The following is a 288,358-nucleotide window of genomic DNA, read 5'->3' on the forward strand; positions in this document are numbered from 1 at the left end:
TGCCTCTTGATCTTCACCCATGGGCAGCCTTTTTCTTCTGCTAGGCTGTGGGAACCCTGAGTCTCTCACAGAGACCCCTGTTGGGATGGTACAGGAAGCCCTCAACAGTGCTAAGGCGGGTCCAAGGGTCCCCTTATGCCATTCCCATATGTCATCCAGGAGACCCAGAAGCTAATAAATGTTTGAATGGGGGACATGGGATGGTGATGCATCCACAGTCCCCAAGGAGGGTCTCCAATTTCTGCTTGCACTCGACCCTGTTGCTCCCTTGAACAAATACAACTGCCAGGACCTGACTAAAACCCAGGCAGCCCCTCATCTGGAATCATTGCAGGCTAGACTTTCCCACCAACACAGTGGTACCCAGGAGACTCCGAAGGCCTGGGGGAAAGATTCTAGTTAACTTGTGCACCTCATTAACTTGGCAGTGATGTCACTCCTTCCCTTTATCCCCTCCCCTAGGGCTCAGTGCCCATTTTTCCCTCAGCCTGGAACTCCTTTCCTTCCAATGTTTTCTAAAATATCCCCATCCTACTCCTACCCACCCTTCAAGAAACAGCTCAAAAGTCACCTCTTCAGAAAGGCTCCCTGATCACTTCTCCCACAGCCTAATAGAATCCCACTCTGCATGCTGTCTGTATCAGCTCCTTGCCATCATTGGTCGTTCATTACTTGAAGCCAAAATCTGTACAACACCTGCCTAGACACCTGCAAATTTGTATTGACTGGTGTCTTCATTGCATCCTTGAATCGTCTCTATAGGCTGCTCAAAGCAAAATCCCACCGCTGTGTGGTTTGAGTCACAGACATTTATGTCAGACAGTTTCAGAGCTGAAAGGGCCAAAATAAGGACCTTTCCTTGCCCAAACCCAACCACCAGGTCAAGTGCCTGGCCACCCCATTTCCTATGTCCTCATATGCCACAAGGGAGCCTGGTCCCATTTAAGGGTGCTGATTCCCCTCAGCCACCCTAAGCCCCTGCCACTTCTCCCTCTGCCACCCCATGATGGCTAGGTTCCTACAAGTTAAGGGGACATAAGAATTTTCTCTCCGCCACCCTCTTCAGGCACCAGGCACCGCAGGGTTCTCGTTCTGAGTAGGTTCAACAGGAATTTGACTTGGGAGAGCAAGTTCTGCTTCTCTACAGCCAAGAAGGCAAAGCTTTCCTTCTCCCCTCGGGGGGACTCTTAGCTCCTGCAGCATCCAACAAGGTACTCCTATTCAACCTTCTTCCTGGGGATCCCTCCAACCCTGATTCCCTGCCAAGGTCATCTCCCATCCTACCCATTGACCTTCTTGTTCCATGTCATGGGCTTCTATCCAGGAGCTCTTTCATCCTTGAAATCTCTGCGTGACTGTGGCGAAGTCTGTGCCCTGCTGACCATGAAGAAGCAAAGAAAAGTTAAGCAACTGCTCATGGCAGCAAACCGATTGCCAAGGGCTAATGCAGAGCCCGAGCCCCAGGCCAGCCCCTTGGGAGCCATAATCTCTTTGTCTTGTTCCAGCACCATCTCCCCACCTGCCCCAAAACCACCTCAATGCGAAGTACCTGACAAGGGGCCTGTACCAGAGGGTGTTTAAGGAGGCAACGGACTGAGGTTCTCTGGGGCTGTCAGGAGGGCAGCTGGAGTCGGTCCCAGTGCCTTCCAGATTGGCATTTCCACTTTCCTAACAGAAGGGACCTCGCAACCCCTATCTGGGGGACACAGGCCTGAGTCCCAGCAGGAAGCACCTAGTCCGCCACGTCCTCTATTAGAGGCTTGAGTCCAAGTTTCAGCTCCAAAGCATGGCCATGCCTTCCTTGAAAGTTGGTGCCTCTCTGTCAGGCTGGCCTGGGAGCGAGGGAGCTGGGCCAGCGACTCTCTCTCCCGCAGGAATCGCCTTCTCACCATCCATTGCCAAAATGAATGGCGGCCGTGCAGCCAGCTTTATTAAATATGAATGAGTCACAGCCCACGGCCCCCACGCGGTCACTCGCCCACTCCATCTCTGGCAATTACCGTGTTGCACACACACTGTGCCCAGGGGCGCAGCAGGCCTTTGGCTGCCCTCGCAGACTGACGCCACCCAGCAGGGACAGGGCTGGGGGCCGCAGCTGCCCTGCGCCCTGATGAAGAGCAGCCTTGAAGCCCCCTGGAAGCCCAAACTTTGCGCTCTGATGGCAGGGGGACAGCGAGTGTCATGTTTCTCCACAGCTGGAGCAGGGGCCGGGGAACAGTCAAGGAGCTCTGGCCCAGGCCCCCGCAGCCTTGGACTCTGCAGACAAGGCCTTCTGAGCAGATTGGAGGCATGAGGGAAAGATCCAGATAAACTTTTTAAAGTGTGTGTGTGTGTGTGGTGCTGGGGAATGAACCTAGGGCCTCACATATGTGAAGCATGTGCTCTACAACTGAGATGCATGCACAACCCATTTGATTTATCTGTTGGTTTTTGGGCCACCCCCAGCAATGCTCAGGGATTGCTCTTGGCTCTGTGCTCAAAGATCGCTCTTGGCAGGGCTGGGGCAGTGGGGGGCGTAGGACTCTCCTATCAGGAGAGTGGAAATGCCAATCTAGCAGGCACTGGTGCAATTCCAGCTGCTCTCCAGACAGCCCCACAGCAGCTGCCAGGGGCTAATGCAGAGCCTGCAGCCCAGCCCCTCTGCAGCCCTAATCTCTCTGTCTTGTTCCAGCACCATCTTATTTATTTATTTATTTATTTATTTATTTATTTTGCTTTTTGGGTCATGCCCTGCGATGCACAGGGGTTACTCCTGGCTCATGCACTCAGGAATTACTCCTGGCAGTGCTCAGGGGATCATATGGGATGCTGGGAATCAACCTGGTCGGACGAGTGCAAGACAAACGCCCTCCCTGCTGTACTATCACTCCAGCCCCCATCCAGCCCCATCTCCTTGACCTGCCCTATGGTCACCTCAACGCGCCAGGGGTCCATACCAGAGGGGAAGTTAAGAGGTGATGTTCCTATGTGAGTGCCAGGGGTCTAACCCAGGCCAGTTGATTGCTTGCAAGGCAAGTGGCTTCACCCGTCTGATGGACCCACACCCTCCTCCACAAGCTGTTCCCATCCCAGGACATTTCACGAGGTACACATTAGATATGTGTCACCTTATTTTTCCTGAGAGCCGACAAGAGTGTGAACTAAATGTCAGCAGGGTCCTCATTCAACAGTGCTGCTATGTCTCTGGTGCTGGGGACAGATTAGATGCTGGAGCACTGTTTGCTGAGCAAACAAATGAATGAATGAAGTGTGTGTCACTGACCATTCTGGTGTACACCAAGTCATAGTTATAGAACTCAGGCAAGGCAACACAGCTGGGGAGAATCTGTACTCAGAGTTCAAGCCTGGGATGGGGTTCAACCATTGCTCCCCTGCCCTTCTGAAACTGCTAGAGACCAGGATTGTGCCCTCCTCACCCTCAGCCCACCCCAACCGAGACCTCAGACCCACAGTCAACTGAAAGTTCTCACCCCACAGGTTTGTTTAGTTTAGTTCATATTTGTTTACAAATTATCCAATAGTATATAGTAATAAACATGTTATTTATGGTATAAACATTTTTTGAAGTAAAACAGATTTTATTTGGAGGGTTTTATGAAAGTGTGAAGGGGAAGAGAATGAGAAAGAGAGCGAGAGAGGGAGAGAGAAGAGAGAGAGAAAGAGAAATGCGCTCAAGAGAGAGCGTGGACTTCTCCAAGGGTGGAGAGAGCCCCTACACACATCCCAGCATTAGATAGGAAAGCATGAAAGTGCACACTTCAAGAGGGAAGATGCGGGCGATACATGTGCTCAGGCACCACATGTACTTGGCCATGCGAGCAAGGCAGCATATGCACCGATGGTTTAAACGTTTTTAAATTTTTTAAATTTAACATGAAAAAAAGCAGCAACTATTGATGCAATTCTAGGATTAAAACTGATAGATAACAAAGTTACAATATTAAAATCAATAGAACTACAAAATAAATTTATGTGAACGCGGTCATACTTGATTGCAGGATTGTTAAGTCTTTGTCTAAGAATTTATTAAGCTATTTCTTGCTTCAGGCAGTGTCACGTGATACAGACATTTCCAGATCTATGGCCTGGGCCAAAGAGTGGATTTTTAAGATGACAGATGTGGTGGTGGGCGGGGCTTCCGGGGTTTCCGGAAGTATGGGCGGGATGGGGGAGAAGCCACCCGATTCATGATTAAAAAAAAAAAACAGAGATCTCAGTGTGGGGCCTCCTGGGTACCTGTAATTACTCAGAGATTGGTGTCTCTGCAGGAAATATTCGGGAGGGGGGTGGAACTGAGCCCTTGGAGCAGCTGCTGTGGGCGGGAGTGGGTGCTGCTGCAGAACTTTCATTTGCCCAGTGTTCGCCCCCTGCCTCCTGTGAACGCTCTAGGTAAACTGTATTTTTGAAAGAATTTTAAATTATGCAAATGTTATCTTTAAGATATTTTTTGTTTAAAAAGAATTTTTTTTATTAAGGCACTGTGGTTTACAAAGTTATTGCAGCACTTAGAGCAACAGCTAGGCTTTGGATGCAATCAGATGTCCTGCAAGAGATGGGCGCATCATGAAGATACTTGTTTTTAAACGGGGCTGCACCCAGCAGTGCTTGAAGGCCTGGTGTCACTTCCAAGGTGGCCTGTGTCTTCGGGTGTGGGGCTGATAGATCAGATGCTGGACTTGGCCAGGCTTGGGGGGGACACCAGGGCACACCCAAGGGTGGGAGAAGGGAGGGGTGTTCCTTGGTGCTAAGCATCAAATTCAGGACCTTGCACATGCTAGGCATGTGTTCTGTCGTTCGAGCTATCTCCCCAGCCCCTATGATAGTCCTATCCTGAAATTTCAAATTCATCTAAAGATTTTTTTCTCTTTTTCACTTAAATTTTTGGTGTGTGAAATAATGTTGGCTTATAACGGCATATAGGTTTCAGGTGTCCAGCATTATAAATCAGGATCTGTACAAATATCATTGTTTTTAAGTCAAAATCAAGTAAAAAGAGTCAGCTATCTGGTGAAGAAGGATGCAAATAACCGATTCATTTTGAACCAGCTTCAGCAGGAGAGCCAATAACATTCCTATCTCCACCCCGCCTGCCCTCCAGCTCTCTGTGGTCTTGTCCAAATGGTCCCAGACTGCCACTGAGATGGCAGAAAATGAACAGAATCAGGCAGGGAAGAGAGCTCCAAGGTCAGGGTTCCTGTTTCGCTTTCACAAAGACCCAGGTTCAAGCCTGAACCATAGCCCCCTCGGTACCACTAGGTGTGGTCCTGGGTCCCCAAGTACTGGGGAGGCCCTGGTGGTCCCTGGCACTGCAGGACTGTAGCAGAACCACATCCTCAGGCCCTGGCATTGAGCTGAGCCTCCTGGTTGGCTGAGTGTGGTCCCAGGCCCCTGAGCACAGTATGACAACTCTGTACACACACACGTACACAATCTATACACAGACGCATACAATCTACATACATACTCACACACACAATCTACAGACAAACACAATCTGCACACTCACACATGCCCTCACACACAATACACATACATACACACTCACAATCTACACACACACTCACAAACACAATCTACACACAGACATGCGCTCACATACTACACACATACACACTCACATAAACTACATACACACTCACAGACACAACCTACACACTCACACAGATATGCTCTCATACACACTCGCACAATCTACACACATACACACTCACAGAAATGCCCTCACACACGTACTGCGTACACACACATACTCACACAATGTACACACATACACACTCACACAAACATGCCCTCACACCAATCTATACATCCATACAAGATCCTCACAGACACATCCTTACACTCCACCCACACACAATCCACACTCACCACATTCCACACATACACAGCACATACGTTCACATACTTAGACACACACCTCACATACACACATTCACACATACACCCATACCACACACCACATACATATACACTCCATATACACATACACACTCACTCCACAATACACACCACACACACTCACACAGAAGTCTCAGATTCTTTCTGAACTTAAAAAATTACTTTTATTTTAGGAACCAATAAAATTATGGCAAATATTTACAAATAATTATCTCACATAAAGGTTACATAAAATCAATTCTTCACAAGTAACAGTCACTCATGAAAAGACACACAGATATTGAAACTACGCCAATCTTATTGCAAGTTTCTCCAACTAATCTAAAATAAAAATCTTGCAGTCAACCATTTAACTTAGAATAAAGCCACAAATCCAGGTTTGACGAGGAAAAAAAATTAAAAAATTAAATCAAAATCCCAGCCCTGTTTTTTCCCCCAAGTCCCACCCTCCAGCCCCTGCCCTCCACCCAACAAAAGAAAAATATGTCCAACATCTTTGGCAAATTGGCACTGCTGTAATTACATTCAAATAGTATTACACACAAAAGCAACACACATCACTAAGGAAAAAAACCACCAATATTTCAAGTCAGTTCTTTTCTACTAGAAAAAAAGAATACAAAACATACACATTTTTAAGAAGCATTTTTTTTCCCCCTCCATCTGTTGGAGAAAGAATCTCCCACTTTCAAAGGCAATTCAATTGTGGTTTATTTTTGTGTTGTTTTCTTTTTTTTTTTGTCATTTTTGTTTGTTTTGTGTTTTTTACAAGGAAGTGTCTATTCAGGCATCACAAACTTTGGCGGGTACAGTAGATATGTATTTCTTTGATGCTGGAAGGTTGGTCCCTAAGACAAAGTCACCTGTCTCAGAGAACAAAAAAAGCAAAAACTCCGTGTCTTCTTAGCAAAGCATTCCGTCTGCAATGTCATCTGCGTTCCTACAGATCCTCAATGTCCAAAGGCCACGGGAGGGAGAAAGACCAGGGCAGCGTCTTCCAGCAAGGCAGGCCGAACTCAAGCCACATTTCCACCCTCAGCCCCAATGAGAGGGCCCAGAAGTTGGGGGCGGTGCTCAGGGCCCAACCCCCACACTGGGCTGGGGGCTGGGGGCCAAGCACGGGTTGGCCTCTTCCTGACCCCGCCTCTGGGCTGCTGCTGGCTCTGCTTACCTTCTCTGACCAAAGGCGAGAACAGGCAAGAATTGGCGTGGGGGACACTCAGCACTTGCTCTGAGTTTCAAGTACGTCTGAAGTGTTGGGGTGTGCGTGCGTGTGTGTGCGTGCGTGTGCGGGGACCCGCTCACAGGCGCACACGTGGCAGGGGAAGGCCAGACTTTCGGAGGCTGTGAGCTTTGCGGGGCGTTTACTGTAGACTTCTGACTTATTCTCTTTCCTCCCTTTCGAGTAATTAATAGGCTATCGATTGGTTGGAATGTTCAACTCTCCGTTTCCTCAAATACAATAAAATAGTCTCATTACAATGTATTCATGCTTGGAAACAAGGGAACCATTAAACAGTCTCCCTTTCTGCTCCACTCCAAGGCGAAAGACACCCGTGTGAAGCAAAGAAAAATCCATCCTCCAAAAATCACTTACTCTGAGCGGTGCTTTTGGAAAGGATGAGGGATGTGAGTGAACACAGGCCTGGTGATTTGGGAGACAAGGGTGACTGGGGGTGGGGGTGGGGTGGGCACCACAAGGTTAGGACGCCTGGAGTTGGGCAGGAGGAGGGAGGCATGCAAACTCATCATCTCTGCCTGCTTGTCTCCCTCCGCTCAGTACGGCCCCCGCGGAGGTCCCAGTCCTGCACATTCTCCAACTCCAGCTCCATAAACAAGCAGCTCCTGTGTCTCCTGGCACCGTCCAGGGGTTCAAGAGGTGGAGAGAAGCCTATCGGGATTCACTGAGAGGTGGGGATATGTACCCTCAACTCCGAGATGCGCCCTACTAGGGGCCCTGGGAACAAACATATGGACTGAAACTGTAGGATGGCAGTGATGTGATACTTTCTGTTCTGCAGGGAACAGGGCGTGGGGTGCAGGAAAAGACCCCTAGGGCTGAGAAATGACAGTGAATGCAAGACTCATGCCAGTGGAATCTGGCCAGCAGCCGCATTCCCCCCCCCCCGCCCCCCTCCCAGATCAGGGAAGCTGGCAGAAAGGGGACTCCCCCCTCCCCCGCCCTGCAGCTGACCCCCGGGGTGAGAGTGGGGAGTTGCAGAGCAACACCAAGGCTCCGCTATGAATATGCAAGAGGGAATCCTGAGGGATGGGGACCTCAGGGGACAAAGGGTAGCAGGGCCACGGGAATGTGGGGCTGACCCCAGGCTGGGTCAGGGCCTGACTGTCCAACTCCCAACAATGTGCTTTGTTACCTTTTCAGAGATGTGCTCGCCTTGGACCTCTCCAAGGCCAAAAAGACTGAAAGGAATAAATTCCCCGGCAGCACTAGGGTAGCACCACTGCTGGTGCCGTCAGAGGCAGGTGCCGGGAGGGTGACAGGGCCACTGGGAGATGACTGTGTGAGCTGGTCAGCTCAGGTCTGGGCTGACCCAGGGCCTCGATGGGGGGAGGAGGGAGAGGATGGGGATTGAAGTGTGGGGGGGGGGTAGGGGGGTTTCCTTCTCAGACATCTTGGGTCCAGGTTATTTGTCAGGAGTGCCCCGTTTACTTTCAACACTTGCAGCCCTGGCTTGGAGCTCAATTCTCTCTGTGGTAGACTTCAGAAGTGCAGGGGGGCAGTGTGAGGGGCTGATACTAGGGGTGCTACTGATCTCCCCTCCAACAGCCTGTCCTCCCGCCAGGGTTCTACCCCACTCCTTCCCAGCCCAAGCAGTTTGCCAGAGCCCCTCGGGATAAAGGGGTTGGGGCAGGGAGGGTGGAGGGCTGGTGGATCAGACAACTAGAAGCCCACCTCTCATGTCCCTGGGTTCCCATGAACCCCCAATCCACAATGGTTGGCAATGAGGGCAGGAGGAAAGGGAGCCTGGGGGACCGAGTCAGCCCACAGACTGTTTTGTGGCTAACACAGTTTCCAAAGCTTTGGGAACTGTGTCAGGTGGGACCAGCTACTTGGGCATCTGGGGTCCCACAGCCATGCTGTTGCCCTGTCTCAGGGGCAGGAGGACCCCAACTGGCTGACGCCAGTTTGCTCGAGGCCCCGGAGATGATGTGATTGGGGTCTCCCAGCACTGTGGACTCCCCATGGCCCAGGCTTGGAGAACTCCCACATGCTGTTCTCCTAGGACCTGGGTCTGTCCTGTAAGGGAAAGGGAAGGACAAAGGAAAGAGGAGAGGTGGCTCGGGGGCCCCCGGGTGTCAGAGCCCGCCTCGGAGCCTCCAGCACAGTGGGGAAGAAGTCTGGGAGAAGATTCAGAAGTGTTGGGGGTTAATATGAGCACAAACTGCAGGTTTCGGGGCTGGGAGGAATTAAGTGAAACCATCAAAGCAACCCCGGGTTCCTGACCTGTAACTAGGGGATGGGATGGGAGCTCTAGGGGGGTCTCTCTAAGCCCTCCCCTTTCATGACCAGAGCATGGTCAGGGGGTGGGGACAGGGACTTGAGACTTAACCTCACCTCTACCTTGTCACAAGAGTCCAAACCTCTATTTCTCCATCTGTAAAATGGGCACGTGAATGCCAAGCACCACACATGCATCATGGGCACAGGTATGCCAAGCATCACACAGGCATCAGGTGGGTAGGTGCCCACCCTAGCTCAGGTGCCTAGGGGAAAGAATACTGGTTTTGAGAGGCCAAAAATTCTTCTAGGTTGGAGTTAGACTCCTGGTAGGGAACTTTTTTTTCCTTTTCCGTAAAATCCACAACATTCTTTAAAACAAAATAATCAGAGCTGGAACTTAGGGCTGAAGGTGCATGGAGGACTGCCCAGGGCCGTCTCCGCCTCCGTGAGGGAAAGCCCTGGTCTGATCCATCTTTCCCATCTCTCTGAGCCCCAGCCCTGTTCTCTGCTGAGCACTGGGGAGAGCAGGGGGAGTGTGAGAAGCCGAGGTGCCTCGTGTGCACTTGTGCTTGTGTGTGCGGTAGCCCAGGGATTGTTCTCATAAATCCAAATGCAAAATCTGAGACCTCTCAGGGCCTCAGCGTGTGTGGGGGGTGGGGAGAGGGGAGAGGGGGCTCAGCCTGGGGCAGGAGGAGACAGTGAGAGAAGAGCAGGCCCGCAGGGGCCCTGTGAGAAGGCTGACCTGCTCCCAGTAAAGCAGGACCCAGAACTGTGGGAGCACGAGGCAGGGCTGCTGCGATCCCAGGCCGCCCCTGCATCCCGCAGGAGGGAGTGAGGGGGTGGGAGGTGCAGATAACACACCTGCAGCCCGGCCTGGCAGTTGAGGACTGGGGTATCTCTTTCAGGGTCCACACCTGGGCTCTGCCTCCAGCAACCTCCCTTCTTTGTGCACCTGGTTGCTGGGGAGACGGGGGGGGGGGGGGGGCGGGAGCCAAGGGCCAAGGAGGGGGGTGCTGAGTCTGTTGTCAGCTTGCTGGCTTTTCCTCAGGCCTGGGTGAGGGCGCCTCTCCCTGCGCAATCCTCTGGCCTGGGCAGCAGGCCCCAGAGCCCTCTCCCACCTCTCCCTCCTAGGAATGGGTCCTCAGGGCGCCCCAGACCTTATGTCTGCCAGCCATTATGGGGGTGAGGGGGTGGGAGGTGGGTGCTTGCTGGGCCTATTTCCTCTGTTGCCTGCCTTCAGGGGTTTGGGCGGGGGGGGAATGCTTGTTGGTGGCCAGAGGAGGTCCATTGGGTCCCCTGTCTGCATGGCAGGTCCTGGGCTCCCCCATGCAGTGCCTCAGTTTCCCCAGAGGGAAACTCCAGGTGTTCCCTCTCCAGGCTGATCTCCACTCCTCTGGGTGTTCTCATTTCCCATTTGGCCTACATATAAGCAAGACTCAGGTGCCCACGTGTCTGGGCTTGTTCAGCAATCAGGGGCCTTCCTGAGACACTCCCCCTACCCCACCGCAGTTCCCTAGGAGAGGAGGAGGAAGGGCAGGAGAGAGCTGTTGGCAGTGGGAAGAGACTCCACGGGGCGTCTGAGGCTTAGCAGAGCACAGTGTCTGGGGGTCCCTCAGCAAGGCAGAGGGGTGGCCCAGAAAAGACCACAGAAGCCCGATACCCCTGGAGGCTCTCTCTGTCTCTCTCTCTCTGCCTTCCCAGTGACCAACGGGCAGGTGTGGAAAGCTAATCAGCTGCAGTTCAGTGGCTGTGGGGATGGGCCCTCTGCCTGCTGGGCTGAGTCAGCAAGAGCCTATGGAAAGAGCCAGGCCCCAGGGACCCCGCATTCCAGTCACCGGCTCCTCACTGGCCCCCTCCCCGCCTCTCCCTAGGCCCTCTCCTGCACCCAGACCCCCCCAGGGGACTCTGTGATCACTGCAGCCCACAGGGAGCTCTTTGAGCGCTGTGGTCCTGGCCCCCAGGTGGCTGCCACAGTGGAGGGCGCACAGCTGCCCCCAGCTCAGTGCCTGGGCTCCCAGCTGCCCACTGGGCCCTGTGCAGAGGGCAGGGCCTACTTCTGGAGCGCTGAGTGGCAGCAGAGGTGTTCGCAGGCCCCAGAGCAGGGTCAGTCCTTTGTGGTGACTTCTGTCTGAGTGACAGGGATGGACCGGTCCGGAACCCATTTGCTGGCATCCTTAGAGGCTGTGAAAATGTCCATGGGGGCGTCCACTGTGATTTGAGCCAGGTTTGCTTCAGGAGACATCTCCTGCTCGGCTTGATAGCTCCAGGGGTCGGGACAGCTTCCGGAACCATGCTCGGACCCGAGTCCCCACCTATGGGTGCTGAGTCCGCAAGTGCCAGCAACACCTCAGGTGACCGCTGAGACATCACCTCGAAAGTTCTCTTTGAGTCCTTAGAGAGGGGGACGGGGACGAGCTGTTGGCAGGGCACTGGGCGTGGGGAGATGGAGGCTGGGGGCAAGGGCTCAAAGTGTCTCCCCAGATGTGTTTCTCTTGGGGGGGGGGCGTCTTCAGAGGGGAGAATGGGGCTTGGCGAAAAGCCAGCCCCATGAGGCTCCTTTAAGACATCAAAGAAGTGGCAGTGAGTTGAGGGCTGCACCCCAGTGAGTGGGGCTCAGGACAGCTCCCAGGTCAGCTGCTGGGGTGGGCCCCTCCCCCAGGGCAAAGGCTGGCTCTGGGTGCAGGTCTGAGATATCTGGGACACATCAGGAGAGCAGGATGCATCATCACGGGTGGCTGGTCTGCTCCGTGGGCCCCTCGGCCCACAAGGGCAAGATGCTATTTACACAGGTGGATGTGGCCAAAGCAAGTCTTCCTCCCAGGGTGGCGACGTAGGAGCAGGGGACCCTGGGGGTACAAGGGTGGGGGGGCAAGCTGGGCTGGAGCTGCGGGTGGGTGTCTGCACAAGAATCCAGAGGTCTGCGGAGCCCCCCGTGGCTGCTGGGAGAAACCCCTGGACAGACTCTTGGAAACAGACACGTGTCTGGAAGTCCAACAGCCTGGCCAGGGACCCCCGGAGTTCCTGCAGGAAAGGGTGGGGAAGGAGCTTCAAGACGAGGTGGGGGGTTGGTGCTGGGGGACGGTCTCGTTGTGCCCCTTTGGCTGTCTTCCGAGGGTCCGAGAGCGACCACCCTCAGGGATATATGTGGGAGCACAGGGCACCCGCCGGTGGGAGGGTCAGTGGCGGTCATAGGCGGTGGCAGCTGCAGGCGGGGCGGCCCCCCGGGCGGCGCTGTAATAGTACGGAGAGCCTGCAGAGACATAAAGGGAGTGAGGAGGGGATGGGGGGTCACCCAGAGTCCCCCCGACCTCTGCCACTTCTTTTCCGCACCCTGTCCAGGCCGCTGTCCCCTCTCAGCCTGGTCTCACCCCTAGACTGTGGGTCGGCTCAGGGTTTCTGCCTGCTCCCCCAAGAGCTCAAGGCCTCCCGCCACTTAGAGCTGCTAGGGTATAAGGTCTGGAGCCCGGGGGTTGGAGTGTGTGTGTGTGTGGGGGGGGGGGGGGTTCTCAATCCATAATAACGTATGCTGGCACCCAGCCTCACCCACTTCCTCTGGGCCCCTGAACAACTACAGAGCCTGCCAGGGCTGAAGGCCTGATGCAGGGACCACGTGGCTCCCGTGGCTGAAACAGCCACCCTGGCTGGCATGCAGAGCATGGGGCGGCCAACCCCTGGACTAGGGCACATCACAGATGCACTGGCCCTGTTCTGCTCTCTGGACCTTCCTCCTTGCCTGCACCCCCTGCCCCCAACCCAGACACACACACACACACACACACACACACACACACATTACACCACTCCTGCACCCAATTTTTAGTGCCTCTGAGCCTGTCCTCCTGTGCTCACATGGCCACGTCCTTCCTACACCTGGCATTACTAAGAGCTGCAGCAGAGGGTGCCTCCCAGGCCCTCACTCTGCCGTCACATTCTGTTCGTGTTCTTGTTCTGTTCATGTTCTTTTCTGTTCATGTTTTGTTCATGTTCTGTTCACATTCATGTTCTGGGGCCTTCATGGCTCCTTCATGTTTCTTCATGGTCCTTCATGTTCTGTTCATGTTCTGTTCATGTTCATGTTCTGTTCTGTTCATGTTCTGTTCATGTTCATGTTATGTTCTGTTCATGTTCTGTTCATGTTCTGTTCATGCTCGGTTCTGTTCCTGTTCTGTTCATATTCATGTTCATGTTCTGGGGCCTTCATGGCTCCTTGCCTTTCTCCAGAAACCCCCTACTGGAGTCAGGTTCTCTAGCGCTGTCCGTTCGCCTCAGTGTCTATCCCCAGTCCTTGGTCTGGAGTCCAACACAAAGCACCTACTCAGCTGGGTTTGTCTGTTGAGGACCTGACCTGCAGCTCAGCATGACCAGCACCGCCTGCCCCGGCCTACGCCATGCACACACCCCACATCAGGCCCTGTGGGGTGCCAGGCAGGACCAGGGCATGCAAACATCAGCCTCTGGAGCAGGCCTGTGTTTCCTGGGCAGCCGGGCGTCCTGGAGGAAGTATGTCCGGGTAGGCTCAAAGGGTGGGAAGATCTGCAAGTGGGCTGAGTGGTGTGTAAGGATGCAGGGGGCAAGAATTGGGTGCGGGCTGCTTCCGGCAGCCCCCAGCCAGAGCCAGCTACTGCCCTTGCGACCTGCTTTGACCTCACGCTCTGGATGAGGCCGCCAGGAACCTTGTTGAGGGTTCCAACTCCTCCCCAGAGATGAAGAGGTGGGTTGGGGCTGGGGGTGGGGGGTGGGGATTACAATTCAGGGAGACCAACAGATTCTCAGAATGAGAGGGACCAGGCTGGCCCTCTTCCTGAGGAAACAGGCTCAGGGAGCCGCCGGCAGCAAGCGCCCAAAGCTCCAAAGCCCCAGGTCCTGGGCTAGACTCTGGTGTCCAAGTCCCATCCCCACGGTCCCTCTACCGCAGCAGGGTTCTGCAACCTGAACACGGGGGCAGGTGCTTCTCTAAGGGATGGCAGTGGGGGTCCAGCCAGGGCAAGGTACTGGCACCTCTCCCAGACACATCACCAGGCACTCAGGCTGGAGACAGCCAGTCAGGCTCACCCTCTGCCTGGCTGAGCGACTTTCATGGCCCCAAGCCTCGGTTTTTCATCTGTCAAAGGGAGTCACAGTGGTGCCGGGGAAGGGCCCCTGAGCCCGGCCTGGGACTGAGCTGTGGAAATGGACACTCTTCAAAGCCCATCACAGCCTGGAGCTCTGAGGGTTTCCACAGAAATTCCATCAGGTGGGTACTAGCATTGTCCCCAGGTGGACAAGGACAACGAGGCAGACAAAGGAGAGGAACCAAGGCCACTCAGCTCCGACGTAAAGCTTTCGTCCCTCCACACCCAGCCCTGACTAGGGGCACACTAGTCCCACCCCCAACACCCTGCATGCCCTGTTCCCTCCAAAGGCTCAGATGGTAATAACATGAGGACGGGGCCTTGCTGGGCCTTCCGGTCAGTGTGGATACCAGCCCCACACCCATACCTATCAGGGGGGTTTCCTGCAGCCCCTTCGTACCCTCTCCAGCTGGGGTCCTGACTCAGAGACACCTGTCCCCTCCCCTATCCTCTTGTCTGTGGGACCATCATCCCCAATGCATGCCTCAGTGCTGCCTCTGACCTGCAGATGGGCCTGGGAGAAAGGAACACATGTGCTTCTGTGTATGTGTGTATAAGCATGTGTGAACACATGTACATGTATTTGCAGGGATGTACACACATATGGATATACACGTTTGTGTGTGTGCTAGTGTCTATATATCTACAGGTGGATATATCATGTGCATGCATGCATATGTACATGTATGTGTAAGTATGTGTGCAGGTATATGTAAGTACATGTGCACTTATATGTGCAGGCATGGGTAAGTATGTGTATGCATGTGTGTACACGCATGTGTGTGCATGTATATATGCAGGTATGTGTAAGTGTGTGTGTGTGCATGTGCATGCATGTGCATTTGTATTGTGCTTATGCACATTTTTGCATGTGTATGTTTTGTGAGAGAGGGGATATCTCCTGAACCTGGGCACTTACAGAAGAAAGAAAACCACTGCGGCTGTCCCCACACATGGCCTTGATCGGGGTAGAAGGAGAGAGCCCCAGGAGGATTTTGCCAGGTGTCCTCATGATCAGCAAGTTCTCATTTAGAGGAAAGGGCTCCGCTTCCCTCACCCCCACCCATACAGTCTATCCCTCCCTCTCCATATCACCCAAAAGGCACTGAGCACCTTTGAGCATAGACACACTTGCCAGGGGGCCCCCGTCAGTGGCAATGTGAGCTCCCTGGACAGAACCCACATCTCCCTCACCAGGCATGCAGTCTGCACCCTATGGGGACCCACCTGGAATCAGCCTGCGCAGCATAAACCCCCAGTTCCCTTCTTCCCCAGGCTCCAAGCTGCCCCACCCTCATCAGATGCAAGTCTAGGGTTCAAGCTCCCACATATACAGGCCACTCCACTCCCTCTCCAGCCTTTGCCTGAGCACCTCCAATGTCTCTGCTGCTTGAAAGCCCCAAAAAATGATGCTCAAGAACACATGGCAAAATGAGACAAAGGGACCCCTCTGGGTTTATGTCACCCAAGCGTTGAACGTAGTTCCCAGGACCCCTCAGGTAGTGCAGTTATCATGGGCATCTCCATGAATGCAGAGATCAGTGCACATCACAAGGACATGCCCGCCCAAATACACACACACACATACACACACACACACACATACACATACACACACACACACATACACACACACACCTCTATAGCTTCCTCAGGGGCACATCCCCTGTGAGGCTGGCTGAGCTCAGGGCTCTGTTTGAGGCAGATTTGGGATGGGCTCGCAGGCTGCCCCTGCCCCTGCTAAAAGCCTCCCTCTGTACCACCCCCCCATCCTGCTCCATGGAGATCACAGATCACAGCCCAGGTAGCCCCTGGGATAGACAGGCTGGATCAACTCGGTGTCCAGAGGTCTTGGTTTGAGGCAAAGCACGAGGTGCCCAGAGCCTGAGTTCAATACTTAAGAAACAAGGTTCATGGAAAAGCCAAGTCAGAGAATCAGCTCCTCTGGGAGGCGCCGGGCAGCAGAGACAGGTGTCTGAGCCTGAATACCTTGCAGCGCAGAGAGCATCTCCCTCACTGTTGCGGACCCCCTGCTTTGGCAAGCTCTGCTCAGTGCAGGGGTGAGCACTCGGGGCTGCTCAGGGCCTGTGCACATGTCTGTCTCTCCCTACCATGAGGCAGGGAAGGGGCCGAGGCTCCTAAGTGCATGCCTGGCAGCTTGAGTCTAAAGACACCATGTTCCTGCTTTGCACACTCTGACTTGAGAGTCCTCAGTCCTAAAATACTTGAGGGTCTGGGACTGAGCCAGTTCTCAAAAGGGCAGGCCTTAGGTCAGCAGGATGGACGGGCTGACACGTGGGGTTCTCATTGGCCCTTTCATGTCTGGTCTTCAACTGAGTGCAGGGGAGGGGTGGGGACATATCAAGGTGGCCAGCAAGCTCACTGCATGGTTCGACCTTAGGTAATGAGATCTGGGGGTCCCCCTACTGCCCTCACCCCACCCTACCTCACCCCGAGTCTGCTTCATGCCCCAGAACCTGCATCCCAGCTGGAATTCACCAGCAGGGTCCATGGAAAGTCATTTCTAGGAAGCAAAAGGTTCTTTCTGACTTTTAATTTATTTATATTTCTCATTGCCAGGGATTGGGCTCGGGCCATGCGGGCTACCACTGAGCCATACCCCAGCATCTTCTCAACCTCCTGAAGGCTGAGTGGACCCTGCTTGGTCCGGGGGAGCCTGAGCCAGGCCCAACGATCTCGATGATGTTCACAGGCCAGGCAGGCGCCAGCCAGAGGGCAAATCTGCCATGCTGAGACCAGGTGAGAATTTGGACATGAGATGAGTGGGGACAGCCTGCCCCCATGGCACAGAGCACCTGTTCCCAGCAGACCTGGTCTGGAGATGTCTATGCAGACATCACCAATCGCTCCCTGGGCTACCGAGCCCTTTTCCAGATGGATAGTCACTACCAATCACTCTGAGGGGCCACCTTGCTGCCTCTTATTTTGAGTTTCTCACCTGAATATGGATTCGTTCTTTGAAAAAAATATAAGTTTACTCTTGGGTAAGCAATTTTCCTGCCTCCTTATTTCTCCCATCATGTCCTTCTACACCAACAAGTCCAGGCAAGGTGCGGGGGGCGGGGGGGAGGATGAGGGTAGGTGCCAGCCCCATCAGAAGCCCCACATGGACACTGCCTTCCCTGCCTCACGTTGTCAAAGTATCCAGGACCAGGGGAACCCAACGGCCAATACTCACCGAGCAGCCCCGGGTTGGGGAACCTCCAGGAGTCGTTGTAGGAGGGATACTGGGGGTGGCTGTAGGGGCTCCCGGAAAATTCACTCCCTGCATGGGGCAGGTGGAGAGAGAAACAGGAACCAAATGTCACATAGGGCTCAGAAAAACGCCATAGATACCCACTTCCGGTGACCAGCAAAGTCCAGGCCGGGTAGCACCTTTTTTATTTTGTTTTTAATTGAATCACCATTAGATACACAGTTACAAAGTTGTTCACAATTGGGTTTCAGTCATACAGTGTTCCAACATAGGTTATTTCACCAGTGTGAAGTGGACATTTCCCACCACCAATGTCCCCAATTTCCATTATGCCATGGCCCTACCTCCCAGTCCCCACCCTGCCTCTATAACAAACACTTTTCTTCTCTCTCTCTCTCTCTCTCTCTCTCTCTCTCTCTCTCTCTCTCTCTCTCTCTCTGTCTCACTCTTCCTTTGGGCATTATGGTTCGCAATACAGGTACTAAAAGGCTATCATACATATCCCTTTACCTACTTTCAGCACTCAGTTCTTGTCCTGAGTGATCATTTCCAGCTACCATTGGGTGATACCCTAATTAGGTGGATACACTCACTGATCTGGCTTTGTGCGCCATCAAACCTCTCAGTGGGAATAAAATGCCAGCCTCTCACCCGAGTTCCATAAAACAGTCACATGCCAGTTGCCCCACTGGCCCATCCTTCAACAGAGAGCATGGAAGAATGTTCCCTAAGCACCTGGAACCTCAGAGGGCTGGGCACTTTGCCCTGGCCCGGGCAACCTCGGGAACCCCAGGTGGCTGGCTTTGGTCCCCATTCCCACTGTTTCCTGGGTGACTGAGAACTGACACCGCAAAGGTGAGCTCAGCACTGATGTGGCCCCTGTAGTGGCTGCTCTGGGGATTGAGGTAACAGTGCAGAGATGCTCTGCTGAAATGCAGGGACAAGCCAAAGGCTCAGAGTGGAGGCAAAAGAGACCTTCTGGGCCCAGGGGGAGTGTAGTGGGTGGGCATGTAGCTATTCTGTGCAAGGGCCCACAGCCTCACCCCTGCCCCACGCTCCCATGCTCAGTTCACGATCAGGTGGTGGGAAGGGGCCCAGTGATCCTCTGCTTAAACCCCAAGGCCCTGCTTGTGGCTGCCCCCTATCCTGTGCAACAGCCTTTCAATCCACTTACAGAACATGTGAGCTGTGTCCCTCCCTGCAGAGGAGCCAGGAGGGACACAGCCCCCCCCCGGGGGGGGAGACCACCCTGGCCCCCCAGCATGTTTCCATGGCTTCTGCTCAAGGAGGACAAAGGACCGAAGAGCAAGAGCTCCCCCACCTCCCCCACCGCCTCCTGGCCTGCAGCGTCTGGCTCTGATGGGGATCTCGGGGCTGGTCAGGTGTTGCTGGAACAACAAAGCAGGCCTGAGGGGGCCAGTGGCTCCCGTCTCCGAGCCCCCCACCCCGCCAGCTTCCTCCCCGCTCCCACAGGTAACACCAGAGCGTGTGCACGCGTTCCCACGCACACCCGCACGCACACACACAGGAGCGTCCCTCCCTGGGCCTCTCTGGGGGCCACTCCCAACCTGACAGGCTGAGCCTCCAATTCTCTGTTTTTTATGCCTCAGTGGTCAGGGTGTCAGGTTACCGCGTACGAGGGAGAGCCTGGTGACAGTGCTGGGCGCAGCTGCCCAGACTCGAATATCTATCAGCTTCGCAGAGCCGCCTCCTCCTCTGCTCCCCTTCCTCCTCTGAATCTCCCTCCTCCTGCTCCTCCCTCTCTTCCTCCTCCTTGTCTTCCTCCTCCTCTTCTTTCTCCTCCTATTCCTCCTGCTCCTCTACTCTTTTTCGTGCTCCTTCTCCTCTTCCAATAATCCTCCTCCTCTTCCTCCTCTCCCTCTCTTCCTCCGCCTCCTCCTCCTCTTCCTCCTGCTCCTCTTGGGGGAGCACAAAGACACAGCCTCCCTCTGGGCCCTGAGCTCCCCCAGAGCTGCCCCATCAGACTCACTTTCTGCCCCCGCTGGGACAGCCCCAGGTCATCAGGCACTTCTGGCAAAGGTCTCTCTACACCTGTCACCCAACTCTGAGGCGTGTCAAGAAGCCCTTGATTCCAGCCTTGGAGAGTAAGTCCCATGGGGCAATGTCAGGAGAGAGCCCTGGTCCCCCCTTCCTGTTTTGGGGTCCTTCCATGGGCCACTTGCGCCCTTGGAGCCTTATTTTCTCCTCCGTATAGGAGGGCTGAGCCTTCTAAGCACAGAGTCACTACAGAGATGAAACGAACCAATGAGCTGAGGCCAAAGAGGTGTGTGTGTGGGGGGGGGGGGGAGGTTGATTGGAGGGTGGGGAACTGGGGACAATGGTGGTGGGAAATGTACACTGGTGAAAGGACAGATGATGGAACATGATAGAACTGAAATCAAATCAACTCTATAACTGTATATCTCACTTTGATTCAATTAAAAAAATAGTATGAGACTAACACCCAAGGTCAGTAGAAACAAGGACCAGGAGGATTGGTACATGGTTGGAAGCCTGCCTCAAGTGCTGGAGAGAGAAAGTTGGGATGGAGAAGGGACCACTATGACAATGATGGCTGGAAAGAATCACTGTGGATGGGAGGTGTGGGCTGAAAGCGGGTAAAGGACCAAACATGATGGCTTCTCTGTATCTGTATTGCAAACCATAATGTGTGAAAGGGGAGAAAGAAAGGTGGGGGAGGTGGAGAAATGTGCCATAGAGGCAGGTTAGGGGAAGGGAGAGGCATATAGGGGATATTGATGTGGGAAATGTACACTGAGGGATGGGTGTTGGAACGCTGTATGACTGAAACCTCATCCTGAAAACTTTGTGATTCAATAAAAACAAAAAGAAAAAAAAAGAGATTATTGGAAACAGAGTCAGCAGAGCTTGGCAACCAGCTCAATGTGGAGTCGAAAAGGTGGGGGCCCGGGTGGGGTGCGGCAGTAGGAAGAGTTGAGAATAATTCCCATTTGTTAAACTTGGGCAGTTTGAGAGTGAAATGTTCCTTCCCTTCAACAAGAGAAGAATTGAGTAGAACTAGGAGAGATGGCCCATTGTTTTAGATATTAACTGGCTTGGGTGCTCATGGGATTTCCTGGTAGACATCCTAAAGAGGCAGTTGGTTCTCAGCTGCGGAAACTGTGGGAGTAAATGGCATTATCCATAGAGGATTATTTCCAGCAGAGAGACTCAGACTTGGCTGTACTTTGGAATCATGGTGGCAGACAGGTGAAGGTGGGTGGAGGGCAGGAGGGAAACTGGGGATATTGGTGGTGGGAAATGTATGCTGGTGAAGGGATGGGTTCTGGCATATTGTCTGACTGAAACCTAATCATGAAAGCTTTGTACTGTATCTCATGATAATTCAATAAAAACATTTTTTTAAAAGAGCTGAGGCCCCGCCTTCTCCAGATGGAACCCTGGTGATCATGAGCTCCTATAAGCATAACTCTGGCATATGGGTACCAGGACATTTTTTCCGAACTGCAATGGGGCCGCCCCAGCTCCCAGGCAACCTCTGATTCAGGAAGTCATGCCCACAACTCACCCCCCAGCGCCATCTTACAGCACACAGCAACAAAGAAGAAAAGTGGCTTGAGGGCCCCACAGCTCCCGGAGGGCGTGGGGGATATCAGCACCATGCCATCTTTTTCTGAGTCTGGAGGCTCCAACTCATGGCTTCCCTCCTAGGATCCCCCCAACCACCTTCTCCTCCTTGAACCACATGACAACCATTTAGAACAGGGAGTCCAGGACTGTCAAGAAGAGGCCTGTGGAAAGCAGAGAGGGCATTTCAGGGGTCCCGGCAACCATACACCCCATGGACAGAGTTCTGATATGCAGAAGGAGACAGGCTATTCCCACAGTGGTAAAAGTCTGGGTGGCACAGGAATGCCCTACAGAACTGGTTCTCCCAGAGGCCCTCAGAGAGCTGGAGGCCTGAGCCTCCAATCAGGTGTCCAGGCCACAGGCTAGCTACAGGAGCCTGGAGAAAGAGCTGCATCCCCCATAGATGCCAGGCAAAGAAGTATGGCCTAATAGTCCAGGGGTGGGAAATGAAGGTTTCCACGTCCAACTCATTGTGGGGGTTCCAGGGGTGCAGCAGGCCCAAGGCAGAGGTCACCTTCTCTCAACAGGAGCACCCAGGCCCCTTTCCATCAAAAACACCAGCAGCTCCTGGAGAGAGCACAGCAGACAGAGTACTCTATCCCTATCACCAAACACAGTCCCCCGAGCCTTGCCCAGAGTGATCCCTGAGTGCAGAGCCAGGAGTTAAGCCCTGAGCATACATGTGGCCACACAAACACAAAGGGAGCAGAGGTCCCCCAAAGGAATGTTATAGCTTTCTTGGTCCCGAGTTCTCGAATGAGTGAAAGGAAGCCCCTTCAGGAGAAGAGAGAAGTAAAGTATTGGGCAGAGGAAAATAGGAGGTCTGGGGAATGGATCAAGTGGTGTGGCACATGGCTTGCAGTGGTAATTCAGGTTCAATCCCTGACCAATGTCAGTAGTGTTCCACCCCTAGAAAGAGAAAATTCGAGAAGCTGAATTGGGGAGCTTGTCGTTGAGGGGAAGGTGGGGGGAGAATGGGAGAAGTGTGTGTGTGTGTGTGTGTGTGTGTGTGTGTGTGTGTGTCTGGGTTGTCACTGTATGCCGTTCTGTTGGGGGTTGTAAACTGCACCCCCATCTCCCTATACCCAGGTAAGCCTGTCTCTCATCCTGGTGCAGAGGGCTTGATGGGGCCACGCTGGGGTGACTAGTGGGTTTAAGATGACAGACTGTGGTCCCAGAACAGCACAGAGGAAAGCCTGGGTGGAACTCCATGTGGGAACAGGCCAGAGAGCTCAGGGCTGCATGAATATCTCCATGAAGCAGAGGATGGGGCTTGAGTCCAGAAAATCTTGATTTCAGGGTGCTGTGGAATTCCTTGAGCTGGGGCAGGAGTGGGGGTGGGAGTGGGGCAGACTCTGGCAAGAGTGTGACCCAAAGTGGGGCACTAGCAAGAAAGTTCACAAGGCCCAACGAAGCCCGGTCACCAGCCCAGACTCTGGGTTCAGGGGGGCCAGGTTCCATCTGTGGCACCACATGCTTCCCTGAGCACCTCTGGGAGCCGGTGTGGCCTCTAAAAAAATACAACCAAGAGGATCACAATGGAACCCGGGGCAGAAAGGACTTAGCCTCCCCTTGGGGAATCAGGCACAGGACAGAGCTGGACAGGTCCAGGGCCCAGGCCAGGCTGGGTGACTTGGGACACACATATTGATTCCCTGAGCTTCGGTTCCCTCATGCATCAACTGGGAGGAAGGAGTGTCTTTGCTTTACAGTTTCTGGAGAAGATCAAAGGCCCCTGTGGTCTGTGAGCTCCCAACGGTGGAGGAAAGATGACACAGTGTCTCCACAGGTGCTGCATGCCCAGCTCAAGGCCCTGGGCTTCTACAAAGGTGTGCAGAGGAGAACCAGGACTCCGAGAGCGGGTCTGGCCAGAGGAGAGCAGAGCATCATTGTGCTGGACTCAACCTGGCTTTGCCCAGGGAGAAACCAAGACTCAGAAAGGAGACAGGACTGACAGATCCAGAAGGGCAAGACAGGAAGCTGCTTGGAAATGCTCTGTTCTAGGTTTCTGGAGCAAAGAACAGCTAAGTGAGACTCCAAGAACAAGAGCATCAGGCTGTAGCTCGAGGGCGAGGCCTGCCTCACACACACCCCTTGGAAGGTGCTAGAACTGAGAATGTTGAGACCTTAGGCATAACCCACCAGGCACGCAAGGGACTGGCACCCACTCTCCTCATTCCCACCCAACCATAAGCTACTTGCTTTACCCCCGACCCAATGGGTAGCAGAGTCACCAGCTTGGACTACTTCCCGCTGCCCAGATGACTAGGACTGGGGTGAAGCTGTGGGGTGATGGCTTCCCAGGGCACAGAACCATGCAGGGACAGACCAGGACTGCAGGATTCAGGTCCCTGAGGGTTTTCACCAACCTAGGGAACGTGTCATCTGGCTGGGCCAGCTGGGACTCAGCAATGCCTGCTGCCACATCCGTAACAGACCTGGTCCCTTTGCAGAGGTTCAAACACATGGAAAATCTTGAGGATTTTGTAGTGAGTACCTGTCTACCCACCATCTAATTTTACCATCAATAATACTTTTTTTTAAAAAAAAGAAAATAAAAAAGAATTATTTGGGTAATAATTTAGAAGGTGGTTACAATAGTGTTAACATTAATGCATTGATTTATACAGTTGCTGCTCCATCAACATGTCCAAGATGCTCCACCACTGTCCCTGTGCCCCTTCTAGTCCACCTTTTCCCCCAGATCCCTCCCTCCCCTACTTGTGATCCGAGTTTTGTAGTCCAAGGCCATTTGTTCACCATTACTCAAGATTTGCCTGGTGCTATTTCTCTCTGTAGCACAAATGAGTCAAATCATTGGTATTTGTGCTTTTCCCTCTGACTTATCTCACTTAAAATAATGCCCCCCCAGATCTATCCAAGTTTCAGTGAACAGCAAGATTTCATCTTTCCTTAGAGCTATGTAATATTCCATGGGTACTATGCCACAACTATTGTTTGCTTGTTTCTGGGCCATACCTGGCAACACTCAGCCAGGATTACTCCTGGCTCTGCCCTCAGGAATCACTCCTGGCAGTGCTTAGGGGACCATCTGGGGATGGAACTCAGGTTGGCCAAGTGCAAGGGAAGTGCCCTACCCACTATACTATCTTTCCAGCCTTAACACCAATTTCTTGATCCATTCATCTGGTGCTAGACATTTAGGTTGTTTCCATCTTCTGGCTATTGTACTGAGCTCCACAATGAACAAAGGCATTCGAGTATATTTTCAAGTTAATGCTTTTGTGTTTCCAGAGTAGATCCAAGAAGAGAAACTGCTGGCTTATATGGAAACTCTAGTCTTCATTTTGGGGGACTCTCCATACTGTTTATCATGGAGACTGGAATAGACAACAGGCAGACCTATAGTGAATGAGGGTTTCTTTTTCATCACACCCTCACTAACACTGGTGGTTTCTAGTCTATTAGTTGTTGCTTTGGGACCACACCCAGGAGTGTTCAAGGGTCACACCTGGCAGGACTCAGGGGCCATACTCGATGCTGGGGATTGAACCAGTGTGGGCTGAACTGAAGGTAAGTGCCCACGCACCTGTACTAGTTCCCTGGCCCCTAGAGTCTTTTTGATATAGACCATTCCCCACTGGTATGAGACATTACCTCATTGTCATTTTGATTTGCATTTCTCTAAGAATAAGTGACAGTAAGCACTTTTCCATAAGCCTACTGGTTGTCCGTGTGTTCTCCGTGAGGAAGTGTTTATTCATCTTTTCTCCCCAGTTTTTGGCGGGGTTGTTTTGTTGTTAGCTTTGTAAGTGATTTCTATAATTTAGTTATTAGTCCTTTATTTGACGTATAATGTACAAATAATGTCTCTCACTTGCTTATCATAGTTCTTCATCTCTTAGGCCTAGCCTTTTCCTTCCTTCCACCCTTCCTCACTCCCTCCCTTCCTTCCTTTTCTTTCTCGGCTATACCTAGCAGTGCTCAAGGGCTACTCCTTGCTCTGTGCTCAGAAGTCACGCCTAGATGTGACCTGAGCTCAGGGAACTATTCACAATGCCAGGGATCGAACTGGTATTGGCTGCATGCAAGACAAGTGCCTTTACCCCTGTACTATCTCTCTGGACCTTCCTAGTCTTTTTGTCCGCCTAATTTTCTTAAAAATGCATTTCAGTTGTTTGCACATTGCTAATGGTGATTCATCATTGTTTACCAGGTTTTAATTTCTGCATAAAGTATACACACAAAGGAAGGCACATATTTGAAATGTACTCTTGCTGTGTTTTGACAAACATCTCCATTTCTGTAAACCAAACCTCTAGCGAGATTAGAATATTATCATCATCCAGAGAAAGTTCTTTCATGCTGGAAATTGGGAGCTTTGAACAAATGGAAACTCAGTTATCTGAAGATCTGACTGCATGCCCCACCATAGACATGGAGATCTAAGATTAATACTGTCTTCTCAATCCCAATGCTGAGAGAGGCTCTTGACCCACAAATTTATCGAGCTCTCCAAGATTTAGAACAAAGCTAGAGAAGGACAAGTTCTTTCCTCAAAGACTTTGAAAGCAGAGGCTTAAAAATATAGGCATTTACCCAAATACAAAGGAAACACTCATTTGAAAGGCCCTGTTCATAGTAGGATTATGCAAAATGTCAAAACTAGGAATCCACCTACCTACAGGCCCAGAGACTGATGACTCAAGGAAGAAGCTAGGGGAGATATATTCAAAATAGAGACTCTGCCATTAAAAAGCATAAACGTGGGGGTATGGTGCCGCCAGCAGGTCAGTCTGTACCTGTGAGGCGAATGCATCAGCAGCCTGATGGTGCCTTCAGACTTTCAGATACCCCAAAATTGCTGCTGTGCCTTTGGCTAGACCCCAAAAACTTGGGGCCAAGTTTACCAAGAAAGTAAACACCCAAAAGTTAGGTATGTGGGAGACACACCCACAAACCACCTCCGGCTCAGCTATATAATTGGAGGCAAGGCCTCTCTGGTTCCTGATCAAACTGCTTAATGGCCATGATCCCAGAGACTCAGAAACAAATCTTGAAACCCAACGGCTTTTGGCAGAAATGCATCCAGTCCCCGCAGTAGGTTACTGGCGCTGGGCCACCCCAGGTGGGAGTAGGTTTCATGCCTTGGCCTGTTCCCCCTGGCGGCCTGGTGGACACCATCCTCCAGAGGCCACTGGACAGTCAGGTTTGGGCCCGCAGTGACAAGACACATGGAGTCTCACGGGATAGGGGTGGAGCCAGCCCATTCCTCCCCATCCAATGAGATCTTGAGTCGCCACCCACAAACAGCCTCTCTGGCTCCTGATCAAGCTGCTTAACAGCCATGATCCCAGAGACTCAAACAAATCTCGAAACCCAGCGGCTTTTGGCAGAAATGCATCCGGACCGCGCAATAGGTTACTGTCACCAGGCCAACCCAGGGGGGAAAGGAGCGGCCATCCTCCAGAGGCCATTGGAAAGTCAGGTTTAGGCCTCAGTGATAAGACATGTGGGGCCTCACAGGATGGAGGTGGAGCCGGCCCTTTCCTCCCTGTCCCAATGAGACCCTGAGTCGCCGCCCATGAACGGCCTTTCTGGCTCCTAATCAAGCTGCTTAATGGCCATGATCCGAGAGACTCAGGAACAAATCTCAGAGCCCAGCAGGTTTGGGCAGAAATCCCTCCAGATTTAATTGTTAAAATTTCAGAATTTCAAAATCACACAGCCACTACTGTTGCAAGGCAACATTATATGTTATTCATAACCAGCAATAGAAAACAAATTGTCTACTGTTGCCTTTTCAGCAGATCTGAGTGTTGGGGTAAAATCCCAAATAATAGTGGTAGGTCTGGTGTCAAAATATTGAATGTAATCAAAGTAGAGAGAGAGTAATGTGGAAATCATCTGCCCCACAGGTAGGGGGAGGGTGTGGGATGGGAGTATACTGGGGTTTTGGGGGTGGACGGGGTATTTCATTGTATGACCGAGACTTAAACCTGAAAGCTTTGTAACTGCTCTCACAGTGATTCAATAAATAAAATTATAAAAAAATGGGAAAAAATAAAAATAAAATAGTGTTAACTTGCAAAAAAAAGTGGAAATGTACCTCTTGGGATAAAGTGAATAGGACTTGTGATGATTATGGTAAGTCAAAGAAGTTAGGAAGGAAACAACAATTACCCGATGTTTCTACCCTTATGTGGAATATGAGTTACCAAAGCAAAGAAACTGTCGAACAAGGGTGTCAGAACATTGTATGGCTGAAACCCAACCATAAACTACTGTTTGTTTTTTTGGTCACACCCAGCAGTGCTCAGGGGTTACTCCTGGCGGTGCTCAGTGGACCATATGGGATGTACTCAGGGGTTACTCCTCGCAGTGCTTGGGGGACCATATAGGATACCATGAATCAAACCTGGGTCAGCTACATGCAAGGCAAATACCTGCTGTACTATCACTGGGGTCCCCAATAACTATGTAACTGTATATCTCACTGTGGTTCGATTAAAAAAAAACCTGTCAAACAATAGCAACAACAACCCACCCATCCCCTAAATTCTAACTCCCAGTCTCAGTGAAAACCACACTGATCACCAGAGGGAAAAGGCACTGGTTGGTAAAGTAAGTTGAAGAACCTTTTTTGGAGAAGGAATAGCACTAGAATTTTGGTAGTGGGTGGGGTGAATCTGACATACTTAGAGATTCATGAAGCTAGACTCCTGAAATTCCATAATATAAATCAGAGAAAAATCAGTAAATACACTTTTTTTTAAAAAGAGAGAGATTTAGGTTAAATTAATGGGTTTCCCTTCCCATCACTGTCTTCCAAACGCAACACAGAACAGGTTGTAAAAATCGAGTAAGGTAGTCCGACTGATTAGAAGAAAAAGTTTTAGGGGGGTCATGACCCTGAACCAGGATAATATTAAATAGCGTGTATTACTTCATTAAAAAAGAAGAAGAAAAGAAGGGGCAGGAGAAAACGCACTTAATGAAGCTAAGCGGGAGACGGCGGGGCCAGGGAATCGGTGTCAGAGTCAGCGATGTTTTGCGCTTCCCCTTCACTGGGAGCTCAGAGACGGCAAGAGAGTCCAAGTTTCCTCAAATTCTCTCAAGTGACAGGTTTGTGGGCTCAGTGTAGCTCTTAATTAACCCAAAACGACACCTGCCAGATGATGGGGATTTGCAGAGCGCGCTGGGGGCCGACCCCATCTGCAGATGGCCGCTCCCGCCTCCGTGAGAGACCTTGGCCGCTGCAATTTACATACAGAAAGTCTTTCAAAGTGACTCCGCAGCCAAGTTCTTTGCGGGAAGGATTCAAACCAGGCTTGGAAAGCAAAGCTTGGCGGGGGGGAGAAGGAGGAGGCGGCGGAAAAGGACCCCTCCGAGGTTTCTGCTGCTCCTCCCGGGGGCGTCTCCAAGGGCAGCCGATCCCCGAGGGAACCGCTGTCCAAAAGGGGCTCCAGGGAGCTCTGCGCTGTGGAAGGTATCTCCACTGATTAGAAGAAAAAGTTTTAGGGGGCCATGACTCTGAATCAGGATAATAATTAAATAACGTGTATTACTTCATTAAAAAGAAAAAGAAGAAAAGAAGGGGCAAAAGAAAATGCACTTATGACTGCCAGGCCCTGCACTGGCAGCCTCCAGGTACATGCTGGTATTCCAAATATGTGCATGGTGAAGACAGTGGACACGAAATTTTTAGTATATATTCTACTGCTACATTCGACCTTGTATTTATTATTATTATTTTGGGGGGGGGGCTTGGGGGCCCACACGGAGATGCTCAGGACTTGCTCCTGGCTCTGTGCTCAGGGATCACTCGCAGCAGGGCTCAGGGAACCATATGCAGTGCTAGGAATGGAACCCGGGTCAGCCGCGTGCAACGTAAGTGCCCTACCCTCTGCACTATTGCTCTGGCCCTACATTACGTCATATATAAAATATTTCAGTCTATGCTTTACTGTTAGATTAGATCCTCTATATAAAAGCTTTTAGTATATATTCTATTCTTACATTAGACCATTTATATAAAATCTCTTGGTATGTATCATTCTGCTACATTAGATCTTACATACGTTACTATACTGTCCAGTTAGGCACAATATACACACAATCATATGGTACATATACATACGTGTCTATGCATGTGCATGCATGCTTGCATGTGTATATACAGGCATGTGCATGTGCATACACACACACACACACACAAACACAAAGTCTCTCTGATGACCTCACTCAAGTTCCTGCTCTTCACCAAACCTGTTTTCTCTTCTATAAATGTGCTGGTGTTCGGGGTGGGCTGCGGGGGAGATTGAAATCAGGGCCCTGCGGGCTTGTCTCCCAAGCCAGAGGCCAAGTGGAGGACCAGCCTGCCAGTTCTGCAAAGGTCAGGCTGTCAGTCCCGACACGGCATCGACCTGGGCCTGGGAAAAACCTCTTCCCCGGCAGCCGGGGCCAGAGTGGCTGCCTTCAAAAAAGCGAGAACAGAAAAACTCTGTGCGAGGGTGGCATGAGGAAGGGAATGCTGAATGCCTCTCAGCTCTGCCCAGGGCCTCCAGGGGCGATGGCCGTGCTGTGCAGGCCACCCACAGGTCTGGGAGTGGGGACCCTGCCCAGCACCCCAACTCCACTAATGCCTGGACTGCGCAGGGCATGGCCTGCAGCTCTGGGCCCAGGTTTGTGGTGCCCAGAGACGGCTCTGGTGCCTTTAGCCCATGTACACCCAAAGGGGTGCCCTGGAGAGTATGGGGACAGCAACGGGGTACCGAGAGTTTGAAAGGGGAAGCGGGCCCTTAGCCTCACCCCAAGTCGCTGGAAACTGCTGCCTCCTCCCCACGGATGTGGACTTGGCCACACTTGGGGCACTTTGCCACTGTGCCCCAAGGCAGCTCAGATGGCCTGCTCCCACAGAGCATTTCCGGCTCCATTTCCGATGTTTGCTTTTCTTTGTTTGTTCTTTCTTTTCTTTTTTTTTTTTAAAAAAACTTATTTATTGTCTGAGGTTCACATCCAGTAGCGCCCAGGGGTCACTCCCACTGGGTTCGGGGACCATGCAAATAGCAGGATGGAATCTGGGCCTGAGCCTTGACCTCTCCCTCCTGAGCTTCCCCTTCTGGCCCGTCCCCATTCTCGCAGACTTCTCCTGGACACCTCTCCCGGCCCCTGCCCGCACTCTGACAGAAGCTAGGACGAGACAGGGTGCAAGGCCTCTGAAGCCTGACCTAAACTGTGTGCAGGGAGGCAGGGGCAGGACGCGAAGTGGACTCCCTGAGCTTCTTCGCCTGGGACAGCCCACAGCAGCTCAAGGACAGCACCAAGACTATGGCGGTGGGACCCAGCCACGGTAGCCGACCTCCGCAACCCAACCGCCGCCACGCTCCAGGCCGCTTTCCACACGCTCGGGCTGAGCCTCATATATGAGTGAACACATCATAAGACACTTCCTACCCATTTTCCATAATTACCATACCATATTTGATGGGGTTCAGACGGTATGCAACAAATCATAGAGGGAAATTATATATATATAATATATATATATGCATATATACATAGTCTCTGGGTCTTGGCCACTGATGGAATTACACGGCACGGGGGGCAGTTGGTGGGTGTAACACCTGGAAGATGGGGGATCTGGGTGGAGGAAGCCCCAGTCCCAATCTGAGCAAGCTTGGAGATCTATGGCCCGGGTCCTGCACATCTGGGTTCCTCTGCCAGTTCCTTCATGCATGAGGCTCGTCTAAACGTGTGGAGAGTGGTCTTAAGCATGGCTGTGGCTGGAACTGGAGGTCTTCAGCTTCCGGGACTCTGCTCGGGGTAGGGAGGAAAACTCAACCCCCACTCCTCCAAGGGGCCCCAGTGAGGACAGCCAGGCGCGGAGGCAGGAGACTCTGCGCTGTTCTCTTCTGGGAGCAGTTGAAGACCTCTGATTCCAGCCACAGCCATGCTTAAGACCACTCTCCACACGTTCGGACGAGCCTCACGCATGAAGGAACCAGCAGAGGAACCCAGGTGTGCGGGACCCGGGGAATAGATCTCCAAGCCTGCTCAGATTGGGACTGGGGCTTCCTCCACCCAGATCCCCCATCTTCCAGGCGTTACACCCACCAACTGCCCCGGCGCCGTGTAATCCTATCAACAGCCAAGACCCAGAGACTATAAAACCCTGCTCCAGGAAGCGCACAGCCGCATTTCCGGCCGCATGACATCTTATTATCTAGGTCTTACTCTGGAGAACCTGGCAGACTACCAAAAGTATCCTGCCCACATGGCAGAGTCTGGCAAACTCCCCATGGCATATTCAATATGCCAAAACCCAGTAACAATGATGGGTCTCAATGGGTCTCAATGATGGGTCTCAATTTCAGGGCGATTGCAGTCTTGATGGTCTCATTCCCCTGACCCTGAAAGAGCCTCGAATGTGGCACCTTTTAAAATCTCAGGGCTAGGACGAAGGAGACGTTACTGGGGCAATCGATGAACAACAGGATGACAGTGATACACATATTTTCAGACATATATACCAAAGCTCACACCTAAACTTTAACATGTTAGTGGTATCCTATGGAATGTCTTAACGGCTCCTGCCAAAATAGAACAATCTTCACACTGTTTCCTATAGGAACACTTTTTTGTAAGCATGTTCAGCAGTTCTTCATAACAGACAATACAAATATATTCTTTTGTTTGTGTTTTGGGACAGGAATTGGGGCTTGGGATGGAAACATCCCGAATTTGGTCGTGGGAAGGTATAATAGTGGTGGGATTGGTGTTTGAATATTAAATGTAATCAAATATTGTGAAGTAACTTTTGCTCGAGCGGGCCCAGTAACGTCTCCATTGGAGACTTTGTTGTTACTGTGTCTGGCATATCGAATACTCTCGGTAGCTTGCCGGGCTCTCCGAGAGGGGCGGAGGAATCGAACTCAGGTTGGCCATGTTGGCTGCGTGCAAGGCAGACGCCCTACCCGCTGTGATATCTTACAAAATAAAAAAATTTTTAAGAAAAGACTCATGGTGGCCTCAAGATCCTGCTGGTTTCCCAAAGGCCTTCCCAGTCACAGCTCCCATTGTGACAGGTCACAGCTCTCCCAATCCTGAGAACCCCATTTCAGGCAACAACCATTCCCCACAACCTCTACCTGTTCATTTCCTTGATCTGAAACGCCACTACTTGACAAGGTCCAGTTCAACGACCACTTCCTCCATGAAGCCTTCATGGATGTCAACAGACAGCACCCCCCCCCCCCACACACACACACACACTTGCCCCTGAATCCCAGTTCTGGGTTTGAGTCTGCTGATGGCCCAGCACTTCCTGCCCAGATTTCAGGGGGATTGCAGTCTTGACTGGTGTTCTCAAGTGGGAAGTTTGTTGCTCCCCCTCAAAGGCACCATCCAGGGCTGGTTCTGAGTACCACAGACACTTCCTGGCAGCCCAGAGCTTTCCCCAGACTGACTGCGGGAGCCTGAGCAACCTCTTTGAGCACCAGGACAAAACAGATGATGGAATGGGACCAGAAAGAATAAGGGAACAGCACCAGCACCCTTCTCTGAGGGAAGGAGAGCGAGACAGACTGACAGAGGGGAGAGAGAGAGAGAGAGAGAGAGAGAGAGAGAGAGAGAGACAAACAGAGACAGAGACAGAGGAGACAGAGAGACAGAGAGAGACATAGACGGAGAGAAAGGGAAAGAGAGACAGAGTGAGAAGAGTGAGAGACAGGGAGGGAGAGAGACAGAGCCCAGAGCACAAGGCCCAACATGAGAAGGGACCCCAGATGGACATTCCTCCAAAGGGCAAGGACCCCCCTCTCGGCTTCATGGGGGCCTCACTGTCTTGTGGACAGCACCAAGGCTGGCTCACTCCAACAGAGAACAGACACTAGAGAGAGCCAGAGACAGAGAAGGAAAGGACAGAAACCATTGCTAGAGGACAGGAAAGAGCAAACTCCTGTCCAGGAAGCACAGACCTTAGCAAAGGCCTCCATCAAAGGTCGTCCTTAGACCCACACTGAGACATCTGGGTACTGGCAAAGGATGAGGCACAGCTTAGAAAGAAAGAGAGAATGAGAAAAAGAGAGAAGGAGAGAAGAAAGAAAGAAAGAAAGAAAGAAAGAAAGAAAGAAAGAAAGAAAGAGGAAGAGAGTGGAAGGAAGGAAGGGAGGGAGGGAGGGAGGGAGGGAGGGTAGGAAGTGGCTTCTCCTGAAGGAAAATTCCAGAGGACATTCCAGGTCTTCATTTAGTGGGTGACTGAAACCTGTCCCCTCCACCACCCGCCAGCCTGAGCTGCATTCTCCAGTCCACGCGTGCCGCCCTGTCCCCTGGGAAGGAGGCCTGGAGCTGAGGCCCTGTTCTGCAGCACCCCACCAGGCAGCAGTGACTCCTGGCGTGGTCAGGCCATGGGGGCCAACATGGCGGCTGCTCGGGCAGGAGCGGGACCAAGACCCAGAGGAGCACGAGCCACACAATGCCCGCTGTGAATCCTTCCAGAGAGGCAGCCCACACTCTTGCCCGACCCCCCCCCCCCACCCGCCGCTGCTAGGGATGGGGAATGGGGAGGACCGGGAGCCTGCGCCCTGCCCATTCGCAGTCCCCCAGCAGTCCACCCCTCTTCTTCAGGTGGACCTTGTAACACCCACAGACCTAAATGACTTGGTGAACCCCAAAAGTTGGGGGGGTGCTAATGAAAATCTGGGTCCCAAGTGTCCCATGATAAACAGGTTACCTGGAGTTCACTTTTCACGGGAATTCTGTTTCCAGAGGGTTTCCTCTCAACAAGTGTCCCTCATTCCTGGGTGACAGGGAAAGCCAGAACTAGGAGTTGGGGACCCCGATCTGGTTCTCTCGCCATCACGGTGCAGTCGTCTGCAGGATCCCCTTGGGGTGCAGGTGGCTTTGGATTCCCCAAAGGGACCGTGATGGAGCTGGAGGTGGTAGAGGCTGGAGGTGGAACAGTTTCCAGTCTTTCAGCCAGGAGGGGATGCTGAGGCCCCCGAGTCCCCCAAACTGCCTGATGCCTTCCAATGGCCTAGGAGGCCTCTTGCAGGCAAATCCTTCATTTCCACCAGGTTGCCCTTGAGAGCACAGCCCTGCGCAGGCCCCCACTCCTGGCCCCAGCGCCCTCCACAGAGGCCCATTCGCTTCCCTGCAGACTCCCTGCACTCACCCTGCCTCAGCCCCTGCCGACTGACTGACTGACTTCCCTTCCTGTGCCCGACACCTTGGCCTGTCCCTCCGCCGGGGTCCTCCTCCCAAGCAGTGGCCTGCTCCTGGCGGCCAGTCGGGCAGCTTGGAGCTGACTAATGAGAGGAGGGGCTGGAGTCCCCCTCGCTGCCGAGTCGCCGAGCCAGGCCAACTCAGACCTCCTGCCATCAAATTTTAATGCTGCCGCTGACATATTTATGGAATGCCTCACCGCGTTCCCGCGAGGGGACCAGACAAGATTTACCTCCACAATTACTACCACGGGACTCACAGCTTGGCTGCTCTGAGATGCCCAGCCCTGTGGCACCCCAGGGACCCCACTCCCTACTGCACCCCATTCCTGTGCCTGCCCCCCCAGCTTGCAGGGCAGGGAGTGGAGATGAAGCAGCCTCAGTCCCTGCCCACTCCCTGCCCACTCAGCCTGCAGGAGCGGGGAGGGGGTCACATCAGTGATGCAGATCCTGGGGAACTGCAAAAGTGGAGAGATGGATCCAGGGGCAGGTTGGGCAGAAGAGGGGAAGAGAGAAAGGGGTGTTAGCTCTCCCTCAGAATCAGACCAGATGCAAGAAGGAAACCCAAGCTAGGGTCTGGTGAGACCTTCCACTACCTCAGTTCTCCTGGATCACCCCAGCCTGCTAGGGACCCTGGGCTCTCTGCCCCTGCCCCGGCTGACCTCAGCGACTCAGTGCCTGCACTCCATTCCATCCTTGGGGTGCCCTGTCAGTGGGATGCACCTCCCAGCTGCTCCCCCTTTCCCCACTGTTAGCATCCCCATTTTCTTAAAATTATGTTGGTCTTCTGAAGCAGACCTGCACCGGGTGGGAGTAGTGACCACCGGCCAGCAAGTCCCTAACCTCAGTGCCCATCACTGTCATCAGGGAGCTTTAAAATAGTGACACAGGGGGAGAGAGGGCAGAGAGTAGTACAGTGGGTAGGACACTCGCCTGGCATATGTATGATCTGGGTTCAATCTCTGCCATCCCATGTGTGGTCTCCCAAGCCTTCACTTGGAGTGACCACGAGCAAAGAGTCAGGAGTAAACCCTGAGTGGCATCAGGTATGGCCCCAAATCAAAAATAAATAAAAATTAAAATGCCAGACCATGGGCCAGAGAGATAGGATAACAGGTAGGGCACTTGCCTTGCACGCAGCTAAGCTCAGTTCGATCTCCAGCATACCATAGGGCTCCCTCTCCCAAGAAGACCCCTGAGCACAGAGCCAGGAGTACTGCCAGCTGTGACCCCAAAAACAAAACTAAAATTAATTAATAATAAAAACTCCAAACTATGTCTGGGCTGGGTTTGAGTGTGGAGCACATGTCTTGCTTACGTGAAGTTCTGGGTCCAATCCCTGGTGCATATTCCCCCCACTGAGCACCCTCATCTACCCTCAAACCCATACACAGGACCACAGGACCACAGGACCTCCGAGTTAAACCAGGGTCTTGGGCCAAGGTAGTAGCTGTGTCTAACTGAACTCCCCAAGGTGTAGTGGCTCTGAGAACTGGTGGTCAAGACGGGGGCACTCAGAGGTTGAGTCCCCCGCGTTCCGGAGGAACATGGCAGAGGGACAGACCCACAGGTCGACCCACTCAGAGCCTAGTGAGGAAAAAAAAGTCCCAGGAGCACGAACCTCCACTCTCACTTCCCAGTCTCAGGGGTCACCACCAGGTCCTGGGAAGTCGAGTGCCAGACCTCGAAAGAAGGCAGACCTCGAAAAAGGATGCAGAGTTAAGCCATTTGAAGGAGGGGGTGATAGGGGGCTTTACAGACCATCCTCAGCAAGCTGGAGGAGACGCACATGGTGAGGGGCTGAACTGGGGACCCCTTGAGGCCAGTCCTCAGCACTGCCAAGGCTGGAGCGGGAGGTAGAAGGTCTAAAGCCCATCCTCTGCTTCAGAACCGCTGGAGTCAACTAGAGTCCGGCTCTAGTTCTTCCCGGTCTCGGTTTCCCCAGGCATTCAGTGAGGTCCGCCCAGGTGGGAGAGCTCCTGTATCTGACACTCACAGACACAGTCTTGTCTGTCCTCGTGCCCAAGGGCCTGGGAGGGAGAGAGGGAAGGGCCAATGTGTGGGTCTAGGGGTGGGTGTGGGCCTGGCTCTCCACTTGGGGGCTGTTTGGGCAGCTGGGAGCCCACCCAGAGGGAGGGGAGCAAATGCAGGGAGCTGCCCCCACACGGGGTGCTGAATTCTGTACTTCAGGACCAGGAGCAGCTGTGGGAAGGCTGCTCCCAGGAAGCCTGACATCCCAGCTGACTGATCCCACGGAGCCCCATGAAACCAGAGCAGACTGCAAGGAAGAGCCACTGGCTGGAGGCTCAAGGCTGAGCAGGTGGATGTTTCTGTTTGTTTCTGCGCGTGTTTTGTTTGCTGCCTCGCTCGCTCTGCCCTGGACCAACCCTCATCTCATTCCTTCCCTTATAGCTTCTCAAACGTCCTCAGAGCTAGAGCGATAGTACAGACGGTAGGGGCTCTTGCCTTGCATATGGCCCACCAGGGTTCAATCCTTGGCATCCCATCTGACCCTCTGAGCCTACCTACCAAGAGGGATTCCTGAGTGTAGAGCCAGGAGGAAGCCCTGAGTATCAATGAGTATGTTGCCCCCACCCCAAAAAATATTTTCAAGAGCTCAGGGGCCAGGCTCAGAGCTCAGCTGGGGAGAAGGTTGGCGGGGCAGGTGCTGGGAGCCACTAAGTTTCACTTGCTCAGGAGCCTTCATTCTCCACTTCTCCCAAGGCTGGAAAGCCCCGATGAGTTCCTGGAGGGGTAAAGGGGGGATCCTTGCACCAGATCCACCCGCTCAGGGGAGTCTGCAGGGAGGAGGTCTAGCCTGCCCCCACCCACCAGCCCTGAATCCCAGCGGGGGTGGGGGTGGTAGCCGGGAGTTCATTCCTGCGGAACTGGGGGAGAGCGGGTAAGGTGTGGAGGGGAAACTTGGAGGCTTGCCCAAGGCTCCCCCTTCCCCCTGCTATCACTGAGCAGGAGGACGTTAATAGGAGACCCGGAGAGAGACTCCCATCGGCCCATGTGGCCATTCTGTTTCCCACCCATATGCTTCGAAGCGCCAGGGACATGCCAAGCCCGAATTGCCCACCAGGGGGCACCCTCCTTCCCCTCCTGTGGAGGTTGAGGCCTGAGTGGGTTCAAGGAGCCCCACCTATTCCCGCAATGAGCCCGGCAGGTGTGAGCAAGTAACCCAAGGAACCATGTGAACCCCTAGCCAAGAACCCCAACTAGAGATGCATGAGCCTGCGGCCAGAGAGCACGGTGGGCATGCTCAGTCCCCAGGAGGTGAGGGGGTTGGGGGAGAAACTTCGTTTATTTCATTTTTTCAGGGTTGGGGTTCGGGACCACACCCAAAGGTAACCAAGGCTCACTCCTGCCTCTGCTCTCAGGGGTCACTTCTGGCAGGGTTCAGGGGACCATCTGGGTTGCTGGGAATCAAACCTGTCTTAGCTGCCTGGAGGGCAAGTGCCTTAACCCCTGTACTATCTAAAGATGACATTTTTACCCGAATCTGTGGGATTCAATTAAAGCTATATTCTTAGGAAAATAGATAGGCTTTAAATTACATTTAAGAATAATGTTTGTTGGGGGTTTGGGGGGTGGGGGGCATACCCAGTCACGCTCAGAGCTTACTCCTGGCTCTGCACTCAGGGATCAATCCAGGTGGTGCTGGGGGGGGGGGGACCCTATGGGGTGATGGCGATCCAATCCAGGTTGGCCACGTGCAAGGCAAATGCCCTCCCTGCTGTAGTCTTTCTCTTGCGCACTGGTCTCACAAACGGGTCCAAGTTTGCCCCCAAAGCCTCGGCCCTCCCTCTGGGCGGCAAGGCCTGCGTGCCCCGAGACTCGGCAGCCGCTGCCTCCGGCTCGGTGGCAAACCCTGCCTGCTCCCCGGGGAGCCCGCCTCCAGGCCTGATGGCGCTGACGGAGGGAGGGCAGCCGCCAAGCTGTCAGTCTGCCGGTGCCCCTCGGATCCCCTCCTGGCTGGAGCGAGGAGGGTGGGCCGGCGCCGGCGCTGGGCTGTCAGGGTCTTCAGAGAGACGAGGCCGGGGAGCGCTGGCTGACAGCTCGCCCACCGAATTAGGACCATTTGCATGCTAATTTCCAGCGCTCCACGGGGCGGGCGGGCCGGCTGGGGTGTGGGGAGTGTGCCGAGAGGCTGCCGGCCTCCCCGCCCGCCCGCCATGGAACAATGCTTGACTGATCTAGCTGCGTTAACGAGCAAATTATGGTAATTTTGTTATTACAAATGCATAGAAATTTCCAAAGCGGGCAGCCATTCAGGGCCGCTCCCTGTGCCTTCCTGTTCCTAAACACTGAACCCCCTGTTTGTACACCCGGGTCTGGCCCCCTGCTTCTGGATGGCCCGAGACATCCCAGGTCTGAGGCTTCCCCCTTCCCACATACACACTGGAGTGAGCCAGACCAGAGCTGACCTCAGGTCTGCACCGCGAAGTTCCCATACCCCCAACCTCACCCTTCCTGGCGCCCTGGGCCTCAAAACCCCAGGAAACTGCTGTCTACAGACCCAGGGGTGTGGCTCGAGAGCATGTGGCTTATATGTTTGAGGCCCCAGATTTCAGCACTTCGGGGCCTCTGGAACCCCCTAGAGAAAAGCACTCATGCTGGTTTCTTAGGTCTTGAGCATGTGACCTGGGAAGTTCTCAAAGATGCCCTAAGGCCCCAAGAAATTCGGTGATTTCTGGGCCTTCTTGGTGAACTGCAGTCAGCTCCCAGGAGCTCTGCAGGTTACTGAATGAGAGAGTGAAGGGGAGGATGGGAGAGAACATTAGGATGGGCGGCAGAGAGATACTACAGCAGGCAGGGTGCTTGCCTCGCACATGGCCAACCTAGGCTCGATCTCCAGCAGCTCATATGGTCCCCCAAGACTGCCAGGAGAGATCTCTGAGCACAGAGCCAGGAGTAAGCCCTGAGCACTCTCAGTGAGGCCCCAAAAACAAAAAGCAAGAAAGAGAGAAAGAAGGGAAGGAGGAAGGAAGGGGAAGGAAGGAAGGGAGGAAAGGGGAAAGGAGTGAAGGATGAAGAGTTAGAGGGAAAAGAGGAAAGAATGAAAGACGGGAAGGAGGAAGGAAGGGGAAGGAAGGAAGGGGAAAGCAGGGAAGGAGAGAAGGGCAGGACCGATCCCACAAAGCAGGACAATTAAGAGACCCTCCTGGTGTGCTCACTGGTGGCATAATTAATCCTAGACCTCATCAGAGCAGTTTATTTGCCAACTGGCAACCCCTCCTGGTATTTATAATTGTCCCCTGTCAAAATTACAATTTGTCCCCGTTCTTCTGGTGATCTTCCTTTTGATTAAAACTATGTTTTTGGAAGCATGTTCTGGAATGCCTCCAGCCCAGCACTGGTGCAGAGAAAGGAGCTCCAGCTTCCCCGCCCTGCATGGGGAGCTAGTGGCCCAGGGGTTGAGGAAGGGACTCCCCAGGCAGTCCTCATATTGGATGAAGGGGATTTCCGGTTTGGAGTGATGTGGCCAGAAGGTCTGGAAGTGCCTCAAATCTGCTGTGGATGAGGGTGGTGAGGAAAAAGTCATCGGTTAGGGAGGAGAGTAGGAGTGTGTGTGTAGGGGGGTGGGTGGAGGCGTGGGGGGTGGAGGCAGCACCCGTGGGGCAGAGCCCCAATGCCAGCCCCAACCTGGTGGCCTCCACCAGATCAAGGCCAGATCTTTCTACTGGTTTGATTTTTCTAATTGGGTCACAGCTTCCAGAGGGAAAGTGAACCTCAGCAAAAAATATAATCATTTCTTTTTGTCTCATTGCCTGACTCTGGTGGGTGGAGCAGAGATGGGGGTGACCTGCAGGAGGCGCTGCAGGAGACCCCCTCAGGGCAGGGAAGGGTGGGAGACAAGCTCCCCCTACCCCCCAGAACCAGCCCTGCAGAGGGTCGGGAGAAAGGGTAAAAACTCAATGCTGCTTTTGTTTAAGGGAGTGAGCGGGTGGAGGGAGTGGTGGGGTGGGGAGAAACTGGGGTGCTGCTGGCCCAGCAGGGAAACCTGCCACAGAAGGAGAGTGTCTGGGCTTCTTTCCGCATTTCCAAGTGCCCTTGACCAAGTGCTTTCCCTGGTCCTCATCTGCACCCTTCAGCCTCATTCCTGAAGTGGAGTCCAGCCTGTTCACACACACACACACACACACACACACGCACGCACGCACACACACACGCACGCACGCATACGCATACACACACATATGCACACACGCACGCGCACGCATGCACGCACGCACACACAAGTAAACATATACATATATAGACACTGATACACACATACAAGCACATACACACATACATACACACAAACACACACATCCTGACCAGGACTCAGACAGGCAGTCAACCGCTCCTGCCTCCTAGAAGAGCTGTGTTGAAACAGACCCCTCCCCACAGCAGAGGCGCCCCACCCAGACCTGTGCCTCAGTGCTGCTTCTGTGGACAGGGTCCCCCCAAAGCAAGAGCATGGCCTCGGTCCAAACCCACTGAGTCCATGTCTCTGCTGCTGTCACCCCTGCTCCCTGCTCTACACCTCTCCCCTCTCCCCCAAAGAAGGTCCTGAGCAGGTATAGGGGAGGTAGGAGGTAGGGGAAGGTGTCAGGGGGGAGTAGGGGGGTAGTGGTAGGAGATATAAGGGGGGAGGTTGCAGGGGGAGGTGGGAGGTGGGAGGGAGGAGGTGTCAGGGAGGGGTAGGTGGTAGAGGGAAGGTGGTAGGTGGTGGGGAGAGGTATAAGGGGGTGGTGGTAGGTGGTAGGGGAAGGTGGTAGGGGGGAGGTGGAAGGGCAGGTGGAAGGTGGGAAGGAGAAGGTGTAAGAGGAAGGTGGAATTGGTAGGTGGTAGGGGAGAGGTGTAAGAGAGGAAGTAAGTGGTAGGAGGAGATGTAACGGGGAGGGGTGAGGTGGTAGGAGAGAGGTGTAAGGGGAAGGTGGTAAGTGGAGGTGTAAGGGGGAGGTGATAGGTTGTAGGGGGAGGCATGAGGGGGGAGGTGGAGGTGGAGGTGGGAGGTGGTGGGGCTGGTGGGAGGTGGCAGGTGGTGGGAGTGGGGCAGGGAGGTAGCTGCTCTCCCAATCTCCTTGCAGCCATCTGGCTAGTTCTGGGATGCGCCTTGTCCAAAAAGCATGCCCCCCACCCCACCCCTCATTGCAGCACTGTTTACAATAGCTAGAATCTGGAGAAAACCTGAGTGCCCGAGAACAGATGACTGGTTAAAGAAACTTTGGTACATCTACACAATGGAGTACTATGCAGCTGTTAGAAAAGATGAAGTCATGAAATTCATATACATGTGGTACTACATAGAAAGTATCATGCTAAACGAAATGAGTCAGAAAGAGCGGGATAGACATAGAAAGATTGCATTCATCTGGGGAACATAAAGTAACAAAATAGGAGACCAACACCCAAGAATAGCCGAGATAAATACCAGGAGGTTTACTCCATGGCTTGGAGGCCAGCCACACATGCTAGGGGAAAAGGCAGCTCAGATAGAGAAGGGAGCACCAAATAAAGGTGTTGGAAGGATCCTCCCAGGATGGAAGATGCATGCTGAAAGTAGACTATAGACCAAATGTGATTGCCACTCAATGCCTCTTTTGCAAACCACAGCACCCAAAAGGAGAGAGAGAACAAAAGGGAATGCCCTGCCACAGAGGCAGGGTGGGATGGGGGGGTGGGGGGTGGGAGGGATATTGGGATCAGTGGTAGTGGAGATTGGGCACTGGTGGATGGATGGGTAACTGATCATTGTATAACTGAAACCCAAGCACAAAAATTTGTGAGTCTACAACTGTATCTCATGGTGTTTCACTACTAATTTTTTTTTAAAAAAATAGACAAATTTAAAAAAAAGTCTCAGGTAATCTGGCATCCTCAAAGCTCAGGAAGAGGGTCTGCTTTGTCCAAGATTGCTGGGAGCATGGTGGTACCTCTGCATCCATCCCTGAGCCCTAGCTTGCACACAGAGAACGCTCCCAAGTCAGCACCCCCCAGCCGAAACCCTCCCTGGGCCAGAACCCCTGTTGTGACAGAAGTTACTCAGGCCATGAGCAAAGGGTGCTCGAACCCCCAACGGTGTGTCGAGAGAGAGCACATCTGCCCGCAGCGGGGAGCCAGGCCTCGGCGTGTAAGCTCTTCCCACGGAAGGACAGAGAAGAAGAATGGAGCCGCTCACTCGCTCGTTTGTTTGTTTGTTTGTTTGTTTCGGGATGCTCACACCTGGTGGTGCCCAGGGGGCCCTGCAGGACCAAGGGCAGAAGGTGGGCTCCAGCCTTCAAGGGCATCTTTGTGTGCTGACGCATCTGCTCGATCACACCGTCATTTTAGTTTAATTGCCGCTTGGGGGGCCACACCCGGTGGTGCTCAAGGCTAACTCCTGGATCTGCGCTCAGGGATCACTCCTGGCGGGGTTCAGAGGGTCTTAGGGGGTGCCAGGAATCGAATCCGGATTGGCTACATGCAAGATGAATGCCCTCACCACTGTCCTATCACTTCAGCCCCCTACCCAGCCCCTGCTGCTGTCAGGTTTCTTAAAATCATCCTTTCCTCCCTCATCTCTTCTCAGGCTCTTTCTCATCTCTCTCGCTCTCTCTCTCTCTCTCTCCTCTCCCTCTTTCTCTCTCTTCCTCTCTCTCCCTCTCCTCTCTTTCTTCTCCCCTTTCTTTCTCTCTCTCTCCCCCCCCCCCGATCTGTGTCTTCCAGAGTCGGGCCCTTTATTGGAGTAGGGCACATAGACCTCTTATAAAGAAAATTCATTTGTTCAGGGTCACCGCGTGGTTTTTCATTAAAAACAAATTACCCGCATTCAGGGAGGACATCTGGGCTTCGCGGGTCCCCTTAATGACTATATTTCCAGCCTCCGCAGCCCGGTTGGGCTCCCTGTGCCTGTCACCCCACATTCCCAGCCCCTGGAGGACAATGAGAGTGACAGTCCAGTGAAAGGGGAAACATGAGGGATGAGGGCGAGAGGCGCGTCCCCTGAGAGGGGAAGGAGGGAAAAGTGAAAAAAATAAATAACTCAAACAGAGGGTAACAAGGGCCATTGTCTCGGGCCTCCAGCGCCAAGCCAGAACAAATATTGGAAGAGAGCGCGGGGCGGGGGGTGTGGTAGGCGAGCCGAGCCCTGCTGGCTGACACAGAAGTACCCTAAGTCCGGGACTCTGGGCCCCGCTGGGGGAAGCACACACGCCCGATCCAAATGGGTCTTCCAGACCCCTGGAGCACTCACCCACCAGGGCAGGAGGGGCGCACAGGGCGGGAGGAAGGAGCTCAGGAGGGTCTGACCCAGGCAGGGCGAGTGGCGGGTGCAGCCGGGCTGCTCAGTGAGAACCAACCAGGCCTCTCTGAGCAGAGAGTTGAGGCCGGCCTGGGAGCTGCACTTGGCGTGGATGTGTGAATGTGGGGAGTTGCCAGGAATAAGGGCAGGATCCTGAGTGGGGTCTGCTGGGGTCCCTGCTGGGCAGTCATTGAGTCAGGCAGCCAGCACTACCCCTGGGGGGTACCCAGGAAGCCAAGGCTCCCCCAGACCCTGAGGTACCCGTCTCTCACTCCCTGAAGTCCCTCAGAGAGATGGGGATGGCTGACAGCAGGCACAGCCGCTCCCCCGACTGGCTGTGCCCCCCCCCACAACACAGGCCCCTCCCCGAACCCATCTGGTCCCCTCCCCCATGATCCAGGGCAGCATCCGTGGGTCACAGCAGGACTTCAAGCCACAGTTTAAGCAAATCTTCACTGTCCTTCCTCTGCAGACCATGGGGTTTGCTGCGTTTACAGCAAAATTCTCAGCAAAGGCAGTTTCAGACAAGCCGACTCCTCCCCTCATCAACCTCCCAAGAGGAAATACTGATGGGTTCTACGCTTGACACCCTCCTTCTAGGTTGGATCCCCTTTCTCTGTGCCTCCAGAGCCCTGTGCTTATCTGTAAGCACACTGAGACTCCCTGGACGCTTCATGACCCCCCGGGATGCAATACAGATCTGGGATCTTCAGGGACACGAGCCACAGGGTCCCCTGTCTGTTCTCAGGTATATGACTGGCACACATAGAGGATCAGTAAGAGTTGATGGTTAATAAATATGAGGAAGGGAGGGAGAGGAAAGAGAAGAGGAAAGGAAAGAAGAAAAGATGGATGGATGATAGGTGGATAAATTGGATGGATGGATGGATGGATGGATGGATGGATGGATGGATGGATGGATGAGTGGATGGATGGACAGATGGGTGGCAGGTGGATGGATGGATGAGTGGATGTATGGATGGATAGGTGAATGGGTGGGTGGATAGATGGATGGGCAGGTGTATGGATGGATGGGTGGGTGGATAGGTGGGAGTATGAATGGATGCACAGGTAGATGGATGGGTGGATGTATGGATGGATGAATGGGTGGGTGGACGGATGGATGGGTGGGTGGGGATAAATGATAGGTAGATGGATGATGAATGCATAATGGATGGGTAATAGGGCAATAGACAAGCGACTGCTTCATCCTGGCCAGCTCAAGATGCCACTGTTACTTTTTTATGCTCTGTAAAGTTCACAGGAAAAGCAGTATTTCTCACAAGCACTATAGTGCTTCCTATAGAGGCTGTTTCCTAAGGAGGCCCCTCTTTACCCCCGCATGCTTCATGTCACACCTTAAATGCACCACAGAAATGATGCTTTTCTCAGAAAATATGAAAGGCTTATTTGTGTAACTTTACTTCTGGAATTATTTGGCCACAAGTGGCTTCTCTAATTTATGACGGGCTATGATTTCTCAGCACATGAGGCACAGACTCAGGAATTCTTGCCAAGTGAGAAAATCCAACTTAACACATTTTGCGTTCAAATGAAATGAAACTTTTATGGGCATCAAATTTATTAGTTAATAAAATTAGCCTAATAATGTTACAACTGGTCGGCATTTAATTTAGCATTAACCCAGTTCTCCAGCTCCCCCTTCAGAATTTTAGAGGCAAAAGGAGTTTTTGACCAAGTCTCCAGTTGTTACGACTTCCGGAAACCCCCAGGTAATTGGCCCAGGACTTCTCTTGGACCCTGAAGTCCTGCACCCTGGCCTGTGGGGAGTCCAGGTGGTGGTTCCCCATCCCCTTTTCCAGGAGCTCAGGTGTGCTAGGGCTAAGTCCCACTTACAGAGAGTCCCTGACAGAGATGGCTGGAAGCAGATGGCTGCTCACCGGGTCTCAGAGTTGGTCTGAGTAAGGGTGGGAGGATAGAAGGAAGGAAACTGGGGACATTGGTGGTGGGAAAGGTACACTGATGAAGAGGCGGGTGTTGGAACATTGTATGACTGAAACCCAGATGTGAACAACTTTGTAGCTGCATATCTCACTGCGATTTAATTTTTAAAAATAAAATAAAATTGTTAAAAACCACCATAGACAGGAGCACTGTCGCCATGACAACAGCTCTGACAAGACTAGGATGCCCTTGAACACCACAGCGCCCCCTGGTGAGCATCACCACAGGGGGTTGCAAAGACCCCAATCCCAACAAGGGGCAGGAAAGGGGCAAACAGAATCATCATCTTTGCGAGGGCGACTGCAAGGTCGCTCTGCAGAATGGTGGGAAATCTGGAGCACCAGAGCCACGCAGCTCTGCTGCTGCCATGTGGCCAGCATGTGGCCCTGGTCACCCTCCGTGCCCCCTGCCCAGTCCCAGGGCTTTCTCCTGGCATGGGAGTAGGCCCTTTTTTGTCTCAAGGATACTCACACTTCGGGCTATGCACCTCTAGGCACGAAGCCAGGAACCCACCTTCTCAGGGCTGGGGGGGGGGGTGCATTTAAAGTCCGTCAAGCCCAACCTGTGCCACATCGCTGTGCCCAGCCCCCAGCAGCTTACAGAGCGCAGCTCCTGCTCCAGCAAACTCAGACCTACCCAGTCTCCTACGGGCTTTAACCTACTCACTGCTTCTTCCTACCAGCTAATTTACAGAGACAGAGCCAGAAGAATGTGGAACCAGAAAGCCAGGCTGTGGGTCTCCAGAACTCAGGCCTGGGTGTGTGCAGCATCCTCAGAAGAGGGAGCTGGCAGGTGAGCTGGGGCCCCCAGAGCCAAGAGGAACTGTTCTGGCACCCCCACAAAGCTGCATCCAGGGAAAGGGGATGTCTCTCCAGCTCACGTGCTGTAACACACCACAAAGGGCTGCTGCTTAATTTTCTTTTCTCTCTCTCTCTTTCTTTCTTTCTTTCTTTCTTTCTTTTAGGCCATACCCAGAGGTGAGGTATTCTTTTACTTATGACATGATTTCAAACTTAAAGAAAAATTGCAAGAATAGGTTCATGTGTATTCTGCACATAATACAAATCATAGTGAAAACTAGGGAAAATAGCCCAAAATAGTTTTACAAATATTTTTTCTGATGGTTTGCCTCACTTGTTTTAATTTATATTTGTGGGGGTAGGGTGGTGAGGGGCCGGAGCGATAACATAGCAGGTATGGTGCTTGCCTTGCGCGCATCTGACCCAGGTTCGATTCCTCCTCCCCTCTTGGAGAGTCCGGCAAGCTACCGAGAGTATTCCACCCGCACAGCAAGGCAAAGCCTGGTAAGCTCCCTGTGACATATTCGATATGCCGAAAACAGTAACAATAAGTCTCACAACGGAGATGTTACTGGTGCCCGCTCAAGCAAATCAATGAACAATGGGAGGACAGTGCTAGAGTGCAGTGCTACCCAGAGGTGCTGAGGTTACTCTTAGCTCTGCCTTCAGGGATCACCCCTGGCAATACTCAGGGACCATATGGAATGCCAGGGATTGAACCCAGATTGGCTGCAGGCAAGGCCAGCGCCCTCCCCGCTGTGCTATCGCTCCAGCCTGTGGCTTCCTGGACACAGCAAATTTCAACATTCCCTAGTGCCTCTCACAGCACCCTGAGATGCCAAAGCTAGGACTGACCCTCGCAGGGGTGGATCCCCAAAAGTCAGTCTGCACCTTCCATCTGCAGCACGGGAAGCAGGCCCCCTTTTTTCACTCAACCCTCCCCCCCGGCCCCCACAGTCTATTGCCAAACTAGGCGGGATAACCCAGGGCTACTGTCTGCTCATGTCCCAGCCCCAGCTCTGAAGGATGCTGAAAGGAACTCACAGCACCTTAGAACAAAGGGAGCATGGTTGGGCGATGGGATTAGGGATGCCGGGGCCCTCTAGTCCAACCGGGATGTGAGACCAGTGTGCAGGATCACTGGGACTTAGAAACCCTGAGGAACCCTTGTCCAGTCTCCCTGTATCCTATTTGGAAAGAAAGTGAAAGTCAGGCCTGAGAGACACCATGGAGGGTGCTTGCCTTGCAGGTTCAATCCCCAATGTCCCATATGGTCCCCAGAGCATGCAGGCATGATTCTTGAGCATAGAGCCAGGAATAACCCCTGAGCATGGCTGGGAGTGACACTAAAACAAAACAAAAGAGGAAAAGAAAGTGGAAGTGTAAGGTCTCCCCATCGGCATCAGCAGCCAGAATCAGAAGACATATTCCTGCATCCCAGGAGCCTCTCCTTGCCTTTGAGTCTTTCCTGGCTCACAGGACACCTGGACCCTTCCTTGAGGCTTTGCGTACACTGCTCCCAGCTTGGAGGTTCCTGGGACGGGTTCAGGGCATGGTGAAAATACAGCCATCCCCCAAGTTCTCTCCACGTGCTAGTCTTTCACCCCACCATGCCCTCCAGCTTCTCAGCCTGATAGACACATCCTTCAAGGTCACAAGGTCACCTTAGCTCACATCACCTCCTCTGGAAAGCCTTCTCTGATTTCTCCCTCCTTTCCCCAGAGGTCTCCACAAATTTAGTGGTCCCCCTTCCCTGTATGACCTCGGCACTCTGACAGTTCCTAGATGAAACTTTTGCACCAAGCAAAGGCAAGGAGGAGGATTTGGACAGGGGTGGGTGTGATGGCGGAGGAGGCTGGACCACACCTGGATGTGCTCAGGGCTTACTCCTGTCTCTATGCTCAGGGATCACTCCTGACAGGACTCAGGGAACCATATTTGGTTGCAGAGGTTGAAATATGGGTCAGCAGTGTGCAAGGCGGGTGCCTTAACCCCGGGACCATCTCTTCAGCCCCAGGGATGAATTTTTATGTCTCCCCAAGTTCACCGTGAGATCCCTGAGGGTAGCAGCTGCCTCTGAAGCATCACACCTAGAACCCCAGCATGGAAACACCTTGCCTTTAAGGACGTGTTTAAAAAATGAACACAGGAACCAAAAAACACAGCTGCCCTACCATTTAGTCTCCAGTTCTCTGGGGTCAGTTCCGTTCCTGACTCGGAGTACCCAGTGGCCACTAGAGGGCAGCAAAGAGTCAGAAATGAGCAACAGGTGGGCGTCTCGAGCTTGGGGGGCAGCTTGGCAAAGGCGCAGGGGGAACAGGCTTAGCAGGAGCTTGGTGAGAGAGAAGCTGAGCAAATGCTTCCAAGCCAGAGCACAGAGAGGGGACGATTCAGTCCCCATCGGTGCTCCCTACTCCCTTCTGCCACCCCCCTCCCTGGCCTGCCCACTCCCACAGTTTCCAGTCTATCTACAGGGAAGGGTCTTTAAGCACGGCTGCGAAATGGATACCTGAGCCGACATGGGTGCTGAGCGAGCCACATACAGCCTCTGCCTCATCTCAGACCATCCACTCCAGTGATTGGACAGGATCGACCGAGAGCACATAGATAGCCACACTCCTCCTGGGTACCCCCAACTCTTCCTGGGGACATATTCCTCCCTCCCTCTCCCTTTCTCTCCATCTCTGTCTCTCTCTGTCTCTCTCTCTCTCTCTCTATTTCTCTCTCTGCCTCTGTCTCTGTTCTCTGTCTCTCTGTGTCTCTGTCTCTCTCTGTCTCTCTGTCTCTCTCTCTCTGTCTCTCTCTCTCTCTTAATGAGACTAGTCCCAACACTTTTTTAAAATTCCCCCATGTCCTGCCTTTTATCAGAGAAAACATTACATAACACGGGGGTCTCTGAGTATACAAACAGTCCTGCAGCTCAAACATTTGCTGATGAGAAACCACAAAGACATATATTCTTAAAGAATACTCTTCTCTACGTCTATTTGTACCACATATTAAAAAGGAAAAAGCAAACCCACACAGCGGGGATGAGAGCGGGGCATGCTTCCTTATGCTTACACAGACGTTGCGAATAAAGCCATTACATTTCTGTAAGAGCAGGGAGCTCCGTGGGTAGGATACAAACTTTGCGACCCCAGGACGCTGCTGGCACGGCCCTGGGCTGGGAACTGTGCTGACCCTCACAGGTGGCAGTGTGAGGCTCTGAAGTCTGGGCAGGGCAGCACCTGCCCCCAGGCTCCGCCATGCCCCCAGGCAGCGCTGCAGAAACTCCTGGAATTTGTTCTTCTTTTTACAAACCACACATTTGGCTTAAGAGCCTTTGTGGGCTGGCGACTTTCTATTTTAGAAACGTTGGGGTAAGCCCTAAACATAAGCTGAGTGTAGCCAAAAAACCAAAATTATATTTAAGAAAAAAAATTTTATTAATTTAAAGATTTGGGTTCTCTGGGCCCCAGTACTCCTGGCCTGCGCCACCCTATCTGCAGAGTCACCAGGTCTAGTCCTAAGGCCTCACCTTGCTGGCCAGCAGCCTTCTCTTTCACCTTCTCCCCTGCCCTGTCCATTAAGCACAGTGGCAGGGATGAGAGCCAGGCATGCTTCCTTATGTTTACACAGAGACATTGTGAATCGAGCCATTATGTTTCTGGCTGGTCCAGCAACTCCCTGCATGAGAATTCCTGCAGCCACACACTCCACTCACCCCTTGCCTACCTCTTCCAATACACGTCCCCACCCAGTTTTAACCCCTTTTGCTAGCACTCCCTCTCACCTGGACACCCTCCCCCACCAGGGGCCTGTTTTTTGTGGGCCCACAGCATCTCAGAGGTGCCCTCTTGTACCGCTCTACCTTGCACTGCCTGTGTTTGCTGACCCGTGGTGGCCCAGCTGAGTTCACAGCAGGACTCCTGCTTAGATACTAGTGCGGGCCAGTCAGTTGGGGGCTGCCTACTGGGCCCCCCCACACAGGGCATGTCAGCTCGGGGCTACCTGCTGCTCCCACCCAGGGCAGATTGGTTGGAGGCTACCTGCTGGGTCCCCTCATAGGGAAGGTTGGCTAGGGGGCTGCCTGCTGGGTTCCCTCATAGGGCAGGTTGGCTAGGAGCTGCCTGCTGGGTCTCCCACCTAGGGCATGTCAGCTGGGGGCTGCCTGCTGGGTGCCCTCCTCGCCACCACTCCCAGCTCAGACCAGGTCTACAGAGCAATGATGATGATCAACAGGAGGACCTCATGTAAGGCACCTAGACATATGCATGGAGCACTGAGAGTTCTGAGAGTTTTTACACACATTTATACCATCCAGAGCTCACTCTGAGAATCATCCTCCTTGTCCAATGAGGAAACTTGGGCAAAGGAGAGTTATGGAACATGCCCCATATCACACAGCTGGAACCAGAGGGTGGTCCCAAAGCAAGAAGGCAGTTCTGGAGAGCAGCCCCTCACCCCTGCCAGCCTCCCTGAGACTCCTGTGTCTGAGGGGTCAGCCCCAGCCTCTGTGGTTGTATGGGTCAACCCCAGCACCCATGGCTGCATGGGTCAGCCCCAGCGCCCAGGGCTGCGTGGGTCAGCCCCTGTGTCCATGGTTACCTGGATCAGTCCTGATGTCCCTGGCTACCATTTCCAGCAAGGCACTGGGCTCTCACCAAGAGGTCAGCCCAAAGCCCTCCCACTTGTGTTTCAACCACTTCTGACTGTTATTCCAGGTCAGGTTCTGTGCCAGGAAGAGGGACAGAGGGAAAAGACAGTGCCCAGGGCAGGGGTAGTGCTGCTCATTGGCGGGGAAAGCAGGGAGGAAGGGAGAACCACTCCCCAAATGACGCCAATTGAGCTGAGTATGAAAGAGAAGAACAGGATGTGCTGAGACAGAACTGAGGGGGCCTCGCTTTAGAAGGCAGAGTGACAGCCCCCACCAAGAATATCAGTGCTCTCACCCTGGGAACCAGGAGGCAGGCTAAGAAGGAGAGGCAACATGGCTGATGAAGTGATCTGGAGATAACAGATGATCTGGGACCAGGAAGATCACCAGGTGGATGGAGGAGGAAGAGGCAGGCAGAGAGAAGGAGAGTGAGAACAGAAAGATGGCAGCCCCGTGAGACTCAGTCCGATACAGTCGTCTTTGAGGAGGAAACAGCAGCTCAGGGACAGCTGGGTGGGGGCAGGGGGGTGGTCTGTGTCCACAGCTGGAAAAGGCAAGGACTTGATTCTCCCCTCATGCCCGCAGAAGAAACAGCCTGGACAGCACTTTCCACTGGCTCACCAAGACCCAGCTGGTCTGCATACCCTGGAACAATAAGCCTTTTCTGTTGTTCGAAGGCATGAGTACGTGGAAGGGAGCTGGTCACCGCACAACAGGGACAGGAAATATACTTGGTCACGGGGAAGACAGGAGAGCCTCCCCCATCCCCACCCCCAAGGAGGGGGAGCTCAAGAAGGGCCCAGGATGAACCATCTGGAGATGGGTTGGGCAGAGCCCTCCAGGCTCAGAAAATTGTCCATGCTAAGAGGAAGCCTTGTATGGCTCTGTCCACCCCTCTCTCAAGTGCACACATCACTTCTTACTTCCAGAAAATAAAAGTCATCCATGAACTGAGCCATTTCATCAACAGGCACCTCGAAATGAATCCAGTCCCGGGACACAAAGGAGCCACAATACTCCTAGATGCTCCCAATTTCCAGCCCAGAATTCCTGCTGAAAATATCCAAGGAGAATCAGATTCTGGGTGACTGGGGGTTGGGGGGGGGACACCTTCCTTCTCTAGTTCATCAGTTCATCTTCAAAGATCTGGTTTCTGGCTTACGACTCACGCAAGTGCATCCCCTCTCCATCCCAGGATTTTTGAGCTTCAAATGCCAGGTCGATACGTGTTAGATCATGTGAATATCTTCAGGCAGAAATCAACCAGTTACACCAATGAGCACACAATGCAATCTTTGGTGCAAAACTTCTGGCATTTGCTGGGCTTCGTGGAAATGCCATGTGGAAACAATATCCCTTCTAAGTTGGTTTTGTTCAGTGTAGATTACGGGAAGAGGGTCAGGCAGTGTTTACAAGCGCTGCAGAGACTGAATCATCAACAAAGATCAGAGAAGAGGGAGCCAGGGGAGAGCCTGAAGCCAAGGAGGGCAGGAGCCAAGCCACTGAGCTGGTATGTAATGCAGAGAATGTCGCTGTTCTCTCACTGGTGGCCTGAATGCTGTTTCTCATCCCTGGAAGGAAGCAGGGTTATCAAAGCCCTCTCACCCCCCAACCTGTAACAATTCAGCTCCCCCTATCCCCCGTTTCCCTCTGAATCCACCTCCAGGCGAGAAGGTGGATAAATCCTTGCAGAGAAACAGGGGTTCAGCAGCCGCAGAGAGACCGAGTGAGGCCACCGGTCCAGCCTGTACCTCCTGATCCAGACAGCAGGCCATGGGTCAGCAGGAAGCTCTTGTCCTTAGCACCATGATTGGTTCTGAGAAAACACTTGCAGAAGCAGACCCCTCTGGGTTGAGGACTCAGAACTTGGGACTCAGAAGAACTGAACAAATGTTAAGGAGGACATCCCCATGCCAGTCATGGATTCCCCAGACCCCAACCTCTGGCTCCTGACAATGTAAGTGATCTAAAAAAAAGGGGGGGGGGTGGTCTACATCTCAGGACGGACCTCACAAAGCCAAAATCTGCTGAAAATTCTGGTATGTGGGTTTTGTGACTGAAATCTCCAGGCCTTCTTGAGGTTGGGATGGGCTACCTCCCCCCACCTCCCTGTACTTCAAGAATCCTCTGCAGTCTACATCCACACCCCAAAGCTGCCCACCCAGTTATTCCAGCCTTACCGTCCTGATAAAAATACTGAATGCTCCAAACAAACACCGTGACCTCTTAGTACTTTATTGCAAATCATAATGCACAAAAGGAAAAGGAGAGAGAGAGCAAGAAGGAAAGTGCCCTCCCATAGAGGGAGGCTGGGGGTGTGGAGTGGGGTGTTAGGGATGGTGGGAGAGAAATAGGGGACATTGGTGGTGGGAAATGTACACTGGCTAGGGATGGGTGCTGGATCATTGTATGACTGTATGAGTGCTGGATCATTGTATGACTGAAACTCAATTATGAACAGCTATGTAATGATCTACCTCACAGATATTCAATTAAAAAATTTTTAAGTAATGTGGGGTTCATGCCCATTTCAGTCAGTTTTATCAGTGGCTGACTAAATAGCAGTACTCCTACATTTAAAAAAAAAGTGGTATGCATGGATGGGGCTGGGGAGGTGTTCTTCGTCAAAGTGACTTACTCGAGAGTCTTGAAATAGGAAGATAATCCAGAACAACCTAGGTGGGCCCCACACACAGTCATCTGAGGGAGGTGGAATGGGAGGGCTCCCCCAAAGGCCAAGAGGATGTGCTATGAAGAGGCGCCAGGAGGTTGGGGTTCCATCCTCAGCACCACATGGACCCCAACCAAGCACCTCCAGGAGACATCCCCTTCCCTCCAACCAGTCTCTGAGTGAGCACTGAGCATCACCAGGTATGTCCTGTCCAAAGCTAAGAAGGAAGACATCTGCCCCCTAAACCTCCAGCACAGGTAACAGCCAACAGTTCCTGATCATGGCCCAGAGACACAAGCCCCACCTCTGGGCTCCAACACTGAGAAGAAATCTCTATTGGCAGGGGAGGTGGGAGAGTCTTTTGTGTCACCAGCCACAGGAAATAAGGACAAGGACCGATGTTCATTTTCCTATACTACCATACTTAGCTCTGGCTGCCCTCACCCAACCACCCAACGGGACCACAGGAGAGACCAGGGAACTGGGTGCTGTAAGAGCCCCCTCCCAGGCGGTGGTAACCCCCAACAGACAGGCCTGAACCCAGAGAGGTGCTTGCTCAGCCCAGAGGAGGAAGCTGGCCCCTGACCCAGAAGGGGGCACTGGCTGGGTGAGCCCCCCAAACCCCCACTCCCAGCAAGGCCTGCAGGCTCCTGAGCGCTGCAGGGACAGATGGGCCCCCGTGGTGGGAAGTTCCAGCACAGAGCCTGTGTAAGGCCAGCGCTACCCCGTAAGTCCATCCAAGAAACGGAGATGGCACATCACGGGGCAAAGGCTCCCAAAGGCACGACAAGATGCCAGCCTGCGGTGGGGGTGCCTGGTCCTGACGGACTATGGGGAGCAGGGCAGGAGAAGAGGAAACAAGGAAAGAAGAAAGGGGAGCAGAGAAGGGGGAAAAAAGAAGACACCAGCTCCCAGAGTCGCAAGGACCACACCCCTGGCTGGTCTGGGATGCCCCCTCCAGTGACTCCCCGCAGGTCCGCTTAGATGGTGCCCTTCCCAATACAGTTTCCTCGCTCCCCAAGATCAGGGAGCAGCCCCTGCAGAGCTCATGGGGCCCGACCAGGTCCGAGGTCACCTGTAAGCCTGACTGTCAGGGCTGGAGGAGCCCCAGGCTGAGGGTAGACTGTGAGGATAAACTTGGGAGAGTCCGGCTGCTTCTCCCAACGCTTTGGGGTTTGCAGTGTGGAGCCCACAGGGCTGGGTGGGTTAGGTCTGGGTGGGCTTCATGTCCCTAAGAACTTAGCAGTGTCAGGCCCAAGGACATACACGCAACCCCCATACAGTACAGGGGGTGGGGTGCTGAGTGGGAAGACGAACACCCAGATCCCCACCCAGTCATCTTTCCCGGGGTCTCCTCGGGGTCCTCCCTAACCTCTCTTGAGTCTCGGCTTCCCCTTTTGGAAAAGGTGAGAGAAGCAGAGGGGAATTCCCCTGGATCCTGCCCCCCACATCCCACCCTACCCGCACAGGGTGAGATTTCAGGAGACTCTAAGGAAAGCACTTGTTATCTATAAAACACCTCTAATATTGGGGCGTCTCTATGGCTAAAGCTGGGGAGCCTTCTCCGAAGGCGGCTCTGACTTCCTGAGGGTGGGAAATCTCAAGTACAAGCAAGGGGAGAACCTGCCCCTACCCCCACCCCACTCCACACACACACACGTACACCCCTACTCTGGCCCAGCCATGTCCCCGTGACTGGCCACAGCCTGTCCTGGCAGCCAGAAAGGCCCGGGCTTTGCAGCGGGAACCTGGCAGGCCTCACCCACACTGGCAGTGCCCAGGGCCGGAGACCACGAAGGCCATTGGCCATATGTCTCACATTTAAAAGTCATAAATCAAGCTAACAAACCGTTAAATGAAATATGCTCCAGCCTCCTACCTTGTTAAGTACATCTCCCTAACAGCCCTGTGAGGCGGGGTGCAACGGAGAGGCCGGGACTCTCTGGGACTCTGTGCCAGGGCACAGTGCGCGGTGAGGGCATGAGTGTGCCACCCCTACCTTCCCCAGGGCCCTGCTCAGTCCTGGGGGGGGGCACTGGCCCCCGCCTGTAGTCCCTAGATCCCAGCCTGTCCTTAACCCCCACCCTCACGCTCCAGTCATTCCCGGGGCTCGGGGCCCGGGTCTGGGAGGGACTGGGGCTGGGAGGGAAGCGTGGGGGGGCTCTCTGGACTCAGGGAAGCTGCCCCACTGGCCTGGCCTGGCCTGGCTACTCTCCCTGGCTGAGTCAAGGACTCTGGCTCTACAGGCTCACGGGGTGGCTCCCACCTGGGTCTCAGGGGAGTTCTCCCACTGGGCTGTCTCGGGGAGCCACAGCCCCTCTCCCCACTCCACTTCCTCAACAGCCTGGGAAGGGTGGCATGACCAAGCTCCGAAACAGTGGCCAGCAGGTGCTGAGAGCAGGCGGCTGCCCCGAGTCCTGGACACATGTGCGGCCAGTCTAGGAACTCAGAATAAGATGGTGCCAGACATCAAAGGCCGGGACAGCTGCCACGGGGGCCTCAGTACCCACCCCCCTCCACACTCCACACACACACATGCACATACTCACTTTGAGTTACTTTTTAAACACCAAAGCACAACATCTAGGGTGCCCCTGGTGGGACGAGAGTCCTCGGCACCTTGTGTTGTGACTTGGGTGCCACCCCCTGGCAAGGAGGATGGGGGGGTCTCTATGCCAGATGTCTTGAAAGAGAGTGTCACCAGCCCCAGGGGCCTGGGGTTCTGTGGGCATAGGAGGCTGCACTGAGAATCAAGGGACCTTCCACCAATTTCCTGTATGCCCTGAACACAGCCCCACCCCCACCTCAATCAGGTTTCTGGGACCACCAGGGGGTGGGGGGCCTGGTATTCACCTCACACAGGCTGGGAGATGACAGGTCAGGGTCACTCGGCACCAGCCTGGTGGCCCCCAGCCAGTTCTTGAACCGCTCTACTATCAAGTGACAATTGAGGACCACCCCGCCACACACACTTTCTCAGAGGGGACCTGAGGCCACTGGCAGGCAGACTAGAGAGACAGTCCTCAGAACACAAAGCTCTGCCTGAAGAATTTAGCTCTGTTTCTCGGGAGAACTGAGGTCACCGGCGCTGTTGGTGGGAACCCCCCAAGCCCCGAACCCCATCCGCAGAGTGATGCGGGGGTCACCGACAGACAGTACGAACTTACCGGGCACCATCCCTGTCAGCGTGGGCGCCGAGTAGCTGCCCTGTCCAGCGGGGGGCACGTGTGGAGGGTACCCAGGGAGGGTCGTGCTCGCCAAGTCACGGCCTGTGGAATCAAAGCAACAAATCACAGCGTGAGCATCTCTGAGGTCCCCAGCATTGCCCCCTGCCCCCAGCTCCAACACACACACACACACACACACACACACACACACACACACACACGTACATGCAAAAACACACAAATGCACAGGCTCACATATATACACCTCTGTGTACAAATATACACACTGCACAGACACACGCAACACACACCAACATACTGATGCCTACACATGTACACATACATGCACAGATGCCAGAGCCAGGAGTCAGTCCTGAGCACAAACTAAAACCAAAACTCTCCAACCACACACAAGCCCCAAGAAGCAACTTAAAGGAGAGTCCCCAGCCCAGTCACCGCCCTGCCCCAGGCCTTCTCTCTCAGCTCGAAAAGGATCTCAGCTGGGTCTCAGCTGGGGGTGGGCGCCCCAGGTGCTCACGGCTGAGGCTGCAGTGTTGGGCAAAAGGGAGAGTGGCTGGGCTGGGAAGCAGGAGCTCTGTGGAGGCCGTAGAGTCCCTCCTCTGCGGTCACCAGGGCTCGTGGGGTTCTTCCTCACCACTGTAGGCATCTCTCAGATGGGAAGACCGAGCACCATGGTAAGGGTGGGGTGGTGACCAACTCAGGCCTACAGGGGCCCACAGGGGCCTGGGCCTATTTGCAGACACCAACCCGGACATGTAAGCAGCATCATGGTGGGTGAATTCATAGAATCTTCTCCACATGCGTTACAGGGAGTAGGGGCTGGAAGGCAGCTAAAGAGGCATCAGGGAAGCAGGCTGGACCCAAGTGTCAGACCACTTACATGGTCTCTGTAAGAGGGAAGTGTGGAGGCCAGGCTGAGACAGGAGAAGATGGAGTGGGAGCAGATGGCCCAACAGCTTCCTGCAGCCCAGCCCCAGGCTCACATGCCCTGCCCCTGAGGAAGACCCAGCAAATCCACAGGTTCCTAGAGAAGTGACAGGTCTCTGACCGTGTTCTGAGGACTGTGAACGGTTCACCCTTGTGACCCTCCAGCACCCTACTAGGCCATGGGCTATGCAATGCTGTCCCCAATTGTATGGAAGGGTTGAGTGATTTATCCAAGACGGGACAGCGAGAGCCAAGATTTGAACCCATTTGAATCCCTGGTCAAAGTTCATACTTTATTGTTTTGGGGTCACACACAGTCCGGAACAAACTGGGAGTTGTTCCAGGGGCACCACATGGTGCTGAGGATCAAACCCAGGACTTCTGCGTACAAAGTCTGTGCCCAACCCATTGGGCTCTCTAGCCCAAAGTTCATACTTTTATTTTATTTTGGGGGTGCGTAGAGCCACACCCCATGGGGCTCAGGGCTGACGCCTGTCTCCTCTGCACTCAGGAATCACTCCTGGTGGGGTTCACAAGACCGTATGAGATGCTGGGGGTCAAACCAGGGTCAGTTGCAAGAAAGGTAAGCACCCGATCTACTCCAGTCCCCCACCAGCATGCATGTTGGTTCATGCATTTAAAGACCCTCCTCCTGGCACACAGACCCACTTATGCAAGCGACCATGAGTCCAGTGATCCTACGGTTACCCCAGTGGGGACCTCTCACCTGTGAACCTCACTGTCCCCATTGCTCAATGCTCCAAGGTGCAGGAGGAAGTTGAGCCACACAGTTTGGGGGAATCTATAGGTTCTGGGGGGTAGGAGAGGGAAGTCGGATGCGCCAGCTAGAAATGGAGGATGCCAAAGTGCCCAGAGACAGGCTGGTGCAGGGGAGCTGCTGGGGGAGAGTCAGGTCCTGAGAAGGACCCCCTGCCTCACAAGACTGGCTTCTTTCCTCAATGGCCTACAGAACCCCCACGGTTTCTGCCACCCCAGCATTTAGCCCTGGATTCCTTCTGATGTAGGCAGACAGGTAGATAGGGAAGGCCCCTCCTCAGGCGATCGCAGTAAATTTCCTAGGAAGTAAGAGCTCTGAAGTTGCAAAGGCCAAACTTGCAGAAAACAGAAACAAAGACTGATAAGACCCTCACCTGGTGCCAGTTAATGAACCCTGAGAAGATTGGATTCCTCCCCATGAAGAAAATTCCTCGAATACCCTCAGACCTCTCCCTTAATCTGATTAACTTTAGTGACTCAGCCCAGAGAAGACTTCAGAATATTCCAGACCAAGGCATCCCGAGAAGATACTCTATAAAGCCATCTTGAACAAAGGAGAGGCACGCATATGCTGCCCGAGCCCATATCTTCTTGTGCCCACATGGCCAAGCACATGTGTCACCCGCATCGCCTCTCTTGAGATGTGTACTTTCATGCTTTCATGTCTATAATGCTGGCATGTATGTAGGAGCTCTCTCCACCTTTGGAGACGTCCAGGTTCTCTCTTGAGCACATTACTCTCCACTCTCTCCCACTTTCTCTTCTTCCTTCCCTTCAAAACCTCCAAATAAAATCTGTTTACTTCACTGCTTGTCTACTCCTGAAATTCTTTTCTGCAAGGCGAGACAAGAACCCAGTAACCCTGGGTCCCAGGTGGCAGAGGTGGATTGGGAGAAAATGATCTTTCTCCTCCCCATTTCACATAAGTCACCCATGGGGCCCACTAACATCCACTAAACACAAAAACACAAAAACATGGATGCATGCACACGTATGTTCACTGCAGCACTTTGTACAATCATCAAGATATAGAAACAACCCAAACGTCCAACTACACAGACAAATGGATCAAAAAGTTGTGGCATATACACACAATGGAATCCTATGCCTCTCTAAGCGAGAACAAGGCCAGGTAATATGCTGAGATTTGGACGGAACTGGAGGCCATGCTGAGTGAAGTCAGTTGGGATGAAAGGATCGAGGGCTGGAGAGAGCATGGCAGTAGGGCGCCTGCCTTAGAACATAGTTAAATACAGGATCAAATTAGACTTATATTCCAGATATGTGAGAAGTCTCGGGAGGAATTAGTATTGAGTTATGCATGAGTATTGGTAACGTAGTAGCCTTTCCCACTGCTTGGATTTACACATATGTTTTTTCTCCTTTGACAAACTAGTATGATTTTCCAAACAGTACTTTTTTATCATCACATACCTGCAGAGTCTGAGAAATAGCACCTCCTTGCCCTCTTGCATTGCTGAGAACTCCTGGGAGCCCTTGTCCCACCCCTCGCCCCCAATAAAAGGAGGAGAAGGAGGTGGAGGAGGAGGAGGAGGAGGAGGAGGAGGAGGAGGAGGGTTGGTGGAGGAGGAGAAGGAGGAGGAGGAGGAGGGTTGGCAGAGGAGGAGGAGGGTTGGTGGAGGAGGAAGAGGAGGAGGGTTGGCGGAGGAGGAGGAGGAGAAGGAAGAGGAGGAGGAGGGTTGGCGGAGGAGGAGAAGGAGGAGGAGGAGGGTTGGCGGAGGAGGAGAAGGAGGAGGAGGAGGGTTGGCGGAGGAGGAGGAGGAGAAGGAAGAGGAGGAGGAGGGTTGGCGGAGGAGGAGAAGGAGGAGGAGGAGGGTTGGCGGAGAAGGAGGAGGAGGAGGAGGACGAGGGTTGGTGGCGGAGGAGGTGGAGGGTTGGCAGAGGAGGAGGAGGAGGAGGGTTGGCAGAGGAGGAGGAGGAGGAGGGTTGGCAGAGGAGGAGGAGGAGGGTTGGCGGCGGAGGAGGAGGGTTGGCGGAGGAGGAGAAGGAGGAGGAGGAGGGTTGGCGGAGGAGGAGGAGGAGGAGGAGGAGGAGGGTTGGTGGCGGAGGAGGTGGAGGGTTGGCGGAGGAGGAGGAGGAGGAGGAGGAGGAGGGTTGGCGGAGGAGGAGGAGAAGGAGGAGGGTTGGAGGAGGAGGAGGGTTGGTGGAGGAGGAGAAGGAGGAGGAGGAGGTGGGTTGGCGGAGGAGGAGAAGGAGGAGGAGGAGGAGGAGGAGGAGGAGGAGGAGGAGGAGGTTGTTTTACAACTGCTCAGCCTAGCTGGAAAGCTGCCTTCTGGCCCCATCCCTCACCGGGCCACCTCTGTGATAACAGTGAGTCCACACTGATGGGCAGTGGGTGGGAGTGGGGAGTTGAGAAGCATCTGTGAAACCCACAGTAGGAGTGCCCACCTCAAGGGCTGCTGGACAGACTACTCACCCCACCCCTCTCGCCACCCGTCCTGTGAGCATCTGGGGAAACAAATGGACTAGGAGAGGTTCAAAGGGCTCTCCCCTTGCCCTGCATGTGGGAACTTAGAATTCAATCCCTGGCACCACAGGGTTACCCCCAGCACCTCTGGGAGCATCCTCCAAGTGTTGAACTGGGAGCAGCACCCAAGCTCTGCTATATTTATATTTGGTCCCAAAAGCAGAAAGAAAAAGAAAGAACTAGATATGAAAATTTGGTTCAACGTGAGGGGAAATGACTTTTAGCATTACTGGTGACATATGATAAAATTGAAAACTTAATAAAACAAATTGACTTTAATCAATTTTAACAGGAGTTTTCTCCTATTCATGGCCTGGACATGCATCTTGGCCGAACTGTATGTGGCCCTTCTCCTTCCAGAGCAAATAATGAGGAGTTTACATGGAACTTTTGCCCAGACTGAGAACATACCTTCAGAAGAGACAGGCATGCTTAAAATGACACTCTTTTCAGGGCCAAGAGACAGTACAGGGGGCTGGAGAGACAGCAGAGCAGGTAGGGCACTTGCTTTGCACATACCAAACCTGGGTTCTATCCCAACATCCCATATGGTCCCCCGAGCACCACAGGGAGGAATTTCTGAGTAAAGAGACAGGAACAATCCCTGAGCAGCACCAACTGTAACCCAAAAACTAAAAAGAAGAAAGGAAAGAAAGAAGGAAGGAAGGAAGGAAGGAAGGAAGGAAGGAAGGAAGGAAGGAAGGAAGGAGAAAAGAGAGAGGGAGGATGGAGGAAGGGAGAGAGAGAGAGAGAGAGAGAGAGAAAGGGTGAATGCCTGGCATGCTCCCAACCCAAGTTTGGTTACAGGCACTACATGGTCCTCTGAGCACACTGGGTACATCCCTGGAGGTTCCAAGCACCACCAGGTGGCCCAGGTAATCCTGTCACCACAGGGCCGAGAGCAGTACCACATCCCCTGGCTCTTGCAGCATAGTCAACTGAAAAATCACTGGTGGGGCCCAAGGATCTCATGAGTATCTCTTGGGAAGCCCCTCACTCAACACTCCCTCCCCCAAAAAAACCCCAAAATGCTTCAGTCTTTTCAACCTAAGAAGCCCCCCGAGCCAGGTTACAGATAAGGAAACTGAGGCTTAGGATGAGTTTTAATTGACCCAAGGCCATGGGACAAGGAACTTTAACTCAAGATTTGTGACTTCTAGTAAAATGGCCATCTTGAAGGATTATTCAAAGTGTGTCCTTCAAAGGAACTCATCTTCCAGATGTTACAACATTCTACAAAGTCCTTCTGCTTCAGAGAGTGGTTCTGGCACATGAGTAGACAGAAAACCAATGGGAAAAAAAATAGACCCAATTCTATATGAAAATCCAGCATATAATGAAAGTGGGAACACAAGTCACTGGGACAAATGTAGCCTTGGTATGCTGTGGTGTCAGAATGACTGACAAGACATAAATAGATGACACTGGTGTATTCTTTGGTTCAGGGTTTTTGTTTTTGTTTCTGGGCAACACCCTGCACTGCTCAGGGATAACTCCTGGCTCTGCACTCAGAAATCACTCCTGACAGTGCTAGATGCTGGAGACGGAACCCAGGTCAGCTGCATACAAGGCAAGTGCCCTACTCACTGTGCTATTATTCTGGCCCCAACACTGGACTATTCTTCATACCATGTACAGATATAATCTCCAGATGAATAATAAAGCTACACGTAAATGTTCATGCCAAAACTAGAAGAAAATAGAAATGAATTCCTCTCTAACTCTGTGCAGTAAGAGGCTTTCTGAGAACCCACAGATGCACTCAACACCAACAAAAGTAGTTCAAAATGTACCGTTAAATGGAAGAGTCCTTTAGGGCCCTGGATTAGGTGATGAGTTCACAGAACACAAATCAAGAACTTAGATCAATGGGACCCTATCAACATTAGAAACATTGGTGCTTCAAAGATACCATTAAGAAAATAAAAAGAGGGGGCAGGAGAGATATCACAGCGAGTAAGATGCTTACCTTGCACATGGAAGACCCAGGTTTTATCCCCAGCACCCCATATGGTCTCCCAAGCCTACCAGGAATGATTCCTGAGCATAGGGCCAGGAATAATCCCTAAACACTGCCAGGTGTAGCCTCCAAACAAAAACAAACAAACAAAACGAAAATGAAAAGAGGACCCACAGAATAGGAACAATATTTGCAAATAGAATATCTGATAAAGGACTTATATTTAGAATATATAAAGAATTCTAATGGCTTAATACTAAAGTCAAATGATACAACTTTAAATGACAAAGATCTGAATAGATACTTGTCAAAGATGGTATTTAATGATCAACAAACACATGAAAATATACTTAACCTCCTTAGACTTCAGAGAAACTGAAAATCACAGTGAACTACCTACCACGTCACACCCACCAGATTCTATCCCTATAATCAAATCCCTATAATCAAAAAGATAGAGTCGGTGTTGACAAGACATGACAAATTGGAATCTTCATACACAATTGGTGGGGAATATAAAAATGTTACAACCATTTTGGAAAAGTCTGAAAGATCCTCAACAAGTTCAACATAGAGTTACCATGTCACCCAACAATTCCACCCCAAGAAAAATGAAGACATGCATCCACAGAAAAACAAATACATGAGTGTTCAAAGCAACATTAATCAAGTAACCAAAAAAGTAACAGCGACTCAAATATCCATCAACCAATGCATGAATAAGAGAAACATGGCATATCTGTATAACAAAGTGTTTGGCAATAAAACCGAAGGACTGATGCATAAAACGCAAGGGCTGATGCATAAAACGCAAGGGCTGATACATACAAGGTCACAAAGGACCACACACTTGGTAGGATTCTTAGAGATACAACATCGAATAGAGGCAATAGAGACATACCATAAACTTAGTTACTGAAGTTGGCAGTGGGGAGCAAGGAGTGATTTACTAAGGGCAAAAAATGTACCTTTTGTACATTAGTTTTTGTTGCAGGGGAGGGACTCCTGAAACTGGCAGAGATGGATTGGGGACTGCACGTAACTGGGTTCAAAACTTAGCACATCACTTACTAGGTATGTGACTTTGGCAGGTAAAACAGTCATCCATGCCTTGCTCTTCCTTTTATACTAGGGGAAAAGGGTGTTTAGTGGGAAGAACTAACAACGCAGTGGTACTCTGCGAGACAGTGTTGTATTAAAATATGTCTGCAAATTCTGTTACCCTTCTCATAGAGGAATGGAGTTGAGGGGTCCTGGACTTGGATCTGAGGCATCCTGGAGACTGGTCAACTAACATTTTCCTCTGAGGCTGCTCTGAATCAGGTCCCAGGGCCGGGGGTGGAAATGCCTTATCTCATTCAATGCCTTATCTCCCCATCCCAAGGGGCTTTAAAGTAGCCCATTTTACAGATAAAAAACAAAGGCTCCCACTGCTGATATACCCAGGGTCACCTTGCTTGGCCTTAACAGCGAACACTGCAGTACTGGCTAGATGTCAGCTGGGAACTGTTTGAACCCGAAGCAAGGTCCCCAACACGGTTCCCTGTGCTATGGAGAGAGGCTGACCCATTTCTCCCTCAAAACTCTAGGGTGAATGCCCTTGTTATCCCACATTTTACAGAGGTGGAACCCAAAACAGAGATTACGTACCTGCCAAGGTCCCATGGCTAGAAAGCCCCAGAACTATCCTGAACGCCTGGAGTTCTAGAACCAGATCCCTTTGACCCGCCACCCCATGCACTCTGGGCACTGGCCCTTCTGGCAGCTCTGAAAGGAGGTAGTCTGAGGGCGAGAACTGGCACGACAGGTGCCCAGAAATGGCCACCACTGTGAAACTCATCAGATGCCATGGGGAAGGAATGCAAAATCCCCCATACCCGTGTCTCCAACGTCTTAGAAAACCCTTCACCATGAACCCCAGAGAAACAAACTCAGCCTGGTCTAGGATTTTTGTTTGTCTTTTTTTTTTTTAACTTCTTTTGGCTCACACGCAACTTTCTTCATTCCACGTAGCCCGTTTCTAGGTGGGCTCTCTCCACATACACTGATGGGGGATGGAGATGGGGGAGGGGGGGAAAATGTGAATCCAATTAACTTCACATTTAGCTCGTAATGAACTTATCTCATTTTGCTACTGGCTCCGTTCTCATTGTGTGGCAGTAATTAACCACTGGGGGTTGTCAGTCCCAGACACATGAGGTGGGGGTCCGCCCAGCCCCTCACTTCAAACCCTTGCAGAATTCATTTCCCTGACAGTGTGAAAGCCCTTCACTTTGAATACCGCAGGGCACCGACCACACTCCCCCCTACCTGTGCGAGCGAGAGAAGGGAGACAGCCAGCCAGGGACTGGCACGAACAGGCGGGGCTGCGGGGGGCGCAGGACGGTGCATGGGCACACCAGTGGGAGAGGGACTGCCAGCATCAACAGCCCTGGCCGGCAGGGACCACCCGGAGGAGGGAGCGCTCCACCCACAAGGCCCGGGGGACTGTGGCTGGCAGGAAAGACAAAAGCCTCCGCAAATAGACCATCAGATCCTGGAGGACACTTAGAGTTGGGACTTGCTGTGTGATTTTGGGTAAGTTTCCCGTCCTCACTGAGCCCCGGGGATGCCACTCAAACCCATGAGCAGCGCGAATAAGCTGGCGGCTTCAGAGGTTTTTGCTTTGTGTTTTCCTGCTCCTGTGGCCTGTAGGTCAACCCTGCTTGGAAGAAGCAGAGGGTCGGGCTGCTAGAGAGAAAGCTGGGCTGAGCCTTCCAGCCTCGACTCCTGCCTGCAGCATCAAACTCCCAGCACAGCCTTGTGGAAGGAGGGCAAGTGGCTGGATCATCTCCAGGGAAAGGGATGCAGGACCCCTCCGCTTAATATCCATGCAGGCTAGATCAGCAGCCTTGCTGGTGACCAGCAGCCCCTGCAAAGAAGCTCTGGTTTCACCTCCTGGGGAGATCGCAGTGGCCCTGATCCAAGCTCTGAAGCCAACTTGGGGAGCAGGAGAAAACTCCTGGGGACACCCTGTTTAACCCCGGCCAACCTTCGCAAGCTCTCAAGCCTCGTTTAAACCCCTCTATACCACCCCGGCTTCATCATTGTCATGACAAGCCTAGCACAGGGTCCAGGTAACCAGCAAAGAACTGAGCATGGGACAGAGGGACAGGCTGGAGCACCAAGCGAAGAGTCACAGAGGCCATTTATAGTCAGCTGGTCCAGGAGGTCAGCTACCTGCCTCTGGCCCAGGTCAGCTCCTCCTGTCGGCCTCATTGTCTAAGGGATGAGCACCCCACCCCCCAGACCTGTGGGCTCCAGCGCCTCCCCATGACCCTTCTGGTTCACCAGCCTGTCAGCACCCAGATCCCATTCCCTGGCAACCTCCTCCCAGGCCCTGCCCCCCACAAAGTTCCCCCAAGGACACCTGGGCTGTTGTCAGCCAGGGCCTCTCTCTGAGGCTGGGCTTCTGACTCTCTGTTGGTTCTTTCCTTGGCCAGTGCTACGCCTAAGCCTTCTACAGCTCTGTTCCAGAGAAACCCACAGCACTGTTCTGCAGGGGAGACCCTGGGTTCGAGCCCCAGTGCCGCAAAAATACAAAAACAGGGGCTGGAGCGATAGTACAGCAGGTAGGCATTTGCCTTGCATGTGGCCAACTCGGGTTCGATTCTCAGCATCCCATATGGTCCCTTCAGCACTGCCAGGAATAATTCCTAAGTGCAAAGCCAGGAGTAACCCCTGTGCATCACCTGGTATGACCCAAAAAAGCAAAAAAAAAAAATACATAAACAAAACACCCTCCTTTAAAATCTTTTTTGGCATATCAAGAAAAATTACTCCCCCGCCCCTTTTACACAGACACAAGAAAATGGTCGTGAAAGTTGGGAGCTCTGCCTTGTGATGTGGAGAACACAGTCACTGATTCTACCTCTGAGAGATGATTTATTCATTGACTGGTGTAAGTGATGCTATTTGGGAAGTTGCTTGTGGATGAGCAGATTTCTACCAAGTGGAAAACAAGTGCAGAGGCTTGGCTTTATTGCTCTGGAGGACATTACAAAAGAATTAATCTAGCAATTTTATTCCAATATGTAAGTGGAGCCCACACCTGGCTGTGCTCCGGCTCTGTGCTTGGGGTCGCTCCCTGTGATTCCGAGAATGAAACCCAGGCTGCCCGCATTCAGTGCCCTCTAAGGCCTCTGAGCCAGCAGCCCCAGGGTCCTTCCAGCAACTTTCTTTCAATACTTTCCTCGTAGATGATGTAAGCCCCTGCTCCACAAATGCTCCTGGAACCACTTTTATCTTTTTATAGCTTCCCTTGTTCATTTATGAGTCGAATAAAACCTTTACATGTGTTCATTCCCCATTCGTACATGAGTTACGGGCTTAACTTAAAAAAAAAAATCACAGCTTAATACTCGGTAGAGAAATAACGCCAACCAGGTCTGAGAGACCAGATCGAAAGGTGTTCTTCAACAAATGCTAAAAGCAGATGACAATAAACAAGTGCCACCTGTGGGGAGCGGGGGACACCCACACACATCCTGACACAGAACCCCGTGCAGGTGTGTACGTATGTGGCCCACGCAAGCCAGAGCCCCCAGCTGGCCTTTGAAATGTGTGACAGTTTTAACAGGGCTGCGCCCAAGTCTGCCTTTGTTTGGACCTGCCCGAGCGAAGGGGCTGAAGAGCTGGGTGGCACTGAGGGGGCAGCTTTCACCTTCGGGGAAAGGCTGGCAGCTGAGCAACAGCCCGCCCCACTGCAGACAGCCTCATGCTAATTGCAGATGCCGCTTCTCCACTCATTAGGGCTGCCCAAGGCTCCCCATGACAGGCTTATTAGCCATTACTTTAGGTGCTGTTGTTTACTTAGAAATAACAGCCCTCCACTCCTCCCTGCCCCTGATGACTTCATCCCTGCCTTTCACTTCTTCTGACCGCTAAAGGACTGGGCGGTGGGAAGACAATTCAGAGCCTTCCTTCCTCAGGGCACCGTTTAAGTCGTGGTCACACCAAGGCGGGATCCCTGTTCCTTCTTTTAAACTGGCCTGGTGTACCTCCCAGGAACCCCAGGCAGGGACCAGCCCCGAATATAGTCTGCCTGGCATTTGAAGCGATACCAGACTCTGTCGAAAACCCCGTGCACATTTAGGATGTGCTTGCCTCCAACGCAGCCGCTGTTGATCTAATGAGAGAAACGGACAAAGCCGAGGATGCAACGGCCAGGTGCAGGGAGGCTCTGCCATAGTCTCAGGCCCTGAGCTCCCTGCCAGGACCCTCACTGCCCCCCGAGGACTGAAGGAAAACAGTGCTCACTTGGGGGGAGGGGAGGGAAGAGAGGCCATTGTGTGGGCAAGCTCCTGCCTTCATTCCCTCACTTATTCACTCACGAGTTCACTCATGCTTGGTCTAATACAAAGTGCTGTGTGCCCAGCAGTGATAATAATAGCAACAATAACAATAACCACCACGATAAAAACAATCATTTATTCAGCTTATCCCATGTGCCAGGAACCATTCTAAAGGTTTGCTTTGCTTGTGCCAACGATCAAACCCAGGCCCTCACAGACGCATGGCAAGCACATAACTACTGGCCTGCTCCCCCACCCCTACCCTGCCCCGTTCACCATTCTCAATGTCTTGCACATCTTACCTCTTTCCAGTGGGCTGGAGAGATAGCACAGCAGGTAGGGTGTTTGCCTTGCACACGGCCGACCTGGGTTCAATTCCTCTGTCCCTCTTAGAGAGCCCTGCAAGCTACCGAGAGTATCCCACCCACATGGCAAAGCCTGGCAAGCTCCCCGTGGCATATTCGATATGCCAAAAACAGTAACAACAAGTCTCACGATGGAGACGCTACTGGTGCCTGCTCGAGCAAATAGACCACTTCCAGGACTGGTCTGTGAAAGAAGTATTTGCTTTTTTTTTTTTTTTTTTTGCGTCACACCTTGCAGTGCTCAGGGCTTAGTCCTGGTTCTGCACTCAGGAATTATTCCTGGTGCTGTGCTCAGGGAACCTTATGGGATGCTGGGGATCGAACCCAAGTTGGCCGTGTGTAAGGCAAACGCCCAACTGTCACTCCAGCCTCAAAGTATTTACGCTACTGGTGCCTGCTTGAGCAAATAGACCACTTCCAGGACTGGTCTGTGAAAGAAGTATTTGCTTTTTTTTTTTTTTTGCGTCACACCTTGCAGTGCTCAGGGCTTAGTCCTGGTTCTGCACTCAGGAATTATTCCTGGTGCTGTGCTCAGGGAACCTTATGGGATGCTGGGGATCGAACCCAAGTTGGCCGTGTGTAAGGCAAACGCCCAACTGTCACTCCAGCCTCAAAGTATTTACGCTACTGGTGCCTGCTTGAGCAAATAGACCACTTCCAGGACTGGTCTGTGAAAGAAGTATTTGCTTTTTTTTTTTTTTTTGCGTCACACCTTGCAGTGCTCAGGGCTTAGTCCTGGTTCTGCACTCAGGAATTATTCCTGGTGCTGTGCTCAGGGAACCTTATGGGATGCTGGGGATCGAACCCAAGTTGGCCGTGTGTAAGGCAAACGCCCAACTGTCACTCCAGCCTCAAAGTATTTACTCTAGATGGGAGGGAAGGAAGAAGGGTGGACGTTAATTCGAGTGTCATGGCTGGGTTCGATAAATTATGACATTTCCCTATGATGCACTCGTATACAGTCTTGACAAACCATGAAGTTGGTTTGTATGTTGTGGGTGAAGGAAGGGCCCCTAAGATACATGAGCCTAGAAAGCAAGCCCAGAGCTCAACAGCCCTGTGTCAGGTGGGCTCCAAACAGCAGAAAAACCCATTTGCGGCATAAAAGCCTTCCCGAACGCGAACACAAGAGCACTGCACTGAGGGAGGGACAAGGGATGAGATGCAGACGCTGAGGATAAGGGAAGACAATTAATTTTTCAGTGTATATTTGAACTTTAACTAGATGCCTTTTTTTTTTCTTTCTTTCCTTTTGAGTCACACAGGTAATGCTCAGGAGTTATCCCCGACTCTGCACTCAGGAATTACTCCTGGCGGTGCTTGGGGGACTTTTTGGTATGCTGGGGATCAAACCCGGGTCGGCTGCATGCAAGGCAATTGCCCTACCCACTGTGCTATTGTTCTGGCCTCCCAGGTCTGTCTTTCTCTTCTTCAAAATGAACTTCTTGATTTAAAATGAACTCTGCTCACTCACTGCCTGGAAGGGGAGATAGTAAACCCCAGTGATGCTGAGTATACATGCCTCCCTGCCCCTGGCACTTGCCTCAGTAGCCCTCGGGCCAGAAAAATCACAGAGAGAACTTCCTGATGTCAAGAAAAACAACACAATGCCAGCACCACCTTGCAAGCCCAGGTCCATATCTCATGGTCCCACGAGGTCTCCCACAAATTGGCATTGTCCCCCACCCCACCAACACACACACATCTGTTGATGAGCAGAAACTATGTATCTCACTGGCCCAAAACACACCATCTAGCCTTCTCAGCCCTGACAACATGTGAGTGGCCAAAAAGTGGGCTCAGCAGCCAGTACAGCAGGATAGTAAGTGGGAAGTTTCCTTTGCACGCAGCTGGCCTGGGTTCAGTCCCAGCATCATATGGTCCCCTGAGCCCACCAGGAGTTATTCCTGAGCATGGAGTCAGGTAGCACTGTACCACTGTCCTCCTGTTGTTCATCAATTTGCTCGAGTGGGCACCAGTAACGTCTCCATTGTGAGACTTATTGTTACTGTTTTTGGCATATCGAATACATCACGGGTAGCTTGCCAGGCTTTGCTTTGGGGGTGGAAAATTCTCGGTAACTTGCTGGGCTCTCTGAGAGGGGCAGAGGAATCGAACCCAGCTTGGCTGCATGCAAGGCAAACGCCCCACCCGCTACACTATTGCCCCGACCCATGGAGTCAGGTGTAGTCTCAAAATAAACAAACGGAAACAAGTGGGTACAAAACCTATCCCCACTATCCGTTGCTTGCAAAGAACCACAGGTGTGTTTGCCCTGGGCCCTGCAGGCAGAGGCTGGAGCAGGTCCTTCCCTCGGACCCCACCCTGTGGCCAGCCACAGTCTTACTCTCTGTTTCTAGCCTTTCTGTGTGCAACGTGTGCGCATGCACAAGTGAGAATGTGAATGTGTGCGTGTCCATGAACACATCTGGGAATCAGACATCACAGAATTTCCCCCTGGCTTCTACCCCACCAACATGGATGGCATCTCCCTGGGCCTCAATTTCCACATCTGTAAAATGGGACCAGAGCCCCTGCCAGTGTTGCTGGGTGCTGGAAGCACAGGAAGGAGAGAAGCCTGGGAAGAGGAGGAAGACCCAGAAGGTCAAGAGGTGCAACCCCGTTGTCATCTGCTGGAACGGAACGTCTGGGGTTGAGCATTTACTGCCCACTCACTCACCCGCCCGCTACAGCCCAGGCAGGTTATCCTGTGATGCTGCTCTCAGGCCCTCGTCTGCAAAGCGGGTACCTGAGAGCACTCTGCACAGGTCTGCACCAGCTCCCCAGGGAAAGGGGCCGCCTGGAATCAAGACTCAGGCCACGCCTCTCCCCCAACCCCACACCCCACACCCCCAGGCTGCCCTTCTATCACCAACCCCACCCAAATGAGCCTCGCTGGGCAGGAGGACGTGGAGAATTAAAACACGCGATCCAACAGCTTCTTGACGGGAAACGCTTTGGAAATTTTCGGCTCCATTTACTTCTCAATCTAATTTTGTCCTCGGATGCACATTATGCGCGAGATGAGATCTCGTGTGGTTTGTCGAGCACTCTGCATGCCAGCAGGAGGCAGCCGGTGATGCTGCTGCTGCCCTTCTCTCCGCCTGCCCGGGAGAAGCATCCAGAAAGTACCTAGTAGGTTCTGGGGTGCCCTGGGCACCCACAGGTCCAGCCTCCTCCAATCTCGGCCCTGGTCTGAGGTGGCAGCTGGGGGGCATCACAGGGTCCCTCATCGCCGAGGTGACTCCCAGGCACCCACCCCACCTCTCCCAGCCTGGCTTTGGGACACAGACCCCATAATTGACTACCCCCAACTCCCCTCCAAGCCTTAGAAAGTGTTACCATGTCCTGGGGCTTCCCAGCACACTCAGTCAATGTTGCCTTTCTGGGTCTGCTCCCTGACCCTGAACCCACAGTTCTGCACTCCCTCTGCAGTACTCTCAGGGCCCCTGTGGCTCCCCGTCACAGCATGTGTCACCCTAGGACACTGGTTAGAGCATGCACTGAAGTACACCCCCACCCCGGGCAGAGACCCCGTCCTGCCCAGCTGTTTCCCCGGGATACCCCACCAAAATCCACTGCTTCATCACGCAGAAACTTTTTCCAAACCACTCTTGGGGCCAGAGCTGGGTCAGGGACTGTGGGACATGTGCCCTAAAAACACAGGGTTTTGCTGCACATATTCAACTTGGGTTTGATCCCCAACACCCCATATGGTCCTCTGAGCCTGCCAGGAGTCATCCAAAATCACAGAGCCAGGAACCATTTCAAGCACTGCTGGGAGTGGTCCCAAAACTAAAACAAAAAGAGATAGGAGTTTGTGGGCCAGCGAGATAATACAAGGAGGTGAGGTGAGGCACTTGCCTAGTGAGTGGTGGCTACAGCCGATCCTGGTTCAGCCCCCAGCACTGCTTATGGTCCCCCAGCACCTCCAGGGGTCACTCCTGAGCAGGGAGCCAAGAATCACCTCCTGAGCACCACTGGGGATGGCTCAAAAACAAACAAAAACAAAACCTAAAACAAGAAAAACCCAGTTTCCCTGTGAGTCTGAAGGGTGATCTGTTTCATCTTTCCCTGCCGGAGAAACAGTCAGGAGCAGAGGCTCTAGGTCTAGCAATGGGGGTACCTCCAGCCATTCCAGGATCCCACAGGGTTTGCGCTCTCCCCCAGAGAGTCCTAAAGGCACAGCCCAGAACACAGCTCGTCCCGCGGCTGAGCCTGGAACCCCAGAGCTCAGCTCCACTTTCTTTGCCTGGCTTCTGGCTTGGGTGCAGGTGACGTCGGGGTTCAACTTACTCATGGGACAGGCAATCAAGAACTCCAAGAACAAGCACCTCCTCAACGTCGAAACAATCTGAAGTCAACAGAAGCGTCTTTGTTCTTTCCCTGATTCTTTGCATGTTTTGGGCCACCTGACATCATATAACACCCTTCTTTGGTTTGGAGGATCTTCCACATTAAGAGTTTAGGATCCTGGACGAGAGAGATCCCAATAAGCTGAGCTCAGGTTGCGTGCAAGATATCTGGGTTCAATCTCCAGCATCACATGGTCCACTGAGCACATCAGGAAGAAACCTTAAGCACTGAGGTGAGGGTAACCCCTGAGTATAACCTCTAAGCACTGTGAAGTGAGGCACAAACCCCAGCTCTAAAAAAATCATGAGGCCCCTCAAGGCTGGAGTCAGAAGCTTGTTCTCCCTAATTCTGCAGCGAGGGGGCTGCCCCAAGCAGATACACACATGACTCATTGACACAGAAGCTAGTGACACTCGGGGGCAGACGGCCAAGGAGTCTATGGCTGAGGCAGAGGTTCCAGTGGGGACATCTGATGGCCAGAAACTGCAGCAAGGGCTGAGAGCTCCCTGCCCCGGCCAAAGTGTGGCTTCCTGCAGGTCAATCAGACAATGTGGTCCGTCAGGGGGTACAGGTGTGGTACAGGGTACAGGATGCAGGTGTGTGCAGGGTAGAGTGAAGGTGTGGTACAGGTGTCATGCAGGTGTGGTCCAGGGTGCGGGTGTAATACGGTGTACAGGTGTCGTGTAGGTGTGGTACAATTTTGCAGGTGCGGTACAGGATGCAGGTGTGGTACAGTGCAGGTGTGGTTGCAGGTATGAGACAGGGTGCAGGTGGGTACAGGGTGTGGTACACAGTGCAGATGTAGTACACAGTGCAGGTGTGGTACATGGTGCAGATATAGTGCAGGTGTGGTACAGGGTGCAGGTGCGGTACAACATGCAGGTGTGGTACAGGTGTACTGCTGGCAGGGCACAGGGCTGCCAAGTCTGGTTCTATAGCCCTCTCTAGTGTCCTCATAACCCTCATAGCCCTTTGCTGGATAACTGGAAAAAGAAGCAATACACACACACACATACACACACACACACACACACACACATGCTCACACTCTACCATGCAGTTCACTGAAATGTGGATGGAACTGCAGAGTGTCATGTTAGGCAAAATAAGCCAAAGTGAAAGGGACAAATACTGAATGATCCCTTGTCTGTGGGAGATAGAGACAATACAAGGAAACAGTATTGAGCAATGACAGATCCTTGGCCTCTGGTTATAAAGCTGAGATTATGTAGCAATTGGGGGAGAAGGACTGGGGGTGCCTCAGGGACAGTGCTGGAGGCCTCAGGCATGATTGTAACCATGTTGCTTATAACACAAAAATTATTTAACTGAAAAAAAAGGGTCAGGGGCTGGAGAGATAGTACAACGGGTAGGGCATTTGCCTTGCACACGGACGACCTGGGTTCAATTCCCAGCATCCTATATGGTCCCCTGAGCACCGCCAGGAGTAACTTCTGAGTGCAGAGCCAGGAGTAACCCCTGTGCATCGCCAGGTGTGACCCAGAAAGCAAAAAAAAAAAGGGTCAGAGAGATACAGTACAGTGGCTAAGGTGCTTGGCTTGCATGCAAGTGGCCCCCGTTCAACCCCCCAGCATCACAAATGGGCCCCCAAACATCACCAGGAGTGACCCTTGAGAACAGTCAAGAGTAAGCTGAGCTGTGAGCACCACCAGGTATGGTTCCAAAAAATAAATAAATACATGAAAATCTTTAAATAAACTCAAATAAAGAGAATCCCTTTCTGTGCAAGCATCCCAACAGAATTCTGCACTTCACAGCTGCGTGCTGTGACGGCCCAGCCACAGCCCGGCCACAGCGCAGAGGTAAGAAGTGTGTGGGGGCGACTAAAACCTCATGGGAAGGGGGGCGTTTCGGTCCGCCCTTCACGCCCTACCGAGGCCACCAGTTGCCCCCCACTAGCGGCTCTCCAGCACGGCCACGACTCCAGAGCACAGAAACCAATTTCTTAACTATCTGACTTTCAGTAGAAATACTTCCAGGGTCAATAAGTAAAATAGCAGAAATCCAAAACCAACATTTAATTCTTGAACCCAGCTGTAGAAAGCAAATCACTTCACAATGCTTTTTCAGCATGTCTGATTTGGGAGGGGGGGTAAACTCTAATAGTGGTGAATCTTTTATTGAAACAATGAATCTAATCAAAGCAGATAGAGTGTTAACTAGAATTCATCTGCCTCACAGGGACTGGGAGGGGTGGGGGTAGGGTTTTATTGGGGTTCTTCATGGTAAAAAATAAGTATTGGTAAAGGGAAATGTGTTTGATATTTGCATGACTGAGACCTAAACCTGAAAGCTTTGTAACCTTTCCCACAGTGATTCAATAAATAAATAAATAAATAAATAATTAAAAAAAAAAAAAAGAAGTGTCTGAGATGCTTCGTCTGTTCCCCAGCAGCAAGCCCGGCTTCTGGGGGCTTCTGTCTGCAGCTGTCTCTGCTCCTCTCTCCCCTCTTCCTCTTCCCTGTGTGACCCTCCCATAATGTCAGCGAAACATCCACAGACTGGCCCTGGCCCCACTGCTCTCCGGGCGCTCTGCACCAGCACCTCTGGGCAGCGCAAAGTGCGAGCTCTCGCGCACACACACACACACACACACACACACACACACACACACACACTCACACACACTCACACTCTTACACACACACTCATGCACTCACACACACATACTCACACACTCACACTCACACACACACACACTCACACACACTCATTCATACACTTACACATACTCGCACACACTCACACACACTCACACACGCACACTCACACACTCACGCACCTCACACCTACTCATATACTCACACACTCACACATACTCACGCTCACACACACACACACACACTCCTGCCATCTTCTCTCAGGCGGGGGTTCCCAGATGCACCCAGTTCCCATCACTCCAGCCCTGTGATTTCTGCTCCTCCCTGACCCCTGACATTTGACAACTGCCCTCTGTCGCCACCCCATTTTCCTCCCCGTCCTTCTCCATGCAGCCCTGGCCCCGATTCCTTCTCTCCTGGACTCTTACAAGTGTTGCAGAGCTTCATCCGCATTCCAGCCTTTGATCAAGATCGCAGAGAGATTCCTCGGAAGATGTGAGAAAAACTGCAGCCCCGCCAGACTTCCCAGCACCAGGAGGCCATAACCCCGGGTGTTGGGTAACATTGCTTTGTCCTTCAAGAAGCTTAGGTTTTGATCTGGTTACACCCACCTCAGTGCTCCTGAAGCACTTCCACTTCCATTGTGTTTATCTGTAAACAGTCTTCCCTATGCTCTCCCACCCAGTTAATCAGCTTTCCCCTTAATCAGACTTTGTTAATTTGTAAGATCAGTTTCCCAGAAATCTATGATTTTATATGTATGAGTGAAATATTGCCTTTCTCCTCTCCTTATGCCTTATGAACAATTTACTTTAAGGTAATGTCCTTTTTGTATAGATACAGGAAGACCGTTAACATCATGCTTTGTAACTTAGGATTTGATTGGCCTTGAATATTATTCACTCCCGGGCATCTTTCTCGACTTAAGCCTCAGTTGCCCTTAGTTCCTAACACCCCAAAAGCAGGGTCCCGACGAGGGACTGAATGGACCCAGGGCAAGCAGTGAGCTACCCTGGCAGCGAAATGGGCCAGGCCAAAGTGCCACGATTCTTAACTATAAGTTAAGAGTTTGATCATGGACAAATGCTGTCATGATCCAAGGTAACGACAAGACTAGGATCCTGCTAGGGGTGGGAAAGACTATCTGGCCTGAGCACCGTAGTCTGAGATCGAGATGGCCCTAGGAGAGCAATTCTATAAGTTTAAGATATTTCTTACTGTATCCATACAAAATGATTTATATAATATTTTATATGCTTGTTGGACAAGGAGAGGAGAGGCACGCCCATGGAATTCTGCTCTAGGGTGGGTCCTCCTGCTAAGGAAGGATCTGTCCTAGGAGCGGTCTTCCCTGAGGCTAAGATTTCTACCCCTGTTCATCTCCACCCCTATTGATTGTGACCACACCTATGTGTAATTGTTCCCCCAATTCCTCAGGAGAGAGGATTTAACTGTACTGTAGGAGTGAGACAGGGGCAGGAGAAGGAAGAAGAGAGTTCAGAGAGGGGCAGGAGAAGGAGGAAGAGAGTTCAGAGAGGCAGAAGGAAGAAGAGAGTTCAGAGAGGATCAGAACCCAGACTCCAGAGAAGGAGGATGAAGGGGAATGGAGAAGGAGAATGAAGTAGCTGGGGGAGGAAGAATGGGCGCGGAGATAGAGAGACAGAGGAGAAGAGGAAAGAATCAGAATAAACTACGACTAATACCAACCAGCCTGGCCCTCGTTCCTTCCTCCACCTGACCATCGCCATCGACCTCTCCGGGGTGGTAGAAGGGTGAGACTACCGAACGCGGGTGGCGGGAGAGATAGAGCCGCCGCCGTGTGGGTGCCGAGCCCCCCCAACTTTGTGTGAGTTTACACACCCGGGTCCCTGATAACCTTGACAACATGGCCCCTCCCTCCCCTCCAAGTGCCTCTCTTGGAGGGGAGGGAGTCGTGTCACCCCGCCCCCACCCTTCCCCCCACCACTCGCTGCACAAGCTTGCTTTGCTTTCTCATGAGAGTCCCTCTGCCTGAATGCCCTTCCTCTGCCATCCTCCCGCCTAATCAGCTCAAGTGCCACCTCCTACAGAAAGCTTTCCTTGCTTACCTGTGCCACAACAGAAGGAACAGGTGACCCTCCTCATGTTAACAGGACATCGACCCCATAATTCTCACTGTATTTCACCTTTTGAAAGCATTTACCATGCACTTTGGACAGGGTAGGAAGCCTCTGCACATCTTCCGTGCTCATGGCTAGCATGACTCTTCAAGGAGAGCAGCAGGGTCGAGCTCAGGGAGGAGAGCGAGGGACACGGGCACGGGACTTTCTCAAGAACAGGAGCTGGGGGCCAGAGCCACAGGACAGTGGGGAGGGCACTGGCCTTGCGCATGGCTGACCCAGGTTCAATCTCTGCCATCCCCCCCCCCCCCGGGCACCCATATCGTCCCCCAAGCACTGCCAGAAGTGATTCCTGAGCACAGAGCCACGTGTCAGCCCTGAGCACCACCAGGTGGGGCCCAGAAAGGAAAAAACTAAAAAAGAGAGAGCAGGAGCTGGAGGGCAATGGGTGTAGGACTAGAACCCAGGACCATCGACCATCCTAATGGGCTGCCCTGTGGGTTCACCAACTGTAGCCGCCCCTTGCATCAGCGCCAGAGGGGAAAAACCTTAACCAAGTTCTTTTGCCTCACTCAACTCAGTTCACTCTTCTCTCCCTGTCACCTCCGAGGCCTCAAGGGTGGAAGGAGAAGCTGAGGAACTACGGGCAGAACCTCGTGGCAAAACACCAACAGCGTCGCATGTGCGGAAAAAGTAGCCGCCCACTTTTAGAGCTTTGCCAACTGCACAGCTGCACCATTTCCCCCACCTGGAATCAAAGGCCCGCTCCTGCCCATTCCTCTAGAGTGAGGGGGGTCCCCACTGTCTTCTCAGGTCCAGCTTGGCCCTGCTTTTTAAAGTCACCCTCCAGCTGTTCCCATCCGCCCCCCCCCCCCCCCACTCCTAAACACAATCATGACAGTCAAGCCAAGGGAGGCCAGAGGGGAGAAAAATCCATAAAGGCCGGCCGAGCGTTGGCCAGCGGAACCCTCCAGCTCCTGACCACCAGTTAGTGACGTCAGGATTTATAACTGTATTAAATGGTGTGACAGGCAGCCTTGATATATCAGTTCCCCCTTCTTCCCAAATCACAGACAATAAAAGCTTTGGCAGTGAAAGTCATTCATCATCATAAAGACCCGAGACATCCCAGTCATCAATTTCACTCACATCCCTAATACACTGGAGAGAGCGCCAGAGTGGAGCACCTCACGGGGTGGGGGTGGGGGGGTTCGGGGGGGGGGGGGGGCAGGGAGAGACCTGGGAGGAAGATTGAGCAGGAATAATTACAAAGGTCAAAGAAGAAATTCCTGGAGGGCGGGGAGGGGTCATGGGCAGGGCCAGTCCCAGCAGAGGGGTGTTCAGCCCACAGACCCAGGGCAGTTTCTGGGCCAGCTGCAAGCAGCCCCAGCCTTAAGATCAGCCCCAGGAGCCTGGGATGGAAGGCAGTGGGAAGGGAGCTCGGAGCCCCCTGAGGAGGGCAGGCAGCTCTGTGCTGGGGCCCAGGCTCATTAGTATAAGGGACATTGCAAGACACTGCGTGAAGTCACCGTTCTCCTCGTCACATCCGCCCAGAGAGGCACAAAGCATGGCAGATACTCACTCTGGTTTCCTTCAAGGCATCTACCATCTCTAGCACCAACAATGCCAGGGCAACACAGGGTAGCTGGATGCCCTCCTCCCCCAGATCCAGCCACCTGACAGAGTGGAAGAGGGATCAGGGAGGAGACCCAGTCAGGTGGCCCCCAGCATGCCAATCGCTCATCCCTGAGTGCCAACTGCTACCTGCCCAGGCCCCAGTTTGAGCTCACCACTGGGCCAGTGCTTGGTCACTTTCTTCCTCTCAGGCAGGCAGGGTGATGGACAATTAAAAAAAGGGGGGAGGGAATAGCTTGATTTTTTTTAGGAGGGGGAGGATTGCTTGTTTGGGGGCCACACCTGGCAGTGCTTAGGGCTTACTCCTGGCCTTGTGCTCAGGGATCACTCCTGCAAGGCTCAGGGAATCATATGTGTTTCTGCAGAAAAGATCAAGGTCGGCAGCATGTAAGACAAGCCTACAACTCCACTATGTTCCCAGGATGACACACTGCACTGTGGGTGTGTGTTGAAATGCTTAGAACTTTAACCAGATGGTTGCTGAAATGAACTGAAATGCAAGGTGCCTGATCCTTGCCTGAGCCCTTGACCAGGAAATTGGCAGGAAAGTCTGTTTAAGTAAAGCAAGGGCAGCCGGGAGAAGGCAAAGAGCTGAATCACAACTTTGCATGTGGGAGCCGTGGGTTCAATCCCTGGCACTGCAGGGTGCCTTGAGCACTGCAGGGAGTGACTCCTGAGCAGAGCCAGACCTGGTCCCCTGAGCACTGCAGGGAGTGACTCCTGAGCACAGAGCCAGACCCAGTCCCCTGAGCACTGCAGAGAGTGACTCCAGAGCACAGAGCCAGACCTGGTCCCCTGAGCACTGCAGAGAGTGACTCCTGAGCACAGAGCCAGACCTGGTCCCCTGAGCACCTCTGCATGTGGCCCAAAAACCCCAAAAGAAAGCCAAGTACATAGCTCTGGAATAGAGCACTAGTCTTGCCTAAATAATAATAATAGTAATAACAATAGTAACAACAACAACATAGGGATGATTTCTCTTTGGCTTTTTCCCGAAAAAGAAAACGAAGAGAGCTGGGGTCTCAGGGCTGTTGCTGGAGGTTCCTGAAGGGGTGGGGCAGCCACATGGACAGCAAGCCGCTGAGGGGTGGTGCTGGGGAAGGACTGGGAGGGTCAGGGCAGCTCCAGGTAACTGGACCCAGGTAGGAACCTGCCAGAGGATACACAATTTCCGTGTCTCAAGAAGCCTTGCAGATCCCTGCCACAGTCCCTTCACTGGGAACAGGGCAGGGGGGCAGGGGGGAGGCTGCTGTGTGCGGAGGCCCAGCTGGGCTGCTGAGGTGTCTGGGTGCAGGATTAAGTCAGCCTCACACCTGCTTTTCACCAGCTTTCCCCCCACAGAAAGCCAGACCACGTCCCACACATCGTCTGGGGTCTGTTCTCCCCCAGCTCGGGCCCTGGAGGGCTCCCCCCACCCACCCGCTGCCACCACGGACACCCCAAGCTGGCGAACAGCAGTGACTTCTGCCATCTGACCACGCCAGGATCCTGGCTCCACCTCTGAGCCTGGGTGACTGTGCCATGGGGGCAATGAAGCCACGCCCTTCCAGAGCAGAGTGCCGAGGGCAACGGTAAATTGGAGACAAGTCCTGCTCATCGCTCCTGCTGAGCATCATTGGGGTGTCAGCTTGGGGGAGAGCCTTAGCCCTAGCCCCCCAAAGTCAGGCTACTCAATCACCCTGTCCAGCCTTCCCAAATAGGCATAGAAGTACTAGGAGAGGAAGCGGGTGTCCTGCAGTTTCCCAATAGGGAGAATCAACATTGACAGATAAGTGGGAGGGAGGCGTCTCCCAGGGCTTGGAGCAAAGGGCAACAGGAGCTTGTGCACGGACATGGTGATTGTGATAACATCCTACCGCCACATGTCCCTTCCTTGGGGATTTGTTTTTGTTTGGAGGTCACACCCGACAGTGCTCAGGGTTTACTCCTGATTTTGCACTCAGGGATCACTCTGGGTGGTGCTCAGGGGACTATATGGGGTACGAGAGATTGAACCTTGGTCGGGCGCATGCAAAGCAAGCACCCTCCCTGCTGTGCTATCACTCTGGCCCCAAATTTCCCTTCTGTTCCTCCAAGATGTGTGAGAGAGAGGACACACCCGGCCCATCATCTGGACCATCAGCCCAGAGGAGGGCTGCTGGGGGGCTCAGGGATTAGTAATGGTGGTCAACCCGTCTTCAACCATCCACCAGCCAACAAGCACTTTCTGAGAGCCAAGATCTCACACTGGGCTGGGACTCGGAGGCAGGAATACTTCAGAAGCTCACGGAGAGAGAACCATAAATCAAGACAGAACAGAATGAGAAGTGCTGATACAGGGCCTGGATGAGGGGGATAGTGCTCTGAATGGGGAGTGAGAGGAGGGCTTCCAAGAGGAGGTGAGTTTCCGCGTTTGCATCCCCCTTCAGTACTCTACAGTTCTCATGGCCCAGCTCAGGATAAGGTCTGACCTGAGGGAAGAGGTGGCTGTTGGGTTTTTTAGTTTGTTGTGTGTGTGTGTGTGTGTGTGTGTGTGTGTGTGAAGTATCAAATGGGATCTCACATTCTAAAGGCCTGTGCTCTAACACTGTTTTTGGGGGGTCTTTTTTTTTTTTTTTTGCTTTTTGGGTCACACCCAGCAATGTTCAGAGATTACTCCTGGCTCTGCACTCAAGAATTACTTCTGGCAGTGCTTGGGGGGCCATATGGGATGCCGGGAATCAAACCCGGGTCGGCCTCGTGCAAGGTAAACGCCCTACCCGCTGTGCTATTACCCCAGCCTTGAACACTACCACTGAACCAATCCCCTGCCCCAGGAGTTGGGCTTTTGAGGGAGAGATGGGAAAAAGAATGAAAAAATGAAGGAGTAAAGGATGAATGAATGAATGAATGAATGAATGGACAACCAAATGAGTGGATGGATGGAAAGATAAGTGGATAAACAAAAGAATGAATGGAGGATTGAGTGAGTGAATAAATGACTGGATGAGTGAATGAACAAATGAATGGTGATATATGTAGGTGGATGACTGAATGGGCTGAGTGAATGGACGATGGGAAGGAGAGGTGAATGTGAATGGCAGCGCTCCGCACACTGTCAGGCACTAGAGCTTGGTTTGTTTTCTCCTCCAGATAACGGGCAAGGCAGTGGAGATCTCAGACCAAGAGAACAAGCTAATGAAATCGCTATTTTAGGAAGATGGATCACAGCAGGGTGAGCTGGGAAGCGGGCGGCCCAGAGACCTGCTCGAAGGCTATTTGGAAAGGTCGGCTTCCGAGCTGCCCACAAGTGTGAAAATCTATGAGTGCATTACCAGGGTGGCCAGTCGACTTTGTTTATTTTTATCTCGTGAAGTACAAGGTCAGAACCAAGTGGAGCACTTTCTGCTGAAATTATTTTTTTTAATTGACACTGCACTTTGCACAGATATTCATTCATTTATTCAACAAACAGTTCCAGGGAGCACTGCACTGCCCTGAAAGCAAATTCGATTCTCCTTTTGATGTGCGTTTTAATTACAGGGAGGCCTGGATTCCAGGCCAGCCCTAACAAGATCAGGATGCTGAGTTCTCTGAACCTCTGAACATCCTTGCAAACACCAAGACTGCCGAAGGCGAGATTTCTACCTGAATCTCTCCCTGGAACTCTGTTCAACCATCACTAAAGACTTCTCCCTCACCCCTCACTCCCCACCCCACCAGGTGCTGTCAATGGATGTACCTTGACTCTTTGTGGAATGTGAATCCTGATGTTCCTGGGGAACATTCATTGGAATGCTGTTTTATTTTTGGTTTTTTTTTTCAGGGCTATGGTCCCCTGGAGTTTGGTTGGAGGGAATGTGACGTAATTGCACAGACGACCTTTGCACCCCCACTGGGAGGCAGATATTGGTACTGGGGACAGCCCAGTGTCAGCGAGTCCTGGGGGACCATATGGGATGCTGGGAATCAAACCCAGGTTGGCCGCGTGCCAGGCAAATGCCCTACTTGCTGTGCTTTCACTCCAGCCCCACATACAACCCTTGACCCCCTGTGTTGGCTTTTATTGTCATTTTCCACAAAGCCTTTATCTAGTTACTTTTGGGTATTGGTCCACATCTGGCAGTGCTTGGGGCTTACTCCTGACTCTGTGCTCAGGGAACCCTCCTGGTGGGGCTCCTGGCTCGGGGAACCAGATGGGGTGCTGGGGATTGAACTTGGGTTGCCCACATGCAAGGCAAATGCCCTTCCTCTGGATCTGGCTCTGGGCCCTCCACAGACCCTGTCTGATGCTGGATCCAGCAGGCCTGGCTTGTCTTTTTGTCTGTATTTTTCACGATGTCATCTTTCTTGGGAAAGGGGCATTTAGTCAGGTCTGATCGAGCCTCCAAAGGGGGCATAAAACATGTGTCCAAGGAGGCACTCCCCATAAGAGAACAGTGAGCACCATGGACAGTACCTGGTGCCTGGCCAGAATTTTTAAGCACAAGAGCCTGAACACACAACGACAGACACCAATTGTGGAGTGCTGACCACAGGCCACACCGTTCCAAGGTGCAGCATGGGCTCCCCTAGCTGTAAATCTCTTGGGAAACCCTTGGGCAACCGGGACACGAGGGCTAGTACTTGCCAAGGTCACCAGTCAGAACCTAGCAATGCCTGGGTTTCTGCCCCAGGCCCTTTGGCCTTCCTGCTGTGCTCAGGATTTCTTCTGGACACAGAAACTGGGATTTCTTTCAACCCGCCCAACTGCACAGCACAGCAGGAGTAGGGCCCAGGGCACTAGGGACCCCGGTGCCGGTTCAAGCTCACTGCACGTGGCCCCACACAGGTCTGTTCCCCACTCTGCCCTGTCCCCCCACTGTGAAGTGGCTGGACAGCCACCCCTCTCTCTGCCCACCTGTGCTAGGGTTGTTAGTCCTGCGAGAGATCGGGAGGTAGCACCCCTGGGACCCAGACCCCCCAGATCTCCTTCCCCGACAGTTACCCCCTACACCTCCCAGGTGACCCCCAGTGCTGTCCTGTTTCCACTGTCCTGTTTCTGTGGCACAGCGGATGGGGTGGCATGTGGGGCAGGGATGGCCCCTGGACTCAGAGACAGGAAACTTAGCCACAAGAGGAGACAATGTTTCCTCTGTGCCAACTGAAGAAATAGGGTGTCGAGCACAGCCATCCTCCCTTCCTCTAGGTCTCCTCCCCTAAGCTCTCACTCTCCCGCCTCCAGCTCAAAGGCAGGGCTCAGGTGAAAAAGGCAGAGGAGGGCAGACTTCCTTTTGAGCACCAAGTTTAGGGTGAGGGGCCCCCGGACATCCCAGACAAGGACATGGCTGTCCTCTCCTCACACACAGCCTCTGGGGCTTAGGTGGGACAGTGCCCGGGAGGACCCTTACACACCAGGCCCAGTTTCCTCAAACCTGTCTGATCAAAAGCCGCCTCCCTCCTCCTCCCTTCCAGCCTGCTGACACAGAGACTGTCCTGCACCAGGGTGCTCGCAGGGAGACTTCCCCCACCCCAACCCCCATTCCTTGTTCTCCCAGGCAAAGGGGCAGGTGAGCGCCGCTGGAGGCAGGACTGTAGGGACCTTTGCCAGCGACTCCCCACCGCTGTCCTCTCTGGCGGGAGCCAGTGTGGCTGCCCCAGCAGCAGCCCTTGCAGTTCAAGAGCACATCTGCACATCATTAGTCCCAACCGGCGGGGCCCCAAAGTGCTGACGAGGTAGAAACCCACGGGCCCGGCCTCTGGTTTGCAAACAGTGAGTTTCTGAAAAGCAGCCCTGGCAGGCGGATGGGCGGAGGGGGGTCGAGGGGGGGCGTGGAGGATGTTGAACCTGGTGTCTAATGTGGCATATAAACGAGGGAGCTGCATTGGCTCATACGCTCATAAGATCTTCCCCGAGGGAAGCCCAGAGAGCCGAGGGACAGGCTAGGGCAGGGCAGTCAGCATGGAGTCTGGGAGGGGGCACTGACAGCCAGGCCCAGCAGAATCCCCCCTTCCCCGTCGCTGGACTCGGCTCTGGGTGAGGAGCCGAGGGGTGCAAACACTTAAAGACTTCAGCTCGTCCCCAGAAGCTTCCAGCACCACCCTGACGTACACACACACTACTTATGTCAACAGCCACGTGGAACCACCCTCGTCGCTCTGTCAGGGGGCCCAGCCGCTCTCGGTGGAGTTGGCAGCTGCCCCCCAGCCCCCCATCCCCGCAAGGGGTGCAGTTGAAAATGTGAGGGTTTTTTTCTTTTTGTCTTTGGTTTTGCTTTCTATGAAGACGGAGCAGGGGGCGTGACTGGCCGCTAACAGGGACAGCCTCATACAACGGCGCATTTTCCTCCGTCTCCCATTATTGTCACATCCTGCCAAACATTCACATAGGTGACAAATCTGTTTATAATTACTGGAGTCTAGAACTGAACTTCATTTACATGTAAATGTGAACTGGCAATTTCCAGGGTCTTAATAGACACTGAATTTTCGAGGAATGCAGCTACCGTGTAAATGGAGCCCGGCTCCGACTCTTGTTTTACTTGGAACCTTGCCCGGAGTTCTCACCTACTGGCCCCGGCGGGGAGGGGTCAGTAAAGCCTGTGGTGCTTCTGTGCAGGGCCCCCCACCCCCCGCCTTGTCCAGAGGACTGCGCGAGGCTCACAGGCTACCCAGGGATCCACTGCATGGGATTCAATGATAAAGAATTTTCATTGAAATGATAAAAGAATTTTGCATTCAATTCTCCTTAATCTCACAGTTGGGATGTAATTTCGATTGAATTTGAAATCAGATGTGAAGATAAGCTGTATTTTTTTAATGAATTTAATTTCAGGAGTGTAAAGGGGCACCATACATATTTGCGGTCCCCAAAGGGGGGCTGATCATAGAACCCCACCATTCTGGCACACCACTTTAATAAGTTAAAGGTCCCGGGGTCCTCCTGGAACCTGTGTGTGTCTGTGCCCGGGACTCTGTATTTTTTCACACTGATGTGTGAACCTTCCTTAACATATTACTCGTCAATTACTTATTTACTTTAAAATGAACCTTGAATGTTTATTCACCTCAGCACAGCTAACGCTGCTTAATTCTTATAAATGGTTGCACGGTATTTTGTGGTGTGAAAAGCCATAGCTTATTTACCAACTCCTACTGGGTGACTGCACTACTGCCATTTATTTTCCCTTGTAAATAGTTATTACTATACGGATATAGGTGTCACTGTGTGTCCGGGTGAATACACCTGTGAGGTAAAGTGAATATAAACTTCTGGGTTAGAGAGCCATTATGTCGTTTAAAGTAGATACTGCCAAATTACCCTCCAGGAAAAACTGCACCAATTCACACACTTTTATCAGCATACCCAAACAGATCTGCTTTAGAACAGACCTTCTTCAATATTGGGACTCGAGAAGCATTTCAATATTTGGTAAGTTACTTGTCTTTCGGTGTCTCCTGATTATTATAATTTGCAGTTTTTAATATACTGTTGGGTAATCTGTGTTTTCCCTGTGATGAGCATCATCTCCCTACACATCAATCCTTTCCTACATTCTTCTATGCATTATTTATTTATTTCTAAAACCCCTCTCTATATTAAGGAAATTGGCTTTTGTCATCTATGTTCCCTTATTTTCCCCCACAACTTTTTTTTCTTTTTGCTTTTTGGGTCACACCCGGCAATGCACAGGGGTCACTCCTGGCTCTGCACTCAGGAATCACTCCTGGCGGTGCTCAGGGGACCATATGGGATGCTGGGAATTGAACCCAGGTCGGCTGCATGCAAGGCAAACGCCCTACCTGCTGTGCTATCTCTCCAGCCCCTCCCCCACAACTTTGTCCTTTTCTCTTAGACTTGGTGGCTCTTGGACCACACACGGCAGTGCTTAGGCCTTACTCCTGGTTCTGCACCCAGGGATCACTCCTGGCATTGTTTGGGGAACCAGATGGGATGCTGGGAATCCCACCCAGGTTAGCCACATGTAAGGCAAGCACCCTCCCTGCTGGACTATCACTCCAGCCCTCTTATGATACTTTAAAAACAAATTTCTATTTTCCAAGAACCACCCCCCTGGGTCTGGAGCAATAGCACAGCGGTAGGGTGTTTGCCTTGCACGCAGCCAACATGGCTGACCCGAGTTTGATTCCTCTGCCCCTCTCGGAGAGCCCGGCAAGCTGCCGAGAGTATCTCGCCTGCACGGCAGAGCCTGGCAAGCTCCCCGTGACGTATTTGATAAGCTAAACACAGTAACAAGTCTCACGAAGGAGACGTTACTGGGCCCACTCGAGCAAATCAATGAACATGAACCCCGTGTCCGTTACTCCCTACTGCATCCTGCCTACCAGCTGAGTAGAATTTCCGGCATCTGGACCCCACGGCTGGTGCCGGGGGTGGGGGGGCTGCACCACTCCCCTCTGCCACCACCAACAACCCTCCCAGGACCCCCGTCTCTACCATGCCCCCAACTGGAACCACCTCTCAGAACACATCTCTCTGGATCGGTCCCGTGCTGGAGCAGAATAAAGAATCTATCCATCCCCCAGCCCCTCTCCATCGCCCAATCCCGGCAGCATGCCCAGTGGGTATCAGAACTCTGAGAACTCAGTGTGGCATGAGTTGGAGACCCCTGCGTCCTAGACACGGGTCTCTGCAGCCCCTGCATATGGGCACAGGACACAGGGAACCTCACTAGTCCCATGGCACAGACGAGGAAGCACAACCCGGAAAGCTCTGGAAGGGACCCGACATGACCCAGTCGGTCCCCCAAAAATTCAAACTCAAGCATGAACTCTCGCTCTTTGTACTGACTGCTAACAAGGTTAGCCCTGAGCCTCTGAAAGGCCGAAGCTTTGCAAGCACCAGGAACCTTCCAGCCCAAACCACCTGCCCGCCCTTCCCAAAGCAGCTTCTGCTTGCAAGTCCACAAGCCAGCAATCGTCAGCTGAAAGCCCCTTGCCCCCCTGGTGACCACTGGGCTGCCCCTCTCTGGACCTTTAAACACTGAGTCCCACCACAGGGGCCTCTGGCCTGTGGCTTCCCTGCCAACCTCAAAGTCTGTCTGGCATCTGCACTCACTGGCTCCATCAGCATGATTACAACCAGACCTCGGGGTAACAGAGTCTGGCCCCTGCAGCCTCTAGGACCTGTTTTGAGACCTTGGCCCCTCACAGAAGCAAAATAGCATTGAGTTCCAAAGCACCATGTATACTCCTTGCACTGTATTCTCTCTCTCTCTCTCTCTCTCTCTCTCCCCCCCCCCTCTCCCTCTCCCTCTCCCTCTCCCTCTATGTGTGTCTGTATCTGTGTCTCTCTGTCTCTGTCTCTGTCTTTGTCTCTCTCTGTCTCTCTCTGTCTCTCTCTCTCTCTCTCTCTCTCTCTCTCACACACACACACACACACACACACACACACACACACACACACATATACACCGAACCCTCGTCCTCACCTGTCACGATGGGGTAGGACTGCGGCCCAGGCACGGTGCTCCCAATGTCAGCGGGGGTGGGGCTGGTCAGGTTGGCCTTCATGTCGTCCAGCCCTCCAGCCAGCGAGGCCATGGCTGAGTACTCAGTGGTCTAGGAGAGGAAACAGAACTCAGCTCAGCTTCCGACACAGCACAGGAAAAGCCACTGAACCAGGCAAGCCCGTGCCAGCAGCCCACCCGCAGGGTATACCCAAAACCCCTGGCGGTGTACAGATGGGTTCAGCTAGACAGAGCCAGAACAGGGCCCACAAGCTTCCCCCGGTGGGGAGGAGGGGGCAGGATTTGGTGCAACATCACGCAGATGCACACCTAGCTTCTTCTTGGCCATCCCGTGTTCCCCCATCACCCAGCCCTTCTCCTTGAAACACAGGAGACAGCAGAAGCATTTGTCGAGGATAAAGTCAGAGTTTGGTAGCCAAGAACCAAGGTTTCTGGCTTGAGAGACAGCACATAGGGCTGAGTGCAGACTTTGCAAACTGGAGGTACCACAGGGTCCCCGGAGCACCACCAGGAGTGACCCCCAAGCACCAAAACTGGGAGTAGCCCCCATGCGCTGCGCAGTGTGGCCCTAAAACCATAATGAAAGAGAGCTTTCTGACTTCCGTGCTCTCAAAGCCCAGGGGGAGAATCGTAGAAATAAGCGTTAAAGGACTCTGGGATGCTGTCCAATCCAAACCTTCATTTCACAGATGAGCAGAGCTGGGTCCGCGGGGAGGAGGTTCTTACCCAGAGCAAACTGAGCGGAGCCCCCCGCTCCAAGACAGCTCCCCGAAAATCCCACCCCAAACCCCAGCCATTGGCACGGAGTGGCAAGCGCTGTTGAATTCTGCAAGTGCGTCCCCATGCGTGTGCTGGAGACCATGTGGGTGCACATCAGATTCATCTCATCCACCAAACCATCCACCAAGGGCCACAGGAGTCACAGCAAGAGATCAGAGCCCGCTCTGAGGCCTTTCCCAGGCTTCCACACTGCAATGAGAACCGCCGCTGGAGCAGATATGAGGACACCGTGCTTCTACTGGAGGACAGAGCCATGAGACCGAGAGAGGCCCTTCCTCCCACTCGGGCCCCAGGTCAAGTAAATATTTGCAACTTCCCAAGCCCAGTAATTGGGTTGCACATGTCAAGCCCTGGTGTGTGGGCAAAGGTCCCACGGTTGCTCAAGTCTGGGCCACACCGGGAGAAAGCAGCCAGCAAGTCCCTCATAAAGAGTTGTGGCACCCTTAGATAGGATGACAAGGACGAAGCCATGCAGAGGGTGGGATTCTGGGAGTCAGAGAAGACCAGGGACAGTGGTCAGCTGCAGACAGTGACAAGGATGGAACCACACAGGGGGCAGGAGCCCCAGAATCATAGGAGGCCATGGACAGCGTTCAGCAGTGGACCCTGCTCAGGCATGTCTCAGAAGCTTTCTCTACAGATCGATGAGTGAGTCCTTCCCAGCAAACACCATGCCAACACCCAGAGGGTTCAAGGGGCACTGAGACGGATCCCTGATGAGCACTTCCTGTTCCACGCATGGGGTTCTTCGATCATCTCCAGCAGAAGCTGCTCCAAAAGGGAAGCCGAGGCAGGAACACATTTGCAGCATCAGAAACCACAAGGAAGTGGCCATTGTGAGGACAGCAGGCATCCGCCACCGGCCCAGATAAACAGACCCAGGAAATGAGGCAAGTGCACGGGCCCCTGACTCTGAGGAGCCTCAATGTATAAGAAAGGGCGAGGCACAAATCAGCAGAGAGCGATGGGCTCTGGTCTACAGGCGGCTGCCCGCTATCCATTCAGGAAGCAGACGGGAAGAAATTGGATCTCTACACCAGACCCAAAAATCAATTCCAGGTGCATTACAGACCAAAAACGTGAATGGCAATGGCATCGCGCGCGGTCAGCTCTGAGTACAGCCCCACATCCTTAGAAATGAGCCTGCCCTTTCTGGGGAAGGAAACACGGGGTTCACAGTGAATTCCCAGGCATATGAGAACAGTGGTGGGTCCCAGTCACGCTGTCCCAGTGACACCAACTCTAGGAAGTCCTTCCTAACTACCACCTTCCAGAAGTAGAGTCAGGCCTTTGCACCACTGGTCTCTCCAAAGGTTCCAAGGTGATAGATAAGAGCCACAACCCTCAAAGCCCTATCAAACGTCCACTTCCGCATTATCCTATGCAATGATGTTCCCATTTTACACCTGAAAAAATGGAGATGTCGGGGCCAGAGCAATAGCACAGCGGGTAGGGCATTTGCCTTGCATGCAGCTAACTGGGATTCAATCCCCAGCATCTCATACAGACTCCTGAGCACCGTCAGGAGTCATTCCTGAATGCAGAGTGAGGAGTAACCTCTGAGCATTACGAGGTGTGAGCCAAAAAGCCAAAAGAAAAAGAGAGAAAGAGAGAAAAGAAATGGAGAGGTCTATGCTGGGGAGAAAGGCAGCTCAGACAGAGAAGGGAGCACCAAATAAAGGGTGTTGGGAGGATCCACCCAGGATAGGAGATGCATGCTGAAAGTAGACTATAGACCAAACATAACTGCCACTCAATACCTCTTTTGCAAACCACAACACCCAAAAGGAGAGAGAGGACAAAAGGAATGCCCTGCCACAGAGGCAGGGTGGGATGGGGTGGGGGAGATAGGGGAATGGTGGGAGGGATACTGGGATCATTGGTGGTGGAGAATGGGCACTAGTGGAGGGATGGGTACTTGATCACTGTATAACTGAAACCCAAGCGCAAAAATTTGTAAGTCTCCAACTGTACCTCATGGTGTTTCACTAAAAGAAAGAAAGAAAGAAAGAAAGAAAGAAAGAAAGAAAGAAAGGAAGGAAGGGGAAGGAAGGAAGGAAGGAAGGAAGGAAGGAAGGAAGGAAGGAAGATGAAGGAAGGAAGGAAGGAAGGAAGGAAGGAAGGAAGGAAGGAAGGGTGGAAGGAAGGATGGATGGAAGGAAGGGAGATGTCTATTATAGAAGGGAAGGAGTCTGCTTCTGGACACACAGCCACACAGCTTCTCAATTCCAGGCCACAACTGAAACCCAGGCCCGACTACCCCCAAAGTACACACAAGCAAGGTGATGCTGATACCACTGTGAGCCTGGGTCCCAAGTAGGGGTGAGACCAGTGTGCCAGCACCAGGATTTCTTCTGTGAAAGTAGCATGTAGAATAGGAACTTCTCACAGACAGAGGAAGTTCTGTTTGGTGAATATGGCTTTCATTGTCAGTGGACATGCATGTGCCCAGTGGAGAGGAAGACATGTACTTCCTTCCATAGGTCATACTAGCAAAGCTGCAGGTTCATGGGTCAGGGAGTCACTATCTAAACCAGCATTTTTCAAAGTTGACAGTACCCTCTGAAGGGCTCTGGGATGACTTAAGGTGGGTAGTGGTCACCTTGGGTACAACTGGGGACACGTTCTGTTTGCTCAGATAAATTTCCAGGTGGGACAGTGAGTGATTTTATTTTTCCTGAAAAGGAGGTAGGTGGTAGGTCAAAGAAGTTGGGGCATCTCTGAGCTAAAACTTCATCTCTGAGTGAATGGGCACCGCCTGGCCTCCTTTGCTCAGTAGGGGCATGGAAGACACACTCTCCAGAGCAGCGCCTCCATGGACAGCTGTCCCAGAGGATCTCGGCCCAATGGGTATCTTCCGGCTCTGGAACCTCAGCGACTTTGGGGCCGATCCTGTCCTAAGCCTTGCATGGTCAATGTTTATCAGCCTCCTGTGTACAAGATCAGGGACTGACCAGCCTGAGTCCAGGAAATAGACACAGGGTCCCAGAAGACCCATCCAAGAGGACAAGAGTACAGACCCATGCCCACAAGGCAGGGACATATGCCCAGGGCAGGCTGCATTTACCACATCTGGGCCATCCCTGACCCTCGAGGCAAGAAAAGCTGCAGGGAGGCTCCCAGGTCAGAGGTCAGGAATAATCCAAGAGCTGGGCGCACACAAGTCAAGGTAAGAAGGCAAAGAAGTGAAGGTGGGAAGGGAGCCAGCCAGCATCTGGCGGACACAGGCTTGGGTAAACCCCAATGAATGGAACCAGGAAACATCTTAGGAGGGAGCTGGCGCTACTGACCACCCCCTGGCCCCTTCTCTGCCAGGATCTCCCCTTCCCAAGTTCCAGGCTGGGCATCAGGGTTCGCAGGAACAGCCTTTACCTCCCTCCAAAAAAAAGGACCAGAGAGTACAGGGGTTAAGGTGCTTGCCTTGTGTGGGGCTGGCCCCCAGTTTAATTTTTCGAACTACATATTGTCTTCCAAGTTCCGACAGGGGCTGGTGAGCACAGAGCCAGGAGTACCCTCTGAGTACCTGAGTGTGCCCCAACAATACCCCCACCCCCACACTCCCAATCCCCAAAAAAGCAAAGCAGAGTCAAGCTGAACTTCTGAAAACTAAAAAAGGATGCTGGGGCAAGGGGTGGGGGAATATTTTCTCTTGCCTTCTTTAGTGTTCGCATGGACAAAACAGTGTTGTTGGATTTTATTTTACTATAATCCTTTTTTTCTTTTTGCAGTACCAGGACTCAAACCCAGGGTCTCACACGGGAGGGGGGAGATCTATCACAGAGCCACATCCCCAACTACTCAGTTTTCATTTTTTCATTTTGTCTGTGAGCTCAGTCTCCATTTGTCTGGACACGTCAACGGCTGGGTCTGCATCATCTTTTCAAGACACAAAAACTTATTCGTGTTATTCATGCGCATGGTGAGGTTCCAAAAGGCCCTGGCACACACTGGCTGGCAGAAGGGAAAGTGAAGTGCTGGGACCTGCAGACCAGTGGTCACCGCCCCCACCATCCAAAACACACCATCTCTGGGATTCTCATGCACTCTACTCCCACAGGACAGGTGCTGCCATTCCATCTGGAGGTGTGATCACCCCTCACGTCTGCATCACCATCTGTGCCTGTGGTTTCTGAAAGCAACCGCGCTTTCCTCAATCCCCACTTCTGCAGCCCCCCAAGTTCCCAAGAACCTAGCCACACCAACTGCTGCCCAGTCATTCGACATCCCCCCAAGGGAGCTTCCATCCCTTCGGGAAGTTCTACACTAACCACAAGACCACTTCATATATCGCCTCCTTGGGAAAGCCATTCCTGAAACTCACATTTCTACCCAAAAACATGGATCCCTTGTTTGCCTTTCCACACTTGGCACAGAGTCCTGTTATTGTATCTCTCTATCTATCTCTCTATTGCTCTCTCTTTCTCATTCTCTCTCTTTTTATTGAGTCACAGTGAGATACCCAGCTCCAAAGTTGTTCTTGACTGGGTTTGTACTGTCACTGTACTTCTCGCCATGAATAGCAGCTTCCATCTATCTCCTTCCAGATTGTCTTGGAACATGCAACATCCTTAGGTCCTCCTAAGTACTTGATGAATGAATTCCCAATGGTATGGCATTAGCACACCATTCATAAACTCACTGGGAATGTTTGAAGTTCTCCCTCTATCGACATTCCACCTCAACCTCTTGAGTGAGTTTGCAAAGGGCTTGAGAGGGGCACCACTGCACCACTGCACCACTCCCCAAATCCTCATTCAGATGGGGAGAAGCAGAGGTCAGTGGCAGGAGGCCCACCTGCAGGATTCTGTTTCCCCTCGCTATTATCTCAGCATCCAGACCCTCTGCCTCCTTACTCCCAGCCCGTAAAGCCAGGCAGTGGTGATATGCCCCAAATCTTGGGTACACAAGTCAGGTCCTTGTATACCTAGAGAAACGCCCATCTCTATGACAGAATAGCAGATATGTAACACTTATTAGGTGTCATGCAGAGAACAGATGTACAAGTCACTCCGCCAGCATATTCAAACTCCTTATCAGTTCCTCATGTAATTCAGTGACAAGAATTAGGATTTCCCTTCTTCTCAAGAGGCATGGTTAGTCTGCCTCTAGCTAAAGGGCGAGGGCACTGGAAACCACCGCCCTGCCCCTTTTTTGCCTCGGTCATCAGGAAGCGCCATCAAACTCAGTACCTTGGGAACCCAAACATCTTCCCCTCTTCTCTCCATAGTTCCAGAACTTCTTTCTCAGTCTTTACTTGGAGATATGCAACTTTTTCTGTGGCAAGTCACCTCCAATTCTTTATGCAAGTGGAAAAGTGGAGACCGGGAAGACAGAAAGAAGAAGGAAGAATAGGCTAAGGAGAGAATAAAGGCAAAGAGAAGAGATGGAGGTTGCCTGTGCCTTTTTCCCTGGTCATGGTGCAGTCGAGCACAATTTCTCACAGGAATTAGGAAGTAAAGGGCTGAAGAGGGGTGCAGAGACAATCCTTGGCAGAGTCGCCTTTGCATCTGTGCATGGGAACACTGTCCCCTGCTGCCCGGCCACCCTCAGTCACAGGTCTGACATTCTGGCTCTGAGCTGATTCTTGCTTTGCACGTCTGCTCCTTCCCATTAGCTGCCCCCACCTCAGCAATCTAACCTTCTTGACTAAGACGCAGGAAGAGAGATGCACTAAGGTCAGCTACTCAGACTGTCCACTCCCATGCAGTCCACAGGACACTTCCTTTCCCCAACAGCCACCACGCAGTCCTGGAAGGTCTCCAGGTCTGAGTCAGCCACAGCGTGCACCCCAATCGCAGACGCCACGCTCCAGCTCTGAGCCTCACTTCCTCATTCATCCACATCTCAGCCCTGGCTGCCTGCCCACAGGGGGGTCACTGAGAGGATGAGGGCAGCGCCCTGGAAATCAGGAAACATGTGCCCCAGAGCATGGGTGCTGGGCATCATTGGGGTCCCTAGGAAATTACCTGGAAAAGGACTGCCTGGGGCTGCACCAAGTATTGTCTCATCAGCACGGGGCACCACTGCCATAGCATGCAGGAGAGAAGAAACAGACACGTGAGAAGGGGTCCAAGGGGGAGGCGGGGACATCCAGCCACCGCTGTGGGCCAGGAGGGTTCCCATCCCCAGTAGAACTACACCAGGCTCCCTGCTAGGCTCAGGGGTGCCTCAAGCTGGGCTGAGAATAAGGAGGCAGAGGGGGGGTCTGGATGCCGAGGGTGGAGGGGAGGCAGAATGGGAGCTCGGAAAGAGGTCCTGCAGGTAGGCCTACCTGCCACTGACTCTGCTTCCCCCCATTTGAATGAGGATTTGGGGGCCCCCCTCTCATGCTCTCTGCATGCACAACTGGCCCCGTGGTAGAAAATTTACACCCTGCCCAACTGCCAGATCCCAAATAAGAAAAGAGGGGTGTGTGTCTCTGTGTGTGTGTGTGTGTGTGTGTGTGTGTGTGAGACAAGAGGTCAGGAAGACAGTGAAGGGGTTAGGGTACATGTGCCGGACCTCGGCTCTGTCCCCAGCACCACATGGTCCCCAAGAAACATTGTGTTCTCAGGCAAACACTGGGCACATACCTAATAGCAAAGAGTTCACTGAACTTATTTATTTTTTTATGGGAGGAAGTCCATACTTGGCTGTTCTCTGGAATTACTCCTGGCTCTGTGCTCAGGTCTCTCCTGGAGGTTCCCACGGGACCCTTTGTGGTGTTGAGGATTCAAACCAGGCCTCATGCCTCGCATGTTCCTTACCCCCAGCACTCTCTCTGGCCCCAGAGTTTGCTAACTTTTTAGAGATGGTGACGAGATGAGATTTAGGCTTTTTAAAGGCCCCATCTTCTACAGAGGCACTGGAAAGTGTGTGGAAGGGGATGTTATGCACAGGGGCGTGTTCTGCGTGGGTACACTAGCAGGACCTGCTCTATGCATCTCAGGGATCCCACCCAACAGCGTGAAGAAACAGAGTCCTGTGGCTGCAGTGCGGCGGGGAGCCACAGGGGCTGTGACTGGAAGGGCCAGAACAGGCCAAGCCACAGACACAGACAGCCGAGCAGGGGTGGTGGGGACTGGGGGACTCGGAGCTGTGGGCAAAGCCCCATGAGGGATCTCTGGGGCACTGGACCTGCCTAAAACTGCACTGTGGGGACAGGCCCTGCTCCACAAACTTTTCTGCCCATCACGCTCAACTGCAAGGGAGACACTGATTCATTTTTGATTTGGGGATCACTCCCAGCAATGCTCATGGGGGCCACTTGGGCCACTCCCAGTAGTACTGGGGGCAAAGGGGAATATGCAATGCCAGGGACCAAACTCGGGGCCTCACACATGCTAAGCCTGTGCTCTACACTTCAGCCATAGTCCCAGCCTGCCACACTTATTATTATTATTATTATTATTATTATTATTATTATTATTATTATTATTATTGGTTTTGAGACCACACCTGGTGGTATTCAGGGATTACTCCTAGCTGTGTGCTCAGGGATCACTCCTGGCAGTGCTGGGGGACCATATGTGGTACCAGAGATCAAACATGAGTTGGCTGTGTGCAATGCCAACATCATGTCTCCTCTCTTTTCCTCCTACCTCCCTGCCTCCCTCCCTCTCTCTACCTCCTTTCCTCTCTGTCTCTTTCTCTGGCTCTCTCTGGCTCTGTCTTTCTCTCTCTCTTTCTCTCTCCTTCTCTCTCTTCTCTCTCTCTCTTCTCTCTCTCTTCTCTCTCTCTCTCTCTCTCTCTCTCTCTCTCTCTCTCTCTCTCTCTCTCTCTCTCTCCAACTCCCATCACATATTTGAAAGCTGGACACAAAACTCCAGCTACAGCACAGATGTTAGAGGAGGGTTCTGCCTTGGAGCCTGGAGGCCTGGCTCTCCCTTGCACATTGTGACTAGGGGCTTCTCACCCCTTCTCAACAGCTCCACCTGTCCCGCAGCAGAGATGCACCAGAACCAGCAGGGCCCATTCTGGCTCCAGGTGCTCGCCAGGGCTGCTGCCCCACACAGTCCGGGACCCTCTGACCACAGCAGCTTCCTCATGTGACTAAGACCTCCTCCATCCCACCACTTCCCGAGCCTGGAAAAGGTGATGCCCATTCTCCACTGGTCCCTGGACTAAGTGGGAACAGTGGGGCCTGGAGAACAGGTTTTGAAAGTGACACAGCCAAGGCCATACAGTGTGGACACTGGCCTGGCTCGGGACACAAAGTGGGCGTCAGAGGACAAGTCACTGAGGGAACCTCCTCCTGGACCAAACTATCAACACTGATCAAGCGGAAGAGAGCACCAAAGGAATCCCTGTGACTCTGGACCTTCTCTGGATCTTCAGTCGATGGATGTCAGCAGCCCAGGTGATATGCAAGATGGTATCCCAGAAGAAGCCTGGAAAATGGCTTGGGGGTCCCTCTCTATACGAACCTGCACTCTTCTAAAAATCAAGAGTTTTTCTCTTTTTTCCTGTTTTTCTCTTCCTGATGTTGGTCTGTTGGTTTGATTGTTTTGGCAGTGTCAGGGATAGAGACCAGGGCTGCACACATGCAAGACAAATGCCCTGCCACTAAGCCACATCCTCAAACCCATAAAAAGACTCTTTTAAAAATGCCTAGCATCCATCCTCATTAAATCAGAATAAGAGAAATTAATCAAACTGGGAGGGAAAAGGGTTTGCCGAAGGGCATGAAGATAAGTAATTCCTACAAGTTACTCAATAGCCTACAGAGTGCTACTGTTCCTTTTAACTGGGGTGGGTGGGGGTGACAGTGAAGGGGTGCATGATAATTGCCAAGGATTCTAGATGGTCTCCCTCTTCCAGAAAGCCCTCCCTGATTTCCCCTCCTCTACATTCTTAGAACACAGACGTGCTCTTAGCACTCTCCCTATTGTTCCCTTTTGTAGGGTTCTCATTCCCCAGCGACAACTTTCATGAGGATGGAGTTGTGACAACAGCCTCTGGCCCAGAGCCCTGTTTGGAACAGATGGGCCATAAATGCTGTTGAAACCAACTGCCCTGGGGCAGGTCCGGGGTCTGGTTCTGCCAACAGAGAGGCGTCCCAGGGCTCCTAAGAGAAGAAGTGGTCTCAAGGGGGACTTCACGCTTCAGAAAGCACCAGTGGCCAGAGTGAGGTGCCCTCATTCTTCACTTGGCACTGCGGACTTGCCCGCACCGAGGGCAGAAGTGACTGGCGAGGGGGTTTCTAAAAGAGATCCGCCAAGAGTGATAGGTTCCTGGATTCCCAAGGCCCAGCTGGCCCTCCAGCATGGCCCTGACACTCACCCAGGTGGTGTGGCAAAGACAGGGGTACCCCGAGCAGGGGGTGAAGTCATAGATGATGGTGTCTGCCAGGAAGAAACTCCTACCAGTGACTCATTAGGAAGACCCGTGTCCCCAGCACCCACTTGCACATAGAGATTCTTAGTGCTCCAGACCTCGGGGCTCAGTGTTGCTCAGGGTCACCGAGGTGGTCCTTGAAGTGAGGCACTTCCTCCTGCTGTTATTCCCAGGCCTCCTGGCTCTGGTTATGAGAAAATGTGGGGTCTGTCCATGCAACTGAGAGTTCTGATTCCAGTCACTGCCCTCCCCTTCCCCACCGGGACCCCATGTGGGAACTCAGGCTCTCCCTCCTCATCTCAGACACTCTCCTCTTCTCACTTCTGCTTCTCTGGGTCTCTTGGCCAGGCTGACTCACACTGTTCTCATGGCCAACACGGGGATTCATCAGAAGTGGAGAGTGACTATGGGTAGGACTTTCTAAGTGTTCATGATCTCCAAGTAGGGCTTTCTTCACAAGCCAGGGTGCTTGGTTTTCAAAAACCCTCCCTAGCCCTGACTGCCTCTAAGAAATAAACACGAACATGATAGGCTCAACCAGATCTACCCTATGTCCAAAACTCTGTCCTTTATTCTAACTGCACCTGTGCCTGTATGCAAACATGCATGCACACACAGACACACAAACACATAACACTCATATGCACAAACACACATGTACTCACATGCACACAAACACACATGCACTTACATGCACACATTCACACATTCACACATTCACACACACATTCAAGCCCATATTCACATGCACACAAACACATGCACTCACATGCACGTGCATGTGCGCGCATACACACACACAGCGACTTGGGCCAGCTACCTCCCCTCAATGGCCTTGTCCACTCTATGCTTCCATCCGTATTCCAGTCTAAACCTGTCCTATCAGCTCAGCTCACACAGCCTCTCCTTGGTGTGTCTCCCTTATGTCTCTTTGCTTGAAACAAATCTCTCTTCTTGGAATATTCCATGTATTCAAAGTTCATTTAGGATGCCTGTCACATGCTACTTTGTTCCAGGATTTGGGACCCTTGTCGGCTCTCCTTTAGAGGCAGGGGCCCCCCACAACACCACCCCCACCTGATGCTGGGTGGGCCATACCCACAGGCCCAAACAGAATCTCTCTGGAGCTCTGCTGAGAGCAGGAAAAAGAAAGAACAGGAATCCAGGAAAGGGAGAAGTATACAAGATGAGCAGGAAGAGAAGGGTCTCTATGGACATCCCACTGGGATCATCCCAAAACAAGACAAGGCTGGGAAGGCCTTGTTCCACTTCCAGAGAACAAAGACAAAACCCAGAAGCCATGACCTCCCTGTGATAGCATGAAAATCACAGATAATCACATAATCACACTAACACTCTGACATACACATACACTCACACACTCACACACATACACACACTCATACACTCTCACACACTCACATATTCACATACATTCTTACACACACTCTCATATAGACATACACACTCTCTCTCACACACACAAAACACACACACACATCATACACACATACACACACACATAAACTCTTCTCAAGCTAAAAATAACTTCTTTACATTTTCTGCTCCCCATCATAGAGAATTTTCTCTTCTTTGATGTTTTTATTTGGGGACCATAGCAAGTGATGCTCAGGAGTTACTCCTAGCTCTGCACTCAAAAATCACCCCTGGTGGTGACTGGGGATTGAACCCAGACGTGGTGCATGCAAGGCAAATGCCTTACCTACCGTACTAGCACTCTGGTCCAAGAACTTTCTTTTGAGGGTGGTTGGCCCCCACCTTGTGGTGCTCTTGGCTTTCTCCTGGCTCAGTACTCAGGGATTTCTCCTGGCAGAGCTCAGGGACCACATGGGATACCAAGACTGAACCAGGACTGGCTGCCTGCAAGGCAAGTACCCTACTCGCAGTGCTATCCCCCTGGCCCCAGAGAGAACTATCTAACAGGCAAAGGCTACCCAGTCAGCCTTCGGTGAGTGAAGGAAGGCAAATCCTTTGTCACCAAAGAACGCTGGCATTAACAGAGTGGGCTGATAGCCCACACCTGGTTCCTCACATTGGATGGTGTCTCAGAAGTCTGGCAACACTCACCTCACCCTCAAGACAGAGTGACAGAGTAACTCACCTTCTCTAGAGGCTTACTGCCACCCAACTACAGGTCTGGGTGTAAAAACATAGTTTAGAGGACACAGCAGGTAGGGCATCTGTCTTGCACACAGCCAACCCAGGTTCAATTCCCAGCATCCCATATGGTCCCACAAGCACCACCAGGAGTAATTCCTGAGTGAATCAGCCAGGAGTAACCCCTGTGCATCGCCAGGTGTGACCAAAAAAGCAAAAAAAAAAATCAGTTTAATTCTAGTGGATCCGGTGGCAATAAGTACTAACACCCCCTTTTGGATGATGAAAATGAGGCACCAGGGCAAAAATGGGGGTATGGGCCATCCCCCCCAGCAGTTGAAGCCCAAGACCTCGAACTTCCCTTACCACCACTCTCCGCCACACTCTTATCCCATTCTAGTGCCCATCAAAACCTGCAGGGTAGAAGAGTCAGCCTCAGGCACGGCCTGAAATAAAGTGTATTCTTTATCACAATTCTCAACTGCCACCCACCCTGCGGCACTGGGGTCTGGGCACCTCCAGCTAACACAGCCTCCCGTCCACTCCTGACCCCATCACCCCACCAGCTCCTCACAAAAGTTACTAGATGGGCTTCACCCAGGATGCTAGGGCCTTTGTCCTTGATGCTCCCCCTCTACTTGGAAGACAGCGCGCCAAGACACATGTCAACATCAGCAATTAGTCTCAACACTCATGGGCAATGACGGAAATAAACAGAAACACGTGTGTCCTGCCGAGGAACCATCACTGCTGGTTCCTGAGCACTCTGCTCTTGACTCAAGGCGGTCGTGGTTTGGCTTTTGTGAAAGATCAGAAACTTAAAGTTGCTGCTAGGCTTAGGTTCAAGCTATTTCGCATAAGCCCACATGTTTTGCTCAATGAGAAAGCGTGACAACAGTGTTTGTGTGCGAAGACCTTCTTTTCAGAGCAGCTGCTTTTAACTACTGGAAGGATGCCTGCCTGTTGCAGTTACTGTCCATACAGTGAACTCTGAATTTCATACCCAGAGGCGGGGGGCAGCACAACATTCACTCTTTGTGCAGATACCCACAGTTTACTCAAAAAGACTGGGCATCTGGGAATATATCCCAGAGAGGCAAAAATGTATAGTCGAAGTGACATCTGCACTTGTTTGTTCATTGCAGCACTCTTTACAATAGCCAGAATCTGGAAGAAACCTGAGTGCCCAAGAACAGATGACTGGTTAAAGAAACTTTGGTACATTTACACAATGGAGTACTATGTAGCTGTTAGAAAAGATGAAGTCATGAAATTTACATACAAGTGGTACAACATGGAAAGTATCATGTTAAGCAAAATGAGTCAGAAAGAGAGGGATAGACATAGAAAGATTGCATTCATCTGGGGGATATAAAGTAACAAAGTATGAGATTAATACCCAAGAATAGCTGAGATCAACACCAGGAGGATTACTCCATAGCTTAGAGGCCAGCCGGGTATTCTAGGGGAAAGCGCAGTTCAGATAGAGAAGGGAGCACCAAATAAAGGGTGTTTGGAGGATCCACCCAGGAGGGGAGATGCATGTTGAAAGTAGACTATGAACTGAACATGGTTGCCACTCAATGCCTCTTTTGTAGACCACAACACCCAAAAGGAGAGAGAGAAGGGGGGGGAATGCCCTGCCACAGTGGCAGGGTGGGATGGGGGGATGGGGGGAGGGATGTTATCCATGGGGGTGGAAAATGGGCACTGGTGGAGGGATGGGTATTTGATCATTGTATAAACGAAACCCAAGCACAAAAATTTGTAAATCTACAACTGTACCTCATGGTGTTTCACTAATAAAAAAAAAAAAAAGACTGGGCATGTAAACAAACACTCATGAAGACCAGGCTTGAATTTGATTTTGAACTCTCTCTCTCTCTCTCTCTCTCTCTCTCTCATCCAGACACTACATGTAGCTCACAGGCTTCATTTCCTTCTCCTCTGTCCCACAAATCACTCCACAAGTAACATCCAACTGCCGGCTGCAAACAGGCCTCACACAGACAGAAGCTTCCGAGCCAAAGGTGGAGAGGGGTCCCCGGCTCCACATCCCACTGTCTCCACCAGCCAAGCTCGCTCTGTCTCCCCAGCCACCCAGGAACACCCTGAAATCACCCATTTTTTATTTCCAGGCAAGGAAATCATTTAATCCCACCTCCCCTCCCCCCGTCCCAGTCCCCAAGAAGTTCAGTGTCCATGGTAAGCTAGGAAAGCCCAGGCAGACTTGGGGCCCCATGTCAAGCTCACAAAGAGAAGAAATCGCAGCATCCGACATGGTTGGGAGCGTTTCAGCCAAAGCAGTGCTAATTAATATCCCCAGCTTTCCAGAAGCCAGTGCCACATGCAGTCACGAGGGCAGCAGGGCTGTTCTCCCTTCAATTTTATGGGAAGAACATTTTCATTACAAAGCCGCCGCACAGGCCAGCCCGGAGGAGGGAGCAGACACGAGCCACGCACCAGAACTCCTTCCCTCCACATTAAGCTTATTATTTTGTTCCCATTTTTAACACTGACTAGGAGCAGCACCCCCTGTGCCCGGAGGAGCTTTTCTGTCCAGGGGGCACCTCCCCTGTTGGGGGAGCTTCTGCACGGTCCGCCAAAAGATGTCAACCTTGAGAAATTCGTCTTGGGGAGAGAGCAGAGTCCAAAAGTAGGGCCTACCCCTCCCTCCCCCATAAACATGCAAATAATTTTTTTTTAACACTGAAGGTACTAAACTCACTCATTTGTGGAAGGTGTGTGGACTGGATGGCTCAGTGTGACCTCTGGGTGATCCCAAGATCCCGTAAAACATAGCAGACGCCTTAAATGCCCCCCCGAATCATGTTCCCCAACTGTTCCAGCAAACTTGGCCCATTTTTAAAGCCAAACTCCCCAATTGTGGGCAGGCCTGCTGAGGCCCGGTGCCTTGCCATTTTATTCTTGAAACCCCACATGCCACGAGGCTGTCTCTTTCCGAGGCGGCCTCCTAAAGGGACCCCAAATGCAATCTAAATGTCTCGAATTTACCTGTTTGTCTTTTATACATATAAATAGCTGCATTTCCATTCTCTCTTTGTTTCTCATTTTCATTTGGTTCTAATATCTGCATGTAAATGTCGGAAAATAGCATCTGTAATTGGAGATTATGAAGTATGGCCAGCTCCTGACAGGCCGCTAAGGAAGATGGATTATCCTCATTTTTCTGTAAATTTTGTCAATTTTGGAATTCATAAGCTATCAACACTGATCAAAATGGGACTTCACAGCTGTGTCAAAAAAAAGAAGGGGGGAACAAGCGAGCGCGCGTGCTCTGCACGCAGGCTGGCAGCAGGGTGGGGTGGTGGGCACCCCACACTGGCGGGCCCGTGAGCTCCACCTCCTCCGTGCCCTCCCCTCCCACATACGCACGCGCACACGTGAGTCACCCTGGACCTCTGGGTGGGGTGGCCCGAGCCCCTGGCGGAATCAAATCATGCCTCTGGAGGAGGGTCGCAGACCCTTCCGGCCCCCCACGCCAGCCCGACGCTTAGTTTACAGAGGGGCGCTGCGGGCTGGCTCCTTGGGCACCCTCGGAGGTGCTCCCCTCCTTCCGGACCCTCGCGGCCCACTGCAGGCAATTGTGTGGGTCTCTCGCTCTCCGTTTCCCCATTACTGGGAGTAAGTACTGTTGGGACTCTGTAATAGCCCGACTGCAGCCCATATCAATAACAGATGAGGTTTAATCGTCCAACACAAAAATTATTTAGGCGCAGTAAGGACATTCAATGTCATTTGCATAATGGCATTTCTATCGCACGCACCTAACCCGTCTTGCATAAACAAGGCCTTGGGACCATAAATAATAATAAATCATGACGTCTGCACGCCTCTTGCGGTAATAGGAGCCACTCTTTGTGGAAATTATTTCAGCAGGAAATGGGCACTGTAATTTTAAAGACATGTGGCGCAGTGGGGCGCGGTAAATCAACGCAGGCTCCAGAGCTCCCAGGAGCAGCCCAGCCAGCCGGGAGCACCCCCAGCCCACAGCTTCACCCCTACCCTGGGGGTCCATGGGAGGAGGAGGGAAAATCCAGGGATAGAGAGCGGTCCAGAGACAGCAAGAGCGCAGGCAGCAGCTGGGAACTTGCAGAACCCATTGGTGCCAAGAGAATAGAAGCTCCATGAGGGCGCAGTTTCCTCTGCTTGAAAGTCCGAAAGGAAACTTGCCATAAAGAGAGAAGATCCAGGCCCCAGGAGTGAGGGGCAAAGAGCTGCAAGGACAGATCAGCCTTGCATTCACTCAGGAACTGGCGCACCAACACTGGTGCCAAGGTCTGTGGGCAGGATGAGAAAGTTAGCCAGGATTGGCAGTGGGTGGCACAGTTTGGCTGGGGGATGGCAGGCGAGTATGTATGGCTGCTCCTTTGCCAGGAGAGGTTCAGTGGGCTCCTGTGCCAGCTCCTCCCAGCTCACACCCTCTGCCCAGCTCCTCTGTCTGCTCATCTCGTGGAAGCATCCTCGTAGCAGAGGACCTCGGACACAGAGCTCTGGGCGAAAGGTTTGCTGCCACACAGATGCACCTGGAAGATAGCTGGTCAAATGAAATAAGCTGGAAGAAGGAGAAGCACAGGATGATCTCATTTGGATTTGGGTAAGGAAATCTGATGGTTTAAAGCATGGCATTTGGATAAGGATATGCGATGGTTTAAAGCGGGGATATCTAGATCACCCTTGGCCCCAGAGTATTAGGGAAACGAAAGAAAGAAACCAAGTGGTTGTGGGAAGAGAGACAGATGAGAAGCAACGGGGGTCAAGGGTCCAGGCGGTTCATGACCATCAGTGACGTGTTAAGGACTGCGAGAGCCAAATACCCAAGCCACAGAGTCAGCAACACTGAAATCATGACACCCAAACTTTAACAACCGAACTTAAAAGGGTGACTGGAGAAGGAACATTGTTTGACTGAAAACCCGCTCATGAAAGTTTTGTAACTGTGTACTTCATGGTGATTCTATAAAAATATAAAATAAAAAGGTTCCTGTCTATATGGCAGGCTGGGGGCAGGGGTGAGTAGGAGAGGGAACCTAGAGCACTGGTGAGAGGAAGCTGACACTGGTGGCAGGATCGGTGCTGGACCCAACAATGGTTAACTATATGGATCACGGTGCTTTAATTTTTTTTTTTAAAAAGTTAAATATAAGTAAAACTTCTTTTTCCCTTTTACAAATTTATTTATTGAATCACCGTGAAAACAGTTACAAAGCTTTCAGGTCTAAGTCTCGGTCATACAATGATAAAACACTCGTCCCTTCACCAGTGCCCATTCTCCACCCCCAACAACCCCAGTATCCCCCCATCCCACATCCTCCCCCTACCTGTGGGGCAGATGATTTCCACATTACTCTCTCTCTACTTTGATCACATTCAATATTTTGACACCAGACCCACCATTATTATTTGGGATTTTACCCCAACACTCAGATCTTCCGAAAAGGCAACCGTAGACAATTTGTTTTCTATTGCTGATTAGTAGAGGCCCTCCCGTTGATCATCGATTTACTCGAGCGGGCCCAGTAACGTCTCCATTGGAGACTTTGTTGTTACTGTGTCTGGCATATCGAATACTCTCGGTAGCTTGCCGGGCTCTCCGAGAGGGGCGGAGGAATCGAACTCGGGTCGGCCATGTTGGCTGCGTGCAAGGCAGACGCCCTACCCGCTGTGCTATCGCTCCAGCCCTTGCTATCGCTCCAGCCCTGATTATGCTGATTATGAATAACATATGATGTCACGTGGCCACAGTAGTGGCCAAACGATTTTGGAATTCCAAAATTTTAACAATTAAATCTAGAAGGATTTCTGCCAAAACCTGCTGGGCTCCAAGATTTGTTCCTGAATCTCTGGGATTGTGGCGGTTAAGCAGCTTGGTCAGGAGCCAGAAAGGCTGTTCATGGGCAGCAACCCAGGGTGTCACTGGGGCAGGGAGGAAAGGGCCGGTTCCACCTCCATCCTGTGAGGAGGCCCCGAGTGTCTCGTCACTGCGGGCCCAAACCTGACTGTCCAATGGCCTCTGGAGGATGGCGGCCACTGAGCCGCCAAGGGGGAGCAGGTGGAGGGACAGCACCCTTTCTCCCCTGGGGTGGCCCAGCACCGGTAACCTCCTGCGGGGACCAGGTAAGTAAAACTTGTAAAAAAGAAAGATGGGTGTGGTGAGAAATCGTTATTAATAGTGTTGTAAACCATAGATTCTCAATCAATTAAAAAAATTATAAATTAATTTATGGAAGCAATAACAAAATTCTAAGACAAAGAAAGGAGATGAATCCTGAATAGGGTCTGCCCTGCTCCAGGCTCACCTGACATTAGTCGGCAGGACGCCAAGGAGGTGCAGTCCAGTCCTGCTCAGCCTTTGCTCACTGCCTGATGTGGAGTTTTCTTTTTTTTTCTTTTTATTTCTTTCCTTTCTCCTTTTTTCTTTTTTCAATTTCTTTTAGTAATTGTGGATTACAAAGCTGTTCGTGATTGGGCTTCGGGCCCATACAGTGTTCCCACACCCATTCCTTTACCAGTGTCCACGTTCCTGCACCAATGGCCCCCACACTCCTTTTCCCTCCCACCCCCCACCTGCCTCTGTGACAGGCACTTTTTTTAAAATTACTTTTATCACTGTGGTTTCCAGAACCGCTACTGACAGAGTTTCATGCATAACACTTTACCCAAACCTGCCAGTGCACTGAGTTTTCTTTTCCTTTATTTAAGTTTTGGTGGGGTGGGGCAGGAGGGGTGGGCTGTACCAGGTGGTGCTCAGGGCTTACTGTTGGCCCTGTGTCTTGAGGTTACTCCTGGAGGTGCTGGGGAACCACATGTGATGCCAGGGATTGATCTATATGGACTGATACGATACTATTATTGTACTATATCTTTACCACCATCCTCTACTATCTTATCACTTCTTCCTCGCCCGGGCAGTCTTTCCATTCCATACTCCAAGCCTTAGCACAGGCTGTGACTATGAAAATGGCCGATGGAACAGTACGAAGGGCCAATCCAGCAACGCCATAGCCACTGCCTTTCTCTCCCAAAGACCCTGAAAGCAACATCTCTCACTTCTCCACGCAGGGTGAGGCTGGGCGAACTGTGCCAAGGCCACACAAGCACGATGGGGCCCCTCGCACGCAGGTTTCCCTTCCCCGAAGGTGAAATCAAAGCCAAGTCAAGTGTGGAATTTAGTTCTTCGGATTGAATCGATTGCTGTTTTCTTAGCTTTGACCGGTGGTGGTATTTATGTAATAGAGCTGCACTGGAGACTAATGAGAGGTCTGGGTCCCCAACTTTCCTGTAAACTAAAGATTATTCCAAGGTAAAAGTATATATAAGAAAAATTTATACCATATGACCCCCGCCACACCACTTCTGGGAATATATCCCAAGGGTGCAAAAAAGCACAGTAGAAATGACATCTGCACCTGTATGTTCATTGAAGCACTGTTCACAATAGCCAGAATCTGGAAACAACCTGAGTACCTGAGAACAGACAACTGGTTAAAGAAACTTTGATACATCTACACGTGGAATACTATGCAGCAGTTAGGAAAGATGAAGTCATGAAATTTGCTTATAAGTGAATGGTCATGGAGAATATCATGCTAAGTGAAATGAATCAGAAAGAAAGGGACAGACATAGTAGGACTGCACTCATTTGTGGAATACAAAATATCATAATATGAGACTGATACCCAAGGACAGTAGAGTAGACACAAGGGCCAGGAATATTGCCTCAAAGTTGAAAGCCTGCCTCAAGAGCTGGGGGAGAAGGCAGTTAGAATAGAGAAGGGATCACTAAGTCAATGATGGATGGAGAGATAATTCAGGATGGAAGATGTATGCTGAAAGTTGATAAAGGACCAAACATGACAGCTTCTTGGTATTGATATGGCAAACCATAATGCCCGAAAGTAGAGAGAGAGTATGGGGGGAATTGTCTGTCATGGAAGCAGAGGGAAAGTTGGGATGGGGGCAGGAGATACTGGGGACTGAGTTGAAGATGTGCACTGGTGGAGGGATGGGTATTCGATCATCGCATGACTGAAACTCAAACATAAAAGCTTTGCAACTGTATCTCACAGTGATTCAATTTTTAAAAAGTTATGTAAGTAGGCCTTACCTATTTCATGTAAACTCCAAAATATATTAGCACAGAATTTCTTTAAAAATCTTTAATGGCAGATAAGGGATGATTATTACCATAATGTTACCATAATGTAATAATAAATATAAAAGAAAATTTAATGTACTATCTTAGATTCCAGAGTTAAAAACTTACTCATGCCAGGGCTGGAGCAATAGCACAGCGGGTAGGGCATTTGCCTTGTATGGAGCCAATATGGCCGACCCGGGTTCAATTCCCATCATCCCATATGGTCCCCCGAGCACCGCCAGGAGTAATTCCTGAGTGCATTAGCCAGGATTAACCCCTGAGCATCGCCGGGTGTGACCCAAAAAGCAAAAAAAAAAAAAACCTTACTCATGCCAATGAGAAGAAGCATTATTATATTGTATTGAAGGGTTTTATTTCCTTGTTTACATAGGTTAAAATCATATAGCAATTATAGATTGGCTCTTACTGATTTATTTTCTGATTCTTCTAGTTCCCATTTCTTAAAGTTTTGTTGGAACAAGTAATATAAAGTAAATCTCTTAATTTCCTAAGGGGGCAGGTTGGGAATGGGAGGTAAAAGGGACCATGCTGGTGGAACACTAAATGCCTGAAACAACAGTATGATAAACAACTTTGTAAATCATGGTGTTTTTAATAAAAATAAGTTTTTAAGCATATGTAAGAGGAAAGGAATTCTGTCACTGTCACTGTTATCCCGTTGTTCGTCGATTTACTCGAGCGGGCACCAGTAATGTCTCTATTCGTCCCAGTCTTGAGATTTTAGCAGCCTCTCCCTACTCATCTTTCCCAACGATTACAGGCTCTTTCAGGGTCAGGGGAATGAGACCTGTTATAGTTACTGGTTTTAGCATATTGAATACACCACGAGGAGCTTGCCAAGCTCTGCCTGTGCGGGCAGGATACTCTTGGTAGCTTGCCGGGCTCTTCGAGAGGCATACATAAAGAGGAAAGGAAAGAGAGGAAAATGAGACCTCACTTATGACAAAGCACATTAAAGCACATCAAAGCACATTAAAACCACAGCATATGAGAGCCAGGGATGTAGCTTGCATGATATTATGCCCTGGGCTCCTCCATGGCACCCTCAAAAACACAAAAGCAGGCTGTTTCTTAACTGTCCAATCAGCATGAGCCAAGATACAGGCCACACTATGTGGGCACCCTGAAGAATCAAGTTTTCTCACTTGGGGGATCCTGTTTTCAAATGCACAGGGCTGGACCCTGACCCAGACATTCCAGCTCAGGGAACTTATCCTGCAGCCATGGTCCTACAGGGTGTAAAATTAAATAGGAATAAAGATGCTCCCTGCAGCCTTTTTGTAGAAAAAAAGGAATGAAGGGCAGGAGGGAGGGCGGGAAGGAAGGAAGGAAGGAAGGAAGGAAGGAAGGAAGGAAGGAAGGAGTAGGAGGACTTGTTAAATAAATGATGATGATCCATGTATGGAAATACTACATAGCTGTTACAAAGCACTACATGTAAATATTCACAGCAGTGCTCTTTGGATAGGGAGCAATACTTTTTAATGAAAAACAGCAAAAGTAGGGTCCAAAGAGATAGTAAAGCAGGTAAGATACTTTCCTTGCATACATTTCCGATCACTTTCAGAAGTGATCCCTGAGCACAGAGCCATGAGCTCTGAGCATAGTCAGGTGAGGCCCAGAAACACAAAAAAACCAAAAATATAAAAACAGAGGAGGTCACAGAGCACCTATGTATCTCAAAGGGAGGAGTCCTAATGACATTTTTAATATGTGTGCATGTGCTCACGGAGGCTCTTCCCTCATCAAAGCACTATGCAAATAAAGAACACCATGTCACCAGTGAGGATGACTGGAAACAGGAAGGCGGGGGGGGGGGGGGCGCTGGAGCGATAGCACAACAGGTAGGGTGTTTACCTTGCATGAGGCCGACCCAGGTTTGATTCCCAGCATGCCATATGGTCCCCCCAAACACCGGGAGGAGTGATTCCTTAGTGCAGAGCCAGGATTAACCCCTGTATATCACCAGGTGTGACCCAAAAACCAAAAATAAAAACAAAACAGGAAGGTGGGGGATGGGAGGGGGTGAAGATGGACCTTTTTATTGTATACCTCTGGTATTGTCTGAAACTTTTTCATTTGCAACTCTGACCTACCCAAAATGTTTGTAATACCAAAAAGTTAAAAGCACCGTGTTTCTTAGTCCATGTGCTGCGTGAGCTGGGCCATTTCCCCAGGAGCCCCCCTCACTTGGGGGTTCCCAACACATGTTTACCTCAGCCAGGTCTCCCAAGCAGACAGGTGGAGATGCGATGCACCTGGATGCCTGGATTCACCTGCACACCTGCACTTAGCACCTGCTCACCCCCCCCCGCACCCCTCCCCGAAGCAATGGTGACAGCACTGTCAGACACCACAGGTACAGACCCCCATCTGAGCTGGAGAGATGTGGGGTATACTCAACCCCATCCCCAGTGTTCAGAGGGGAAGTTGCAAGTGCAGGTAAGGCTGGTCTCAGGAGCACTGTAGGAAATTCCATGAGTCCAACTTAGAGCTCCGGTGGCAGGAGAGCGACACAGCAAGAGAGAGGAAAGAATCAGGGTGCACAGCTCTGCTTCCCAAACTCACGTTCTCCAACGCTCTGCTCTTCAGCCCTCCAAACCAATAATGAGGCTAGAGGCTCAGAAACTTGCTGCAGGCTGGCTCAGAGCCAATAGTACACCAGGTACAGCATTTGCCTTGTACGCGGCCAACCCGGGTTCGAGCCCCAGCATCCCGTAATAGATCCCGAGCACCAACAAGAGTGATCCTTGAGTGCAGAGCCAGGAGTTGCTCCTCAGCATTGCTAGGTATGGCCCCCCACAAAAAAAGAAAAAGAAACTTGCTGCAGAAGGAACTGCCTCCGACCCACTGGGCTGACAACTGGAGGGCAGAGACCCATGTGCTGATTTCACAGAGTCCAAGGAAGCAGCTCAGAATCAGTTCTGAAACTGCTCCAACAGGGCTATGCCAGGGCTATGCTGATGGTGGGGACCCAGGGCTCCGCTCCACTTAGTCCTGCCACCAGATTTTAAGTCTCGGAAGCTATTTGGGGCAAGTGTATAGCCACACTCCTGTCTCTGTTGTCAAAAATCAAAGACTATATAAAGGCAAGAAGCTTTGATCAGTGATGCTTCCAGTGCCTTACAAGATGTCATTTAACCCAAATCCAGTCTCCTACCTGAGCAAAATAAACACAACCCTGGATGGACTAGTTAGCAAGGATTAAATAAGATCTTATGCAAATACAGCACTTAGCCGTATTATTATCATGTATGACATTCCATTCCATGTGTGCTATCTGCGTGTATTGTGTATGTGTGTATGTACTGTGTAGGTGTGTGTATATTGCATGTGTATGTGTTGTGCAGGTGTGTACTGTGTATATATTATGTATGTGTGTATCTCTGTATTGCACATGTGTGTGTTGTGGCAGTCTGTATATCGTGCATGTGTGTTATTGTGTGTATACTGTCTCTGCATGTATGTGTGTATATCTGTGTGTGAATGCTTTGGAGGCAAGGCTGAGTCACTCGCAGTGGTGCTATGCTCTTCCTGACTCTGTGCTTGGGAACGATGCTGGGTGGTGCAGGAAGACCATACTCAGTGTTGGGATGATATCGGGGTCAGCTATATGCACACAATAGTGTGCAACCCCCCACTATGTCTCCAGGCCCTTGGATACTTCTTAAACAGAATTTCCGGAGTTATCAAACCATTCCCTAATGGTCCAGCCCCTTGAAATGCTTCTTGAGTTTTCTCCCTGCACCCTCTTATCCCTCCCCCCTGCCCACTTCCAGTCCCCCAACTCTCATCTCTATGTGCCAGGCAGGCTAGGAGGGTACCCAGAAGGATGATATGAGTGACATATTCTGACACTGCCCTCAGGCCTTCCCTGAAGCTCCAGGACCACTAAGAGTCCAGTGTATTAATATTCCCCCCCATCCTCTTGCATATGGGGAAACTGAGGTTCAGTGAGACCAAGTGAGCAATGGAGCGAGTGATGGCTCACAAAGTCAAAGGTACAGACGCAGGAGCAGACTCTCACTCTGTCGGAAAATCCCTCCACCGGGTCAGGGTCAGCCCAGTTCCAGGAAAGGACCACGAGCATCCAGAGTTGCTGAGGACATGGTCCCCTGAGCTATGAGCCCCCTGCTTCTCTCCCAAGAGACAGCTCCTTCAGAAATGTGCAGGCAGCTCCCTTCTTCCTTCAGGTCATATCTAGAAGACCCCAGAGCCCTTCTCTGTTACCCCAAATGGGGCCTTACCCCAAATGGGAGATACTCATGCGCTTGCTTGCAGGGGGTCAAGTTCTTACTGATTTATCGGTATTGCAAAGGTATCTAACATCCTTTTTTATTTTTGGCTTTTTGGGGTCACACCCAGCAATGCACAGTGGTTATTCCTGGCTTTGCACTCAGAAATCACTCCTGGTGATGCTCAGGGGACTATATGGGATACTGGGAATCGAACCCGGGTTGGCCGTGTGCAACACAACCACTCTACCTGCCATACTATCGCTCCAGCCCCAGGTCTCTAACATCTTGGGCAGAAGTTCTGAAAGCAGCATACTCTTGTTTTGGTCACTTTCCTGGTCTTTCCCCTCCACACCTGGGCTCATCAACCTCAGCAAGTGCACACACACACAGACGTGCGTACACGCATACACGTGCACACACACACATATACACATAGAGAGGCTTGCACACACGCAAGGATGTGGACAGAGCATTTAAGTGTCTATAATGGACTAGACCCTCTGAGAAACTACCTTCACCTCACTCAGTCTGTGTGTGTACTTAGAAACTGTTAACCCTACTTAACATATGAAGTATAGAGTGCAGTTTGCAGACTGCACAAGTCTGCAGGCCAAAGAGGCATCTCCTAGAAGTGAGCACATGCTTTCAGGAGCCCCAGCTTCCTTCCCCAGCCCTGCAAGGAACAACCCCACTCCTAACCCCACAAGCACAAAGCTGGAGGTAGTCACCAAGCTGCTGATTTTGGCTCCAAAGCCACACAACAGGAAAGGTCAGGCCAGGCCCAGAGGGATAGAGCAGAGGTAGGGTGCTTGCCTTATACACAGCTGAGCCGGGTTCAGTACCCAGCACCACCCTCTGAGCCCTGCCAGTAGTGATCCCTGAGCACCACTGCCAGATGTGCACCCTCCAAAAAGGGGGGGGGGGGCGGGGAGGTTACAGCTGCACCCAAAGAAAAAATTGCTGCATATTGCATATTGGGAGGGAGCTATCGTTTTACGGACTCAGGGTGAGCTACAATCCCTCCACTTCAAGGTCTTCTCGAAGAAAAGGCTGCAAAGTCACAGGAAGCTGCTCCCAAGCCTGTGCTCTGCACTCCCAGGCTGTCCGGCCATCCTCCCCGCCCCCAGTCCCCTGCCAGGGGAAGCCCACTGCCCCTTCCCCCAAGACTCCCAGGGCAAGGCAGAGTCTACACACTTGCAGGCTGCTCAAAGCCAGCGCAGGGCCCTCGCACCCCCCACATCATCCTGCTGCAGTGCTCCGGCCTCAGCCCCCAGACTCCAAGCCAGACCCTCCAGAACAGCACATTCCCACAGATGGCTCCCTAGAGCTCTTCTGAATCCACAGGAATTGGCCTTCATGCCCCTGGCCCAGCGCTGTGGATGACCTCAGGGAAGCCCGGCTGTCACTGAGGACGGGCTCCCCTCCCAGACAAGCCCTGACCTGCTTTCAGCAGTTTCTTGCCCTCGTCCTTGCAAAGCCTCGCCCTGATGAGTCGCCGCTACTAGGAATCCCCAAGGGATGGGTGAGGATTCCTGGGCCCTCAGTGGCCTGAGATCACAGGACCATCTCAGGTTCCTTGCTCAGACACCTCTTGGCAGCCACACTGTGCATGCCATGCACACAGTGGCGGGAAACCCACACCCCAGTTCCTCCCGGGGCAACTCTGCCCATGTGGAAGGTTTGTTCCACGGGGCTCTCAGATTCTTCTCTGAATGCTGCTGCTTTGATTTGACCGGGCCTGAGGCTGGCCCATGGCAGCCACAAATCAATCACTTTTCTTCCAAAAGGGCTTAAGGACACCCCTGAGTGTTCACTGGGCTTTCTCTTCTCCTAGCCAGTCTGTTCTGCTTCCTCCTCAAGTACTTCACAAGACAGTTTTTATTTTTATTTTTTTGAGGGGAAGGATGATGGTGGGAATGGGGTGCAGAATATGTGGTGGTTCAAGGTACAGTCCCTGAACTCTACCTGGCTTTAGAATCTGCCTTCTAAATACTTCTCCCTATGCATCTTTACTTTGCTGTCCTCTAACCTCTGTTTTCCCATCTGTAAAATGGGAACAATTTGACACCCTCTACTTCAGGGGCCATAGAGGCAGGAGGGCTAGGAGCCACATAAAAGTTCAGCAAAATATCTGGAACACATAAAATCCTAATTAAATGTTAGGTCTAGGTTGAGTTCCTTCCCTAACCTGGGCATCTCTTCTGATCAGCTTCCAGTTGGTCAACCGGCGTGGGACACATGCAAGGCAAACACCCTACCCACTGTTACTATTTACAAAGCAAAGTCGTCACTATTTGTAAAGCAACTGGGTCAATCCCATACCAAGACCAATCCACCTAGTGGTCTAGCCAACACCATTCACCACTCACTGCTATTTGTCAAACATACAGGTCTAGAATTTCTTTTTCCATTGTTTCACACTGGCTCCCTAAGCACAAGATGTAGGAAGATGGTCTTATTTTCATTTAGCACAGTTCTGTACTGGCTTTAATTATTTGCCACATGTACAGATTATTTCGGACCACACTGTTTGCTTCACTAGAAGTTACTCTGTTGCTCTTTTTTCTCACTTCTTAAGTGACACATTTAGTTCAATATTCTTAACTCATAAAAATTCATTTCCCTAGAAATATCTACACATTAGTTTCAGTGCTAAAGTTTTTGTGCTGTACTTTTTAAAAAAATTTTTTGTTTTGGGTCACACCCAGCGATGCAAGGGGCTACTCCTGGCTCATGCACTCAGGAATTACTCCTGCTGGTGCTCGGGGGACCATATGGGATGCTGGGGATCAAACCCGGGTGGGCAGCACACAAGGCAAATGCCCTACCTACTGTGTTATCGCTCTAGCCCCAGTGCTGTATTGTTTTGTTTTTTAACTTTTTAATTTTGGTTCTTCCATTCTAATATTTTGTAGTTTTCATTAGGATTTATATTTTGACCCTTGGATTTTTCCATTTATTTTAGCTTTTAAACATACGAAAGATTGGAATTTTGCTTTGCACTATTAATTTTTGATTTTTGTATACTGTGACCAGAGCATATGGTCCATGATGTAGATTTTTGGTATTTCCGAATTTTCTTCTCAAGACTAGCATGCAGTCCATCTTTGTTTGTCTTTCATGTGTGCTTGTAAAACACACATATTCTTTACTTGATCTATTTGATCAAGATTTTAGGTTATTGTTTAAGTCTTAGAAATATCCTTGCCAAGTTTTATTGACCTGTTCAATAAATCAGTATCAGTCCACTAGAAACAGAACTTAAAGTCTCCAAAATTATAATAGGATTCTATTTCATTTTGCATTGATTATTTTTGTTGTAAATATTTTGAGTCTTTGTTCATAAGGGGATATAAGTTTAGGAATGTTAAATCTTCCTACAAATGGTTATTCTTGTAATTGAGTAATGATCCCATTTGTCTTTGAGGAACTATTAGGCCTTAATTTCACCTTAGAGATGAAGTTATGAAATTTGCTTATAAGTGGATGGTCATGGAGAGTATCATGCTAAGTGAAATGAGTCAGAAAGAGAGGGACAGACATAGAATGACTGCACTCATTTGTGGAATATAAAATAGCATAATACGAGACTGACACCCAAGGACAGTAGACACAAGGGCCAGAAATACTGCTCCATAGTTGGAAGGCTGTTTCATGAGCTAGGGGAAAAAGCAGCTGGAATAGAGAAGGGATCACTAAGACAACGATGGTTGGAGGAATCGTTTGGGATGGGAGGTGTGTGCTGAAAGTAGATAAAAGACCAAACGTGATGGCCTCTTAGTATCTATATTGCAAACGATAATGCCCAAAAGTAGAGAGAGAGTATGGGGGAAATTGTCTGCCATAGAGGCAGGGAGAGAATTGAAAAAGGGGGCGTATCTTGGGGACATTGGTGGTGGAGGATGTGCACTGGTGGAGGGATGAGTGTTCGATCATTGTATGACTCGAACATAAAATTTTTGTAACTGTATCTCACAGTGATTCAATTAAAAAATAAAATAAAATTCACCTTAGAGTAAAATAATCTATTAGATTTTGTTTAATAATTTTCCGATTTTTTCCTATCTCTGTACTTGCAGCCATGTTATCTGACAAATAAAATCTATATTTACTGATAGAACTCATCTATCATCTAATATTGTACTTGTAAGTCATTGTTCTTTTCAATTTTTATTTTTTACAGCTCCCCTTTCAGTGTTACTCGCAACCTTGTACGTGCTGGGGATCAAACTCAAGGACTTGCACTTGCTCTACCCCTGAGCTGGCTCACCAGTCCCTAAGTCATCATGCTTTATTCTTGTTTCTTTCTTCTTCTCCCCTGAATTGCACTCATTAATTATTCAATAACTTTTTTGGTTTTTTTTCTGGTTTGGAAATTATACATTCTATTTATGTCTTCACTGGTGTCCCTTAATTTATTCACCTGAGACAACCAAATCTTTTGTCAGTATATCTACTTTCCTCCAGTGTAATTAATATTAGAACTTCAGAATTTTTATTCAGATCAGCCCACTCCCAATCTTACTGTTTTCTCTTTTTTTTGGGGGGGGGTAGGGATTGGTTCTTGTGCCCCATCTGACAGTGCTCTGTGGCTATTTCTGGTTCTGTGCTCAGGAGGGACCCCTGGTGGTGCCTGAAGGTCACATGTGGCACAGGGGAACTCAAACTGGGGTGGTTGGGGTGCAAAGCTGGCACCTTAATGCCTGCACTATCTCTCCAGCCCTGTGTTCTATTTGTTGAGCTAATTATTTCTCTCTTCCTCTTGAATATGCTTTTATACTTTTATCTCTGTCTTTGATGTTCCCCAATTTCATTACGGTTTTGGCCAGATAAATATTTATTTTTTAACTTGTTGGAATGTATTATGTTTCTTCAATCTAATGATATGTGTCTTCAATAGTTCTATTCTACATATCCTTTAATTTATATTTCTTCAATTATTGCCTTTTCTTTTTTTCCATTAATTTTTCCAAAGCAACGATTAAACATATACTGGACCTTCTCATAAAATTTTGCTTTTTCGTTTTTCCTCTCTTTCAGATTTCCCAACTCTTTGGCTTTCTATGCTGCATATTAAAATATTTCCTCATCTATGTTTTCCAAATCACTAGTTTTCTACTGAACTGTGTTCTATCTGGTATTTGATCCCTTAAATGGATTTAGTTTTGATTACTATAATTTTGTTTTGGTTTGGTTTGTGGGGGACCACCCCATCTGTGCTCAGGATTTACTCCTGCTCTGCACTCAGGGATCACCCCTGGAGAGCTCAGCAAACCATATGGGGTACAGGGATCAAACCCAGGTCAGCTGCATGTAAGGCAAGCACCCTACTGTTATACTATTTCTCCAGCCCCATAATTACTATAATTTTTATTTCAAGACATTAACCAACAGTGAGTGGGGGTTCTCTCTCACCACATCCCTACCAACACTAATTGTTTCCAGTCTCTTTTATATCAGTCATTCTCACTGGTTTGAGATTATATCTCATTATTGTTTCGATTTGCATTACTCTGATAAAAAGTGATATATTTTCATATACCAACTGGCCATTCATTTGTCCTCTTCGGGGGAATGTCTGTTCATCTTCTTCCTCCGTTTTTAGATGGGATTATTGGCTTGGGGTTATTGACTTTTGTGTTTTATTAAATATCTTGGATAACAGCCCTTTATCTGCTGTATTATGTGCAAATATTTTTCCCATTCAGTAGGGTGTCTTTTTATGTTAACCCAAGTTTCTTTTACCCTGTAAAGTTTTTTATAATTTTATGTGCCCCCATTTGTTTTGATTTTCTTGCTGATGGAGTCAAATTATTGAAGATACCTCAGAGGACCATATTCTGGAGAGTAAAATAACAATAACAATAAAGTACCTTTATTGTTAAAAAAACAATAAAGGTATTTTTAAGCTTTGTAAATGATCAAATCATACAATACCAATTTCCAATGTGTTTTTAAAGCAACCAAACTGGACACACAAACGAATCTCGGACCCAAGCAACTTGCTGCAGAGATGGCTCTGGACTTTGCAATAGGCCACTTTCACCGGGCCACTCCAGATGGGGGCAGGAGGTGCTGTCCCTCCACCTGCCCCCTAGAAATCCCAGTGGCTGCCATCTTCTAGAACTAAGCTAAAAGCTCCAGGTACGGGTGATGGTGGCGGTAAACGCCAGGCCTCACAGGACAGTGGAGAAGTCAGCCCTTCTCCTTCCCCCCGCCCCGATGGGACTCTGAGATGACGCCCACATGCAGCCACCATCTACTTAAGTTCCCACATGGCCATGATCCAGAGACACACAAACGAATCTCAAACCTGAGCAACTTGCTGCAGCAATCTCTCCAGACCCCAATTATTAAAATTTTAGAATTCCTAGAGTGCGCAGTTGCAAGAGCAGCCACACGACATTATATTGTATCCATAACAATCGATACAGAACACATTGTCTAGCACTGCCTTTTCGGCAGGTAATGAATGGTGGTGGGACTGGTCTCAAAATATTGAAGGTAACCAAAGTAGAGAGGGAGTATTGTGCAAAATGTCTGCCATACAGGCAGGGGTAGGTGCGGAATGGTGGGGGTGGGAGGAAATAATGGGGATTTTGGTGGTGGAAAACGTGCACTGGTGAAGGGGTGGGTGTTTGATGATTGTATGATCGAAGCTCAAACATGAAAGTTTTGTTACTGTACCTCACAGTGAATCAATAAAAAGGGGGGGGGGTGGAAGCAATCAAACTGTAGGACTGGAATTCTTTATCTTTTGCTACTCTCTCATTTTTGAAAAAAATAGCAGAGGGTAGATTTATAGGGCCACACCTAGTTGTGCTCAGGGCTTACTCCTGGTTCTGTGCTCAGGGATCATTCCTGGCAGGGCTTGATGGACTATGGTGCCAAGGATTAAATGAGGGCCAATCACATACAAAGCAAGAGCCCTAAAAACTGTACCACCCCCTGCCCTCTCTTTTCTTTTAAATTGTCAATATCTGCACAATTTGGAATTTCTTTTTTTAATATCTCTGCCAGAAAGTCCTTTTACACACATCCCCTCGGCTGCATTTATTGCTGTGACTTTATGCCACACGGCACAGAGCAGGTGGGCAATGTCACTGTCATGGCATATCTGTAAACATTTCTTGGATGAATGAATGAATAAATGACTGAAAGAACATCCCAGCAAGGCACAGGCAGCTCTGTGACAATTCCCTTGTAATCTTTAAGCCCCACATACACAGAATTTACCTGTCATTGACGAGTGGAACAGACAGGAGGGAAAAACCATAAACAAGTCAAAATAAAATAAGAGATGGATTTCCATTCGTTTTATCTCCCACAGAATGTTAGAGCCGGAATGGGTCTCAATCCCCTCCACCATCACCACCACCAACCTCCGACCCCATGGCAAAAAAAGCAGCTCCCAGAGAGGTGTCAACCTCACAGACCCTCACAAATGCCCAGATGCCCACTCCCTTTTAACACTGTTACCACTTGCTCCGTAGGGGCGGGGGCAGCCCCAAACATTCCCCCATCCTGTAAAACAGGTCTAATGATCGTTCTTGGAAAATACTGCCCCCCAACTTTCTGCCCCATTGGCTATATCCACAGGGAAAACAAGAATACACAGAGCCTCCTGATGTTCAGAAAATATTTTGAAAGCTGCTCAGGAAAAGATGGGAGACGGGCATCAGCAGCCAGGACCCCAACTCCAGGGCAGCTCTGGGGCTCAGTCACAATAATGGCACACGGATATGCGAGGGACTGGCTGGACTAGAGGCTCCCCATGCTTCTAGAGTGCCAGGAGCAGGATTTCCAGCAGGAATCCTTGTGGGAACCTCATCCCCAGGCAAGGAGACTGATGTGGGCTCAATCTTGCCTTAGCATCTCAGAGATTGCTACTGGCAGGGCTCAGTGGACTATGGTTCAGGGATTTCTACCCCATTTCTGTTCCTGGGGAGGAGTTTCTACTTCGTTTCCCCCTACTGGAAGAGAAGTACCTTTCCCCTGCTCCTCACTCCCTTCATCAGCTTGCAGTTCCCCAGCCCTCCAGCCCTGCCACACACACACACACACACACACACACACACACACACACACACACACACGAGCTCCTCCTGGCCAGGCACTGACAGGGCCACGTCCACTGGGGGCAGTTGCACTGCACTTTGGGGTCACATGTCAGTTTCTGGCTCCTCATCCTTCAGATTTCAGGTTATTGGGTGGTTTTTGGGGTTTTTTATAGTTATTTATTTATTTATTTTTGCTTTTGGGGGGCACATCACATCCAGCAATACTTAGGGGTTACTCTGCACACAGGAATTACTCCTGATGGTGCTTTGGTGTTCAGGGGACCATATGGGATGCTGGGGATCAAACCCAGATGAGCCGCATGCAGGGCCAACGCCCGACCCACTGCACTATCACTCAGGCCCCACAAACTTCAGGTTTTAAAGAGGCCAGACCCCACCTGCTTCCTCCTGGGGCAGCCCAGCCCTTCCTCGTTTCTGGAGTTCCTCTCCTCTAGAGGTCTACTCTCTGAGCCCTAGTTCTGAGAGAAGGTGCTGGACATTTCACTGGGGTCTCCTCTGGCCTGCTTTGTGTCACCGACTCAGGTTTGCAGAGAATCCCAGAGATGGAGGAAAAGGTCTAGCGACACTTGGGGACCCAGTTGTGCCTCCAGTCAGCAGGCAGGGGACCCCTTTCCCCTAGATCAGCAGCCTCAGAGCAGAGAGATAAGGAAGAAGGTTCCCTTGCCCTAAAGCAGAATTCCCAAGTTCTGCATCAACTGTCAGACTGTCAACATCCTCTTGCTTAGTCTTGGGGTTGGGGAGCCAAAACCTGCAGGCCATACCCTCCAGCCACCAGCCACCATATCTGTACCCAGGGACCCTGAACAGATCCTTGTCACCTTCCCTGGGGGGGCTGTGGAATAGATGGAGAAGTCCCGCCCCAATCATAGGGAAGTCCCGTCCCAACTATAGGGAAGTTCCACCCCACCCAGCCCCAACTCCTTCTTTCATCTGCCCAACATGAATGGTTCCCCCTTCAACACCCCCAAGGCTCTGCACACCGAAGCCCTCCTCAGAGACACAGGTACCAACTACTGAAGTCTCCTTGTCAGGAGTTGGTGATGAAAAACATTCCTTTAGACTAAACCCTTCCCAATGGGGAGGTCCTTTCCTGCAGGTACCCAACATTCCCAAGCAGTAGTTCATCTTCCTGGAGCCACAAATGGGACTGGAAAGAGCCGCCTGAAGCGTCTGGGACTTTCTCAGGCTAAGTGATGAGAGTGCTGGAAAGGGGGCGTTTCTGACCGCGTGGAGGGAGTCCCAACAGCATCCCCAGTTAGGGGTTGCCTCTGCCATCAGACAGTGCTATTGGGGACTATGCATGCAACTCAAAGGGCCCCGGCTGGTCCCTGGAGGCCCCTGAGCACCCAACTAACTCTGCTTCTCATGTTACAGTTGGAAGCTGGAGCAGATGTGAGCTCAGCAGCCAGTCCCTGGCTGACCGGCTGGAGAGCTGGTGGGCGGGGACGGGAGGAGGGGTACCGTGGAGGGGAGAGACAGAGCATCCAATGGGGCCTCAATTTCCGGGTGATGCCACAGATAGGAGAGAAGGTGGGCCCGGACTGAGCAGGCAGACACACCCAGGGGGCCCCCTCTGCTTGCCACCCCTAGTCTGCCCCATTTCTTCCATCTCGCCCTCAGTCTCCTTGGCTCAGACTCATTCTTTTAGGCCACAAGAAACTTGACTTTGAGCTAATGGAGTCTGTCCCGGGCTTTCTACCCTCTCGCCTGGGGTGACTGGCAGGGAGGCCAGCTGGACCATTGGCACAGCAGAATCAAAGTTTCAACACGCAGCCTCACGCTCACAGGGCAGGCACTTTCACCTACAGGGCCCGCGCCAGGCCCCTCTGCAGTGAACTCTCCTCCGAGAGCACAGATGGCAAAGGAGGAAATCTGCTCACATACCCCAGTGACCGGAAGCTCAAGGCCTCAGAGAGACCCATTTCATTGTTAGAAATTTGGGGCTGTTAGCAAGTTTCCATTGCCTGACTTCTTTCCTGATCAAACCCCCGCAAAAGTCTTCCCTTCTGCCAGTCAAACAGCCCCAATCTCTCCTGTCCTCCCTCCCTGGAGAGAACACTTGCGGGCAAACTCTGCTGTGTTTGCAAAGGAGGCCTTTGGTGCTGAGCACAGCCCCATGAGGGGAGGGAAGGATCGAGAGAGGATCAAAAGCAGGTCAGAGTGGAACAGGCCAACAATCACACAGGCCTCCATCCACATCACCCCACACAACCACTGTGACATGGCCTGGCTCATGCTTAGTGCCCAGGGAGCTTTTGTCCACTGAGCTGCCAGATTCAGCCCAAGGAAACTGTCCACCTGCAATAATCCACTGACAGTGCAGTGACAGGGATCACCCAGCTCCACCAGCCTGGGCACTGGCACTTCGCATCTTTGCTCTGCACTTCCTGTGCGCATCTGGCTAAGTCACTGTGCTCATCTCACACAGCCTCAAGTGCCCTGTCTGTACAGTGAAAGAACTGTGGGTTTGTAATGCGGTGAGGGGAGCAGGCGGGCGCACGGTCACGGATACGCAGACACTACCAAACGGTCAGGGAGAGAGCTCAAGGGGCTGGCACACATGGGGGGAGGGTACACGGGGGGCACTGCAGCCACCATGGGAAGCAACCCCTGAGCAATGAAATCTCTGGGAGTAGCCCCTGAAAACCCTGGGGTATGTTCCCAAAAACAAAAGGATCAAATTTTTTTTTATTTTTGTTTTTTGGGTCACACCCAGTGATGCTCAGGGGTCACTTCTGGCTCTGCACTCAAAAATTACTCCTGGTGGTTTTCAGGGGACAATATGGGATGCTGAGACTCGAACCTGGGCCAGCCGGGTGCAAGGCAAACACCCTACCCACTGTACAATCACTCCAGCCCCTATAATTTTTTTAATGATCAATAAAAGACAGAGAGAGTTGAATGGGCATGGAGCTTGCCTTATGTGTAGATAACCCAGGCTGGCACTACATAGGGTGACCCCCGAGCACTGCCAGGAGTGATCCCTGAGCACAGTCAGGAGTTATCCCTGAGCATTGCTGGAGGTGACCCAAAATCAACCCCCAAATAATAAATAAAAAGTGAGCAACAATTACTACTACTACAATAATGACTGGAACCCGATAGACTAGGGCGGTCAGACAGGAGGCCAGGGTGAGGCTGATGAAGGTTGGGCCTCAGATGGTAGATTCAGAAGTCAGATGGAAGAATCTCGCCCATGGGGCAGAGGCAGCAGGAACTGGTGGTGAGAGCGTGAAGAAGGGAAGACACCCCTACATCGCTGTGGCCCAGCCAGGTGGGGTAGTGAGGGGCAGTGAGGGGCAGTGACCAGCCTGTGTGCATGCAGGGGGCCAGGGTGGCAGTGAAGAATAGGCGTGAAGAAGGGCTGTGCCTGGGTTTTACACTGGGGTTCTCTGCAGGGGTGTGTCAAGAGGAGACTGGGGCAAGGGAGGCCCAGTGCAGACTGAGACTGCGTCCAGGAGAACTGAGAAGTCGGCGTCAGGCTCCCCCAAACCACAGGAGCCCCCTCACGGCTTCCCTCCAGCCTCTTGGGTCCCATGTCCCTAAATTCCTGCCCTAACCTGACCACCCAGATGGCCGCTCACCTTGCTTCCTGCCTTGGTCCAACACTGTCCCTCTGAGCCCACCCTGCCTTGGTCCAACACTGTCCCTCTGAGCCCACGGCATGCTCTCGCCACTCACCTCTGCCCCTTCCGTGCATCTGGGTCCTGCCCATGGCCCCTCCTCCGGGAAGCTCTCCCCCTTCCTCAGCTGCTGGACAGATGTCACCTCTCCCCCTTTCCTCCCTATCCCTGTCCTTCCCGTGAGTTCAGGTCTACCAGAGAGTTGCAAAGTGACCCGCAAAGGAAAGACAAGCGCCAGCACCCCCACTACTATGCCCCTGCGGGACCCGGGTGTGCCTCTGGCCACCCCCATCAGGCACGCTCACTCACGCTCAGGAACACAAACCTGGCCGCCCGCCACGGCAGAGCCACACACGAGAGCAGGAGGCAGTCCTGGCAGCTTGCAACAGACAAGGGACAGGCCTTCTCCCGTTTAACCTCAGTGACCTTTGAACTTCCTGGGAGGTCAGCGGCACAGCCCCTTCCCCAGCTGTCTTTCTGTCTGGGCCCGATGGGAGGGAGGGCCCTGGGCCCGTTCCATTTTGCGCCCGTATTGATCTGTTGGCAGCAATGGGCTGGATAATTAGCCAGGAATTAGGGTTTCTATTACAGCCAGGAGGCTGCTCCAGCTGATTTATCACCTGAATAATTTACTGTGATTGAAAGGAAATTAAAATGAACTCCATTTGACAACTGTGAGCTTTTATGGGCTTTAGTGAAGGCTCAAAAGCCAGATTAATAGCCTGGTGTTGGTTAATAGTCTGCCGAGAGTAAATACGGTGGCGGGCTGGCGGGACTCGGCCAGAGGAGGGCCGCTCCCACCTCGACAGAAAGTCAAGGCGAGTTTTACTGACAGGGATTCGCAGCCGGAAACACCAGCCACCCACACTCCTTTCTTTTTTTTTCTTTTTTTTTTTCCTCCCTCTCTTCTCCTCCAAGCGGATTTTTACTCACTCCGCATGTGGGGACAATAGAATTGCTTTTTCAATAACTGCTTTAAAAAGGAAGCATTCCATTGCCCCAGGAGCGAGAGAGGAGGAGAGAGAGAGAGAGAGAGAGAGAGAGAGAGAGAGAGAGAGAGAGAGAGTTAACCCCCTCCAACCCTGGCAAGACTAGGGATTTCCTCAGTTTCCAGTATCCTCCTGGACAACCCACCAAGTACAGAGCCTGCTGAGAAGGAGTACTCTCTCCCCTGGGCAAGTGGGCTGGATGATGGAAGAGGTCTAACCTGCCAGGCCGAGGTCATGACTCAGATTCTAGAGGGATAGGTGGGCTTTTCTACCAAAGGCCCCATCAGAAAAAGGTTCTCGATCCTTCAGCGACATACAGGCCCTGGGAACTGTCTGGTCTAAGTTGAAAACCAGAGATCCTGAGATCAAATTCCATTTTAGTGGTGCCTCAACAAGTCCCAGAAGAAGCCCCTGTATCTGAACTTGGGGAGGTGAACAATCTGGAAAAAAAAATTTTAAATGCCCCAATCTGGACACAGGGCTGGCAAATCTCCACAGCCTGTTCCCGCCAGCGTCCCAGGGTACCATCCGACAAGAAAGGCTGGGAAGGATGGAATCGTGGGCACAGAGTCCTGGAGTGGGCAAGGCTGCAGGGGTCAGGCTGCACCCACCGCTGCTGCTGCCATCAAAACCACAGTCAGGTCAGCCCCCCCCCCCCCCCCGTCTGGAAATCGAGGTCCGGGGAAAAGGGGACTTTCTCAGGAGGGGCAGAGTCGGTGTGACCCGTGGCCTCTAGCGCTAGTCCATGGAGCAGGGCAGGGCCAGCCGCAGGTGCAGGAATTCCAGAAACTGCTGTCCTTCCGTCCTGGTTGTCTCTGCCGGTCTGTGGACCTGCGTGCAGGACAGCTGCTGGCCCCAAGGCCCCTGTCTCCATTTCCAGAGCCACTAAACACCCTTTCCTCCCCACCAGGCCAGCTACCATCCCACCCTGCAAGTCTGCCAGGAGTCCCCCACATTCTGCAGACAGACACAGCATGAGCTGCTCCAAGAAGCCTGCACCCATCTCCCACCCACTCACCCACCCACCCAAGGGGCTCCCAAGGGAAAGCAGAGCCAGCAGGAGGGGCTCGAGGCACCTGCACCCTTGTCCCATCTCCCCTTCCCGCCTGCACCCCCTCGCTCGGTCACCTTCTGTCCGGAGTGAGTAGGCCCCTGGCACGGGGGGATGTCATTCATAGTCCAGTGGCTGTATGCGTGCCCGGCGGCCCTGCGGCCTCACCCTCCATCGCTCCTCATTACCGCGCCTCATGGGGAGGTGAAGCCGATTAGCCAGGAAGCACGGAGTGAGTCATTAGCCCAGCACACGCGCTCCCCCAAAGGCCCCCCGGGTGCCCGCCTCACGCTGAAGGACACGGAATGGCTAAGAGGCTTGAGGAACACCCACAGTTCATCATGCAGAGTCTCCTGCCCCGCACCAGGGGTCCTCCTTGCTGCATGGGCCCACTGGCCCACACCCCTTCTCATGCCCTGGCGGGCTCGCTGCGAGGCTCTCCTTCCTGGGACCCACAGAGCCTTCTCCCTTCTTGGCCCTGGAGCATCTGAATTCCTCTCACACGGCCCCAGCGAGAGAGAGCTACAGCCTGAAGCTTCCTCCCTCCCCAGCCAGAGCGCCTGGCTCCGGGCCAGGCTCACAGCCAACAAGAAATCTGTTGGCTGAATGAGGCTGGCTCCGAATGTCTGAACAAGGATGCGAGCGTGATCCCTGGATCCCTCCCAGGGACGAAGGCCCGGAGGTGCAGGTCGGTCTCTCTGGACATTCGAGAAGTCAAACAATCTATGTATGAGTCTGAGCTTCGGGCAAATCACGGGAGCCCCGGGGGACATGCCCAGCCTCTCACCCTGAACATCTGAAGGAAGCTCCTGCGGGCTCCGTGCCGAGATCAGAGGCTTCACCCTCCGCCCTCCCACACCACCACTCTCTGGCTGTGCAACCTCAGACGAGACCGGCGTGGGAAACGGGGCAGGAGTGGGAGAGCCTGTCGTCCCAGCCTCGCTAGTTCTGCTATGCGGTGACTTTACCAACAATGAGAAGACTGGGGGTCTGGGGTTTCTTTTTTTTCCCATATTCTAGGGGAGAATGACAGGCCTCATCCACAGAACTTCTCCCGATTGTATTTCTCTCCTTCCTCCCCAGTGACAGGAGTCCTCGGCCGTCTCTCAGAAGGGCTCCGAGCCATAAGAGAGGCTGTCAGTGAAGGAAAGTTCACTTCTGTCTAAAGCCCAGGGCTCCACCACTGCACTCCTGTGGCCCAGCCCAGTGTGAAGGGGACCAGCATCTGAACCCTACAAAAGAAATGCTCAGGTCCAGCTCTGCCCAGTCCTGTCATGAGCCCACCTCCGAGGGAGAGAGAGAGCAGAATCCTGAGTGCGGAGTGAGCAGACCATATCCCTAACACCACCAGCTCCCTCCCCGAAAGCCCTGGCACCTGACCTCAGGGCCTTTGCACTGGGCCATCACCTTCTCTTCGCCACAATACAGATCCTGTCCCCAATCCAGGCTCTGCCCACCTGCACCAAGGTGTCAAGTGAATATCCTCCGCCCAGAGGAAGCCCCTGTGACTTCCGCGCAGGCCCAGCCCCAGATTTATACTGCCGGAGCCCGTCCGAGCCCCTTCTCACAGCTGGCACAGCTGAGCCCACCGCCCCGGGCCAGTTCATAGCCTCTGAGTCTCCCCGGCACCTGCAGACACTCTGAGGGTCGATCCAGAGAGTTTCTGCTAGTGCCCGTGTTGGGCACAGCACAGACACTCGCCAGTGCTGGCTAGGTGAACACAGGGCTTACTGTGTGGCCGCCTGCGAGTTCCTCTGCCTCTCTGTGCAAAGGGGCTCGATGGTGTGAGTGAGTGTGCCAGGCTGTCGGGGGAGGGAGGCCTCTGAGCCCTGCACACACCCACGCACACCGTCTCATCCCCGAAAGCTGTTGCCCTCAACCTTTGAGTCGGACGGACAAAGTCTAGCAGTCTTTAGAAAAGTTTTTCTTTTTGGGTTTTTTTTTGTTTGGGGGTCACCCCCAGTGGTGCTCAGGGGTTACTCCTGGCTCCGCACTCAGGAATCACTCCTTGTCATACACAGGGGACCATATGGAAAGCCAGGGATAAAACCTGGGTTGGCCACATGCAAAGCACCCTACCCACTGTACTATCTTTCCGGCCCCTGGGAGAGTCTTCTAAACCAGCACATTGGCGAAGTTCCATGAGGCAGTGCTCAGAGCCGCTGGTGAAGGGATTGCTGGTGGGGGCCGCAGCCTGCCGGGCTGACAGGCTCCCCGCGCAGGCCAAGAGCAGGTCCAGGCCACCCGTGCCTGGTAGGGGATCAGGACAGGCCTTCACAAACAAGTCAGGGCATTTTCTCTGGGAAGTCTAGGCTCACAGTTCCCTCACCCAGACCCCAGAGGGTCTCGCTGGACAAAGCCCCTGGAATTCCCTCCTGCTCCGCAAGGCCCCTCCTGCTGGGATGTCAGCTAGGGGACACTTGGGATTCCAACCCTGAGACAGTCTCTGGGCCAGGAGAGCTGCCCTGCGGGTGCCGGGGTGCACACAGGACCCCTACCGAGTGAGCCACGGCACATGGGGCCTCCGGGCTCCCACCTTCACCCTGTCCGAGAGACAACAACCAGGAACACCGGAGGAGTGACCCAGATCATCCCCCACGCTGGGCCTAGACCCCAGGAAAGGAGCCACGTGGGGGCAGCAGAGCAGCCACTAGAGCCAGAGGGACTGAGGCGCTCGGCCACGGAGAGCCAGACATCAGACCTGGGGTCCTCCCTTCCTCAGTGGATGCTGCGTCTGGCCAAGGCTGACTGAGGGCGGTGAGAGGCCCCATCCCATTAGACCCGGCGCCCCAACCAGGCACCTTGGGATATGGGGGTGCAGCCGGGCTGCGCGGGGGTGTGGGGGGTGGTGCCATGCAGCCGTGATGTGGATGGGTGGTACCTGCTCAGGCTTGATGGGCTCCGTGGTGGTGAAGATGTCCGAGTAGTGCTGCCTCTCGAAAACGCGGTCCAGCACCTCCAGCTGCTGCTGCGTGAACAGGTCCCCCCGCATCTGCTTCCGTAGGAAGTCTCTGCCGGGCAGCGAGTGGCCGTTGGGCACCGGGGACTCCTGAATACCTTCGAGGAGCGGGAGAGACAGGGGTGTAGGTCACGCAAGGGGCGAGGAAGAGGGACCCGAGGGCCCACACACACCTGGTGTCTCGGGGCAAGACTGGACACTCACAGGGTGAGGACAAAGGGGCGCTGAGCAGGGCCTCCCAACTGCCCACGCAGAGTGGCATGCCTTGGCCAACCCTCACCACGACCCTAGTGGAGCGGATCTTGGCCCCATCCTGCAGATCTGTCTGACTCTGACACTTCCAGCACAGCCTCTCCTGCACCAACACCCAAGGGACAGTTTTGTCCCCAGGCAGATGTCCTTACCCAGAACCTCAGCATCCCCCACCCTCCCCGCCCCGTCACTAAGGCATGGAGTTAGGATGCTGACTCGGACAACCCTTGGGGGAGCTAGGGATGTTTGTCATTCATCAAATAAAGGTCAGAGACCATTTTGGTTTTGTTGATTTGGGGCCACAGCCAGCAGTGCTCAGGGGTTACTCCTGGCTCTGTGCTCAGGGATCACTGTTGGCAGTGTTCAGGGGACCATTCGGGATGCCAGGGATGGAATCCAAGTTGGCTGTGTGCATGGCAAGCACCCTGCCCGATGTTCTATCATTCTGGCATTGAGATGGGCCCTTTAACTTCAATCGCAAGTGCATGAGGTCTCTGAGAGCAACTGCACTCTGCGAACCCATTTGACAGTCAGGCTGATCCCAATGGGAAGTGATGCATGTGCAAGTTCTAGCAGCACAAGGCCGGAAGAGCCAAGAGTCTGCTTGTGGGAAGAAACTGCGTGGGATGTGGGATGCTCTGCGTGCAGGGCACGATGGAGGGAGAGCACCTGTGGACTGACGTGGAAAGAGACATGGTCATGGAAAAAATAAAGAAGTGAGGGTCAGAGAGAGAGTGTAGGGGTTAAGGCGCTTGCCTTGCACACAGCCAGGCCTGCTTCTATCCCTGGCACTGGATACGGACCCCCGAACACAGTCAGGGGTGATCCCTGAGCACAAGGCAAATGTGGCAAAAAAAAAAATACACAAGAAGGAAAGAAACTTATTTCAGCCCAGTATGGACAATACACAAATTTTAACATGAGAAACGGGGGGGGGGGGGGGGTGTCAAAGAGACAGCACAGCGGATACGGGGTTTGCCTTGAACAACCTGGGTTCAATCCCCAGCATCCCATATGGTTCCTCGAGCATCACCAGGAGTGATTCTGTGATTCCTGAGTGCAGAGCCAGGAGTAAGTCCCTGAGCACTGCCGGGTGTGGCTCAAAAAAACAAAAAATGAACAACAACAAAGGAAAATGGTCAGGGATATGGCTTACTACGGCTTGCTCAAGGCATGTCCTGGCTTTGACCCCTGGCACCTCATCCCCCCGCCCATGCACCATGGGGATATCCCAATGATTTTCTAGAGAAGAAAAACAAGACTTTACGTACATCATTTTACATGCGTATCTAGAGACACGCTAGTCCCATGCTATCCAAAAGCAAGGTATTCCTCTGTGCAATGACTGGGTAGATTATTGGGGGAGAAGGGGTGTCTGGCAATGCTCTTTTTTGATAAATCAAGAACAGCACTCCTGCTACCATTCCATAAATCTTTTCTACTTTCAGGTAGTGAGAAAAATCTAGGTTGATGATCAAAAAGCAGGCCTAGAGATTTTGATTTATTTGGATGGACAGATGCAGACTAGGAACAGATTCTGATGGATCTGAAGGGACTGTGGAAGGAAGCGTGAGCTCCAAGGGTCCCCTGACAGGGAGGCTGGGGTCAGGACGGACAGAAGCAGAAGGCAAGGACACCTAACCTGCACAATCTAGGGGGTTGCTTAGTGTTTTTTGGGGAGCACTCCCATCAGTTCTCAGGGCTTACTACTGGCTCTGAGCTCAGGGATCACTCCTTGCATGATTACAAGGGTGCTGAGGACTAAACCCAGGTTGACTACATGCAAGGCAAGTGCCCGACCCACTGTCCTATCACTCCAGCCCCAGGTTTAAGTTTGCTGCAGAACTTCAAAGATTATTTCTAATCAAAAACACACTGGCAAGGAGAGTCCTGAATTCCAGTTCCTTCTGTACCTATTCATACTTGAACTGTCTTCAGCAAAGATGCTAATGGTGATGCTAACATTTTGAGAAAAATATTATAAGTTTATTGATCTGGCTGTCCTCACTGGGGCCCCTTGGAGGGGGGCGGGTTGAGTTTCCCTCCCCACCCCGAGCAGAGCCCCAGCAGCCGAAGACCTCCGGAACCAGCCACAGCCATGCTGAGACCACTCTCCACACACATGAAGGAACCCAGGCATGCGGGACCTGGGGCTGAGATCTCCAAGCCTGCTCAGATCAGGACTGGGCCTCCTCCACCCAGAGCCCCCATTTTCCAGTAACTAGGCATTACACCCACCAACTGCCCCCGGCACTGTGTAATCCCATCAACGGCCAAGACCCAGAGACTATAAAACCCAGCTCCTGGAAGCGCATCTTATTATCTCATTCTTACTCTGGAGAACCCAGCGGGCTACCAAGAGTATCCTGCCATCTCGGCAGAGTCTGGCAAACTCCCTGAGGCGTATTCAATATGCCAAAAACCAGTAACAATGTTGGGTCTCATTTCCCTGACCCTGAAGGAGCCTCGAATGTGGCACTTTCTAAAATCTCAGGGCTAGGACGAAGGAGACATTACTGGTGCCTGCTCAAGGAAATCGATGAACAACAGGATGACAGTGATACAGTGACAGTGATTGATCTTTAAAAACTGAGAACTAGATAGCGATCACAGGGTGGCATTCAGCTGCCCTAGTTCCAACCCTGGCACCACATGTCCCACCCCCGCCCCAGCGCTGCCAAGGCTGCCCGGGTAGTTCCTGGCACTGTCAGGCCCCAGCACCACTAAACCCCCAGTCCCCATGTGGAACCCACATCCTGGTGGACAGAATCGCCGGCAGGGTCCCTGGGCCTTCCAAACACAGAGAGACCAGCAGTTTCAAGGAGGCATGGGGCAACCTCCTTCCCTAGCAGCCATTAGGGCCCCAGGCTGACCAGGGACACACTTCAGGTGAGACCTTGCTGCAAGCAAGCCTGAGATCTGCCTGCTACACACACCCCCACACTCGAGCCCGCCCCACACCCTCCTCTCACCGCCAGCATGCTCTGCCCAGGCTCCCCCCAGCATGTCAGATCTGGGCCCCCCTAACCCTCTCTGGGGCAGGCCCCAAGTCTCAGGGCAATTCTGATCCAAGAGACTGGGGTGGGGCAGGGGTCTCTGCATGCTCCATCCCCTGCCCTCAGCAACACATGGTCTTCCGTGTGACAGATGTCCGCCCCTGCCCTCAGGATATCAGCCCAGAGCCCATCCCCAGGGCCACCGTTCCTAGAGCCTGTCTGTACCCAGCACTGTTCTCCCCTAGGGTGGTACCCACCAACTGACCCTTTGACACACACACACACACACACACACCAGGCACAGACCACACAGAGACACACACACACACAAAGACCCATGCACACACACATACAGAGACATACACAAAGACACACTCTCAGATAGGCACACACACATTCACAAATGCACAGAGACACACAGCACACACATGCATACATACATAGAGACATGCCCAGATACACACAGAGGTACATATACATACACGACACAGACACGCATGCATACATACAAGAACACAGACATGTACACACAGAGACACAGCACACAAACACAGACACACACAGGCACACACAGAGACTCACACACATGCAGAAAGACAGCTGAGCTCTCTCCCCCAGCCGCCCAGCTGCCTCGGTCACTCCTGCCAGCGCTGGGCCTTGGCCTCAGCACCCCATCAGGAGCCACAATGCTCCAAAAAGACTCTCTGTCCTCCAGGTCCACCTCCAATCCTCAGCCCCATGCTGCCATTCAGGCCCCAGATTCTAAGACAGGCTCCTTTCGGTCCCCGAGCCTCTCCCCCTACTGCAGCAGGCCCCTGCCCCGCCTTGTCTGGGGAGCTGCACCTGCTCCCCCAGCAGCTCCACAGGACCCCCAACTGCCGGTCCCCCACAGAGGCCTCAAGTTCAGTCCTCCCCAGGATTCTCAGGCTGGTCGCCTCTATCAGCTCAGCACCCAGAAGGCCGGAATTCCACCTCCAAACGAGGAAGCCCAGAAGAGGAAGGGATGCTGAGGGCCAGGTCACTGTCTGCTGGCCAGCGAGGGCCCGCCACCAAGGCACGGTTCCTGCATGAGGGGATACTCGAAGGCTGTGCCCCAAAGACACCCCACTGCCCCCACAGGGCCTGCTGCTTCCTGCCTGGGCTTTCTGAGCATCAGAACAGCAGCCGGGAGAAGCCTGAGAGTATCCAGCTGGTCAGGTGCCCAGAGTGTCCACATGGAGGCCTGCAAATGGAGACATGCCCTCTGCCGGCCTCAATCTCGAGTAGGGGGAAGGCTCTTGGGGCTCTCATCCCAGCCCACATCTCCACCTGCTCCCTATCAGAGCAGAAAGTTGCCTTTTCCTTACATGAGAGCAACACCCTCATTTATGCATTCATCCAACAAATGTTTCTTGGGGGGAGGGGGGTCACATCCGCACTCAGAGGCCACTCCTGGCTCAGTGATCCAGGGATCACTGCTGGCAATGCTCAGGGGGAAATACATATGGGACCAGGGATTGACCAGAGTTGGCAGCATGCAAGGCAAGTGCCTTACCCACTGCACCATCTTCAGGGCCCCCGTTCAACAGCTACTGATAAAATTTTTTACTAGGTAATAATCTCTTAAGAGAAGAGACACAGTGATGACCGAGATAGGGCCCTCTTTCCAATCAAGTAAGGGCAGCCAGACCCAGAGGACAGTTTGGTAGCTTGGAGGCTTGGAGCAACCAACTTGCAAGCTTTAAGGTTCAACTTTTGCGGGTGCCACGTGCACTGGGCGTGGTTCCGACAGCTCTGTTTGTGTCTGGCAGCTCTATCCTCTGGGATCCCCGGCAGCACAGGGAGCCTGGAGAGGTCCACAACCGAAAAAAGGATGCATGAGTAAAATGGTCAGAAAGTGCTCCCCCTGGAGACAGCACAGAGATCTCCATCCACATTACAGCTAAGGGAGTGCGCCCCCTGCTGGGCGTGTGCATAAGACCACTGCAGTCACCCACCTGCGCTACAGCTAAAGGAGTGCGCCCCCTGCTGGGCATGTATGTGAGACGCCCCCCCCCCCCAGTCACCCACCTGCATTACAACTAAGGGAGTGCGCCCCCTGGTGGGCACCACAGCAGAGTGTGTGACCATCACAGCCAGGCACCCATATCACCATTGCAACAAAGAGAAAAAGAAAATCACTCAAAAAAAAAACATCTGGGAAAAAAAAAGGAGGGGTGGAGGGGGGAGCAAGGGCAGCTCACTCTGATGAGACATAAAAACAGATATACAGTTATAAGTCATGATTAATGCTAAGAAGAAAAGTCTGAAAATATGTCCATCGTACAAAGAAGCAGATGTGACCTCATGGGGAGGGGCTGGGGCAGTCACACTTGGCCTTAAAGTAGAAGATGAAGGGTCAGCAGGTATGGGGGAGGTGCACAGAGGTTATGCGAGGTGGTAAATGTGCAAGAGCCTGGAGCACAGGGAGGGAGGGAGGGAGGGAGGGAGGGAGGGAGGGAGGGGAGGAGGGAAGGAGGAAGGGGAGGAGGCAGGGTGGGTAGACAGGCGCCCCCTGGAGGCTGTAGAGAGGTTATGCAGCCATGCAGAGAATGTGGCAGGACCGACAGGAGGAAGAAACAACCTCAATCCCCATGGTTCAGACCCCGGGGCCCCACTCACTGACCCTTAACATCCACCTGGGCTGCAAAATCTCATTCCCAAGCCTCCTATTTTGTAATGTATTTGGGGGAGGGGGATGTGGAGGACTCCCGAGCAGTGTTCAGGAGACCCAAGGACACCGCCCCCCGCAGCTTTATCCAGCTGTCTAGTGCCAGTGCCAGAGAGATGGTACAGGGGTTAAGGAGTCACCTTGCATGCAGCCAACCCCAGTTTGATCCCTGGCACCATAACCAGTCATCCTCAGAGCGTGGCCAGGGGTCACTCCGGAGCACAGAGTCAGGAATAGTCCCTGAGCACCGCTGGGACGGGGGGTGGGCAAAAACAAAAACAAAACAAAAAATGCCAGAAAACCTGCACGGGGCAGGTCTAAGCCTCCCACAGAAGCCTCCAGGGCATCTCCTATCAGCGCCCAGTGATGCCAACTGGCTCCATGAGGGAGCCTGGTCTTACAGATAGGCTACAGAATTGCTCAGACGCATTTTATTCCAGGGAGAAAACCCGAGACTCGCCATGTGAATGGTATGCTTAAATATGTGGCCAGACCTGGGCATGACGACAAAGGTATACAGGGGGCATGGTATCTTTAAATCTTTCTTTTTTCCTACTCCAAATCAAATAATATGTAATAGACCCAGTGCTGGGCTTAGTCAACCATGGCTCGTAGAATTAACATTCTGGAAGCTAGCTTCAGGGGAGCAAGGGGCAGGAAGCCCCGTCTCGAGGAGCAAAGAAATGCTGGCTTTAAATTTCAGGTTAAACCAATGTTATTCACAACCCGGCTTGGAAGCTAAAAGCTTTACACAATCAGGTCTGGTCACGCAAAGGGGGAGGAAGCAAAACAGCCTCAGATTCCCATCTGTCAGGAGAAAGCTGTCTCTTGTGTATCTTAAAAGATCATAAACCCATTGCATTTTTTTTCCAGAGCATAGCAGATTCAGAGGTTTTGCATTTTTCTTCGAGGGTTCTGGCTTGTTTCTCTGAAAATCATCGTGTTTTTTTATGTCTGCAGATGCTCAAAGGGACACAGGGGGGAAAAAAATAAAAACAAACAGGACTCTCCATAATCCCTTCTGGCATGGTGGCCTGTGGTGTGAACCCCAGCGGGAGGCCAAGGAACCCCAGGAAAGGAGGCCAGGCACTGGCTGGGTCCCTGGCTTTCCTGGAAGTGCCCAGAGTCCAGCCCAGGCCTCAGGCACAGCCTCCTGCCCTTGCAGATTTGCTGCCCTGCACAGCTGGGCAGGGGCAATGCCCAATGGGGAAAAGGATTGATTTCCTTTTTGGTGTTGTTTTTAGGCCACACCCAGCACTGTTCAGGGGTCACTCTGCACTCAGAAATCACTCCTGGAGGTGCTCAGGGGACCATAGGGGACGCCAGGGATAGAATCCAGGATAGTACAGCCCTTCCCTCTGTACTGTCTCTCTGACCCCAGAGAAAAGGAGTAAAGGGTTGAGGGCCCTCGGACCCAGGTTCCAGTCCCAATTTTACCCTTACTGTGTGAGCCCAGGCAAGTTCCCTTCCTCTCTGGGCCTCAGCAGCCCCTGCCCCTTCAATAAACGAAGAAGTAGAGTCAGTCATTTCTCTACCACAAGCTACCTCGACTTTGTCCACTGAATAGAATCAATGTGCATCACTTCTCCCATGTAGCTTGTTTATGTGTCAGAATCAGGGACCTCCCGGGAATTTGTCCCACCCCATAGCAATTGCCCCATCTACTAACAGTCCCTCCTACGAACAGGTTTTGTTCACACATTCAGGGAGTCTGTCGGGGGCTTCTGGGAAAAAGTAGATGAGAAGAAAAAATGCTTCCTATAGCAGTGCACATACACATGCATACACACACACAAAGAGAGAGAGAGAGAGAGAGAAACATTTACACTTACATTTTGTTTTGTTTTGTTTTTGGACCACACCTGGAAATACTAAGGATTTACTCTTTCTTTCTTTCTTTTTTTTTTTTTTTTTGCTTTTTGGGTCACTCCAGGCTATGCACAGGGGTTACTCCTGGCTCTGCACTCAGGAGTTACTCCTGGCGGTGCTCAGGGGACCATATGGGATGCTGGGAATCGAACCCGGGTTGGCCGTGTGCAAGGCAAACGCCCTACCCACTGTGCTATCTCTCCAGCCCCAGGATTTACTCTTGACTCTGCACTCAAGGATCACCCCTTGTGGGACTCAGGGAACCCTCTGGGGTGTCAAGAACCTACCCTGTGTGTACAATGTGCAAGGAAAGTGCCCTTTCTGTTGTACCAGCTCGCCAGGCTCCCTTCATCTTCTCTAAATTGTGAAAATCGTTCTGTAATCTCATCCTGACCCCACCTGCAGGGGCACCTGACCCCAGAGGACGCCTTTCCCAGACCATGCCAGGGAGCTGGTGGCTGGTAACCAGTCAGCCTGCCTCTGCCCACCATAGGACTCAGCTGCCCCTCTCTGTGAAATCTCGATCAGGGCTGTCCATTCCCCGGGGCTCATCTCACTCCTCAGCAGAGACGGACAGTCCGTCTGCCACAGGAATGTGGAATCCAGGTGCTGGGAAGGAAGACTAGACTCATGTGTAGGGGGCATTTCCAGAGTGTTACTAGTGGGCTGGGATCTTGGGGTCGGTCCCCTCTGATCATTTCCATGACTGATGCTGAACGAAATCTATAAAGCTGCCACCACGCCAAGTCAGATCACGCCCATTTGCAAGCTTTCAGAAGCTGAGAAGCAGTGGGAGCTTGCCAAAGGCAGCAGCAGATCCAGAATGTCCCCAAGGGTGTGGTGGCACAACTGGGGAAGGTGGGGGTCGGGGGGAGAGGAAGGGGCTGGGGTTTGTCCTGGAGGAGCCCACAAGTTTCTCCCAGGCCCACTGCCTTCACCCCCTGGTGCTGACCCAAGCTAGCTTTGCATCCTTAAACCCACTGATGCTCAGAATAACACAGTCCTGTTTTCCAGGCTTGAGGCTCCGAGGAGAGGCTGACTGAGGTCTGGGGACAGAACTTGGCCCCTGGGTCCCTTTGCTGAAAGCCTTTGTTTCCTTCCTACTTCCCTTTGCTCTTGGTGAGAGCCACGCTTACTGGTGTTCGGGGGCTTTTCCCTGGCTCGGTGCTCAGGGCTCACTCGTGGAGGTGCTTGGGGATCCTTAGGTCGTGCCCAGGGTCGAACGAGGCTCCACTGGTGCAAGGCAAATGCCTTCACCCCTCTGCTTCCTCTCCCTTTGCTCGTCATGCCCCAGTGAAGCCTTCTTTCCCTTGCCTGCAAACTGGGAACAGCAGTAGGTAGGATAATCCCTGGGGTCCTCATAAGGATTCAGAGATGACGCCCTGTCATTGCTGTATGCTGTGCTTGGCAGGAAGTGAGCAGGTGGCATCATTAATTCCACCAGGAAAAATCCTCCCCGAAGTTCCTCCAGACAAAGCAGCCGCCCCCAGAAACATCATGATCGGGGGGGAGGGGGGTCAGAACCACCCCGTCAGCCACCCCAATGCCAAACTCTCAGGCTATCCCCCTCTCCCCAAGCACCCTAAAGTCCTCTCTGTGGCTCCCCTCCATACTGCCCATCAGCCAGCAAGTAACCCCAGCCTCTGAAGCTGGCCTCAAGTCTGAAAGCACAGGGAAGCGCCCTTTCTCCGGGGTGTTTGGACCCCCTAGGGGGCCCCTTGCCCAGAAACTGGCAAAGACCATGCCAGAGTGATAGCTCAGCAGGTGGGTGCCTGCCTTGCATGCAAACTGGGTTCCATCCTGGGTGCTGATCTGGTCCCCTGAGCACCACCAAGGGTAATTCCTGACTGCAGAGCCGGAAGGAAGCCTGAGCACCGCCAGGTGTGGCCAGAACAAGAACAAACCAGAAGCTGGCAGAGAACGAGCAGCAACACAGGCTCCCAGTGGACACAGGACAAAGCACCTTCATCCCAGAGCAGGTCAGAGGACCACTGAGCCTGTGACGTGGGGGGGGGGGGAGGGAGTGGGTGAAGCCTGGGCACCTCCAAGCGAGGCAGTTGCAGGACCAAGCACCTCTCTCGGCCTCTCCAAGCTATGGCATCTGAGAGGCTCCGGAACTTCCACCACGCCTCAGTTTCCTCACCTGTGGAAGAGGCAACTGTCAGGGTGCAGGGGCGAGGCTGGGGGAGGGTGCGGAGACAGGCTCAGGCAGCGTGGAGGTACAGGTCGGCTTGAGCAGTGCTCTCTGAACACACCAATCCGTCCTTCTCTGCCAAGAGGACGGGCACCCTGAGGTCACAGTCCCTGTCCCCCTCACCTCAAGTCCCCTAGGTCTGAACTAGTCATTCACCTGGAATTAGCAGGGAAAATCTGAGGGGTGTTGCACACCCAAGGGTCCCTGGAACGCCACAGTAAGATGATCCCTGCAGTCAGAGAACTCGGGGACACCCCCATGATCACTGTGAGAACCGTGATCACTGGTCCCAAAGGGTCCACGAAGAGCTTACATTCTGCCTACTCCCATGAGTGATTGGGGGCAGTGTCTATTAAGGTTCAACAAGAGGGTGACAGATGACTCGGCTCGGAGGAAGCCTCAGCAATCAGAGATGACAGCTCAGATGAACAATAAATTTCATTTATTCTCCAGGTAGTTCGTGGGGCTTCTGCACCGGGTGGGCATTGGGGAGGGGTGGGGAATATTTCACATTGGCTAACCAGGGAGAGGATGGGCAGGAGTGTGGGTCACTCTCTTAGCCAGACCAGTGAGAAGGGGGGAGGGGACAAGGAACTGAGAGGTAAAGGGGAGGATTCCAGGCACCTGGGACAAGATTCGGCCAATGATATTTCTAGAAACTTCCAGTCAAACTAGGTCCTGTGCTGGGGGCCCTGGTGCAGGGCTGGAAATGTGCCATAGCCACCCACAACCAAAATTGATGTTCCAGGTGATTTTATCAATTCCATCCTGAACCAGGGCCGCAGACTGAGAAAAATCAAAGTGGCACGGAGGAAAATTCCATCGGAACGACCATTATTCCAGCATTAGTTTCACTCAATCTTGCTTCTCGGAGAAGGAAGACGCAAAACCGTATAAATGCCAAGTGCGTTCAGGTTCAACCTGCAGGAATGTCATGGTACCCCGTGTGTGCCCTGCGAGGGGGGGGGGGGTCTGTGGGACAGGGGTGTCCCTGAGTCTACATTCAGGAAGAGTGAAGGTGACACACAGCACAAAGGTCTGTGTTCATGGCTTCAGGAAGACATGAACCCACCCTAAACTCATCTGGAGCATCAGACCCCAAAGGCAGGCAGAATGCCCTGGGTCCCCATGGGGATATTTTAGCTCTAGTCCCTGTTCTCAAGTAGGAGACAGAAGGCGGGGACAGTCGTTCAAGTGTAACCTGGTCTGTGTTGGGAACCTGAGCTGGAGAACAACCCAGAAGTCTCCCTGGATTCACTCGATAGTTCAGGGTTCCGGGGTTTGCTTGCTCTGTGCCAAGCACTATTCTAAGTAGCTTATCTTTTCCTTGGCATGAAGAAATTTGAGAAGATGCAGACCACATCCACTCGTGCTCAGGGGTCCTTCCTGGCAGTGCTCAGGGGATCAGATGCAGTGCCAGGGACCCAATGGGGTCAGCCATATGCTACAGAGTATCTAATCCTCACATTAATCCAATGATATTGTCCCTTCCCATTTCATTGATGTAGACATTGAGGTGTAGGAAGGTACATCACCTGCTCAAGCTCACATAGCTTAAGAGAAAGAGGAACCCCAAACCCAAGTCACCTGACTCTACTCTGCATCTAGTTCTACATTAAACTGTGTAGCCCTAGAACTGTGTGCAGGGAACTAGCTCTGTATAGAACCAGAACTACACTAGTTCTATGTAGAACTGGTGGGACTGGAGGGGTAGCTGGGGGTGAGGTGGGGTATGAAATCCAAGTCTTAACAGATCAACAGAAAAGATTTAGAAAGAGGGGGGCATGGGGAAATGTATCCCAACCAGAGAAAACAGCACAAAGGTGTGGAGACTCAAGCAAGCCCAGGGCCGAGGGACTGGCTCTTAGCAGGATCAGAAGGGACAAACTGGGACATGCCAGGGGCGCAGGCTGTGACACTGTCTCCTCTGTCTGGCTGCTCAGAGGCATTTCTCTCTCCCCAGAACTAACCTCTCCTGGAAGTTCAGACATGCACAGACATGACTGGCACCCTTGGTGTTGGCATAAAGAGACCAGATTTCTTTGTGTTTAAACCTATCGAGATGACCTCACAAAGGGAAGCCGGAAGAAGCAATACCTCCTGCGCTGCCAGAGGACAAGTGTCTCCTCTCTAATCGGTACTGTCCGAGTCCATTACTTTGCCCGGTAGCACCTAATTACTCACCTTACCGAGAGGTGCACACACTAATGAGGAAGGACGCGCACCATCGTGAAAATATTCCAAGGCAAATGAAATATTACTAGGAGCAAAAGGGTGATTTGTTTCTGTGGCTTGTGCTTTTAAATGAGATCAAAGAATGCTAAAGGGTTCGTTTTAATTATACCTGCAAGCAGGCTTAAGCAGAAATCCCTTTTCCCCCCCCCCCCCCCCGGTTTTCATGCACACAGCAGTGTGCCCCCCCATCCCCCACTGCGCAGAAATAAACAAATAAAAGGGTCTAAAAATCGTATTTACTCTGATATCTTTGCATTATCCCCCCATTTGAGTTTTGAAATGACTGTCTTGATTTTTTTTCCTCCCAAGAACAATATAACTAAAAAAGAAGGTTTATATTTTGAAGTGTATCCATCTGATCACTGCACAAATGTTTTCAGGAGAAATGACTATATTTCTCCAAGATGGGTATGGGTTTTGTCATAGATCAGAGTGAGAGGGAGAAAAAAAAGAAAGATAAATCATCAGAGATCCAAAAATACTTTTCATTTGGAGAAGATATCAGGCCATTTCGATGGGGCTGATGGAGTCCCTGTTCTGTCTCCATTACCTAAGACAGACAGCCCCAGCCCGGAGCCAACCACTGAGATTATATTCCCCATAAGATGGTCCCCGATATAGATATATATATATAGATATATATATGATCTTCAACCTCTATTGATTGACCAATTTCACAAGCAAAGACTGGTGAAATGAAGCTGAAATGAACATCATGCTTTAACTCATTGAACCTATCAGGCCTGAGTTAATCTCACTGTCCACTCTCTCTGATAGAATTCAATTGATCAATCATGTTTCGGTGATAGTACCATTTCACTGGCTTATTGCTTCTTCATTCCAGAGCTTGACCTGTTAGACATACTTGGACTGGCTCGACTTCTCTTGGATATACAGTGATCAGCCTCACTCTACCAACGTATGGCATCCCCTGTCCCAGCTGAAAAGCCCTCAAGAGGCTTTTGTGTCTGTCTGCGGTGTGTTTCCACCCAAAACATGCCTGGCTGTGGTGGATTTGTGATGGAGTGGAATCGAGTGAGCAGAGATTGGGAGGTGGGGGTGGGGGGATCCTTCATTCTGAATAGACACGCCACCGCTCTCCCTTCTGAAGAGCCACACCAGGCTGGGGTTCTGTGCTCAGCAGAGGTGTATTGTTGCAAGTGACACCTGCACAGGATGAGACATCTGGAGATGGGAACCCCAGCAACAGGAATGACAGTGTTCGCTCTCCTCATATGGAGATTCCCACTGACATCACACTTTCTTTTTTTGTTTGTTTGTTTCTGGATTTTTTGGGTTTGGTTTTGGGGGCCACACCCAGCAATGCTCAGGAGTCACTCCTGGCCGGAACTCTGAGGACTGTATGGGATGTCGGGGATCGAACCCAGGTCAGCCGTGTGCAAAGCAATGGCCCTCCCAGCTGTACTATCACTCTGACCCTGACATTTCAGTTTCATTCAGCTTCTCTGACTCACAAAATAGGGCCAGATATTAGGAGCCTGGTAGGAACCAGGCACAGAGAGGAGATGCCCGGGTCATTTGCCCCAGGGACAGAGCAGTCCTACCAAACCAGGTGATGCTATCAGGTCCTGATGTGTCGGCTTCCTGGGACCCCTGGGCCTGTGACTCCTGGGCCTGTGTGCCCTTGACACCTCCCCATATCCAGTCAAGTTCAGAACGGCTGGCTGTTTGCGTGGGATGGCGCTCAGCCCGTCTTCTTGGGTGAAGGAACCCTCCTTCAACAGATCGTGAGACATTAGGAGAAGTTGTCTCTGCCGCCTTTTAGACAGTTCAGAAAAGCTCCAGAGTAGAAATAAAGCTATTGCCCCAAGTCACCACCAGCCTGGACCCCCAGCGGCCTGACCGGGAACTTGAACCCAGATCCAGTCCTCAGCCGGGGACTCTGTGCTTTGCCTCAGCACCTCCCTCATTCACGCCACTCCAATGAGGCCCCATCAACAGAGAGAACTTCATTCTCTGCTGTCAACCTGGCCTGACGTGCCGTTCCGGTTCCTTCGTGGCATTTAATTTAATTTTCCCAACTGCATGCCAAGACACTGCCGCTTTGGGAAATCAGGGCGCTGGGGCTGGGCCCGGCTGTCTGCCTGGGGGAGGCGGTTCGTGGGGACACAAGGCTGAGCGCAGCATGCGGGTCTCTGGAGGAGGTCAGGGCAATGACAGTTTGCAAATAAGCCTCGCATCTGCTTGGAGAGGGGCACAGTCCTCAAACACACTAATGGACTTTCCTCTGCCCGCGGGGCGCTGGGGAGAAGCAATAAATAAATCCGGCGCCTCTGGGGGGAGCCATTGCTGAGGCCAGAGGCCCGGCTGCCCCAAGGAGGGGTTTGTTGAGAGAGGGAGGGGGCGGCTGGGGCTTCCGAGCCCTCGAATTGCAGCCTGCTCTCTCTTGTCCCCACGAAAACCACAGTTCACCTTCCAGGAGCCCCCATCCTGGACCCCATATTCCCTTCTGTGCTCCTAATCGGGCTGGGGGGTGCTGCATGATGATACAAGTCCATTCATGACTCATCCCCTGCACAGCCAAGACACGGGGGTGGAAGCCGAGGGTCTCACCTCGCCGACGTGCCGAGCCCGTGAAGGAAAGGTAGCATGAACACCCCCTGCCCCACTCAAGGTAGTTGGGGGACAAAAGGATCCGGGGCAGGCTCTGGGGAGGAGGGGGAGGCCAGATCTGCTGGATGAGACTCTCTGGTATCAGGGCTCCAAGGCCTGTCGGAGATCCTGGGTCACCATCCCCTGAGGGCTGGAGTGCTGATACCCACAGTGGCCTCCATGCCAGCCTTGCTGACCGACTCCCCTCTCCTCATTTCCTCCCTCTGTCACACTGACCTTCGCTGGTGCCTCAACAAAGCCACCCACACCCCTGCCTCAGTCTCCCCTGCGCACTTCTCTATCTCAGAACATTCTACAGAGATTTGGCCCCCCTCCCCCTCTTCCCACCCTGAGTCTCTTAAATACCTCTCATCCTCATTGACTGTGCCCCCAAATCAGCAGCCTCACCCCTCACACCATCCCTCTCCCTCCCAGCTCTGCTTGATAGCATTTGGCCAGGTGGGTTTGTTTCCCTGCTGGATTTTTTTCTACTCTCCTCGATAGAAGGGCTCATGAGAGCAGAGATTTTTGTGGGCCTGGTTCCCTACTCCGCTCTAGCACCCAGAGCAATGCCTGGTACCCAGCGGGATCTAAGGGAAGTATTTGTGGGTGGATGAAAATGGATGTTTCCGGGTCCAGCAGAGAGTACAGGGCTAAGGGTGTACTCAAACACCCCACCTTGTTTTGATCACAACACCAAGTGCCCCGCCACACTGTCCCCAGTTGTGGCTCTGGGGGGCTTTCGTATCACAGACCTGAGCAGACCACCACCTCAGACTCACCCAGTGAACCCCAGCCAAGAAGTGTCAGGAGAGGTCCCCAAGTCCCCTGAGCACAATGTAGGAATACACACACACACACACACACACACACACACACACACACACACACCATTTAAGGGCATTTTATTGAAAGTGACACACCAAAATCAAACCAGATACAAAGAAGACAGCTGCTCCTGGGGGGTCTTCTAGGGAGGAAAGAGGACCCCCCCCATTTCCTGACACTCCCTTCTCTGCTGGAGCCGAGCCACCACAAGGCAAATCAAAGGGGACTGCCAGCTTCGCACAGCACTGGGGGAGGACCAGGGGACAAAGATGGTGGAGTCCTGAGCGCCCGGCCGCCCCCCGGCAGCCCAGTCAGCCACAGGATCTTACTCATCTCCTCTGCACCAGGAGGCCGCTCATCACGCTCAGCTGACAGCCCGGGTTCAAGCACACAGATTCCCCAGGTCCTTGTGCTCTGCAGAGCAGCTCGCATCCTCCACAGGACAGGAAGTGGGGAGGGGAAGGACACGATGTGTGTGGCGGCGAGGGCCAGGGGGATGGGCTGCAGCCTCTGGCGCGAGCACTCGTTCAAGTCTGTTGCTCTGGCTCCAGTCAGAGCCCAGGAAGGGAGCCCAGTGTCAGCCCCTTGGGGAGCCCATTCCCCGGCAGAAAACTACTGTAAAGGAGCCCCCAAAGAAATTGCCTGCCGTAGAGGCAGGGTGAGGACTGGGGTGTGGGTGGTGGAAAATGTGGAGTTCATGCCCAATTCAATCAGCTTAATCAATGACTGAACAAGTAGCAGTACTCTTACATTATTTAAAAAAATTATAAAAATTCAAAAAAAAAGTGCGCCCCCAAAGAGGGGGGTCATGTGTGCTAGAGACTGGCAAATCCTGCCCGCTGCTAGCAGGGAAGGTCTCCTGGAAGGGGACAAGGCGGACAGAGTTTGCATTTGGGGGGTTGAAGAAGAAGGTAGAGTGTGGTCTAGACTAAGAGGTGAGTGAAGGCATGCTCAGCCACTAAGCCCCTGCGCTGAGTCACAGAGTCTTTGTAACCCCAGATACTTATCAGGGGATCAAGAGACAGTACAGAGGGTAGGATGTTGGCCTTAATGCAAGCTCTAGGCCCCAGTTCAATCCCTAGCACTGCATATGATCCCCTGAGCAATGTCAGGAGTGATCCCCAAGCACAGAGCAGGAGTAATCCCTGAGCACAGAGCTAGGAGTGATCCCTATCACAGAGGAAGGAGTATCCTTGAGCACAAAGCTAGGAGTGATCCTTGAGCAACTCCAGGAGTGATCTCTAGCACAGAGTTAGGAGTGATCCCTAGCACAGAGTCAGGAATGAGCTCTAAGTGCAGAGCTAGGAGTGATCTGAGTGCTGAGAGCCAGAAGAGATATCTAGAACAGACTCAGGAGTGATCCCTGAGCACAGAGCCAAGAGTGATCCCTAGTACAGAATCAGGAGTGATCCCTAGCACAGATTCAGAAGAGAACCCTATCATAGAGCCAGGAGTGATCCATATCACAGAGGCAGGAGTGATCCCTGAACAGAGTCAGGAATGATCCCTGAGCACATAGCAAAGAGTGACTCCTAGCACAGAGCCAGGAGTAATCCTTGAGCACAGAGCCAGGAGTGATCTCTAGCATGGAGCCAGGAGTGATTCCTAGCACAGAACCAGAGTGATCTTAGCAGAGCCAGGAGTGATCCCTAGCACAAAGTCAAGAGTGATCCCTAGCATGGAGCCTGGAGTGATCCCTGAGCACTGAATCAGGAGTGATCCCTGAGCACAGAGCCAGGAGTTATCTCTAACACAGAGCCAGGAGTGATCCCTGAGCACGGAGCCAGGAGTTATCTCTAACACAGAGCCAGGAGAGATCTCTGAGCACAGAGCCAGGAGTGAGCCCTGAGCAGAGGCCAGGAGTGAGCCTTGAGTGCAGAGAGGCATCGTGCTCTGCTTCCAGGAGCCCGAGCACTGGGGCAGGCGCAAAGCAGGTGCACAGCATAAGCACAGTTTTGCTCTGTAACAGCCCCCAAACCTCCCAGAAGAAGGGAGCTCAGAGCAAAGTTCAGTGGTTCCAATGGCTCTCTGTAAGACAGACCGGGTCGGAGTACGTTTAGGAACTGTGGCAGGTATGTCATGGGGGCAAGAGATGGCCTTAACAGTGAAGAAGGACCCCCCAGCTCAGGCCAGCAATAGGAAAGGACCGTCCAGGCCCCACGCACCTGGGGAATGACCCATTGTTCATTTAGGTTGCTGAAAACTGGCTTTCTAAAAATTCAAGCCATGAGCTACCTCCATTTCACTTATCTACACAATCATGGTGCTTTCATTTACGGACCTTTCCAAGAGTTCTGCGGTCACAGAAACGGAAGTAAGACCGTGCTCTTCCTTGGTTGGAATTTTATCAAGGCTTGGTCATAATTTCACCAAATCCGTTTGCTGACAGCTATATCCCACCATAGGCGTTAGTATTGCCAAAACAAGAAAACACAGCTGTCCACATTTGCAGCCGCCACGTTCATAGGGATCCACTCATAAAAGTGAGCAACTGGCCACATTACTTCTTTTCGTGTAGTCTTGTTGAGGCCTTTACATGACAAAATACACCATCGGATAATGAGTCTATGATTTTACTTCTCTTTCTCTTTTGTGTTAGTCGGGGCATCTTACTAATTTTAATTACATTAATTACATTTTCAAAAATAGTGACAATCCTTCACTGTTGCTGGCCTGAGCTGGAGGGTCGCTCCCCAGTGTTAAAAGCCATCACATAGCCCGTGACATATCTGCCACAAGTTTCCAAGTTTCCTCTGACCTGGTCACTTTGACGGGGATCCACTGGAACCCGGGGCCTTTGCTCTGATCTCCCTTTGGGAAGATTTGGTGACAGCTTCAAAGCAATAGATTGGGGCTGGAGAGACAGTACTGCGAGTAGGCACTGGCCTTGCATGAAGGACGCGAATCAAATCCCTGGCACCCATATGGTTCCCTGAGCCCCACTCAAAATGATCCCTGAGCAGCCAAGAGTAAGCCCTTGAGCACAGCTGGGCATGGCTCCAAAGACGAAAAACAAATAAAAAAGAAAAGTAGTTGGTTACAATTTCTCTTAAGTTTCATTTTAGGATACCAGGGAAAATACTACAAAGTATTTATTTTGGGAGCCAGAGAGAAACACTGGGGGCAGAGTGTTTGCCTCCCAGACGCTGAGCCCGATTCAGTCTCAGTCACCCCGCATGGTCTCCCTGAGCCCTGCTAGGAGGACAGAGCCAGGATCCGGAAGCTCCGGGCCACAGCCAGATGTTGTTCAAAAACAAAACACGAACAAAAAGAACCATTTTGAAGTGACAGGATTTAAAGGCTCTGTGGTTTCTCTGTTGTTTTATTTTATTTTGCACTTCCAGAAGCAACCACTGAGCATGGAGAAGCCGGAGTGCACCAGGTATGATACCTCCCCCAAATTAAAAAAAAAATAAAAGAAAAGAATGTTCTCAGTCATGAACCTCAGTCATGAACAGTGAGATTGCTCCTCCTAAAAGCCAGCGTCTGGATCCTTGACCCTTTTTAGAAAGGGTCAGATGCAATAACCTAGTAGAGTCCCAGATCCCAAAGCAGCTCCCTTCCTCCTGGGGCCTCCACTCAGGTGTCTGTGACAAGGGAAAGAAAGGGGGGGATGGGGCTGAGGCAGCTGGGGCATCATACACTGGGGAGGGAGGGAGGGAGGGAGGGAGGGAGGGAGGGAGGGAGGGAGGGAGGGAGGGAGGGAGGAAGGAAGGAAAGAAGGAAGGACAGACCCAAGGGAGAGAGGGAGGGAAGGAGGAAGGGAAGAAAGGAAGGAAGGAAGGAAGGAAGGAAGGGAGGGAGGGAGGGAGGGAGGGAGGGAGGAAGGAAGGAAGGAAGGAAGGAAGGAAGGAATGAAGGAAGGAAGGAAGGAAGGACCCAAGGGAGAGAGGGAGGGAAGGAGGAAGGGAAGGGAAGGGAAGGAAGGAAGGAAGGAAGGAAGGAAGGAAGGAAGGAAGGAAGGAAGGAAGGACCCAAGGGAGAGAGGGAGGGAAGGAGGAAGGGAAGGAAGGAAGGAAGGAAGGAAGGAAGGAAGGAAGGAAGGACCCAAGGGAGAGAGGGAGGGAAGGAGGAAGGGAAGGAAGGAAGGAAGGAAGGAAGGAAGGGAGGGAGGGAGGGAGGGAGGGAGGAAGGAAGGAAGGGAGGGGAAGGAAGGAAGGAAGGAAGGAAGGGAGGGAGGAAGGGAGGGAGGAAGGGAGGGAGGGGAAGGAAGGAAGGAAGGAAGGAAGGAAGGAAGGAAGGAAGGAAGGAAGGGTAGAAAGGAAGGAAGGAAGGAAGGAGGGAAGGAGGGAAGGAAGGGGAAGGAAAGAAGGAAGGAAGGAAGGAAGGAAGGAAGGAAGGAAGGAAGGAAGGAAGGAAGGAAGGGGAAGGAAGGAAGGAAGGAAGGAAGGAAGGAAGGGAGGGGAAGGAAGGAGGGAAGGAAGGAAGGAAGGAAGGAAGGAAGGAAGGGAGGGAGGAAGGGAGGGAGGGACCCAAGGGAGAGAGGGAGGGAGGGAAGAAGGAAGGGAGGGAGGGAGGAAGGAAGGAAGGAAGGAAGGAAGGAAGGAAGGACCCAAGGGAGAGAGGGAGGGAAGGAGGAAGGGAAGGAAGGAAGGAAGGAGGGAGGGAGGGAGGGAGGAAGGGAAGGAAGGAAGGAAGGAAGGAAGGAAGGAAGGAAGGGAAGAAGGAAGGAAGGACTTAAGGGAGAGAGGGAGGGAGGGAAGGAGGGAGGGAGGGAAGGAGGGAGGGAGGGAAGGAGGGAGGGAGGGAAGGAAGGAAGGGAGGGAGGGAGGGAGGGAGGGAGGGAGGGACTGAGGGAGAACAAAAGGAAGGACAAAGGGAAAAAAGGAAGGAAGGAGGGAGGGACTAAGAGAGTGGGAGGGAGGGAGGGAGGGAGGGAGGGAGGGAGGGAGGTAAGGAGGGAATGAAGGACCACAGGAGAGAGGGAGGGAAAGAAAGAGGAAGGAAAAGGAAGAGCAGGACAGGGCAGGGAAGGAAGGAAGAAAGAGGTCGAGAACGGAGGAGGAAAGGCACCTTGAAAAATCCATGCTCCACCAGGCTGACAAATGTGCACAGTGCAGCAGCCCACAGCTCAGAGAGCAGGGGTGAGGGACCAGGAAGGGGGTTGAGGCTTAGGAACGGGAGAGGAGCCCAGGGACTGACATGATTCCCCTGGGCCCAGCAGAGTGGTTACGAGGCAAGGCTCTGAGAGCTGGCTGCTCGGGCCTGATGCCAACCTGCAGCTCCTCTATCCCTTCTGCCAGAGGGAAGCAGCCAGAGTACCTCGAGGTGGCCAGAGAGAATGTCTGTCACATGGGCAGGCTCAGGTCAGTCACCTTCCTAGAGCAGGAGAGAGTTTCCCCTACCCCACACTGGCCAAGATCAAGGAGCCAGAGCCCTCCTTGTGCAACATTCACACTCTACTGTGTGTGAATTATCAGAGATTATCCACTCCTATTTCCCTATTTCATGGATGAGAATACTGAGTCCCAGAGAAGGAGACAACAAGAACAGAGCTCATACAGCAATTATACAGGGTGGGCCATGGGGACTCCTCCAACCATGCAAGCATGCCACTTCTTTTTCTTTCTTTCCTCTTTCCTTTCTTTCCTTTTTCTTTGCTCTCTCTTCCTTTCTCTGTTTTTGTTGTTCTTGCTTTCTAGGCCACATGCAGCGGTGCTCAGGGGCGACTCCTGGCTCTGTGCTGGGGGCGGGGATCATTTCTGGTGGTCACTTCTGATGCTGCCCAAGGACCATGTGCTGGCAAGGATCAAACTTGGGTCCCCAGCACACCTGCACCCCAGTGAGACATATCTCCCCCTGCCTGCTGGTTCTTTAATACTGAGCTCAGTTCCTACATCCGAGGGGGGGATACAACTGCCATGGGGTAGGGGATGGGGGACACCAGAATTAATCCCAGTTATGGAATGCAGTGGCAGCAGATAAAGTCCCCCTCATGCTTACATTACGCCTTTGCCAGGTCACGGAATTCTAGTCATTAATCGGTGTCCGGGCTCCCAGGACATTCTAGGCTAAGGCTGCAATGGCTTGGAAGCCCACTTCTCTATAGGAGCCAGGAGGGCTTCCTGTGGGAGGTCACAAAGCAGGGAGACTGACAGGGATGGAAGGCAGGTGTGCCTTCAGGGGCAGGGCTGCTCCAAGAGACAAGACCAACAGATACCAGTGGGGTGAAATCCAGCCCTAAATTTGTCACGCCCTGGAGTGTGTGAGTGTGTGTGTGTTTCATCCCGCAAGAACCCACCCGGTTAGCAGCAGCAGTTGCAGAGAGAGAGAGAGAGAGAGAGAGAGAGAGAGAGAGAATATGTCTCACCCCGCAACCCACCCGGCAAGCAGCAACAGTCTGACCCTCCAAGTCACTGGACTGGCCAGTTCAACGACCACGCCAGCAGCAACTTCCTGCCCCGCGTCCCGTCCCGCAGCCAGGCCCCAGCTCCGCAGGCTCGGGTGACGGCAGCAGACGGCATCCCCCGGGGGTCGAGAGCGACCCCTCCCCCCCCCCACCGCCACCACCGGGTGGGCCGGTGCCCCGCGGCCTGCGCCCCTCGCCCGGACGCGTACCGTCTGCTCTGCGGCGCGCATTCCCGCGGCGGCCGCCGTGCGCGCGCGCTCCCCGGGGCCCGGCAAGCTGGCATCTTTGTTGCCATAACAAACTCAATTGTTCTCAGCAGGGCCCCGGCAAATAAAGTCATTCATTACAGGCCTCTCCGGCCGCCCAGGGCTGCGCGGCAATCAGCGGGCCGCCGGCCGCCCCCCGCGCGGGCCGAGACACGCGCCAGCACCATTACCTGCCGGGGCCCGGACCCCGGCGCAGCGGCGCGGGCGGGGGCAGCGCGGGGCCGCCGATTAGTTTTATCTCCGAACGTCAATTGACTTATACTGATTGGCTTCCTGCCGCCAAATGTCAATTAAATTGCAAATGCCTAGCGGAGGCCCGGCCGGCCGCCTCCTTCCCGAGGGCGCCGCGCGTTCCCAGCCTGTTTTGCCTTTTTCTTTTTTCTTTCTTTCTTTTTTTTTTTTCTTTTTTTAATCGCCGTGTTCTGACGCGAGTCCACGGCTGTTTTTTCCTTCCCTGTTGCGCACCGAAATCCAGATCCCACCGCCCCGCACCGATGGCCCTGCGCGCGCGAGGGCGCAGGACGCTCCCCCATGGGCTGGGTGCGCGAGCGGGGCCGCGCGGCCTCGTCGCTCAGCCCCGCCCCAACCCCGGGGAGGCTCTTGGAGGGGTTCGACTGGCACCGAGGAAACCCCGGGAAAGCCTCAGGGTTCTTCCGATACGACTCCTGGTGCGCGCGGCGCTCGGCTCGAGCTTGGCTTTCGTCCCTGGCCTAGCGGGCTTGAAGGAGCCGAGGGAGATTGTGTCGTGCGTCTTGGCACACAAAGCGCGCAGGATCTACGGGGGTGCCTGAGGTTCACCCACCGCTGGCTCTGGGAGGTGTCTGTGAACATAGTCTCATCTGCGAAACCGACCTCCGTTGCCGATGTTCTCTTTTTATCTAGGATTATTTAATTTTTATTCTTCTAATTACCCGTTCTCAGGCATGAAAAGCGAGACCTGGGTAAGAGCAAGGATCCGAGGTCCCCCACCTAGGAGCAGCCCCTTCATTTCAGAGATGTCTAAAGTCTAAAGGCCCTCCCGTTGATCATCGATTTGCTCGAGCAGGCCCAGTAACGTCTCCATTGGAGACTTTGTTGTTACTGTGTCTGGCATATCGAATACTCTCGGTAGCTTGGGCTCTCTGAGAGGGGCGGAGGAATCGAACTCGGATCGGCCATGTTGGCTGCGTGCAAGGCAGACGCCCTACCCGCTGTGCTACGGCTCCCCCAAATTAAGAAGCCCAGGGCTTCAGGATGGTGTCCTGCATGCTTAGTAGGGAAATTAGAAAGTGAAAAGGCCAAGGACCAACCTAAGTCCTACCCACTGCCAGCCAGGAACTGTAAGAGGTGTTGAAAGCCCCCACAGTCTAGTGTCAGCGTTCCCCATTTTACCAGCGGGAAACCAGCCCTTGAAAAAGTTCAAAGCATTTTCTTGGGTCACCCGAAGGCCAAGACCCCGCCTAGAAGGTCCCTCTTCATCTGCTGCCCTCTTTCTGGACCACGACGCACTGGCTCACGCAGCTTCTGTGTGAATTTGCACTGGGCTTCGAGGGCGGTACTCATCCTCTTTGTCAATAAGGCAAAAGAGGTCCCGAGCGCTTACCATGATCCCCCGCCCTCCCCCTTGTGCCCCAATCCAGGGCCTTGAGCCCAGTGTGGATGAGGCAAGCACACAAGCCCCACACTGCAGACTCAGCTCCGTCCCCTCCGGCGGCCGGCCGCTGAGAGCCGGAAAGAGCGGGACAATGCAACGGGCACAGGAAGCCAGGAAAGACAAAACCCCACCCATACCCCTGCTGGGGACACTGTGCATTAGATCCCCTCCCCAAAGAGACTTTTCCCTCCCTTGATCCCCTGGACCCCCCCCCCCCCCATGTGGGCCTGCTTCTGTCCACCTCCTTAAAGTCTTGGGAGAGAGATATGCAGGTTCTTAACTGATCAAATGTGGCAGCGTTTAAAAGATACAAACCTGACCAATCGTCCTTTTCAGAACAGAGTTGTTAGCAGAACAAAAGTACCATTCAAAGGTGCAGGCTGGCATTTATGTCTCCAACAGAAAGGAAAGGAAGAGGGAGCAGACGAGGGGGATGGAGGGGGGATGGCCGGCAGACTGCAGGGAGGAGGAGGGAGGCCCGGGACCTGGAAGGGTGTCCAGGTTCACCGCCACCAAATCTGGGACCCAGAAGGCAGGAATCTGCCTGCAATCACACAGGAAGCGTGTGGTCGGACTGGGGCCCCAGGGAACCCAGGCTCGCCCCCTCTGGCCTCACTCCACTCTCTCCACTGCCCACTGCCCCCCTCTCCAATGTGAATTACTGGCTCCTGACACGGGAGCTTAAATTCTACCCCTGTGAATCCTGATGTGTGAATAATCCGATCATTAGGCTTAGCAACAGAACTAAAATCATCATTTGAAAAGACGGAGCTAGAAAACAAAAGAACTAGAACATCAGAACAATTCTCATCAAAGGGAGAAATTCCTTCTTCACGAAAAAGGTTCAGATCATGGACATTACAGCTGATGTTTGAGAACATGCCACGTCCCCATGCTAGGGATAGCACAGGGGCTAAGATGCAGGCCTTGCATGTGGCCAACCCAAGTTGGATTCCCAGAACCTCAAGGTCCCCCAACAAGCACCACTGGGTACATCCCTTGGCTCCCTCAGAACCCTGGGGAGGGCCGTCCACACATCCCCAGCCCATTCAATCAAGAAGGACTAGGAGCTTTGAGCATCACCCTGGAAGCCCTGGAGATAAGGAACAAAATAGCATGGCATGGGGAGGGGGGAAGGGAGGGCAGAGGGGAATGATTTAATTGCCAGTAAAGCAGGAATATATTAACCCTTTTTGAGCCAAGGAAACAGAAGCGCAAGGAAGCCAGGTTCTCAGCATCCACACAGTTAGATAATGGAAGGACTGTGCTTGAAGTCCAGCCCCCACCATGCTCGCTGCCCTGCAGGGGTTGTAAGTCCATGCACACACACACCCACACACCCACGCACGTACAATCCATCAGCCAGCTGCACTTGGGATACCTGAATACTGAAGCAGGCTCTGAGCCAAGGTCCCCCTGAGCTCAGCCTGGCAGGACGAAGGGGACAGCAGAACTGGAAGAGAAAAAAAAAGTGGAATTGAAGCCCTCTGTTGGAATGAGCTGGGGATGCTTCCGTGGCGTCCTGCTGTGGTAACACGGAATGGGGAGTGCAGGGCAAGGCTTGGGACCAAAGAGCCAACATCCTGGGTGCCAGTCTCAACAATGCCACCAAGGCAACGATCTCTCTGAGTCTCTGTAAAACCTGGAGGTCTTACAGATTCCCCCCACCCCAACCCCACCTCCCAGCCCCACCAGGAATAATCCCTGAGCACAGAGCCAGGAGTAAGCCCTGAGCACTGCTGAATGGAGCCCAAAAAGGGGGGAGGGATGACAAGCTCAAAGGGCTCAGGCTCTGCATTCCAGCCCTGCACCACAGGGTCCCCTGAGCACTGACAGGAGTGGCCCCAGCACTGAGTTGGGAGACTCCCCTAAGCACCACTGGAAGAAGACTCCAAAATCAAAATGAAACGGGGATGATGAGAGAGTGCCCATGGTACAATGAGTATTGATATATTCACAATTAGGATATTAATAATATTAATTATATTGTTGATGTATATTAATAAATGTCAATAATATATTAATTAAAATATAACAGAGACCATGGACACTCTAAGAGTCACAGCTGTGTGTCTCAGAGCTGTTTGGAGTCATGAGCTATACACACTGGGCACACATGAGACTGGTCCCAGCAGGCCTTTCTCTGCCTATGCATGCATGAGCCTGTGCACGTGCATGTGTATATATGCCCGTGTACATATGCCTGTGTGTGCGTGAGCCACGTGTGAACCTGTGTATATGTGCCTGTGTAAGTGTGTGAGTATGAATGTGCATGTGTCAAGGTATATGAGGCGTGAGTGAGCATCCCCTCCCACACTAGAATGGCTCATGAGATCCTTTTCTCTGAGGTCGACAATGGCCATGGAGGCTTGGGGATCAGGGCGCAGTGGGGAGACAGGACCAATAGGACTCCCGCACCCATAGACTGGATTGGCTTCAAGCATCCAACCCAGTAGAGAGGTGTGACATGGCCCCAGACCCGGGCAGGCTCCAGGGTGACAACGGGGAATACTACAGACACGGCACCCACCCGCGGGACTCACAGTCTCACTGTGAGAAGATGCTGACAAATGTGGTATCTGCATCCACAGGCAGGGTTTGTGCCACAGGGCTAGGCTCGAGGAAGCACCCACTTGAGGAGTCCTGACAGCTGGGCTGTTGCCGGGCTGTTGCCAAGTACACGGCCGGCCGAGAAGGGAACAGCCTCCGAGGATGGAGCAGTTCTGCCTTGTCGGTTCTCCGGGCACTCGCCACAGCTGCCTCTTACAGCCCACACAAGGACCCACTGCGGGCACGGGCGCACAAAGGGCAGCTGAGACTCAGGGAGGCAGCAGGCCTGGCCCTGACTCACACACACACACACACACACACACACACACACACACACACACGTGCGCAGTGGCAGCAGCGGCACCAGAGCGCCTGGCTTCTGCTATCTATGCATGTCGCAAGAAAGAACAAGCAGTGTTGGAGGAACAGAAGGAGGTGGGTGTGACAGGCGAGCGAGAGCAGAATGCCGCTGATCACTCTGGAGAAGTCTGCAGAGCTCCTGAGCTCCCAGACCCAGATGGAAGCTTGCAAGCACCCAGTAGAGTTGGTGGCAGAGGACTCCGAAGGTGTTTCAGAAGCACCTCTGGGGCTGCTCTGGGGAAGCAGGACCGTCTGGAGGCTGTCAGGGACTGCGGTGGTGGAGACCGGGCTAGTATCTGAGAAAAGGTACTTGAGTGAAAGCAGAGGCAGTGGGATAGGAAGAGATGAGCAGATGCAAAGACTGAGGACCTCTTGAGCTTGAGCAAACACCTGCCAAAGGCCTTTATTTGTGGTTATTTGTGGTCAAAGGAAGAGGACACGCAGTTTTCACTGCAGGGGTGCTTCTGCTTAACCGAATTTCGAAAGGAAATGCCACAAATCAACCTCTCCCTCACCTCCAAACCAGAAAAGATCTAAAAGCATTTTCCAACCGTGTGTGTGTTGGTGCATGTGTGTGCGTCCATACTCTGGTTTGGGGGCCACAGCTGGCTATATTCAGGGCTTACTCCTGGCTCTGTCTCAGCGATCACTCCCAGCAGTGCACAGGGGGTCATTTGTGGTGCCGGGAATCAAACCTAGATTGCCTTTGTTCAAGGCAAGTGCCCAAACCCTTGTACTATCTCTCCAGCCCCATCTTGTCATTTTTTACAAAAGGCCTGTTTCAATACACCCACAGGTGAGAAATGATCTGACCAAGGTCACACGGCTGAAACAGGAACATCCTGAATCCAATTCCAGGTCCAGGGCTAGACAGAGACCCCCAAAATTATCTGTTCAAAGTTACATAAATCATCCATTCAAGGCTCCGTATTGCAACGGGAGGAAAACAGGTAGAGAGAAGTGACTTGCCCAAGGTCACACAGCTACTACCCTAAAGTCCAGAAGTACTTGTCTCAGAAACTTTGTATCAACACATCCCCGCCCTAGAGGTGAAGGATTCCAGTGCTCCAGCCTCCCAGAACCCTGGCCAAGTGCTGGCAGAGAAAGGGGGCTACAGTGCATGTTCCCCCAGCTCCTGAGTTACTAGCACAACAGGCTTGCAAATGACCAGAAGGTGGGCCTGCGCCCCCTCTCCTCCCTAACTAGCCGACAGCAACTAAGCTGTCTTGGGTTAATGGTGCCACCTGGTGGCTGGTGCTAAGAAATGTCTGACCCCATTCCCCATCCCCACCCCCATCCCCTGGTTACTTTTCCTCCTAGTAGTCCTGCTTTTCCTCCTATAGTCTCTGCAGGGGCTGGGCTTTCTCTTTCTTCTCAGTTCATTTCACTACCAGCCATCTCTTTCTCACACCTGGCTTCTTGGAAGGTATTTCAGACCCACTCTGTCAAGGCTCAAAACTCAAAATCACCGTAGGACATTCTCTTTTTCTGCTTCCCCATGTCAGTCCATGAGACCCAGGAATTCATGCAAATGCTAAAAGTGTGCCAAATGAAAAGTGAAGACGGGAGTATTCAAGGTGAAATTAGACACACACACACACACACACACACACACACACACACACACAGTGAGCAACCACTGGCATTTAGAGAAACACCCAACATTCCCTACAGAATCAGAAGCAAAATATGCTCTTTCTTGGTTGTCTCTAAGGACTCACATCCGCCTTTGCCCTGAAATACCACGGTGATTTTTTGGTTTAATTCCTACTAACATTTCCTGGTTCCCTCCATACACACCCCCAAACACACATACACACACACACACCAGGATGGGGGGCTTCAGAACATGCACCCCGGTGCAAAGGTGAGCTGGGACAGGGAATACTCGTGTCCCCGAAGGCCCCAAGGCTCCTGGGGAGCTCTGGGAAGCTGCCAAGGGGGGTTCCGCCTCAGTATACAGCCAGAGCCTGGGAACAGGGAGCACGGGGGTAGGGGGGCGTGGGCAGGGGGGCTGCCTGCTCCTGCAGGGGCTCCTGCAGGGGCTCCTGCTTGGGAGCAGTGTAGGAAGCAACAGACATTGCAGCTAAAGCAGGATGTCCAGAGTCTGACTTGGCTTGTCCCTCCATCCCCAGCTCAAAGACCTGCCAAGCTCCCAGTGAACAACCTTCAGGGACTGAGACCTGGAGAAAGTGGCCACATTAAAAAAAAAATGAAACCACTTTACCACTCTTCCTGTGTGAGTGGTAAAGGCTCAGAGCCTGCCGTGCTCTGAAGCACAGATTCTCAAAGGCTACAGTATGCAGGGATCTCCAAGACCCCATCAAGGAGTCTGTGAGCCCAAAGTTGGAAAATCACAGCAAGATGAGGGCAGGAAGACAGGACAGAGGTGAAGGCTCTCACTTTATATACAGCACCCTATAGTTTCCCGAGCACTGCCAGGCGAGCATCACTGGGTATGGACTCCCTCCCCAAAATAATAGCCAATGAACTTACTCCCACTTGCTCTCAATAACCCAGTAGCCTCTGGCCAGGGCTGTGCGGAGTGAGTTCTCCCACGAGCATCCCACTGTCCTGTCCAGCCACATACCAAAGCCATGAGCAAAGTCACAAAGCCATGAAACTCTGATTCAAGGATTCGGTGTGAAATATCTGAGTCTTTCCTAAATAAAATATTATTTAGGAAATCTGTCAATGGCTGCTGTTTGTAGTAGCACTGTAGTACTGTTCTCCTGTTGTTCATCGATTTGCTCAAGCGGGCACCAGTAATGTCTCCATTGTGAGACTTGTTACTATTTTTGGCATATCCAATACGTGACTGTTAGCTTGCCAGTCTTTGCCATGTGGGCGGAATATTCTCCGTAGCTTGCCGGGCTCTCCGGGAGGGGCGGAGGAATCGACCCCAGGTCAGCCTTGTGCAAGGCAAACACCCTACCCATTCACTATTTATCGCTCCGGCCCAGCATTCTAATTAACTCACATAAATTTTTTTTAAAAGGCTCCTGGTGTTTGAGAACCACTAGTGGCCTAAACGAATACCAAGGTTTCAGAGGGACGCCAATGCCCAGAAATTTGAAGAAACCCTGGGAATTCCTTGAGCAAAATCACATTGGATTTTGTAGGGTTTTTTAATTTTTTGAGTCACACTGATTATACTCAGGGCTTACTCGTGGCTCTGCGCTCAGGAATCACTCCTGGCAGTGCTCGGGGGGAACATATGGAGTACCAGGGATTGAACCCCGGTCAGCTGAGGACAAGGCAAACAATCTGCCAGTTGTGTTGATTCTCTGGCTCTTGGTCCCATATTTCTTTTCTTCTCTCTTTTTATTTTTGCTTTTGGGGTCACACCTGGTGATGCACAGGGGTTACTCCTGGCTCTGCACTCAGGAATTACTCCTGGCAGTGCTCAGGGATACTGAGAATCGAACCCAGGTCGGCCGCGTACAAGGCAAATGCCCTACCCACTGTGCTACCTCTCCAGCCCGAGAATATAACTAAGGTCCAAAGAGAGGAAGGGATTTTCCCTGAGTTACCAACAATAGGAACAGAATCAGAGCAGGAACCCAGCTCTCCCCGGTTCCCTCCCCCAAGAGGGCTCCCACCCCACCTGCCTCAGTAACCTCTAGTAGAGAGCCCTGGGGAGCGCTTAAAAGGTAAAGCAAATGCCTAGCATGTGCAAGACCCTGAGTTCCATCCCCAAGCGATGGTCCTGGTGGCCCCCACACGCCATGGGCTGGCCAACAAGCAGCCAGAGCTTTGCAGGGAAGGGTCAAGTCCCCAGCACCGCCCGGGTTGACTCCTGTAAAACTTAACTAGTGAAATTAAAGGCCTCCAGTTGTTGGGAACCCTGAACACCAACTCTGCAGCCAAGGGTTAAGTCTCGTTTCTAAGCCAGGATGCAAAGAGGTCGGGTGAGCACTCAAACACGTTTCAGCCTGAGTCTGGGACTGGCCAGGCAGAGGCCGGCACTCTACCCAACCTCTGAGGCTCCATACACTGTGCTCTCCCCTCAGGACACCCGAACTGAGAATCTGGGAAAGGAGGTGGTATGTGACAGCACAGAGGAGGGGGAGGATGGGGGGAAGGGCCCCACCCACCACAGGGTGGGGGAGCAGGGCTGGGTAGCTCTCCCACAACCCCTCTCTCAGAATCAAAGTGAAACTTGGGCCAAGAGGAAGTGAAAGCTGACCCCACCTCCCCCAGGGGACAGACAAAGGCACTAGGGAAAGGCCCTTGAGCATCTCCAATGGGCCATCTGGCCTGGGTTCCCCAACTTCACAAACCAGGAAATCTTAGCAACCGCCTTGGACTTGGCTAAGGTGTCCGTGACACCAGGGAACAAAGTCAGCCAGGGCAGGGATGGAAACCCCACCCTGGGCATCCTCGTCACTATGACAAATCACCCTAGCAGGCACATGTGACCAGAGGGACTTCAGCCCTGCCCTTCTTCTGGGCTACCAAGGGGGTAATCTTCTTGGCCCTAACCTACCGCTTCCCCTTCTTGTCTCCCCTATGTCCTGAGGGCTGGGGTGCCCATTTCTCTTATCACACACACCACACACACAACCCACGCACACTCCCACACCACATACAGCACACACACCTAACACATGAACACAAAGTTGACAACACACTTAACCCAGCGCACACAGTTTCCCAGACATCAGCTGCCTCATACCACGCAGCCCAGCTCGCTCTTCAGAGCCCATATCCGGGCCCCGTTGCTCCAAGGCCTCTTGTTAAGAAAGGACACGGTGCCAGGAGCCCATGAAGGGCAGAGCAGAGGGTGACGGCACTATACTCCTAGACAACCATCCCCCATCCCCTTTAGGAAAATCCACCCCATTTGCCGAATTTGATTTTTTTTCTGCAAGAAAAGCAGACACCCGGATGTGAAATCTTCTGATTGTCAAATATTAGTCACTAAATCAAAGTTATTTTAAACACAGAGCAAGCCAACCACAGCACGGAGGTCAGGCTGGCACCTGTCACCTGGGTTCTAAGTGAACCCCTTGGAAAGAACCTGGTGAAGCCCCAGAGAGACAAATGGGTGGGGGGTGGGGCTTGGGCTGCAGAATACAGCCTTCCCTCTCCAAACTCTAGTTTGGCCCTGAGGAACCAAAGGTCTCGGCTGACCACCGGGATTACTGATGGTCCAGGCCAGAAAGTTCTCCCAGGGGGGTGGGGCACAACTGGCTCTGGACCTGGGGCAGCCTCTCAGCCTTTGGGTCAAAGTGTGTGTGTGTGTGTGTGTTCATCCTCTATGGCTAATGGCACAGAGACAGGCCAGCTCCCAGAATGACAGAAACTGCATGTTCAGAGAGGGGTGGGATGGGAAGAGCCATGGCAGGAAGATCAGGGCTCCTTGACAATCCTGGAGGATGAGAGGGGTGAGCACCCCACCCCCAACCCCAGGGCAGATGAGGGGGGTAAATAGGGTTGATGGTGGGGCCATAGGCTGGACCCAGGAGATTGGAGGAGAGAAGGGGAGAGAGGAAACTGAGATATGTCACATCACAGGGTTACAGGATCACAGGACAACAGGACACTGAGCCCCTTCTGAGGGGCCCCAGCTCTAGCTCCAGCTTTGGGGGATTGTGCCACAGGACCTGGATTTCTTCTCTTCTGAGCTGCTTTTCCTTATCAGAATCATCACTGGGGTCCTAGAGCACAGCAAGACCAGAGGGGTCCAGCTCCGGGGCCAAGCTGGTGAGCCCAACCTTTATTCTTCCAGTTCCCTGCCCATCCCCACTTCCCTGCCTCCTGTGTTCCATCCTGAGTATGGGGGAAGAGGGTCTCTCCGTGGGTCTCTCCCTCTTACACCAGGGTCCTGGAGAGAAGGAAGTAAAGGGAAACTGGTGGCCCTCCTGTGGGCAGCTGACACCTGGGGGCGCTGTTGTTCAAGCTTGCCTGCACCACAGTGGCTGGGACAAACAGGAAGTGGGTGATGGCCCCAGGGGCTTGTTCCAGTGGTAAAATACAACTGCTTGGAACTTGCCAGCCCTCAGCCTCCCACAGATGCCCTGGCCCCTCTTCCAAGCCGTGTAGTGTTTGCTGCCCGGAGGTCTAAACCCTTTGCCGTTTTCACTTCATGTTCTCACCATCACCAACCAGACTTGTGCCACCTCTGTCTTCCAGGGGACAAAATGGAGGTTCTGAGAGGTTAAGGCAAAGACACAGAAAAGGTCCCCAAGCCTGGGCTGGAGAGACAGTACAGCTGGTACGGCGGCCTGCCTTGCACACAGCCAGTGTTAGGGCCGCAGCACCACCCAGGGAGCCCTGGGTGACCTCTGAGCTCCGCTGGGTATGACCCAAAAACAAAACAAAAAAGTTCCCTCAAACAGTTCACGCCTGACCAGTGTGCCTGTGTTGGGGGCTCCCCAGAGAGCAGTGTCCTGGAGTCTCAGCGCCATAAGGACTCCTGAGCTTCCTAGCTCACACCCACATCCCTCTCGGGAACTCTGAACAGGATCTTGTACCTTCAGCCCCAGCCCAGGCACAACAGACACGGTCAGAGGGTCCCCAATGAGAACGTTCTTGAGGGAGGAACGCCAGGGCCTGCCCACACTCAGTCAAGGGGCCTTGGCCCCCTGCAGGGCCTGGAAGTCCTGCCCTCCCTTCTTGGAGGTCTAAGGGTTGGGGGGGTGGGTGTGGAAAAAGCAGGGTCGGGGGTTGAGGGTATCCCCGCCTGGAAGTGACAGGGAAGGAGAGAAGGGGGGAATGGTAAGAGAGAAAGCAATGGAATACCAAAAAAGAGAGAGACTGGGAAGCGTACAAGAGAGAATGAATGTTTGTGTGTGTGTGTGGATGTGTGTGTGTTTGCAGGAGAGAGAGAGAATGAAAAGAGAAAGAGAGAGCTAGACCAGGAGGCAGAGAATCTATGAACAAGCAGACGAGACGAAATGAGAAGCATCCCAAACAAAAGACAAAAGACTTGGGGAGAGACACGGAGACAGAGGACAGAGGACACGGGAGCCCCTGAAAGAGGGCGGATATAGCCAAAACAAGGCACCTCCCAGGCTCCCCCGTGAGAATCTCTCTGGATTGGCCTCTGGCTCGTTGCCCTTCCTCTCCATCCAGGGCCCTGAGGGCCGGAAGCCCCACCTGCAATGAACCATCCACTGGCCCCAAAGAAGCTTCTGGCGCTCACCAGGACAGGCCCCAGCGGCTTTCTGAGCTGGTGAAAGGGATTCGCACTCGGCTGCCCTCGGTGTGTGCAAAGCCTTTCAGAGAAAGGGAAAGAGGGGAGGAGAAGTGGAGGGGCTCTGAATGGAGCCCTAGGGACAGCGGAAGGAGGCCCCACCAGAGATCAAAGGCCCAGGAAGGAACAGAGGGTCTGGGGCTGCCCTTTCACCCACGGAGCTATTCAGTGCCTGACCTGGCAAGTCCAACCTCTACCACCAACCATCTCCTCCAGGACTTTGGGGAGGGGGGGTGGCGGGGAGGGGGAGTGTCCCCTCAGGCCCCGAGCCTCTGGCCCAGGAGGATTCCTGAGGTCTAAACCTTGGTCTATATTCAGACTGCCCCTCTGCTGCACGCTTGGTCTAGACGGCACCCAATCTGATTCTCAGAGTGGCCACCAGCCTCCTAAGTCATCTTCATCAGGCACAAGGACAGGGGGCCTGGCAGGCAAGGTGGGCCCTGTCCAGACAGTCCGCATGATTGGTAGGCAGCGAGTCTGGCACAGGGGGTCAACACCAGCAAGCAGAGCATCTTCCAGAGCAAGGCAGTCACAGACACAAGCATCCCCCAGAGTATAACCAGCATCCCAGGCAGAATGAATTTCTTGCGGCTTTCCTAACCCAGTGCTCCCCACACCCTGAGGAACGGGCTGCTGAAAGCTGGTCCTTACTCTTGGGGGTAACGTGCCTCCCCAGAGCTCCCTTTACCCAGCCCCATCGCAGGAGTCAGAGACCAGAGGAGCCACTGCCTCAGCCATAGACCGGTTCATCTGAGAATTGTGTCCGGGAGCTACATTCATTCCCCAGATAACCCTCAAGGCAAATGTTTCGGGAGGAGCATCCCAGAATGTCTCAATGAAACAGGTCGCGCTGCAAGCCCCTGTCTGACCATGCTCGGCTGCAGTTTTTCTATAGAAGCCCAAAAACACCAGACAGGAACACTGATGGTTAGGGAGGTAGAAACCCCACCACCTGCGCGCCCCCATCGTCATTCACTGTGAGCCCCCTACAGGCATGAGACAGATCCATTCTCCCTGCGAGCACTTACTGAGCACTGCTGTGTGCTACAGTATTCAAGCCACGTAGCCTATACAAAGGCCGCTGGTCACTAGTGACTTTCAGACCCTTGAAGTGTAACTAGAACAACTGAGGAAACAAATTGTTCGTTTCATTTATTTATTGGTTTATTTGTTCATCGATTTTTTTTTATGTAGGGCCACACCCACTGGTGCTCAGAGGCTACTCCGGGCTCTGTGCTCAGGAGAGTCCCCTAGCGGTCCTGGAGGGACCCAAATGGATGTCAGCCACATGAAATGCAAGTGCCTTAGCCGTTGTATTATCTCTCTACCTTTGTTTTTGATTAATTTAAATCAAAATTAGAAGCAGTGAAAATATATTCCTCTCCACCCTGAGCCTGAGAAAGAATACAGTGGGTAGGGCATTTTCCTTACATGTGGCCAAATCAGGTTTGATCCCTATCACCCCATATGGTCCCCCAAGTCCCACCAGGAACAACTCCTGCGTATAGAGCCAGAAATAAACCTTGCGTACCGCTAGGTATGGTCCCCAAACAAAATAAAATAAAAATACATGTTTACCGTCATTAAAATGCCACTTCCAGCCCAGAGAAAGAGAACTCCAAAGGCTAGTGCCTGTAGAGTTGATCCCAGGGTTCCCAAGGAAAGACCCCAGTCTTGGGAGTAGCATTTGAGCACTGTCAGGTGCAGCCCCCAAAATCAGTCTATCAATTAACCAGATGACATTTCCCGTGAGGAACCCACCCAAGTTGTGGAGGTCAAAACTGGTCCCTCCCTGCCTTGTTCTCCCCTCCAGGCACATAGCCCTCACAATGCCCAGGCAATAAGGAGCCTTTACCTGGCCAGTCTTGGCCACCAACCTTCTGGGCTTCAGAGGGCAACTCCTTGTCCTGTCCCGTGTCCTGCCCACAGCAGCAGCTGTGTTCAGACTGGAGACAGCTGTGGCCCAGGGCTGAAGGGTGCCCCGCTGCCCTCTGAGAAGTGGAGTAAGGAACTCAGCCATTTTCCTTTGACCTTCTGCCTCTGGTCCCTGACTCTGCTCGCAGGCTGCTGAGATCTCCAGGGAAAGCAAATGCCAAGGCCTGCAGTCTTCAAGGGCCAAGCCTTCCGGCATCCTTCAACCTCCAAGTCTCCCCAGGGACTGGTGCTTTACTTCCTCACCACACTCTCTACAGCATGGAATCTGCCGGCCATGTCCTTCTGCTGTCCTGGGCTGGACCCCAAAGTCACTGGGTAAGTGGTAGTGTTGACAAATTCTGCCCGCAGCTCTGCCCAGTCACAGACAGCAGACCGACAGCAAACAGCTGGACAAGATAGCACGGAAAGGAGCCCTCATGGACTCAGGGTGGGGGCAGGCCACTCTGGCTGTGTGGTTCCACCAACAGCACCAAACTCCCTAGGCATGTGGTATTCTCTCTCCTACAAAATAGGTGGGCAAAAAGGCAGGTGGGGGCAGCGTTTGCCTCTTCACCTGCCCTAAAGCCCATGCAAGGATCCAGAGAGAGTCAGTGGAAGGATGGCCAAGGGTAGTTTTGAGCACTCCACAGTAATCGTCCAGACAGTTGGAGAACATGAGCAAGGCACTCTGCCTGACTCTCTGCTTTGCCGCGTGGACTCAGGGAGGCAAGGCCTGTGGGGAGGTCAGCTTTGAAGGTAAGACCAATAAAACCCCTGTCCCTTAGCCTCCGGTCCTCAGACTGGAGCACTTCCCAAGTCTTTCTGGGAGTCAGAAAGCTTAGCAGTAAAGAACTTCCCTGGCATGTATGAGGTTCTGATTTCTACCCCCAATTATATAATAATAACAACAGCAACAACACTAATAAATTTCACAACTAGAAGGTTCTCAAAGATCAAACAATCCTCCATCTAGCTCCAAATACTTTTCCTTTTTGGGTACCAGGGTTGAAACCCAGGGCCCACACATAATATACTAGGAAAATGCCACTTATGAACATTTCTGGCCCCTAAGTCTTAATTTCACATACCGCTAATGACTGGGTACTCACTACCTCCTGATGCAGTGCTGGTCTGCCCGAGATCACTCTTATTTACAGTTTTTTTTTTCCTTATACTGAGCTAAAGTAGCTACATCTGCCACATCCTGGGTTTGAAGTCCACAACAGACAAATTCGTCTTGCCCCCACCCCCAAGGTCAGTCTGTCACATATTTTGTTGTTGTTGTTTTTGTTTTCAATTTATTTTTTGGGGGGGTGCTACGTCTGGCAGTGCTCAGAGGCAGCTCCCAACTCTGTGCTCTGAGGTCACTCCCCGAGACCATGCAGTGCCGGGGACCAGATGCAGAACTACACACACACACACACACACACACACACACACACACACACACACACACACAGCCCAGCTGCCCACAATTAGTTAAGGCAATAATCCAGACCTGCTCCTTCTTCTCTTCTTTGTGCCCAAATGTCCCTCGAGGCATTCTCTAGGAGCTGAGCTAGCCAGACCCCTGTTCATGCAGGTTATACCTGTCTGGACACACTTTGGCTGGTCATTGTCCCTCTGAAAGGTCAATGCCCCAGATGAGCCCCAATCCTTGAGCGAAGCTCTGGCCAGTCCGAAGGAACCTACACTGCCCTGCTCTTCCTCTCAAGAGGCTGACCAGTGGCCGTGGACCAGAGGCTGAGAACAGACTCCACACCTCTCCTGAAGGCAGCAGGTCTCTGTTCGCTGGCCAGTATCAAAGTAAAATAAATAAATAAATAAAAATTTTTAAAAAGTTAAATTCCCTTTCTCCAAAACCCTCTCTGAATACTTCTCCAGGAGGGCCTCTCTCCAAGAGAACCTCACTCCACCCTGATCCCATACAGTCACGCATCTGGGCCCCCACCTAGGCCACAGCTGCCACAAGTCCCGGTGACCCAGGGAGAGGAGATGATAGCATCCACCCCTAAACCAACAGAGACAGCCGGCCCACGGCCCCCCTCGGAACCCAGCACAGCTTCCCACCGAGCTAAAGACTTGTGACAGCTGGTCCAAGCCTTAGGAGCAAAGGAACGAAGGGAGGCAGCTTCGGAAAGCCATGAATCATGACCTCCCCACTCCCACAACGCCCCTCCCACTCCCCAGTCCCGCTAGCCCCCGGGGCCCAGCTCCACTGCTGCCGGCACCCGCAGACCCCCAGCCAATCCACCGCTGGGCAGACTCAATTTTCCAGTTACAGATCTTAAGTACTTAGGCATGTGCTCGCCGGCACAGGAGTCCCTTACAGGAGCCCAGCAAAGGAATCGTGCGGAGGAACAGAATAATTGAATCAAGATTTCTGTCACGCAGCTCTCAGGCCCTAGACCACGGCCAGGGATTTTTTTTCTTTTTTCTTTCCTGAGGAAGGTTTTACAGAGTCCCAGGGGGTGGAGGTGGGGGCTGTTTCTCCTCTCAAACCCATTAAAGTCGGCCTGCTCTGCCAGCCGCCCATCCAGGAAGAGGCAGCCAGGTTAAGGTGGGCTGGTGTCCCCGACAAGACAGTCAGCCCTAGAGAGCTGGGATGGCCCAGGGAAGGGGGTTGAGGGGTGAAGAAAACCAGCCGGGAAGACTGTCATTTTGTAATCTCCCAGGAGCCCTCCTACCAGACCCAAGGGGGGTGAGGGGAAGATGCTTCATTTCCTCAACGTACTCAGCCCCATCACCAAGGCTGCAGCCGTCTAGAAGGTCCCTGACCCTCTCCACCTCCAGTGAGCCCTGTTTAGCAAGAGGGTCCCCTCCAACTCCCGCCCCCATCCAAAGGGAGAGCTCTGGAATATTCATACCAGCCTCCCCTGAATATGTACAACGTTTGATGGTCCAAAAGTCCGCCAACCTCATTTCTCTGAGTCCCCCGGGGGTGATAATAAGGAGTGGGAGAAGCATGGAGTCATCCATGCCCTCCGCAGGTAGCCTGTCTGCACCCTCCGCTGCAGGGCTCAGCCCACCAGAAACCACCATCCTAGGGGACCCGGGGACTAGGTTGGTCAGGGTGCGCTGGAGAACAGCTTTGCTGACCCGCGGGCGCCACCAGGGCGCCTCCGCCGCTGCAGTCCGTCCGCGGGTCGCCAGCAGAGGCTGCGCGGGCATCCCTTACCTTCATCTCTCTTGCGCTTGTTGGTGTCGGCGCTGGGGGACGTGATACCCAGGATGCCGCTGATGGAGTACGAGGAGCCGGCCGAGTCGGTGCTCACCGACGACACCTGCGTCACGGAGCCCGTGGACACTGTGCGAAGGGAGAGGGCGGTCAGGGCCGGCAGGAGTGAGGCGCGGCGGGCGGCCGGCGGGCGGCAGGCTCAGCTAAAGACAAAAGCGCTCACGCTGCTCGCCTGGAGCCTTGAAGCCAGTGAGCTGCGAGCAGCGGGGAGCCAGAGCTACACAGAGTACTGACCGACAGACAGACCGACAGACAGACCGACAGATAGACGGCTCGCCTGCGCGCCGCCGCCGGCTGCTGGTGGGGTTCTCAGAGATGAGCAGTGAGAACCTGGGACCCATGCATTAGCTCAATGTGCAGCTGTGGAGAAAAAGGGACAACCGGGCGCGGGGCAGGGGTGCCCACCAGCCAGTGTTCTAAAAGAATGAAATAAAAAGACATAAAGCTCATTCATAAGCCTATACACTCTGCCTACACACATTTATAAGCAGACACAGGTGGAGACACTGAGACCTTTAGAAGAAAAACATTCAGCCACCAAAATTCCCAAGAAGATGCCCTTCGTTAAACACTTCTCGGCTGTTTGTCTTTCCAAGCTACCGGACCTTTTTGGTTCACAGTAGTTATTCCACAGCCACACAACACTATGAGGACAGTCAGGTGACATAGACATATGCTGATAAATTTAAGGAGATCTAACAGTGCGACCATGGCACAGGAGGACCTGTGAGCCTCCGTATCCCCCACTTTTCAAATGGTCCAATTGGGGCCACTTGGCTTTAAAGAAAGACCTACAGTCTCTGCTGTTCTCAAAAAGGGAGAGAAATTCAGAGATTTCTACTTTAGTGACCAAAGCTGAGGGGTCCACATTAGTTTTACCGAGTAGCAAGGAACGGTGCCAAGCTTCTCACTGAGAATCACCTTGCATAGCCCTGTGTGTGAATAGCGTCACCTCTGCCTTTCCAGAGTGTCAGTGTTGTTTTAGGGTTTGAGTATGATCTAGGGGCTGTTCTTGAGCGGGGGGTTTATGTTCAAAAATATGCAACACAGCAGACCTGGTTCGACCAGCATCCCATATGGTTTCCCGAGTCCACCAGGAGTGATTCTTGACTACAGAGCCAGGAGGAAGCCCTGATCACCTCCAGGTGTGGCCCGAGAAAACAAAAACAAATTTCGAAAATACGCTAGTTTTCCAGCTGGGATCCACCACACCTCCTGCTTTTGAAAGTTTTCATGGGCACATTCCACTTTGGCCAGTGGGAGGAGGGAAGACCTCTATTTATCCCATTGAGAAGACAAAGGAAGCAAGAATCACATGAAAAGGGAAATGACTGGTCCAGGGCTACACAGTTCAGAAGAGGCAGAGTAGGGATGGGAACCCAGAAATGAAAGTTTGAATCCCTGTGAGCAATCAACAGCTCCTCCCTGATGAATAATAACCAGCAATACTATTCTTTGCACAGGCATGGAGGTGGCGTTTCCCACCAGATGCTTGTCACAGCCTAGGGCTCTCACTCATCCCCACAGAGGAAAGGAAAAGAGACTCAGAGTCACCGAGGCCCTCAGTGTCAGTCAATGCCTCCCCTCTCCTTGGGTCTGCAGACTTGAAGCCCATTTCTCCTGCTAAAAGTGAGCAGAGGTCATTGAGTGATTGTGACTAGACCCAGGTCTCAAAGTTCCTCCTTACAAAGCCCCAAGAGGGTGGGGGGAGAAGGTGAGCTTGGTGCAAGAGTCACATAAACTGACACCAGCCCAGTCCAAGAGGGACCCATGAATTATCAGCATCCTCTTCTCTTGGGTTGCCCTGCTGAATTGCCCTCTCCAGGCCACAGAAGTTCCTTCTCAGTTCATCACAAATCTCCAAACCCATATACTTTCCCTGAGCTGTCACTACCTGGACACTGGTGGGGCCACCTTTGACTGGAAGGTGTGCGGAATGACTCAGAAAAGGAAGAGGAGCAGAAGAAGGGTTCCCACGGCCAGCCCTCACCCCCGCAGACCTCCGGGGAGCAAGGCCTTGCTTCTCAGGTTTGAGTTTGGTTTTAGATCTTCCTTAGGAGCCACAGAAGTGAGAAATCATTAACTTCTCTTTTCCTTCACCAGAAAAAGATCCTCAAAATAGATTTATGCAAATGCCACACCCTTTTCTGTATTAGGGTGCAAAGAACAGAGGAAAGGAGAAGACCACAAGTCCCTGGGCACTTGCAACAACAACTGGCACAGAGAGTAGAGGCTCGGCCACAGGGCTCATGGAGCCAAGGCCTCTGTGTGGAGAGTTTGTGATTGACAAGACTTCAGAGACCCAGGGTTCATTTCTGGCTCCTCCCCTTCCTTGGGCCTGTGATTTCATCGCTCTCAGCTCCCAATTCTTCACTCCCCCATAAGTCAGTAAGACGGGAAGAGGTTGTACACATATAAGATGTGGTTTTTACAAAAAAATTTCTTAGACCACACAAAACACTCTGCTGCCTCACAAGGAGCATTCACCCCCACGTCCTACTGAAAGGCTGTGGAAGGGACACTGAGCTTGATAACAGTCTTTGCTACATGGCCTGAAATAGTTAAAGCCGCAAGTGAAGACTCAGCCAAGCATCTTCTCACGAAGCCAGCTTCTTCTGGCCTCTCACGGAGCTGGAAGTTCCCTCCCTTCTGTTCCCACAGCCCTCTAAACTTTCTCTCTGTGCTTTCTCTATGTTTTGTCAACTTCTCTTTGTTCCATCCCCTCATGACACCAAGCCCAAGAACCACAAGAATGAGGCCTTGGTTCTCCTCCTTTATAAAGGGATTCCCAAAAGCCACCGTCTGCATTGCAGGGGCTTAGTAAGCATACTTTCAATAGATCCCAAGATAAAGAATGATTTTATAGCAGGGAGGAATCCTGTCTTGCCCCTATGCAGGCTATCATGAAGGATGGGAGCCCTTAGAGAGCATGTCCACCCACTCACGGGAAAACTGAGGCTCAGAGAGGCTAAGGACTTACTACCCCAGGCAGAGCAGGAATTATAAGCCATGCCTCAGACTGTATTCCATCACCACAAGGTCAAGTTTTCAGTGAAAAAAGTGACAAAAGTCTAGACGCATCCCACAGTTTGAGCTGGATTTAGCACGATTGACAGGGACTGTGGATGACAGGACTATCAGAGACTGAATGGCCATCAGCTTTCTTATGATAGAATCATTTTTCTCCCAGCTAACCAGAAGAGTATCCTTTATTCCAAGTGGGGAAATAGGTTTTAAATAGACACATGTCACTTTCACTTCCCGGTCTTTGCAGGGAGGAGAGGGCAAAGGGAACTCCAGAGTGGTATGAATGAAGACTTCCAGCCTATAAACTCATTATCACACATTCAGACATCCCCGATGAGTGTCAGAAGCCCCCCCACACACACACACACGCCTGGTAGCTCTTAACAGTTCACAGAGTACATGAGATCGAAGCAAGAGAGAGAGAGAGAGAGAGAGAGAGAAAGAAAGTTTGGGAAGTTTTGCCACATCTTCGCTCAAGACTGCAAGTGCACAAAGAATTGTAGAAGGGCTGGTTGATAGAAGAAAAAAACACATTCAAAACTACTTACTGACTAATGATGCAGAAAATGTTATGAATAAGTATCCCTTTCTTGATTTATTACTTTAATTATCTGACATTCTATAGACCCCCATTAGTGGATTTTTTTGGCTTAGATTTCAATTTTCTGTCTCATGGTGAAAGCTATTTATCATAATAATCAGTAAAATTCAAAACCTTTTAGCAGTATTTATAAAATTCATTTACCAGGTTCAGCCCTTGGAGAATGACAAAGAAGGCGCATTAGTACGTGTGCCGAAGTGTTTTATGCAGAATTATCTGTCCATAAGAATGATTAAAAGTTCTTTAGAATATTTGGAACCCATTAGATTTTTAAAAATTTTTTTTAAAAGTTCTTACCTATACTGTGACTGGAGGCAGGGACCGGCTGGTTGGGCGGCTGCTGTACTTTTGTCCGGATGATCCTGTGGTGGACAGTTAGGATAAAAAAAAAAAAGTTCTATACCATTATGGTGACACAATCTATTCTCACAGTGCACCCCAAACTAGAAAACCCATATCAAGCTGAATCACAGAGCACCGGGATTTGCCAGGATTTGGGCAGAGGCAGAGGTGTGGGGGAGATTATGACCTTAGGCTGGGAACTGGGTGTTGGGAGACACCTGGACTAGTGGTCTAGAACCAATTCACGCCCGCTCCTTCCTTCAGTACTTCTGGGTGACTTGCACTTTCCCTTAACTGCCTCTTCTGTAGAGAGAGACTGTTGATGCGACAAACAGGTACCTGTTCTCAGAAGCAACTCCCACACCATAAAGAGCTAGGAGGAATTCTTCCCTTCCCAGGTCTTATCTATAAAATGAGGGGACCAAACCAGGTGACATCTGGCAGTTCTCACTCTCCATTTCAGTGACTTAGAGAGTCATAGAAGTAGGGTCACACCGCCCTGCTGGCAATGACCGAGGGAATGAATATATGTGCTGCTCTCAAACTAGAGAGGATTGAAGTTATTCAAGGAGATCTCTTAAGAAAGAGACTGCTTTTTCTCACTTTTTTTTTTTTTGCTTGTCTGTTGTCTGGATCAAACCTAGAGATCTGGTGTGTGAGGTCTGCTCTTCCCATGCGCCAGGAAGTGACCTCACCTCCTACCAAACCTCTGGGAAATCTCCATGGGCTGAAGACTCAGGCCAACCTAGGCTATCTTTCCAGACACCTTGCTCCAATTTTAATATGATTTTGACTGTGGCTCTGGAAAAGTCTGCTCCATTTTGAATCTCAGTGTAATGGGGGAGTTGGAGCATATTTATCTTTGCTTGCTTTAATTAAATCCTTCTGGGAAGAAAAAAGAAATCTTACGGAAAAGTTTTACGGATACAAGAGATCATTGTGGTACTGCCTTTTCTTTGTCACCTGACAGTTCTGATGTCTTTCTGCACAACTTTGTGCTCTGGAAGGGTTACTTTGTGCATTTCCTTCTGACAACAAAGTTTCCATGAGTCCTGAGCCTGGTGAATCTCCGAACAGCCCACTGGAATGAGAACCAGAACCAAAACCAAAAGGCCCTTCAATACCTGCAAGTAAGTTCCTTCCCAAGCACTTGGGAGATGGGTTGATAGTAATAAAGTCTTCTGCTTCCTTGGAACAGTTCGTGTCAGCCTCCAGCTATTATGTGTGTGTGTTTGCGTATCTGAGAATGGAACCCATGGTCTCACACATGCAAAGTTCATGCTCTAAAACAGAACTCTGGTCTAAACCCCTAACCACTATTTTATTCATGTTTACTTGTGCTCTTAGATTGTTTTTATTTGAACCACACCTGCCGGTACAACTCAGCTACACCTCAGTTCAGTACTCACGGTTCATTCCCCGTGCTGCTGGAGGGCTATGAGATCCCACAATTTGAACCTGTCCCCCCATGTAAAGTATGTGCTCCAGCCCTTTGAGCCATCTCCCTGCCACCACTCCCCACCCCTGCCAACTACTGCCTTTTGAAGGAACACTTAAGAGTTTTCCCCAATTACAAAAGTACTCTGTGCTCATTATGGACTATTCGGAGAGGAATAAAGAAGATCATCTAAAACCACATTTTGGTGTGTTTCTTTTACATTAACCTCATTAAGTATGTTTGGAAAATCATAACAAAATCAAACTAAAACAAAGAGGGAGTTTTGCATCCCTTGCAACTCTTCACTAGATGTTACGTGAGCAGCTTTTCCCGTCCGAGACCATTATTTCTAGATGTGTATTTCAAGCTGCTCTGGGCATCTCAGAAACAGAGAGAACATATTAAGAGGTGCCTTCCTTTCACTTCCTCGGGCTCTGCCCTCTGTCTTCTCTAGGCTCTGTGCTAGGCACAGAGGGCCCTCAGCACCCTCGGTGGGTGGTCTAAAGTGGTAGACAATACCACAGCCCAACTACAAGCCTTTTGGAATCCAGGCCACATTAACTTAATTAAGGCCTTTTCCTTTTCCGATGGGTCAGTGTAAGGATTCCTCAAAAACATCCAGGGTAGCTGTTTGCTTTCCCCAACATTCAAACCCAACATCAAAAATATTTCCCCAATAGTCAAAAATATTTTGAGTAACACATGGATTGTATTGATGAAGAGCTCCAAGTGGCATTGTCTTTTATTTTTTAGGGACCACTCCGAGCAGTGCTAAGCATGGGGGTTTATGGTACTAGACTGAACCCAGAGCCTCACATTTTGTAGGTATGTACTCCACTGTAGGAGCAATTTCCTTGGCCCGATACCGTCTTTTTGACGACCTAGAATTAATCTGGCATATAATCTAAGTTTTGCATTTTTGTATATATATTCTTCTCTCTGTACATGCATCTGTGTGTCTACAAAGATATAACTAGACACATGAACGTCTAAGCATACCATTCCATAGTTTAGCTATATTATGGTTCATTGTTGTATATTAATATATATGTGGTAAAACAGATCCTAATTGTGTTACTCTGAAGTTCAGCATATAGTCCTAGCTTTTTAAAGCATTGTCTAACCATTAAAGTTGTCTATGAGGGCTGAAGCAATAATACTGAGTGTAAGGCATTTGCCTTGCACACAGCTGACCAGGATTTGGTTCCCGGCATTCCATATGGTCCTCCAAGCACTACCAGGAGTGATTCCTGGGTGCAAAGCCAGGACTAACCCCTGAGCATCTGTGGATGTGACCCAAAAAGTAAATAAAATAAAGTTGACTATAAGTCCAAGCAAAGAGGCTCTGAAAGTAGACTACTAAAGTTTTTCATGTGATAGCTGCATAATGTTGGGTAAATTACTTAATCTCTCTATGCCTCAATATTCACATCTATGCATAATAATCCATTCCTACTACATAATGATAATATTAGAATTAAAATAATTCAGCATTGAGTATAGTGGTTGCTGCATAATAAGCGCTTAGTAAATGTTAGCTATTATTTTTTAATAGCTAACATTTATTATATTATATTTTGTCATTTTCATAAGGATTAATAACCAACTGCAATCTTAAGAGGTTCCTTTTGTTGTTTGTTTTTAGACCACATCTGGTGATGCTTAGGGGTGAATCTTGGCTCTGCACTCAGGGATCACTCCTGGCGGTGCTCAGGAGACCATATGAGATGCCAGCAATCGAACCCAAGTAGGTCACATGCAAGGCAAGCACCTTACCCACTGTACTATCTTTCCAGCCCAAAAAGATTCACATTTTCCACAAATGCCTTCAGAACACAGAAGCTGGACCAAAGATGTAAACTCAGCAGCGATGTGCATGCTTGGCATGTCTGAAGCCCTGGGTTGGATCCAGGGCATCAGGAAAACAAAACAAAACAAAGCTAAATGAACAAAACAAAAAGCCACGTGGGAGGTGGGGAGGGAAGGACAGTCCTCCCGACACCCGCACTTTAACACTGCAGTGGGACTGTGCTTTGTGGGGTACAGCAGAATTGTAAGGGACTCTCCGACGCTGCCCCCAGGGATAGAGATTTTGCCCATCTGCTTGGCAGCAGCTGCCAAGAAAAGGACAAAAACCATCATATTCCATTGAGAAGAAATGGTAATAGGAAGAACAAGACTAATTGAATCATAGCAATTACCAAAAAAAAAAAAAATTAAGGGGCCAGGAAAAGAGTTTAAAGGGCTGGAGTTCATGTCCTGCATGCATGAGGCCTCAAGTTCAATCCCTGGCACTGTATATCCCCCTAGCATTTCCAATGTGGTCCTCCCCCCTCCTCACCCCCTGCCCCCAGCATCCCTGGGCATGAACAGTACCACATTGCTGCGTCTGGACATTGAATTGTCCTGAACAATTGGCCAGTGTCACCAGGAGTGGTCTCTGACTCCTAGGCATTGCTTGGGAGTCCCCAAAATAATTGTTTTGTAACTCGCTATCTTCAAGACTCACCACAACCAGAGTCCTATCTAGGGCCATTTTTAAACCAGAAATAGCAGGGGCTACTTGGCACTAAAAGGTATTGCTTTTGCTGAGCATGAAAAAGGCCCAAGGTACCCTTGGATGAGAAGGGAGCTCAGCGACAAATTCCAGTGCACAAGGAAACTAAAGCCTAGGGCATCCAAGGGACTTGGCCAGGATTACACAGCAAATACCTGTACTAAGTTAAGCACCTTAAACCCTCTACTACCCTTTTAGCCCTTTCTACTATTTTTAATACAAATACATTCACCATACAAATACATACAAATACATACAAATACGTTCGCCTTACAAGCGGCCAACATGGCCGACCCGAGTTCGATTCCTCCGCCCCTCTCGGAGAGCCCGGCAAGCTACCGAGAGTATTCGATATGCCAGACACAGTAACAACAAAGTCTCCAATGGAGACGTTACTGGGCCCGCTCGAGCAAATCGACGATCAACGGGAGGGCCTTTAATTTAATTTAATTAACATTCACCACAAAACAATTCTCATAACAATTCTGGTAAATGAATTATACTTGTCCAGACCCCAACCAAACCACAGAAACTGGGTGCCAGTGTTTATCTGCATCAACTCTGCAAACCCTAAATCTCCAAGAGATGCTACAGACATATGCACTTTCACACACACTGAAGCTCTAAATTCCAGCGACTCTTTAATAAGGGTCCCCATTCCTGGCAGCAGATGGTGAGGGGTGAGAAGCTAGAGCCCCTTCTGAAGGATTTGTGTTGGCGAGTTTGCCATAGACCTCACATCCCCGATCACTTCAAGCTTAGCCTGCCTCACTCATTGTGTACCTGCCAGGCCCCACAGAGGCAGTGAGGACTGGGACTACCCATGGCAGGTACACCCTCCCTTGGGACACCCCTGTGCCCCACAGCTTGGAGTTTGGCTTTGGCCAAGATTCCTCTACAGAGCAAAAGGTGGGTGCTTCTTCATTGCTCTGAGCAGTCCATGCCTCCCACTAGTGCTTCTGGAAACCCAGAAGAAGAAATTCTTGTTGCTTTGTGTCCTGAATATCCAACAGGGGACTCCCAAATAATGAAGCACTTCATCATCCAGAAAAAAAAAGAATAGGAAGTAAAAAGAAAAAAGAATAGGAAGTATTTATCCCCCGAAACCATCCCGATACCTTCTCCCTCCCCTAACCCCCTCCATTTTGTGCCTGCTGCCCACTGTCCAGCCTTCTCAGAGCATGCTAGAATCCAGCCTGGACAAGCCGCTGTTCAGGAACAGAGACCCAGGATGATTCCTCTCTCTGCTCAGCTCCCAGCCTGCAGTCAAGGTGAATAGAAACGCTCACTGAGAGAACAAAGGCCTACTCTTGGCTTAGGAAAGAGCAGTTCTCACACCATCAGTGTGTCTATAGACTCAGATTCAAAGCCTACAAATCAACGCAGGAGGAATGCCTGTTGGGACCTGCAAGGATCTCAGCGACTTTCTAATCTGAGCAGGTCTTTCTGCTAGGGCTGATGGGTCCCCTTTGCTCAGACAGGCTCTGCATTGACCAGGGTTGGGCATGACCTTGGAGAAGTGGGAACTGCTCAGCTTTCCAGTCTGCTGGGTTCTCTTTAGAGAAGAGTCATTCTTGTTCATCTGCCAACTTCTTCTGGGCTTTTGAAGGTTTTTTTTGGTTTTTGGTTTTGGTGGGGGTTTTTTTTTGGGAGGGGTCTTTTTGAGTCACACCCGGTGTTCCTCAGGGGTTATTCCTGGCTCTGCATTCAGGAATTATTCCTGGCAGTGCTCAGGGGGGATGATATGGAATGCTGGGGATCGAACCCAGATCAGCCAGGTGCAAGGCAAAGGCCTTACCCACTGTACTATGGCTCCAGCCCCTCAGAGGGTGTTTAATGAAGACTGCACTACCTAAAAAACTTCCCTTCCAACATTCACTTTGAAAGCTCTGCGAGACTAGAAAGAAGGAGCCATTGTGATTCCCAAGAAGACCCCTAAGCTTGTCACTCATGGTACTCCTCTGGTTCTTTATCTCCCTGGGTGGGGCTCTTGGCAGTGAGCCCCCTCCCCCCGCATGCTTATCCTGAGTATCCCCTGGAGATCACAAACCCACATCCAGCCTCCGGAGCACTGGGCTCTCAAGAAAGGAAGCTCTTTGTCAAGGTCACACTTGGAGTTCATTGGTGGAAGAGCTGGGACAAGTAATTGGAATCCAACTCTATATCAAGGCTTTGCTTCTCAGATCTGCGCCCGAACTTGAGGAATCTCCTGACATGCATCAGAGCCAAGTCCTGGGGCCTGAGCTCTCAGGGACAGACCACCGGGGAAGGCTTCATCAGAAACACTGACTGTGAAGCTGGCAACATAGACCAGGGCAGGTGGCAGAGAAGGGAAGGAGGGAGAGAGGGAGGGAGGGAGGGCTCTGGGTCTGGAGACAAAATCAAGGTCCTCTCAATGAACAGGACTGGTGTCCATTTTGCAGGGAGGAGAGAGGCAGCAGGGATGCCCGTGGGGCCACACACTGGAGAACCCTCCTGACCTACAGGTATATCTATGGCATCTTGGCGGAAGGAGAGGCCAGATGATTAGGGAAGACACAGTATGAGTCCCCACAGCACCCAGACCCCTAGTCCCCTCACCTGTTGATAGAGCTGACACTGGGCACCGTGTCGTTGTCACACACCCGTTCCGCAAGCAGCCGGTCCCTGATCTCCCAGGCAAACATGGTGGGGTTTTGGCGTTTATACTCAGCAATTTTCTCCACCACTTTGGGCGTGGCAACCTTTGGTTTGGAGCCTCCAATTACCCCCGGCTTGATGCTCCCCGTCTCATAATACCTAGGACCCAAAGAGAAAGGAACTTAGCCAGGAGGTGTCAGCAAAATGGAGACTGGCAACAAAATATCAGTCCAGATCTGCACAGTTCAATCAATACAGCAGTGGCTTAGCCCCCTGGGCTTCTGAACATTTGAAATGAGCTAGTCTGAACTGAGATATGCGCCAGTGCAAGATACACAACAGATTTTTTAAACTTAGTACAGAAAAAGAATGCAGTATATCTCTCTATTAAGTTTTAATTAAAAGAATCAAAAGACATGTTTTTTAACTTCAAAAATTAAATATTACACTGATATATTGAAATAATATTTTAATGTATTAGGTTAATTACATATGTAATTTAAATTCATTGTACATGTTTCCCTTCCCTTTTTTTTCTAATGTGCTAACAGAAAAATTTTAACTTCAAGGTCAGGACTAAAGAGATAATACAGTGGGTAGGGCACTTGCCTTGCACACGGCAGATCCAAGTTCCCTGAGTCCCACCAAGAGTGATCTCTGAATGAATAACCAGGATTTGGCCCCAAGTCCAAAATAAAATTTAAAAGAATGCCTTGCAAGTATGAGGTCCTGGGTTTGACCCCTGCACCACATATATGGCTCACATCCTATTTCTATTGGACAGTACCGATCAGGATACTAAGTTTTCATTAGTTCTTTCACACATATCTATCATTTCACAGGCAACAGAATACATTCAAAACAGTTTTTCTATTTGCTCTTCTAAAAGCACTCAATCACATAAATATTTTGAATGATTGGATGAGCACATTGAGACATAGGTCCCATCTTTAGGTATAAAACAAAGATCCGGAGAGCTTAAAACGATTTGCTCAGGATCATACCAGACAAATTAGCCAATGCAGGGTGGTGGCCCACCCACCCGAGCAAAAAAAAAAATGTTTCCAGAAATCTGACCAGACCCCTTCCTTTGCCAGCAATTCCACCCTCTCCCTGCCCCAAAACAGTCTCATCTGCATTCTGTGAAAGTGGACCCAAAAATGTGGCTTGCTTTATTTACCCTGGCATAAATTAAAAGTGAAAGGAGTGCTGGCTTCCACAAGTAACTGCTAATATATGTGATATGTAATTCAAAGCTTAAGGAATTTTTAAAAAAGCCACCCATAAGTCTCCTTGGGTCTTTTGGGACCTCCCCGAGGAAAATCGCTCCTTCTAAGGACATTTCCATGCTATCAGCTCTTCCTCGTTAAGGCAAATAGGATGTCAGGCTTTTACAGGAAAATTGAGAAGAGTGCCATGGAAGATCATTTCAGGGGGAGAAATTACTTGCTCCCTTTCCTGATACTAGGCTTTTGCTGGATGTCTTGCTTGACGCTTACAGAGGAATTGTTGGCTTTCTCTTGCAAAAGAAGATTATTCTTGCAGTTAAAAAATAAAGTTAACCACAAAAGACATCTTAGAAATGACCGGGAGTTTTCATATCTAACATGATTTTATTAGGGTTCTGCCATGATACATGAGCAAGTCTCCCGTAGAACAATGCCCAATTTCATTTACAAAAATGTTGACACTGTCAGCTAAGGCGAAGTGTCTGGTAGAGCCCAACTTAACTCACATTCTGTAAACAGGTTAAATCTCTTGGAAGCAATGATGTATACCTGGAAATTCTACTTTTCGTTTAAATGAGTCATTTACAAATTCTAACCATACCAAGAAACTCAACTTACCCTCCCTCTTTCTGTCATTGTTGAAAACTATTCAGTCACTAACAGTTTCAGAAATATCTCAGAAAATACTTTTTTTTTGCCTAAAAGCAGGCACACAGCAATCTGCAGCCTCCAAGTCTGCTTACATTTTACAAGAAGTCATTAACAAACAACAATCATGCCAGCAATGCCTTCTCCTGTCCCAGGACTTGCGGCGTACAAGGCTCATCCTTAGGTTCTTTTCACCCTTAAAACAACCTCATGGGGTTTGAGAAAATGTATCATCAGAAGATGAAGCATCGTGCTGAAGCCCCTTCTGTAAGTAAAAGCAGCACCAGCTTTTTGCCCGATCTAGATTTAGATCCTGAGCCCTTCTGCTAGAGTCAACCATCACTACAGTTATAAAAATGAGGGGCCTGAGAGATGGTACAGCGGGTAGGGCGCTTTCCATGCACACGGATGACCTGGGTTTAATCCCCAGCACTCCATATGGTACCCCGAGTTCCTGAGTGCAAAGCCAGGGGTAAGCCTTGAGCACCGCAGGGTGTACCACCCCCTCCCAGGGGGTAAAAAATGAAAACAATAATCATGATACTAATAGCCCCTTTAAATCACATAGATGCATCTTCCCACTTATCTGCTTGCTCAATCAACAGTCACCCAGCGCCTGTTGGGAGAGGAGTGACAAACAGATGACCCTGGGCCAGCAATTCCAAGTAAGAGTCAAAGGAGATGCCATATTCCTGCAGCAACTTGGAGGGCAAGGCAGGGAAAATCCCCGCTTCTCTGCTTCTCATCTGGCTTCTGTGGCTGACAGAGACACTCAGGGTCCTCCACACTCACTGTCCCCCTGCCACAGTGCCAACTGAGGTCTTCACACGAGAGGTCTCTGTCTCCCATTTCAAAAAGGCCAGACACATAAAAGGTAACCCTGATGAAATTCCCACTTGTGTCCAGTGAGGATTCAGACTAACCAATCAACCGTCCTCTCATCTCAACAAAACAGCCACTCAGCCCTTGGGCTTCCACCTGATGGGCACACACGGGGACCAGCCCACGGCAAGGCAGTGCACAGGGCTCTCCTTATGCAAGGTGAAAGGCTTCATCAGGGACTCTGAAAGTAACTCACTCTGAGACCCCAGACGACTCACTGAGCTTCCGGGTGGGTCCCTGTGATCCCCATTAGGGCAAGCAGGCTCATGTTTGCCCTGTGTTCCCGCAGACAGACAAGCCAGAGATGAAAGGAAAATGTTGCTAAGCCCAGAAGTGCGTGCTGCGGATTGACCCTCTCAGAGCTGTGTTTATGGCTGTGTCACATGCCCTCCCCCATCCCAGTTCCAAATGACCCCTCCAAAGCCAAGCACCAGCTGTCTGAGGGGAGGGGGCTCAAGGGATCTCACATGCCAACATCCTGTGCCTCTAGAGCCCTTCAGGAACGGCCTTGCACCCTGTGGACCCCACCCTCCTGGAAGTCCGTCCTCCCTGAAATGCTGGCGTTTCCCCCACGCTGTCTTGCCATGCAACCTCTGGAAAACTCGGCCACCGCTGACTCTCTACAACCTGTCACCCACTGTGCAACCATTCAATTCTTGTCACCCACTATGCACCCACCAAAAAAATAAAAGCCAGAACCCATTGATGGCTGGCTAAACAACCCCTGTTTGGAAACCCCCAGTCACACTGTTTTAGGGCTGAACTTGTTTCTTAAAAGGCAGTCTAATTAGAGTGACATTTTGTCCACTGTGGTTCTTAGTTATGAAAATAATGAGCTATGAAATTCCAATTTATTGTTGACAACTTAAACGGCCAGGCACCCGAGCGGCGCAGAACTTCGCAACGCCACTCTACCTACTGACATATCTATTCAGGGCTGAGGGCACCTGGGACAGACCCTGTCCTCTTGCATCTAGAGGAAATCTGGAGTGCACCTGGACACCAGGACCTCACATCTGGATGCCCCCTCTTGAGAAGGGATAAGCCTCATACTCTGAGAAGATTTCTAATATCCAGCAACATGTCGGATCAGCAGAGATGTCTCAGCAAAAACAAAGAAAAGTCGCCTTTCTCTGCCAGGTACAAAGAGGCTGGTCTGAAATATAGCTGAGACCCATTTAGTTGCACAAGCCTGAGTCTAAAATATTTCTTTTCTCTCTTCTTTCTCTCCTTCCATCCTATCTTCATTTCTCTTTCTCTTTCTCATTTCTCTTTTCTCTTTTCTCTATTTCCCACCCTCTATTTTGCCTCCTCAAACTCTTGCTCTCTAAAATCACTTTCCTCCTCATCACACCTTTCCCTTGAGCCCTGGCAGGAGCAGAGCCCACGGCTCAAGTGATCTTCGAAAGGCACCGAGGAACCAAAGTGGGATACAGGCCCCTCACAAGGCTCCCCGACCCCTGTCTTGTGGCCGGACTTCCCATGGCTTCCTGCAAGCCTCCCCTAGGTTAGAAATGAGGGCTCCCCCCACCCGAAAGAATGTCTTCAATTCCAGCAGCGAGAAGAGCAAGCAAGAAGGCGCCATGTCCCTGACAATCCTTCAAAAATATGCCTCTTCTATTCGATTCTCAGCCCAAACAGAGGTTGCTTTCTGACTGAAAAGAGAAATCCTAGGAGAGTGCTGAACTCGCTAGACCCAAGAATGCTCCTGGCTGCCAGAGCAGAACTCAAACAACTTCACACGTCTGGAAGCAAACCTGGGGATCAAGCTTGGGATTGGGGGTGGGAGGGGGAACAGCCGGTTGCCTCTTAGCAGGCCTTTCAGCTCTTCCTGCCCAAACAGTAACTGGCCGATGGGCCTGGGTCAGTAACTCGGCCTTTCTAGGTTTGCTTAGAGGCTGCTGTGGATTGCACTGAGGCTCACTCGAGAGAGAAAAGAAACGGGAGCACGAAGAGGCTGCGTGGCCCTCGGGGAGATTCGGTGTTGTTAGTATTTTGCGGGTAGCAAATCGCCAGGTCAAGTGGCACATTTCAAATGTCAGATCTGAGAGTTAGTGTTTGCTTCGTCTCCCCCCACCCTCCTCTAATTTAATATATACTTAGGAGGCCTGTCACTAGGAAGGAAACAAAGCACAGAGAAGGAAAAGACAGCAGCCCCACATAAGGAGCTTAATAATAACCAAAATCAGGGGGGGGGGGGGGGAATGACAGCAGGCTTTTCAAAAACAGAACATGGTTTTTGAGAAACGTGAAAAATAAAATAAAACAACATTGAAGTCTGGTGACTTTGTAACTTATCACCTGGGTGTGTCTAGGAAATTGTCAGGAACCTCTTATGCTCTGGGATTCTTTGGAACAATTCAGCAGGCTTTCAGAAAAAAATTCCATTCCTCCAGACTGAGTCACCCTATTCCAATGTGTCGCTAATACTTGGACCTGAATGTCCCTGGAAGGGTTTCAGAAACTCAGAACAGTTGTGCATTAGGGGCCCCGGAGGCACCAGGACACTGGCTGTGACACGGCCGCACTGGACAGCTACGGGGTCATGTTTTTGAGGTGGTTATTTGAAAAGGGAAGCCTGGAGCACCTGCCTTTACCTGCCAAGAATTTTGCTGACACAACCATGGCTGACCCGAAGCTGCCTGGAGATGTCGCAGGGCCTGACACCTTGGTGAGCAAGTTCCACTATCCTTTGGCGGACTACATCCGGGAGTGGTCGTCCATTCACAAAAACCCCCCCAAGCTGATTCACTCCTCCATGTCCTGAAACAGATCAGAAACAAAGGCAAGGGAAAGGGTGGTTAGAACCAATCACACAGCAGAAGTGCCACAAGCACCCAGAGCCCCTTTGATCAGAAAGGTCGCAAGAGGATGTGTTGACCTTGGAATGGGCTTGGGCTCACTTCACGAGCACCTCCGACTGCTTCTGAGAACTGGTCTTCACATTCATCTCTCCATGGCCTCTGAGTTGGGTTGTCTAAAAGCAAGCACCCCCATGCTATGTTTCCTTTAGTCGCTACAATTTTCCTTGTTTGAAACAATGGAACGTGTAAGACCCTAGTCTACACTCAGGACAAAACTTACAAGTGTTATTCTAAGGTCTAACACAGAATCCGGGGAGAAAATCAGTTTTAAAATACGTGGGATTTAATGATATTTTAAAGTGAAAAAAGACTAGTTGAGAACACCTAGTGTGGGTGAGTAGGGGGTGGTGGTTTTTAAATCGGCAATCCGAGGAAAAGCCAGTGTTGCTCTTACATCTCTCTCTCTCTTTCTCATTCTCTCGCTCCCTTTCTCTCTCTTTCTCCTCTCCTTTCCTATTTCTCTAAATGACACTATTTTACTTCCCCAAAAACATAATAAGTAAATCAGTCATCTAAATCAAGGGTTAAGGGTTTTTAAAAAAAAATTGTTCTTTAGTCATATCTGCAGAATAGTGGACGAAACCTAACCACTTCTCTGATTTTAAAAAACAACTCTCTTTAAGAGGTGAGACCCACACCTCAAAGCACAGGGTGGGGGCAATAAACAAACAAGGCGTTGCTGACGTGCAGCCATGCCCACTGCATCTTGCTCAGAACACACAAAAGAAAGGGCTTGGAGGATCTCATTCTCCTCGACTGCATCAAAATATGTAATAAAGGAGTTCCCTTGGAATTTTTGGAGGTTTTTTGTTTTGGTTTGTTTTTGCAATTGACAAGCAGCTTTCTATTGGTTCAGAAGAAATAAAGAAGCTGGAGAAGGCTTCTGTGCACCAAGTTTTCAAGGGCTCAGGGATAGACTCTAAGTAAAAGGAGAGGAGGAAAGCATGTCTTCCACCCAGGAAGCTCCTTCTCTTACATCAAGATCCCTCTAGAGGGAAATGAAGATTCAAGTGAATGAAGAGCCAAAGCAGTAAAGACAGAGTGATGCAGTGTAGTTACATCATTGACCTTGTAGCTGTTAATCAGGCGCTAACTGACTAACTGACATCCCTGAGAACTGTCAAAAGCCAAAAGCCAAGTCCAAGCATTTACCAGCACTGCTGGCAGCTAAGAGACCAAGGGAAGAGGCGAACCATCTCCTAAATTGGTACTTGACTAGGACTGGACTACACCGAGGAATCAGGGAATCTCAGCATCTCATACACACATTCCCACTCTGAAATACCGCCTCATCTCAGCATCCCCCTCATTCTCACCCCCAGTACTTGCCTACTACTGGGGGTCAGCAACAAACCTACAATGAAGAGACAGAAAATACCCAGAACATAACTGATTTCCTAAAAACTGCCAGAGCTAACATTTCCCATGAGTTTAAATTGAGTATTTCCCCAAATTTCCAGGCTCTGACTAATTTGAAGAAAAGGCAATTTTACAGATAACAGCAAGGCTTAGTTCTAGTTCTAAGAGAAATCTCTCTCAGCTTTTCAAAATGAGCTTCACCCAGTTTTAATCATTCAAAAGGGTTCCAGATATAAGTAACAGTCAGACCATCTGAATAGGATTTTTCTGTTAGAAACCTAACTGCACCATCCACCTGGAACACTAAGAACGCACTGAGTTCTAGTCAAGAATATAGCAAGTCTTAAGCAGGCTTTGTTCTGGGGTTGAGAGCACCTAATTTTAAAAGTGTTGTGAAGGTTAGGAATGAAGGATAGTACAGTGGGTAGGGTGCTTGCTTTGCATGTGGCTGACCCAGGTTCTATCCCCAGCATCCCATATGGTCCCCTGAGTCCTGCCAGGAGCAATCCCTAAGCACAGGGACATGAGTAAGCCCTGAGCACTTCCAGGTGTGGCCAAAAACAAACAAATAAACAAAAAGCGGTGGTGAAGATCTTTCAGGAAAGGGTTGAATTTAAAAAAAAAAAAAGTAAATTTGAAATGGATACAAGCTCTTCTGGGAGAATAAAGAGGTAGCTAAAACTGCCACTTTTAAGAGAACATTACTGAGGCCTCCATTAACTTGTTCCATAATATCCTTGGCATCTTAAACTTTCTGACCAAACACAGAATCAACATTCAGAATTCTGAAATTCTGAGAGCAGAGCTGCAGGACATGTGTGCATTTGGGGGAGCACTTGTGTTATATGAGGGGGAAATCTGACATGGTAGGTGACAGCAGGTCCCCAAACACTTCACTCTTGACCACAGAGGTTAGGCCAGCGGTGCCCTTCGAGGATCTGATTCCTGCTTCCACAAATGCCACTAGACAGAATATTTGGACATGAGGGAACCTCCCTCTATTTCCTGAAAAAGCCCCCAAGTCCACTTGACTCAGTCCTCATCTCATCAGTTGAACCTTGCAAATGGAAAGGGGGTTTTGCAATGGTGCTTTGAGAAGACAATGACGTCCACTTACCCTGATATTGGAAAGGAATAAGTCCAGAAGTCTGAAAGAGGATGGAGAGAGAGATAGAGACAGTGAGAGAGAGAGAAGAGGTATGCAAATAATGGGAACTAAGTCAGAAAAGCCGTCAGGAGAAAGAGCCTGGAAGGAAAGCACCAGGTTAGGAAGACAGAGGAGAGGAAAAGAATGAGTCAGTCAGTACAGGCCAGGAAAAGGGAGAATGTGGTGGACGGTGGGGGGTGAGAAGCTGAGACCAGAAGGGAGAAAGCCCAGGCTGGAGGACAGGGGGCTTCTGTGCAAGGATTTTTTTTGCAGGGGGATGGGGCTCCAGCTTCAGCCCTGCGTCTCCTATGAGAACACAAGGTACCATTTCAACTTCTGTGAATTGCAGCTGAGTGATGGGTGATCTCTCAGGAGGTGGTAAGGGAGCCCTGAACTCAGCTATACTTTCCAGAAGCCAGGAGACTTTAGAGACCAACCTAGAGACCCAGGCAAACAAATGAAATTCAAGACCAGGAAATCAACACAAGGAAAACAGCCCTGCCCACCCCTACCCTACCACAAGAGTGGCTTTGCAGCTGTGGTCTGCAGGAGGCCAGTCTTCAAATGCACATATGTTCTCCACCAAGCTGACTAGAACATATTCCACCAGGGTCCAGTCCAAACCCCAGTCTTAAGGAGAGATTCTCTGCTGAGTCAAACCCAGATTGAACTCCAGGATCCAGAAGGTCATTGAAATTCCTCCTAGTGGCACCAGAGAGGATGGATGGAAACATACACACACCAACAAGAACCAGGGAAACGGCAGGGATGAGCTCTCCTGTGTGAACTCTCACCAGCAGATAGGCACTTATGCCCATGGGCAGTGTGGGCCTCAGGTGGGACATAGTCAATCCAAACAGAGAGGCAGTTATACATTTAGGGACTCACACAGACAGTCCACTGCTCGCTCTCTGCAGTCTCAGTCTCTCCCTCTCACCTTCCCTGAGTCCCAGAGATCCCAGAACCAGCTCCAGCTTCACCTATGTGAACTTCCTATCAGTTCTTTTGTCTCTCTGCAAAGTGGGTGTGTGCCTAAAGGCTTCTACAAACTCAATTAGGAGAAGAGCTATTACACTAGTAACTATATCCAGGGGGAAGGGATGGTGGCATAATCATCTAGGGAGGGGTGCTGGAAAGATAGTACAGTGGATAGGCACTTGCTGTGTACCCAGCCTATCTGGGTTCAGTCCCCAGCATCCCTGAGCCCTCCAAGAGTGAGTGCAGAGCCAGTAGAAAGTCCTGGGCACTGCTGGGTGTGGTCAAGTTTCAGATTCCCCACAAATAAATAAAATATATATTTTTAAAGAAATGTCTAAAGAGGGGGGAAGGAGGTAATATTGCTGATAAAAAAGAAGAGCCTAGAAAAAGGGCTTGGAGCCAGGGTACTCAGGTACCCAATTCTTCACAATATCTGCCCGTGTTCCAACTCCACTTTTCCAGAGAAGCTGTGCTGCTGTCATTCCTAGACTGAACCGAACAGGACAAGAAAAGGGGGTGAAAAAGTGAAACTGATTCTAGGGCCCCTAACTATCTCTCAGGATATACCCTGGCCCCCACCCGCTATCTTAGGCAGCATACTGGTCCCCCAAAGGGGCCCTGCACTGTGCAAGCAAACAAGTGTTATGTGTTACAATCAAGGGCACATCCAGAGAAACCAACACTGGAAGCTGAGCTGTCTGGGGCCCAGCTTCCACTATGCTGCCCGGGAGACCGAGTAAGAGAGGAAGGAGAACTTCTGCAGGAGCAGGCAGATAAAGGCTGGGGCCACGGAGGGCCAAGGATGAGCAGTTAGCTACACAACACCTCAAAAAAGCTGCCTTCTCCACTGCCTTCTCCATGCTCATGCACTGCTGGGACTGAGGTTCCTCTCGAGGGGCTGGGGCATGACCTCTGGGCCGCTGGGCTCTGTGCAGAAGGAGGCAGTGTAGGTCTGTGGATTTCCACTGGCAAGGAGAGAAGTGCAGGGGCCTGCCCTGCTCCATTTTGTTCCCCCAGCTGCTCCTTGGCTGAGCTGAAGGCTTATCTACCTCTCGAGTACTGACCCCAACTCATTTGTTTTCTGGCTCACTCTGCAGGACCAGAAGCTCAGGGGGAAATCTCACTCTGAGTCTGCAGTGGGGATGGCTGCGGAGTGTGCTGGGGTCACCGCGGACTGGCAATCATTTTGGCACAGGTCCCAGTCTGGGAGGAATCGTTTGGGCTGGGACAGAATGAAGCAAGCAGCTTTCCTGCCTAATTCTCCCCATCTCTTTGGTGAATTATCTCCCTCTCTGACTCAGAGAATTGACACAAAGAGAAACTGACCTGCCTACAGCCAACCCAGGCAGCTGAGATCTTTCTCTGCCTACCAGGCCAACTCAGACCTCCGGATAGAAACGGACATAGGCGCCAGAGGAAGCCTGCTTTCTCTCCAGCCGGGTCTCAGCTGCCTTTGTTAAATAGAGGACCGCTGCGACTGGGAAAGCAGGACTCCGAGCCGTCTGGAAGGGAATCGGCATGGCCAGGGGAGGGAGAGCAGTGTGCTCCCAGCTCAGGAGTAACACCCTAACCCTCTGCCAGTGGGGACTCAGCTAGGCAACTGTCTGATGCCACCAAGCCTGGCACCTTGCAGGAACTCCCCGCTCTGCTCAAAAGAACACAACTCGTTCTAATTGGAATTTCCTGAACACCTCAAAATGTAATCTAGCGTCAACTCATCACCAGAGAAGCGCTCATCTCACAGGAGGCCCAGCTAATAACGGGTGAACTGGCAGACCCGGGACAGCCAGGCAGATGGGCCCGCCTCGCTGGTGCCCAAAATGACCCTTCCGGCATCCTACCCACGCTGTGTCTTTCAGAAGGCTTCGGGAAGCGGGTATCGTAACTAATTAGCTTCTTTATTTCCCCCACACACACTAGGGGAGAAGCCATCACGAGGCTGGCACCCCGCAGAGAAGACTTTTAGGGTCTCTGCATGATCTGGCTGCCTTCAGTGCAGAAACCGAGCAGAAAGGACCACGACTTCGTTGATTTTTCAAACCACTCTCCTCAACTCCAGCATACTCTCACGCTCTAGACCTGGTGTCCTGCCCTGGCTCTCTCCCTCTTCCTGCACACACAGAAAGCAATCCCTGTCCAGGCCCCCACCTTACCCCCTCGCTCAAGCCCTGCTCTTAATCAGAACCGCTGCTGAAATAGGCGCCATCGCTATCGGAGAATGAGGTGCGGGGCGCTGTCTTACACACTTCAGCTGACCTTTCCTACAACTTGGTGCCCTCCGCCTAGACCCGCCTGGAGCCACCTCGGCTCACAGTCAGGATTCTCCCCGCACAGGGCAGGTGCTGCCACCGGCTTCCCAGCAAGGTCACAGCTGGCCGACTGCACCGTGCGTTGCTGGAGGCGGGATTCCCGGTGGCAATGCGCGCCGGCCGGGAGGCCAGTCGCTAGGATTTTCTAACCTTCCCCGCCTTGCCTAGAAGCTGTGCACTTTGCAAAGTTGGCCGCACCGCTAACAGGAGCTCCCGCATCCTGTGTGACCACCGCGGCAGCCCCGAGGTCCGGCACCCCCAACCCCGTCCCGGCGGGAGAGTGAGAGAAGCGAGCTTGCCGCCTACTTACTATGCATGGATGCAAACGGGTCGTGCTTACAGTGTATTTCCATCGGGGCGCTCCAGACTGCAGGCCGGCCGCCGCCGCTGCCTCCCGGCGCCAAAGGGCTTCCCCGCGTGGCGTCGGGGGCCGCCAGGCCCCGGCCGCGAGCGAGCCGGGCTCAGAAGACACGGCGGGCGACTTCGGGGCTGGAGACCGCCGCCGGGAGCTGCCTCTAGAGGCGGGAAAGGGAGCTCGTGTGGCCGGGCTGCGAACGGGCGCGCAACTCCGCTGGCTGGTCCAGCCCTCTCCGGGGCGCGCTCAGGCTCAGGCGGCGGATCCCGAGCGGGCCGAGAGTCGCTGCGGCCCCAGCTCTTGCCGCTTCGGGGGCATCGCGCACCGGCTCGCGTCCGGGACGGCGAGGCGGCCCCGGCCTCGAGTGCGAGCAGCTGGCTGGAGGCGGGCGGGACGCGCGGCACTGGGGCTGGCCGCGGGCTCGGCGGCCCCGCTTCTCCCGCAGTCTCCGCTCGCGCGCCGGCTCGGCGCCCGATTCTGGCTCTCTCCGCCTTCCCGGCTCTCCGCGGCTCGCGCCCGCCGCCTCCGTGGCTCCGCTCTGCCTCTCCGACGTCTCGGGCCAAGTTGCCCAGAACTTCCTCTCGGGCCGCGCGGGGGCCAGGGCGGGTTCGGAGGCGCTTCCGCCCCGGACGCGGGGGGCCGAGGGCCGAGTCCCCCACACCCCACCCCCCTCTTGCCGAGCTGTCTACAGCAGCTCCTCTACCCCGGGGCCCGCTGCTTTCAAAGTTCCTGCGGCCCCCGAGGAGCCCCCATCGCGGGGACCACCAAGAACGGAGACCAACAGCGATGCGCTCCTCCTCGCCCGAGCGTCTGCCCGACGCCTACCAACACTCCGAGCCCCCGCCGCCCGGCTCTCCGAGGGGCTAGTTCGACTGTCTTTCGGGGCTTCTTCCGGGACGGCAGCCGCGCCTGCCCCGGGCGTGGAACGAGGGACAGAACAAGGAGCAGAAAGGTCCCCTCCGCCGAGGCCGCCGGGACCGCCGGTGCCGAGATGCAGGCGCTGCCGGCTGGGTCGGCCCGCGCTGCAGCCGCGATCACCGCGGGCGCTCGCCCTTCGCCTGCTCGGTGCGCACAGTGCGCCACCGCGCCGCCCCGAAGCCGCTTTCAGGACCTGCTGCGTGTGGACAGCGCCGCCCGGGGCTCAGCCTCCCTCCGGGCGGGGGCGGGGCGGAGGTTCACCTGCCAATCACGCCTCGCCAAGCCAATCAGAACGGTGGCAGTCGGCCCTGGCTCAAGGCACGTTCCTATTGGTTAAACTACCGGCGGGCTCCGCCTGATTAGCCGGTACCTGGGCAATGGGAGAGAATGGGAGGCGGGGCCCAGGCGGCGGCGCCACGTTCATTGACAAACGCGCGGGGCGAAGGCCTTGTGCTGCACGGATGGGGGAGGGGAAGACGGGACTGTACACAGTGTCCTGGAGAGTTCCGTAGCGGGTCCCAAGAGAGTCTGACCCTCGCGCCGGGGCGGTGGACCCTGGACGCCCTGAGGGATCGGAACCGGGAGAGAGGCCAGACTGGAGGAACAGTTGCCAGAAATTGACATAAATGGATAAAAATACATAAACATATAAAATACATAAATGGTTGTTGGAGGAAGCTAGGAGCGCTGTAAAAATACAGTTTTCAATCTAAGCAACATCAGACTAGCCATAGATTCCTAACGTGCACACATCTGCCCCTTGTGACCACCGTTTCCTCATCTGTAAAATGGACAGAATTGGTTTATCCAGTCACTAATGAAGGCTTTTCAGTATGACATTTCCCGACTTTATCAAGTGCCTATCAAGAATCTCCTTCCTCACTGGAATCCCGTGGGATCCAGGATTCTGAGCTAACCTTAGGTCTGGGTGTTGAGGAAAAGGGAAAAACCTGACACATTCCTTTTAGCTTAGTTACCAGGATTTTCCTAAGAGGATGTCTGAGGCTTTAGACCAGATTGCTCAAGAAATGAACACTGAGCTCCTCTTTTTAACCTAGGACCAGGAGCTGACAATTGCTCTGGGTACTTGGGAGACTGATGGTGAGTGCAACAGAAGGTTCCTGTCTGCAGAGGCAATTCCACATCTCGTGCAAGTCCTCCTGGGAACTGCATAAGTCCTGCAGCGTTGTCTGTCCAGTGTGAATCAAGGTCCCTGATGAGTGTGAGTGGGCTGACAGGTTCTATTTGTGAGAATGAAGCAAAGTCAGGGGCACTACCATACTGCACCTTTCAGCTATTCAAAAACCCAGTCTTCCCTGCCTAGGGCTGTTCTTGTTGCTCTTAAAACATAATAATTTATTCATTTATAACAAAACCCCTAAGACCAGAAAAGCACGATCTCTGACCACTGATCTCATGTCTTCTAAGCTATAAAGTCCTGAGACCAAAGAGGAGTGGAACCAGTTTCAGCAGCAGAGACATTAAAGATTCCTCTAACCCAGAAGCTCTGTGCAGTGATCCTAAGATCCACCATTTCAAACTCATTAGCAATGAATTTCCATTACTGAAGATAAATCCACCAAAACAAGTGCTCTAAGATGCCTGCACCAGATCTGGACTGGCAAGGAGGACAGAGTACAAAATAAACCTGGGAAGACTTCTGGGTTATTCACTGCCTCAGTCTCCCCTCTCTCTACCTCTTCCCCTTTTCTCATGCCTCCACCAGTGTGTCAGTGTGTCAGGGGACCACCTTCTGCTCCTGTCCCTGACGGGTAGACACATTTCCGGCGCTGACACATCTCCCCACCCCCTCCAGGACACAGCTGCACAGAAGGTCCCAGTGGCCCTCTGGGGACCCAGGACTGTTCACTGCAGGGGGGCGGGTGGGGGCAGGGGAGCTCACATTCTTGCTCCTTTGTCCTCAATTCTGCCTGTCTGCATCTTCGCTCTTCCTTGGAGCAGAGTGAGAAGATTTGCAACAGTGGAGGGGGTTGGAAAGACTTTTTTAGACCATTTCATTCTTGCTAGAGTAGGGTTCCACCTTGAGAAGTTGCAGTCCCAAGAGAGGGGATACGACTGGGGAGAGGGGAGAGTTTGAAGGATGCAACCAGATAGACTCCCATCTGCTATCCTTCCCAGATTCCAATGTCCTAGAGTTAAAGGGTTCCGAGGAAAGGTATTCCCCATTTTACAAGACTCAGAACCTGGAGACCTAGGTGGAGGGCGGGCTGGGTGTGGCCGGTGGGTGCTGCCTATCTAAAATCACAGTAAGTTTGTGGGTTAAAAAAGATTGTGGCTTGGGATTTCATAAGGCTCTCCCTAGAGTCATTGAGGGGGAGGTGCTGTGTTTTGTTCTGCTGTTTGGGAGCAAAGGGAGTAACCAGTCTGGACAAACCGCTGTTCTGTACAGCCTGGACAAGATTTTCCAAAGCACCAAAAGAACAGACTGGAACCGCAGAGGTGATCCACCAGGATGGACTCAGATTCCCATTTCACACTGAGGGTGCCTGGCTTTGGGAAGGTGTGAACAGTCTGGTCAGTCTGTCAAGACCCGTTTCACAACGGGATGCACAGGGCAAAGGAAGCTTCCACTGGGGGAAGGTTAGGGGTAATTCACTGCAGTGATCCCAAGGAGTCAACCTCTGGGAACACCTAGAGGAACCACCAGAGCCAATATCCTGGCATCTAATGGCGCCCCCAAGAAGTGACAAGACTAGCTTGAGATGATACAGGGAGGTCTGGGTGGAGCGGCCCCCTCCTGCCTCCCGGAGCTCAGAGAGCTGGACTGTGGGTCCAGGAGAGAAAGAAATGAGCAGGGAATGTGATCAAACAACGAGCCTTCACAACAGCACAGTCCCACTCCCCTGCCACTAAGCTTGGAGCTCTTCGCTCAGCGTGGCGGGAAGGAGACTGGGAAGGAAACCACGCATCAAGAAACTAAATTTCTGCTCACTGAGTCTGAAAGTTTCACTATTGAAAGAAAGGTCACTGAGAATGGGTTAGTGGTCCTCAGTCACAGCCTGGCTTTGCTCAGCGCACACTCCCTCCCACCTCCCCTTTCCTGGCCTTGAGACTGGCTGCTCCCTGCCTGGGTCGACAAAGGCTGAGGCAGCCCCAATTGCTTCCCCGCTCAGAGATGGACTCATCTACTCCTACTGTTGCGCACCCTCTGCTCTTGCTTAGAGTCAGGCCACGGTTACAGAGCTCAGATGGGTTGCTTAATTTCAGAAAGTTAGACTGACTTCACTGTCCTCAACCCAGGTCCATCATCAGTCAGGACTGTCCTCAGACAGGTCCTCTGGAACCCTGTGCTAAAAAGTATCCACAAGTCACAGAAGACCTTGGTAGTATAGTGAGGAGCAAAGCTACCTTCCAGAAAGACAGGTCAGCCAGCTGGTTGGAGACAGCCCCAGTTCTGCGTGGTGCCTGGATCAGGGTCTGCTCTATGGGGCCCAGCTTTGGATGAGTCCTTGAAGTGGGTGGGGTGGGGAGAGGCTGTTAATTTAACTGAAATGTTTCAAGGATTGTGTAAAATTTCATTGTCAGAGCTTGACACAATCCCCAGTGCATCCCAGGACAAACTTTCCCTCTCCGCAAGACACCGCATAGCATTTTCTTAGGGTTCAACCTCCGAAGTGCCTAATGGGGAAAGAGTGGCTAAAATGAGCCTCCCTCTCCCCTGTCATCACTACTTTAGAAAATAAAGATCTTTGGGTGGCAAGTATTGTTATCATTACACCCAAATCCATCCCAGAATTGAGGGGACGAGATGCCAGTATCCCATCAGAAAGGTCAACTTGTGGGTCTGATCCCAAATCTCCCTAAGCCCCAGGCAGTGAGTTGGCCCAACAATAGCATTTCTCCAAGGGAGAGACAGGGATGGGAGTCTCTCAGTCAGCAAGAATCCAAATACCAGGTAGGGAAGACTCATCCCATCCTACTTCTTACATCAGTCGTTAGTCATGGTCTCAGACAAACCCCTGCCCTTCTCTACGCCTCAGTTTCTCCCTTCTGTTATCGTGATGAAGAAACTAGATAAGGGGATTCACAAATAGCTCCCTGTTTAGAGATGATCTCACCCCAACTTAGCCTTAGAGCTAAAGGACATTCTCTTTCCTCACTGTCAAAATGGGGAAACTGAGGTAAAAAGAAAGACTGGAGAAAGGAAAAGAAAGTTAAACAGCCGATTTAAAGCGTTCAAAGTTGGGAGAGGTTCCAAGAAGTCCATCCAAATCCCCCAAACCAGATTTTTAGGGCTCCCTACTGGCCAGTCCTCTCTTTTCCCCCAGCCAGGGTCCAGTGACAGACCAGTGGCAAGGCAACTAGCCTGAGATGTCTGTGGGTTCCAGACTGCCAGCCCATCCCCCAGCTCCAGGGTAAAGGAGGGTGTGGCTCCCAGATTTTAAATTCCAACCAACCTCAAGTCCTCCACCCCCACTGCCTACCCCACCCAGATCCTCCTGGAGGAGAAATGAAATGCTTTATTGATTAAATGATTATTCAGGCAATTGAACTAATCAAAGAGCCCATCGACCGCCATGAATTACATTCTTGGTAGACAACTTGTCGGGGAGAAGCAGCCTGACTAGTCACTCAGGCCCTTTCCGGACCCGCACAGGCTTCTGACAAATTCCCAGTCTCGATAGAGCCCTTAGCCCCTAGATGGAAGCACCTTTGGGAGTTCCAGGGTTAGGGAGCAGGAGGTAGAGGGTAGTGCTGGAACTGAGGGGTTTTCTGGGTTCCGTTCCCCCTGCTTCCCTAACCTGGAAATCCTCTTCAACTCTCCCTACCCCTTAGATCCCTGCTTTCACGGCTCTCTATAGTCATGATTCTGGGAACATGTCTAAACCCAAGGAGTTGTCCTAAATCTAGATTACAAATTCACACCTTGTTCCCTGATTTATAAGATGAAGGTGGAGGCGCTCTGATCCACAGGGATTGGGGGAGGGGAACTCCTGTCAGGGGTAGGAAAGTGTTTTGGGGTGGCTATCAGCACACCTTATGACCTAGTGAGAGAATGCTCCCTCACATCGGGCCTTTCTCTCTGGGCAGACATCAGCCTCCTGCCCCCCTCTCGCCTTTTCTCAAACAGAAACACACCCCAATGCCCCACTGCCTGGGCCTGTGGTAAGCACCAGCCTCAGAGCCAAAAAGACCTGAGTGTGTGCCGGCCGGCCGGAGCTGGATGCCCAGGCAGGGCACACATACACATACAAACATGCCACCTACCCTCACTCTCCAACTTGGGAGCAGCTCCCACTGGTACAACACAGGCACATGTGTACACACATACACGCACAGCAGTATCTATCAGGGGGTGATGGCAAAGGTAGGTTGGAGATCCCTAGAAAATGTTCTTTCTAGCCCATGTGCTGCCCACTATAACTTGCTAAGGCTGTTGAGACCCCGTAAAATCAATGGCAAGTTCAGTAGTGCCCATGAGGGAAGCAGCTTGCCACAACCCCACTCTTGGGAGTAGGGGGAGTCAGCATCCTGAACTCACACTTCCACCCCTAGCTGTCCTAAAAGAAGACCTGGCTGTTCTCAGGCCAGGTACAACAGACCCCCTATCCCCATCCCAGGCCCCAAGGATCTTAGTGCCTCTAGGCCAGTACTGGGAGTGCACACAGCAATAGCACCCCCAAACTAGAGGGGTCCATGTAAACACCTCCTTCTCATTACCAACACCACTTGGGATGTGAACCAAGCCTCAAGGAGTAGGTGCATAACCTAACACTTACTTAGATTATCTGGATGACCACACAGAGTCACACATTTCCCACACAGAAACACACACCTGGAATACCCAACTCAAACGGCAACACTCTACATACAGCCATGCAAGGAAACGCTGAGACACATACTAGAGCAATTTTTGAAAACACTGGTCTGTACACACACACCAAGTCATTGTCAACGGTTGCACACAACTAAACTCCCGTGTAAACTCACATCCCAAACAAACTTTCAAACTCCCTGAATGACACCTACATCAGCATTCAAGAAATGGAGACCAAGGCTTGTGCAGGCACTTGGACTGCGGCAAAAGTGAGTCAACACTGGTGAAAAGACACAAAAAACGCACCCCTGACCCGCACAGGCAATCCCAGCAAAAACGCGGTGCCCCCAACCCCCAACCCCCAACCCCACCCCGGGGCCGTGGTGCGTGAGGACCAGAGCCCGGTTGCGCGTCCCGTCCCGCGTGAGCAAGTCTGGAGCGGGTCCCGCTGTCCTACCTGTCCTGCCGGTGCGAGGAGCCGGGTAATTTTTCTCTAAATCCATCTTGATTTTTCAGAACTTGATGGAATGGACAAGGGAGGGGGGTGGGGGGTTGTTTCCACTTTTGTGTGTATGTGTGTGTGTGTGTGTGAGAGAGAGATGAGTGTGTGCTGGTTCTTTTTTTTTTTTTTTATGTGGTGCCAGAGGCCGCTCACAGGTCGGAATAATTCAAGCCTTCCGCTCCCCCGCCGAGCTGGGGTAGCTGATCACTGAGCTGAAACTAAACGTTTTAGGTGGAAAAAAAGCGTCCGAAGGCACCGTGAAATGATTAAGGAACTAAAGAGCTTCTCGCCATGTGAGATCATGTCCTGTTCTCCCCCAACATCACAAGATGTCCCCAGACGCGCCGCGCGCCCAGCCCGGAGCTGCGAAAGGGTGTCTGCGCCGTGCGGCCGGGCCTGCTCAGCGGCCCGGACGGGGCGGGTCGGGGCGGGCCGGGCGGGAGCCGTGCGGGAGGCCGCGCCAGCAGCAGTGCGGCCGCCGCGCCGCCCAGAACTTTTATAGGGGGCTTGGGGGGAGGGAAGGCAGGCTGCAGACGGAGCCCCGCGCTGGCCCGCGCGCCTCCCGCAAAGGACCTCCCGGAGACGAGTCCGGGGGCCCAGGGACTGGCGGCCTCACCCTCTTACAACACCCTGCGAATTGGCGTCCGGGCTCTCTGCGTGGGGCTCGAGACGACCTCTCTAGGTGCAGAGCCCACGGTGTCGGCGGAGGTGGGGGTGGGGGGGGAGGAAGGCCGGGTGTGGGAGGTGTTGTTTTTAAAGAAATGAACCCATCTGTCAAGAATGTGCTTTGAAAAAAATGTGTTTTTTTCCCTTTCTTTAAAAAAGGGGTGGCAAAGGCAAAGCAGTGCGCACGAGCTAGAAGGGGCGTTCCAGTCTCCTAAGATTCACCTCTAGGGCGGCGCCCCATCTCGGAGCTCCCAGAGAATTTGCGGGTCTCCAGTTCTCATTACCCCGATGCCGGAGTCCCAAGCAAAGCCAGAATCCCAAAGGCCCCCTCCGGGGCCCCTGCTCAGCCTCTCGGTTGCAAAGCTCCTCCCCACACTTGACCCCATTCTGGCCGGGGGCACCGAGGAGAAGCTGGGAAGCGCCGAAGAGACGGTCTGTTCTTCCGCTGTGGAGCACCCGGAATGGGCAGAGCCATCGCAGGAGGTCCTGGCGATCGGCAGCAGTCCCGGACACCTTATCCAGGCCCATCAATGGACCCTCCTTGCCCTCAAGCCCCGAGAAACCTGCGGCGTCCCCCGAGCCCCTGGGCTGGATTGCAGAGGGGAAAGGAGCGCGCGAGAGCCCAGGCAGAAGTGTGGCGTGTCCAGCCCTCTCTCTTCGGCCGAGGCTCAAGTCTTCCCTGCCCTTCCTCCCTCCTCCTCCCCAGTCCCGAGTCCAGCTGCTGGGCTTGGCGGCTGCAAGCCAGTGGAACCCCCCGCTGCGGGGGTGATCGCTGGGGCGAGCTCCCCCCACCCCATGGCGGGGGGTGGCGGGGTGGCGGTGGGGAGCGCGGGGCGTAGGCCTCTTGGCTCCTCTGGACAATGGCAGTTTGGGAAAGTGAACGACCCTCGGCCAGAGTGTTGTTTGTTTTTTGGAGGGGGGTGGGCACGAGTCTGGGTCACAAGCTAGAGGGGGGCTTAGAGCTCGGAGACGCGAGGGGGGGAAGGGGCAGGGGGAGTAGCGGTGAACGGACAGTGCAGAGGTACTCGGCCGATTTTGCCTCAATCGGAAACGTGGCTGTGGTGGCCCCCACCACCACCACTACTATCACCAACTGGTCTGCATAGCCCCCCCTGCGCCGCCCCCGCCGCAGCCTGCAGGTCGGAGTCACGGCCAGGCAAGCCGCGTCCTGACCTCCCGGCGCGCTCCACGCGGCCTCGGCGGCAGGGTCCCAGCTTGGCCTCCTGCCCGCCAGCCTGGCCGCACGGGGGGAGCTGCCCGTGGCGCCAGGACATCAAACGCCCTCCCGGAATTGACATTTCACCCCTGAGGCGGCTGGGCATACTGTGGGTTTTGGTTTTGGTTTTGGGTTTTTCTTTAGAACCTTTGTTTTGTTTTATTTGTTTTCTACGAGTTTTTTCCCCCCTTTCTTTTTGCCACCCATATCTAAGAGAGGCGCCATTTGTGTCCGGTGCTCTGCGTATTTTGCCTTTTTTTTTTCCGCGTCCGCGTAGATTTCATTTAAACGGATTTTGCCTGGAGGAGCTGGGTCTTTGGGGTGGGCTTGGTTGGGCCTCGGTGTTTGGGTTCCGTATTTTTTTTCTGTACTTGGGGCAGGACTGCACTCCGCGTTTGGAAGCCTCTTCGTTTGGTGCAGTTGGCATGTTCTGAATTTGTAGGGGCGCGGGTGTCGTTTGTGTTTTGTGTTAGGTGAATTTCATATTTCTATGGGCTGTGCAATTTGCTTCCCGATTTTTTTTTAATCAGCTGCTGTTTTGGATGGCATTTTGTTTTACCTCGGCGTGTTTGGCTCAGTTTTGTGGTTGTACGTTATGAGGCTTGTGTGTGTGTGTGTGTGTGTGTGTGTGTATGTGTGTGTGTGTGTGTGTAAAAGAGACAGAGACAGAGATATTTGTGGAGACTCTTGGATCAGGGAGAGGACACCTGCCACTAGTCCGTTCCCGTCCACAACTAGGAAAGGCAGATTTAGGCCAAGCACCACGATTTGTGGGTTTGCCGCGCTCTGAAATTCCTGGCCCGGCGCAAGCCGCCCGGTCGCCACCGACCCGCTCCCTAGCGCCGCGAAACAGACGCGTGTACCCGAGGGGGCGCCCGTCCCCAGCCACAACCCGGCGGGTCTTGCGGTGCCAGCGACAGGGCTCCAAATTCACAGGAACCACCCACTCTTGCTGGGTCCCCTAGTCCAGGCTCCGTCCTTTGGCTAGCACGTCCCGCACTGACTCCACCTCCCCTGGCGCCAGGCCCGCGCGCTCAGGACTTCCGTGACTCCCGCATCGTTGGACCGAGGGGCGGCAGGCGGTGCCTCTCTTCGGATGACACGGAATTGCTGCTGCGGCCCTCAAGATCCTAGCAGCCTGGGATCGGCATCCGGATCTCCACACCCACCCTCCGACCCCGTCTGACTCGTCCGAGACCTTAGCACAGCTCTACTCCGTTTTCGGGTTTTAGAACCCGCCCCCCCGTTTTGCAGCACAGGACGCACGAATCGGCATTCGAACACACACACCGAAAACACGGCTCGAGAGCGAGAGCTAGCGAGCCAGCAGGCACCCGGGCCACCGCGGCCTGCGTGTTGAAACCAGAGCGGGCAGCACCTCCAGGGGAAGCCAAACTGTGGTGACCAAAAGGTTCCCAGGGCAGCCTGAGGCTTGTTCTCTGTCCACTTGGCCGGGACTTTCTCCACCCTCGAGACACCATAATTTCTGTCATGCTGCACCCGGGGCGGGAGTTGGGGACCAGGGGAGGCAACTTTAGATCTGCAGAGAGAAGGGCCGGCAACGTCGGCCAGGAAAGCTGGGGGAATCGAGAAAGAAACGCACGTGGAGAGGGAGCGACAAGACTGGGGGTAGGTGTGGGAGGGGGCGCAGATCGGCGGGGCCGCTCGGGACCCCACCACCATCACCACCACCCCACCCCCCGCGCGCTCGGTGCGAGGGAGACGGCAGAAACGAACACAGAGAGGGTCAGCGGTGGAAAGAGTCGCGGAGGGTTCGGCCCTGAGCAGGCAGCAAGCGTCTCTCCAGCTAAGACCCGGCGGGCTGGGGAAGGTCAGCAGGAGGCCAGGATCTGGGAAACGGCCCCAGGACTCCCGGGACAACCGCACCCCACCCCACCCCCCAGACCCTCAGCCGGAAATCCTGCAACGGATGGGCCACCCGCAGGGCCCGACTAGCTGCAAGCCGGGAGAAAAGCCGCGGGAAAACGTGCTGTCTCTTGGGCCCCGGGATCCAGCGCTGCGCACCGCGGGGAGCTGACGTCCCGCCGGGAGTGAGGACATGGCCCCGCCCTAAAGCTGAGGGCCCAGTGCTGCCCGCCCGCGAGGCCGCAGCTGGGCTCGCAACTGGGCTGGCGAGATCCAGGGTCCGAGCCGTGTGCACGTGGCGCTGCACCTTCAGCGGGCGGCGCCCCTAAGTGCCCCGCCCCGCCGGGTTTGCAGGAGCCGGAGCGTGTGGCTGGAGGGCGGACCCGGGATCTCCCAGAGTAGGTCCCTACAGGGTTAAGCACCGGGGCTTTCCCCCCAGGGCGGCGCTGGGTGCACCGGGCTGCCTCCTCCACGGGCATCTCCCTCCGGGAGCCCAGCGCCCAGAGCGCAACGGCTCAGACCAGTCGCCACCAGGTTTTGAGCGGCACCCGCGGCGGAAAGAGACTGAGGGTTGCTTGAGGCAAAGTGCCCAGATCCGCTGCCAGGGAGATCCTCGGCACTTGTAGGGCTTCGAGCTCTTGCTGTTGGCTCGCTGAAGCACCATGTGCTCGCCGGCTCGCCACCTAGAAATACTCGGGTAGCGCTGGGGGAAAAAACAAAAAAACAAAACAAAACAAAAAACACGATGGGCGGTGTTCGAGGGACCCGCTGCTCGTGGTGGATTGTTGCTCCCATGGTTTGACTTTACTGCCTTTCTTGTTTCAGTTACAAGTGTTCCTGAGAAAAGCCTGAAAGCGCGCGCGCAGACCCGAGTTGTTTGCGTGGGGCTCATTTCCACCCAGATCTAGTAGTGATTCGATTCTGTTCCTCGACTGGCTTCCAGTACACAGGTGCCCGGGGCAGAGACAAAAGTATGCCGTATCCATAGGCACGCAGCACGACTGGAGGGCAACTCGGAGAATTTCCAGACACAATTTACTCTTCCCAGAGTTACCTTCCCAATAGGTGAATATGGAAAACGGGCGTTAAGTTATCTTAACAACAACTGCCGACCTGTCCCCCAAATCCATTACTACCTAAAACTCTGAAACTCGGGGGCACGGAAAAGATTGCCACTCTGTTTAATACAGAAAACAAGCGTCAATCAGTTTCTTTTTTTATATTTTATTTAAATGTTAGCAATTGTGAGAAATTTGTAAGCATCCTCTTTTGCACAATACAGTTTACATGTAAGATTTTTGTCCTTTAATATTTATATGATGAACTGTTAGCTCTCTCCACCGCTTTTTTAATGATAGTTCTCCGTGAAATGTAAGCTTTAAATATTCATGCGCTAGCCCAGACTTTCCTTTATTTAATATGTTTTAAACTAATCATATTTTAATGTGATATAATTTGATTCCATGAAATATTGGGAGGTTGCGGAGCCTCCTTCACCAGCGATTTTGAAGCTAGCACAGGTGAAAGGGTTCTTTTAATTTGGGGATACAGGGCAGAATGTTAAGGGAAGTGCAGCTCTCTATAACTAGGCCCTTTAATGTTCTCATTCCATTCTCTCCCTCCCTTTTTTTTTATAATAGCTACCCAAGTATGACTTAAGAGCTGTGGCAAGAGTTCCCAGCAGGAGTTGAGGTAATTTCCTCAGTGCCAGTTATGTGGGTGAACTTGGCAAATCACCTCAGGACAAGAGAGGGCCTGGTTTGCATGGGGAGGGAGGGGGGCATTGTTAAATGGCAAAATATGTCTGGGTTTGAGAATGTGCCTGAAATAAAATTATGCCCTCAAATTCTGTTGATGACCTACTTTCAGCAACTTGACCAATTCTTTTGCCGATTGGTTCCTCCAGGACTCAGCAGGAAGTAAAACAGAAAAGGGGGGGCAGGATGAGGGTCCAAGGTGTCTTTGCTGGGAACCTGCAATTGGTGTCAGTATTTAGCAATCACCAGAGACACTTGCCATAGTACCTAAGAACTTCTTGACTTGGCATTGGTGTAGGGGTCTGGCCCTCAGGCACTGAATACCAGTCCACTAAAAAATTGTCCTTCAAAAGAAAAATGAAAGATGTTCCCCAATTTATTTCAGTCTGATGAAAAAAATTTGGCATTCCAAGTTGGCATGATAGGTGTATAAACCTAGACCATGAAAATCATTTTCCCCTGAATCATGCATGACAACATTTTTAATGGGAAAGCATGACCCACAATTCAACCTCTTAAAACATGTGTCAATCTATCCCACAAGAAATATCTAGCAATCCAGTATTATCCAGAAATACAAAATGGAGCACTGGAAAAATAAAAAAGTGAAGTCTGAGGGGAAAAAAATAGTCCTACCAAAAGAATTATACCAATGATTCATATTAAAATGATGTTCCATTGTTATTAAAAGCAATTTTTAAGACAAGTATTGCCAATTTTTGAGAGGCATTTATAAATTCTCTAAGGGAAAATAGTGAGGGAAATTTTGTTCAGATTGTTTATAGTATTCACACACAGATGTATCTACACAAATATACAACACACATACATATATTTACACAAATATACAACACACATTTATTTGTATGTACGCAAACAGAACACATATACGTATCTACACAAATACACAACACAGATACACATACATAGTATGGATATGTATCTAAATATCATTCTGAGGCAGCCTGTCTACCCACAGATGAGGGTCCTGCTAGCTACAAATTCTTACAAACAAGGTTTGAACAGGAAACAGTTTGATGAACTGAAAGGCTGGCCGTTTTTTCCTAGGTTGGTACAGCAGCTGGCATCTCATTTCTCATGCAATCTGCATTTCGACTCATGTGCCCCATGAAGGAACCAAAGAGAATGAGGCAGGAGGAAACCTGGTGGGGTCTGTGGGGTTCTGGGTCAAAGCCCTCCTCTTGGACACACGTTCCTAGCGGAGGGGGCTGCCGCCTCTAACTCAGGCCTGACCTTTTTGTCTTTTGACCTCTGATGCATGAAATTAGGTAGCAAAAGAAAAAGAGAAGAAAAGGATACAAAAACATGGAAAAACAGCCCTCCTTGACAATAGTCATTGTATCAGATCATAGCAGAGCTGCTGGGCCCAGAGTGCTTCTGTCTCAGGCTTCCTGTCTTCCTGGAGGCGGGTTCCCTGTTCTGTGGGCATCTGCCTTTGTTGGGGGAGGGACTGAAGCACACTTTTTAATTAAGCTCTGGGCTGGGTTTTGTCCTGGTGCCTTCCTCCAAAGCTCTGTGGGAGCTCTTCCTTCCTCCACTTCCTTTATGGCCCTCACTACAGACCAGGCTCTGGGGAGCCAGCTAGCAGCTTAAGGGACCCAGAGATCTCTGACCCAAGAATGGTTCTGGTTACCCCCAGGAGGGAGCCGTTTCCCAATAGGAATGTGTATGCATGTATGGGTGTGTGGTGGAAGTACAAAATTTTTTCTCATTCAGGAGGGTCTCAAACTCCAAGAGAACAACCTTCCACTCTTTTGTACAATAAAGTCTTTTCATTGTTCTGGGGGCCACTAAGACCCACTTAGCAGTATGCAGGGGACCGTGCAGTGCCAGGAAAGAGCAAAGGAACTCGCTCACGTAAAGCCTGGACTTCATCAGCTAGCCATACCCCTAGCCCCAGCTGTGCACTTTCTCAAGACCTGGGGCAACCTCTGGGTGGGAAGCATCTGAGATGGAAGAACCAGGGCTAATGGCTCCCTTAGCCTTATGAGCCAGCCCAGCTCCCTTCGTACACTGGGTGCCAGGAGACAGGCAAGAGCATTTGAAGGGCAGCCCTCAGTGCTCCACAAGGCAGTCACTGATGCTCACCCACTGCGGAAGGGATACACCATCCTATGTCTGGAGTCAGGGAGCACTGTCACCTGAGTCCCAGGCACAAAGAGAGGGGAAGCAGATACCTCCTCACATTCCCAACTGGACCTTAAGAGTGTGAGGAAAGGGGCTGGAGCAATAGCACAGCGGGTAGGGCGTTTGCCTTGCACGCGGCGGACTCGGGTTCAATTCCCAGCATCCCATATGGTCCCCTGAGCACCGCCAGGAGTAATTCCTGAGTGCAGAGCCAGGAGTATCCCCTGGGCATTGTCAGGTGTGACTCAAAAAAAAAGAGTGTGAGGAAAGTGTAAACAGAAGTCCAGTCAGGCTTGGAGAAGAAGGAGGAGAGAGGAACTTTTCGGGGAAGAGACCTAGATGGGGCCTGGAGCATGAGCAGGTATTTGCTGAAAAAACAAAGACACAGAGAGCGTGATTAATATACCCATTCTGCAGATGAGGCCACTGGATATCAAACTATCAGAATGCTATCAAAATAGAATGCTTTGCAAAGAGATGGCCGAGGGCTTGGAGGTTGGAGTGGTAGCAATAGCAAATGCTTCTGAGGAGGAAGGAGACAAAGGAGACAAATCTAGGGAAGCCTGATTTCTCCCAAGTTTCTAGCTTCTGCATGGGGGCATTTACAACACTTATCAAAAAGCTCAGCAGCGGGGCTGGAGAAATAGCACAATGAGTAAGGTGTTTGCCTTGCATGCGGCTGACCTGGGTTCGATTCCCAGCATCCCATATGGTCCCCTGAGCACTGCCAGGGGGTGTATGAGCCAGGAGTAACCCCTTTGCATCACCAGGTGTGACCCAAAAAAGCAAAAAGAAAGAAAGAAAGAAAGAAAGAAAGAAAGAAAGAAAGAAAGAAAGAAAGAAAAAAAGAAAGCTCAGCATAGAGGGGCTGGAGACATGATGCAAAGGCTGAACGTCTGGTTCCCTGAGCACCACCTGGGAGCGACCCCAAGAACAGAACCTGGAGCATCCCTGAGCACCATGGAGTGTGGTTTACCCCAAAATCAGATTTTAAAAAGTCTCAGCTTGGAAGAAACACAAAGCAAATACCTTCAACCCGCTATTTGTCCTCATGCACTTGGGTATATCTTCCTTGACAGCCTGCAGAAGACCCCGCAGCGCCCCTGCTGGTGGCTGCCGTCACTGGTCAGGCAGCAGAGCCCTGCCATCCCTGTATTTTGGATAGCGTTGGTGGCTGGTCTTCATCAGCATACCAGCGTGCAGCTCCAGCTCTTTGGGCAGTAACTCATTCTGTTCCCTTAATGCAGTAGCTTCTCATCTACAGCGTGACAGGAATTCCCTGAAGATATCTGGCACACAACTCCAACTCTGAAAAGCCTCATTTAGTGGTTTGGACAGAGCTCTGAACCCAGATGTTTAATGTCCCCGGGAGAGTGAGATGAGATGCTGAACCATCCAATGAGAAACCCTGATTTCGAAGCTTTTCCAGGATGAAGAAAAAATGGCTGTGATTTCCTTATTCCCATTCCCTGAGCAGATTTACCTGTTCAAGCACTGAGAACATGGAGCTTGTCCGTGTGCTAGAACCCAGATCTCTAAAACTCCAGCAGCCCTTTTTTCAAATCATTCCCAAGGTGTCCCCAAAGACCCCAAGCACCATCTCTCCACTCCTCCCATTTTAAAGTTAATGCTACTCAACCAAGACAGCCCAAGCTCAGTGTTGGAGGGAGATAAGTCTGTCTTGCCCTCCAGTTGCTCAGAGACAGGCCAGAGAAAGAAGTCTAATCTCCCAAGGTGGAACCTAGTCAAGTTTTTAATTTAATACAATAGGGAATGTGATGGAGTTCTTTCCTGGTGAATTCTGTGAAGATTTTTTGAAGGAGGTGGTTTTTGATCTAGACCTGGAAGACTTTGTTGGAAACAAAGGGGAGAAGGATGCTACAGATCAAGGGTTGAACATGAACTATGGCTTGGAGACATAAAATGGTTAACTTTTAAGGAATTGGCAGAACAGCACATAGAACTCATCCCTGGTGATGCACCTGAACCTACCTAAGGAAATGGAGACCCAAGGATATATAGTAAAACTTGCACTAGATCAACCTGAAGGCTTGGCCATATACCCATTACCCGCTGTAAGCATTCATAAAACATAAAAACTTTCATCTAGTCTTTGAAAGACCCTCATTCTTGCTAAGCCACTCCGGAAAAGCGTGGGTCACTCTAACCTGCTTTGACGAGATTTTCTTTCTACTTTATGCTCAGATCAATCCACAAGTAAGGATTTTTGGGTCCTCTGAGTCCCACTATTTGTTTGTTTGTTTAGTTGGTTTTTGGGCCACACCTCATGGCCCTGGTGGCCCCCAAGCAGGACTTTCTCAGGAATTTCTTGGCTCTATACTCAGGTATCACTTGGATATGGGGTGCTGGGAATCAAAATTGGGTCAGCTACATGCAAGGAAAGATTCTACCCAGTTTACTATTCCTCTGATCTCTGGGTTCCATATTTTGACTAATTAGTTTGTCACACTTGCATTAACATTTGTCATCTTGCCCACATCTTCTTCTCCTAAGTGTGGGGAGTGGGGAAAATAGTTGATCCATGTCTGCAATCCCAGAACAGCACAGGGATGCACATAAATGTTTACTTGGGAACCTGGTGAGTGATTAAATAGGTAAGAGGGATATCCTCTCTGAATCTCTGCATTTTCTCTTCCTCCCTCCCTCCCTCCCTCCCTCCCTTTTTTCCTTCCTTCCTTCCTTCCTTCCTTCCTTCCTTCCTCCCTCCCTCCTCCCCTCCCTCCCTTTCTTCCTTTCTTCCTTTTGTCCTTCTTTCTTGGCTTCCTTTCATCCTTCCTTCCTTCCTTCCTCCCTCCCTCCTCCCCTCCCTCCCTTTCTTCCTTTCTTCCTTTTGTCCTTTCTTGGCTTCCTTTCATCCTTCCTTCTTTCCTTCCTTCCTTTCATCCTTCCTTCCTTCCTTCCTTCCTTCCTTCCTTCCTTCCTTCCTCCTCCTCCTTTTTTGTTTGTTTTTGAACCATACCCAGTGATTCTCAAGGGTTGTTCCTGGCTCTGCACTCAGGAATCACTCTTGGAGGTGTACAGGGGATCAGATGGGATGCTGGGGATTGAGCCCAAACTGGCCATATGCAAGGCAAATGCCCTACCCGCTGTATTATCTCTCTGACCCCCTCTCTGCAGTTACTGACCTCAGTTCCTATTTCTGCATATCCAAGAGGTATGTCTTTATCTCTCTGCCCCTTAACTTGCTTGTCTGCATGATGGGGAGAATAATTGCTTACCTACTCAACCTGCCTCTCAGGGCTGTTTTGAGAATCACATTATTCAAGCTGGGGACTTGCGTTATGAAGCACTGTTAAGAGGGGGTTGGCTTCACCAATGCTGTTTTTAAAGTCTTTTTGGTTGACTAAGTTTTTTCATCAGTAGAGGAACCTGTGGCCAAGCATTTGAGAGGAGATGAGTGAAGGTTTGTATGGGTAGAGGTCGACAGTGCTTATAGGTTGGGAAATTGTGTGATTCTTTTAAAAGTGCCCTTTGCCAACACTGCAAATGATAAAGAAAAGAATAAAAATTTCAATTCAAACACACTTGAGAGCCACCGGTTAACAGCTGTCATGATAGTGCTGCTAAATTTCTAAAAAGATAATGTTGAATCTGGAATTATTGAGGAAAGACACTGCTGGGCAGAGCTGAAAGAGAAAGAAAATCTTAGATCCCAGAGGGAAGATGAAAAGACATAATTTCAGTCAATAGTGCATTAATAAGGTGAGTTCGACTGTGCACATGTGCACCCACACCCTCCACATTGAGAAATAATCTAACTCATTGGTTTAAAAATAATGGCTTAGAAAAATAGACTCCTGTGTTCAATCTGATTCTCCAGTCCTCACCCAAGAGTCTTCCAGATGTATTTTCTTCAGAAAGAAACTAGAATATGCCATGCTCTCTATGATGGTACAAATGGTACATTGTTAATTGAATCATGATACATTCGTAACTAATTCCTTCATGGCATAGATATTTGAGTAAAAAAATTTGTTTCAGGGTTTTTGGTTTTTGAGCCACACCAGGCTATGCTTAGGACTTAACTGCTTCTGCACTCAGGAGCTATGCCTGGCAATGCTCAGGCAACCATATGGGAGGTTGGGGATTGAATTCAAGTTGGCCAGGTGCAAGGCAAGTTCCCTACCTGCTGTACAATCTCTCTGGCTTCAAGGCCTCCTTAAATTGTACGTGATGGGTCCAGGAAACCTCTCTGGCACCCAAGACATGCTGCTCAGTCAAACTTGAATAGCTCCATGAATAGGAGGCAAACTAGCTTCTTGAACTGTGGCATGGCCAGAAAGTTCTTTACCTCATAGAGCACACACCAGTTTCCATGAGCTTCTGATTAGCTCTGGAGTGAGCTATTTCTGCCCTGTGGGAGGATTGGTTCCCTTAGGAAAGAACAGATGTGAGGGCACCTGAAACTGTGTCAATATCTGCTCAGGCAGGCAAGGGGTGTTTCTCTACCCTCTGTGTCACTGGATGGATAAACCCGACTTGGGGTTTAAAGGGGATCCTGGGATATCAACGGGATGAAATGCATTTGGGGACAAAATAGAACCAAGTTCTGGGGCTGAATGCCAATCTGCAGATGTTGGAACCCTAGTCCCACAGGTGTGTCTGACTGTAACTCACAGACTACAGATTTTTCATTCCTCTCTTTAAATTCCACTGGTACAGCAGTCACCCTGTGAAACAAACCATTTTCCCTAAGACAGCCTTGTGGGACCATATGACAGACACTAGAGAAAGAACTAGACCTGGCAAAGGTGGTACAATATATTCTTGGGGGGAGGAGCAGGGGGCAGGACCAATGAGAATGACTTGGATGCCACTATCTATTGGATACTGCTTTACATACATTTTTAAGGGGGGAAGGGTGGGACTTCCCAATCAGTGCTCAGGGAGTCCTGGGGACCACTCCTTATAATACTTTGACAACTGAGTCTTCCGTGTGCTTCTCTTTAGGCCCAGTAGTGCTAGAAGATTCTAGGACAAGATCCAGTCGTGCTTGGGTGCCGCCACCAGGGCCATGAGGTGCTGGAGTTCAAACTTAGGGCCTAGTATGTGCAAGGCCAGTGTTCCAGTTCCTTGATCTATCTCCCCAGCCTTACACACATCATTATTCTGAATTAAATGAATTCTCACTCTGAGTCACAGGAGACTGGAATCCTGTTTTGAGTCACACAGCGAGGAGATGGGAGAGATGGAATGTGAAAGCAAGTTCTGATTTCTGGCTAAATCCCTTCCAGCAAACACAGCACCCTTTCCTTAAAACTCAATTCTCTTTGCTCCTGACTCTTCTGCCACGCTGGGTGTCCTCTGTAAGGCCTGTCACACTGAATCCTAGAGGATGCAGTTGTGTAGAGTTTGCAAAGCCCTTCGATGTTTTCCTACAAATTGTCTCCGGGATCATGATAACAATGTCAGGTCATAGCAGATATTAGTGTTTATAAAGCAAGACGAGTTGAGGATCCCCAGTCTGACTGAAATTCCCTTACTTCTGTCTCCACATTTGAGTGTTGGTTTTGATCCCAGCACTGCATGTCTCCTTCACCTCCAACCTTCTACCAAACACCACAGGGTGTGATCCCTCAACAGTTTTTTAAAAAGAAAGAGAGATTTCAAAAAATGGTTTCAAAAAACAGTCAATTTGGGCTGGAGAGATAGTACAACAGGTAGGGCACTTACCTTGCATATACATGGGATTATGGATGTAAACTATTATCTCTCTGGCACTGAGAGCTTCATGTTTTAATTTAATAATTCATTTTTAAGTAGATGATACAATTATGTGGCTCAATTTATTTATTTATTTATTTATTTATTGCTTTTTGGGTCACACCCAGCGATGCTCAGGAGTTACTCCTGGCTCATGCACTTAGGAATTACTTCTGGCGGTGCTCGGGGAACCATATGGGATGCTGGGGATCGAACCTGTGTTGGCCATGTTGGCTGCGTGCAAGGCAAACGCCCTACCGCTGTGCTATTGCTCTAGCCCCGTATGTGGCTCAATTTAAAAGGTACAAAAGGAACCTGATGAAGTCTTTTTCTACCCATGTTCCTTCCATGTTGAGACTGAAGCGGTCATTGAAGTCCTAGCCAAACAGGGCATTCAAACTCAATACATCAGGATCCCCCTCAAGCTATATTACGGATTCACCATGAGGATCTCACCATTCTACAAGGAAGTGATCATCAACCTAAAGAGAGGGGTTCTGCAGAGTGATACCATTTCACCGAAACTCTTCAGTGCCACCCTCGAGAATGTCATGCAACGACTGGAATGGAAAGAAATGGAAGTGAAAATAGACGGTCGGCAACTATACCACCTTTGCTTCACTGATGACATCATTCTAATAACACCAAACACCAAACCGTGGCACAAATGTTGGCCGACTTCAACTGTGAGTGTGGAAAAGTTGGACTGCAGCTGAATCTCACCAAGACAATGTTCATGAAAAATGAACTAGTCCCTGATGTTCCATTTGCTCTCAATGAAACAAACATCTCTGAATGCAGAAGCTATGTGTACCTGGGTTGAGAACTCAACATGAGGAATGACTTGGCACTAGAACTGCACAGGAGGAAGAGAGTGGAGTAGAACACCTTCAAGAGCTTCTAAGAGAATCGTCTATACTGTTTTCCAAAAGGGCTGACCCATTCGGCATTCTCACCAGCAATAAAGGAAAGTCCCTTTCACGCCACATCTGCGACAACACCGGTTGCTTTTGTTCTTTTGGACATGGGCCAGTCTCTGTGGTGTGAAATGATATCTCATTGTTATTTTGATCTGCATCTCCCTGATGATTAATGATGTAGAGCATTTTCTCATGTGCCTTTTAGCCATTCGGATTTCTTCTTTGAGAAAGTTTCTGTTCATTTCGTCGCCCCATTTTTTGATGGGGTTGGATGTTTTCTTTTTATGAGATTGGTGTTTTAATATTATCTGCAATGAACTATTGTGAACTACTTTATGAAAATAAAATATATAAAAATTGAAAAAAAAAGAGCATCAAAGAAGTCGTTAAGAGGACAAGGAACCCCCGGCTTCAGGCATATCTTTTCAACTTCACAGTTCTTCCTGCACTAACATATGTCTCAGAGACCTGGGCCCTACGAAAACAGGACAAGAATAGTATTTGGGTATCCCAAAGAGGAATCGAAAGAGCTATGGTTGGAATATCACATTTCACTCACGTGAGAGAAGGAATCTAGAGTTCCAACCTCTGTCGACAATCAAGAGTCAGGGATGCTGTCTTGTTTGCCAAGACATCGAAAATCAGATGGGCTGGACACGTAATGTGATTTAGAGATGACTGCTGGACTAGAGCTGTTACCGACTGGATTCCATGGGACGTAAAAAGGACGCATGGCCATCCACCTATGACATGGTCAGACTTCTTTGTCAAAACCCTGAACAAAAAGTTTGAGGTTCTTCGTGTTCCTGGAGGGAGCAGATGCCATTGGGCTCCACTAGCACATGACAGGGATGAATGGAGACGTTACTGGCGCCCGCTCGAGCAACTTGAAGATCAACGGGATGACAAGTGATACAAGTAATACCCATGTTCTTCCACTATGCAGCTCCCCTCTCTGGCCATTGAGCAGTCAACCTCAGTGTCACCAGTTTTCCTGTGGAGGAGGCCCACTCAGGTGCATGGTAGACAATTTGGTAATTGTTCCACACTGATACAAAAAGATCTTCCTCATGATTTGTTCTGTTTTGTTTTCCAGGAGCATGAAAAAGTTATCAACCTGCATTGGAATCTCCCATTGGAACATAGCCCTCACCATAACTGAGCATACAATACTCTAAAACGTGAAGTGTGCTCATTATAACCACTAGAACAGGAGATCTCTAAATGTGACCATAGAGAAGAAAACAAAGATCATGGACAGAGAGTAAGAGGTCGACAGGCTGGAGCACATGCTCTTCATGCGGCAGGCCTGGGTTCATGCCTTAGCCCTTCATGATCCTCTGAGACACCTCCAGAACAGACATCCCTAAACACTTAACCTGGAGTAGCCTCTCAGAGCTGATGGATGTGGCCCCTAAAACAAAAGAAAAGGAAGATCTCTCTTAGCTAGGTTCAGTTTAGGGGTGGGAGCTGGAACCCAAGAAGGTGCTGAGATGGCGGGGGGAGGAATACTGAGAGTGGCTAGATAGCACACCAACCTTTGTTTTGAAACAAAGAAGGCCAGTGTGTGATATATTGGCCAACCCCAACATTCAGATGCTGAGCACAGAAGCTTGATTATTATTAGCTATATTTGTTGCCCATATATTGGAACCAATCTTAAAGTGGAAGTCAGACGTGTAGATCAGATATCATTTGGAGTAATGAGTGTATTTTCCTAATCTTTCCAACACCGACCTTACAACTCATCTCCAATAGCATGCATACTAATTAATTTGTTTTCCATATAGTAATAAGATTAACAACTGCACATTTACACGGGGTACTGAGTCATGTTCAAATAAAACAAGTTCTAATGAGAAAAATTGGATGCAGCAGCAAATCATGTCCCACTCGGAAATCCAGGTTTATGTGTGTTTGTCTGTCTTGGCAACACATATTTTTGTCAGGATCTCACTGTAAACAAGATGATTTCCTTCATGTTGGGTTAGTCTGGGTAAATTTGTTTAATGAACAACAAAGTCATTGTAAACATTGCACAAATCTGAGTGCCTTGCTGCGTGGCTAGGAATCTCTTAAGCTGCTTCCAAAAAATCAAACGTGCCAACCACAAAAATGATACTGGGGGAAATATTATTAATATGTCAGTTCTCTCATATACAGAATCTTGCACAGTTCTCTTCTGGACAACCGGTGAAATGATATGTGATTTAACACAGTCACTGTGCCTACCCTAATTCATCCCTCAGTTTCTCTCTGTTAAGTGGAAAGTATAATCTAGTTCCATGACTCTTCCACTCAGATCAACTTGCAGGCTTTGAAAAAAATTACAGGGCCTAGCCAGAGAGATAGTACAGTGGATAAGGCACTTGCCTGGCATGCTGCTGAAGGTTCAATCCCCACCCCCCCACATATGGTTCCCCAAACTCTGCCAGGAGTGGTCCCTAGGCACAGATAGGTATGGCCAAAAAAAAGAGACACAAACATCAAAATCAAACAAACAAACAAAACAATCAGGGCTATGGATATTATTCAGAAGGCTGAGCATATGATTAAAAGTAGGAGGAGGCTCACTGACACCCAAGGACAGTAGATATAAGGGCCAGGAGGATTGCCCCATAGCTGGACGCCTGACTCATGAGTGGAGGGGAGAAGGCAAATGGAACAGAGAAGGGATCACTAAGAAAATGATGGCTGGAGGAATCAGTTGGGATGGGAGATGTGTGCCGAAAGTAGATAATGGACCAAACATGATGACCTCTCAGTATTTGTATTGCAAATCATAATGCCCAAAAGTAGAGAGAGAGTATGGGGAATATTGTCTGCCATGGAGGTGGGGAGGAGGGTGAGGAGGGAGGGTATACTGGGGATATTGGTGGTGGGGAGAATGTGCACTGGTGGAGGGGTGGGTGTTTGATCATTGTGTGAGTGTGACCCAAACATAAAAGCTTGTAACTTTGTCATGGTGATTCAATAAAATTTAAAAAAAAAAAGTAGGAGGAGGCCCAAGGTTCATCAGGAACAACCCGGGAGTTGCCTCTAGCACTGCCTGGTAGGAACCAAAGAAACAAGCAACCTACAATAGCCAAGTTGTCTTACTAAATCACAGTTCTCTGTGCATGGTCTCAGAATATATATATATATATATATATATATATATATATATATATGTGCACCTGGGCTAGAGCGATAGCACAGTGGTAGGGCGTTTGCCTTGCACGCAGCCAACATGGCCGACCCGAGTTGGATTCCTCCGCCCCTCTCGGAGAGCCCGGCAAGCTACCGAGAGTATCTCACCCGCACGGCAGAGCCTGGCAAGCTACCCGTGATGTATTCGATATGCCAAACACAGTAACAACAAAGTCTCCAATGGAGACGTTACTGGGCTGCTCGAGCAACTCGATGAATAATGGGAGGACAGTATATGTACACCTGGTTATGCTCAGGACTTATTCCTGGTTCTGCACTCAGGGATCACTCTTAGTGGAACCATATGTGCCTTGCTCAGTATACTATTGTTCCAGCAGTCAGAACCTTTATTTTTCCTTTAATTGAATCACCATGTAATACACATTTACATGATCAAGTTTTACATACAATCATAACCTTTCTTTTCTTTTTGGGTCACACCCGTTGATGCTCGGGGGTTACTTCTGACTTTGAACTCAGGAATTAGTCCTGGCGGTGCTCGGGGGACCATATGGGATGCTGGGAATTGAACCCACATGCAAGGCAAATGCCCTACCTGCTGTACTATCGCTCCAGCCCCAGAATCTATTTTTAAAGACAAGTTCCTCTGGTGACTGGATAGACATTCCTTTCACAGTCCTCATGTTCTTTGTGTCCTCATGCCACAGTAACCCACAACAACATGATTCAAGCACAGGGAGATAGGTCAGATGTTAGGGGTTTATGCTCCACATGGGCAAGGACACTACTTCAAACCCCAGTATTGCCTAAGACCTTAACCAGCACCAGATGGTATGGCTCTAATAGCTCCCAGGTCTACAAGGCCCGAATATTGAACCCTCTGACTTGGTTCACCTAGATTGCCAGAAGTGGCCCTTGAACCATGAGCACTGTTTGAGAGTCCCCCACGAACAAACAAATAAAAAGCCGTGATTTTAAAATTTCATCTAGGAAAATACTGTTATGCTTATCTGAGCCATAGAACAGAACTGAGTAGGGAATCCAATTCTAGACTTGAGTTGCCCTCAAGCTAGCCAAAGAAATGCTGGAAAGTCTCTGTACTTCATTTCTTTTTATTCAGAAAACAAGGGAATTGAACCAGGTGGTATTGGGGTGGTGGGGACATCCTAGATTTTAACTAGCCTGACTTTAGGATTTGTCCCATCACATGTGAACTACTATCTAGTTGACTCTGTATGTGTGAATGTTTGTGTGTGCATGTGCATGTGCGTGTGCGTGCGTGTGTGTGTGTGTGTGTGTGTGTGTGTGGTGCTGGGGATCCAACTCAGGACCCCATATATAGAGGTCATGGTATTTCTCCTCAGTCATATTCTAGACCCTGACTGATGTAGAGGATCATATATAGCCATGAAGTTTAGTTAATGCTCATCTGCAGTGATCTACTCATTTTTCTCAAGTTCAAGGAAATCTCTCCTTACCCCCATCTAGAATGGGTGCTTCCTTAGAGTCTTAGAAAAAGTAAACTGGGAATCTGCAAGAAAAAAAGGGCAAGTTTTCACTTGGCATGGTTGTTTTGGAGCTGCCCAGTTCCTTCCCTTCCCCCCACCCCTTATGGAGCCTTTCAGTAAGAACAGCGCTATCCTTCCACCTCCACACCCTGTGCTGACTGAGCAAACACCCTAATCCATCTGACCTTCCAGGTTTCCTCATATACAAAATGATGGTGCTGCCTGCAGCATAGTGAGGGGAGAGAGGAGGGTGGAGACTGCATATAAATAAGGTGTAAAACCCCACTTACCATTTCTACGATAGGGTCCTGGATCTCTCCATGTGGCCAAGTAGCTGTGTGGTAAATGGGGGTTACAGGCTTTGCGTTGATAAACCCAAGGAAGAATTGGGAGGGGGATCATTTCCCATTAGGAGGCCCTGTTCGGCAACATTCTAGCATTACCTGCCTGGGCTGCCTTCCGTGTTGCTCTGTGGGGAGTCGTGGTTTAATGAAGTAGGATAAACCACACATGCACATTAGTTAGCCTCTGCACAGGCAGGATTAACTTTACACTCCATTTGCAAGAGCAAAGCTCCTCTCCTCGAGTTTGTTATAAAGGGATTTAGAATCACAGAATGATAGAGCTGGAAGAGAGCCCCAAAGACATCATCATAATCCTCCCTAGTCATTTTACTGAGGGTCAGACTGAAGTCCAACAAGAGGAAGGGGCATGCCCAAGGTCACCTACTGGACTAGTGGCACCACTCCGGATGGAACCCAGGCCTCCTGGTCCACAGGCCTGTGTCCTCTGAGTGTTATCTTTCCTGGGATGCCCTCTCCAACCCCACTGGACTGGAGCTCTTTTAGAAGAGGAACACTATTTAAATTTTTGTTTGTTTGCTTTTGCTTTGACACCTGGCAACGATCAGGGGATATTCCTGATTGAGTGCTTGGAGATCACCCCCCAGTAGAACCAGAGAATAAAACCCAGATCTCCTGCATGCAAAGCATGTACACAGCCCATTGAGCTATATCTCTGGCCAACAACCGCTTTTTATTTGCCTTTGTATCCCCAATGCCTTGCACAGGGACTATCATATGGAAGAAACAAAGGGACATTTGTTGAATGAATAGACAACCATATGAAAAACGTCAACCAATAACTAAGAGCAGGGAAGAAAAAGGGAGACATTGAGAGCCAGTTGGATGCCTTACAGGTCTTCAACAACCCTAAGTTCTTGACAGCTTGAGAATATTAGGTCATGTTCCTCCTGTTGGAGATCTTTGTGTATGTTTTTGGCTTGGGGGCCATGGGCTCTGCACTCAGAGATCACTCCTGACAGTGCCTGGGGGACTTTGTGGGATGCTGGGGGACAAACCTGGGTTGGCTGTGTGTAAGGCAAGCACCCTACCCTCTTGTTGGAGATCTGGCCTTGTTTGTTTCCATGACTACCATCTCCCATTACCTGCTACCTGGGATGGCCCAAGGACTCTCTATATCATCCCTGGTCTCAAATTCTGGCCCCCTCCCCATTCTCTTTTCAAGATCAAGGTTCCACCTTACTCCCTGCAGAAGAACCAGACACTGCCTCCAGCTTCCAGAATCTTTTCTGAGGTAGGTGTTACATAGACCAGCGAAGACTCCACTCATGTCCCAAATGGGGCCGTGGAGAACCAGTGCTCATGCCTCCCCACCAGCCCAACCAGGTTACTTGAGCTGCCTGTCCCCTCCCCTGGAAGTGGGCTTGAATTGGTTGAATTGATTGGTGCTGTCCAGGATTTGGCCCCTTTTATCTCCTCAAAGAAGGTTACCCAAGTCAACCAACAAAACCCTGAATTCACCCTGGATTTAGCCTCCAAACAGTCTGGAGGCTAAATTGCTGGAATGCTTGCTGGAATGTCTGATTGAGCAAATTCTTCAAAATGCCCTGAGGTTGGTACCCCCTATAAGTACCAGCCAAAATCATGTTTGCTACTGATATGGCTCTCTATTTTATTATTTATTTATGTGTTATTGTCATTATTTAGGTAAAATGGTGACTTTCTATTTGGGTTGGTGGGGAGAGGCAGGGAGTTGGAACCACACCCAGCTTGCTCATGGATCACTCCTGGCTGGGCGCAGGGGAACATATATGATCAAACCCAATTTGGCCTCTTGCAAAGCTAGTGCTTTACTTGCTGTCCTATCTCTACAGCCAGATTTCTACATTTCTCCATTCATCTCTTTAGAATTTTTTATTATTTAAAAATCTAGGCTCCGGAGCCAGAGAGATAGTACAAAAAGTAACATGTTGGCCTTGCTTGCATTCCATGACACTGGATCAAATCCCCAGCACCACATATGGTTCCTCAAGCACCCTAGGGGTTGCTCCTGAGCAAAGAACCAGGAATAGCTCCAGAGCACCACAGAGTGTGGCCCAAACAAACAAACAAACAACAACAATAAAGCAACAAACAAAAAGTCTGGCATTCATGTTGTTTGAGTACCTCGGCCACCTCTGCAGAGCTTCTTACATCTCTCCCACCAGGGCTGGCATCTGGGAAGGATGTTCTGTCTCTGGTTTCTGAACACACGTTCAGGGACGGGTGAGGGAGCTGGGTTGGGGTGGAAGGAATTTCTCGGGTCTTATTTCAGTCTCACCCCCTTTTAGGGCTGGATCAAGCTGCTCAAGCTCTCCAAGTCTCTGTGTCTTTGTCTGAAGCATGGAGACAATATGCACTTTGCAGGGCTTAAGGATAGTTCAAAATTAAAAATAGGTAAAGATCTGAGGGAGTAGCTAGTTCCAAGTACATGTGGCAGTCACTCTATTCCTGGGAAAAGTCCATGTTTGAGTGGGTTTGTGGGCTCTTCCCCAGAGGAACTGTCATTTCGAGGAATAGTCAACTGTCAATACTGGAACCCACAGAATTCTGGGGACCATATAGAACACAGTAGGCAGCATCATACCTGGGGACCTGAGGCCTCAAACTAGGGAATGATGGAAGGCCATGAGGATTTGAGGTCCTGAGAGCACCAGGGTGATGACATGAAGGCCTCAGACTGAAGGTCACATATACCTGCTCTCCTTGACAGGCTTGCTGGAATGCTGCTATCAGGACCAAGACACTAGCATCATCCTAGATGGAAGGAACAAGGAGGGGTCAGAAGTGTGGGGAAAAGTCCCAGGCACACTGGGGAGAGCAGTGGAGACATAAGACACTGAGGAAGGTGAGGAGATGCACAGGTCAGGGAGGGCAAATGAAGTCAACAGCCGCGTAGGGTGGGCAGGAGTCAAGAACTGCCCCGAACTGAGAACCAGGTGGACTCTTAAAGAAAAAGGCAATTTGGGTCTCCTCCAGGGAATATTTCTTTACCAAATGGATCTGCATTTGTTAGGATTATCAAAAAGAAAATTAATGCCTATGAGTAATGGAAACCCTGAGTTGAAGAAAGCACTGGGACAAGGAGACTATGCGTTCATGCAAATGGATATTTCAAGCTAGATATTGGGGGGTGCTCTAGATTAGTAGAAGGTGTTACCGAAAGTCTCTGTAGACCTGGCTGGTTCTTGCTGGATGTCAGCTTCATCCTCTTCCATTGGTAGACTTAGGATCTCGCTCTAACCCTATCCCAGCTTAAAAACCATGTCAAAAAAGCAGAGCTACAGGGTTGGAGCAATAATACATCCAGTAGGGCATTTGCCTTGCACATAGTCAACCCAGATTCCATCTCTGGCACCCCATATGGTCCTCTGAGCCCACCAGGAGTGATCCTAGAGCACAGGGCCAAGTGTAAGCCTTGAGAACTGCTGGGTGTTGCCCCAAAACTGTGCCACTACCACTCTCCACACACACACACACACACACACACACACACACACACACACACACACAACAAAAAAAAAGAAGAAGAAAAGAAAAGAAAAAGAAAAAGTATAGTTATAGCCTCAGGGAAGGATTCCAATGGGACAGCTTGAGTCAGATGACCATGTCCGAACCAGTATCTTGGCTGGAAATAGGTGCTTTGTTTGTTTGGTCATTTATTGAGCCCTGTAAGTCAGGGCCAGGGCCTACCTTGATACTGGCTAGTTTTACACAAGGTGGGGAGGAGCTTTAGAAGCAGCGGGGCTCAGAGGCACAATAACTACCTGTTCATCTCAGGACCTAGATTTGGATTCCTGACTCCACCTCACATTCTGAGTGCCATCATGCTGTATTCCTGATGCCAAAACAAACCGAACAATCTGGTACGCCATGGCCCAGTGACTGTAAGAATCACACCTGGAACAAATGTGTGCAGAGACTGGGGAGAAGAGTTCAGTGGGCTGGAATGTTCAGTGGGCTTTGCATGCAGGAGGCCTGGTTTCAATCCCCAACACCACAAATTTTCCTAGTACAATGAGAGCAATCTCTGAGCACAGAGCCAGGAGTAGCCACTTCCCACCATCTGATGAGGCCTCCAGATGAAAACACCAAAACAAACAAACAAATTAAAAAAAAAACAACCAAGTACAAGCACAGTGAGCCTTGCAACCAAGTGTGCAAGCACCACAGTCAGCTGGGGAGCATCTGGTCCCCACCCTAGCAACCAAGAGAAGAGCCCAGGAAAAAAACTTTCCTGACAAGAGGGAAGCAACGAGAACAAAAAGACACTACAAATTGGGGGTGGGGGGGAGAGTGGAGGGATAGTACAGCGGGTAGGGTGTTTGCCTTGCACACAGCCAACCCGGGTTCAATTCCCAGAATCCCATATGGTCCCCCGAGCACCGCCAGGAGCAATTCCTGAGTGCATGAGCCAGGAGTAACCCCTGTGCATCGATGGGTGTGACCCAAAAAGCAAATCACTTAATCACTTAACTTCCCGTTAGTCGTCGATTTGCTCGAGCGGGCGCCAGTAACGTCTCCATTTGTCCCTGTCGCGTGCTAGTGTAGCCCAATGGCATCTCTTCGCTCCGGGAACATGGAGGGCCTCAAACCGATCGTTCATGACCTTGACAAAGAAGTCTGACCATCTGGTAGGTGGGCGGCCACGCGGTCTCTTGACATCCCGTGGAATCCAATCAGTAACAGCTCTAGTCCAACGGTCGTCTTTAAATCTCATTACGTGACCAGCCCATCTGATTTTCGACACCTTGGCAAATGAGACAGCGTCCCTGATCCTTGATCGTCGACGGATGTCAGAACTCCGGATTCGTTCTCTCATTTGAGTGAAACGTGATATTCCAAGCATAGCTCTTTCTATTCTTCTTTGGGAGACCTGAATGGCGTTCTCATCTTGTTTGCGTAGGGCCCAGGTCTCTGAGGCATATGTTAATGCAGGAAGAACAGTGGAATCAAAGAGATGTGCCCGGAGCCGGAGGTTCTTCGTCCTCTTAGCTATTTCTTCGACGTTCTTGAAGGCGTTCCAAGCCGCTCTCTTCCTCCTGCGCAGCTCGGGTGCCAGGTCATTTGTCATGTTGACCTCTCGACCTAGGTACACATAGCTGTTGCATTCGGAGATGGTCGTTCCATTGAGAGCGAATGGGGCGTCAGGAACAAGGCTGTTTCTCATAAACATTGTCTTCGTAAGATTCAGCTGTAGTCCTACCTTTCCACACTCACGGTCAAAGTCGGCCAGCATTTGTGCCGCTTGGCTGATGTTTGGTGTTATTAAAACAATGTCATCAGCAAAGCGGAGGTGGTGTAGTTGCCGACCATCTATCTTCACTCCCATTCCTTCCCATTCCAGTCGTCGCATGATGTTCTCGAGGGTGGCACTGAAGAGTTTTGGTGAAATGGTATCACCCTGCCGCACCCCTCTCTTGACATCAACGATCACTTCTTTGTAGAATGGTGAGATCCTGGTAGTGAATCCACAATACAGCTCACGGAGGATCCTGATGTATTGGGCTTGAATGCCCTGATTGGCTAGGGCTTCAATGACCGCTTCCGTCTCAACAGAATCAAAGGCCTTCTTTAAATCAATGAACGTTAAGCAGAGCGGCATCTTGAACTCCCGAGAAACCTCAATGAGTTTGGTTATCGTGTGGATATGGTCGATGGTGCTGAATCCTTTGCGGAACCCTGCTTGCTCACATGGTTGTCCTTCATCTAGTGTTCTGCCAATCCTATTCAGGATGACTCGAGTGAACAACTTGTAGATGACAGACAATAGGCAGATCGGGCGATAGTTGCCAATGTCATGGATGTCTCCCTTCTTGAACAGTAGTACGGTCCTGCTGGTTTTCCATTGAGATGGAACCTTGCATTCAGACAGGTAGCGAGTGAAGAGCCGAGCCAGTGTATTGATGAGTACTGACGGCAGGTTCTTCAGGTGTTCAGGTCTGACCTTGTCTGGGCCGGGTGCTGTTTGCTTCTTTACTGACGAAATGGCGTGTCGGATTTCGGAAGGGAGAACGTTGGGAACGACATACCCATCCTGTGGAATTTGGTATGTCGGCAAGTGGACATGGCTATCGAAGAGATTTGAGTAGAAGTCATGGATAATCTTCTCCATTGCCGTTCTGGAGGATGTGATGGATCCATCAGGACGTCGGAGGGCAGTCATCTTGGTCTTATAGTTGGCGAAGGACAGGCGGGCGTTACGAATACTTTTCCCGGCTTCTGCCGCATCTACCAGTACTTCTCGGAAGAGCCTGGCAAGCTCGGAAGAGCCTGGCAAGCTATCCGCTGTGTATTCGATATGCCAAAACCAGTAACTACAACTGGTCTCATTCACCCAAAAAGCAAAAAAAAAAAAAAAAAAAAAGACAATACAAATCTTAAACTAAAAGGAAAGGGGAAAAAGGTGATCTCACCCACTGGAAGTAAGGAGTCTCTATCCAGGAAGCCCAATCATGGAGGAAATGTACCTCAGTCAATCTAAGGGGCCTTCTGGAGAATCTTGGTTGACCTGACCAGAGGTTCAATGAAAGAGTTCAAAAATTTGGCATTGAAAAAAAAAAATTGATGCTGCCTGAGTCCTGCAGTACTAGGGTTTACCTGAGCCAACCTGGGTGTGATCAGAGGTCCCCAGGGTTGTCCCTGTGGGTGTTCAGAGGAACGATGTGATGCTGGGGATTGAACCAGTGTCAATTACATGCAAAGCAAATACAGTAAGCCCTGTGCTAGTCTCTCTGTCCCCTGCAAGCAGATCTGATTGGAAGCATGCTAAAGAATCTGGCACCATCAAGTGGGTTAGTAATTATCCGTCCACCTTGTCTGGCCCTTCTTGCTACATCATTCCTCTGCCAGATGTATTGTGGCCAAAAACACGATCAGAGAGTTAAAAGTTTGCTTGCACCTTTTGCAGAATCAGTAAACTGGATTATCAAAGTTTTGTATCCCTCTTTGAAATCCCCAAAGAAAAGAAATCACAAGAATGAATCTTGGCATAAAAAGAAAATGAGACAAAGACTGTAATCATAATACTAGTGAATGGTTTTCAGACTGACATCTGTACATTAAGAATATGTAAAAATACCAATTTCATGCTCTGACAGCTTATTCTGCACCAGGGGTGGGGGGCTGCCTTGGGAATTGCCAAATGTCAAAGCATTACATCATGTCAGCTATTCAAGTGCGTCTTCAATGACGGATCACTGGGGATGGGAACTCCTTCAGGGAGAGACATCTTAAAAAGAGGGCGGGGAGAAGCAAAGCAGAAGGAAATTAAAATAAAAAACGAATAGGCAAAGGAAGAGATAGGCAGTCAAATCAGAATAAAAGAGTCACTGTATAAAGAAAAGTTAATATATAGCTATTATTAAACAATGCATATCATTCCAAATCTAAGCTAGCCCCATGTTGGGGTTCTGATGTCCAACTGTCATAATAGCCATGCTTAATTTATTTTCTTTCATATTCACATGTATACTACAACAGAAAGTATATTTTTTTGAAGTAAAACATTTTATTTGGAGGTTTTTGAAGGGAAGGAGGAAGAGAAAGTGGGAGAAAGTGGAGAGTAATGTGCTGAAGAGAGAACCTGGGCTTCTCCAGGGGCAGAAAGAGCCCCTACACACATCCCAGCATTAGATAGGAAAGCATGAAAGTATATATTTCAAGAGGGGAGATGCAGGTGATACATGCGCTTGCTCAGGCAGCATATGCATGCCTACAACAGAAATATTTTTGTTAATACAACAGAAATATTTTTAACTTTATTTTCATTGAGGTGACACAGTTTAAACAAGTTATTATCTAGTTGCAGAGAACTACATCATTCCCTTCACCCTTGTCCGCAGTCCCTTCCCCTTAGCCCCCAGTTCTACTGATCATGTCTCAGGGTTTGTTTGCATTGAGAATTCTTTAATACATTAATTTATTTATTTTTGTTCTGCACATGAGTGAGATCACCTTATATTTATCTTTTATTTTCTGACTACTTTACTCAGCAAGATACCATCAAATTTCAACCAAGTTCACAGCAAACTCTGCCTCTTTCTCTCATTCTCTGTGTCTATCTCTGTCTTTCTCTCTCTCTTACACACACAGACAGACAGACACACACACACCTCTTGAGTTCATCCCTGTTGCCATTTCAAGTTTGCTTCTTGTCACCTCTCCTTAGATCTAGTGATTAAAACCTTGGGGGCGGGGAGGTGCGGCAGTGCATGAATTCAGACAGAATATTTCCAAGGCTGCTCTCTTGGTTGAAAATTACTGGCCAATGGGCCAGAGAGATTGTTCAATGGGCTGAGCACATGTTTGTATGGCACTAGAGGAAGACTCCAAGAAATAATCCCTGAGCACTGCCAGGTGTGGCCTATAGCAAAAAAATAAACACAAATTAAAAAGAAGAAGAAAATTACTGGTCAAGGGATTTGCATGTGTGAGACCCTGGGTCCAATCCCTAGGGTCATAGAAAGAAAAGAAAGGAAAGGGAAAGAAAAAAGAGAAGAGAGGGAGAGAGAAAAAAGAGGAGAGGAGATGAGGGGAGAGGAAATGAGAGGAGAGGCCTCCCTAGAACTCAGTGCAGCAAATCCTCCCTTTGCAGGATCCTTTCCTGTCCACTTTTCACCCAAGGGAACTCTGGCTCCCTTTTGAGAATGAGAGAGCCCTTATCCTAGAGAATCCTTTATTCTCTCAGTTATAGATGACAAGGATTCCTATGTCCCAAAACTCCCTTACTGTGTCTCTCTTAGGAGCTGGGAGCATCTTATCTGACATTAATTTGCATATCTATTTCTTTGTTCTGGATTATAAATACCCTAACTTGCAGGCTATCGAATGTAGCCTGCCCACAGGGCAGAGTCTGGCAAACTCCCCGTGGCGTGCCAAATATGCCAAATACCAGTAACAATGATGGGGCTCATTCTCCTAAAGAGCCGTGAATATAATCTCAGGGCTAGGATGAAAGAGACGTTACTGGGGCCTGCTCGAGGCAATCGACGAATAACAGGATGATGAATGAATGAATAAATAAATACCCAGCACAAGATTGGGGCGTAACTGGAGCTCAAGACATGGGAGTCGGGGCTGGAGTGATAGCACAGTGGGTAGGGCATTTGCCTTGCACGCGACCAACCAAGGTTCGATTCCCAGCATCCAATATGGTCCCTGGAGCATCACCAGGAGTAATTCCTAAGTGCCGAGCCAGGAGTAACCCCTGTGCATCACCGGGTGTGACCAAAAAGAAAAAAGGAAGACATTAAGTGAGTCAATGAATGAGTGTTACTAAAACTTGAAGTTGAGGCTACCAAGGTCGGGTGGCAAAAACAGGACAGTCAGGACAGAGGAGAGGCTGTGTGGGTCTTGCCTTCGCCATGGATGAACCCAGCAAGCTGTAGAAAGGATCTCAGTAGTGAAAAGGAATGTAAAGGCTCTGCAGTTCCTAATTCTGACTGTGCTACAACACAACAAGGTGAGATTTTCACTGACCACAGAGAAGCCTTTCACGTCTCTGTGGAACTTAGACAGATTCATTCCTTCACAGATTCCTTCTCGGTCACTGCAGAATGTGGTGACTAGTGACTGGGAAGAGGGGGAAACAGGAAGTCAGGGTTTACTGGGTACACACACACACACACACACACACACACACACACACACACATATATGTATATTTGGGGAGATTCAGAGGTGCTCAAAGTGCACTCCTAGATCTGTGCACAGGGAACCCTGTGGTGTCAGAGATGGACCCTGGGCTCCTCCAGTCACAGCTTGGCTCAGCCCGCCGAGTACTGGGGGCCCGGGTACAGAATTCGAGTTTTAGAAGACAAGAAGGAAGGACTCTGACATGGATAGTGGTGACAGCGCACAGCAACCTAAGTGAAGAACCTAATGCCATGAACTTGGTCACCCCAAAACAGCTCAGGGTCCGAGATGAGGTTGTGGTGCAGCACAGGCCTAGCACAAGGGTCTGGGCTTGATCCCTAGGACCCTCCTCCCCAGCACTGTAGGGCATGGTCTTGGTGAGAACTAGTGTGAGTGGCCCCAGAACAAGAACTCAAAAGGTTAAAATAGAGCGATTTAATGTTATGTATTTTTACTTTGGACAAACTTGCAGGCTATCGAATGTAGCCTACCCACAGGGCAGAGTCTGGCAAACTCCCCGTGGCGTACCAAATATGCCAAATACTAGTAACAATGATGGGTCTCATTCTCCTAAAGAGCCTTGAATATAATCTCAGGGTTAGGATGAAAGAGACGTTACTGGAGCCTGCTCGAGGCAATCGACGAATAACAGGATGATGAAATGAAAATGAAAATGAAATATTTTCAAATGTACATGTGTCAGTTTCTTAGGTCTGAGTTTAGGGTGTCAGAAGAGGGAGACGGGTGAAGATAAAGCAGAGATGAAGCTTGTCTGATGACTGATCTCCAGTCTTTTCTCCTTTCCTTCCTCTGGCCCAGTGCTCTGGACCAGATCCTGTTTTGGGGGTTGAGGCATGAGTGTAGGGGGCACAAAAAAATGAATGGGACAGGGGCAGGAGAGATAGTACAGTGGGCAAGGTGCTTTCCTTGTATGCAGCCCACCAGTTTTTGATCCCATATAGTCCTCTGAGCACCAGAAGGAGAAATTCCTGACTGCAGGTCCAGTACTTACCCTTGAGCACCACTGGGTGTGGCCCCAAAACAACAACAACAACAACAACAAAACAAAATAAGAAAGGGGGGAAGAAAGAGAGAGAGAGAGAGAGAGAGAGAGCGAGAGAGGATAGTGGGAAAATAGGATATAGTTCCTGCCCAAGAAAAAGTCTTGGCTGCAGGCAATATGGGAGGATATATGGGAGCCAAGTTCATAGGAAGCTTTTCACTGTCACTGTCACTGTCATCCCGTTGTTCATTGACTTGCTCAAGCAGGTGCCAGTAACATCTCCATTCGTCCCAGCCCTGAGATTTTTAACAGCCTCTCCTCTCGTCCTTCCCAAATCTGCCAATATGCCAATAGAAAGTTTTGAGAGCACAATCCTAAATATCCTCACTTCCCTACTCTCCCTTCTCAGCCTGATCGTTCTTTCATGGGTATTTTTTGTTTTTTGTTTGTTTTGGAGTCACCTCGGGTGGTGCTCAGGGCTAACTCCTGGCTCTGCACTCAGAAGTCATTCCTGGTGGGGCTTGGAGGACCATATGTTTGCTGGTGTTCTAGCCTGGGTTGGTCGAGTGCAAGACAAGCATACTGCCCACTGTACTATGGCTCAGTCTTGGCATGCTACTCTCTGAGGCTCCTTGAAAGAAATCCCACAGTGTTCCTGGAACCAAGATTAGAAGAGAGGTTTCCACAGTGTTAGCTCAAATTATGGAGCTCCCTATGAGGTCTTTACTTCCATGCTTTCAATGTGCAAACCAGCAAACAAAAGATACAATTTATAATATGAAAAGCATCTGCCACAGAGGCAGGCTGGAGCTGGATGCGTGTAGGAGGGAAACTAGGCACACTGGTGGCCAGAAATGTACTCTAGTGAAGGGATTCATGTTGGAACATTGTGTGGCTGAAATCCAATCAGAAACAACTTTGTAACTGTGTATGTATCTCACGTGACTCAAAAAAAAGGATACAATTTATGACAACAGTAAAGTAAATGGGAAGCAAGGGGACAGAACTGGGTTCCAGGGGCTGGAGCAATAGCACAGCAGGTAGGGAGTTTGCCTTGCACTCAGCCAACCCAGGTTCGATTCCCAGCATCCCATATGGTCCCCTGAGCACCGCCAGGAGTAATTCCTGAGTGCAGAGCCAGGAGTAACCCCTGTGCATCACCGGGTGTGACCCAAAAAGCAACAAACAAACAAACAAAAAACTGGGTTCCAGGAGAGTTAAGATATGCTATTTAATTTAAATCGATGGACTGGAATTTAAATCGATGGACTGGAGAGATCTTTCTGTGGACCCCATTCAACTTTTGGCACCACCTTTGGTCTCCCAAATACCACCAAGGATCATTCCTGAGTACAGAGCCAGGAATAGTCCCTGAGCACCACTGGGTGTGGCCCAAAATTTAAAAAATAAAAAATATAAAGTAAAATAAAGCTAGGTTAATATCATTTGAAAATAAATTGTTAAAATGTAGCATACTACTTGATTTTTGGTTTATTTTTGGGCTACACCCAGCATGCTCAGGGGTTACTCCTAACTCTACACTCAGGAATTGCTCCTGGTGGTGCTTGGGGGACAAAAAGGAAGCCAGGGATTAAACCTGGGTTGGTCACATGCGAAGCAAACGGTCTGTACTATATATCCAGCCCAAAATGTAATATACTAATTGTCATCCTCCTGATAATCACTAAAAATAACTACAAGTTATGCACGAAAGGAAATGAAGGAGGAATTTAAATGGTACACTGGGATGAATAAAAATAAAATAAGGTACTACTGGAGAAAATGAGGAGCAAAAAAAGGATCTCACATATAGAAAAATATTCAAATGGCAAAAGTTCAGTATTATTCATAATCACTTCAAATACAAATGGATTAAATGCACCAATTAGAAAACAGGTTTGTAGAATGTATAAAATTCTGAACTATAGCCTGGAGAAGTAACTCAATGAACTGAGAGCATGCTTTGCATGTAGAAGACCCAGGCTTGATCCTTGGCATTCACGGCTCCCACAGTGCTAAGCAAAGAGTAGCCTCAGATCACTGCCAGATGTGACCCCAAAATAAAGAAAAATGATCTAAATGTACATTGCTTACTCACTTCTGACCCAACGACACAAATAATCAATAGATGTAAAATATATCACAGTAGTAACCAAAAAGAGAGATAGGGGTCTCACATTAATAGGGAAAATGGATTTATTATTATGAAACTTTTAAAAAAATTTTGGACCACACCCAGCAGTGCTTAGGAGCTATTTGTGGGTTTGTACTCAGGAATGACTCCAGATTGTGCTCGGGAGACGATAGGTGGTGCTGGGGATTAAAACCAGAGTTGCAGTATCAGCAACAGTGCCTGACCTCCTGCACTGTCTCTCCTATTCTGTATAGGTGATGATGATTATGATGTTGGGGAGCCATCCCTGGCAGGGCTGCAGGGCTACTCCTGACTCTGGGCTCAGGGGTTGCTCCTGGCTGTACCTTTGATTGATGGTTCATTACTCAAAATATAGAATCAGCAATTGTAAGCACTTACACTCCAAACAAGTTTCCAAAATATGAAACAAACATTGATACATTTGAAGGAAGAAAAATATAGTAGTTGTGTTTGTAGAATCTTTTTTCTTTAAAGTGTTGTTTTAAAATAATTTTTCTAGGGCTGGGGATATGACTAGTTGGTAGAACAAGCACCTTACCTGAGCAAGTTTCTGGATTCAATCTCCGGCAACTGGAAAAAAACAATTTTCTTATACATTAACAATTTAGTTTACGTCATTTATATTTTGGAATGGTGTGATAGGTTCTAGTGTCATGTTTGCACTTGTTTCAGCATGACTTACTGAATAGTCCATCTTTTTCCAAGGATTTGAAATGTTCTTGCTTTCAGCGGGTAGTGTGTTTGCCTTGCACGCAGCCAACATGGCTGACCCAAGTTCAATTCCTCCGCCCCTCTCGGAGAGCCCGGCAAGCTACCGAGAGTATCTCGCCTGTGCGGCAAAGCCTGGCAAGGTCCCCGTGGCGTATTCGATATGTCAAACACAGTAACAACGAGTCTCACAATGGAGCTGTTACCAGGCTTGAGCAAATCGATGAACAACAGGAGGACAGTAACAGTGACAGATTTTTTAACCACAGTCAGCAGAGCTCAGGACTTCTCGTGGCTCTGCACTCAGGTCACTCATGGCAGGGTTTGGACCATATGCAGTGCTGTGGATCAAACCTAGGTCAGCCATGTACAAAGCAAGTGTTCTATCTGCTGTACTGTCACTCCAGATCTCCCTGACCCCCATTAAAAATATATATATATTACAGTGAAATTAGATTTTACTAGTTCCTGACAACATCATTTTTATTAGAGTCAGCAGAAATTGTTACAGTGGAGTGTGGAGAGGAGAGGCACCAAATCACTTTAGTTAAGATAATTGGTCACTTTATTTATTTATTGGGGGTGGAGCATTATCTGGGTCGAAGCCAATGCAAGCCAAGTGTCTTAACCTCTGTACTATCTCTCCAGCACCCTGAAGTGTTCTCTTTATCATACAGCAGATTACATCATCCTATTATTTCTGATTATTTTCTGCTGGTTATTTTTGTTTTGTTTCTTGTAGTATTGGGACCACACCCGGCAATGTTCAGGGGCTCCTTTTTCATTCTGCAGTCAGAAGTCACTCCTGGCAGTGCTCAGGGAACCATATGGAATGATAGGGTCAAACCCAGTCAGCCTTCTGCAAGGCAAGCATTTCACCCCATTGTACTATTTCTCAGGCCCCAATTTTTCTGTTGTTTATTCCTGCTCTAGTACCATCTGAGATCCTTTTAGTTTGGATAGCCTGTGATTACACTGCTGCCCTCACCTGACCACAGGACTCCTGCTGGCTGACACACTTTTTTGGTACATGATTTTTTATAGTTGGCCACCTTTTTATAGTCATTACGGTTGACCACCCGCACCTAGCAATTCCTGTACAACACTTTTCTGGACCCCTTCATATAATTCCATTCCGTTCTACTGTGGTCAAAATTTGCTCAGGATGAGTTAGAGAACAGGAAAGTGGAGCCTTTGACAGTGCTACCTGAATGGAATGAGAGGAATGAGAACTCTGTTGTTCTAGCAGAACCAGGAAGTAGAGCTGTTCTGTGATAGTGTTTATCCAGTCAGACTCCCTCTCTGTACTGAGAAATCAAGGCAGAGGATAACGCCTCTCACCCAGGGCAGGAGGGAAGAAGAGGAAGAGTGTAGGGGAAGTGGGGGGAGAAGGAGGACATTGAACATTCTGAAGAAAATGTGCAGTAGTTCCATGACTTTAATAGATTTGTCCATAACAAAACAAAATCAATGATCCTGGGGTCAATGCAAATAAAGTGACTGAAATCTGTATAGAAAGTATGAAGTTTGAGGTATTCTAGAGAGGCCAACAAAATCTTTAGCATTAATAGGTCTTATAGAAAGAAATACACTAAGCATGCCTTTTTCTTTTACTTGATTGCTTTATCATTACTCTTAGGTTTACCAAATAGTTGCATGCAAGGAAATTTTTTTCTGAGTTGCCACTTGTCTATATGACATCCATTAGTATCCTGGAGTATGATCAATTTGGGGAATAATTTTCAAAAAGAGAAGATATTGAAGGTATCTTGAAGAAATGGGTGCAAACCATCTTTGTTTTCAGTGCAACTAGTTGTATGGCTTCTCATTTCCAGGATGGAGGACTGCATGCAAGTTCTGAGGTGGGCTTCCAAACATTTGGCTTTTAAATCTTTGGAGGTGGCTGGGGCTGGAATAATAGTATAGCGGGTAGGGCGTTTGCCTTGCATGCGACCAAGTCAGGTTCTATTCCGAGCATCCCATACATAAGGTCCCCTGAGCACTGCTAGGAGTAATTCCTGAGTGCAAAGCCAGGAGTAACCCCTGAGCATCGCCATGTGACCCAAAAAGAAAAAAAAAAACTTTGGAAGTGGGATTATACAATGAATAGAGTATAAGGGCAGACTGGGTTTAGCCTGAGAAGACAATCAAATCCACAGTGAAGTCAGATAAGGACTTTAACAGAAGAGAGTCAGGCCTCTATTTCTTTTTCTTGGTCGGTGGTGTGTGTGTGTGTGTGTGGGGGGGGGTTGATGCTTACTTAAAACTTGCTCTTAAGCAAGGTGAATACCATACCCATGAATATTGGTCCATTGTCCCAGAGGCAGTCTTTCTAAGTCCTACCTTGCTTGTAAGGGTTTCTTCAGTTTGACAATAATAAACAGTGGCTGGGGAGATGGTTCAGAGTGCTGGAGCACATGATTTACATGTGGGAGCCCCAAGTTCAATTCTCAGCATTGAATGAGTCTATGAGCACTTCCAGGAGTACCCCTGAGCAACCACTAGATATGATTCCCCAACTACCAAAAACAAGGGAAAAATTAATGGTTGAAACACAAGGTGTAAAATATGTACTGTATATGGATTTTTGAAAAATGTGATTTTTGTTTTGTTTTGTTTGAGGGCCATACCTGGCTTTGCTCAGGACTTACTCCTGGGTCTGTGCTCAGGGATAACCCCAGGTGATGTGGGGGGAGGGGAACCATAAGGGGTATCAGAGATTGAAACTGGGTCACCACCTTCCATGCTCCAATAATGTGATCTTTTAATTTTTTTCTGTTATTAATCTAACATTGATTGATTTCACATATCAACTCTAAAGAATTTGTGCTAATCTTATGGGAAAGATGTCTCTGGACTAAAAATGCAGGTGTGATTCTAGAGTTCAGAATGGACAGGTTAAGACGGTACCTGCCCTCACAGAATGGGACCTGAATAGAGTCCGCTTCTTTCTGAGCATATGTGTCCCTTCATTATTGGAGTTTGTGGGTGTGGGGGTCATGGGCATTTAAAATCAAGACAATTGTGAACTACTCTATGATAATAAAATGTATAAACATCGCAAAAATAAATAAATAAGTAAATAAATAAAATCAAGACAAAAGACAGAAAGATAGTACAGCTGGCAAAGTGCTTGCCTGCTCCTACCTGGGTTCAATATCTGGTACTCCATGGTCCCTTGAGCATCACCAGGAGTGACCCCTGAGGTTACAGAGCAGGATTAAGCCCTGAACATCACTGGGTGTGGCCCCCAAATCCAAATTTAAAAATTAAGGCAAGCTTTTTGGAGCATTTGGCTTTTCTGTATGTGATTAATGGCACGCTTTGAAATGTCTTATATGGAATATTGTATGGAATTATTTCATAAGTAAATTAGAATCTCAATAGTTAGTCATTATTCATTGTATAGTCACTTAGATCTAAGGCTTGAGTAATACAATTCCAATGAAGACTAATAACAAATGAGAATAGAGTCCTTGAATACTAGCTCCCTATCCCTAGGATTTTATTATAATGAGAATATTATCATTTATATAGTTTAATTTATAGTGTATATTTTTAAATTTCATGATTTCATAAGGAAAAGCAGCCTCAAATAAAAATTAAAAGCCATCTATATGAATGTCCAAATTTCCAAGAATGATTTCATAGCCTGGATGAAAATTGCGTGCTCTCTCCATCACCTTGCAATTTGAAGAACTGCAAAATCATGAATAATAAAAAAGGATGTTAAACTTTTCAACAAATCCAGATGGGTACCAATGTCATTGAGAATTTCTGAGAATCACCTTGATTGCTGCTTCAGACTAGGAGCCTGAATTGAATAGCTTTTAGCAGTGGCAATGTATGTGCTCCAAGTGACAACCGTTTCTATAATCACATTTTTAAATTGCCGAGACATTAAGTCCATATTTGTGGCAAATGAAAAACACCCAAACTTGAAAGGGCCATGCAGTCATTTTACTTGCTGGGCTCCTTTTTTCTGTCTCACTCTCTTTGAGACTTTGGTGCCCTAGAATGAAGGATTGGGAACTGGAGGCTCGTCGTGAGCTTGACTTTTGTTGGAAATTGGCAGATCCTTTCTCCATTTCGAGTGCTCGTGTTCCCTGCTGCAAAATGAGGGAGCTCGACAGGAAGTCTCTTTCAGACACTATGTGAAGGGATCTTTTTATTTGGCTGTGGTCAACAAAATAACGGCACAGACAGGCCTAGAAACTGAAGTTATGTTTTGTGGGGATTAAAGCTGGGTATAAAGAAAGTTTCAAACCTTCATTTCCACGTTTAGATACCAGGGAAGGCGCCCATTCATGGCTGTGTTGCTCCTTCTTCCAACCAACCCCATTTTCACCCATCTCTCACCATGCTTTGCTTTGAACACTTGGGCCCACTGATAGTTTCTCAATGCAGAAACTCTTGCACCTGCTGGTTTCCTTTGTCTCTCTTGTTTGTTTGCCAGAAGATGTCCCCATGTCCTCTCTACCTGCAAATCCTGCCTTATTCTTTATATTTTTCCTTTTAACTTCACATGTTGTCATCATTTCAAATTTAGAGGAGAAAAACTCTAAAATTGCTACAAATAATTCTATTGTTTACCTAGGTTCCCTAAATATTAATCTTTTTTCACATGTATTTCATCACTCCCCTCTCTCTCTCTTTTTTTTAATAATGCAGGAGTACTGTTATTTATTCAGCCACTGATTAAGCTGATTGACCTGGGCATGAACTCCACATTACCTTTTTTTAATTCAGAATGTTAATTTTATTTTATTATTTTATTATTATCCCCCCCTTTTTTTAATTCACCATGAGATACAGTTACAAAGCTTTCATGTTTGAGCTTTGGTCATAAATCATCAAACACCCATCCCTTCACCAGTGCACATTTTCCACCACCAAAATCTCCAGTATTCACCCACACACTCCTGTTCCAACCCTTCCCCTGCCTGTGTGGCAGACAATATCCTCCCTACTCTCTCTCTCTACTTCGGTTACATTTGATATTTTGATACCAGTCCCACCACTCCTCAAACCTGGCGAAAAGGTAATACTAGATTATTTGTTTTGTATTGCTAGTTATGGATAGAATATAAAAAAGGTAAAGGTAAAGGCCCTCCCGTTGATCGTCGATTTGCTCGAGCGGGCCCAGTAACGTCTCCATTGGAGACTTTGTTGTTACTGTGTCTGGCATATCGAATACTCTCAGTAGCTTGCCAGGCTCTCCGAGAGGGGCGGAGGAATCGAACTCGGGTCGGCCATGTTGGCCGCGTGTAAGGCGAACGCCCTACCCGCTGTGCTATCGCTCCAGCCCAAAGGCCCTCCCGTTGATCGTCGATTTGCTCGAGCGGGCCCAGTAACGTCTCCATTGGAGACTTTGTTGTTACTGTGTCTGGCATACCGAATACTCTCGGTAGCTTGCCGGGCTCTCCGAGAGGGGCGGAGGAATCAAACTCGGGTCGGCCATGTTGGCCACTTATAAGGCGAACGCCCTACCCGCTGTGCTATCGCTCCAGGATAGAATATAATGTCCAGGATAGAATATAATGTCTATAGAATATAATATAGAATATAATATAATATAATATAATATATAATATAATATAATATAGAATATAATAGAATATAATGATAGAATATAATGTATATATAATGATAGAATATAATGTCCAGGAAATTCTGTGTCGTTCTCTTCTGGGAGCTTTAGTTTATAATCTCTGGGTCTTGGCTGTTGATGAGATTACATGGCGCCAGGGGCAGTTTGTGGGTGTGACTTCCAAGCTACTGGAAAACTGGGATCCTGGGGGGAGGAGGCCCAATCCTGATCCAAGCGGGCTTGGAGACCTCAGTCATGGGTTCCACATACCTGGGTTTTCCTGTGGGTCCACTCTCTGGTGAGGTTCATCCTGTCTTGAGCAAGGCTCGTCCCCTCTTACTCCCCTCTTTTTCTATCCCTTTCCCAATCCAGTTTTCTTCCGAAGATTTAGATCTCACACCCTTTTACTTCTTCAGCTGAAGAAGTAAGCTGAAGACCTCCGGAACCAGCCACAGCCATGCTTAAGACCACTCTCCACACGCTCGGATGAGCCTCACGCATGAAAAATCGGCAGAGGAACCCAGGTGTGTGGGACCCGGGGCTGAGATCTCCAAGCCTGCTCGGATTCGGACTGGGCCTCCTCCACCCAGATCCCACATCTTCCAGTGGCTAGGTGTTACACCCACCAACTGCCCCCCCCCTGCACCGTGTAATCCCAATCCCATCAACGGCCAAGATACAGAGATTATAAAACCAAGCTCCCCTGGTTCTGCACTCAGGAGTTACTCCTGGCGATGCTCAGGGGACCATATGGGATGCTGGGAGTCAAACCTGGGTCGGTCGTGTGCAAGGCAAACGCCCGACCTGCTGTACTATCTCTTCAGCTCCTGGAAGTGACCTCTTATTGTGTAGTTCTTGCACTCAGAGAACTGGCAGGCTATCGAGAGAATCCTGCCTGTACGGCAGAGTCTGGCAAGTTCTCCGTGGCATATTTGATATGCCAAAACCCAGTAACAATGATGGGTCTCATTCCCCTGATCCTGAAAGAGCCTCCAATGTGGCACTTGCTAAAATCTCAGGGATAGGACGAATGTAGACGATATTGATGAACGACGGGATGACAGTGATACAGTGATACAGTAATACCCTTTTACTTCAAATAGTTCAATGTGTATAACCTAAAGATACTAGGGCAGAACTAGAGGGATAGTACAGGGGTTAGGGCATTTGCTTTGCAGTGACCAATTCTGGTTCTACTGCTGACATCATATACAGTCCCTCAAGCACTGTAGGAATGATTCCTGAGTACAAAGCCAGAGGTAAACACTGAGCATTGCTTAGTGTGACCCTACCCTCACCTCCTCAAATTGAAAAAAAATCCAATAAACAAAAACAAGAGTATTCTCTCACAGTTGTAATACAAATATAAAAATCAGAAAGGCAACAATAATAAAATATTCTCATTAAATCTAAATTCTATTTGGATTTTCTCAGTAACACCTTAAAATACCTTAATAATTTAAAGAAACATAAGAAAAAAATTTCTTTAAACCTTAAAGAAAAAAATTATGAATAATACCTTTAAAGAAAACCCCACACTGTGTGCTGTGCTTTCAAAGTATCATATGTCTTTATTTTCCTTTACTGTGAAACATTTCCTCATCTTCCTTTGTGTTTTATGGCCTTGGCATAATTCTCTTTAACTTTGGCTGACAGTAGCCCAAATATATTCAGGTTACATGTCTTTGGTAAGAAGAACAGAAGTTATCTCCCCCTCCTCTTCCTCCATCTCCTCCTCCTCCTCCTCCTCTTATTTTTGCGGGGGTTGGGCGTTCAACAGTTATTTCTGTATCTGTAATCAGGAACTACTCCTAGCAATGCTCAAGGAATCATATAAAATGCCAGGGATTGAATCCAGGTCGACGGCATGCAAGGCAAGCAGCCAATCTGCTATTCTATTTCTCCAGCCCAGATGAATCATATTTTACAATTTTTTTCCTAAGTAAAATTTCCTTTCATCTCCCTCTACGTTTACTCCTATCCACTGATGTTATCAATTGGTATGCATCCTGTATTTTCTCTATGCACTTATATCTATGTGTCTACATGCAGACACAGTGATCCTATAAAACATGGCAAAAAGAAATGTGTGATGCAGCTGTTGCTCTGCCCTCTTTTCCACATAACTACTATGTGTCTTGCAAATCTTTCCATGTCAGTAAATCTAAATTCATCTCCCTAATTTAAAAGGCACATAAAGGGGCTGGGAACTAACTCAGAGTTCACCTTGCAAGTATGATGCTTGGGTTCAACTCTGGCATTGGAGAAAGAAAGCAAATTATCAATAAAAGCAACAGACAGAAGAGCGAGGAAAGAGTTCAAGTGGTAAAACACATGCTAGCATGTTTGCATACCTAGATTTGATCCCTGACACTGACGGCCCCTTCAGCACTGCTAGGCTTAGCCTTGGTGGCCCTCCCCTCCCCCCCGAGCATGACTCTGGTGTGGCTTTAGTGGCTGCAGCATCTCGGGCCCTGAGTACTGCTGCAGTGCCAGCCCCAAGCACTTAACAATCAAGTGTGGCACAGTTGGGCTCAGTTACAAGCCACCCTGCAAAATAAAAGAAAGATGGGGCTGGAGTGATAGCACAGTGGGTAGGGCATTTGCCTTGCACGTGGCTCACCCTGGTTCGATTCCCAGCATCCCATGTGGTCCCCTGAGCACCTCTAGGAGTAATTCGAGTGCAGAGCCAGGAGTAACCCCTGTGCATCGCCGAGCATGACCCCCCCCCAAAAAAGGTAAGTTTTCTTTAAAACAGTGTTTAATAGCAGTATCCTTCTAAATTTTTTAGAATATAATTTTATAATATATAATTTCCTCATAAATATTCATAGTTTCTATGTTTTTTCTATTACAAGAACTCTTTTTAAAGTTTTTTCCTCCTTTTTGCTTTGTTTTTGGGCCAAGCAGTGCTCAGGTCTTATTCCTGGCTCTACATTCGGGATTCAGTTCTCGTGGGGATTGGAGGACCATATGAGGTATTGGGGGTAGAACTCAGGGTCAGCCGAGTGCAAGGCAAGAGTCCTACCCACTGTACTATCTCTCCAGCCTCACAAACAATCTTTGTACTTTCATGTCAGGACCTAGTTCCTTTACGATTTTGATAGGTACTGTCAAATAACTCCTCTCAAAGGTGTTTTTAATTTGCATTCCCAGCCTTGGTGAATTTTTTGGTTATTAGTAATGATTGCTATTGATGAGCATCTCAGTTTGGATATTTTTTATTTCCTCTGTGAATTGCCTGTTGGTGTTCTGGGGCTCTGGGTGACTGGGTTTTCCTTATTGATTGATTTTTTAGCCCTTCTTTCTATAGAGACTGCTTCATTTCCCCTAACAACCAGCTCTCTCCTAGGAGACTGCTCCCTTCTTTATTACGTGACTGCTGTGTCACACACTGCATCAGAGATGTCCACCCATACTGACTCATTCCTGTGAGCCTACTGCATGCTCAGTCTCCAGCTATCTCCTGGATGGAAAGAGAGGAACAGATCGTCTGGCTAGTCACTGCCCCTTTCCCCTTCTCCCCCACAATGGAATTAGTTTTGCTTTTTTTTCAAATAAAATTTTAATTTAGGCATTATGATTTACAAATGTGTCCATAATAGAGTTTCAGGCGTACAATTTTCTAATACCAATCCAGCACCTATGTCAACATCCCTCCACCAATGTTCCCAATGTCCCCAGGTTCCCTCCACTCCCCAGCCTGCCTCCCTCCAGGCACATTGTAAAGATTAATTATTGTAGTCTGGGTCCCATGCTTCCAATATTGATAGCTGGTTTAGACATATACATGTACCACACCTACCTCTCTGCCACCAATGTGTTCAGGCCCCTGACCATTGCCTCTGTTTACCTCTCAAGAGGGTTAGTTTTAAAAGGTAGGTTTGGGCACAGAAAAGAGCAAGGGTTTGGACTCATCTAAGCCTGAGTTTGAATCCTAGCTGTGAAGTTCAGAACAGGTCACATAACCTTGCCAACTCCCAATTTCCCTGAAAGGGGCAAATGCTTCTCTTATAGAATCATTTTGACAACAGAAGAGATTTTACCTGATGCGGCTCCCCAGGGTCTGTCCTCATAGCAGGTCCTCCGCAAAGATTCAACAAATGAAAGAGAACTGTTAATAGACAAACTGATTAGGCAGATTTCTAAGCTTTGGGTGTGAATGAGCAGGAATGAATGGAGGGAGATGCCTTCACTTCTATGGAAGAGTCAGGATGAATGACAGGTGCTACTTATCAAGACACGGTTCCAGTCTGGTCTACAATGTTTGTCCTCTGTAGAAGTTTCTGCTTTGTCTTCCCCTCAGCTGCTCAGTGCTGATGTAGAATCATCACTGGCCTGGGGAGGGAAATCAGGTGCTTCCTTCCTCAAATTAATGGGATTCTTTATTTCGTGAGAATGGCCACTGTGAGAAAGTTTGCAGGACTTTTGAGCATGCCGCTGCCCATGACCTCAAGGACTATGAACCAGAGACTGTCTGAGGCAGAAAGAGAAAAACTATGTGTGAGTACTTAGAGAAAGAGAGAGACCTGGGTTATAGACATAGTTTTATCTCTGCTAGGAGTCTCTTGACATGTCTCTTCTGCTCTTTACACCCCACCCCCACCCACATTCGGAAGTTCTCTGAGGCTATTCCTGGCTCTGAGCTCAGGAACACTAAGTGGTGACTGGTACTAAACTGGGGTGAGCCACGTGCAAGGCAAGAGCCTCTTCCCTGTACTACCTCTTCGACCCCAGGATATCATGTTTTTTTTTTTGAATCTTTTATTTTTCTTGGTTTTGGGCGACACCCAATGATGCTCAGGCCTTATTTCTGGCTCTGTGCTCAGCGATCAAGATCATTCCTGGTCAGCTCGGTGACCATAATGGGGTATTGGGGATTGAACCTGGGTCAGTCAAATGTAAGGCAAGCACCCTACCTCTGTACTCTCTCCAGTCTCAGGATCTCATGATATTTTAAATCTACCTAAATAAGAACCTGCCAAGTAAAGTCAAAGGTGTGTGAATTTGCTGTTATATATATGCTGTTCTCCTTTGTCAGAAATCTCTGTATTGTTGGGGTCCTTGTGCCCTTTCATATCCATCTTAATGTCACAGAACACTGCCTTGCATTTCAGCTATTTGGGGGTGATGACATGGTTTCTCTGAGGCATTGACAGTTGGTGGATTCATATTTGCTTCTTGGATTCTTTTTAATCCTTCACAGGGAGTGCTCTTCATTCCTTTATTTTATTTTTGGGGGGGTCACACCCAGCGATGATCAGGGGTTAATTCCTGGTTTTGCACTCAGGAATTACTCCTGGCGGTGCTTGGGGGACCATATGGGATGTTGGGAATCAACCCAGCTCAGCCACATGCAAGGCAAACGCACTTCCCGCTGTGCTATTGCTCCAGCCCCTTCTTCATTCCTCTAATGCCTCTGAGTGCTCACTGCCTGCCAAACATGGGGAGGATACAAAGACAAAAATGTACAAGATTGTGCCTCTAGGGAATCCACAATTCAGTTGCTTGATAGATATTTGCCCAGTATATGGGGGGCTCAGGGGGAAAGAATGCATGTTATGTGGAACTTGAAAACTTGAGCAGTATAAGGTGAATAGGGGTATATCAGAAGGACAAGGACTTTTCTGGACAGTGGGACTGCATCAGTGAAGGCACAAAAGTGTGAAAGCAGACTGTTCTGGCAATGACCAGGGTTGTGGGCAAGAGCAGGCAGATGTCACTCATAAAATGTCACTTATCAAAGAGCTCCAGGGTTTCTGATAACAAAGGGTGTTAATAGCATATTTTGAGCATGGTAACTAGTAAATCTTTGTGGTCTAATAGTAGGAGGCATGGGCACAGTAATTTGGGACAGTTACTAACCCTGTGGTCTTGGCCAAGTTACTTAACTTCTCTGGATCTGTTTCCTTTCTGTCAAATGGGAATTTTAAACAATAGACTTCAAGGTGTTACAATAGGGACTGGAGCAATAGCACAGCGAGTAGGGCATTTGCCTTACACGAGGCTGACCCGGGTTTGATTTCCAGCATTCCATATGGTCCCTCGAGCACCACCAGGAGTAATTTCTGAGTGCAGAACCAGGAGTAACCCCTGAGTATCGCTGAGTGTGACCCAAAAAGCAATAATAATAATAATAATAATAATAGAAAAGTGCTTGTGTATGACACACTTAAGTTCTCTAGTTTCACCGTCTCATTGTACCCTGCCCTCCTTCCTAATATTTCTCATTTTCTTATTAAAATTTATAGTAATTTCTCCACCCAAATTCTTACACTATAACCTTATATCTGTATTGTTTTCCTGGAGGAAGTGTTAGCTCTATAGATGTCTTTTTTTATACAACGACTCTGCAATTTCTGGCTCTTGTTAGATGTCCAGTAAATGCTGGCATAAAGAACTAATGTTGACCTTATCTTTCAGGACTGTTGTAAAGCGCCAAAGAAGGGTTCCTTTATTGGTAAAACTGTACAGATGTGTTATTGTTACTAAATATCAAAATAAGTGTGAAGGAAGGCGCTAAGGCTTAGGTCTAAAAGCAAGCATTGCAACACGCGAGGCCCTGAGTTCAATCCCTGAACCTCCTAAACAAAAAGATGTGGGAAGAATTAAAGTCAGAGGTTCCAGCATAATTTCATATTCTCCAAGAACCTCTTCACTGAGAAGCTCCGAAAGGGCCGTTATCAACTTCAATCTCTAGTTAGAATGCAAGTTTTCAAGGTTCACAAAGAGTTAATCTTGTGCTTAGAAATGAAAAGAGGCCATGGAAAACGCCCCACCTAGAACTAAGTTCAGTTTCAACCTTGAGCAGGAGCTGTCTAGAAGAGAGGTGTCTAAGGCCGTGAAGCGCGCTGGAATAGGAGACAGAAATCAGAAACTTCTTAAGTGGTTCCTGACTTGCACGGATTACTCGGGTCCGCAAAGCCAGGATGCTTGCGGCGCACGTTCACGCGTAGGACCTGGGCTCAGCTTCCGAGCCACGTGGCTCAGGGAGGGTCTCCCCCAGGACAAGTGGGAAGGAGGCGGAATCCCTACTGAAACAGGCCCCAGGGTATCACGGGAATTGTAGTTCTTCTCGCGTGTACAGAAGAACGTGGGCTCCCGCCTCCTCACCCCCCGATTTTGTTCCTTAAATGTCTAAACAAAGTGTCCTCTACTACAGATGCAGCCTAGATACCTTTGAAAGAAGTCCCGAAAGAAAGGGGACAAAGTCAAGTAGGAAAGTTAAAGGAGTAGCAGCGGGGAAGAGAAAGCGTTAACACGCCTCACGCATGCGCGCGGGGGCTCGGGCGGGTGGGCGGGGCCGGAAGGCGCCTCCGGGGAGCCGTGTTTTCCCCGGAAGTACCTTCCCTCCTCCCGGGTCCGCGCGAACGCGGTTTCCTTGCCTCATTTGTCCTCGCCCCTCCCCGTCCCTCTACGCGTTTTGGTTCCTGGTTGGTGCTTCCTGGTCCCAGCTGCGGCAGTGAGTACGTGTGTGACGGACCCTGAGCCGCCCGCGGCCGGGCAGCCCCTCTCTCGCCGGGGGCTGTGAGGCGAGCGCGTGTCCCCTCGGCCACGTCCGCGTCTTTCCCGTGTGTGGTCTGTGTGTGTGTGTGTGTGTGTGTGTGTGTGTGAGCGCGCGTGTCCCGTCACCCCAGTCCGCTCGTGGCGGGACGCGGCCCCGTGGCCTCTGAGGGATACCCTGCCCCACGCGACCCGGGGGGACCGGCCCGGGTGTCCGCCTTTTCCCTGTCTGCGGCCAAGGCCTGAGGCGCCGATTCCCCACAGGCCGGGCACCCCAGGGCTTTGGGGCGTTGGTGGCGAGGCTCTTCCTGAGACCCCCCTCACCGCTCCCGCCGCCCCCTCCAGAATCCGGTCCGAGCGGGCCCGGGGGTGGGGTGGGGTGGGGTGGGGTCCGCCTCCTGGACGCGGCAGCCCCGGGCTAACTCCTGCTGCTGGGCGGGCACCAGTTGCAGCAGCACGGCCCGGCCCTCCCTCCTCGGCCACGCCGTGTCCCCTTTTCTCCCGGGACAGCTCGGGCAAGTCGGGCTGAGCTCGCAGCGGCCCCCGCCCCCCGCCCCTCCCCTGACTGGCCGGCCGGGAGCGGGGAGTAAGAGCTCAGTGCTCGGGAGCGGGAGGCCGGGGTCGGGGTCGGGGGTGTGTGTGGGGGGGTCTCTTGGGTGGGCCGCGGGGAAAAAAAGGCTCTGGAGCTGTGGGACCATCTCGGCGGCGCTGTCTGCAGAGCTCGGGCACTCGCGTCCTTCAACTCCGGCGCGATCCTCCTCTCGGAGTGTTGGGGGGCAAAGTCGTGACTTCGGCACAGCCCCCGCCCGCCACCCCTCGGACCGCGCTGCCGCGGGGCCGTTCCTCGCCAACCTGGGGGCTGCCCGGGGTGGGCTGCGGGGGGGGGGGGAGAGGTGGGGGTCGAGGGTCTGCGCGCCGTGGGGGGCCGAGCTGCTCCCTGAGCGGAGGTGAAGGTTCCCACCCCGTCCCCCCCAGCGCCTCCATCGGGCGTGTCCGGAGACGCCGGCGTCATTTTCTCCCACCCACCTCTTCACATTTTTCTGCCCGACCCCCTTGTTTTGGTGCCGCGGGGAGCGCTTGGGAACTGTTGTCTCCTGAGTCTGGATTCTCTATCCCCCGTTTTGTTTATTTATTTTTTTATTTTTTAAAACTTTTAATAGAAGTCACATTTGAGGACCGGAGGCAGACGCCCATCCCCACCCCCATCCTCCCCCACGAGGCAACCTCGTTAAAGTGTCCAGTCGGGCCCCTGGCAGGGGGTCACCTTGGAAGTTAAACGCCAACGTGCCGGCCACTCACTTCCTCGAAGTAAACGTGGTTTGGAATCAACCCGCGGGCTTTGAGTGAAATGGGCTTGAAATGAGACCCTTGTCCCCACGAGGAAATAGCTGGGCTAAAGTGAAGGCCCTGGGAGGAGGAGCCCGAGGGCTGCCCAGGACAGTGGGCGGAGCAGGGATTCTGGATGCGGGTTTTAAACACCGTCTGGGCGGATTTGGTGGTTGTAGGTGCAGTCACTTTGTTCATCCAAACTTTGAACATTAACACTATTGTAACCATCCTACCTAAACTACTTAATAAAACAAAGAAAGAAAAAAAAAGGTCTGGTGAATTCTGAAAGCTTAAAAACTCTTAAGTTGTGGGGCATCAGAGAAACTGGGTGGGTGCTGTGCCCACTTGTGAGTGGTGGGGGTCTTACGGGCTGTTGTACCTCTATTGGAACCATTTGAGTTCTTTCGAAAACTTTTGCTTCCAAATATTACTTTGGAAGGGCCATTTAAAAAAATTATTATGGAATTGCTAGAATTTAGGGTATCAGTTTGGTGGTCTCTTAAGTGGGAAACGGATGACATAAGATGTATGCTTTCCCCTTCCAACTGAAACATTTCTTTCATACTTCAGTGGGAAGTAAGTTGGGCTGTTTGTGAAGTAAATTTAGGTGTTAGAACTAACGCAAATAAAACACTGAAAGAAGTTTTTAAATTCTTAAGTAATAATTTTTAGCAAATGTTTGGTTGAAAGGGAAATGTGAATGAGGCCCAGTTTTTTTTTTTAACAAGCTGTATAAACTTACTTCTGAGCTTGTTTTCTTTCACAAAAATTGAATAAATTGAGTAGAATCTCTTCCAGATTTAAATTTTGTGACATTTGTTACCTAGTTAAGTATGCTTGAGATTTATGTACAATGATCAAAAAGCTGAGAAAGCCTTCAGAATATATATTTCATATTCATCCTCTTAGATATATACTTTAAAAATAAATTGAATGTATTTGAATGTAATTAAGGTTGTAACAGAAACCAAAACACCCTTAGGCAAACCTTAACCCTGGAATACATAAGCTACATAAGTAGAAGAGCAAGTTATATTGAGTACAATTTTCAAGTAGAGAAGGTACAAAATCCTCTTAAAGGCCATAGGGGCTAAATTGTTAAATTTATTTTCTACATTTCAGGGATAAATCCTTAGACTCAAGGAAGTCAGTTATTATATTTTTGTAGTTTATTTTTGGCATACATTCACAGGTGTGCCTATGACTCTATTCTTAATCCCTTTCCTTTGGGATGACTCCAAGTGTAGTACAAATTTGTAACTCTGTAATTTAGCTCTTTAATTTTTTTCTGTGCTGTACTAGAATTATGTTTTATCTTAAGCCCACACTGGATCTTTAGGATGGTGGATTCAGTAAGGATTTTGAAGGAAACATAATTTCTTTGACTTCTTTTAGAATTAATTTACCTATTAAATAAAAAGGAAAGGATTTTTCCCTTTTTTGAATTATTCTGAGGCTAACATTTCAATATAAACTGATAAATGCTCTGAGCATTATTCAGACAGTCACATTCAACTTGTTGGACAATAGCCTGGCGATGGCAGCCTGCAGGACAGTGCAAGAAGTGTATATTGTACTGTCAGAAGAGGCATTAAAAGTTGTTTCTTCCCAACTTTATTGAGATAAAATTGGCAGATGCTATTTTACAAATCTAAGTATACAACATAATGTTTTGCTATACATATGTGAAAGATGAATCACATTCATTCCTTCACATTTTTTACTGTGTGTGTTGAGAACAGTGGTGAGAACACTTAAGGTCTATTCTAAGATTTCAAATTTATAATTTAGTTCAACTGTGAACTAGCACCTGTCCTGCACACTGGGCCATGGATCAGCAGTTACAATGGTGGATCAGTGGTTTTCAATCTTTCTGCTTCTGTAGACCAGTGTTTGAAGAATGCTGGTGTTAGTTGACTCAAAGCTTAATCATTTCCCCCACTCCCTTCTGCCCCCCCCCCCCCAGCTCTTTTGTTTGTTTTGGGACACACCAGGCAATACTTAGGGGCTATTACTCCTGCTGAGCTCTGTCTCCAGCCCTCCCTTCGCTTTGTTGATATGTAATTGACAATTGACATAGACCCCTTATCTAAGTTTTAAAGTCTATAACAAAAGTCAGTTTAATTTCTGTAAAACAAAAAACCCAGCATGTAATTCATATTTGACTTTGTTCACTTGCTTCCCAGAGTCAGCTGGTGGAGAACACCATGAGATTTTGACAGAGAAGTCAGTGTGGAGACATAGTTCAGGGTTAAAATGTTTGCTTGCAGCATACTCCTGGTTCAGAGCCCTGCTCTGCATGTGGTTCCCCTAGGGATCACTCCTGAGCAGCAGTGCTGGATGTGGGCTAACGGCCTGCCCCCCCCCCCCCCCCATACTCCACTCCATGACTAGTCTTTATAAATTACTGATTTTTTTGTTTTTTGGGCCGGTGTGCTCAGGAGTTACTCCTGACTCTGTGCTCAGGAATCACTCCTACTGAGGCTTGTTGAATATGAATCGGCCGACTGCAAGGCAGGCACCTTCCTTTCTGTACTATGGCTCCGGCCCCAGTCTTTTTAAATTATATCATTATAGCTAAAAGTGGAGTGAAAGTTATAAATTATTGTTATTGGAGCTGGAGAGATTATATAATGGGTAAATTGCTTGCCTTGCATGCAGTCGACTCAGGTTCTATGCTTGGCACCCTATCTGGTTCCCCAAGCCTGCCCCGAGTGATTCCTGTAATCACAAGAGCCAGGAGCAAGCCAGGAACACAGCTAGGTGTGCTCCCGTAATTGTTATTTTTTTAAAGCTCTCACTGATTTTTTTTTTGTTTGATTTTTGGGGTCACACCTGGCGTGCTCAGAGATTAGTCCTGACTCTGCACTCAGGGGAGGACTATGTGGGTGCTGGGGATTGAATCCGGGTCGGCCTTGTTTGAGGCAGCTGCCCTGCCTGCTGTACCGTCTATCCAATCCCTTTCACTGATTTTCTAACAGGCATGAATTATTTTTCTAGAGTTCTCATTTGATCAGTGTTCTGTCATAACCTAACTGAAAGGTTGATGATGAGAGCAGTCAGAGACAACAGTGACATATATTCCACCATAATTTCTGTATTTTGGATGTGCATTAGACTTCTAAGATTTAAAGAGCATAGTGCATATAAACTACGAATCTTCTGGGTTTGTGATCTGTTTTTGTGGAAGATTCACAATAAATTAGTAATTAGAGGGGCTGGAGCAGTATAGTGCTATGACACATGTGCCTTGCATGTGACTGATCTGGGTTTGATCCTTGTCTACTCATATGGTCCTTGAGTACCACCAGGAGTAATTCCTGAGTGCAGAGCCAGGAGTATCCCCTGATCATTGCTGGGTGTGGCCAAAACAAAATTAGTAATTAGCATTGTGTTTTGAAATGTAAATTATTTAGATGTTTATAGAAGGGTGATGGGTCAGGGAAAGCAACATTGAAGATGTTTAAGTTAAGTTGAAGGATGAACACAATCTAAAAAATTTAAAATTTAGTCACAGTGCAATTATAAAGTTATTCATGATTGGGTTTCAGACATACAGTGTTTCAACATTGATCTCTTCCACAGTGTCCACTTCCCACCACCAAAACCCAACCCCAAACCCATTTGCCTCCCTCCCACCAGTCTGCTCCTAGGAGAAGCTGTGTGAATGTGTGTTTGCATAACACTTTGCTGCCTTTCAGCACCACCTCCTCCCTCCACCATAGATGTTGTCCCCTCCCAGTTCTATCCCCCAGACCCCTCAATTTTTTCTACTGAATACCAGTTCTCATGTTCTCTGTTTCTGTGTCTTTGGTAAACACAGTGTAAGATGTCTACAATAGGGTAGTATATATACATATACAATATAACATGCATAGTATATATACACACATATACATATATACACACATATTTGGTTTGGGGGCCACACCTAGTGGCAGTCTCAGGGGATCATCTGGGGCGGTGAGGATCCGGGAATCAAACCCAGTAAAGTTTTAAAGCAAAACTTTACCTCAGTTTTAGGACCTTAGTAAGTATGTATTTAACCCCGCTTCTTTTAAAAAACAAAACAAAACAAAAAAACACTTGTGCTTTTGGAATCAAACCCAGGTCTTATATAGGGCAAATGTTATACCATGGATGTACATCCCCAATCATATTACACATATTTAAATGGCTAGTATGAATGATTTATTAGTTATTACATATATACTAAATATTTCTACTAGTTCTTTGGGTCAGATATTAGGACATATAAGACTGAAGTTTGTGGGTGAGGGGATTTGGGTCACAAGTACTGCTCAGGGATTATTTCTAGCTTTATGTTTAGTAGTAACTCCTGGCAGTTTGGGGACCATATGTTATGCTGGAGATCAAATGAGTTGGCAGCATGCAAGGCAAAAGCCTTACACCCTGTACTCTTATCTGTATCTCTAGCCCTGTTTTTAATGTTTTTTTTTTTGTTTGTTTTTGAACCTCCTCAAAGGTTCTGGGGGCCCCTAGGACTATACTCTGTAGTGCTTAGAAGGCTGTCGTAGGAGGCTGTATAATGTGAGGACTTGCCACTCGCATGCACGTTTCCTTTGAGCTATCTTCATGACCTGGCTTTTACCATTTCTGGAGAAAGGATGTTTGTATTTGAAAAAGTAGATCAGAACTTTAAAAAAATTTTTTTTCCCTAATACTTTTAAAATACTTGGGCTGGCAAGGCTGGCCCGGCCGAGCTGGGTTCGATTTCTCTGCCCTTCTCGGAGAGCCCGGCAAGCTACCGAGAGTATCTCGCCCACCCGGCAAGCTCCCCGTGATGTATTCAATATGCCAAACACAGTAACAAGTCTTACAATGGAGATGTAACTGGGCCCGCTCGAGCAAATCGATGAACAACGGGAGGACAGTGCTACAGTGCTACTTGTGAAATATGTCATTTCCAATAACAACTGTGGCGCATTTTACTGGTAATACTTTTCATTGGGAGAGGGAGGCATTAGAGAAGGTAATAAATTTTTGAAGTTCTTGAGGAAAAAAAGTAACAAAAAAGATACTTTAATAAATGACAATATACAGAAGATAGTTTTAAGAGGTTATATTATTTTGCAGTGAACAGGTATGAACTGAGCTTTTACAATGCATTCTTTATTGTATTTGTCTTTTACAGTATCAAGATTACTGCCTTTTCATGATGTTTGGTGGCTATGAGACTATAGAAGACTATGAAGATGACCTCTACCGTGAAGAATCATCAAGTGAACTTAGTGTTGACAGTGAGGTGGAATTTCAGCTCTATAGCCAAGTTCATTATGCCCAAGATCTGGATAATGTCATCAGGGAGGAAGCACAAGAAGAGATGCACTCTGGGAATTTTGAATCGTCTAGTAAACCAAATCAGAACTTAATTATCCTTTCAGATAGTGAGGTTATCCAGCTATCAGATGGGTCAGACGTCATCACTTTGTCTGATGAAGATAGTGTTTATAGATGTAAACGGAAGAATTTTAGAGTTCAAGCAAAAAAAAAAAAGACCCAAGGTTTTCCTGCTTCTCTTCCTTCTAATGAGTTGGCTGATAAGAAATGTAAGAGGAATATTCAGAAACCTCAACTTGGAGAGAGAACCAGTACAGTCCGAGAGGTCATGGTCATAGAGGTCAGTTCAAGTGAAGAAGAGAGTACCATTTCAGAAAGTGATAATGTGGAAAGTTGGATGCTCCTGGGATGTGAAGTTGATGATAAAGATGATGATATTCTTCTCAACCTTGTTGGATGTGAAAATTCTGATAATGAAGGTTAGTATCATGTTGACTATTTTAAAAAGTAGTAGCATTTTTAATAAGGAAGACTGTTTTTTCCTAGACAGAAGGCCAGTGAGGTCTGCTTCATTTAATCTTTCACCTTATGGTGTTGAGTTTTCATTTGTTTCTCATGAGACTCTTCCCAATAGCTACTCTAGTGGTGGTCCATTTGAACATCAGAAAGAGTATGTCGTAATATCACAGACACTGCCTCTGCAATAGCTGCTGCTGCTTGTTTGGCTAGAGCCAGTTCTGGTCCTGAAATCTTAGTGTCTCTGTCTCTGTCTCTCTGTCTCTGTCTCTGTCTCTGTCTCTGTCTCTCTCTCTCTCTCTCTCTCCCTCTCTTCCTCCCTTCCTCTCTCCTTTTTCTCCTGCTTTGTTATATTACAGGTGAGTACTTCATCTACTCTGGAACTGGCTCAGTCCTCTCAGCCATCTCCGGACTGCCTCTTTCTAAGTAATTTTGTATTCAAAAGTTAGATAGCAAGAACGGGGAACCTCTGGTGTACAGTGCCTGTGGAATTAATTGGATTTTAAGGAACTCCACATTCAGTGAGATAGGAAATTCTGAAGGGCTTCAAATCTAGAGTAGACTGAGGGAGAGAATACAAATTCTGAGTGTCAGCATCATGAAAACTGTCTTCTGTCATTACTGGTTTTGATGTTTGTTTCTTTAAAAAGTCTCCTTTCTCTCCCTTTATGCCCAGTGCCTTGCAATTGTTTAGTAAATAATCTTCTATGCATTCTCTACACAGTTTTCTGTTTTATTATCTTTTTATTTTATGGTGCTAAGAACCAAACCTATTTCCTTACACATGTAAGGCAAGTCCTGTACTGCTGAGTTATATTCCTGGCCCCAAAGTAGTAGTTGTCAAGTAAGTTCCTTTTTAACTCATGTTACTTAACCACTGCTCTGAAACTTTACTGGTACTCACTGGTTCACGGAGGAAATAATGACTTTTTATTTAGCACAGTGGGTAGGGCGTTTGCCTTGCATGTGGCTGACCTAGCTGACCTGGATTCTGTTCCTCCGCCCCTCTCGGAGAGCCCGGCAAGCTACTGAGACTATCTTGCCCGCACAACAAAGCCTGGCAAGCTACCTGTGACCCATTCAATATGCCAAACACAGTAATGACAAGTCTCACAATGGAGACGTTACTGGGTCTGCTCAAGCAACTTGATAAACAACAGGAGGACAATGCTTCTTCAGTGCTTCTATCTTTATTTCTATATTGTATTTTAAAATCTATTTCTCTAAAATGTTAAAATTTAGAGATCTTTACACAATTTTTTACAGTAAGGTTTTAGGCATACAAAGCTTTATGCCTAAAACCTTTTTGTAAACAACTGTGTAATCCCACCACCCCTTGATCCCGTCTCTTCACCAATCACCCCAGGTCCCCTTCTACCCCCCAACCAGACTCCTAGGCAGATTTTAAAATGCTAACTTTAAGGTAGATCATGCTTTAGAATCTCCAAGATTAGCCATCTTTTTAAAGAAAGTTTTTGTTTTTAGGCCACACCTGGCAGTGCTTAGGGCTTATTCCTGGCTCTGCACTCAGGGATCACTCCTTGGCAGGGCTTGGGGAATCATATGGGTTGCTGGGGATTGAACTCTGGTTTGCTCTGTGCAAGGCAAGTGTCCTACCCACTGTACTATTTTTCCATTTCCTAAAAGAAGCTTTTAAAAAGAAACAGAAACTGTTTTAAGTTTCCAGGTCAAAGACTCGCCTGACTCTTGTGGTTAAGAAGCCATAATACCATTTAAAGAAATGGAACAGCGGTAGGGTGTTTGCCTTGCATGCAGCCAACATGGCCGACCCGAGTTCGATTCCTCCGCCCCTCTCGGAGAGCCTGGCAAGCTACCGAGAGTATCTCGCCCGCACGGCAGAGCCTGGCAAGCTCCCCATGACATATTCGATATGCCAGACACAGTAACAACAAAGTCTCCATTGGAGACGTTACTGGGCCCCGCTGGAGCTGGAGCTAGAGCAAAGAAATGGAATGACTAACAGCATTGACCTTGAGAATCTTGACAGTAGAAAGAGGACTAGGATGGTAACATTGAGGAAAATCAGTTACAGTTTTGTTTTGTTTTGGGGTCAGAACCTGGCAGTCAGTTGCTCAGGGAACCATATGAGACCTGAAATCTTAAGTTTCTGGGAATCGAATTTGGGTTGATCATGTTCATGGCAAATGCCCTATCCACTCTACTATCACTCCTGTCCTTCAAGTAAAGTTTTGATAGAATAACGGAATCTGATCACCTTTATAGGCAGAAGGGAAAATATTTTTGTAAAAGGAGAGATTAAATTTGTTTGTAATGAACTAATAACCTTTTATAGTAATGCTTGGATCCTGGAGCAAAGAGACACTCATATTCATAATGTTCAGCTACCTATATTATACCTAACTCTGGGTACAAAAGATGTACCGAGAGTTAGATATAATATTATTGCACTGTCTCACTGTCCTCCTGTTGTTCATTGATTTTGCTTGAGTGGGCACCAGTAATGTCTCACAACAAATTGTGAGACTTCTTGTTACTGTTTTTAGCGTATCGAATACGCTCTGGGGAGCTTGCCAGGCTTTGCTGTGTGGGCGAGATACTCTCGATAGCTTGCCGGGCTCTCCAAGGGGGGTGGAGCAATTGAACCTGGGTCACCCGCGTGTAAGGCAAACGCCCTAGCAGCTGTGCTATTGCTCCAGCCCAGGTATAATATTATAGAATACTGAAACATGCATTTAGCCTATTATTTTTTTCTTTACACCACTCCTAGTTTTATTGGACACTAATGTTTATGATGATAAGCTTTTTCTTAAAGTTTCCCACATTGACCTTGTTGGGTATTTCCATTGGTTATCTCACTGTTATTTTGGATTTAACGAATTGGAAAACTTGTGAAGTTGAAAATCTTGTCTCTTCATTTTAATGGGAAATGGCTCGCTACAGGTAGGTTTCTCAGGGCAAAATGAAAGATTGATGGTGGGTAGTGAAGATGGGGTAAAGGTAGCTGAACATAATGGAAATGAGTGTTTTAGAGGTAAGGAGTTGGATTGCTGTTTTTGGTTTGGGGTCACATCTGGCTCTGTTCAGGCATGACTCCTGACTCTGTGCTCAGGGTTTATTCTGATGGGGCTCGAGAGACCATATGGCTTGCTCAGGATTGAACCTGAGTCAGCCACGTGCATGGCAAGCACCCTACCTGCTGTAATATCTCTCTGACCCAGTAAATGAAGGATTCAGTCAGATATATCATAAAGGAATGAAGAAAGGGTTTTGGTAATTAGATATATAAGGAAATCTGGGAAAAAAATTAGTATTTTATGTTTAAGCAGACAAGAAACATCGCTGTCTTGAACAACGTATGGGGGCGTGATAACTTCTTTATTAGTGCAGTTCATCTAACATTAGCTATTTTAAGTAAAGTAAGTAAAGTAAAGGCCCTCCCGTTGATCGTCGATTTGCTCGAGCGGGCCCAGTAACGTCTCCATTGTAGACTTTGTTGTTACTGTGTCTGGCATATCGAATACTCTCGGTAGCTTGCCGGGCTCTCCGAGAGGGGCGGAGGAATCGAACTCGGGTCGGAGGAATCGAACTCGGGTCTTTTAAAGTGTTCAATTGATGGCATTTATTACATTTCAAGTTGTTGTGGAATCATTACCTCTGTCTGGTTTTAGAACATTTTCCAAAGGAGATTACACAAAATTTCAACCACATCTAAAGTAAACACAACTCTCACTGAACAGACACACTCTAGTCCCACCTCCCCATGACACTAATCTGCCTCTTGTCTGTGTGGACAAGAGGGAGATTATTCTGTTCTATTTACTTATTCTGGATATTTCATGTGAATAGATTTAGTATATGTATGACCTTTAGTATGTAACTTTCACTTACCTCCCCCAGTACTTCAGTTTCAGTGAGATGTTTACACACACATTTATTTCACTCTGATGTATAATTAGAGATAGTACACAACTGGGCAGTGTTCAACAATTTTCTGATTCTATGATTTGAAATTGATTAGTTTCCTGAGAAACCATTGACACCTTGGGGATTAACACTTAGTAAAGGCTCTTTCAGCCTTCCTCAGTACTTAGTTTTATGATGATGGCTCTGTCTGTAATAAATTCATGCTAACACATGAATTAAGTGTTTGTTGTTACTTACGACTCTCAGTTCTTTCTGCTGAGGAATAAATATTCTTTCTGATGAGGGATTTCTGCTGAGGGCCTTAAATGCTTATTGTTTCTTACGATTCCCAGTTCTTTCTGCTGAGGTATATATGAGTTTATTTTTAGGTCTAGGCTTCCTTTTTCTCAATTATTTTTTTCCTAAGACATATTTATGTAAACCATACTTTCGCTCTCATTTGTTTTCCTTTTAAACAGCGTTTACTTTGCAGAGTTATTCCCAGTAGGAGTGTCGTGCAAATTTTACGTTTGAGAGTCATATTTGGATGAAGAAAAGTTGCATTAAGGAAGCCAAAATATTTGCTAAGTTATGAGGTATATCTCAAGTTTGGGAAAGATTATTGTATATGATAGCCACATTATGGGAACTGGAGAGGTAGTACCGTGTTTAAGGTCTTTATCTTGCATGTGCCTGATCCTAGTTCCAGTCCCCAGCACCACATATGGTCCCTGGAGTATCACCAGGGTGGTGTTTTTTTTATTATTTTTACTTTTTTATTCTTTTTAGATCACATCTGGCGATTCTCAGGGATTACTCCTGTCTTTGCACTTAGAAATTACTCCTGGTGGTGCTCGGGACATATGGGGTGCCAGGGATTGAATAAAGCCAGCCGCAAGCAAGACAAATGGGCATTTGTACTATTGCTCCGGCTCCAGGGTGTTTCTTGAGCACAAGAAACAAGTCAGGAGTAAGCCTGGACCGTCACTGGTGTGGATCGTCCCTCAGTCCCAACCCCTAAAAGTGATAGCTAAATTATAGGCCAGACAACAAGTAATAAGTAATTACAAAGGAATAATTAGGAACTTATTTACCTGTTTTAGTGAAGGAATATTAGTAGTATCAAGAATAATTATTAAATCTTAAGTTTTTTGGATTGGGGAATGTAGCTCTGTGGTGGAACATTTGTCTATATGTGTGAGGCGCTGGATTCTATACCTGCATTGCACAAATGCAGACTAAAAAAGGTTAAAATTTCATTATGGAAATTACAAGTTATGCAAGTTATATAAAAATGGAATGTTCTATTGGACTTTCCGTAAGTTTTAGTAATTGTCAGTTCTGACCAGTTTTTTCTCCCTTTTTATTATTCCATTTTTATTCAATTTTTTAATTTCATGTCTTTATATTACTTTGTCAAGGGGAGTGCTAACCTTCTCTCCTTTCATACAACAGCCAAAGCACAGTGGGTAGGGCGTTTGCCTTGCATGCTGCCAACATAGCCAACTGGGGTTCCATTCCTCTGCCCCTCTCAGAGAGCCTTGCAAGCTACCGAGAGTATCTTGCCCGCACGTCAAAGCCTGGCAAGCTCCCTGTGACGTATTCAGTATGCCAAAAACAGTAACAACAAGTCTCACAATTTGTTGTGAGATATTACTGGTACCCGCTTGAGCAAATCGATGAACAACGGGTGGACATTGCTGCAGTGCTACCATATTACTTTGAAGCACATTATCGACATATCCATCCATTCATGCATGCAAATATACACATATATATATTCCAGAATGTAACCTTTTCAAAAACAAAATCATGCCAGTAACTTATTTTTTTAAAAATAAATACCCAATTAGCATTTAGGTTTTCCTGATTGGCTTTTAATTTTTTTCTAATAATTTATTTGAATTAGATCCATTTATTGTAATTGCTTGAAACACAAATGTTCTTTATTCTATGATTTCTTTATTTTTTCTCTGTGGTTTCCTTTCTTTTGCTATATTTATTTTTACAAACTGAATTGATTTTGCTAAAAGTCATGTATGTTTTGGCATCGTTTAACATAGTTCACAGTGCCTTGTATTTCCTAAGGAATGGTAGATTGTTTAACAAGTTCACAGTGCCTTGTATTTCCTATGGAGTGGTAGATATTGACGCTTCATGAAATTCAGGTTTCTTTCCTTGTGATTATGCTGTCAGCTAGGTCAGGGGTGGGCTGTATTCCACCTGTGGGCTATATTAAGTCCGTGAAATCTGACCTGGTTCTTGATGGCTTTGGACACATATGCTTCTCCTCAACTGCCCATGTTATAAATGTCCAAATCGCTCTTCGCAGAAAGAAAGTTCTCACCCCTGAACTAGGTACATAGATAGGCTTATTTATTCATTTTGCTTTTGCCATGTTTATTTTTCATTGTTACCTTTAAAATTTTTAATTTGTTTTATGTAAAATGCTTATGTATTGCCAAATTCACATCAGCAGGACAGGTTAAATATGTTTGGAGAATATATTTATGTTCTCCACACCCTGTGCCTACCTTTATTGGTAACTATTAAGAGAAAATTAATGACTGTCCGTACATTAAAAAAGAATATTAGTAAATATTGTGTATATCTGCATATCTTCTTATTCTTTTTAAAGTACACTTTTTATGCTTTGCCCTGTCTTGTTTTATCTTTGTTTAGTTTACCTGGAGATCAATACAAACTAGTCTGTGAACATACTCTCTTTTCTATGACTGGATTGTTTTTCATCCTCTGTATTAATTTAGGCTGAAAGTGAGTAGAAAGTTAAAATTGTTGACGAATCATATATGTAGCCTGAAATTTTTTGAATTTACTTTTGATGCCAGGGATTGAACACCTCATACATGCAGAGCATATACTTTACCATTGAACAGTTAGTCTTCAGTCTTAAAGTGTGTTTAAAGTACAACAAATAATTCCTCTTTCAGAAGAATGTGTTATATTTATTTCTACTCAATGTTTCTCATTTAGCAGCTTTGAAAGATTTAAATTTGGCAAAATATTAAATAGTTTGGATATTAAAAACAAGATACTCTTGAAGAATATAGAATATAGCATTTTAAGAAGTTAAAGTCATTAGTTTCTAGTATGAGATTGTTATGTGGCTCTCCTTCATTATATACAGTTTGGCAGCTCATTAGTTTGTCAGCTTTTGGAAGATAGTGGATGCCTAGCAAATCTTAGATTAAGTTCTGCATTTGTATTTAGCATATTTAGCATAGAGAGTGCTCTTTACACAGTACTAGTACTTGAAATGAAATTATAGTACTTCTAGTACTTGAAGTGAAATTATAGCTTGATTAAAATAAAATTATGGATTTTGAACTTGAGGTAAAATGATGTTATTTAATGACTTAACACCTTTAACTTTTTTACTTTAATCTCTTTTGTGTTAAGTGTCCTTCTGCACAAAAATAAAAGTTTGGTACAATTTTAAAGGAGGAAGAATTTACTGGGGTAATTGTATGAATCCCTGAAATTTATTAGTATTCAACCAAGACTTGATAACAAATTAAAATTTTAGTAGAGTGAGTTACCTATTTGATTTTCTGTTTATCAGATAGGTACTATTTTATCTGATCTGGTTTTTAACAAATACGCTGTTTTTGTGTTTTTTGTTTTTCCCCACCTGGATCATATAATGCTTTTCCTGAGATCAGGCCTCATTTTAGAAGTTTACTTTTGAGTGGTAACACATAAGGTTCTCAGTTAATGGTAGTTATGTCTGTTGTAGTTGGCTATCTGTGACTTTGGCTAACTTAATTTCCTTAAAGGTAAAATTTTATTTCATTTAGAGTTAGGAAACTAAAAGGAGACAATGGATAGGCCATATGTAATAAAAAATATTTTGATGAAATTTTGTAACTTCCAGACATAATTACTGTGGCAAGTTGAGTATTGCTTCCACTTTGATTTGGTTATTTTAAGTTAAAAGTACTCAGTTTTTTGTGTGAACCCAAGTTGCTTTAGAGCATCATGTCTTTAGTATGTATGGCATGTTCTTTAAATTTAATTTGGTGATATTTACTGATTTATTATTTAAGTTTAAACCTGAAATCTTAAAATTAGTCCAACATTTACTTAGCACAAGACATTGTGCCACCAAAGAATTGCTGTTTACGCCTTTAAAAGTCTTCGACTACTATTCGGAAAGGTCACTGTAACAGCAGAGTTGATGGGTCTGGTGTTGGAATTATGTGCATGAGAAACCATTATTAATGGTATTGTAAGCCACAGAATCTCAATTAAAAATTGAGATTTTTAATTGAGATAAAAAAACAAAGGTTAAGATATGTCCTTTGCATGCAGCTGACCCTGTTCAGTCTCTGGGTGTGGCCTCGGAGCATCTCCAGGTGTAATAGGAGCCCTTGCACCAACTGCTCCAAAATGAAAGAATAGGATTACAATACAAGAAGATTTAAATTAAATGCAAGAAAATTTTAAATAGAAGCTGAAAACGCTAATAGAAACTTGTAACTCGTTGATCAACGGATATATGATGTAATATTATTAAATATCTTATATTGTATATTTACAGGAGCACCTTAGCTAAAGTAAAGAGTATTTATGGTTTTTGTTTATTTTTTAATCTGTTAAGAATGACACTAAAAGAGTTCATAGTAATTATTGTCTTCCAGTGTTTCCTACCAATTTTGTACTTATTTATTTTCTTTCACCTTTAAGAATTCGGTATTTTATGCAGCTTTATAAGAGAAAAATTCTTTCCTCTGGAACCAGGTGTGTTTTAAAGCAAAGGATATGCCCTGTATTTTATTTAAGGCCACTCAAAGTAGACTGATTTCTTTAAACATAACTGTGGTTCCTCCCTTGTAGCTTTTGCTCTTATCTTTTAACATAGGAAAGTAACATCTGTTAATTTTGGAAACACTAATAAGTTAAGCTTCGCTTTTGGTATTCCTCAAATATTTAAGGTGGTATTTTCTCTCCCTCCCCCCTGGTCTGACTTTTCTGCATCTAGAAGGTTACTGGTCAACTTAATTTTAGTAGATAAGTTTGAGAGATCTGATGACCTTAGGAGCGGCTGGCCACTTGACATACTTAACATTAATGAATCGTTTGATTTCTGCTATAGTATTGAAAAATGGCCACTTGCTAAAGTTTCAGTGACCCAGAGTCTCAAGGAGCTCCCTCCCTCATGTTTTCAGCTTTTTAAGCCTGTTCTACAGAATTTCTAAAGCTGCTTTTGAACTGTGTTTTTGGTTGTAGCATGTCACCTTACACTTAACTATTGTAAGGGCATCTTTTTATTTAATTTCTAATTAACATAATGACTTGAGCTGTTATTCACTGTTCCATGGTGAAGTTGTCATAGGGAGAGAAGAAATAAAAATGTTCAATTTCAACTTTACTTGTGAATGGAGGAAGTTTGAAAGCCTTTTATGGCCATTGTTCAGCCGACTGAAAATCTCATTAGAAATCCCAGAAATGCTAAGGCAGCTTTGGGTTGGATTTTAATAACATTTTGGAATGTTGATATTGTATGTCACTAATTTCTGTGATTTCACTGTTGATCAGCAACTTAGGTATGCATTCTTCCAAAGTCAATTTATGGCTTTCAGGCTAAATTCATTTACAGTAGCTTTTCTTTTTAAAATAAGTATCTAGGGAAAGAATTAAAATTTATTTTTTTGGACATTCTTTTGGAAATTGATTTTCCTACGAGATACTGTTTATTGGAAACTGCTTAACAAAACACTATGATATAATTTATTAAACTAAGGACTTGGGTCAATTACCATTAAAATGTTATTTATTTAACCTATCTACAGGCTTGCATATCTTTTTTTTTCCTAATGGAAAGCCATAAAATTAGTTGGGCAACATTTTCATTGTTATTTATTATAGGAACTTGAATCTTGATGTCTGGGTAGAATGTTTAAATGTAACCTTCTAATTATTCACTATAAAAATAATATATTGTGTATAGTGATCACTTGTCTAAGAAGATAAGTTTAATTTATAGAATTTATGGTGAGAATGTAAATTTAACATAAACTACTTACGTAAAACATTTTTTCAAAAGAAGTTTAGAATGGAGAACACTTTTATTTTTTCCTTGTGAGAGTTAAGACAGTTCAGATTAATTCATGTTACTAAAGCAGGGGTTCCATTTTAGAAACACTTGGCTAATTATATTTCATTTAAAAGTAATCTGTCTCTTAATAATACTTAATGAAGTGAAAGTGTTGACTTTGAAACTTTTTCAATAAAGAGTTTTTAATCTTTGAGCTATTCTCTTTCTTTGTTTTCTTACAAATTGAAGGCATTATCATGGTTAATTTTCTGGCATTTTGAGTAATTAGCCAGATTGTTGTTGATTCTTCTGAAAGTAGAGAAATAATTATTTTAATTAAGTGCTCACAGTGCTTAAGGTCACATATATATTTCTAATTATACAGATATATTTAAGAATACCTTAAAAATAGGCTTATTTCAGTTTTTGAATTTTGATTTGATAGCATAAACTCTGGATAGAGATGTATTTCTGGGATACAAATTGTTTTTGTTCAAATATAAATGTGATGTAACAATAAGAGTATTTAAATATGGGTCTTGTTTGCTAAGTATGGAACTTTTATTTTTATGACATTTTTACCTTAGAATTAAGATTTTGTCATAATTTTTAAAATTTATTAACTGTAAACTTGAGAGAGCATCTACTGTTAATTACTGTCTTTTTAAAAGTATTTTAAGGAAGTTAGCATAATTGTATATTGGGAGAGTAATTTGTACTGTTCCCTTTGCTTTTGCCAAAATATATAGTTAACTTGTAATTGCCGTAGAATGATAGAATGGCCGTTTCATAAGCTTCTTGGGTTTTTTTTGGCAGTGTCCTTGAACTGAGTAAGTTATGTTTGATTTTGCTTTGCTACTCAGTAGTGCCCATAACAGAATTGTCTACACAAGGGAGGATGAGCCCCGATTTTTAAAAACCTTTTTAATAATCCGTATTTGCATTTAATAAGGAAATTAAAAGATAAAGGAAACAGACTTTTTGGGTTATAAATCAGATTGTGTAAATAATTGAAAAATAAAAAGTTAGATGAGAAGAATGCAAGGTATATAGAAGTACATTTAGCTAAAGAAAAGAGGTTTTATGAAAGGAAAAGGCATGTGGTTATACTAATCTTTACACTAATGTATGTTGTTCCTAATTGCACTGGCCATTTTTTAAGTGTTAAATGATCTGATTTAAGCAAGAATGAACTTTTTATCAATGCTTTTATTTATATACAGCATTACTTTCTACTTTTAAGGAGAATTTTAATTGATAAGATTTTTTAATTCTAATTAAGTACTTAAATTACATCACTACCTCATTGATAATATTTTATTCTTATTATTCTGTAAATATTGTAGCTCTTTTGGTTTTATCTTTCGTGGGAGATGTAATATAACATGTTGTTACAGACATATTCTTATTTTTCTATTATTGCTTTTTGTATATGAAATACTTCCTTATAAAGGTTCATGATGTTTTAACCTAAATGATTCTTAGATAATTCTTAGATAGTAAAAGTAAAATTCTTTTAGTAAAAGTCTTTTTTTAGTAAAAGTCCATCACATACTAACTGTGGAGTATTTGTATTGATACGATTTTTTTGTCATTATATACGTCTATTTATTCCTTTGAGATAATTCTAATTTGGGAATTTTTTTTTGTCTTCAAATTTAACAGGTGAATATGGTTATACCATAGATAATCTAGCATATAAACTGTGTTGCTTAGTGGAAGTAACTTTGTGTAGTTGTAAAGGTTATCACAGAGACTTTGCTTATGATTGTACTACACTTTGGTTAACATTAGTAGTAAACAGGTCTTATCTCTAATTTTTCTTCCTTTTAAGTTTTTAATGGCTTTAAAATTATTTGAATATAAGAGGTATGAGTCATGAAGCAAATTTCTAACTTGCTGATTCTCAGTATTAAGCAGTAGGAATCCTTTCACTTTGTTTATGTATTGTTGCATGTCTGTTTTCATATAAAGGTAAAACTTAATTTTCTTTGAAGTATGAAGATAGTTATTATTTTTTTAGTTGATGAAACTAATAAAGTTTGTTTGGGCATCTCAAAAGATCTTTAGAGTATACCTGCAATCTCAGCAGCCCTTTTTTGTCTCTACACATCTCCCTGACTATTGTGGCCATTCGCCCTTAATTTAAATTTCCCATGGCTTTGGGTTGCAGACTTGGTTTTCTGCAAGAGTGCCCATGCTTACATGGTCATATATTCTGGGTACTTTTCCACTTTTTCTTTTCTGTTACTTTGTTGATTGCTAAAGGAAAAAGGACTTAAAAAAAAGAATCTTGTTTCTTTATTTTGATCTTTCTTCCTTAGCCTATTTGTTGTTTTGTTTCACAGATTGGGAAGAATTATTGTGTGAATTTAGATCCATGGGGACTAAAAGAGGAAAACTAATTTTGTTCTTGGCTTGTTTTCTTAATAACAGGAGCAATTTAATTTTTAAACTATTGATATGTTCAAAAATATGTTAACTTTATGAAATTTATAGAAAAATTTTCCTAAATTTTAAATTCACGGTTGCTACAATGTTGGGATAAAATGTAAGCATTGAACCTTAAAAAAAATATGCTAGGAATGATACTTGGCAATAAATTTAAATATTACTGCATATTAAAACTCAGAAAATCATTTGTAATCTCATACATGTTTCTCTTAAAGTCATTTATTATCTGTTGTATGTATAGATTCAGATAGATGACTGTGTTTGTTTAAAGCCGTACCTTTTTTTTTAACTTGAAGTTTTACATATTCCTGAAAAACATGTTTCATTTTCAAATATGAAGAGTTTGTTTGAAATGACTCTGTGCTGCTATATGTTGAATCTTAGGAGAAGCAATTATGTTAATTGAGTAATTCATTACATTTTAGAAGGTAAAAATAGGTTTTTGGGCCTACTGTCTCCCCAGATATTTTTTCATTTGTATCTGAAATCTTTTGACATAGTATAATCAGAGCTACCATTTTACACTTGATTATGGTAGCATGGTTTACTGAATTTTGTATTTATTATATTGACATAAAACAATATCCTTTTTAGTATTTAAAAACTTTAATTTTCTAGTGTACCTTGGAAAATAGTGTTGTAGTATACTGTTGTTAACTGATACGTAAAAGATGTTTGTATTGTTGATAGAGTAAAAGGATAATTTTGGCAGGCATAATTTTATTTTTTTGTTTAATTATGGGTTAGGCAAAGAAGTATCTAAAATTCTCTTTCTGGGTGTCTCTTACGTACTTTTAGAATTGGGTTTAGGGGCATATCTTTGTGTGCCTGCTAAATGTTTTTTTTTCTTGTGGATTTCAGTGCTCTTGGAATATAGAATTTGCTTATAAAATTTTTTTCACAGAGAAACAGCATCATTACATTTTTGTTTTTTCAGATTATTTTATGTTTTTAATTTTTTCAGATGTCTTCTTTCTGAAGTCACTGCTTTAAAAGATAGAATTTCTTTTAAAATCAGTGAGAGTTTCAAACCACGAAAATCTCAATAGCCTAATTGTTTATCTGTGACAATTCTTGGATTTCTGCTCTTTCATTTTACTTATAGTGGCGGTATAAGTTTATAAATTTTTTTCCTGAATTCTGATTAGTATCCTAAAAGATATTTATTTACATGATGTTCATACCTGATGTTCATAGTTATTGCGAAAACAGCCTGCGGAAAAATATTTCTAGTATTTGTATCAAATATATCTATAATAACAAGACTGTGCAGCTTTAAAAGACATTCTTGTTATCACATTGTATATTATTCTTAAAATTTGTGAAATAGATTTATTGTGTATGGTTTTAGTAGGAGAGCATTATCCATCCAAACTTGAAATTTATTATGGCAAGAACAAACTGTTGAAGTGCTTTCATGCTGCTAAAAAACTTAGCAAACAGTTGTTAGACAACTTTTTTTTAAGGTCATGATTGCTTGGTGCCTTTCCCAGTCTTTATTTGAAACTCGTTTTGGAGGATTTCTTTCTTTCTTTCTTTTTTTTCCTCTTCTCTTTTTTCTTTTTGGCTGTGGGTGGGAGATTCTTTTAAAACCTATTGGCTAAACAAATAATACTAACTATTTAAGTATAGTGAGAATACTATTATTCTTGGACTGCTTCTCCACTTTAAGGCCAGAAAATGCTGTGAAGGTAAGCCGTAGAGGGCAAAGGTGTTGTGCATAGTGGAGACGGGTTTTGCCTGTGTTTTGGGCTTAAAAGAGTGGGCTCTGAATTAAAGCTTTAAATAAATAAGGCTTCCTGTGAAGTAAGGCTTTCAGAGAAAGCGTTATTTAAAGTATTCCATTTTATTGTTTTGTAAGTTTGAAGTATTTCTATGTTTCAGTGTTGTAATTGGTTTTTGGTATTTCCTGAAAAATCTATGTGAGAGAAGATAGTGGGACTAGAATAAGAACTATGTAGGAAGAAACTCACTCCTCCAAATATTGCCACTTTGACAGGTGGAGATTTATGTGTCATTATAGATTTTTAAAACCTAGAGTGCTTAATCTTGTTGCCCCCTCCCCGCCCCCATAAGCTCAGTTAAACTTTGGCATATTTCACAAAGTTTGTGAAAAATATTAGAATTTTTTTTTGGTTTTTTTTTTTGGTCACACAGGCATTCTTAGGGATCTTTCATGGTAGAACTTGGGTGCCCACCCGTATGTGTTGCTAGGGATTCAACCCAGGTCAGCTCTGTACAGAGCCAGCACCTTACCTGCTGTACTATCTGGCCCCTAAAGCTAAATCTTTAACTTTGGTCTTAACCAGTTAAAAAGTTAACAAAACAATGTTAAGGCTAAATATTGATGACAAATTTATTGTGTTTAGTTAATAGTTCTCAAAAACAGATCTTTGATTATTAATACAAAGCTGACATCTAAAAAGCCTTTAGGTGCAGAAATTTGATGATATAAAATTAAGTTTGATATTTTCCATAGAGGAAAATAAAAAATGTGCTTTGCTTTATAATAGTTTTATGTCTTAGCATTATAAGAACACTACTGGCTTTTAGTATATGGGAAATTTGGGCCTTGTAGTTTTAAATCTTAAGATAAATTAACTCTAGTCATTTTTCAGAATAGCAGAAACTTGAGGCAAATCGCCAAAATGTCCTGGTGGTTGGTTTGTTATTTGCAGTGATTCGATTTTGTGAAATAGGAAAAAGACTAATTTTTTTAACTTAAAAAGTATTCTTAACAATATTACATTAAAACTAGAGTAGTCTTATCAAGTATAGCAAGTCCATAACGATTCTTATTATAATATAACCTCTTGTTTGAAAGAAACGTGTGAGTTGCTGACACAATCTTAGGGAAGTCATACTGTTTTGAAAAGGCTGAAAGGAAAAAGTAAATACTTCTCATGTAATTTTAATTATTTGACATTGTATAGTATTCATGGGTTCACGTGACAAAAGCCTGTACAACAGATACATTAAGAGGTACATTTAATAGGTAATTAATAGGTACATTTTAATTCATTGTTCTTATCGAAAATTGTTTTGTGAGAAATCTAAAAAAGTCTTAATTATTTTCTTTTTTTAAAATTTAGTAGTTTCCTTCTCCATCTCCCTTTAAGTCTTTCCTGTTTAATATTTAGACATACTCATCTTATTTAAAAGTTTTATTCATGGTAATACTTGCATATATTCTTACTATTCCAATTATATTTCATTTCTCTATTACAGTTTATCAGTTGACTGTTAATGTCATATTTTTGTTCTTGTTGTAAGTCAGACCTCTAATTTAAAATCAGAGGTAACATATATTAGTGTATATGACCATTTCCAATTTGACCTGTAACTGTAAAGAAGGCTAACAAGTGTGTATGAGTAGCCCACCCCTTCTGGAGCAGTTGAAAACAGGCCTCAGAAGACTCAAAGGAATTCTTTTAACTCCTAGCAGGGCCACGAGGTCAATGTCAGATTTAGTCATGCTGTTATTTTAGCCCAGTGGTCCAGAGAGATGACTGAAAAGTGAGTCTTTTATTTCTTTTTTTGTGTGGTTATTAACAGGATTAAATGTAAGCCATTGTGTACTTAGTACCAATTAGTTTCTCATCTGAGAGGTTCATTATGATTTTTTGTCAGCCTTCGTCTTGTAATATTTGTTTCATTGTTTGATTAGTTAAGGGGCTGAATGGGCTAAAGGAAAGTTTTATAACAGTGCTTTTATATTCATTGAGAATTTTAATAAGCAGTCAACTTTTCAGATAAGTAGACCTTTATTGGAAAGTGGGCCACATTGAAATTTAGCATGGAAGATGGTGATTTTAAGTAAATTGCTCAAAAATTTTCTTTTTCTGTTGTGTTTTTCTTTAGTCTTAAAAGTAGCCTTTTTCCATAGCACAATATTTTTTTTAGTTTTAATTATCTGCTTTAGATTCTTAAGCATATTCCTAAAAATTATGGACATTTTGATTGTGAATTATTTGGCAGTGCACAAAAAAAAAATCCTAAAATAAGAATCTTCTGGTGTCTAAATTAGAACAGAAATTAAATCATTAGGAATAACATAAAAATCGTAGAATAAAATCAATGTTAGATGTAAAAAAGCCATTATTTATTTTGTTGTTTTAGGACCACAGTTGATATTGCTCAGGGTTTACTCTTAGCTCTGTGCTCAGGGATTACTTCTGGTGGGGCTTGGGGGACTATATGGGTTGTTGGGGGTTGTACTGGGGTCAGCTGTGAACAAGACAAGTGACCTATTTGCTGGACTGTCGCTTCAGCTCTGAGAAACCTTAATTTAAAGGAGAGCATCCTGAAAGATTTTTTTGTATGTGTACTATGTAAGTGAAAATGCAATTTTATGAGTTCCGAAGGAGTCTGCCTTTTTGATTGTCTATTAAACTGGGCACTGTTTTAGTGTTTGACTTGAAAAAAAAAATCTTTATTAAAATAAGTATTGCATCGAGTAACATTCCTCGTTTGATAATTGGGATGTTTGAGAAATTTCAGTCAAATCTGGATTAAAGTTATATTTATAAATTGTATTGAAATTACTAGTTTTGATTAAAAGCAAGGAATGTAACACAATTAACATAGAATAATTATTTTGTTAGAAGGTGATTACCTGGAACTGTAAATCTTAAATGCTATTGTTGAAAGTGAATGACATCCATGCTTTCACCATTAAATGGAAATGTGTAAAGACGGACTAAAGGTTGGCAGTATGTTCTTTATTGTACATTAAAGTAATAAGATTTAATTTAAACAATTACAATTACTATTTTAACTGAGTTTTAAAGAAGACTTGATTTATTTGATGTAACATTTATATATTTAACTCTTGTATTAAGCTCTTTGCTTATTGACACAGATTTTTGGTGCTAAGATTACTTTTATTTTAGAGTAGGTTATTCAAGATTTTATACTCCACATAAGCAGGAGCCATATAGACTAACATACAAATTCTCCCCCCCCCCCCCCCAAGTTGGTTTCGGGCATAATGAATAAATAATGAGCCCTTGCCTTTTACTTTTGGTGTACCCAATTTTCTGAGAAACATTTCCTTTAAGCTTGTATGTATTACTGCCCTTTTTAATTATAAAGGATTTAGATCCTCCAAATGAAAAACCTTATTTTGATAATATTACTGTATGACTCTGACCATCGTAACAATTTACAGCTGCTTTATTATTGTCCAGCCATCAGCCTCTCTTTACTCCTCCTACATGTTTTTTAAATGTGTGGTATGTGTGTAAAGTTTCTGTATGATTTTTAATTGAATAGGAGTAAATCATAAGTGACTTCCTCTTATGGTTTGTTGTTCATCCAGTACGTAAGTAGTTTAGTAGTTTCTTCTGAGAGAGAAATGCAGCTTTTGCTATTCAATAGTGTTCTTGCAAGATCTTTTGAAACTATGATACATAATTAGTTTATTGGCTTTAAAATGTAGAAAAGGTCAAGTTTTTAAATAAAAAATAACTTTTTCTCTTATTTGTATTTGACTTTAGAAGAAGTTGAAAGAACTTGATATTAAGTTGAAAATCTGACTCATATCATGATGGTCATATAAATTAAATAATTTATGGTTAGTGAATACTTGTTTGGTTTGAATTAATACTAAACTACTACATCTTAGAAATGTAGGTGATAATGTCAAGTACTTGTATCATCTCTGTTAAAGTTAAATTAATTTGAGGTATCTGATAGTGTAGGCCCAGAAATTAACATTGAAATAACTGTAGGAAATACAGGTGAAGGTCAAGCTATCCTACAGTCAATCCATTAGAATTTCTATTTCTTTACCATCTTGAATGGAAACTACAATTAACAATTGGATCACAGGTGAACTTAATAATTACACTTTTAATAACACTTAGCCCCACTTTTTATGATTGTTAGATTATTAAGCAGTTCAAAAAAGCAGTTCAGTGGACATCTGAGAATTTGAAGAATAATGCTATTTATTTAAATTTAAGACTGCTACTGAATGTGACCAAATATTGAGGTCTCCCCAGGATGCAGACGTCACTCAAAAACAGTCGTGCCCTTTATTCCTGAGGAGTTGCAAAGCCCTTATAGTCATGACTAGGTGATATGGGAAAGTTTTAACCCTGTTCCTATTCTCTTTTGGGACATTTTAAAAATCAAGATTTAAACTTGATGGGATAGGAGGGGGAGTGTCTGTCAAACTTTAGGTAAAGTGAAATGTTAGATTGACAAGGGAAAGAACCACAAGATAAAATGACTTAAAATTTTATTGACTTAAGAAAAAGGCTATTAGAGAATATTTTTCCTTTATAAAGGTAAAATATGGAAGCTAGAACAAAGAATCACCAAGTGCCTTCAAAGGTTGAGTAGATGGAAGTTGAATAAAAGGTCTAGTATTTTAGTCACTAAGTTACACTTTCAAAGCTTCAACCCTTTTAATGTTTACATTTTCTACAATGCATATGGCTTTCTTTTGTAAAAGACACGACAGGATTAAAAATAGTCATTCAAAAAAAAGTAATTACTTAGTGCTTATTGTTAGCATCTAAGTAACTATCCAATGTATTAGAGCATGCAGTAATTTTAATTGTTTTAAAATGGTTTAAAAATGCAGACCAAGCCTCCTGGTGTCAAAATATTGAATGTAATCAAAGTAGAGAGAGAGTAATATGGAAATCATCTGCCCCACAGGTCAGGGGAGGGTGTGGGATGGAAGGTATATTGGGGTTTTTGGTGGTGGAGAATGGCCACTGGTGAAGGTACGGGTGTTTCATTGTATGACCGAGACTTAAACCCGAAAGCTTTGTAACTGCTCTCACGGTGATTCAATAAAAAAAAAAAAAAAAAAAAAATATATATATATATATATATATATATATATATATAAACCAGTAAACAAAAATGCAGACCAAGCCTTTAAATAGTAAAACTTTTATTTTGAGGGGTGGGGGAGGCACATTCAGCAGTGCTCGGGTTTTACTCCTAGCTCTGCACTCAGGAATTACCCCAGACAGTTCTTGGGCTGACATACTGATTGCTGGGGATTGAACCCCTTTCGGCTATGTGCAAGTAAAGTGCCCTACCTGCTATACTTTGTCTTTCTGGCCCATGAACATTATTTTTAACTTAATATATTTGATAAGTTTTATTTCATTTTGCATGAAAGGTACTATAGTGTCTTATCCATAAGATAATCAACTATAATCTTATTTTCTGGTAGTATAGTCCCATTGACATTTAAAAATAGGTTTAAAAATCACTGATATTCATCAGCTAATTTTAAAAGTATTGTAACATTAGGGTTTGATCATATAAGAAATCTTACCTCTATGAAGATGTTTTATAAGAGCACTGATGATAATGATGTTTGCTTGAATCCTTTACTGACTTACCAAGGTCTTTGTGGCTAAACTATTGGAAATGACATAATGAGGGAAAAAGAAGGCTATATTTGCCTTTTTAAAAAAACTTGTTGACATGTAATTTGGGTGGGGGAAGAAACATAAATAATCTGAGACATTAATGGCAAGAAAATATATTTCATATCTGTTCGTTAGCAAACACTCAGGGTCTTCTAGTAAGGGACTATGCCAAGCATGCTGATCTGTACAGAAATGTACGTAGGCCCCGACCTCAAAGATCTTGTTTTTGATTTTGGGCCGTGCACTGTGGTGCTCAATGTTTACTGCTGGCTTTGTGCTCAGGGATCACTCCTGGTCAGGCTTGGGGAACCATATAGGGTGTGGGATTTGAACCTTGATCAGCCGTGGGCAAGGCAAGCACCTTACTCCCTGTACTACCTTTGTCCCCCAAGATCCTATAATTTAATGTGAGAAGAGATTTGCTCGAGCGGGCCCAGTAACGTCTCCATTGGAGACTTTGTTGTTATTGTGTCTGGCATATCGAATACTCTCGGTAGCTTGCCGGGCTCTCCGAGAGGGGCGGAGGAATCGAACTCGGGTCGGCCATGTTGGCCGCTTGTAAGGCGAACGCCCTACAGAAGAGATAAGAGATGAAAATTTCTGGGGTGCAGAAGAGGAAAGACTAATTTCATGACACCTAGAGGTATATGGGGGAGGGGATAGAATGGGTCGTATAAGTGTGTGGGGGTAGACAGTATGGTTGTTTCTGTTGTAAGCAAGGCAGTGCTTCTCTTTCAGGGCTTCCATGAGTTTGTTGTGAGGAGATGATCTTTGAATTACTTAAGAATTGTTAAGATTTGTATTTTTTTGATTTTTAGAAAGACATTATGCCAGTTAACAGTTTGCAGTTGTAATTCACAACTGAAAGACTTATAGGATGAGAATTTAGAGTTTCTCACTTTGGGATTTGTGGACCAATTTGATGTTTACAACCCCTTTTCTTTGAAGGGCTTCAGGCTAAGCAGTGTCATAGGCTAATACTCCGTGTTCTCTGAACCACTTTAAAATTGATGGCAAGGAAGTAGGTAGACCAGAAGTATGTGTTGCAAGGGTATCCATTTTGGAAACATCATGTTTTCTGGAGGCAAGGCAATTCACAGTAAATCTCAAAATTCTTTGAACTTTTTTTTTGTAAGTCACTACAATTTAGGGTTTAAATCTGTGTTCAAGTTGTTGAATTGATTATAGATTGTGTGATTTTTTTTCAACAACAGTTAACTGTAACTATATTAAATGGAGGGTAAAATTACCAAATATGTTGGAATGAAAACTAGACCTGTTGAAATGGTTTTAGTTAATCTGTACTCTAGTTCTGAACAGCATTCTTTACTCTAGTCAAAGTCATTGTTTTAATCCTTTTGGGAGTGTGGTTTAACTTTTTTTGCATATACTTTTGTAATAAATTAGCACTTTAATTTTATTCAAATTAATTAAAACGAAAATACTTTGTAGAGCATGATTTAGGATTTTTTTTAAGTTAGGTGAAAACATAATATATTTCAAGTTGTTTGTAAAAGAAATTGCAGTTTCACTAGAATGAAATTTGGTCAGTTGCACATGATGCATATAAGAATACTTACTAAATATCCCAGATGTTGCAAAATTTTTGGGAAAAGTACAAAAAAGAATAATTTTCTTTCAGTTTTTCTCCCTTTTATCTCAAGATTCTTTATGGATTAAAATAAAACTATATAATCCTCCTGCCTCTTTACCCCAGCAAATAAAATGAAGAATTGCATGATAGCTTTTAATTTCTTATGTTTTTCAGATATCTGTAGAAAATCGGCAGTTATTAGGAACCAACTATACTTAACTGGCAAAATACTTTTAAGGAATCAGACACTAGAGTGACATTATTTGCTCACGTTTTGGTTTATCTATAAATTCTTACTTTCCTGTAGCAGTTGGCATATGATATATGCAATGTGGGGAATGTTTTATTATCATTTGAGATTCCTAATGGTTTCATGTGTCAGTTTTCCTTTACATAAAAAATGCATTTAAGTTGCTTTGACAGATATTTTAAATAGCAAATGGGAAACATAAATTCAGCAGTGCCATGTTCTCATTTGTTTTGCCTTTCCCTGAGCAATTGTAAGCATTTCTCATACTTTCCTATGCACAGAAATTTTGTGAAACATTTAAGAATCTGCTAAAAAAAGTCTCAAGCACTAAAAGAAGTACCAAAGATACATCACTGCATGACTGCAAACATTTTTAAGAAGTCACTGATTATAATGAACACAGCCTTTAATGGCAGTTTTTCCTCTCCTTTTCAGGAGAATGTGACAGAGTGTCATTAAGGTTTTAGAAATGAATGCTCCTGAGGAAAGGAGGATCACTAAGGACTACAATGATGCCCAGTATGTGGCCATGGGATTCTCGGTTGGGCTCTTTTTAGGTTTTTAATCAGGTTGGGGAAGGGGGACGGAAAGCAAGAGAATGGGAATAGATAAGAGCGTCAGGACACCTGTACACCAGTGCCTTTTACTTTCTCATAGATCTCTCTAAATGTTGAATTTGTAATGTAGAAAGGTCCGCCAGATTCTTAAAATTTTGATGCAGTAAAAAAAAATTAGCTGTAACTATTTATATTTGGAAGCAAGTAATTCCTTTTCACGTTTAACTTAAATCACTTGGCTATATTAAATCTAACTTTTTAAATTGTATTTCACTTTAAGGAGATTGTTTTAACCTATTCTTCTTTTGTGTGGTGACAGTGATTGTCCTTCATATATTTTGGAGGTCAGTCAGATTATATCACAAAATATGGCAAATATTAAATGAGTGCTAGAAACATCTATATCTCAGATCAGGAACAAAAAAAGACTTTTTTTTTAAATTTCAAGATGTTGGAATAATGTTTAGAAAGCATGGCACATATGTGTAGACATCTTTTTTTTATTGGAATATAGGGTAATAAAAGGTGTTATTTTTTAAGTGTACAACATTGGTTTTTCCCCTTTCAGATTGTTAATAGCAAACACCAAAAATCTGACATTTAACATATTTTGCAGGTTATTTCCTTTGCTAAGGATCACTGTAGCATTGTAATTTATAGAAACAATTATTTACCTGTTTTTTCACTTATTTTTTTTATCTGAAATCACAAAGGAATTACTTTAACATCTTAACTGTTTCTCAGTGAGTTTTTTTTTTTAAATCTAAAATGATCATGCTGATAGGGACAGAGACAGAGAGACAAACAGAGAGAGAGGAGAAAAGCGCCTGCCATAGAGGTAACTGGAAGGTGGGTGGGGTGATGGGAGGGAACTTGGGGACACTGGTGCTGAGAAATGTGCACTGCTGGAAGGATGGATGTTGGGACACTATGACAAACTTACTCATGAATAATTTGTAAGCGTTTGACTCACAGTGATTCAATAGAAAAATGAAAAAAAAAAAAACCCAAACAAACCATACTATCCTTAAGTTTACATAGTGGTTTTTTTTTCACCTTAAGGTTGATTTTGGAGAATGAAATGTTCATTTTGTTTTTTGATTTATGTGTTATAAAAATTATAAAAGGATATATAATCTTTTTGTTTTGGGGCTATATCCAGTGGTATTCTGAGGATTATTCCTGGCTCTGTGCTAAGGAGGAAGTGTCCCCTGATGATATTCTGGTACCATACATGGTACCAGGAATTCAAACCAGGGTCACAGCTGCTGCAGCTGACTGCAAGGCAAGTACCTTTCTGTATTGTCTTGCCGACCCTCATTAAAAAAAAAATCCCTTTCTGTGGTCAGTGATGAAACTCAGCTGTAGAGCCCTTGCCTTATATGTGTCTGTACTGAAAAACAAACAGGAAAAAATCCTTTTCCTTTGACTCTAGGGTGATACTGGAACTTTCTTTAGCTATTAAAGACTGAACCCAGAGCCTCTTCCTACATGCAAAGACCATGCTTTAATACTGGACTGTATCTTTAGCTCTGTAGCAGCAGCTTTTTGTTTGGGTTAATGGGTTAATATGTGTGTGTGTGTGTGTGTGTGTATTCCCACACAAACCAAAAATGCTTATTACCATCCTGTTTTTGTTTTATTTTTAAAGATTGAGGAATCGAAATCATCGAGCTGATCAGTATTCCCATTTTTCCCTGGGACCCTAGACTTAAATTAGAGCACAGTGATGGTAATTTATACTGGACAGTGTTCTAAAATTTCTTTTACTCTCAAGAAAGATTTCCAGATTACAAAGGCAAAGCTTTAGTAAAGCTTATAAAGCTTTGGATACTTTTAAAATACCATAATACCTGAACAAATTCCCCTTCCTTTTGTCCTATTTCCCTTAAATAATTAAACAATTTACTTTAGAACAAATTTGGACTTAGAGAAAAATTGAAAAGATTATATAGAAAATTATGCTGCCTCACACCAGTTTCCCCTGTTCGAAACTTAGTGGTATAATACACTTATTTAAAATTAATGAATCAACACTGATTTCTTATTATTAACTGGTTTGTATTTTTATTCATATTTTTTAAATCTTTACCTGATTTCTTTTTCTGTTCTAAGGAAACATCTAGAAATCTAGATTACATTTACTGTGTCTCCTTGAACTCCTTTAACTTTGATGGTTTTGTGAATTTTTTTTCTTTTACATTGAGCTTTGAGAAGCACTGGTAAGACATTTTATAGAATGTCCCATAACTGTGATTTGTCTCATTTTCATTGTTAGGTTGGGATTATAGAACTTGGAGAAGACTACAGACAAATTATTTTATCACATTAAAATTGATATTTTTTCTTATCTTTTTGGGTCATACCTGGCAGTGCTCAGGGGTTACTCCTGGCTCTGCACTCAGGAATTACTCCTGGCGGTGCTCAGGGGACCATATAGGATGCTGGATATTGAACCTTGGTTGACCACATGCAAGGCAAATGCCCTCCTCGCTGCACTGTGGCTCCAGCCCCATTAAAATTGTATTACTTTATTTTTTCTCTTTTTTCCTTTCTTCCTTTGTCATGATTGCTGTTCTTGCAGTGACCAGGTGTGGTATGCACACCTGGCTGTGGTGCTCACCCATTTTGTTGCGTTGCTCACTGGAGTTTGCTTGTCAACACTGGAGATTGCTTGTCAAGTTGTGATGTTTCCACACTCTGCAGTGGTGCTCGCTAAGGTGTCCACTGCTTTGGTTGCAGTGCTGACACATGTGCTTACTGGGAGCTGTTTTCTTAATTGAAGATGCAAACATTATAGTGGCGGTGCTCACCAGGATTATTGTGGTGCTCATTGAAGTGCTCACCAGAGGTTACACTTTCTAGCCATGATGTTTGTCCTCCCATTGTTCATCGATTTGCTCAAGCGGGCCCAGTAATGTCTCCATTTGAGACTTGTTGTTACTTTGTTTGGCATATTGAATATGCCACGGGGTAGCTTGCCAGGCTTTGCCATGCAGGCGAGATACTCTTGGTAGCTTGCCAGGTTCTCCGAGAGGGGGCGGAGGAATCGAACCCGGCTGGGCTGGCTGGGCGCAAGGCAAACGCCCTACCACTGTGCTATTGCTCCAGCTAATTGTGCATATTTTTACTCATAATGCTTGCCCGGGTCAGGCCTATCTTTTTGTATTTTTTTTCACACAACTGGTGGAAATGACATGTGGTGCAGGGGTTGCAGGCAGCAGAGCTTCTAGGCTCAAATCGCTGAACTGCCAGAAAGGTGATTGGTGTATGTAGATGCCAGGAATTTGAACTTGTGTATGTTTGCAAGGCAGCATTCAAAGCTATAGTGCTATTCCTCTGGGTACATTTTTCAAGAGTAAATGCTATTTAGATGATCTTGTTAGTCTAGATCACCTGACTGAGGATAGAGTATTTGATTTCTCCATTGTATGCATTCTGTGTCCTTTATATACTTTTCTTTTGTGAAGGAAGTTATAATTGGACACACACACACACACACACACACAGAGTTTACACTTTAGGAGTAAGTGTGACGAGTTAATACATCCTTGAGATTAGGTTCTATGCATAAATTGTTTAGAATTCTATATGGGAGAATTTTCTTGTTTCACATTTTATATTAAATTATATATGTTCATATCACATTTTATATTACATATCATATGTAATAATGTATGTGGACCATGTCATACTCCTTAGAATATTTGATCACAATCATCCTGTTGTTCGTCGATTGCCTCAAGCAGGCCCCTTCGTCCTAGCCCTCAGATTTTAAGAATTACCATATTCAAGGCTCTTTCAGGGTTAGGAGAATGAGACCCATCATTGTTACTGGTATTTGGAATATTGGGTACGCCACAGGGAGTTTGCCAGACTCTGCTTTGTGGGAAGGTAACATTCGGTAACCTGCCAGGTTGTCCAAAGTAATAATGAGATAATAAGAAAATAGTATGGACCTATCTTTGAGAGATTAATTGCTTGAAATGGCACTGTCTTGTAGAAGAATATAATTATAAGGTTATTGAGAATTATCTATATTACATGGTATATAATGGTTAACCAGGAATCCCGTTTTTGGTAGTGGAGGGAAGGGGTACTTCTGAAGAATCTTGGCCAACTGAGCCAGGGATTCAGTGCCAAGCAGGCCCGGAGGAATTGGAGATTATCCAGGCCATCAGGCATTGCTTAGGGACCTTTAGGGCTGTACCCTGTGATGCTGGGGACCATGTAGTACCAGGGAATCAAAGCTGGGTCAGTGCATATAAGATATATACCTTAGCCCTTGTACTATTTCTCTAGCCCCAACTATAGATTCATTAAAAATTTTTTTCTTATCTGCTGATTGAGATACTGTGATTTACAATGCTTACATTATAAGTGTAATTCTTGGATACATCGTTCGAACATCATACGTGTTACCAGAGTGCCTATCTCCCTTCTCCAACGTCCCCAAAGCCCCTCCCTTTCAAACATTCCTACCCCTGTGAATTCAGTTCTGTGAGCGATGCATGCATTTCAGCCCTTTGAGCCATTTGCCTGGCCCTGAAATTCCATCTTATAGCATTATCAGATGGTACTTTATAGTTTGTGAATTCACACTTGTGGGCATTCTAACTATACTGAAAGATCATAGCACGGTCCTCCCGTTGTTCGTCGATTTGCTGGAGCGGGCCCAGTAACGTCTCCATCATGAGACTTGTTGTTACTGTGTTTGGCATATCGAAATACATCATGGGTAGCTTGCCAGGCTCTGCCATTCGGGCGAGATACTCTCGGTAGCTTGCCGGACTCTCCGAGAGGGGCGGAGGAATCGAACTCGGGTCGGCCATGTTGGCCGCTTGTAAGGCGAATGCCCTACCGCTGTGCTATCGCTCCAGCCCATACTGAAAGATATAGAAAAAATAACAAGATGATATTTATATAATCCACTTAACAATAAGTCAAACAAATTGATTACATAAAAGCATATAATAGTAATGCTTTTATTCTTTAGTTAGTTTAAATAGTAATGTTTTGGGGTTGGAGCAATAGCACAGCGGGTAGGGTGTTTGCCTTGCACGCGGCGGACCCGGGTTCAATTTCCAGCATCCCATATAGTCCCCCAAGCACCGCCAGGAGTGATTCCTGAGTGCAGAGCCAGGAGTAACCCCTGAGCATTGGCTGGGTGTGACCCAAAAAGAAAAAAAAGTAATGTTTTACTATTGAATGTATACTAATAAATGTCTGTGAATTCTAATTCTAAAATAATTTTGTAGACATATATAAACTTAAGCCCATCATTTAGTTCTTATCCACAGGCATTTTTGGTGGTTTAGAAATTGGATACTGAAGAGTGCTTTAATTTTTAGTAGTCATTATTCTCAAAGAACAGCCCAATAAAGCACAGCGGTAGGGCGTTTGCCTTACAAGCGGCCAACATGGCCGACCCGAGTTTGATTCCTCCGCCCCTCTCGGAGAGCCCGGCAAGCTACCGAGAGTATCTCGCCCGCACGGTAGAGCCTGGCAAGCTCCCCGTGACGTATTTCGATATGCCAAACACAGTAACAACAAGTCTCATGATGGAGACGTTACTGGGCCTGCTTGAGCAAATCGATGAACAACGGGAGGACTTATTATTATTATTATTATTATTATTATTAATCTTACCTAACTTCCAGAACTATACTGTCTTTGTTTATTTCCTTTAAGTTCTTCCAAATACCTCATTCACAGGTTAAGGACATGAGTACAGAGAATATGCCATATTGGTACTGTCTGTCCTGCAGTATAGATGTGCCAGCGGTTGGTAAATTTGTGTTGATTGCTTTCTTTGTTAAGCACTGGTGATGTCTGCAGAGGTGTACCCGACCTCTCAAGAATATTATCTGTTGGCCCTGAATCAAGGCCAGCTCTTTGCTGAAACTGTTGGTTTCAAGCAGAAGCCTAAAGAAATATCTTTCTATGGTCTGTTGATCATTTCAGAATTTTGGAAATGAAACGGTCAGTTCATTAGAAAGAAACATCTAGGAAAAAAAAAAGAAAAAAGAGAATATCAACAGGACTGCCATATTCAGCTCTCTGTTTAGATTCTTTTTTGGCAGTTTAGACATGTTAGTTTCAGTTTGTTTTCGTTTTCTTTGGTGAAAGGTAAGTTAAAAAAAAAACCCATAAACTATATCTTGGAATCAATAGGTTTTGCTTTCAGGTCACTTGATGGATTTCTTTGCTGTATATTATGATTTCTCTTTCTTCTCCCTCTACCCTTTGCTCCCTTCTTTGCTTAGTAAACCTAATTTTCTGAATATTCATTTGAATTAAATTTTTTAAATTTAAGCCATTTTCATGAACGTTTCCAAGCGTATGCATCAGTGTTGAGAGATTATTTCTTCTTCTTCTTCTTCCTCTTCCTCTCCTCCTCTGCCTCCTCTGCCTCCACCTGCCTCTCCCTCCTCTTCCTCCTCCCCCTTCTTCCTCTTTCTTCCTCCTTTCTCCTTCCTCTTTTTTTTTTCTTTTTTTTGTTTTTGGGCCACACCTGGTAGTAGTCAGGGGCTACTTCTAGTTCTGTACTTCCTGGTCACTCCTGGCTATGTGCTCAGGAAGTTGTATGCAGTGCTGGGACCAAACTGGTCAGCAGCATGTAGGGCAAGTATCTTAACCCCTGGAATTAATTTCCAGCTCCCACCTTATTTTAAAATTTATTTATTTTTTAATGGCCATTGTTGTTCTGCATATTTTGGCTGTAAAAAGAATTGACTTGAATCTTTAGTGACAAATGTGTTGTTTCTATAAGAAAGAGTGAGAGCATGCATTTTCTCTCTCCTCACTGATCCTAAAGCATAAGCATATAATAGAATACCTTGCATATAGCACATTTAAAATAAATATTGATTGGATTCTCTAAGTAAAAAAAATACATATGTAGGGAGAGGTATATTTATTCTTGGCTGCTAAGGGACTTTATGTTTTCAATAATGTCTCATTAAAAAATTAAAGTGTGTCATATTTCTTTTGTAAACTCCAAAATATGAATGGAGAACTTCCCCCACTATGTTAGTCTTACATATTTGGCTTGTCTATACTTAACTTGGTAGCAACTTTTGGTCACTTATTTTAGCTGAGACCTTTTAAACATAATTTCAGGGACTGGAAAGATAGGATTGCAGGTAAAGCACTTGCCTTGCATGCACCTGACCCAGATTCAATTCCTGATACCACAGAGAGTCCTTAAAGCAACTCTGGGAGTGTGCCCTGAAGTGTGAGCTGGAAATAGTGCATTAGATTAATTCAGGGTGTGCTTCAAAAGCAATATAAAGGGAAAAAATATGTTTTGATTTTGTTCATCAGTATAAAATTCCTAGTAAAGATAATGACCTTGGGGGGAAATGTCATATAAAACTTTCAAACATGTCAAACACATTCTCCTTTACCACACACAGAATCTTTTTTAAATGGCATTTGTTTTACTGGTCTCGATTGTTGTGTTTTACAAAATTCTTTCTCAACATGAGGCTGTACCTACAACCAAACAACTTTTCTGGGATTCTAATACCCCTAGATATTTTGGGGGACATGTATTTTAGACCTTTGAACCAACTCTCCAGCCACAGATTTTTTTATAGAGTAGATATCTTACAAAGATACACAAATGATAATATTACCGTGGTAATTTTTTTTATAATTCTCTCCTTAGACTCATTAGAAGAGTGACTTGCACAGAATGTGTGAAAGATCAAATAATAAGATACAACAGTTTTTTACTACTTGGAGTGCAAATGGCAACAAAATATATTAGCTTGTTGAATAAAATTAAGCTTGTTTTTCTTCCTGCAGCATGCTTATTGTATTATAGTATACCACAACCACTTTCAATGCAGTCCTCCTAGTCTTGTTGGAACAGCAGCCAATTCCAGGAATTAAGAGAATTAGGTTACTTTGCCTAGTGGCATAAAACATACAAAAGGTATTAAATCATTGGTTTTCTATTTGGGGGCACAATCAGAAATAAAGTTTTAGAGATAATGCTGATTTATATGCTGTTCCCATTTATTCATACTTTAACAGCTGTATTTTTCTATTTCTGTCTGATTTGTGTAATCCTTTTTTGAAAGGTTTTCAGTTGCAGTTATGTCCAGAGGTGTTGAATTTTAATAAAATTTTAGGATAAAGACCAAATTCAGGATTCAGCTGCAATGACTTGATACTATTGACTGAAATTATTGTAATTTATTCTTAAAATATTTAGGCAATTGTTAAAATCATGAGGTTACCTAACATAACTGTAATAAGCATTTTGTAGGTTCTATTAATCTATTATATCAATTAATTTAAGAAACCACTTTCGTAGAGGAATGGTAGCTTTAATAGAATGTTAGTACCAAATGAAATTTGTTACTTTTGTTGGCTTTGTTTTTTGGAGGGCAGGAGAGGGCACACCAATGCTCAGAGGTATTACTCGTGGTTTTTGCTCAGGAATTATTCATGGAGGTGCTTGGGGGACCATACAGGATGCTAGGGATCAAATCCAGGCTAGTTGTATGCAAGGCAAAATGCCCTACCTGCTGTACTGTCACTCTGGCCCTGAAATTTGTCACTTTTGTAATCAGAGTGGTATTAATAGCATAAATTTTAATTTTGTTGACTTTAGTACTGTATCTTTGAATTTTTGACATTTTGGAAAAGTAGTTTAATTTTTCACTTTCAAGTTCTTGACGGTCTTGAAGAAATTGACCTTTCAGTTCCTGCAGCCATTATTATTCCATTTTGAAGTTACAGAAATGTAGAACAGCATCTTTAACTTTGTAGAACCTCTGATTTCCACCTAGTTCTAAAATACTCCTAAGGAAAGGGGGACAGAATTGTTTTAAAATAAGCAGAGGAGGAGCTGGAGAGAGTATAGTGGATAAGGTACTTGCCTTCCTTGTGCCCAAATCAAGTTTGAACCCTGGCACCACATATGGTCCCCTGGATCCCAGGAGGAGTGATCCATGAGTTCAGAGCCAGGAGTAAGCCTTGAACACTGCTGAGTGTGTTCCCCCAAAACCAAACAATAAAATAAGCAGAGGAACTGGAGCAATAGTATAGTGGGTAAGGTGCTTGCCATGCATGCAGTGAGACCCTTTCCCCTTCCGTAATGTCCCCTCCCCTCCCTTCCCTAAGCACTGCTAGAAGTCATCTCTGCCAGGTGTAGCCCTAAAACAAAACTAGCAAAAACAATAAAATAAAATAAACAGAGGTACCAGAGAGATACTGTAGAGGTTAAGGTGCTTGTCTTACATGTGGCTGCCCTGATTCAATTCCTAGCACCATGTCTTTCCTCAGACATGATCAAGAGTGACTTCGAAGCACAGAGCTGGGAGTAGACACTGAGCCCTGCTAGGTGTGAGCCAAACTTTCCCCAAAACAAATAAAATAAGCAGAAAGGTAACCAAGGCAAAACAAGTCATTAGGATCTCTTGCAAGTATGAAAAAAGGGTAATGATAAAGAATATTGAGACTATAGTCTATAACATAGATTATACTTGAAATTAATCTTCAGAAATTTAAATTTCTTCCTATTAATATCTCACATTGACTCTGTGGGCTTCAAGATGTTCCATATGAAGGACCTAATTACAACTTTTGGAAATGGTTAGTATTGGAACAGAAAGTACCAAAAGGATTATGTAGGTCAGAGTTCCCAAATCTTGTTTTATGGCAGTATTTCACAGCATGCTCCCTGGCTCCACCCCAGACATAATGAATTAGGTCTCTGTGGGTGAATCCTAAACATCTGTATTTTAACAAGTCCCCCAGACTGGCTACCAGTTGTTTGGAAATCGCTATTTTAATGGCATTGATGTCTTTTTTATAGATGGGGGAAAAAATCATAGAGGACGGAAGTAACATCAGTTGGTCTTTCAAGACACTGAAGGGCAGACTAGATTTCTCAGCCTATAGCTATAGCAGGTGTTCGTGGATCTCTGCCCTCACATTGATATCCTGTGAGTAAGCATAGCCAGATGCTTTGGGAAGTTGTGGCAATGCCTTCAGTAACCAGCTCTGAAAAAAATTCTACAAGTGAAGTGTCATGTAGGTGACTGGCACTGATTCTGCTGTGTTTTCTATATTGTTGGACCTGTCATCTGCAACTTAAAGATAGTTTGACTTAACATTTTTTCTAATATGAATGACTTATTTTTTTTTCCTTGTTGCCCTGAATAAAACCTACCATTTAGTGTTGGATGGATGTGGAAGTGTACATCTTTATTCTGTTCCTGACTTTAAAAGGAAAGTAGTCATATTACTTTGTGCAGTATTAGCTCTAGGCTTTTGGGTAGAGATCCTTTACTGTATTGAGGGAGTTTCCTCTCATTGTTTATTTGCCTAAGCATTTTTTTAAAATCAGGATTGTAAGTCTAGTTCTTTTTTTTATTTGGTTTATTGAGATGATTGTGTTTTTAAAATTAACACTTTTTTTTAAAGCAACCTATGTTCTTGGTCATGATATATTACTGTTTTAATATGACTGAAATCAGTCTGCTCAAATATGTTTAGAATTTTGGCATAAATGCTAAATGAAGAATATTTCTAATTTTTCTGTGATGTCTTTGCTGGGTTTGGTGTAATATCTGAGTAATGTTTACCCTATAGAAAGATATGGGAATTTTTTTGTTTTGTTTTGGGGCTAAAGTTATTGGTGTTTGGGGCTAACTCCTGTTTCTGTGCACAGGGATCATTCCTGGCAAAACTGTGTCAGTCATGTGCAAAGCAAGCCTCTTGCCCATCATGCTATCTACTGGCCTCAGTCCTATGCAATTTACTTGAACTGTTCAAAGATCTGATTAGTTCCTATTTTATCATAATAACCTGGACCTTAACAGTAAAATGAATGGGAAGGCACAGTTCTAAATTCCTCTGTCTAGGGGACAAAATTGATAGCTTCTAGTTAGGATCCCACCTATGATAGTCTCAAAAATGTAATACATTGATCAGGATACAATTTTTTCTTCTATAATTTTTCTTCAATAATATTTTGTTGACTGGCATAATCTCACTCTATTATGAGCGAGACTATGTAGTTTACTAAAGAACCTACCTGCTATGGTTGACTTGTCATCCTCAGAGATGCTTGGAAGACTTGTGAATCTCTTACCTGTTTTGCCAACCAGATGTCTGCCAATTCCTCTGACCTAGATGTAGCTCCAGTGGGAATTTCAATATAGATGCTTGATCTTGACTATAATTCCCTTGGCACGCCAACATTACTGGTTGTGTAATTTAATAGTCTGCAGAAATTCTTTAAAGTAAATTTATTGTTTTCTTTATGATGGTTGAGTGACTTCTATAATATGTTATTGTTTGAAAAGTATGTTTTGCATGAATGTAATAGCATTTCTTTGGCTATAAAGTAAACTGCACAGAAAACTTCTAATTTCTAGATTTCGTGTGCACTGATTTTAATTATTGCTGTGTTCTTTTTTGAAAAATTTTGAGGCATTGGAGTGTGTAGCAGAAGTCACTGTAGCCCCCTGATCCTGTCACTTTGTCTTGTTCTGCCATCTTGGTGCCCTGTTAATTTTACCTTTCTTGCCAACTTTAATGAGCTTATTGGTTGTATATTCCCTTGATGTTTCTATGTCAGCCTAGTATGTAAATTTGTAATGTTCAGCAATTGGTAAATTAAGAATTAATTTAATGTGCATATTAGACAAATAAAAAAGGCTATGAATTAAAAATTTTAACCAAATTGTTCCATTTAAATTACATTAAGCGTATTATAGCATTGCCAGTTATGTTTGATTAGGGGCTCTCTTTTTCAGGAGTTAAAAGTTTAATTTCATCAATTAAGTTTTACAAAGATTCAGCATGTCTTTCTCACCAGTTGTCTTAAATAGGTCTTTGCTTAGCTTTGCTTACACCTTTCTCAAAAATTAAAGCACCTCTCACAAAAATTTAGAGCAAAAAAGTGACTACCATGTTTTTTTTTCATGCAAAAAATAAGAGCAAACAACTCCCCCTCCATGTTTGAAAGGTTTAGAAACACTCCGACAGTTTAAAAACATAAATATCAATCAGTGTCTTACAGATCTTACTTTATCATGGAGTAGGATATTATCAAGACATCTTTATATTATGAAATAATCTCTGGGATTAAAAAAACCTTTGAAATTATCTAATGTTGATCAATGATAATACAGTAGCTGTGATAGTATTGCTCTCAGTCCTTATTTTCCATGTATACTAAATTATTTCATATGTAGTCCTTGCTAGAAATGGAGGAAAGGTGTGGGATGGAGAGAATTGTATGGTAGAATTTTTGTTCCTTTTTTATTGCTCTTGAGTTGTGTGGCATATTTGTAAATACTACTTTTAAGTGGTGTTAATTTGAGTAATAGACAAAATTGTGATGTTAATACAAGTGTCAATTAGGCATCCTCTTGAGAGATCTCTCTTTGGTGGCCCCCTATCCCCCCCCTGAAACTAATCAGTGAGTGCTTCAACCAGAGAACCCTGGATACTGCAAACTAGTTACTCACAAGGCTATAATATAATGGCTTCAGAGGTTACCTTTTTCTTCAGTGTTATTTATTTTGATTCATGGAAATGGATTTTTTCCCAGGTGAAATAAATTATTTTGGTTTAGATGCCTTTTAAAAATCTCTTCAATCATGCCATTGTCATTTATACTGTTTGACTTGGTGATGTTGACTTGGTTGGTTACAAAATTCTTCAAATAAAAAGCATTTGTTCTGCCCAGTTGTTTAATGATAATCCCTTAAGGTGCTTTCTCTATCTGAATCCTTAGTTCAGGAACTGATGAAGATTAGGAAAAATACATAGAAAACAAAGGATTGTTTTTATTTGTTGTTTTCACAAGTTTGTCTTTCTTGCTCTAATTTCCACTCCCTCTTGTTCTAGTATCATCTTTTCATTTTGAGCCTGTGGAGGGACCTTTCAGGCAATGCTCAGAATACCCAGGGTCTCCTCCCAGCAATACTTGGCAGTTGACTTGTTAAATGCAGTGACCTGATGATGTGCCGCTTGTCCTTTGGTATCTTGCTCGGAATTACCTGGGCCATCCCAGTGGTGACCAAAAGCCTTCAGGGCAGCACCTGGCAATATTCTGGGGGAATATGTGATGCTGAGGATCAAACTGGGGTCAGCTGCATGCAAAGCATGTGCCCTAACTCCTGAAATCTCTGACTCCCTCCCCTCTCCTCCCATCATCTTTAAGTAGATATTCCAAAATCTGCGTTATCAGTCATGACTACAATCTTTCCTTTGTGGTTATTCTATTTGAATATCATATAGTTGTCACAGGGCTGGAGCGATAGCGCAGCGGTAGGGCATTTGCCTTGCACGCAGCCAACGTGGCCGACCCGAGTTCGATTCCTCCGCCCCTCTCAGAGAGCCCGGCAAGCTACCGAGAGTATCTCGCCGGCACAGCAGAGCCTGGCAAGCTCCCCGTGATGTATTCGATATGCCAGACACAGTAACAACAAAGTCTCCAATGGAGACGTTACTGGGCCCGCTCGAGCAAATCGATGATCAACGGGAGGTCCTTTACTTTACTTTACTATAGTTGTCACAAGCTGAACTTAACTTCCAGTCTTGATCTTTCTTCTTTATCTGCTCTTATAGTAAATTTGGGCTAGAGAGATAGCACAGAGGGTAAGGAGTTTGCCTTGCATGTGGGCTGACCCAGTTTTGACTCCTCCGCCTCCCTTCAGAGAGCCTGGCAAGCTACCGAGAGTATCTCACCCACACGGCAAAGCCTGGCAAGCTCCCCGTGACATATTCGATATGCCAAACACAGTAACAACAAGTCTCACAATTTGTTGTGAGACGTTACTGGTGCCCGCTCGAGCAAATCAATGAACAATGGGAAGACAGTGCTACAGTGCTATAGTAAATATAGTTAAATATGTCAGAGAGGTATTACAGGAGGTGAGGCATTTGTCTTGCATGCAGCCAACCCTGTTTCTATTCCCACCACTGCCTTTGATCCTCCAAGCACCACCAGGGGTCACTCTTGAGCACAGAGTCAGGAATAGCCCCTGAGCACTACTGGGAG

At 48.8% G+C, this 288,358-nt stretch overlaps 2 protein-coding genes, 1 non-coding gene and 1 pseudogene across 6 annotated transcripts in view; 2 read left to right on the top strand and 2 right to left on the bottom strand.

Moving 5' to 3' along the window:
- Positions 1-12,228: 12,228 nt before the first annotated feature.
- Positions 12,229-191,976, bottom strand: PAX5 (paired box 5). Of its 3 annotated transcripts, XM_056117359.1 has the most exons (11): positions 191,845-191,976; positions 185,475-185,640; positions 180,080-180,277; positions 173,460-173,524; positions 169,475-169,603; positions 155,653-155,724; positions 130,270-130,445; positions 88,973-89,102; positions 57,002-57,103; positions 17,672-17,758; positions 12,229-12,611 (listed from the first exon to the last, which is right to left on the bottom strand). In XM_056117359.1, exons 1-11 carry the CDS (start codon positions 191,885-191,887, stop codon positions 12,538-12,540), a joined length of 1,242 nt encoding a protein of 413 aa, XP_055973334.1. In that variant the 5' UTR covers positions 191,888-191,976; the 3' UTR covers positions 12,229-12,537. The 3 variants fall into 3 exon arrangements, with proteins under 3 accessions (XP_055973334.1, XP_055973335.1, XP_055973336.1); XM_056117360.1 differs by lacking the exon at positions 155,653-155,724; XM_056117361.1 differs by lacking the exon at positions 185,475-185,640 and having other exon boundaries at positions 191,845-191,918.
- Positions 191,977-244,821: 52,845 nt separating this feature from the next.
- Positions 244,822-288,358, top strand: part of ZCCHC7 (zinc finger CCHC-type containing 7) — a 206,421-nt gene continuing 162,884 nt past the window's right edge. The window contains exons 1-2 of one of the 2 annotated variants that reach the window (XM_056117219.1): positions 244,822-244,942; positions 251,464-252,088. In XM_056117219.1, the coding sequence (XP_055973194.1) occupies positions 251,485-252,088 (604 nt within the window). In that variant the 5' untranslated portion in view covers positions 244,822-244,942; positions 251,464-251,484. Of the gene's footprint in view, positions 244,947-251,463; positions 252,089-288,358 lie in introns of both variants that reach the window. The other variant, XM_056117218.1, reaches the window with a different exon arrangement.
- Positions 257,421-257,465, bottom strand: LOC130026744 (uncharacterized; annotated as a pseudogene).
- LOC130026727 (small nucleolar RNA SNORA2/SNORA34 family) lies at positions 280,194-280,330 on the top strand. Its single transcript, XR_008792917.1, has one exon. It is a non-coding gene; the product is annotated as a small nucleolar RNA SNORA2/SNORA34 family (small nucleolar RNA).

This window comes from Sorex fumeus, unplaced genomic scaffold (assembly GCF_029834395.1).
Source record: "Sorex fumeus unplaced genomic scaffold, SorFum_2.1 ptg000034l, whole genome shotgun sequence".
In the NCBI taxonomy this organism is placed as follows: Eukaryota; Metazoa; Chordata; class Mammalia; order Eulipotyphla; family Soricidae; genus Sorex; species Sorex fumeus.

Bases quoted from the DNA above. Each gene is read 5' to 3' on its own strand.
- PAX5 (XM_056117359.1), bottom strand. From the start codon at position 191,887: ATGGAAATACACTGTAAGCACGACCCGTTTGCATCCATGCATA. The intron at 169,604-173,459 runs GTAAGAACTTTT...CCCTTCGCACAG, and splicing joins TGCCTCCAGTCACAGTATAG to TGTCCACGGGCTCCGTGACG. The intron at 130,446-155,652 runs GTATCCCAAGTG...CGCTCCTCGAAG, and splicing joins GAGCCTGCTTCAGTATTCAG to GTATTCAGGAGTCCCCGGTG.